Genomic DNA, 273,533 nt, shown 5'->3' with positions numbered 1-273,533 from the left:
AAACTCCTGTTGTTGTAAAAAATTCTTACTAGGCGTTTACACCAGACAGTTTGTCTTCAAATACAACTCTGATTTACTAACACATACATACATTTGTCGGCTGTCTTCCAGCTGTCCATCAGACAGTAGGGTTAACAAATTTTTGACATTTTTGTAAAAAAGAAGTGATATGATAATTGAAATGTTTTGAAAACAAAAGAATATGAACAAAAACAAAATATGTGAACGCAGAACAAAAACAAATCGACGATTTTCATTCATAATTTTACAATTGTTTTTGCAGTTGTCGGGACGCCTACGTCACACAGGCAAGTTTTGGGTTTTTGACAATCAATACATGAACTCAACTGTCCTGGCATGTGTAAACGCAGTGTTAGTGAAACATGCCATTAAGAAAAGTATTAACAAACATTGTATGAACACACGTACACATGTATGTTTATAAGTATGGGTCGTCCATTCATATTGTACGATATTATACACATCATTTAGAACTAAGATATTTCTCATCATTGTCACATTATTAGTAATATTCAGTAATTCAATAGTAATCTTAATTCCAAATTTCAGGTTTCCGTCTATCCGTCCGTTAGTACTTTTCGTTCGCATAAGTACGAATTTCCAAAACTACCTCAATCCTATACTCAAACAGTAATCATTATTCCTAATTTTAGGTTTCCAGCTCTATCGGTTCACCCAAATCCAAATTGTACCAAATTTAGTACTTTTCGTACACATAAGCACGAATTGCCAAAGTTGTCTCTACAACTCAATCGTACTCCTCAACAGTAATCTTAATTCGAAATTTCCGGATTCCACCTCTATCCATTCACCCAAATCCAAATTTAGTACCATTTAGTACTTTTCGTACACCTAAGTACGAATTTCCAAAGCTACCTCCATATCTCAATCCTACACTTCAACAGTAATCCTTATTCCAAATTTCAGGTTTCCAGCTCTATCCGTTCACCCATATCCAAATTGTACCAAATTTAGTACTTTTCGTACACATAAGTACGCTTTTCCAAAACGACCCTCATTTCGTTTTCAACAGTAATCTAAATTCGAAATTTCAGGTTTCCAGCTCTATCCGTTCACCCAAATACAAATTGTACTAAATTTAGTACCATTTAGTACTTTTCGTACGAGTGCGTATTCCCCAAACCATTTCAGTTTTTAAACAACACTTTCCAACCTTGTTTTCCATACCAAATTTCAAGATTCTAGCTACACCCGGTCAAAATATACAATTGGTATTAAATTTGGTAACTTTTAGTACACTTAGACGTACATCTTTCTAACTTTCCTTCAGTGACCCTCATGCACAATTTCAGAATTCTAGCTCTTCCCGATTGTCTAATACATCGGGAAGAGCTAGAATATTTAGTACCTTTTAGTACTTTTCGTACCCTTCTAGTTCGTATTTCCAAAAACCCGGCCTTATCGCACCCCTACACGCCAACAGAAACACACACTGAAAATTTTAGGTTTCTAGCTTCAGCGGTTTCGTCTGGGCGGTGATCTGTCAGTCACTCAATTATTTGCATTTTGTCTGCATTGCGGAAACTTCTTTCAAGTTTAACTGTTTGATCTTGTTCAAACAATTGTTTGAATTTGTTAATAAACAAACAGCTGCAACATCGAAGTCTGTCTTAATAACCATTTGAACTTGAATTTATATTTATGTAAAGAAGATGCAGACAATGAATAGGTTTTAACCAATAACCACTGAATCTATAAATAATAATGATAACACGCACATCGATACAAGAAACTGTACCTCTAATGCCGAGACTCTATTCGAAATTACTGTTATTACTTGTTGTTTCATAGCGGCGGGCGACATGTGTCTATCGATAGACATCTGAAAGAAACAATCAAATGTATTGTTTATACTGCAGCATAAGTCTTTTAAGTCTTTACTTCCTTCATTTTGGCAAAGAAGTTAAAACCTTGCCCAAATAAGTAGACAAAACAATAAAGAACATGCAATCTTCTAATAAATAATATTTTTTTTTTTTTTGAAAATATATTCTAATTTTTAAAATTAAATACATATATGGACTGCACCAGAAATAGTTTGTCCGAATTTCTGGTGACGTAGGGGATGGAAGATACCAAGGAACGGTCCTGACCGGTTTTAACATGGCAAAGCCCAGGATTTATCTTGGTCCCTCTTTCATCTCAAGTGGACACTGACCTCCCCGTGGTGTCACCTGGGGAACTGCCTTTAACACCCGTTAAAGGTAGTGAGCTAACATGTGCCGCGTGTTCATCCCATAAGAACGTTAAAAACTTGGGTTTGGGCGTCGGGTTAGTAACCCTCCCCTAGAAAAAGCAGACTACTATAAAAAAACGAAAGAAAAGAAAAACAAATCCCTCAAAAGTTGACGAACCCCGCAAACGTTTTAAGGACCATGATCTGCGAATCTGCACCTGGAATGTTCGCACTCTTTATAGAGAAGGTGCAGTTTACGCATTGGCAGATGTACTTGAAAAGTACAAGGCCGACATTACTGTCATACAGGAAATACGATGTAACGGGAAGGCGTCACAACAACACCTAAAGGTGACGCACTGTATTATAGCTGCCATGACATAAAGCATGAGTTTGGTTGCGGATTTGTAGTTGGTCGTAGGTTAAAACACCTGGTCTCCAGCTTCACATCCGCGAATGAAAGACTTGCTACAATTCGAATAAAAGCAAATTCTTCAATATCAGCTTTATTTGCGCTCATGCTCCCACTGAAGACAAGGACGAACAGACCAAAGATATATTTTATGAGCGCTTAGAAGAAACATATGACCGTCGTCCTGCCCATGACACTAAAATCATTCTAGGCGATTTTAATGCCAAAATTGGAAAGGAGAATATCTTTGGCCCAACAGTCGGGAAATTCAGTCTCCACAGTGAAACATCTGACAATGGTATGAGGCTGATAGACTTTGCAGCTGCAAAAACATGGTAGTTAGCAGTACCAGATTTAATCATCTCGATATTCATAAGGGCACCTGGCTGTCTCCAGATCAAAGAACAAGTAATCAAATTGATCATGTTGTGATAGATGGAAGACATTCATCCAGCGTGTTGGATGTACGATGGTTCCGAGGCGCAAACATTGATTCGGACCACTACCTTGTTGCAGCAAAGGTACGTACCCGTTTAAACGTTGCAAATAAAGCACGAACAGACACAACGCGGAAGTTAGACATCGATAGGCTGCAAACACAACAGATAGCCACAGCATATTCCACTCAACTAGCCCAATTGCTTAACGCGAGCACTCCTTGTCCCGATAACATAACAACACAATGGCAAAATATTGCCCACTCCATGCGAACATCCGCAAAATCCATACTTGGATTCCAGAGACCTCAACAAAGGAATTCATGGTATGACCAGGAGTGTCGTGCTGCTACCGAAGAGAAAAATGCGGCATATAGAGCTACTTTACAATCAGTAGCAACGCGTAGCGCACGAGAGAGATATCGGGAGAAAAGGAGAGAAGAGAAACGTCATTTCCGCAAGAAAAAGAGAGAAATGGAAAAGCGGGAGCGTGAAAAAATCGAGATGTACAGGAGCTAGAATGAAGTTCGAAAATTCTACCAAAGAGTGAAACATCAAACAGATGGATTTGGTACAGTCACATCCTTCTGTAGAGACCAGCAAGGTAATCTGGTAACAGATACAGATATGGAAGGAACATTTCTCCAATCTGCTGGTATCCAATAGTAGCGAAGACGATGATACCACAGATCCAATCCCAGAAGATGGTATAGAATGTATACCGCCCGGCCAAGATGAGGTAAAAACAGCAATCAACCGGCTGAAGAATTATAAAGCAGCAGGAGCCGATGGCTTACCAGCCGAGCTGTTTAAAACCGTGGGCGACGCGCTGATAAGGTGTATGCATCAGTTAGTTAGCACCATCTGGCAGGAAGAACGCGTACCCGACGATTGGAACCTGAGCATCCTATGTCCCGTCCACAAGAAAGGAGATAAGGCTTTATGTTCCAACTATAGGGGCATAAGTCTTCTCCCTATCGCCTACAAGATAGTGTCAGGGATATTGTGCGAACGACTAAAGCCCATGGTCAACGAAATAATTAGACCATACCAATGTGGCTTTAGACCTGGCAAGTCCACCATTGACCAGATATTTACCCTGCGGCAAATCCTTGAGAAGACCCAAGAGATGCAGATCGACACCTACCACCTTTTTGTCGATTATAAAGCTGCCTTCGACAGCCCACTCCGTTCAAAGGTATTCCAAGCCATGTCTGAATTTGGTATCCCCGCAAAACTCATTCGGTTTTATAAAATGACTCTAACTGACACAAGATCTTCAGTTAAAATAGGAAAGAACCTCTCTGAAGAGTTTTGTACCAAAAGAGGTTTCAGGCAAGGAGACAGCATTTCGTCTGATCTTGTCAACATCCTGCTAGAAAAGGTTATACGAGAGGCAAACGTCAAAAGGAGTGGCACAATCTACACCAATAGCCACATGTTACTTGCTTATGCTGATGATATAGACATCATGGGACGGTCAGTAAAAGAAGTAACCGATACTTTTATGAAGGTCGAAGGAGAATCTGCTAAAGTGGGTCTGGCGGTAAACGGCGAGAAGACCAAGTTTATGGTGTCGACGCGCAATGCGTCCATTGAGATTGGACCAACTGTTGAAGTTGGTTCCTGTAATTTTGAGGTAGTAAAAGACTTCGTATACCTCGGCACCGCCGTAAACACAACAAACGACATCAGTTGTGAAATAAAAAGAAGAATTGTATTGACCAACAGATGCTACTTTGGCTTAAGTAAGCACTTCGAAAACAAAGCCACAACTCGTCAAACAAAACTAACGCTTTACAAAACACTGATACTACCCGTGCTGCTGTATGGTTCCGAAGCCTTGGTACTTGCGCAAGCAGGTAAGGCATTGCTTGGTGTGTTTGAGAGAATTATTCTTCAAAGGATCTACGGACCAAACTGCGTTGACGGTGAATATCGACGTCGTATGAACCACGAGCTGTATCTGCTATACAACGACATGAATATAGTTAAACGTATCGAGATGCAGCGATTGCGTTGGCTAGGCCATATAATAAGAATGAACGATGATGAACCCGCTAAAAAGGCGTATAAATTCGGGCCACATGACGGTGCACGCAGAATTGGCAGGACAAAGAATAGATGGCGCAAACAAGTGGATGAAGAGATGACAAGGCGCGGTATTTCAGAAAACGAAGCACTAAACAGAGAGAATTGGAGATCTTTTCTTAGTTCGGTCTATGGAACAAATGTTCTGTAATGGGCCAGCTAAGTAAGTAAGTAAGTTTTTGTAGAAACAAGTAAAAAAGTATCAGTCGGCTTTGCCGACAGAGATATACCCTCATCCTATGTTTATTAAAAAATTTTCCCAAAAAAAAACGCATGTATTTAGCGTGTTTTAAACATTTTGGGCGTTTGAACCGATCAAAATGTTGATTAGGATTAAAGATCAAAAGTTTTGTGGAGGAGATACCAAAAAGAATGGATCTCCAGCCACTACATATGGTACCATAGGGGGTTTTTACACCCTTCGGGCTGTTTGATCAAGAAGTATGGACTTGCCCCTGAAAAACGTTTACCATCGCAATTGAGGCAGCGGATGCAAGTTGCTTCAATAAAAATCAAAGTGGTTCCATATCAGTAGTGCGTTTCTCTAACTCATTTTTTGAGTTACCGACAAAAATCGGTCAAATTAAAACGCAAAATTATGAATGAACATTTCAAATAAAAATTGACAACACTCTTGCTATCGGTAGAACTTTACGACGGCTTTTTATTCGTCGCTAACTTACCGAAAAACATCGGTAATTACCGAAATTATAAGCATTTTAATTTTACCGACAATTGTCGGTAACTCAAAAAATGAGTTAGAGAATCGCACTACAGGTCTTAAAGTTAACTTATCCGAAATTTTGTTTGGGAGGTACCGGATGGAGTGGACAAATATAGTCCATATTTGAACCTAATCTATATCTGGTAGATATATTAGGATGTGTAAAGTATGGACCAATTCGGCCACTCCCTTCAAGAGTTACTGTAGGAACAATTTACCGAACATTTTTCAACTTTTGTGGGGAATGCACCTGAAGGAGTGTGCCGATATAGCATATCTTCGAACTTCAACTATGTTTGGACAAAATATTACTAAGGTCAAATTTTGGACCAAATCGGCAGACCCGTTCGAGAGTTATCTTGCGCTCCAACCACCTCACACGGTGTCATAGGGGTTTTTTGCAACTTTCAAGCTATTTTCTCAGGAAGTATGGACTTGCCCCTGATGAAACTTCTACCGTCGTATGGGGCAGTGAATACAAGTTGCTACAACAAAAATCAAATCGATTCGAGAGCAGGTCCTAAAGTGAACTTTTCCAACAATTTATGTGGAAGGTACCCGAAGGAGTGGACCGATTGAGTCCATATTGAAACCTGGACCTAATCGGTTACTCCCTTCAAGTTCGAACATTTTCGAACTTTTGTGGGGGAGGTACCGGAAGGAGTGGACCGATATAGCCCATCTTCGAACTTAAACTATGTTTGGGCAAAATATTACTTACTTACTTAGCTGGCCCATTACAGAACATTTGTTCTCTAGGCCGAACTAAGAAAATTTCTCCATTTCTCTCTGTCTCTTGCTTATCTTTCTGGAATACCGCGCCTTGTCATCTCTTCATCCACATGTTTGCGCCATCTATTCTTTGCCTGCCAATTCTGCGTTCACCGGCAAGCGGCTCATATTTATACGCCTTTTTAGTGGTTTCATCATCGCTCATTCTTATGATATGGCCTAGCCAACGCAATCATTGCATCTCAATATTGATGTCGTTGTATAGCAGATACAGCTCGTGGTTGTTGCGACGTCCGTAGATCTTTCGAAGAATTCTTCTCTGAAACACGCCAAGCACTGCCTTACCTGCTTGCGCAAGTACCCAGGCTTCGGAACCATACATCAGCACGGGTAGTATCAGTGTTTTGTAAAGCGTTATTTTTGTTTGACGAGTTGTGGCTTTGTTTTTAAAGTGCTTACTTAAGCCAAATTAGCATCTGTTGACCAATACAATTCTTCTTTTTATTTCACAACTGATGTCGTTAGTTGTGTTTACGGCGGTGCCGAGGTAGACGAGGTCTTTTACTACCTCACAATTATAGGAACCAACTTCAACAGTTGGTCCGATCTCAATGAACGCGTCGACACCATCAACTTGGTCTTCTCGCCGTTTACCGCCCGACCCACTTTAGCAGATTCTCCTTCGACCTTTATAAAGGTATCCGTTACATCTGTTACTGATCGTCCCATGATGTCTATATCATCAGCATAAGCAAGTAGCATGTGGCTATTGGTGTAGATTGTCCCACTTCTTTTGACGTTTGCCTCTCGTATAACCTTTTCTAGCAGGATGTTGAATAGATCACACGAGAAGCCGTCTCCTTGCCTGAAACCTCTTTTGGTACAAAATTCTTCGGAGAGGTTCTCTCCTATTTTAACTGAGGATCTCGTGTCAGTTAAAGTCATTTTACAAAGCCGAATGAGCTTTGCGGGGATACCAAATCCGGACATGGCCTAGAATACCTTTGAACGGAGTGGGCTGTTGAAGGCAGTTTTATAATCGACAAAAAGGTGGTAGGTGTCGATCTGCATCTCTTGGGTCTTCTCCAGGATTTGCCGCAGGGTAAATATCTGGTCAACGGTGGACTTGCCAGGTCTGAAGCCGCATTGGTATGGCCCAATTATCTCGTTGACCATAGGCTTTAGTCGTTCGCACAATATCCCTAACACGATCTTGTAGGCGATAGGGAGAAGACTTATGCCCCTATAGTTAGAGTATACAGTCTTATCTCCTTTCTTGTGGACGGGACACAGGATGCTCAGGTTCCAATCGTCGGGTACGCGTTCTTCCTGCCAGATTGTGCTAACTAGCTGATGAATACACCTTATCAGCGTGTCGCCTCCGGTTTTGAACAGCTCGGCTGGTAAGCCATCGGCTCCTGCTGCCTTGTTATTCCTCAGCCGGTTTATTGCTGTCTTTACCTCATCTTGGCTGGGCGGTATACATTCAATACCATCTTCTGGGATTGGATATGTGGTATCTTCGTCGTCTTCGCTGGATACCAACAGCTTTGAAAAATGCTCTTTCCATATCCTGAGCACACTATCTGTATAAGTTACCAAATTACCTTGTTGGTCTCTACAGGAGTAGGTACCTGTACCAAAGCCATCAGTTTGATGCTTGACTCTTTGGTAGAATTTTCGGACTTCATTCTGGCTCCTGTACAATGTACATCTCGATTTTTTCACACTCCCGCTTTTCCATATCTCTATTTTTCCTGCGGAAAAGACTTTTCTCTTCTCTCCTTTTCTCCCGATATCTCTCTCGTGCTCTACGCGTTGCTACGGATTGTAAGGTAGGCCTATATGCCGCATTTTTCTCTTCGGTAGCAGCACAACACTCCTGATCATACCATGGGTTCCTTGGTGGTCTCTGGTATCCAAGTATGGATTTTGCGGCTGTTTGCATGGAGTGGGCAATGTTTTGTCATTGTCCTGATATGTTATCGGGACGAGGAGTGTTTTGATTAAGCAGTTGGGCCAGTTGAGTGGAATATGCTGTGGCTATATGTTGTGTTTGCAGCCTATCGATGTCCAACTTCCGCGTTGTGTCTGTTCGTGCTTTGCTTTCTACATTTAATCGGGTGCGTACCTTTGCTGCAACTAGGTAATGGTCCGAGGTATGTTTTCTCCTCGGAACGAGCGCACATCCAACACGCTCGATGAATGTCTTCCATCTTTCACAACGTGATTAATTTGATTTCTTGTTTTCTGATCTGGAGACAGCCAGGTGCCCTTTATGGATGTCGAGATGTTTAAATCTGGTGCTGCTAACTAACATGTTTTTGCCGCTGCGAAGTCTATCAGCCTCATGGCATTATCAGATGTTTCATTGTGGAGACTGAATTTTCCGACTGCTTGGCCAAAGATATTTTCCTTTCCAATTTTGGCATTAAAATCGCCTAGAATAATTTTAATGTCATGGGCAGGACAACGGTCATATGTTTCTTCTAAGCGCTCATAAAATATATCTTTGGTCTGTTCGTCCTTGTCTTCAGTGGGAGCATGAGCGCAAATAAAGCTGATGTTGAAGAATTTTGCTTTTATTCGAATTGTAGCAAGTCTTTCATTCACGGGTGTGAAGCTGGAGACCAGCAGCCCTATTCTGAACATTCCCATGGGAACTGTTTCCCATGGGAGCGAAATTTCCCATTCCCACGTTTTCCATATTCTCAATGACGTGGGAACAGCAAATGATGGGAGCTGGAATTTCGAAATTCGAAATCAGTTACACCAAATTATTATAGCATACTTTTGGGGGGATGTAATTTTGTTTTGTAATACAAAATGCCTATTTGCATTGAATTCGCGGTTTTTGAATTAGATTAGCAAAGCACAACTCACTTAATTCAACAACCGTGCATTGATTTATGGATTTTTTAAGTGAATGGAGTCAACGATGTGTGGTGTTGTTCTAATAAGCACATTTTCTTCAGAATTTGCGAATTGGTGTAAGCATTTTTTTAATTAGTAGGCAAACATAAGTTTTGTGTATAAAGTAATAGGAACTTTTTAAGTTTGCAACTAATTTAAAAATTGTATGTTGATTCGGAATAATTTTAGTTAGGGGTTTAACGCGTATATCGCTAGTTTTACTTATTCCTAATGATCGCTAGAACTCGTATTTTGCATATTTTAAAAAAAAAATTCAAAAAGAAAAATTCGGATATTTTTCTCGATTGTTACATATTTCAGAAAACGTATCTCAAAAAAATAAATAAAATACGTTTTTGATTGAATCTAAAACTAAAACACATGCCCTTGCAAAATTTCAAGCTTCTACGTTCAAAAATAACGATCCTATTCAAGAAAAGGCATTTCGGAAAATGGAATAGCATTGCAATAATTTAGCATATATGTATGTACGTTTGTGTGATAGTTGTCGTGTCGTTGAGGAGACTAATACGTTTTCAATAGAACGTTAGTCGTCTGATTTAAAAAACCGGAAGATTATATTACGAAAATGAATACAAGTTGTAAAGATTGTATGTATTATGGTTATTTTCCAATATATTTTAATAATTATTGCCAAAAATTCTTTTGAAATTGATTTGTTTTTACTTGCTGTGCTGCGTTAACAGAATCAACCATGACTCTTTTTCTCGTATTTCAATACATATGGTCTGTTCCAGAACTGCAAAAATCTACTAATTTTTACTACATTTTTTTTTGTTTTGTTCGATAACATAAAGGAAAATTTTTTATCGGTGTAAAACATGTTAGATTCTTGCAGGTTTTTGTATCATATAAGAATATGCAAAATCCGAAGTCTACTAATGGCATATTTTACAGTACATTTTGTATGCTTTTATTAAGCAAACACATGGCGATTATAAATATTTGCAATAATTTTGTCGTGTAGATGTCTTAAAATATGAAATTTCATAAAAATATGAAATTTCTTGAAATTTTTTTTCAAACTCCCACACTGTTTGCTGGGGAGATTTTCCCCACAAAAAGACACAAAATTCTCCCACAATTCAAGATAGAGAATGTAACTTTTTTCCCATGGGAACAAATTCCCAATTCGAAATTCATTCAGAATGAGGGGAGATGGGAAATGGGAAAAAAAAACTCCCACAAAATTTTATTCAGAATACGAAAATGTGGGAATGGGAAAAAATTCCCAACTCCCATGCGTTCAGAATAGGGCTGCAGGTGTTTTAACCTCCGACCAACTACAAATCCGCAACCAAACTCAAGCTTTATGTCATGGCAGCTATAATACAGTGCGTCACCTTTAGGTGTTGTTGTGACGCCTTTCCCGTTCCATCGTATTTCCTGTATGGCCGTAATGTCGGCCTTGTACTTGTGAAGTACATCTGCCAATGCCTAAACTGCACCTTCTCTATAAAGTGTGCGAACATTCCAGGTGCAGATTCGCAGATCATGGTCCTTAAAACGTTTGCGTGGGTCGTCAACTTTTTTCTTTTTTCATAGTAGGCTGCTCTTTCTAGGGGAGGGTTACTAACCCGGCGCCCAAACCCAAGTTTTTAACATTCTTATGGGTGAACGCGCGGCACATGTTAGCTCACTATCTTTAACGGGTGTTAAAGGCAGCTCCCCAGGTGACACCACGGGGAGGTCAGTGTCCACTTGAGATCAGAGAGGGACCAAGATAAATCCTGGACTTTGCTATGTTAAAGCAGTGTTCGAAAAGAAACAGTACACTAAAATAACGTACCGCTCCAGGTACGGTATCACTAAAAAATATTTTAGTGTACCGTACCGGTACACAACCACTAAAAAATATTTTAGCGTACCGTACCGGAGCACAACGAAAATCGTAGTGAACCGCAGTCGGTACACTAAAAAATCGTAGCGTACCGCAGTCGGTACACTAAAATATCGTAGTGTACCACCTGTCGGTTCACTAAAAAAATAACGTACCGGTAATGTACCACACATGTGTTTTTTATTTATGAGGAAATATGAATTGTTATATGCAAGTATAATAAATAAATTCAATATTATATAAATTAATTACATTTTAATCGTTTATAAATATTGAGAAAATTACTAGAAAATATAATGTTGTTTACCAAGTTAGGCACTTAGACATTTATGATATGTAAAAAAGGGTGAAAATTCATTAATTATAAAATCATTTACGTGAATACGTAAAGAAGAATGTTAGTATTTTGTTGTCATTAGCATTTTTTGCGAAAAAGATTATTCAAAAAAATGTAATATTTGCTATACAATTCACATTAATATTACACTATGCAACACTGAAAATGCAAACAACTTCTAGTATGCATTTTTTGAAAGTACATATTTAGACTACAAAAACCCTAGTAGGGTTTTGTCCTGTCAGATCCAGTTCGGATTTTATGGCCTAATCTAAACCGGGCTAAATATACACTTTTTTGCATTTATCAGGTCTTTATCAGGACCGAATAGGAATTTGGCCTTGCAGTCTTTAGCAATATTGTAGCCCTAAACTAGTAGAACTTATATTTTGTAAAACCACAAAAGAAAAACTCCATCTAGGACATCAAAATCTATTAAATATAGAAAATTTTACATAATTGCTGAAATTCTGGTTAGTATCAGCTAAACTATTGGGAGTTGATCCAAGTAACCTTATGCAAAAATCTTCCAAATAAATTTCTCAACAATTCTTTAAAACAGTCTGAAAATCTAAAATGCTTACTTCATGTTGTTTCATCGGTATTTTGCATCATATCTTCTACAACACTTATTTCAAACACAGTTCACACCAACAGTTTATTCTCGCATTTCGGATTTCACGACATTATTGACATTTTTATTAAATCGACGTTGAAAAATGTACTGAAAACAACGGCATTGAGGCATTTTACAACAACGACATGTTCTTTGTTTGTAGTGAACAGTATACCCTTTTTATAACCTCCACCATAATATGGATGGTATAATTAAATTTGTCATTCCGTTTGTAACACATCGAAATATTCATCGGAGACCCCACAAAGTATATTTATTCTTGATCAGGGTAAAATTCTAAGTCGATATAAATATTTTCGTCTGTCCGTCTGTTGAAATCAAGATACAGCTCGCAATTTTTAAGATAGAGCGTTGTAATTTTGTATAGAAGTTTCTATTACTCCTATGATGTTTGATATTGCAAATTTGCTATATCGGTCCACGTTTTGATATAGCCCCATAGAACGGTACCACCCGATTTTCGGTATTTTGAAGGTTTCAACCACTTTATCACACCGAAATGGCTGAAATTTTATATTTAGTCTTCGTTAGGGGTAAAAAACTTTCGCCCAGAAATTTGTCTGTATAGGACCACGCCTTCAAATAGCCCCCATAGAACGGTACCTCCCAATTTTCGGTATTTGAAGGTTGTGGCCTCAATATTACACCGAAATGGCTGAAATTTGGCATTTGGTATTCATTTGGGGGGGTATTAAACGTTCCATATGAAATTTTTCGGTATACGTTCACGACTTAGCATAGCCCCCACAGAACGGTACCACCATATTTCCGTATTTTGAAGGATTTAGCATCATTATCTCAACGAAATGGCTGAAATTTGGTACATATTCTTCGCTGGGGGTATAAAACGTTTTACCAGAAATTTGTCGGTACAGGTCCATGCCTTAGTATAGCCCTCATAGAACGCTTAAATTTGAGGATTTTCCGTATTTTTAGGGTTGTGGCCGCAGCAACCCACCGAAATGGCTGAAATTTGGTATTTAGTCTTTGTTGGAGGAAAAGGCCCTTCTGACCACATTTCGATATAGGTCCATAGAACGGTTCCTCCCCATTTTCGTAATTCTGAAGGTTGTGACGTCATTATTCCACCGAAAGAGTGAAATTCGTTTCTTAGTCTTCCGTGGGATTATTTAATATTCCTTTATTTTCGGTATTTTTATGGTTTTACCGGATTATTGGAAATTTGGTATTTAGTCTTCTTTGAGTCTAAAAACTTTCCGCCTGAAATTTGTAGTTATAGATCGACTTTGATATAGGCCCAAGGAACGGTATCTCCCGAATTTCGGTATTTTTAAGGTTAGACACGTTGTTTTACCGAATTTGCTGAAATTTTGTATTTAATCTTCTTCATAAACGAAAGGAAACTAACTAATCACGGTGCTCTTGAATCAAATTTAAATGGAAGGTGCTTACACCTGGGAAGTTTTTGCGGATTCTGAAACTACAATGTTCGCCGGAGCGCTTTTTAAATAAATCGCGATTCAAGTTGACATTTTTATGGGTTGTTTAGGTTTTTGCGATTTTGCTTGGAAACCGCAAGCCCTATCAAAATGAGAATGAAGAAAATGTTGTAGCTATTTTCCAATTTAAACTTATATACCTAAAAAAAATGGTACAACATAGGAAAAATTACAGTCTTGTAGAGAATTTTCACAGCTATAAGATTTTTTAAGGTCCCATGCCGCTAAGACTTCCGTATTCAAGTAAAATCGCGAAACCCTAACCATAAAAACCTAAAAATGTAAACTGAGCTTTTTTATCTCAAAAATAGTACAGCCTGAGAACAAATCATAAACATCAATCCTGTAGAGAATTTTCACAGCTACAACATTATCTTTAGCTCCATTTCGATTGGACTTGCGGTTTCCAAGCAAACCCGTCAAAACCTAAAAAACACCTAAAAATGTGAATTTTGACCGCGATTTATTTAAAAATCCCTACAGCGATTTTTTCTTGTTTTTGGATTTTTCTCATCTATGAACATTGCTGTTTTAGAATTCACAAAAATTTCCCCTGTGTAAGCGGTTTTCATTAAAAGTTAGTTAAGGCGCACCCTTCATGACATTGTTTTATAAGGGGGCGATTCAGTCAGTGCATTGTCCCAATTTGAACTTCAATATCTCAAAAATGGTAAAACCTACGAAAATACCGTAAAGGTCAATCCTGTAGAGAATTTTCATAGCTACAATATTTTCCTCAGTCCCATTTTGATAGGACTTGCGGTTTCTAAGCAAAATCGTGAAAACCTAAACAACCCCTAAAAATGTCAACTGGAATCGCGATTTGTTTGTTTAAAAAGCGCTCCGGCGATTTTTTTGTTTTTTGATTTTTCTCATCTATGAACATTGTAGTTTGAGAATCCGCAAAAATTTCCCAGGTGTAAGCACGTTCCATTTAAATTTGATTCAAGAGCACCGTGTAATGCGATACCCTACACTACTTGCACTGGGCATTAGTTTTCCACGATTGTTTTATATTATTGCGACACGTTATATGTTATTTTAGAATGTGTATTAAGAAAATATGTCATTTTTACCGAATTGACCAAAAAATTAAAAAGAAACAAACCCCATAATTATACCGTATATAAAATATATTGATTTTGTATCACAAATTTGCTTCAAAATTAGTGGAATAATGTGGGACTATACTAAATCACTGGCATATGCCAACAAATTTAATTAGCAAACATCTGCTGTTGAAAAAAATTCAAAACGATCTGAGAGGAGCTCTTAAACTTCACTTTTTCCAAATTAAGTGTAGGAGGTACTCGAAAGAGTGGATCGATAAAGTCTGTATTCGAACCCGATGTATGTATATGTAGGAGGAATAACATAATGTACTGATTTTGGACCAAATAGAGTGCTCCCTTCGAAAGTTATCGTCCACACCATTTTTTGGAAATTTTTTGAACTTTTGTGGGGAAGAAGTGACTCGATATGGCACATCTTTGAACTTTAACGAAGTTTGGGAAAAATATTATGAAGTTCAAAATTTTGTTCGAAGGCAGAGGGACAGGGCATCAATTAAAAAAAATATATACATTTCTCTATCATGGTTTTAAAACATTTCTATAATGATTGCGACATTTTCTACCATGAAGTAAATGTAGTTATTTGCAAACAAATCTTAACGGCAAGGAACCCACTTGTATCATTTACAGTAGATCTGTTACTCAACCACTATATTGCTATAATTTACATGGGGAAAGGTCAAGAGTTAGTTTTTCGCGTTCCTATTTTGTCGTCCCCCAGAACTCAAAATATGGAACAAAAACTTAATGGGAATATTTTCCCAAAAAAATTATGGCCTATTTTCATCCGCTAAATACTATCCTGTTATTATCCAAGATGATTGGTTTTTTTGACCAAAACCCTAACCTCGTTAAAATTTTTTCCAGTATTGAACTATAACTACGACATCTAGGTTGATTATGATTACACTGCACAATTGAAACTGTGGGATACATGTATAAACTATGCTGTAACTCTGTTATCTGACCACGTACTTCAACATGATTAGTATAGAGAGTTCCTCTTTCAAATATAACTTACGAGGAAGGAACATGCCTTCCAGCAATAAAGATATAGTCATTAAATTAAAAATTGTAGCAAATTTCACACAAAAGTTTTGGTTTATTTTACCCGCTTAATATTATCTGATCATCACGTAAAATCGCAAGCTACTTCTATGTCGTATACCCAAAACATACTTAAAATTTCGCGTCTCTCAGACTGCCATTGCGACCTACAGAGCCGCAACAAATATGGATCAAAATTTTGTTTTTGGTCTGAACCCGACCTCCATATACAATTTCGTGACGATTGGTTCATAATTGCGGCCTGTAGCGTGATTACAATTTTTAGTGGATGGACGGACACACGTCTCAAAATCGCTTTATCTTACCGAGTTATGAATTTTGGTATACCACATATTTCGTGGTGTTACATGAATTTTTCGAAAAACAAATTTATAATACCCTTTCCACATTGTTGTGTAGGGTATGATAATGTTTTGATATGTACATTGACTACATGTACCCTAATGAGCCCATAATAAAAATTTTTCAAAGGAGTAAATAGAAATATATACATTAATAATGTGGATTTCAACTCGTATGCCATAATAGGAAGTGGTTCACTTAAAACATCTTATAGAATTAATTAAAATAATATAAATATTTCACACTAATTTTCGCAAAATTCGTAACCGAGCGAATTTACCACAATCGTGCTTTTAATTTATATAATCTTGAATTTTATTTACTATTCTTACTCTTGTTATCAAAACATCAAACATAAAATTTTTTCATCACAATACACAAACCACACATGTACGGTACATTACCGGTACGTTATGTTTTAGTGAACCGACCAGCGGTAAATTACGACCATCGTACTGTACCGCAGTCGGTTCACTAAAAAATCGTAGCGTACCGCAGTCGGTACATTAAAAATCGTTGTGTACCGCAGTCGGTACAGTAAGATTTTCGTTGTGCTCCGGTACAGTATCACTAAAATATTTTTTAGTGTTTGTGTACCGGTACGGTACATTATCGTAGCGTACCTATCCACCTTGGTACGGTACAGAACGGTACGGTACGATACCATAGTGTTTATTTTCGAACACTGTGTTAAAGCGGTCAGGACCGTTCCTTGGTATCTCTCTACAAAAGCCAAAATTTGAAGCGAATCGGTTCATCCGTTCGAGAGTTATCGTGCGCTCCAGCCAGACAGACAGACGGACGGACATTGTTAAATCGACTCCAAATTGTCTGAAACACATTTCGTCCAAACATACTTGGGGTCTTAAATGAGGCACATTTTGCCCGTATGAAAGTGTATATACCCTCGTTAGCATAAATGCTCGTGGTCAAATTTTCTTTGCATAAAAACCTAATTTGGGTTATGGCGAACATTTCAATAAAAGAATTATCCAAATCGGTCCAGCCGTTCTCAACTGATGCCATTACAAACGAACGACATTTGATTTTTATTTAAATAGATTCCGAAATTCAACAAAATATGTAGTCTATTTTCACCGGGGCCATCCCTGTAGATTCCACGACAACTTTAGATGAATCAGTTCAGTAGTTTTTGTAGAAAAGATTAAAATAAAAAAAATGGTCGTGATCAAATTTTCTTTGCATAAATAAAAACGAACATTTCAAAAAAAGAATTAGCCAACGAACGGCATTTGATTTTTATTTATATAGATTTTATATTTTATTTTTTTATTTTATGTTTTATATATTATATTTTTTGTTTAATATTATATATTTTGTTTTTAATATTTTATATTTGATGTTTTATATTTTATACTTTATATTTTATATTTTACATTTTATTTTTTATTTGTTATATTTCATTCGACAAAACCGACCGACCTTCCTTACAGGTATAGAAATAGTGGTTCTACTGACACATGTTTTAGGCACCACGAAGTCTGATATGATATTCTACTTTCCATTTTTAATATCATTGTCACGACAGCGGGGTTTAATGCTCTTTCTAGGAATTCGTAGACTATGTCAATTTTCTGCTCGTCGATTATACAGAATAGTATATAAATATGTATTCATTCAATATTTCTTTTCTTGCTTAACTGTTTTCCGTTCTTCTTGGTAAATTTTCAAGGTTTGAGAAGTTGGAGAAGGTATAATTGCAGACACGTGTATTAGAAAACCAATAACTCTATGGTTAGCTGTTAACAAAAGCTTTCAATAACAAAACGTTAGGCGTTTTCCCACAATAAACTTTTTTTTAAATAAAAAATGTTGTTGGACCAAAATAGTGTTGGTTCAAACCTGTCATCGCCAACAACAAGCCATGGTGTTGTATGTAATTCTTTTGGGTCGATTCAAATTGTAATTCTCTGGTGGCCAAAACTCACAAAAATATGTATTTGAAGTCGTAACTCCTCATTCTTCACAGCTTCATCTGTTTTAATGCAGTTGTAATGGCAGTAAAAGTTTTGAAAGCCCCGTCATAATTAGTAATTAATAATTATAACCTATTATGAAATAATAAATGATTTATTTTTTATTTTTCTTCATCTTTCCCATTCGGTTTTTTTTGAATTTTTTGTACTTCAACAACAAATTAACGATGACAACAACAACACCATAGTATGAATGAAAGACAATGTGTATCCAATATGTGTCTGGGTAACAGCCCGCTGCCCTGCGCTTCATTTCATTTTGATTACCAAGTTTTATTTGGGTCTTAGTTTCTGATTTTTGTCTGATGCTGTTGGAGACTATTGCCATTGTTTTTTTGTTTCTTGTTGTTGTGTTTTTCTTTTGCCCTATCACAACATAAATCGGCCAAGAGTGTTTGCTAGATGCTTGGTTGGTTAGATGCTTGGTCATAACTGCTGGCCATTGTTGTTGTTGGTTTATATCCATCACTGCTGCTGCATGCATATCGGCTATCGGCTAAGCATACATCTATCTCTATGTTGTGCAGTAATAAATTATGACCTTGATATCATTTTCACTTTGGAACTAATCAAAATATTTTTATCGGAACATCAAACTTTGACAGCAGGGAACAGGTATTACATGTGAACGAACGAATAAACGATGCATGTAACATAAAATTGATAAATTTGACGATGAAATTAATTCAAAAATATGATCATAACTCAGCAAATTCTCACAAAGCAGAGGGGTGGGACAAATAACCAGTGTATGGTGGAAGGGTTACTAGGTATTTAATAATAAAATAATCATAGTAAGGAACTTCATTTGATGGTGTTTTATATGTTAAAACAAGTAAGAACGACATTAAGTTCGGCCGGGCCGAACTTGTTATACCCTCCACCACTAGTTGTATTGAAGTAAAATGGAATATTTAGTTTCCTTTCGTACATGAAGACTTAATACTAAATTTCAGCAATTTCGGTAAAACAATGTGAGCACCGTTCTAGGGGGGCTATTTCAAAACGTCGATCTATACCGACAAATAGACTAAATGCCAAATTTCCTATATTTCGGTAAGAGAATGTGGCTAAAACTTAAAAAATACCGAAAATCAAGAAGTACGCTTCTATGGGGATATAGGAAGACGTGGACCAATACTGATAATACTCTTCTGGAATATTTTATAACTCGTGGAAGACTAAATAACGAATTTCAGCCATTTCAGTGGGATATTGACGTCACAATCTTCAGTATTACGAAAATCGTGAGGTACCATTCTAAGGGGGCTATATCGAAACGTGGACCTATACCGACGAATTTCAGTCGGAAATGGGGCAATATGAAAGCGTGGACCTGTACAGACAAATTTCTAGAGAACAGTTTTATATCACATTGAAGACTAAATACCAAATTTCAGCCATTTTGGTGGAATATTGAAGCCACAACCTTCAAAATACGGAAAATCGGGAGGTACCTTTCCATGGGGGCTATATGAAAGCGTGGACCTATACCGACAAATTTAAAGGGGAAGTTTGAGTACCTCCAACGAAGTCTAAATACCAAATTTCAGCCATTTCGGTGGAATATTGAGGCCACAACGTTCAAAATACCGAAAATCGGGAGGTACCGTTATATGGGGGCTATATGAAGGCATGGACTTATACCGACAAAATTCTGGGGGAATGTTTTATACACCTAAAGAAGACTACGTACCAAATTTCAGCCATTTTGGTAGGATAATGAAGCTAAAACCTTAAAAATACCGAAAATCGGGAGGTACCGTTCTATGGGGGCTATATGGTGGAGGGTATAAAAAGGGGGGAAATATGATAAAAATTGCAGTCCTTAGTCATAGTTTTTCTGTCGGCAGATGGGTTAGGTTAGGTTGAAAAGAGGTGTGATGCAGGATCACCACATGTTCCTGTAGACATACACTTAAGCCATTAAGGACAGGCCTCTAATTTGTGGTCAGGGTGAGGCTGTATATTTAGTGTATGAATTAGTTAAATTCCTGATTATTTTATTGACGTTAGTCTAGGATTTCTTTCTTATTGACATAGTCTCTTAATGTTTTGAGCTCGATTGTCCTGATATGGTCGAGTCCTTGTATTTTGTCGCTCCCTAGTAGCTGGTTTCTCGAGTTTGTGAAGGCCTGGCAAGGACGTTTCGTCGTCCTCTCTGCATACCCTGCATTCACTGCTTTCTGCACAAACTATTTTGTGCAGGTGCGCTTGTAGCCCCAGGTGTCCTGTGAGGATACCCGTCAGTCTACTGATGTCTTTTTTACTTAGTAAAAGTAGTTCCTTTGTTTTGTCCTCGCCTAGGTTCCCCCATAGGATTTTTGTGTTTTTGCCCTTGTCTTCTATATTCCCGATGTACATATATATGTGCATCTTTTGACCATGCCTTTAGCTCTATACGCGTCGCTTTTAAGGACTTGGCGTTATCTAGGCTGACTGTAGGTTGCTCCCTGGCTTGTTTTGCTATGGAGTTTGCTATTTCATTACCCCTATTCCCAATATGCCCTGGTACCCATATAATGTTTACCGTGCCATGTGGGGAGTAGTTGTTAATAGACTGTATGCCTTCCAAGACAGTTATAGATTTCACTGTCTTGGTTGTTATAGCCGTGATGGCTGCTTTGCTGTCCGTAAGGATGTTCGCAGTGGTGGGCTTTGTGTGAGTGCCAAACCAGTTCAGATACTCTGTTATCGCTCGGACTTTCGCCTGAAGAATCGTATTATGATCCGGCAGTCGGAGGGAGATTTTCGTTTCCGGTTCCATTACATATAGATACACAGTCCGGTTCTCCCCTCTAGCACAGACCCATCCCTAAACTTCAGCTTCAGCTTCCAGCGGGACTCTGTGCTAGAGTTCCATCGATCCACATGTTTCTGTCTGGTATTAAAACTTCACAGAAGGCTACTTCACTAGTTTCAGGTATGCGGTCTGATACTATTTGGTTTATAGATTCACTCGTTGTGACCTTTAGTATATTTGGGTGGTCTCTACTGATCCACTCGCTCATCGACTTTAGCCTTGTAGCTGCGATGGCTGCCTCATACCTTACCTGAATTTCTATTGGGTGTACAAACAAAATTGTTTCTAAAGCCTTAGTCGGTGTGGCCCTCATTACCCCGCTAATGCTTAGGCAACATGTTCTTTGGACTTTTTGCAATATCTTCACATTGCATTTTTTGTCCATAGCTGTTCACCATACCACAGACGCGTATGTTAAGATTGGTCTAATTACGCCTCTGTATAACCAGTGTGGCATCCATTTTTAGCCTATTGCTCTTCTACATGTTGACCAACATCTTTGGGCCTTGCCGGCCCTTTCTTAAATATGGTATTTCCAATTAAGTTTCCTATCCAGAATTACTCCTTGGCATTTAACTATGCGGGAAATATTTATTGCCTTATTTAGGAAAACTGGTTCCTCTAAGTTTCCCACTTTCGTTTTCCTAGTAAATATACATATTTCCGTTTTTTCCGGGTTAACGTTCAGACCTCTCGGTCTGGCCCAGTTGTATGCAATTTTGAGATCCTTTTCTGCTCTTCTGCAAAGTATATTCGGATTCTTTCCCCTTCGGTTAAGGCCCTTAAGAGACTGTTTATGGTAGTAACCCACAAAAGAGGTGATATTATCCATCCCTGTGGCGTTCCTTGTCCGACTTTGTATCTTATTTTGACGTCATATATCCCGCAGCTCGTCCATCTGTTCCTTAGCATATGGTTGATCCAGTTCCTTAAGGCCCTGTCTACCTGATCAGCGTTTCGGTGCTGACGTTGTTAAAAGCGCCTTCGATATTAATGCATATAGCAAGTGTATACATCTTCATTTCAAAGGTTCTCTCTATATGGTGTACAACCTCGTGCAAAGCGGTTTCCACTGATCTGCCTTTAACGTATGCGTGTTGTTTGAATTTAAGCATATCATTAGGGACTCTGAAGTTAAACTTATCGGGCGATAAGATTTTGGTATTGCGTACCTTGCCTTGCCAGGTTTAGGGAAAAAACCTACCAGGCTAGCAGGGTGTAAGCAAATTTTAAACAAGCGTTGAAGATCCCGACCAGTTTGGACGCAATAAAGTCCACTTACCGCTGTAATATGGCCGGGAAGATCTGGTCTGGTCCAGCTGCCTTGTATGGTGAAAAGCTCGTGATGGCTTGTTTGACCATCAAGCTGTCAATTTTTGGTGCATCTCCTGATGAGTAACCCAACTCAGTCGATGCCTCTCTGCTAGCCGTGGTATTCTAGGGAAAGTGCGTTTTCATCAGAAGGCCTAGAGTTTCTTCTGTTGTTTCCGTCCTTTTCCCATTCCCATCGACATAAACTTCTTAATTTTCGAAACGTCGTTAACGCTATTCACCTGTTCGCAGAATAGCTTCCAGGAGTTACGTTTGGCGTTCCTTGTAATTTTGTTGTATTCCATCAATTTTGCCTGGTAGTTGTCCCAGAATACGGCTGCTTTTTTACGTTTTGCTCTATTATAAAGTCTACGCACCTACTTGCTTTTATTCCGAATTTCCCCTGTCATCCAGGGTTTTTCGTAGGCGGATTTCCTCTCTCGAAGGGGACAACTTTCCTCGAATGACTTTAAGGACATTTCGGCTAACTTTAGGACATTTCCATCTATGTCCTCCTTACTTAGGCATTCCTCATCTGCTTGCCCTAGTATTTCTTTTACTAGTTTTCGGAACTTAGTCCAATTCGTTTTGGATTTGTTTCGAAAGGTTATCTGGTTTGGCGGTGGCCTCGCTATTTTAAATCTAATATACCTATGGTCTGAGAAGGAGTATTCCTCCAAAACCCTCCACCCATGTACCTCGTTTATTAGATTTTCTGAACATATCGTTATATCTAGTACTTGCTCCCTAACTCTATTAACAAAGGTTGGTATATTTCCTGTGTTAAGTGTAATCAGGTCGTTAGTATTTATGTAGTCTATAAGGGTTTGACCCATTTTGTTAGTGTTAGTACTCCCAACGAGATGTGGTGAGAGTTAGCCTACCTACCTACTAGTACATCGTTACCTGTTTGCTTGATCCTTCTCACCAGTTGCTGCAATTCCGACGAAGGTGGTAATGTCGGGGAGTCGAACGGCAGGTATAGTGATGCCAGGTATATATTTACATTCCCCTGCTTCTAGGTAGGTTTATATTCTGCTACAACAACTGATAATTATTCAAAATCTTCAGCGCGGAACAATTGACTACCGAATCAATGATCAGCCTATGAGTATGAAATGAATGTATGAATACACTCATTGATATGAAACAAGTCGGTCTTGTCCCTTCGGAGGTGGGAACATAGGTATGTATGAAGGCTGTTTTCAATTGAGACGAATTGCTGAATGTCCATGATAACGCGAAGAACTCGATCCAGCACATGATGCTGAATTTGAATGTGGGTGGCCTTTCTGTGACTATAACACCTGTTGTATCGGCAACAGATATCCGAGTTAATCTCCACAACATAATCACAGCTGCAGCCTCTCTGCTGGTTGAATACTCGAAATTAGATCAAATTTCTCGACAGAGACTAGGAGACTACCAAATGAGGGTGATGAGCTGTAATGCGAAATCATCCAAAGCAGGCCCAATGCTCGGAATCTCAATGGTAATGCTGAAACACTTGGATGAACCCGGGGTTAAGTATTTAACAAATGTTTTCAATCTATCTTTAGGCACCCTATTGAACCAAAAGTCTCTAATATTGGCAGGGTAGGCCCGCTACTGAAGCTAGGCAGGGATGCCAGCAGAGGTGAAACGTACAGCAGAAGTGAATCGTTCTCCCTTCTGTCGCCGAAAACAAAGATTCTAGAGGCACTACTTCCAGTTGCCCAACACCAGCATGCATTCCGAAAAATTTTCAACAGTCGAGGAGTGAACCAGAACAGGCCATGTGACCAAACAGTTTTCGTAACGCTTGGCATAACGAAGGCCTTCGATACCGTCAACCATTTCAAGCTGTTCGAGGATGTAAACAAGACTTCCCTCCGTGTCGTGTTTGAAACATTGGATAACCAACGATGTGTTTGGGCGCTAGTCGTTGTAGAATTCCGAAATAAGAAGCCCAAAATCCCTAGAGTGAAACAGGGAGTTTCCCAAGGCGGGATTATATCTCTGTTTAACATATACATTTCTGAAATTCAACACCCTCCAGACGGCATTTCGTAAATTATAATGTATGCGGATGATTGTTCGATCTTGCCATCGGAGCCTATCGTCGATGACACGGCAGACTTAGTGCGGTTCTTCCATCTGAGAAATATGAAAATACCTGGCGCTAAATCCACTGCCACATTGCCCATCACCTGGTCGATGGTGTCCTGATTCCGACCACCACCAGATATTCGGTGTAATGTTCGACAGCATTTCTAAGTCGTCCGCGAAAGCCAGGAGTTCCCCAAAGAACTTTCCTGATTTTCACAACATCCACACAGCATATAGATCGTAATGTATGCGGGTGATTGTACGATCTTGGCGTCAGGTCCTATCGTCGATGACATAAGTCATAGGCTAAATGTCTGCATAGCAGTTTCTCCATCTGAGGAATATGAAAATATTTGCTGCTAAATCCATTGCCGCACTGTTCACCGCCAGGAAGGCTGAAATGAGGCTCTCCCAAAACAAATTGGTAGATGGTTCCTGATTCCGACCCCTAAAAATATTGGGTGGAACGTTCGCGTGGTGTTTAAGCTATTTGTGACAAGATAAGATGTAGGAACAATGTTCTCAAGTCGCCGGTCGGCAGCACAAGGGGGAAATCTTGTTGACCTCTTATAATGCAATACAATACAATTACCACAGACCGGAAAACTATGCGGAGCCAGCGTGGTATGCAAATCTTAGCGCCACACAGTGGAAGAATATTCAAACCTGTCAGTATGCCGCCCTGAGGAATGAAACAGTTTGCCAACTCCTGCCAACAGTGTATAAGCGTAAACCTCTAGACCAACGAACGGTACGGAGATACATCCATCGCAGCAGAATAACGCCAGCTGCCAAGGCGAATACGAGTGGTTTTAGCCCATTTAAGATCCGGACGATGCAGCCATCTCAATTCATGTTGGGCCCGAATTGACACACGCACTTCATGCGGATTGTGACCGCACGTCACGCTGCATTTGTTTAGCTTCCCAGCTAACCCCACTTACCAGTCTGCTGATTCTTTATGGATGCAGCCAGTCTATGTTGCAGAATTTTTGAGTCTAGATAGAAAGGAAGCAGAAACAAATAACTGAAATAATACACGAACCAACACCTTTGCGTTGTTACGACGAAAACAATAGATAATCTACTAAAGTGGGTGTGGCAGTAGAGTTGGCAAACCATCGATGAAAATATCGATATTATAGATACTTAATTGTTTACGCCAATATCTATGAATATCGATACTATCGAACATTTTCACATCACTAAATAGAAGCTGTAGAAGCAAAGCCACAATTTTTTAAGCAAATTGTTAAGTCCCTGTCCACGCTAGACTGCACTAGACTGATATCATAGAAATTATACCTTTCTAGTTCGATTTCCATAGTAGAGTAAAATCATAAAATACCTGTAGTGAGGTTCTAAGAAATTCTAAGTTTATTGAAATTCACTCTAGTGTGGACAGGGACATATTAGATGGCCTGTTCCTTTACTTCTGAAAATGGCAAAGCCGGCAAAGTAGTAAAAGTTGTAAACTGCTCCCATATAAATTGTATGGTGTTTGAAGCAAAGGAACGCTTTTCGAGTAAAAAGTGGTAAAACGTGAAGATTCTTGAACGTAAAGGGACAGAGCTATAGTAATGTTATGAAATTGCTGTTGTGGGGAACACGATCTAAGAACCCCTAATTTAATGAAATTTCTGCAATGAAATGACTCTAGTGTGGACCGAGATTAACAGACGCGATTGTGCAAAAGAATAAAATGATTTCATGAAATTTTTTAGAAGCTTGGCCCCACCATCAACATCAGTCCAAACACCAAGGAGGTTGATGAAGAAGTTACTTTGGAATTTAACGGCCATCATTTCTGCAGGATGATAGAAATGTTCGAGGTGTAGGACAACTTGATAACGGGCATATGTGTTGGGCAAATCAACTCGGAAACCTTGGAAGTAGATGGCAACAGCAAAGACGAATGGTGACCAACAGGTCACGCAAAGCACAAATTTTTCGTTACGAGTGGCCTTCAAGTGGAACAAGGCAACAAAGGTACCTTCGAATCCAGTTGTACCGGTGGTGGGTGAGAAGACCTTCCACACATATGTTTCGCAAATGTTGGTGGCGATGAAGAGAGAAATACTGGAACCCAAGCCATAACCCTTTTGCAACAATTTATCCAAAAGTAACAAAATCAAACCGGCGGCAAATAATTGTATGATGATCAACAACAAGTAAACCAATACAGATGGATCGCCATAGATTGCAGTCATGACATAAACAATGGCTTGGCCAATGGTAATAACCATACCAAAGACTTTTTGCCACCATTTAACAAAGCACGATCACTCCCAAGGTCACCAACTTCAATGATTTTGACACCAGTCAACAATTGCACAATCAAGCCAGATGTAAGTGTACCACAATTTGAGGCCATAGTCACCCGAATCCAGAAGAAAGGTTCTGCAAAGTCGGAACTCACGATACCGAACAGAGGGTTTTGACAGCATATCAAGAAGATGAAGAGCGTTAATTCGGTCCGTAGCACTTTCTCTCTGACTTGGATTTTGCTTTCGGGTTTGGCTATTTCTGGCAGTATACTGCAAAAGGACTTTATGACATCGAGGAATTTAATTCCTATAATTAATGTTTGTTTTGTATTAAAACTGTTTTCCTAATTTGGCCGACGAGTCAGTACCCGCTAGCAATATGAACTAGTTCGATATCGGAAACTCGTCGATTCTCTGGGTTACAGTAACTAGTTCCACTTTAGACCCATCACAGTGCAATCAACTGTAAACATTTACAAGGGGATGTCTGCGAAAGTATGCAATTGACTCTCTATGTATTACCCGTAGATGGTACTGTAATATGTAGTTCCAAGTTTACAGGTATTTTCCATCCCTCTCTTCTGTTGTTTAAAAAGGTAGTGGATTTAATTTAAGAGTAAATAGTCGTAACTGACGTCTCGTCGTTTACTTGAGGATATAACGGTGTCAATTGGTTCCCTTCACATTACTAGGGGTAAATTCTGGACCAATTAAATTGCGTTAAATGGAATTTTCATTGCTAGCGGGTAACAATAAAAAGTGAAATAATATTTATGTATCTCCAAAATGATTTCGTGAAATTGGGCTCTTCAAAGTCCACCTCGAGAGCCCGAAAACTTAACCCGCTAGCAAAATGAACTAGTTCGACATCGGAAACTCATCGATTCTCAGGTTTACAGTAACTAGTTCTACTTTAGACCCCTTACAGTGCAACCAACTATAAATTTTAACATGGGAATGTCATAGGAGGTTACGAATTGACCCTATATGCATTACCTGGTATTGTACTAGTTCCAAGTTTACAGTCATATTCCAGTATGTTTATAATTCCTCTCTTCTGTTGTTTAAACAGTAAACAGTAAAAAAGGATCAGTCGGCTTTGCCGACAGAGATATACCCTCAGCATGTGTGAATTGAAACACTTTTTTTCCCCAAAAAAACATATACATATATTTAAGGGGGTTTGAATACAGGGACGTACGCAGGGGGGGGGGGCACGGGGGGCCCGGGCCCCCCCCGAAATGGTTTGATCTGACTAGATTTTTTGAGCTACTTTAACATATTTTTACGTTTTTTCTCTAAACTAATTTTTTGTTTTTGAAATTTCAAATGAAAACTTATATTGTTCTGAAGGTTATGTACTGAAAATGTAGAAGTTGTCTAAGAAATATTTAAACATTTTTTCTTTAAATACTCTTTTTGAGAGAAACTTCCAGTAAAACTGAATTCCTTCTTTTGCCCCAAGTCAGTGTTGTGGAATTCTGTAATGAATATAAAGGCCTTGAGGCCGTTTACAAATTCAGTATTGTACGGATTAGAAGTACATGAAAGGAAATGTCTATTGGACAATATGTACGACATATCAAGGTTTCTCTGTGGAGTATATCTCGAAAAACAATTAGAAACTTGTTTTACTGTCTTAATCAAAATTTTGTATTCCTATTTTATATCAACTTATTTCTAAATATTGTGAGAAAATAATGGAGAAAAATTTATTAATTATTAATTTATTGTTGTGTATCATAAAGTGATAATATCTGCTATAAATAGCATGCACATCTGATTTTTTTCCAATTTGCAATTTGTATTGTATGTCATGGCGCTCTTGAACCAACTTTAAGTGAAAGAAGGTTACACCTGTTTTTATTGGTGGTTCATAGATGAGAAAAATAAAAAAACAACAAAATCGCCGAAGCGCTTTTTAAATAAATCGCGGTCAAAGTTTTTGGGGTTTTTTAGTTTTTTTTTATGATTTTGCTGTGAAATGGAACTAAAGAAAATTGCAGTGAAAATTCTCTATAATATTGTCCTTTATGATATTTTCGTAGGTTTCATTTCACTGACTGTATCGTATTAAACTTATATATCTCAAAAATGGTACTACCTAGAAAAAAATTACGAATGCCAATCTTGTAGAGAATTTTAGCAGCTATAAGATTTTTTTCTAGTCCCATTTCGATAAGACTTGCCGTTTTCAAACAAATCGCGAAAACTTAAAAACTTTGGCCGTGATTTATTTAAAAATCCCTGCAGCGATTATTTCTTAGTTTTGGATTTTTCTCATCTATGAACATTGCTGTTTCAGAACCCGCAGAAATTCCCAGTTGTAAGCTCCTTTCATTTAACGTTGGTTCACGAGCGCCGTGATAGTGTACCCTCAGCCGTTAGGCTAATGATAAAAATGTACCTCAGCGAAATAATGATTTGACGAAACCCGCGTCAAACAATTTGGAGTTGATTTATTCCAGTTCATCCGAACAGATCAATAGATTTGGTCCAAATTTTGGATCTCCCAATATTTTATCCAAACTTTAAGTCATATCGGTCCACTCCTTGGACATTTTCCCCGCAAGACTTTAAAAAGTTTCCCTATAATCTTGAGCACAATAACTCTCGAAAGTCCAAATCGATTTTTGTGAGACATAGATTAGGTTTGAATATGGATTATATCGATCAACTCTTTCAGGTTCCTCCAACACAAATTTTCAATTATCCGATTTGACCGAAACTTTGAACGTCCTAAAATTACTTCCTTACGTACATATATCAGGACCAAGAGAGTCAATTCGGGACAACATCTTCGGATACATCCCTCACAAAATTCAACATAAGTGTAGTTTAAGGGCTATTCGAAGAGTCATTGCACATTTTGACCAATGGTACTCCTTGCTGTCTTGTTTACAGTGATATCGTATTTTTCGTGAGTAAGTCCATGGTTATGTCAGGAGTGGTCCAAAAGCTCTAAATCTTACGGCGACTAACTAAATTGACGGCTTGACACCATAACTATCAAAAGGAATGACTTCCAAAATTGACTATATCAGTCGATTCTTTAAGGTATCTTCTGTACAAAAGTGCAAAACATTTGGGCTTTCTTTAAGCCAAATTTTTGAGCACAACATAAGCATTTATCCGCAACGCCAACAATCGTGAAATTGTATACCCCAAATATTATCCATATTATCTGAAACTTCCTGGATATACAATTAATAGAAAAATTTTTGGCTATGTAGCCCGTATTCGATTCGATATTAAAGTTTCAACTCACACAGGCTGTCACTTTTTAATTGTTTTCCGGAAAACAAAAGTTATGAATTTTCATAAGTTTGCCTCTGCTGTGCCGACAGAAGTGATTGGTCTTTGGAAAGTTTTTAATGTCATCGAGTCCATAAACTTCTAGTCGTACAATTCAGATATTAATAAGTGGTAACAACAACCATTGAGGTATCAGATGGAGTTTTTCGACTTAACCCATTTTTTCAGGACTATCAAACAGTACTGCGTGTTGGATTCGGAGTCTATGAGTCGTTGATTGTATCGCCCGGCTCTTGATAAAATTTTTTTCTTTTTTAATGTAATTTTCTGAGTTTTTAGTTGGATTTTACGGACTCTATCGCTTTTGGTAAAATAGTAAAGTTTTGGTGTCATTAATGAAAATTATTTTCTTGCAATAATAAAAAAACTAATTTTAATGGGACTGAAATTAGTGTGTGATATCTGGATATGTACTTTAAGGAAGAAAAGGCTTTCGGGCCGAACTGTTTATATCCTCCAACCACTGTATATCTCTATTTGACATATTCGCGATTGCAATCCCTGTATTCGAAGGTGGATCTATTTTCACCACTTTTTGCTTGGAGGTTCTCCCACAAAAGGATTTCCAAAATCCATTTTACTTACGATATTTTTAAAAATTATGCTAATTGCCTTGAATTATAGAAAATCTTTCGAAAGCTATTTTCTGTGGGATTTGGAACCCAAAATGCCAAATAAGAGGTAATGTAATTGCTTCAATTCCGTTGGAGAATTTGGTTAAACTTCACTTTCAATTCTATACATCCAAGGACTAACATTCCAAATTTCAATCTTGCTTCTAAAATATTGTGATCTCTCTATTGAATGTATATACTTTGTGGCAATATTGCATATACATACATAAAATCAACTAAAAAACCTTTAAAATAGCTCTATGTAACCATACACAACATTTTTAATTTTCATGATTTTTGGTCAAGTTGGGCCCCCCCCGAAATGAAATCCTGCGTACGTCCCTGTTTGAATATGTTGGGCGTATGAATGGACAAAAAAATGGATTTGAATAGAAGCTCAAAAAGTTTTGCGGGGAAGGTATCTAAAGGAATAGACCGACATATTAAATTTTGAAAGTGGGTCTTATTTTGGGTGTCATTCCCCTCGATATATATCACGACCATCTGTCGTTTCAGTTGGTCACCACATAATTCAGAGGTTTTGGAATCATGTGCTTGCCTACGAAAAAACATGATATCGCTGTAAACAGGACCACTAGGTAAAACATTTCAAGGGATCCTCGCACGGACCCTTAACCGGGTTGCTCTGTTTATGAGATATCGCGCGTAATATTTTAGTTAATATTTTCGAATTTTTGTGGGGGAGGTACCGGAAGGAGTGGACCTACAAGCACCATCTTCGAATTTCATCTAATATTCGAAGAAAACGATATGCAAAGTGTGGATCAACTCAGTATTTGGTTTGAGAGTTGTCGTGCTCTCCAGCCACTATATGGTGCCGTAGGGGGTTTTACACTTTTCGGGCTGCTTTCTCAAGAAGTATGGACTTGCCCCTGAAAAAACTTTTACCGTCGTAATTGAGGCAGCGAATGAAAGTTGCTGCAACAAAAATAAAAATGATTCCAGAGCAGTTCTTATTATTATTCTTATATTATCCAAAATGTTGTGTGGGAGATACCCGAAGGAGTGGACATATATAGTACATAATCGAACCTGATATATATGGTAGATATATTGGGATGTGTAAAGTATGGACCAAATAGGTCACTACCATTAAGAGTTTACATGCGCATAATTTTTCCGAACATTTTTTAACTCTTAAGGGGGAGTTACCTGTGGGAGTGGACTGATATGGCTTATCTTCGATCTTAAACTAAGTTTAGACAAAATAAAAAATATTACGAAGTCCAAATGTTGGCCCGAATCGGCAGATACGTTCAAGAGTTATCTTGCGCTCCAACCACTACACACGGTGTCATAGGAGTTTTTTGTACACTTCAGGTTATTTTCTCAGTCGTATAGAGGACAGTGAATAGAAGTTGCTACAACAAAAATCAAAGGTCATAAACTGAACTTTTCGGAAATTTTGTGTGGGAGGTACCCGAAGGAGTAAGTCTAGTAGAAAGTTCCCGATGTGCAAAGTAGGGACCAAATCGGTTACTCCCTTCAGGAGTTATCGTACGCACAAATTTTCTGAACATTTCCGAAGTTTTGTGGGGGAGTTACCGGAAGGAGTGGACCAATATAACCCAACTCCAAACTTAAACTAAGTTGAAACAAAATACTACGAAAGCCAAAATTTTTGACCGAATCGGTTGATCCGTTCGAGAGTTATCGTGCGCTCCAGCCAGACAGACAGACGGACGGACATGGCTAAATCAACTCTAAATTGTCTGAAACCATTTCGTCCAAACATGCTTGGGGTCTAAAACTATTATTTCGATGAGGCACATTTTGCCCGTATGAAAGGGTATATACCCTCGTTAGTATAAATGCTGAGGGTATAACAAGTGGTGAATTTTATTTGCGAGTAAATAGTCGCAACTGATGCCTCGTCGTTTACTTGGGGATAAAAAGGTGTCAATTGATTCTCTTCGCATTACTTAGGAGTCAATTTTGTACTAGTATCGCTTATTGGAATTTTCATTGCTAGCGGGTAGAGAAAAGAAGAGGACAATTTGTATATTTCCTTCGCATTCCTTTTTTATACCAGAACAATATGAATAATATATACGAACATATACAGTCTATCAACACTAGCTTCTGTTATTGGATGCTGCATTTATACGTAAGTTATAAAGAAAATGCAAATGTGAATTATTTATACAACTCGTAGTTTACTTAGAGATATAAAAGTGGCAATTGGTTCCCTTCGCGTTACTTAGGGGCCACTTGTGAACTAGTACCGCTTAGAACTAGTTCTGGACAAGTGGAATTTTCATTGCTAGCGGGTAACGTACTGACGTTATTCCAATGACATACGAAAAGTAAACAAAACACGTTTGTTGGTCATTTTGGATTCTGGCAGTAAACGGTGATGAGACCAAGTTGATGGCATCCACATAACTCGGACCACTTGGTACATAAAATTTTGATATAGATACTACCCGTGCTAATGTATGGTTCCGAGGCATAGGGAATGCTAGGGGAAAAGCCTTTGGCTTTAAATTGGTATGGTAACCTTTTTGCTGATCGCATTCTTTCTTCTTCTACAATCTAGATAATGCAAATCAATAACGTCCAACACCACATAATTGAACTGGTATAATAAGAGGTTATGACAACATTTATTTTTTTTGTTTCACTATTTGAGTTTAGTTTTTATCACCCAATCTTTAACAACTGCTTATTGCAATTTAAAAAATTAGATAACAAATCTTCAGAAGATTTCTACGCAAAAATAACAGACATTGAGAATAATAATACTATGAAAATTATACATTGTATGTATGTCAATGGTTTATAGTGTAAGATTCCAATTTCCATTTGACAAAAAAAAATCTATCTAAGATGACAAAGTTTCTAATTGGCATTGAATTGGCTGGGCTATAGTAATTCACATTAATTACGAAATGCAACGTGTGTTTACAACTATTTGAACTAAAAAAATGATAAAAAAATGATAAATGTAATACATAATTCATATGACATAATAGCTCTGTTCCAGAAACAACGTTTTTTTCTCAGTTTTGCAAATTAAAATTATTCAAACTTGCACTTCTCATTTAAATAACAATTGTCGTTTCTGTTTCTTTTGTTATTGTTGAAGATTCAATCATATGATTGCTTTAAGTCTGGAGTATCCCTCCATTGGCTTAACTTCATCGTTACTCTCTATCATTTTTCTATTCCGCTATTTTTGAAACAAATTTTTATATAGTCTCTTGCTAGTTTTACTATTTTAAAAAAGTAATGGAACGGTGCTATTGTGTCACTTTCTAATCGAATTACCTATAATGAAATTTAATTGTTAGTTATTGATTTGTTATTTGCCATACATATTTATAGCAACTTTTATGGTAATAAGGAATGCCCTCGAACTCAGATAAGGTGGGCGCGTAACTAACAACTTGGTGTTGAATATCCCATAAAAAAAAAAACTTACGTGTTAAAATTATTATCAAATAGCTTTGAACTAATTGAACTTTTATCATTTATATGGAATTTTCAATCCGAAGATTTCGATTTAAATATAACGTTTAAGGCAATTTGCAATTATATAAAAAATTAATTAGTCCATTACAAAACAATGTTCGTATAAGGCAATTTCGTTACAAATGAAAATTTTTTCATTAACTGTTATTTTCTGCTATCGGGGAAATTACAAAAAGTGGAGAGTGAATGTTTTAAAGAGTTTGTTGTAGTTATTTAAAAAAAAGTTCGAGGAGTTTTGAAAATTTTAATTTTTATACCCTCCACCATAGTATGGAGGGTATATTAAGTTTGTCATTCTGTTTGTAACACATCGAACTAATCATTTGCGACCCTATAAAGTATATATATTCTTGATCAGGATAAAATTCTAAGACGATCTAGCCATGTCCGTCTGTCCGTCTGTTGTAATCACTCTAGCGTCCGCAATAATTGAGATAGAGTGCTGAAATTTTGCACGCGAGGGTTTTTTTCCATAGGCAGGTCAAGTTCGAAGATGGGCTATATCGGTCCACTCTTTGGTATAGCCCCCATATAACGGTACCTCCGGATTTGCAGGCCGAATTAGCTATAATTTGGCACTTAGGGTTCCTAGTGATCAACAAACTTATATCCCAAAGGATATGGACATAGGTCCATGTTTTGGTATAGTCCCCATATAACGTCAACATAGGTCCATGTTTTGGTATAGCCCCCATATAACGGTACCTCCCGATTTTCGGTATTTTGGGAATTTTAGCTACAATTTGTAACCGAAATAGCTGTAATTTGACATTTGAAGTTCTCAGTGGTCATAAAACATCTCCAACGAAACATCGTCAACATAGGTCCATGTTTTGGTATAGCCCCCATATAACGGTATCTCCCGATTTTCGGTATTTTGAGAATTTTAGCTGCAATTTTTAACTGAACTAGCTGTAATGATCGGTATTTTGAGAATTTTAGCTACAATTTTGTCTATTCAAAAATAATCGTCAATATAAGTCCATGTTTTGGTATATCCCCCTATATAACTGTACCTCCCGATTTTCGGGAATTTTCAGTGGTCACGAAATTTCTTCACTAAAATTCGTCAACATGGGTCCATTTTGGAGGGTCTACATTGTTTTGATGAAACTACCCTCAATTTGACTCTTGAAGTTCCCTGCAGCTATAAAACTTTTCCGCCAAAAAATTTAAAGATAGGTTGACTCTTTGATATATCCCCGTAGGTGGTACCTTTCACCTAGCTGAACACATTTTTTTTTTAGATTAGATTAGATAACACTGTGCAACAAAATGGAGGTGAAAGTCTGGGGCACGGAAAATTCCTCTTGGGGAAGAAAGGCCTTGGTGAGTATATTATGAACCCCGAAGGACAGATCCGCCGTGAGTCGAACTTTCGCGTTATGGCGTGATGAAATTTTTGTTAGAGACCCTGTGGACCATCAGGAATTAGCGTTATGTCTTTGTTCACTGTTGCTTAAGTGCTCTACAAAAACAACAAACAAATATATAATGCTAATTCATGATGGCTTACAGTGTCTCTTGCAAAAACTTCATCCCGCCATAACGCGGAAGTTCGACTCACGGCGCCTCTGTCCTTCGGGGTTTTTAATATACACACACCAAGGGCTTTCATCTCCAAAAGGAATTATCTCTGCCCCAACATTTGTGTTCACAGTGTAATTTAAGCAATAGTGGGAGGCAGTAGGAGTATATTTATTGTCGAAAAGTTGTTGGACGCTAATTATTCCATTTTAATTCCATTTTAATTAAGACTATTTTATGGTTCGGCCCGGCCGAACTTTACGACTTTTTATTTGTTAATTTTAGTGCAGAATGAAAATCCGAGGAAAACGAGGAAATGGCCTCTACCAACTGCAAATGGAAAGCAAAGGCTGCAATGGTTACTCCAGCGGGAAGGTAATCTAATGCCAATGCCATCCACCCATCCAAGCGAAAGAGGATAATGGATGTGACTGTGTCCACTCTAAGCAGCCCCGCGATTCCTGACTGCTTCGCAAATAACACAGACTCATTCGACAGCAGTACAGATAGTCCTTGGGAGAATGTCTATGCAACATCAACGAGCAAAAGGAAGCATCTCCCAACATGCATTGCAACGCGTTTTGTTATAAGCTCAAAGCTGTCGTCCCACAATGCAACACCTGGTGTCTCCAACTTTCGACCGAGGGTATTGAAATCCCAAACCCATGTCAGTCAGAAATCCACAAGGCTATCTCCACCATGTACACATGTTATTCGAATTTCGAAACATTTCACGGTGCTCTCGAATCAAATTTAAATGGAAGGTGCTTACACCTGAGAAGTTTTTGCGGATTCTGAAACTACAATGTTCATAGATGAGAAAAATAAAAAAAAAAATCGCCGGAGCGCTTTTTAAATAATTTGCGATTCAATTGACATTTTTAGGTGTTGTTTAGGTTTTTGCGATTTTGCTAGGAAACCGCAAGCCCTATCAAAATGGGAATAAAGAACATGTTGTAGCTATCAAAATTCTCTATAAGATTGACCTTAATGATATTTTCGTAGGTTTTACAACTTTTGAGAGATAGAAGTTGAAATTGGGACAATAAATATTCAATTCAATTCTGTATCGTCTCCTTATAAAACAATGTCATGATGCAATTTCCCAACTTAAACTTATATATCTAAAAAAATGGTACAACCTAGGAAAAATTACATAGGTCAGTCTTGTAGAGAATTTTCACAGCTATAAGATTTTCTTTAGCTCCATTTCGAGTGGACTTGCGGTTTCAAAGCAAAATCGTGAAAACCTAAAAAACACCTAAAAATTTGAACTTTGACCTCGATTTATTTAAAAAAAATTCACAAAAAATTCCCCTGTGTAAGCGGTTTTCATTAAAAGTTAGTTAAGGCGCACCCTTCATGACATTGTTTTATAAGGGGCCGATACAGTCAGTGCATTGTCCCAATTTGAAATTTAATATCTCAAAAATGGTAAAACCTACGAAAATACCTAAAGGACAATCTTGTAGAGAATTTTCATAGCTACAATATTTTCTTCAGTCTCATTTTGATAGGACTTGCGGTTACTAAGCAATATCGTGAAAACCTAAACAACCTCTAAAAATGTCAACTTGAATCGCAATTTATTTAAAAAGCACTCCGGAGATTTTTTTGTTTTTTGATTTTTCTCATCTATGAACATTGTAGTTTCAGAATCCGCAAGAACTTCCCAGGTGTACGCACCTTCCATTTAAATTTGATTCAAGAGCACCGTGATTTCACTTGTAATTTGAGAATTCCAATTGAAATTCGATTTTTTTCATTTTTAATTCGAATTATTTAATTTGTAATACGAACTTTTTCATTTGTTGTTCGAAGGGAAATATTCAAATTACAAATGAAATAATTTGAATTACAAATGAAAAAAATTCGAATTTCAATTGGAATTTTCAAATTACAAATGAAATAATTCGAAATTCAATTGGAATTCTGAAATTACAGGTGAAATGTTTCGAATTTCAAATGAAATAATCAAATCACAACTGAAAATCTTCAATTGTAATTTGAATATTTTCAGTTGAAATTGCAAATGAAAAAAATTTAAATTAAACAAGGAAACATTTCAAATTACAAAGGGGAATATTCAAATTACAAATGAAATAATTCGAATTACAAATGAAAAAATTCTAATTTCAATTGGAATTCTCAAATTACAAACGAAATAATTCGAAATTCAATGGGAATTCTCAAATTACAAGTGAAATGTTTCGAATTTCAAATGAAATAATCAAATTATAATTATTCCAATTACATGTGAAAATCGTGTAGAAGGAAAATGATCGGATAAAGTATGCACCGTGACGACAGACGCCTTGAGAACTTCGAATATCAGGATTTGGTCGTCAAAAATGAATCTATAGAAATTAAGTTGGTCGCGCTCAAATTGGAAGTGGGAAAGCTTAAACAGTTAAATGTGCTCAACCTGTGGGCATCAATGTTTCTGTAGCAACGCAAATATGTTTGTTTGTAAATTGACCTGGACTGGGTGCGTCCATAAACAATCAGGGGACAAATGTGTGAGTTTAACTGGGCAGCAAAACAAATGCAGCATATCGTGTGGTCCTAATCCACGTGCAGGGCATTTGTTGGGTATCACGACATCAATACCGGCCCAAAATAAATTGATTCGATGGATGAGGGTGGTCTCCAAGTACGGCATTCAAACTGCATTTCCGTATTGCCTACGCGACTGCATTAGTCTGCCTGATAGGCTCGTTGATTTAGAGGTTCTCGTTTCTAGCTTTGGACCTCTTTCTCTAGATCATGAAGATCTTTCTTGACATACCTGGGTGTGGGAAGCATGTCCACTAGATCGTGACAGGGAAACCCAAGCAGTTACTACATCAATATTCTGTTGTGCTGATAACATCTTCGTCTCCTCATGAAGGCATTCTGGCAGGAAGATTCGTCCACTGCGAACCGCTAACATTTGCATAGCACGCTGGCACCGCATAGGCTGTTGTGGTGCTGTCCATTTTTCGGAATTCTTGCTAAGGTTGGGCAACAATAAAACATATTTTCATCATTGGGAGTAGGAGTAGTGCCACTAGAATCTTTTCTACTGGCGACAGGAAGAAAATCGTAGCAGGGCCACCCTGCCAACTATCCCAGGCTTGAGGACACTTGTTAAATACTCAACTCCGGGTTCATCCAGTTGCTTAAGCATTATCATTAAGATTCCGTGTGGGCCCAACACTTTAATAGATTTCGCTTTCCTGATAATATTTGAAACATCTATTCTCGGCTGGGATGGATCTAATACGGCGTAGCTCACTCCTCTTTGCCCTATCACTCTCGGGGTACTCTATAAAATGACGTTTAAAATAACACGCGCACCTCTTCGGATTTGTCACTGGCACTCCATTGAAAGTAACAGCCGTTCCTCATCCCTTTTTTCACGGATTCGAGAGTGATTTAACCGTTGCCCACAATTTACTTAATCCCGTACCAATGTTGCATTGCTTGAGGTGGTCTAGCCACTTTTTCCGTTTATGTTCGCCTACTACCCTTGGGCCTTCAGGGTTCATACGATTAACCTTATCACGCTCATTTGCTAAACCTCTATCTGGAGAAGTGGATCATGCACTTTGCCGACAAGCACCTTGAGAGATTTCAATATGAGACAGTGGTCCTCAAGAATGAATCAATAGAAATCATGTTGGCTGCGCTCAAATGGAAATATGGGAAAGCTCAACCAATCTGTTAGCTAAATTCAATATGTGGGGATCAATTGTGATGATTGTTACCGATGTAGCAAGCATGAATACCAGCTAAATGAATTCAATATTCCAACGGCGACCGATTTTATGCACCGCATTAAATCGGAGGAATCTTTGAGCAGCGGCCGTCACCTCAACAGTTGTGTGTTTGTGTACGTATATTTTTTTACCATGGGCACGGAAATATATCCCGGAATGCCAGTTTAGAGCTTTGGAGATAGAGATTTGCTAGACCGCATGTACCATATGTCAATATCGGTGAGATGTATGCAATGGATGCAATTCTGAGCATGCTCTTATCTTAATGGACTTCAGGACTACTGCGATAGGAGTTACTTTGTTGCTTGCTGCGTGTCTTCAACTTCGGCGTCGGAATCACCGTCGTCGGAATACGACTCCAGGACTATTTCGATAGGAGTTATGTTGTTGCTAGCTGTTGCTACTTGCTGATCATCTCCATGCGAGTCTCCAACTTCATCGTTGCAGTCGGAGACACCCTCAAGCTCTCCCCTACAACAAACTAAAGCATCAAATAACCCAAGTTGTTGTTCAGCGTCCTGAAAATACATCAATTAAATTACAACGGTTTCTGCAAAAAAGTCAGTGAATTCGTAGACTTTATCAGTCGGAGGACGGCAAATTGATAGCTCCATATTTTCCACGGTGAACGAAGATTCTCCTACGAGGATAAAAGGAGATTGAAACCGGTTTCCTGGTAAACTGTTACTTCCCTTGGTTCAGACCATCTTCCGACCATCATCTCCGTAAACAGACAATTTGACTTCATATCCTCTAACCGCTGTAGTGTTCTAGACTGTGGAAAATCTGATTGGCAAAGGTTCAGATAATTTACCAATCACCGCTTCAGAGAGCATTACCACAGACATATTCTTAGGTAGCTGCAGACGATCGATACATAACAGTGGTCGAATAAGACCAAACAACGAAGTGATTGCAATCCGTGTCCTGGCAACCCGTTATTTCCCTTGGCTCAGACCATCTTCCGATCTTCGTCTTCGTAAACAGACCACCCGAATTCATAACCCAAGCATAACATATGTTTGAGTCCTACAAACAAATATATGTATGGGTGCAAAGACAAAAACAGGTTCTAACATAAAAATATGTTGGTACCCAAAGAAATAAAATTGTGATATGTTACAAAATATTGCAAAGATATATTTGTTTGGACTTAAACATAATATGTTTGGATCTAAACATATATTTGTTTCCAACCGCTCCCAAATATATATTTATTTGGATCCAAGCATATTTCTAGCATGTATTTTTCTGCGTGTGCAAATTAAGCTAGAATACTCAAAATAAGCTAAATCTGGTGTTACCGTTATATGGGGCTACACCATAACATGGACCTATGTTTGGGTAGTTCAGTTAAAAAACTATTTAGCTAAAACCCTCAAAATACCGAAAATCGGAAGGTACTGAAACATGAACCTATGTCGACAATTTTTGGTGGAGAAGTTTCGTGACTACAGGGAACATTAAATGTCAAATTGCGGACAGTTCAGTCAAACAATTTAGCTAAAACCCTCAAAATAACGAAATCAGGAGGTACCGTTATATGAGGGCTACACCATAACATGGACCTATGTTGACAATTTTTGTTGGAAAAGTTTTGTGACTGCAGGGAACTTCAAATCTCAAATTACAAGTATTTCAGTCAAAATAATACCGAAAATCGGGAGGTACCGCTATACATACACATGGGCCGATGTTGAAAACTTTTAGTGAAAAAGTGTTGTGACTCCTAAGAACCTGAAATGTCGAATTACAGTTAGTTCGGTTAAATATTGTAGCAAAATCCTCAAAGGAGGCTATACCCGAACTTGAACATTTGCTTATGGAAAAAATACTCTGGTGTCAAAATATAGCGCTGTAGCTCAATTTTTGTGGATGCTAAAGTGATTACAACAGACGGAGAGAGTGATTAATTTTTTTTCCTGATAAGAAATTTATTTCCTTAATAGAGTGACAAATGTGGAGCCAGCGTAGTGCAGTGTTAATCACGTCCGACTTGCACTCAAAAGATGTGCGGTTCAATCGCCGACAAGAACATCAACATTTTTAGCGCACTGTGGTTCAGAAATCGATTTTCCTGGCCCGATTTTTTGTCGTTACCAATTGTTAATTTTTATATGGGATTCGATAGTAAACATATTGTAAGTAAGGAAACCATAATATTAGGTCAAAATATTGGAAGGTGTGGGCCTGCTTCTAAAAACGACAATTTTTTCCCAATTTTGACAAATACGTCATTTTGCAAATTTGCTATTTCTGGGAAACTATAACAGATGTTGTGTTGATTGTTTTTTGTTATGTAGGTAGGATTGTTGCCTTTAAGAATCGTTTCAATAAATTACCGTAGCGTTTACACGAAGTGAGCTACCTGAGGATAAATAACCTCAGATACTTAATTTTAGTGAAATTCCAACATTAGTTGACTAGAAGGTTTAGGGAACAGCATAGAACAATGTTCCGTTTTCACACGAAGATGCCTGAGAGCGTCCTCTTTCAGCCCATATATAATTTTCGTCCCATTCCGTTCGTTTATGACTTTTTTTAATTTATTGAAATTACATGGGCAAAAATGTATGCTTTTCCTTGCCGTTTTCCCATTTTTTTTTAATTTATTAGTTTCTTGAAAATCCAAGTAGTATTTTTTAATGTTTGAACAAATTCTAATTTTTTAAAAAAAAAATTTGATTTTTTTCAATTTTTTGGTTTGTATTTTTACGTTTTTTAATTGGTGCTTGACATTTTTCATTAGATTGAAATATTTGAATAACTCAAAAAACACTCATATTTTGATGCAAAATATGAAAAAACCTCAAAATTTTAATTTTGGCCTTGAATTCCTCTGCAACTGCTACACCAAATCTTTGATGCATCGGAAAGGTGAAAGTGTTATCTGTCGAACAAAAAAAAAATAAATAAATAAAAAAAAATAAAAAATAAAAAAATAAAATATTTCTATCCGTTTAAAAATTTGCAGAGTATTGACCAGAAAAAAACGATTCTGAACCACAGTGCGGCAGTGTAATGCTGGCTTGGTCCTTTTTTGGACATTTGAACTTCAAAAAGGTTGCGGAGGAGGTACTTAAAGGAATGGATCGACATAGTCCATTATGGAAGTGGATCTTTTTTGGGAGTCATATCTTTTCGATAGATATCGCGCCCACTAGTCATTTCAGTGGGTCATCGTGGATGGACTTGTCCACTAAAAACATAATATCGCTGTAAACAGGACCACATCGAACAGCATAGGTATGCATTTCCAAAGGATTTTCGAACAGACCCTAAACTGCAGTACGACTCTTATGTTGAACTTTTGCGGGGGAGGTACCCTAAGAAGAGGACCATTATGGGCCATTTCTCAAGTTAAACTACATTTGGACAAAATATTAGGAGATCCAAAGTTTGGACCAAATTGGTTACCCCGCTCAAGATATGTATATCGTGCATACCATTTTAGTGAAATTTTTTAAATATTGGGGGGAAGTACCGGAAGTTGTGGTCCGGTACTACCCATCTTCGAAATGAAACTAAGTTTGGACAAAATATGACGAAGCCCAAATTTTGACCACATCGGTTGATCAGTTCGAGATATCGTTCTCTCCAGCCACTATATATGGTGCCACAGGAGTTTTTTAAGCTTTAGGGCTGTTTTCTCAAGAAGTATGGACTTGCTCCTGAAAAAACTTTTGCTGTCGTAATTGAGGCAGCAGAAGGAGTGGACAAAAATAGTCCATATTACATATATTACGATGTGTATAGTATGGATCAAATCGGTCTCTCCCTTCAAGAGTTATTTTCGTGCGCACAATTTTTCCGAACATTTTTGAACTTTTGTGGGGGAGGTACCTGAAGGAGTAGGCCGATAGGGCTTATCTTAGAACTGAAACAAAGTTTAAACAAAATATTACGAAGGCCAAATTTTGGACCGAATCGGCAGATCCGTTCGAGACATATCTTATGCTCCAACCATTACACACGGTGTCCTAGGTTTTTTTTCACATTTCAGGCTATTTTCTCAGGAAGTATGGACTTGCCCCTAATGAAACTTATACCATCGTATGGAGGGCGATGAATACCAGTTACTACAACAAAAAGCAAAGCGATTCGAGAACAGGTCCTAAACTGAAGTTATCCGAAATTTTGTGTGGGAGGTATCCGAAGGAGTGGACCGATTGAGTCCATATTGGAACCTCATCTAAGTATGGTAGACATTTCACAATGTGCAAAGAATGGACCAAATCGGTTACTTTCTTCAAGAATTATCGTGAGCACAAACTTTCCGAAAATTTTCGAACTTTTGTGGGGAGGTACCTGAAATAGTGGACCATCTTCGAACTTGAACTAAGTTTGGACAAAATATTACGAAAGCCAAATTTTGGACCGAATCGGTTGATCCGTTCGGGAGTTATCTTGCGCTCCAGCCAGCTCCAGAGCGACATGGCTAAATCAACCCCAAATTCTCTGAAACGGATGTCGTCCAAACATACTTGGGGTCTAAAACCTTTATTTCGATGAGCACATTTTGCCCGTATGAAAGTGCACATATATACCCTCGTTAGCATAAATGCTGAGGGTATAAAAAAATAAGCTTCGTTCCCGTACTTTTTAATAGTAAAACTCGTAAAAGAGAGAACTGTAAAAAAATAAGCTTCGTTCCCGTACTTTTTAATAGTAAAACTCGTAAAAGAGAGAACTGTAAAAAAAAATTGTTCTCACACAAAAGTTTTTTGAAATAGTTCGGGAACGGAAAAATGGAAAATACGTCAAAAAAAAAGTTGGAACAAATGTCAAAGTCGACGTACCAGCCAATCAGAAGGCGGCAAACATCTTATTATTTTTAACAAGCTCAAATTTGTCGAGTAAAAAGTTTTTAAAGAGAGCGTAATTCACCGCCATTTTTGTTTAAAGGGAAGTGAACATTTTACATCTTTTTTGTGTATGGGAACGGCTTTTCGGGTAAAATGTGTAAAAGTCGTTAAAATTTTAAAAACTTTTAGTTCTGGAACAAAGCTATAATTATAACCATCACTTCTTTTAGAACCAACCGTAGCGTAGGCTATAAAACAAATAAAAATTATTGGTAAACGATTTACATTCAATTATCAATCGATTTGATGATTAACAATATATCTATTCTTAAAGAAAATCAAGTTTTTTTCAATGCAAAATTAATACTTACAAAAAAAAAAAAACAACTTTTAAAACAAAAACATATTTCGACTTTGAAAAAACATTATTACTATTTTTTGTTTTGCTTGTTTATACATAATTTATTTGGTCATAGCTTAAAGATCATCGCAAAAGAAACCAGTTTCTAAAATAATTGACTTATATTTTATTTAAAATTAATTATTATTTATATTAAATTTAAATACAAATCATTGACTTCGAAAATGGTGTATCACCAATTATGGTAACTAACAGACATCATCAGGCTCATCATCAGCATCTAGAACAAGTTGAGATAATTGCACCTTTGCTTCTTTTTACCAATTTCCTTTTTTCTATCATCAATGAAAGAGAATATTCAAAGTAAAAAATATATTTTTTGAACAAAGGTCATTATCAATGGAACAGCAGCAGCAACGCTGAAACAGAGACGACAACCAAGCGACTTTGCTTAACACCGGTAAATCATTTATAAAACAAACGGAATTTCGAACATTTGTTGTTTTTAAATAAAAGAAAAAAAAAACCGAAACTGAAAACAAAATAGAAACCTATTAGCCATACGTAAACTTTCCACTATAACAGCATTAACATAGATGCTGTTTTTTTATTTTAGTTTTGGACAAAAAAGTTAATATGTTTCGAGAAGATGATGTTTATTGGAGAGCGGCAGAAAGCGCGCTGTTATTTAAATATTTGTTTTGTGTGATCCGAAAAAACTCTCCATAACTGTTATACTTGTAGAAAATAGCCTACATTATCGCCAAAAATTTGAAACCCGTACTAACATAAACGTTTTTATTTTTTTTTTACAGAATGAAAACGTTTCGCAAACGGAAGAGTTCTAAGTAACCAAATAAATGCTAGTGAAATAATTTTTAAATATTTTATCTATATGTACTTCAAATCGGTATATTTACATGGATGTTTTAAAATACAGGCCTGCGTTTTATAATCATTTGCATGTAAGGTCCGAACGTAGGACAGTGGTTCGGTATAGTTTTTTTTTTTTTTTTTTTTTTTGGGCCAAAGCTCTATAATTTTTGAACGGATAGAGTTAATATAATAATTTCATTATTTTTGTTCGACAGATAACTAACTCCTTCAGCTTTCCAATGCATCAAAAGCGATCAAATTCGGTCTGGTGGTTGCAGAGTTCAAGGTCTAAGTTAAAATATGGAGTTTTTTCATATTTTCCATGAAAATATGAGTGTTTTTAAGTTTTACATACGTTTCAATCTATGAAAAAAACTAAAACACCAATAAACAAACCATAAAAATATAAAAAATTAAAAAATTAAGCCAGGCTGGGGTTTGAACCCACGTCCTTGAAAAACACAGGAAAAAGTGTTGTCACGGCGTGTTAGCGTTCAGAGCCAAACTCATAACATTCAAAGGCAGCGCTAAGCGTTTGTCATGAAAGCACAACTAAATGGGAAAATCCTCATTGTTGTTGTAAAATACAAAACAAAAATGCATTTGAAATAAGAATAGTTCGAGGACATCGAAGCCGCTCCACATCCGATATGTCTGAAGAGTCTTTACCGAAGACGAAACATGCATGTCACATAGTGGTGGGTGTGTGGGTTCGAATCGTCGGCTTTCCTTTTTCACTTGCATAATAGATCATAAAGCTCGATTAAAAAAAATTAAAAAATTAATCTTAAAAAATGATCTTCGCCTAAAAAGGCAAAAATTTTCAAAATAAAAAAAAAATTGTATTTTTTTTAAATTTTTTCAAAAAAAAAATTAAAACATGGTCAAAAATTATTTATGGAGTAGTTTAACATCCCTTTCATTTCCTGGAGTATGATAATTCAATCAATCAAAATGTTTTATATTCAATATAGATTAATTATAATTACTCCCTATATTTTTATACATAGTAATTGAGTTTTGGAGTAGTATTGGAGTAGTTATCCCTCCCTTAAATTACTTAATTTTAAATTATCATGGCATTATATTGTAGTGTACAGCCTTAAGGTCGAAAGACTGGGCATAAGAGAATTGAAATAAATTAAATTAAATTAAAATTAGAAAATACTCCTTGGGTTTTCATAAAACTCATATATTTTAAAAATGTCAACTTGTGTAAAAAAAATGTAATTAATATGGGAAACGGTATGGAAATACCACATATTTCCATGTATTTTCAATAAATTTAAAAAAAGTGTTAAACGGACGGAACAGGGCGGGTACAGAAGTATATATGGGCTGCAAGAGAACACTCTGACGCATCATTCTGCTAAAATGGAACTTTTTTCCATGCTGCTTACAAAAAGTTCTAGTCCACAAAAGTCAACTAAAATTTAGTATCTGAGGAAAAATAAAACAGCTCACTTCGTGAAAACGCTACTATAACTCATTGAAACGGTTATTTAAGGAAAAAAATTTACCTGCCTAACAAAAAATAAACAAAATATTTTTCAAAATAGTCTGGTTTAATCCGATTGTTGTTGTTTTTATACCCTCAGCCTTTAGGCTAGAAAGGGTATATACACTTTCATACGGGCAAAATGTGCCTCATCGAAATAATAGTTTTAGACCCCAAGTATGTTTGGACGAAATGTGTTTCAGACAATTTGGAGTTGATTTAGCAATGTCCGTCTGTCTGTCTGTCTGGCTGGCTGGTGCGCACGATAACTCTCGAAGGGTTGAACCGATTCGGTTCAAATTTTGGCTTTCGTAATAATTTGTCCAAACTTAGTTTAAGTTCGAAGATGAGCTATATCGGTCCACTCCTTCCGGTACCTCCCCCACAAAAGTTCAAAAATGTTCGGAAAATTTGTGGGCATGATAACTCTTGAAGGGAGTAACCGATTTGGTCCATATTTGGCAGATCGTGAAATTTTTACCAGACTTAGATGAGGTTCGAATATGGACTCAATCGGCCCACTCCTTCGGGTACTTCCCACACAAAATTTCGGATAAGTTCAGTTTAGGACCTGCTCTCGAATCACTTTGATTTTTGTTGCAACAACTTGTATTCACTTCCCCTCATACGACGGTACATGTTTAATCAGTGGCAAGTCCATACTTTCTGAGAAAATGGCCGGAAAGGTGCAAAAAGCCCCTATGACACCTTGTGTAGTGGTTGGAGCGCAAGATAACTCTCGAACGGATCTGTCGATTCGGTTAAAAATTCTTGGTCTTCGTAATATTTTTTCAAAACATAGTTTAAATTCGAAGATGGGCTATATTAGTCCACTCCTTCAGGTACCTCCCCCACAAAACTTCAAAAATGTTCGGACAAATTTTGGGCACGATAACTCTTGAAGGGAGCTACCGATGTAATCCATACATTGCACATCCTAAAATATCTACCAGATATAGATCAGGTTCGAATATGAATTATATATGTCTACTCCTTCTGGTACCTCTCACACAAACTTTCGGATAAGTTCACTTTAAGACCTGTTCTCGAATCACTTTGATTTTTGTTGAAGCGATTTGCATTCGCTACCTCCATTACGACAGTAACAGTTTTTTTCAGGGGCAAGTCCATATTACTTGGGAAAACAGCCCGAAAGGTTAAAAAACCCTATGTCACTATATGTGGCGGTCGGAGAGCACGATAGCTCTCGAACTGTTTAACATTTGGTCTTCGTCATATTATATCCAAACTTAGTTTCATGGGAAATACCGGTATACAACTTTCGGTACTTCTCCCCAATATTTAAAAAATGACACTAAAATGCTAGGACGATATCACTTGAATGGGGCAACCAATTTGGTCCAAACTTTGGATATCCTAATATTTTATCAAAATTTAGTTTAACTTCTAAAATTGCCCATATCGGTCCTCCCTAAAGGTACCTCTCCTACAAAATTTTAACATTTGTATCTTAGTGCAGTTAATTCCTAATCCACATTTTTGTCGGCAAGTTCAAATGTCGAAAAAGGGGCACAAAATTCTGAAGAGACCTTAAATACATTCGATCAGTCCGGAGGTGAAAGTTTCGCTTCACATTGGTTGGGGGAATATATCTGTCGGCAAAGCCGACTGACACTTTTTTACTTGTTATATTTTAAAACAACGAATTTATTAGTGGAGAAAATTTGGCATGATTTGTTCGCCAAGGTATAAGGCAAGGATGTCACCAGTTCCCTTGTTTCTTGTTCGTGGGTATTCTCCACAGAATATATTTTTCAATAACTTCTTCAACAAAAAACTTTTTATGCCCAAACATCAATCGTCGACTCGAAATATAAGAGTGACCAAAGACAAAAATTTCAATGAGAAGTTTTTCCTTGGCAACCTCATATAACCACATACGAAGGCACGTATGTATGTATGTTTGGTTTTTGCAGTAATAAAAATGTGTGTTTTTCCTACGGTTTCCCATACAAATTATACCCTCTGTCTTTAGACTAAATAGCGTATATACACTAGAGTTACGACTTTTTTACAATTTCATATCCCTGTATCATAGCGTTATGAGTTTCTACATAAGATCACATAAAATCTTAATTGTGATAAAACCTCACGCACAAAATTATTTTAAAATTTGAATTTATCAGAATTATGGGCAATTTTCTGAAGTCACAGTAAGCAGATATATAATATAGATATAATAAATAGATAAAGAAACATTAGGGCTACATGAGATAAACAAACTGACAAAATATTTCTTTCTCACTAATTTTCTTTAATTCTGAGAATCATAAAATGCCGTTAACTCTTTTTCCAAAGATATAACTTTTTAACAAAAAACAAAAAAAAAAAAACAAGTAAGAGAGGGTTACATTTGGACAGGGCCGACCTATACCTATACGATACCCTACTCCACTACACCTGGGCACTATTTTCCAAGGAATTTCATTTATATAAGTTAATATACGTGGTAACATACCAGAGATATACACCTTTTTCAGATGTAATTCGAAACATTTTAGCTGTAATTCGTAACATTTCATTTGTAATTCGAATTATTCTATTTGTAATTCGAATTATTTCATTTGTAATTCGAATTATTCCATTTGTAATTCGAATTATTTTATTTTAAAATACACATGAAATCATTCGAATTCCAAACGGAATAATTCGAATTACAAATAAAATAATTTGAATTTCAAATGGAATAATTCGAATTACAAATGGAATAATACGAATTACAAATAGAATAATTCGAATTACAAATGAAATGTTACGAATTACAAATAGAATTCTCGAATTACAAATGAAATGTTACGAATTACAGCTAAAATGTTTCGAATTACATCTGAAAAAGGTGTATATCTCAATTTCAAATGGAATAATTCGAATTACAAATGGAATATTTCGAATTACAAATGGAATAATTCGAATTACAAATGGAATAATTCGAATTACAAATGGAATTCTCGAATTACAAATAAAATGTTACGAGTTACAAATAGAATTCTCGAATTACAATTAAAATAATTCTTATTACATCTTAAAAAGGTGTAGAACATACATACATATATACGCCGCCATTACTGGAAACGTAAGGTATTATTTTCCGTATTTTATAATTACCAATCAGGGCTTTTTCGCTACATATTATTAAAACTAGTTAGAAATTATCAGTCAGCTGTGCCGACGGAGATATACCCTCAGCCGCGGACACAAAGAAAATAAGTAAACTCAATACTTATAACGTCTCTATGGTTTTTTATAACACTGTGCAACATTTTTAAGGTGATCTTGTGCAAACAATTCGAACTGAGGATTTTTTGAAAGTACAGAACCAAACGACAAGATATCCTAGCTGGGTTTTGTTGTGTCAGATCCAGCTCGGATTTTATGGAGCCATCTAAACATGGTTAAATATTGAGTTTTTAAAGAAGTTCGGGGTTATATCTCTAAAACCAATGCGAATCTTCTTCTGACCTCTGAAGCAAATTTGTAGATAAGGACAAGAATAAAATATTTGGAGAAATAATGAACTCGAAAAACTACATTTATTGCGTCCAATTTCAAAATATTCCCTGGAATGTAATACACAACTATTCAGAACATGTCATTGTTGTAAAATGCCTCTATCCCGTTGTTTTCAGTACATTTTTCAACGAAGATTTAATAAACATGTCAATAATGTAGTGAAATCCGAAATGCGAGAATAAACTGTTGGTGTGAACTGTGTATGAAATACGTGTTGTAAAAGATATGATGCAAAATACCGCTGAAACAACATGAAGTAAGCATTTTATAGTTTCAGAATGTTCTAAAGAATTGTTGAGAACTTTATTTGGAAGATTTTTGCAAAATGTTACTTGGTTCAACTCCCAATAGTTTGACCGATATTGACCAGAATTTCAGCAATTATGTAAAATTTTCTATATTTTATAGATTTTCAAGCCCTAGATGGAGTTTTTTATGTGGTTTCTTCAAAAGATAAGTTCTACTAGTTTAGGGCTACAATATTGCTAAAGACAGCAAGGCCAAATTCCTATTCGTTTCTGAGATAAATGCCTGATAAATGCAAAAAAAGTGTAGATTTAGCCCGGCTTAGATGACGCCATAAAATCCGAACTTGATCTGACAGGACAAAACCCAACTAGGGTTTTTGTAGTCTAAATATGTACTTTCAAAAAATCCATACTAGAAGTTGTTTGCATTTTCAGTGTTGCACAGTGTAATTTTGGGTCAATTTCCCAAGGAGAATGGTCTTTGAACCCCAAAAAAATTGTACCGTCGTAATAAGGGCCAAAAAGACAAAAAAATTAAAAAATCCGAGACGAGTCCTTAAACGGCACTCTTTCCAAAATTTGTATGGGAGGTACCCGATGTAGTCCATATTCGGACGAAATCTATGTCTCTAAGAAATATTATGATCTACAAAATCAAGACCAAACTGGTTTCTCACTTCTAGTGTTATCTTAGGCACTAGTCCAATAGTGTTCACGCTTGGCACGGCAGTGCCGATGTTTTTCGGCAATTTACACACATACGACACGATTGCCAAGAAAGAGCGTAATACCCTAGACTAACGGCAACGTTAATTTGCATTAAGATGTGCATTTAATTTTACCCTGACAGACGGCAGTTTCTGCATTTTTGTATCGGCAGATTGTTGGTTAACATGTAAATATTTAGTTGTTGTTTTCACAGCAAATTATTGTTTGAACTGCTTTATCATTCTGCAGTGCAATAACCATTCCGTGTTACTCAGTGCAATTAGTAAATGCAGTTTAAATTCAATTCGAGTTTGTGCATTAAGAATGTAGATATTGCACGAATTAATTTGAATTAAAGGAGTTAATGCAAATTAACACTGCCGTCTGTCTAGGGTATAATGCACGAATTAATTTGAATTAAGGGAGTTAATGCAAATTAACGCTGCGCCTGTCTGGGGTATAACAAAGAGAAAAAATGTTTTGATTTGTTGTTGTTCAACAGCTTTTACAAATTCACAATTCATTTGCATTGTTTCAGAAAAATTCAAAACGGTTGGAGAAGACCTGTTAAACTATACTTTTCCCAAACGAGTGGGCCGATATGGAAGTAATATTTCCACATCGCTAATTTGGAACAATTCGGTCAGTCCCTTCTGGAACTATCATGTGAACAATCTTAGCTAAAAATTTTGAACTTAGTGGGGGTAATTAAGGAGAGCGTAGACCGATATGGTCCATCTTCGAACTTAAACTAAGTATGGACAAAATTTACGAGACCTAAAATTTGAACAAAATAGGTTGATTCTTCGAGAGTTATCGTGGGCACCAGCCAACCAAACAGACGCGGACATGGGTAAATCGACTCAAAATTATCTGGAATGGATTTCGTCCCAACATACTTGGGACGGCTACTTTTTCTTGGTCGCTAACTTACCGAATACTATCGGGGTTTTCGAGAATCGTTTTGAAATGTTTACCTAGAGTACACTTTGGGGTCCTGCATGATAGTTATAGTGACTACAATAACTGTCTTGCACACTGAATGCATGGGTATACTACCCAGACCAGATAACATAATACTTTCAAATGTGATAAAAAATACCCCTTAACATAATTTTGGCGACTTTTCCTAAGTTCTTGGGACATATAAATGTATCTGCAATTGGTGTCTTAAAACACGCCTTTCAGACTCGGCGATAAAAAAGAAGGTCCCATCTCATTCAGTACACTCATCGACATAAGAGAAGTATCCCTTCTGGGACATATTTCTCCACCAAGTAAATAAAATATAAAAAGGATTTTTTAGTATAGATCATTTTATTTGTTTAATTAATCTCGGTTTTTGTCGATTTCACCCCTCAATGAAATTTTTTATAATAATAAACGCTTTTATTAATTGTGTATCCATTAGAAATATAAGACAAACACCAGACTTTAAAACTTATACGAGTTCAGCCACATTATACTACAACCCGATAACATTATTGCAGTTCTAGAAGTAGCACTTACATTAATGTAAAATATATAAATTTAATATTTTGCTTTAATTGCTAATGTAAAGCAGAATGATTGCAAAAAGGTATACGTATTTTTTTCAGATATAAAACCATGGTAGAACAAATAAGGTAAAGTAAATACTACAACAATTACATTTTAACAACAACCACATAGAAATTTGTTTTTGTTTGTAATGTTAGTGTCACCTGTATATGTAAACAAAATAAGGAAATGCCTATTAATTATTGAAATATAAAAAACTAATAATTTTTCACATTTGATTGAAGATGTTGGAAAATATGAATGAAAATTCGTTACATTCTCAATTTGAATGTTTCCATATCATTCCACTAAATGCATAATTTCTCGCAAAAAGTAGAATTCTTGCAAACATGTTTGGGGTCGCAGGAAATTCATTGAAAAAGGAGAAGCTGTCTATGCCTATGCCTATGTGCTGACTTACCCCCAACGAAACGATTGATTGGGTGTGTGGGACTTTGCTAGAATTCACTTTTTCAATACAAACTCCTACGGTCATGTTAGCTCGGTTCATAAATAATGACCTTTGTCCTAAGTAGACAACAGTAATGTAAACAAGAAAGAAAATATTCGTCAACTGTGCTGACAGACATAAACCTAAAGAAATGAAACAAACGCAATACTTCTGACGTTATATGGGAGTTTTTGGGACAATTTCTGAGGAAGTATGGATTCGCACCGAAAAAAATTGCACAGTTTTAACTAGGGCCGCATACAAAACATGTTGCCAAAATTTTAAAAACAATCCCAGACGAGTCCATAAACAGCACTCTTTCTAAACTTTATGTGGGAGGTATCCGAAAGGGTGGTCCTATGTAGTCGATATCACTATGCAACACTGAAAATGCAAACAACTTCTAGTGTGCATTTTTTGATAGTACATATTTAGACTACAAAAACACTAGTAGGGTTTTGTCCTGTCAGATCCAGTTCGTATTTTATGGCCGCATCTAAACCGGGCTAAAATTACACTTTTTTGCATTTATCGGGCCTTTATCTTAGAAACGATTAGGAATTTGGCCTTGCTGTCGTTGGCAATATTGTAGCCCTGAACTAGTAGAACTTATCCTTTGAACAGACCATATAGGAAAAACTCCATCTAGGGCATCATCAAAATCTATAAAATATAGAAAATTTTACATAATTGCTAATATTCTGGTCAGTATCGGCGAAACTATTGGGAGTTGAACCAAGTAACCTTCTGCAAAAATCTTCCAAATAATGTTCTCAACAATTCTTTAGAACATTCTGAAACTCTAAAATGCTTACTTCATCTTGTTTCAGCGGTATTTTGTATCATATCTTTTACAACACTTATTTCAAACACAGTTCACACCAACAGTTTATTCTCGCATTTCGGATTTCACTACATTATTGACATTTTTATTAAATGGTCGTTAAAAAATGTACTGAAAATAGAGGCATGGAGGCATTTTACAACAATGACATGTTCTGAAGAGTTGTGTATTACATTCCAGGGAATATTTTTGCAAAAGAAAATATTCAAAAAAAAATTAACGGTTTTGGAGATACGGTGTGAAATGTATAAAAATTGTGGAATTTTTACATATATTTTGAAATTTGAGGCAATAAATGTAGTTTTTCGAGTTCATTATTTCTCCAAATATTTTATTCTTGTTCTTATCTACAAATTTGCTTCAGAGGTCAGAAGAAGATTCGCATTGGTTTCAGAGAATTTGAATTTCTTAAAAACTCAATATTTAACCAGGTTTAGATGGGGCCATAAAATCCGAGCTGGATCTGACACAACAAAACCCAACTAGGGTTTCTTCGTTTGGGTCTGTACTTTCAAAAAATCCTCAGTTCGAATTGTTTACACAAGATCACCTTAAAAATGTTGCACAGTGTATTCGTACATAATTCGAGGCTGTAAGGAATAAATTAGTAACAAGTTGGGGTTACCTTACGTAGCTGTTGGGCCATTAAAAATATGTAACATTTTTAGTAACCAAACTTCTTCATAAACCACTCGAAATATTAAATTATGTTAAACTAAGTTTGGAAGAAATTTTTGAAAAATTTTTATAGGTATCTTGCACAATAGCCATTTTAATATTTGCCGGCAGGGTTTTGAAGGTTTGGGACATTATATCAGTACTGAATTACTCAGGAAAAAAATTGTACCGTTGTAAATGACCCCGCTAGAACAACCTACTGAAAAAGAAAAAAGAAAACGATGCGAGGGGAGCTCTTAAAGTTCACTTTTTCCGAATTTTTTGTGGGATGTACCCGAAGGAGTGGACCGATATAGTCCATATTTCAACCAGATACATGACTGGATGAAATAATACGATGTGCACAGTCTGCCCCAATAAGAAACTCTCTGCGAGAATTATCTTGCGGATTTGCCATTTTGGTTGGTGCCGTCAGGGTTTCATGGAGCTGTTAGGCTAATATCTTAGGAAGTGTGGACTTGCGCAAGAAAACAATTGTACCGTCGTAAAGTTAGCCGCAAAGACAACCTACTGCAAAAAAATCAAAACGATCCTAGAGGAGATCTTAAAACTCACTTTATGCGAATTTTGTGTGGGAAGTACACGAAGGAGTGAACCGATATAGTCCATATTCGAGCCCGATATATATATGGAAGGAATAATACGATGTGCAAAGTTTGGACCAAATCAATAGCTCCCTTCGAGAGTTATGGTTCACACCATTTTACAGAAAAAATATGAACTTTTGTGAGGGAGGTACCCGAAGGAGTGGACCTATATTGCCCATCTTCGAACTTAAACTAAGTTTGGGCAAACTATTACGATACCCAAAATTTGGTTCGAATCTGTTGATCCGTTCGAGATTTATCGTGCGGACCAGCCAGTCAGGCAGGCAGACACACAGACGGACGGACATGGCTACATCGACTCCAAATTGTCTGAAACTAATTTCGTCCAAACATACTTGGGGTCTAAAACCGTTATTTCTATGAGACACATTTTTGGTCGTGTTAAAATGTATATACCCTTTCTAGCCTAAAAGCTGAGGGTATAATGATACGAAAGGAGATCTTAAAATTCACTTTATCCCAATTTGTGGGAGGTATCGGAAGGAGTGGACCGATATGGCCCATCTTCGAACTTAAACTAAATTGGGACAAAATATTACGAATGCCAAATTTCAGACCCATTCGGTTGCTTCGTTCGAGAGTTATCGTGCGCACCAGCCAGTTAAGCAGACATACAGACGGACGGACATGGCTACATCGACTCCAAATTGTCTGAAACATATTTCGTCCAAACATACTTGGTATCTAAACTCAGTAATTCGATGAGACACATTTTTGGTTGTATCAAAGTGTATGTACCCTCTTCAGCCTAAAGTCTGAGGGTAAAATAACAATTAGGTTTTTATCAGACAATGTCAAATATCAGAAAAAAACTTTCAGTAAAATTTACGAAAAATTCTTTCTAATAAAGCCTTGACTAAAGCATTGAAAGACCTACTAGATGTTATAAATAGTTAGTTACCGGCTATAAATATTACCAAAAGATTGGCTAAGATTAAAACATTTCGTGGAGAATTTAAGCTTCACTCATAATTATTGTTATACGTGCGAATCTCTCTCAATTGGTCCATAAAGTGAGACTTAATTAAAGTCTCTCTGCTAGTACACTATTTAAACTAAATAAAGAAAATGAGAAAAAGTGTTATACTAGAGAATCTCTAACTCTTCAAGCACTGAGTGCAACTTACCACCACAAATATTGGCCAAAACATGCTTGGGGAGAGTAAGTTTTTAAGTTGAACTTATTGTTGAGTTATGTTGTTGCTGTGAGTTTTTGGCCCCAACCAAGCTGTTGATTGGTATGGCATCAACAACATTTTGATCAATTTCACAGCAGCAGCAGCAGCTTAACACCTCTTATGTGTTCTCTCACACGCACACATAAACCTTATCATCTTTAACATCATTTGTTAAACACTTGGCTATTTGTTGTTGTTTACAAAAGTTTACTTTGTGGTTTCTGTCTTAACATGGCTTGTATGCAATTTTACACTCAGAATTTTGAAAAACTTGGCTCAAGCCAAGCTGCGACTGTGTGGGCCCATATAAAAGTAAAGCAACAAAGCAAAATGAAACGTATTACTGTGATTTTGATGTGAACGGAAACGTTGTGTTTTGTCTTCCTGGTCTCTGGTGGTCTGCGGAACAACTCTGTGAAATCAAACGGTTTAAAAAATATTTTTTTAATTTTCAAAGAAAAAAAAAGAAACTACATTTGGAAATTGGGCTTCGATAAAGCTTTCATATTTGACCCAGCACAGTACCAAACAACAAAGAAAACAGGAAAAACAAAAGAAAAATTGAAAAGAAAAACAAAAATATAAAAAAGAAAGAAATATATTGAAAGTTAAAAAAAACTTAAAAAAAAAAGGTATCCTGCATAAAGTCACAACCAAATAAAGGATTATTTCTTTGTGTTACAAAAATTGAAAACAATTTTGTAAAAAAATAGAACCAAAAATAGTGTTATAATTTTTTTTGGAGAAAAATTAAAATAACAAGTGATTTTTTGGAAACAAAAAAAATTGTGAAAGCTGTGAACTTCAACTTTGACAAAGCAAGCGAAGCTGTTTTAAGGATATTAAAACGTTTTAAATTATATTAATTTCAACGTTTTTTTCCGGTTTTTAAACAAAAACTATCAAAATGGTAAGTTAAAAAAAAATAAAAAGGAAAATATTGTGAAATTTTTTCAAAGAAAAATGTGTTAAAGTGTTTCAATAAATATTTATAAAAACGGACATAAAACTTAAAATCTTTAAAGTATGGTCTGAAAAAATTTTACTACAGCATTTTGTGAAAAAAAATTTTGTGGTAAACCAACAAAAATTTCAAAATAAAAAATTAAATATCTTATAATAAAAATAGCAAAATTAAATTTTTTAACAAATACTTCTTTATTCTGCGAAATCTAAAAATAATGTGAAGTAAAAAATATGGAATCAAAGTTGAAAATACAAAATAAAATGAAAATCTAAAAAAGTAGAAATGAATATTTTATGGAGACTTTAACGTGAGTGTGTACTCACAATATTTTGCAGGAATTTTGTTCCTATCAATTGTAAGACTCACAATTTTTAAAGAGGTGTGAAATTTCCTACCAAAAAATTTAAATGGGTAAATTGGGATGTTTTCTACCTTCTAGGGAATCATTTTTATAAAAATGGTTCATCATGGATAAACGATAAACTAAAATACTGTTTAAGATATGACAAAAACATTAACCATTGCCAAAGCGCTTAAGCAAAATAATAGTCACATTTTTTTGAGTCTTTCGTGCTATGTACGTTCGACATACTATGTTTTTCTTTTGTGACAAAATCCTATATTTTCAAACGGGCGTATGTAGAGATTTGAAATTTAGAAGAGATGTTTATCAAATAGAGATCAGTTATTCTACATGAATATAACATTTTGATATATTTTTAATAAAATAATCTCAAAGCGAGCAGTAAGTTATATGGTGCTATATCAAAACATGGACCTCTTTTGACTGTACCTGTGGAATAATGGGGCTTTTAAGAGACAATTAAAAAAAAAAAACAATTAATAAAAATATTTACTGAAAAATTTATACAAAACAAATAGGGATACTTTACAGATTATATCGTTAATATAAAATTTAAAATCACATTTAAATACGCCATTCTATTGGATAATAAAAAGTTAAAAATTGGGGAATACCATTTTTTAGCCGTCGGAAGATCAAGTTCGAAGATGGGCTGTATCGGTCCAAGTTTTGGTATAGCCCCCATATAACGGTACCTCCCGATTTAAGGTATTTTAAGGATCTTAGCCGCATTTGTTGCCCAAACCAACTGAAATTTTGCATTTGAGGTTCCCAATGGCCGCGAAATTGCTCCACTAAAAATTGTGAAGATAGGTCCACGGTTCGGTATAGTCCCCATATAACGATACCTCCCGATTTAAGGTATTTTAGGGATCTTAGCCACATTTTTTGCTTGAACTAGCTGAAATTTTACATATGTGGTTCCCAGTGGCCACGAAATTTCGCCATTTAAAATTGTTAAGATAGGTCCATGTTTTTTTGTAGCCCCCATATAACGGTACCTCCCGATTTTAGGTATTTTAACGATTTTCCCCAAATATGGCTCCAATTTGCGTATTGGGATGTATACTAATTATTCCATTTTTACATATTTCGACTGGTGTAGGGTATTACATAGTCGGCCCCGCCCGACTTTGGTCTTTTCCTACTGGTTTCAATTAAAAAAGTGCGTGTTATAGGCATCGTTATTTCCAAACTAAATATACAACCAAAGAAATTTGTATTTTTTACCCTCAGCCTTTAGACTACATTTTTATACGACCAAAACGTGACTCATCGCAAGTATGTTTAGACGACCCCAGACAATTTGGAGTCGATTAACGATAACTTTCGAACGGATCATGCGATTGGGGCCAAAATTTGGCTTCGTAATATATTGTCCAAACTCAGTTTAATTTCGAGATGGACCCTATCGGTTCACTCTTTCGGGCACCTCCCCCACAAAAGTTCAACCTTTTTCGCAAAAATGTTCCGCACAAACTTCAAAATTTTTTACATATGGGACTAGCCCAGATAAAAATTGTGTGTATGAACCGCGAGAACTACTTTCTGAAATTTTTACAGAAAGTAGTTCTCGCGGTTCATGCGACAGCACAATTTTTATCGGGGCTAGTCCATACAGGCAGATACAATTACACTAAAGCTGTAAAACCCTACAGCCACCCACTATGGCTCTTGCTTCTTTTCATTATGTCACAGGCTGAAGTATACATATCTCTGTGAGCAAAGCCAATTGATACTTTTTTAATTGTTATTTCTCATATTTAGCTTATTTCCTACCACTTCAAGTAAAATAATTGAATAAAATTTTTTAGCATGTTTTCACTAAATATTGATAAGCACGATAATTAACGAATTGAGTTCCCAGATTCAGGTGATACGATAAAAAAACCTCACTCACAAAATTAAAATAAAAACAATTAAAAAAGTATCAGTCGACATTGCCCTCAGCCTGTGTGGATTGAAATACTTTTTTCCAAAAACACTTACGTATTTAGGGGGGTTTTCAAAACAATATGGATAGGATTAAAGCGAACAATTTGCGGGGATATCGATAGATAGGACTTTTTTTAAACTGAGTTTCGACTGAGTGGGGGAGGTATCGAAAAGTCCAGTCCTTCCACCATCGAATTTCATCTAATATTCGAAGACATATTACGATGTCCAAAGTGTGGACGAACGCATCGCGATGATTCAAATGAAACCAAAACTATACAAATCCGTTTAGCGGTTTGCATATTATAGCAAAAAACAAAAAATATATTGAGGAAATTTATAAAATTTTTGTAAGAGAAAATATTTATTAAAATTTATTTTGTGAGTTAGTTGAACAAAATGTAAGAAAAATAGGTAGGAGTTTTTCTTCTATTTTAGTTAAATTTCACGCAATAAATCACATTTTTTATTCTAATCACTTTTCGAAAACACGCTAACATCTAGCAGAAGATATGGATATCTTTCAAATAAATGTTGGGTTCCTTTAAATGGGGTATAATCTTGAAATAAAATTGTATCGGGTAATGTTCATCTTGAAATGCGGGTAAATCGCGAAATCCTCAAAATCACTTGATGCACATGCGGTTTACCAATACAGCGAATTCTTCTCTTTTAATTTGTACACATTTGCCAGGATTTACTTTGGCCGCTAAGATGTAGCATCGTCTGCAGTTTAGTGTGCAACAAACTGTATAACGCTTATATTTTGCACAAAGTGCATACACTTTTTATGCGCATCCGATTTCACTATCAACCGTGAAAAAATACATCGATCTAAACATATTTCAATAAAATCCATCAAGAACCGTGGATGTAGCATCACACAGTATTTTTTGGATAAATCGGATACAGCTCCCATGACACTAAATTTTTCAAACCGCTGTTTTGGCACAAACGCGAGTGATGATTCACTTTCTTCATTGAAATGGAAACGATCCACATAAAACGCGAATTAGTCAGCGATATTTTGAAAAACATTTTTCGCAAATTTTTTAATTTTTGCAGTAGCCATTTCCGCCGTTCTAGTAGATGGATTTTTACGATCTGTGATTCATATGATCCGGATCGTCGAAAACCTAAAATATCGCGGGGTACCAGCACACTCAAAACGATATTGTAAATACTGTACCCAAAAAAATAGGTTTTTTAGAAAAAATATCGCACTAAATTTTGGCCTTTGGCAGTAGATTACTCTGCTGCTGTGTGGGCTACATACTTAATATACATATCAGATTATGCGAAATCGCGAGTTCTTTAGTCCTATAATTGGTTTTTCGAAATATCCGAATGCGCGTCCCAGTTACATAAAAAATACAAAAAACAACTGAAATCTGGCTTCAGAATGTCAGCATCCATAAAAGGTGGATGCAGTGGAAATTTTGGAAAGTGATACATTAGAAGTGTAATCTTCATTTTGTATTCTCCAACTTTTACTTTGGACAGATGTCCGTCATTTGAATGGTTTAATCAGAAATCGAATAGCAATGTAAAAAACCTGTTTAGATTCAACGTGTTTTTACCTATGGGTTTTCCTTTACGCGGTCGTAACTACCACGTAAATTAATTTTGTTTTGCTAAATTTTTGAGCTTTGTACAAAAACATCTAAATTAATCCAGCAATAGTCATAGTTACTGGCAAACTGCAATAGTTCGCGTATTATAATGGAAACTAAAAAATTTTGACTTTTCCTCATATACCCTTTCCACGGTGCTCTTGAATCAAATTTAAATGGAAGTTGCTTACACCTGGGAAGTTTTTGCAGATTCTGAAACTACAATGTTCATTGATAAGAAAAATCGAAAAACGAAAAAATCGCCGGAGCGCTTTTTAAATAAATCGCGATTTAAGTTGTCATTTTTAGGAGTTGTTTAGGTTTTCGCAATTTTGCTTGGAAACCGCAAGTCCTATCAAAATGGGAATAAAGAAAATGTTGTAGCTATCAAAATTCTCTACAAGATTGACCTTAATGATATTTTCGTAGGTTTTACAACTTTTGAGATATAGAAGTTCAAATTGAGACAATTCAAATGCAATTCAATTCTGTATCGCCCCCTTATAAAACAATGTCATGACTGCAAATTCCCAACTTAAACTTATATATCTAAAAGATGGTACACCCTAGGATAAGTTACTTAAGCCAGTCTTGTAGAAATTCACAGCTTTAAGATTTTCTCAGGTCCCATATCGAAGAGACTTGCCGTATTCAAGCAAAATCGCGAAACCCTAACAAAAACCCTAAAAATGTAAACTGAGCTACTTTATCTCAAAAATGGTACAGCCTGGGAACAAATCATAAACGTCAATCATCTAGAGAATTTTCACAGCTACAACATTTTCTTTAGCTCTATTTCGATTGGACTTGCGGTTTCCAAGCAAAATCGTGAAAAAACACCTAAAAATGTCAACTTGAATCGCGATTAATTTAAAAAGCGCACCGTCGTTTTTTTTGTTTTTTTTTTTTCTCATCTATGAACATTGTAGTTTCAGAATCCGCAAAAACTTCTCTGGTGCAAGCACCTTCCATTTAAATTTGCTTCAAGAGCACCGTGCCTAGTGATTCGGAATCTCTTCTTATTGGCCAAAATTCTGTAATATTCTTAAGATTTTCTTCAATTAAAATTCCATCAAAAAGCGGTTGCTGATAATTTTCCTTTTTTAAATTTTGTATTTCAATACATTTTTTATTACAAATAAGTCACAAATTATTAAAAATAAGCCAATAACCCCCATTATTATAAGTATTCTTTTGTTATAGTTTGGATTTACCGAACAGATTTATAGCGTTCCGTTTAACTTAAAGTTAAAAATGATGATTGAATTTCAAGGAGGAGCTTCTTGGCATTAACTTTCAATGTAAAAATTATATTTTTAATGCCTCCAAATTGGTCTATTTTGCGTTTTCAAATCCATCAGATAGTAAAAGAACACATGTAATAATGGCCCTAAAAGTTACAAATTTTATTACAAATAAGTCACTTGATGATATTTAAACTATTGTTATAAAAAAAAGTAAAAAAAATATCGAAAAAACAATTGATCTATTTCAGAACTGCAATAATTGACTAATCTTTATATTTTTCGATAAAATAAAGGAATTATTATCGTAGTAAAACCATCCAAGTTGCCTGTATTTTGGTATATAGGGTTCCCTTGGTACATATGTATATTAAATCTCCTTGCCATAGTTCCAAGTTACGCATACACCGATTTAACGAGCTTCGGCGATTTTTTGCATCTCCTTCGACATAAATTGGTGTAGTTTTGCATAAATTGGAGTAGTTTTACATTTAAGGAGGAATAGGCTGAAAGAAGAAACATTTTTGCAAGGATGTTGGTATCACCTACAAAAGTGTAAAATTATGTACATTAAAAACGTTATATGTTTTCAAGCGATTTGTTTTATTTAGGAAAATAAATCAAATACCTGATCTTAATGGGGCTATGCAGTCATTTCAGTTAGTGCCTACAGGGGTTTTGAGAGCTTTTGGACCATTATCTCAGAATGTGTGAACTAACCACCGAAAAAAATTACCTTAGTAATATTGGGGTTGTGAGAACTGCCCTTTTTATCATGAAAAATTTATTATAATTTATTTAATAAAAACTTGAAAAATAAAAATTATTAAATCCCAACTTATCTCCCCCAGTAATTTCGTTAAAACTTTAGAGTTTTTAATTTCAGACTTCAATCTTTTATATCTCAACTACGAAATAGATTTTTTTCACTTCAATAAAATCCATTCAATTAATCCGAACTGCCCTTTACATGTTGTAAACATCTTTTTCTCGCGTGCGCTTTTTTTTCTCATCATAAGAATAGAAAGCAACTAAAAAATGTATTCAAGTTCATCAAAATGTCATTGACGCTCGCTGTTACAATAAAACAACAAATAAAAACAACAGTATAGAATAGCAATAAAATATAAACAAAAAATAATCATTCTTGCAATTCACTTTGTTACACAAAAAAAAAAAAAAAAAGTAAATAAATGAAAGTATTTTTCGTCAAAAACGTTCAAGGTGTTCAGTCGCGTCTTAGTACAAAAATTGTTGAATTTGCAGATTTTGTTGACGAGAGAGGGAATGCCAGAAACAAGAATAAAGTAGAAACAAGTGAAGACGACATGCCATAAACAAAAATAAATAATCTCAACGTAAATGTTCTTTCTAATTGTGCTAATGAACAAATTTCACACATTATTTTTATTCTTCGCATAGATAGACACACACACACACACCTACGTAATGTAATGTTTGAGTTTAGATTTTTACCGAAAATTCGATTTTATGTTATTGTTACGGAAGATTGGAGATAGCACCCATGATATTTAATATGTATGCTAAATAAGCAATGTATGAAGAACCGATACAATTTTTTTGAATTAAATCAAGTAGCAAAAGCTTGGAATAGTAAAGAAAACAAGTAGGAAAAGCGTTAAGTTCGGTCGGGCCGAACTTTTTATACCCTCCACCACAAATTTCAGCCACTTCGGTGGATTAATGTGGCCACAACCTTCAAAATACCGAAAATCGGAAGGTATCGTTCTATAGGGGCTATATGATGGCGTGGACCTATACCTACAAATTTCTGGGCGAAATTTGTATACCTCCAACGAAGACTAAATACTAAATTTCAGCCACCTCGGTGTAATAATGAGGCCAAAACCTTCAAAATACCGAAAATCGGGAGATATCGTCCTATGGGGGCTATATCAAAACGTGGACCTATATAAACATTTTATGGTAGAAATATTTCTTAGCCTCTGGAAACACAAAATCAAATCTTACAACTGATTCTGTTGTCAAATGGGACTAATACGCTCAAAATATTTAAAAATGACGCGTACTTTATACGGGGCGTTATATGGGGGCTATACCAAAACGTGGAAATATATAAACCAACTTTGGTATGAATGTTGTTTGGCCTCTGGAGACACAAAATACCAAATTACAACCAATTCTTAAAAATTATTATCTTAAAAATTATTATTATTATCTTAAAAAATCCTTAAAACGACGACGCGTCACGCGCCATTTTGTATGGCGGCTATACGAAAGCGTGGACCTACATAGCCCGTTTTCAATACCAAAAGTCCTACGTACATATAATAGATGCTCCCAAAATTTCATGCACCTACGTCAATCCGTTCGGACGCTAGAGTGATTTCCACAGACGGACAGACGGACGGACATGGCTATATCGATGTAGAATTGCACGCTGATCAAGAATATATATAATTTGTGGGGTCTAAAATGATTATTTCGAGTAGTTACAAACGGGATGACTTAATATACCCCCATCCTATGGTGGAGGGTATAAAAATATTTAAGGGTCTCAAAAATGAGCAGAGAAACAAGTAAAATTGCATCAGTTGGATTTGCCGGCTGTTAAATACCTTCAGCATATAACGGTATAAACAAGTAAGAAAGTATCAGTCACCTGTGTCGACTGAGATATTCCCCCAGCCTCGGACCTATAGAAACGAATCAAATACAATACTTCTGACATCTATAGTGGGTTTTTAAGTTTTTGGCCCAATTTCTCAAGAAGTATGGATTTGCTCCCGAAAAAAATTATACCATCTTAACTAGGGCCACATACAGAACATGTTACCAAAAATTTAAAAACGACCAGACGAGTCTTTAGACTGCACTCATTCCAAACTTTGTGTGGGAGGTACCCGAAAGAGTGGTCCTATGTAGTAAATAGTTGGACATAATTCGAGGCTGTAGGAAATAATACGATGTACATCGTTTGGGCAATATCGGTTACTCCTTTCGAGCGTTATCTTCAGTACTCCCCAGTTTAGTTGGTGCTGGCAGGCTTTTTTCGTTAGAACGTTTTTGCAAAAAAAAAAAAAAAACAATTCGAGTACTTTTCCCAAATTTTGCGTGGGAGGTACCCGAAGGAGGGGACCAATGTAGTCCATACTCCGTTCTTATACATGACTATATAAAATAATACGATGTGCAAAGTTTGGGCCAATCACAAACTCCCTGCTAGAGTTATCTTGCCGATTTGCCATTTTAGTTGGTCCCGTCAAGGTTTCTTGGAGCTTTTAGGTCATTATCTCAGGAAGTATGGACTTGCTCCAGAAAAAATTTTGCCCTCGTAAAGGGGGCCGCAAGGACAACCTGCTGAAAAAATTCAAATTGAACCGAGAGGAGGTCTTAATCTTCACTTTTTCCGAATTTTATGTTGAAGGTACCCCAAGGAGTTATGACTGGCCAATTCCAACTCGATTACCTCCCTTCAAGAGTTATCGTTCACCATTTTGGAGCTTTTAGGTCATTATCTCAGGAAGTATGGACTTGCCCCCGAAAAAATTTTGCCCTCGTAAAGGGGGCCGCAAGGACAACCTGCTGAAAAAAATTCAAAATAAGCCAAGAGGAGATCTTAAACTTCACTTTTTACGAATTTTATGTTGGAGGTACCCGAAGGAGTGGACCGATATAGTCCATATTCGAACCCGATCTATAACTGGCCAATTCCAACTCGATTACCTCCCTTCAAGAGTTATCGTTCACCATTTTAGCGAAAATTTTTTAACATTTGTGGGGGAGGTATTCAAAGGGACACGGTGCTCTTGAACCAACTTTAAATGAGAGGAGCTTATACCTTGGAAGTTTTTGTGCATTCTGAAACTACAAGGCTCATATGTGCGAAAAACAAGTAAAAACGTATCAGTCAGCTCTGCCGACAGAGATATAACCTCAGCCTGTGTATATTGAAACAATTTTTTCCCAAAATACGTATGTATTTGGGGGTTTTAAAAATGTTTGGCGTTTGAACAGACAAAAATGTTGATTAGGATTAAAGATCAAAAGTTTAGCGGAGGAGATACTAAAAGGAATGGATCGACATTGACCGTTATGGAAGTGGATCTCCAGCCACAACATATGGTGCCATAGGGGGTTTTTACACTCTTCGGGCTGTTTGCTCAAGAAGTATGGACTTGCACCTAAAAAAACTTTTACCATCGTAATTGAGGCAGCGAATCCAAGTTGCTTCAACAAAAATCAAAGTGATTCGATATCAGGTCTTAAAGTAAACTTATCCGAAATTTTGTGTGGGAGGTACCGGATAGAGTGGACAAATATAGTCCATATTTGAACCTGATCTATATCTGGTAGATATATTAGGATGTGTAAAGTATAGACCAATTCGGCCACTCCCTTCAAGAGTTACCGTACGAACAATTTTTCCGAACATTTTTGAACTTTTGTGGGGGAGGTACCTGAAGGAGTGGACCGATATGGCTTATCTTCAAACTTAAACTATGTTTGGGCAAAATATTACTAAGGCCAAATTTTGAACCGAATCGGCAGATCCAATCGAGAGTTATCTTGCGCTCCAAGCACCTCACACGGTGTCATAGGGGTTGTTTGCATCTTTTAGGGTATATTCTCAGGAAGTATGGACTTGCCCCTGATGAAGCTTGTACCGTCGTATGGAGGGCACTGAATACAAGTTGCTAAAACAAAAATCAAAGCGATTCGAGAGATGACCCTAAACTGAACTTTTCCGAAATTTTGTGTGGGAGGTACCCGAATGAGTGGACCGATTGAGTCCATATTGTAAACTTATTTAAGTCTGGTACACATTTCACGATGGGCAATGTATGGACCAAATCGGTTACTCCCTTCAAGAGTTATCGTGCGCACAAATTTTCCGAACATTTTCGAACTTTTGTGGGGGAGGTACCGGAAGGAGTGAACCGATATAACCCATCTTCGAACATTAACTAAGTTTGGGTAACATATTACGAAAGCCAAAATTTGAACCGAATCGGTTTATCCGTTCGAGAGTTGTCGTGCGCTTCAGCCAGAAAGACAGACGGACGGACATTGCTCAATCGACTCCAAATTGTCTGAAACACATTTCGTCCAAACATACTTGGGATTTGAAACCATTATTTCCATGAGGTACATTTTGCCCGTATGAAAGTGTATATACCCTCCTTAGCATAAATGCTGGAGGTATAAAAATCGCCGGATCGCTTTTTAAATAAATCGCGATCAATGTTCACATTTTAGGGTTTTTTAGGTTTTCGCGATTTTGCTTGGAAAACTTAAGACCAATCGAAATGGGATTAGACAAAATATTGTAGCTGTGAAAATTCTTCTCTACAAGATTGACATTTTTTCATAGGTTTTACCACTTTTGAGTGTTTGGTGCAGCAAATACCTGGAATCGGGCAAAAATATATATGGGAGCTATATCCAAATCTGAACCGATTTCGATATAATTTGGCATACTTGTTTCTAGATCGAATTCAGTCACACATACCAAGTTTCACCCAAATCGGACCTATATAGCGTGTTTGGTGCAGCAAATACGTCAAATCGGGCGAAAATATATATGGAAACTATATCCAAATCTTAACCGATTTCGATATAATTTGGCATACTTATTTCCAGATCGAATTCAGTCACACATACCAAATTTCATCAAAATCGGACCTATATAGCGCGCAAAAGCAACAGCGTTCTTCCTATGGATAACAAAATTATATTTCCCCAATTTTCAGCTGAATCGGACAAAAAATGCGACCTATGCGTTGCGAACAAAAATACATGGACAGGTGGACAGACGGACGGACATGCATAAATCGACTCAGAAAGTGATTCTATGTATATCCCCAAAAGGAACTATGGGTCTATTTCGTTTCCTTTTGTGTGTTACATACAAATGCACAAAGACATAATACCCCTTACCACAGTGTGGTGTAGGGTATAAAAATGTACTAAGGAGTTGCTTTAGTTTTGGCCGACACTGTATATGGAAGCCTTATCCAAATCTGAACCGATTCTTACCAAAATGATCTTCCCCAATTTTTTATAAGCAAATATATGAAATACATATTTTCTTCATTTCATAACGGCTTTTAGACATTGACCTTCAAATTCTCAAACTAAATAATAAATAAAAGTCAATATACTTGTTGACAAACTAACCTCTATAAAACTAGTTCCACTAATAAAAACCAGCATTTGTTCAACATTTTCCCAAGAAGAACGACAGTGACGAAGCATCTTTTCATAACAAGTCTTCTACCGATTTTCTCACCATTTCTCTTTCATTTTAGGTGATTTTATCGTTGTTTTATTTTTTCTGCTTCTGCTCTAGTTGCATCAGATGCTGATGATGATGGTTGTTGCTGTTGTTGTTGTTGTTGCTGCTATTTCTTGCATTGAAAGTTATAACATAATGCTGTTCATGCAGTTTGCACAATCGCTGTCTTTGTGTTAGTGGTGTTGTGTGGTGTGAGGTGTTTAAGTGAAATGACCTTGAATTTCATTGGTGGGGAAAACACACTAAAACAAAGAAGTAAAAAAAAAAAAACAAAAAAGATAGAAAAACACGTTTGTCAACAATGGTTAGTTAAATCAGGTTATTGTCTTACACTTGTTGCTGGCTGCCTTTTTACAACGATCGCGTAAGTCTTCCCATTCAGTAAAAATAAAAAAAATTGTCAGGAATTCCAAACATGTGTGTGTGTGCATTTGATTGGCCCCACATCGATTTCTTAAAAACAAAACAAACAAAAAATCTTTCAGGGTCAATTTTATTTACAAGTAACATCAAATATATTTAATTAATTGCCATAAATAATATTAAATACTAGTTGAAAAAGACAAAGAGGTCCAGAGCGTTTGGCAAGCTGCTGCTTGGAGTGACACGCACACTACTTGTCACTCAAATCACACCGATGATCATAATAGGTATTTCGAAATGCAGGTGATTTTTGTTTTGTTTTTCATACGTTGAGATCCGTTTTGTTTTTTCACTTCAATTCAATTTGTTTCATCTTCGAAACAAGTTTTTTTTTGTTTTTCGGTTTTATTTCTGTAGTTTTACCAATTTAAGACGGGGGGGCTGATGCAACCGCATCGCCATCAGCCGATGGTCAGTCAGCCGGCCAGTATCAACAGCTAGTTGTAGTACATGTTATAGACCACGAACCACTTGAAATCACTTTTGGATCATTTGCAGAGTTTTTTTTCTACGTTTCGTTTATGGGTTAAGTTATCCATGTTAATATGATTTATTTGATTTTATTTCTTCTTGAATTATTTCTTGTCTTCTGTTCATCATCAATAAATAGATTTGTATGTGAATTGTTATTTATTATGAAAATTAGGTATGTGTGTATGATGTTTAAAATTTCACATAGCGCTATGCGTTTGAGTCTTATTTAAAAAAATTGTAGTATGATGAAATGTAATATTTATTATTTCTTATAAATTTGTTTGATTTTGCTGCAAAAAATTAATAATGCACATTTAACAAATATTGATATTAAAAAATCGTTGCCAAACCAGATGAAAGTTTCTTCTTCAAATTTGTTTTCGTTTTGGCAAAAATTAGTTAAAATCAAAGTATAGCAACAAATTGTAAAGTTGAAAGTTATTTATCGTATTAGATTGGAAAGATATTGAAATGAAGATTTATGCAAATATTTATACCCTCCAACGTTATGATGGGAGGGTAGTTATTATAAGGTGGGTTTGGGTCAAAAGTTATAAACTTTGCAATAATGATAATAGACCAACCTTTATGTATACAAAAATGAAAGGCTTGAAAGGCTGAGTTGATCTGGATATGCGTTCGTCTGTCTGTCGATTCGTCCATCCTCCCTAACAAAAGTCCCAAATGTTCACTAAGACGCAGTTAAGTGTCTGTTCGAAGATCGTTTTGAAATTTTTACCAAAGTTACTCCTGGTGGTCGTCTTCACAGCGATGTTTTTCGTGTGCTACCTGACATAAAGGCCCAAAACCCTTATAACAACCTGCGATCACGAACTGAAATCGCTAATGAGAACAATGAATCTCGAATTGAGTATACGGGTGCAAAACATAAAATTTCTGCCAAATTTACACCAAGTTATATCGGGCTGCACCTTCTGGTACCTACCTCACAAAAGTTGAAAATTTATCTTGCCCTCCAACCACTACACACGGTGTCATTTTACGATGTGCAAAGTATGGACCAAATCGGGTACTCGCTTCTAGAGTTATCGTGCGCACAAATTTTCCAAACATTTTTGAACTTTTGTGGGGGAAGTACCGGAAAGGGTGGACTGATATAACCCATCTTGGAACTTAAACTAAGTTTGAACAAAATATTACAAAAGTCACATTTTGGATCGAATCGGTTGAACCGTTCGAGAGTTATCGTGCGCACCAGCCAGACAGACGAACGGACATTGCTAAATCAACGCAAAATTGTCTGAAATACATTTCGTCTAAACATACTTGGGGTCGAAAACCATTATTTCGATGAGGCACAATTTGCCCGTATGAAAGTGTATACACCCTCCTTACAATATCCAAGTACATCCCTGATGGAATAAGGCGAGTCTTCACTGATATAAACGAGTCCTGCACGATTTTATTTTTAGGCCAACGATATGGGAAAATACTACTCACCCAGTCCGAATGGCATGTCGAAAACACTACAACAACACCTACTGATGTTTTTTACTAGCAGATATTTTTCTCATAGTAGTGGTGTTCAATCTATTCTGTTCAGCCCGACAGAGGCTCTGGTTATCAACTAAACCAGGAAGAAGTCAAATTTTCGAAGGGAGCTAGCATATATGCTACAGTTTTTTAACTATAATCCACTCCTTTGCACCAACCACAGCAACAATCGTTCTTTTAATAGGGTTGGAGCTGCGAATATCAAGTAGTAGTCTTTACAAAAATTTGGGGATATGATTGACATAAGGCTCAGCGTTTATGAGGCGCATAATGAGTTTAGTGCTGTATAACCTAGCAGACTGCGTTAGTAAGGATAAATTTATTTTGTGGGTTTTCCATAGAACAACAGTATGGTTTTGGCAAAATAATTCCCAACGAATTGACTGACATTTTGTATATGTTATTCTCCAGGAAATCTAGAAAATCTCGTTGATTCATAGAAATATATATAGAAAATATATTGTGTGGTGGAGGGTAGAAAAATATCGGCCCTGCCGAATAACTGATAAGTTAAAAAAATTTTAATTAATTATTTTTTATCTTTTTTCTTTTCAGGTAAGCAATTATTATCGTATGAATATTTGTAAGTATGTAGTGCCTTATTTTAGGCTTTTCTAAAATGAATGCATAACACGGTGCTCTTGAATCAAATTTAAAGAAAGGTGCTTACACCTGAGAAGTTTTTGCGGATTCTGAAACTACAATGTTCATAGATGACATTGACATTTTTAGGGGTTGTTTAAGTTTTTGCGATTTTGCTTGGAAATCGCACGTCCTATCAAAAAAGGAATAATGAAAGTGTTGTAGCTATCAAAATTCTTTACAAGATTGACCTTAATGATGTTTTCGTAGGTTTTACAACTTTTGAGATATAGAAGTTGAAATTGGGACAATTCGAATTCAATTCAATACTGTATCGTCTCCTTATAAAACAATGTCATGACTGCAATTTCCCAACTTAAACTTGTATATCTAAAAAATGGTACAACCTAGGAAAAATTACATAATCCAGTCTTGTATAGAATTTTCACAGCTATAAGATTTTCTCAGGTCCCATGCCGATAAGACTTGCCGTATTCAAGCAAAATCGCGAAACCCTAACAAAAAAACCTAAAAATGTAAACTGAGCTTCTTTATCTCAAAAATGGTACAGCCTGAGAACAAATCATAAACGTCAACCCTGTAGAGAATTTTCACAGCTACAACATTTTCTTTAGCTCCATTTCGATTGGACTTGCGGTTTCCAAGCAAAATCGTGAAAACCTAAAAAACACCTAAAAATGTGAATTTTGACCGTGATTTATTTACAAATCCCTTCAACGATTTTTTCTTGTTTTTGGATTTTTCTCATCTATGAACATTGCTGTTTCAGAATTCCCAAAAACTTCCCTGTGTAAGCGGTTTTCATTAAAGGTTAGTTAGGGCGCACCCTCTTCCACCCTTGTTTTATAAGGGGGCGATACAGTCAGTCCATTGTCCCAATTTGAACTTTAATATCTTAAAAATGGTAAAAACTACGAAAAAAACCGTAAATATCACTCTTGTAGAGAATTTTCATAGCTACAACATTTTCTTCAGACTCATTTTGATAGGACTTGTGGTTTCTAAGCAAAATCGTGAAAACCTAAACAACCCAACTGAAAATGTCAGAATCCGCAAAAACTTCCCAGGAGTAAGCACCTTCCATTTAGATTTGATTTAAGAGCACCGTGAACAGTGATGTCAACTTTTATTTGAACTTTTCAAATAATAATTTTGCGTTTTAATTTTACCGATTTTTGTCGGTAACCAAAAAATGTCCTAGAGAATCCCACTACTGAACAATTGTTGGTAAGGAAATTTCTCGTACATTGGGACCTCGAAATGGCCAATTATAGTCAATACGGCTGGAAAATGTGGAGATATGTACTTTTAAATACCTGATATCACTAGGTACCGTTATATGGAGGCTACACGCAGAGAAAAAATATTTTTCGCTTTTGTTGGAACAAAAATATATGTTTTAGTTCCAAAAATGTATTTGTTTTGTTCAAACATTGTAATCCAAATCCAATAATACCATCTTTTGTTCCAAACATAGAAAACAAAAACAACTTTCGAATTTCCGCAATATTGTTAAAATCGTTAACAATACCGATTATAGGAACTATCATAATCTAATTTTGTTTACAAAAAGTATTGTCAATACAGAAAACCAGCGCAGAAATTTTTGATTTGAGTGCATATACTTCTCATATACACTTTTCGCATAACTTGGATATAAATGTCGCGTATAATATTGCAATCATTGATGAACACAATACATGGTTTGCTGCATTAGCTGACAACAAAGACAAACAAAAAGCCACAAGAACCCACCACAACATATGGAATAATTAAACAGTGATCACTAAATCTTTCCACCAAAAATTGTGGACATAGTTCCACGTTTGGGTGTAGGCCCCTTTTAAGGTACCTCCCGATTTTCCGTATTTTGGGTGTTTAAAGCTACATTTTCCGGCCAAATTAGGTGTAATTTGGTATTTGGGGTTCCCTGATTACACAAACATTCTCCACCAAAAATTGTGGATATAGGTCTACGTTTTGATATTTTCCCCATATTACGGTACCTCCCAATATTAAATTTTGTTAGGATTTTGTCTACATTTTCAACCAAATAAGCTGAATTTTGGCATAGGAGGTTCCCGTTGGTTATACATCTTCTCCACCAAAAATTGTGAACATAGGTCAACATTTTGATATAGCCCCCATATAACTGTACCGACAGATTTTGGGTATTTTGAGGATTTAAGCTATTTTTCAAGACCATTTGTCAGCAAGATTTGCAGCTATTTGCAGCTAAATTGTGGTTTTTCGGAATCTAGGAAGTCCAATTTAATTAGTAAAAAAATTGGACTGAACCTCAGTGGACCTTGGTAGATACGCTCCATTCAACCAAAGTATATTGCACTAAAAACTTAAAAAATAATAATTTTTGAAAATTTATTGCTATTGCTATGTAACTTCAGGCCCCAAACATTTTTTTTAATTTAACTAACACCCTTCCCGATCAGTAACAAATAAACTTTGTTTAGTTTTATTACGAATTTATTAAACAAATATGAAAACAGGTTTTTAGAAACAATTTTGTTAAAATCTGATGCATCAAAATTTCTTGCACTTGACAGTGAATAACTGAGTGAATAAAAAAGTGAAAACAAAATTTTAGTCAGCAGAGCGTCTGTTATCGATACAATGGAAAACATTTCGCAATTTTATACTTTGATTTTTTGACTTTCGCGCCGCTAGATCAATGGTTTCGACCAGTGTGCATTGGTACCATTTGGATCTAAGTGAACGGATAGAGCTGGAATACTGAAGTTTTGAATTAAGATTACTTTTGGAGTGTAGAATGGAGTTATTTTTGAAAATTCGTACTTATGGGTACAAAACGTACTAAATGGTACTAAATTTGGTACAAATTGGGTTTGGGTGAACGGATAGAGCTGAAATCCAGAAATTTGGAATTAATATTGCTGTTGAAGTATAGGATTGAGGTAGTTCTTACCTATGCGTACGAAAAGTACTAAATGTACTAAATTTGGTACAATTCGAACTCGGGTGAACAGATAGAGCTGGAATCCTGATATTTGGAATAAAGGTTACTGTTTGAGTGTAGAATGGAAGTAGTTTTTAAAACTCGTACTTATGGGTACGAAAAGTACTAAATGGTACTAAATTTGGTACAATTTGGATTTGGGTGAACGGAGAATTTGAACGAATGGATAGAGCTGGAATCCTGAAATTTTGAATGAAGGTTACTGGTTACTGTTTGAGTGTAAAATGCAAGTAGTTTTTAAAATTCGTACTTATGGGTACGAAAAGTACTAAATGGTACTAAATTTGGTATAATTTGGATTTGGGTGAACGGAGAATTTGGGCGAATGGATAGAGCTGGAATCCTGAAATTTTGAATGAAGGTTACTGTTGGAGTGTAGGATGGAAGTGGTATTGAAAATTCTTACTTATGAATACAAAATGTACTAAGTAGTACTAAATTTTGCACAATTTAGATTTGGGTGAACGGATAGAGCTGGAATCCTGAAATTTTGAATGAAGGTTACTGTTGGATTTTTGAATGGAAGTAGTTTTGAAAATGCGTATTTATGGGTACAAAAAGTACTAAATGGTACTAAATTTTGTTATAATTTGGATTTGGGTGAACGGAGTATTTTGGCGAATGGATAGAGATGAATCCTGAAATTTTGAATGTTGGAGTGTAGGATGGAAGTAGTATTGAAAATTCGTACTTATGGATACAAAAAGTAGTAAGTAGTACTAAATTTTGCACAATTTGGATTTGGGTGAACGGGTAGAGCTGCAATCCTGAAATTAATGAGTATAAAAAGTACTAAATGGTACTAAAATTGGTACAATTTGGATTTGGGTGAACGGATACAGTAGGATTAGAGTGAAATCCAGAGATTTGGAGATGAGAAAAAAATCTCGGAAATTAGTGCTTATGTTGTAATAAATTGAATTAGGAAATTTGGTAATAAAATAAAATAAAAATTTTTGTTTCTATTCTGAAATCTTAGCTTATGGAAAGGTATATAATTTTTTTGCAGGAACTTTTTTGCGCCCAGAGGATAGGCAGCCATAAATCGAAATATCTCGCTGCTGATTTGTAGTGGTTAGATACGTCCGTTTTTTTTTTTTTTTGGAAAATCTAACTGAAGTGTTACATATAGTACATAAATGATATTTCATATCAATTAAAATAGGTAGTAGTACAACAAAATTTTCAGAGTTCACCACTTCAGTATTAAATATTGTTTGTTGTTGATTTTTATTTCCTTTCCGCATACGAAGTGGCGGGCAGTTTGCTAATACTGTAATAAATTAGCCCTCGTAGAACAATAATATTTGTTGGTTTCTGCAACATTATCCAAACACATTTGCTGAAGTTTGACGTGTAGTATTCTCTAGAGGTAGAAAACCTCGTTTTGATATACTCGTACATAGTTCCCATAGAATAACTGTACCGCCCGTTTCAGGGTATTTTTCTGCTGAATACTTGCTAAGTAAAATAAAATTGAAATTAATTATTTTTTTATATTTTTCTTTTCAGGTAAGCAATTATAATTGAAAGAATCGTTGTAAGTATGTAGTATCTTATTCTAGACTTGTGAAATGTTCATTAAAAACTATTGTGAAGGTGTTACGTGTTAGGTGTTACTAGACCTTACTCGATAATTTTCTTTACCTTTTTTTTTTTCTTTTTAATTCTTACATAACCATAGGTCTAGCCAACTTTAACATCCATCTGTTAATTGTTGTTCATTTACATTGGTGGCTTCTGATTAACAATTTGTCCCATAAGCTGAACTAAGTGTTTGTTTCCAATCGATTTTTTATTTTATATTACATCATTCATTTGGTCTTTCCACCTGAGTTTTGTACTTCCTTAACTCAGTACTATTAGCCCTTATTTGACAGTGTAATCGTTTCGATTGCTTGAGTGGAGTATTCCCCCATTGGCTCAACTTCATTTATTAATCGTTAATCGTTTTTATTTAATAATTTTATCTAAGTAGATGTAGGGGGTATAGCTTGTACACCCCCTCATACATATTGTGCCGATATGCACCGTTAACTTAGAACGACGCCAGGTTTTCCATGTTTTGGTCCATCAGTTGTGAGAGGGCCAAAAATTTACTTAAACTTTGCTATTTAAAAGTTTCATATTTATCATTGCCATCGTTTTCTACACTGAATGCCCAACTTCGGAGGCAAAAATACCCCTTAGCTCAATTTAGGCGAAATTTCCCTAGTAATACAAACGTATTATATGGATGAAAGTCTCGTCGGACACGGCTATAAAAAGTAGGCCCCTGTGTTGTCTTAACACACGCCTTTTGGACACTGCTATAAAAAGTAGGTCCCATTTAATTGATCTTATATGATTTAGGCTGGATTCATTTATATGAAAGACGTTTCCCTTGTCCCTTCGGTAATGCTTGTAGAAACATATGTAAGAATTCAGACATCAGATGATTTTATTAATTCGAAATTTTTCCGCACAGCTGATTTATCATCATTGAAATCTTCATGTTCAGGGCAAATTTTTTGCTGCTTATTACAACATAACACCAATCAACGTTATCAATGATTTTCTGTAGGCAACCGTTTAATACCGCACCGCAAGGTGCTCAAATGGACATTGTTAATAGTGTAAACTTGGCCCATAACACATGCACTGATGCCATCAACCATTTAAGCGTAGAAATTCTAATGCAACAAACAAGCAACGATAACAACAACAAGAAAAACAAAGCAATACTGGAAATACAAAAAGGCAATAAATATCACAAACTGCAAAAAGCAAAAAAAAAAAATAATAACAATTTGATATTGTAACCGTATGAAGACCGTATGGCAACCAACAATAACAACAAGGCAGACTAAAAGTTAATCAGTCAATTTGATTGCATAGACTACAACGATTTTGCCACAATATCAATTAAAGCAACAACACCAACAACATCATGATAACACCAACAAACTGCATAAATTTTTACACTTGTTGCTGGTCACCACCACCAACTAAAGAACTGTGGACCTACCCGGTCTATGGTTTAAACGCCAGCACCAGCACAATGGAGGCCAGAGGCTATCTTTCGTCATTCTGTCAGTTAGAATATGTATCGATTTGTCGTCGTCGTTTTCGTTGTTGTCGTCTCAAGCGTCGTCATCGTTGATAAGCCATCCAATGTGTTCCGTATATAAAAGCTTTAGCAGAACATATCATTTATTTATATCGTCTTGCCTACCGACAAAATATGTGTAAAATAAAATGATATAAATTGATATTTATTAACACGGTTGAATGGGGAAAAGAGATTATGTTCGGTTGTAAAAAATTGGGATTTATGTAGATTGAAAAAGACAACATTAATGGGTTCCGAATGAAGATCTTAAAGAATCTACAGAAAAAAACCAATAGTAAGAAGAGAAGACTAACCTTTTCTCAATTAAAGAGTGCTGCATGACCTTATATATGGGAATTTGCACCTACTATCCAGTCTGAATGTCATGTTGAACACTTCTTTTTGAGACTTATTAAATCATCTAAAATACTTAGGACGTAGATTGAAAGTTCCCAAAAATTGGAAGCCATTCTCTCGGTATTGTTTAGTGCCCCCATTTTAAGTATCAAGCTGTGGTGATGTTCAGTTGACAGTTACATATATTAAGTGTTTACTGCTGAGCCAGACAGGAGCTCCGGTAATCAGGTAAACCAGTAACAAATCCGACTTTCGAATCCTAGCTGATTTGTCCCAGTTTGTTTCTGTGAGTTTCTGAATTATAATTATCGCTAAGGCTATAACCATTGCATAACAAATCCAGCTGAAGGGTCGAGTTACTAACTACCAGAAGAAATAGGCTTTTTAAAGGGTCGAGGTTGCAAACTTCTTAACTGATAAATCTCCTCAGAAGTACTCGGCTTGTTTCGTTAAATCGAAATTTTTGTTTCAAATTGTCCTTTGGACAATTTGCCCCCTCTTCATGGATAAAGATGACATACAGGGCAATCAAGAATAATTCCCTCGGAATTTTCCACACGGAAAATAATTTTGAAAAGTGATTTTTTTTTAAATCAATGTTTTAAAACGTTGAAAACTGCTAGAATTACTTAATTATGGAATATTCTCGCCGAATCGACAAAAATATAAATTTGGGAATTAAAAATTGTGAAATTGGGAAAAGGGAACAAATTTCGCACGGAATTTTTATTCATGATTGCCCTGATACTTTTTCTAGCGCATAATATAATTATACCCTACACCACTATGTGGGGAGGGTATTATAAGTTGGTTTTGCCCAAAAAGTTTATAACGCATCGAAATAATGGTGGTAGACCCATACTTATATATACCAATGTCCATCTAAACCTTGTAATCATGCTACAGGTTGCAATTTTGATCGGATCGTCACCAAATTTTGGGTGTTGGAGAGGGTCCCGGAGGGGAAGAATATTCAGGAGTCGGAATAAGCAAAAAGCTTACGTGGAGAAAAGTCAACGTTTTTTTCTTATGCGAATATCTCCGCTTCTGGCAGGAGTATTCCAAAAGGAAAGCCCGTCAATGGAAGAAGAAAAGATCTCCTTTATATTGATGTAAAGTATGTTGGCGTAAGTGGGCAAACAACCGAGTCAGTAATATATCCAATTTTCCATTTTTTGTAATCACGCTACAGGTTGGAATTTTGATCGTATAGTCACAAAATTGGGGGTGTAGATGGGCGCCCCACCGCGGAAGAAGCCTATTGATTTTGGTGATAGTTGGATAATATTTAGGGGTCGGAATGGGGAAAAACTCATGTGGAGACAAATTCAAAGTTTTATTCTTTGTGAATATATCGGCTTCTAGTAGGGGTATTCCAACGGCAAAGCCTGTCAATGGAAGAAGAAAATATTACCTTTACATTGGTGTAAAGTAGGTTGGCGAAGGTGGTCAAACAAGGGAGATACCACAATAGTTTCTAATGCATCCAATTCTTCCATTTTTTGCAATCACGCTAATTTTGATCGGATGGTCACGAAATTGTTGGTTGCTTATGGGGGTCCCAGAGAGAAAGAGGCATATTATGTTTGGTGGTAGTCAAACAGACGACGGACAGGGCGAAATCGACATCAAAATGTCTGAAACAGACTTCGTTCAAACATACTTTCGGTCCATACTCCTTGAACCTTGAATTACATTTCAAAGACCCAATGTTCTCAATGGGACTTACTTTTTAGTCCGAACGGCGTATTTCTAGGCATCACTTGAAGAAGAGTTTTTCATGGCTGAATTACTCCGGAAATGTAGGCCAACATTACGTGGAGGGGATTGGTCACCTTCTAACTGTGGCCAAAAATGGAAGGAGTTGTTGTAGGTGCATCAATTTTGGTACACGTACCTATTATTGTCTTACAATCTCCAGGACAAAAAACTGGGATAGTCGGTCTACGTTTTGATATAGCCCCCAAAGAACGGTACCTCCCCATTATCGGTAATTTGAAGATTTTTGTCTCATTATTAAACTGAAATTGCTGAAATTAGGTATATAGTCTTCGATGGGGGCATAAAACTTTCACCTTGAAATTTGTCTGCATAGGTCCACGCCTTCATATAGCCCCCATAGGACGGTACCTCCCGATTTTCAGTATTTTAGAGGTTTTAGCCTGATTATCACACCGAAATGGCTGAAAATTGGTATTTAGTCTTCGTTGGAGGCTTATAACTTTCCACCAGAAATCTGTCAATATAGGTCCTCGTCTTCCTATAGCCCCCATAGAACCGTACCACCCCATTTTCGGTATTTTGAATGCTGTGGCCTCAATATCCACCCGAAATGACTGAAATTTGGTTTTCAGTCTTCATATTTTTTGTGAGCTTATTGAGTACATCAAACTCTTGTCTTTATATATGAGAATTTTTTTTAAAAAGGTTTTTGACCGATTAATGGTCAAAAACGGTCCATTTTTTGTAAAAAAAATCGAATGTTGAATTTCGGTATTCACCATTTTGTTAAAAAATTTATATTTTTTAAAGTCTCTCGTTTTAAAGCAAGACTATTACGTACTTAATAAGCCTACAAAAATATTTGATGATCGGTTCATTCGTTTTCGCGCTAAAGCCAACACCCCAAAGCGCTTTCTTAAAATAGGGGGTAACCCCTGAGTGAGGTGGTCGCTGGAAAAGAGAAATAACATGTTCGTCTGCAAACCTCTGCAGCTGGAACCTTTATACGTTTGAAGTACTCACTTTTCACTCACACAACAAATAATATCGATATACACTTTTATACAATTTTTTTCCACTCCACTAAGTATAAAATTTAGTTCACAAAATCGATGTACTAAGTACCGCAGACTTGAAACAACATATGATCATTATTTACTTCCAAACAAAATTACATCCATGTTTATTACATCTAAAGCAACTTTAAAAATTTATTTTAGAACCATAAAGTACTTTAAATATTACATTTTTTTTAAATACAAGTTATTAATTTCAGTAAAATAAGGACAAAAATATATATTTCCAACAATTATCGGATTTGAACCTTCCCATGGACAAAACTACTTGACAAATCAATACCATAATTTAAATTCCTTCAAATTGAAATGTTTACTACAAATTCTCATCAATAAATTTGTATTCCGAAGTCCTTGATTTTGACCATTTTTGGTCACGGTCGTGACACTGTGTGTCGTATAAGTATTGACTTTACTCATACGGCAGGGAAATTAAAAAGCCTACTTTGGTGGTTCGGAACAAAACATTTTTCATAACCTGCCATTACTTCGATACCAGGGCCGTATAAATATCGGCGTTACTAATACGACAGGGAGATAAGCCAAATATAAAATAAATTCTCAAATATATTTCAATTTAGAATTCTGCTAAACCGTTCTATGGTCATTGTTTGGAAGTTTGTCGTTCCCAAAATTAGAGGGAATATTTGATTTGCTACCAATGTCGTGTGAGTATTGACGTAATTCACACGACCGGGGTGTCCAATGTCCTGTCTACTTACTTTGGTAGCTAGAAATTATGAAATGGATTTCTAGTTCTGCTGAACCTTTCATTAGTCATCGCTTTAGAGTTTGCCGTTCCAAAAAAAAAACCAAATGGAATGTTTGCTATCATTGACGTATAAGTATTAGCATAATTTTTACGACCCAAACGATGCAAAACAGTTCCAAACCAGGAAATTACAGGGCAATTTTGCTTTGCTACAAATGTCGTATGAGTATTGGCATAATTCATACGACACAAATAAAAAAAAAACTTTTTACTATGATACCAGTGGAGTATGAGTATTGGCGTTACTTATACGACAGAGGGATGTCTAAAATCCGCTTCTTCACTTAGGCGGCCCCATACGAAAATGTTGTTCCATAAGCCAAATATAGAATAGATTTTCAAGTAGCTTTCGATAGAATTTTTAGATTTTCAATGCTGATGAACCATCATTTAGGAGTTTGCCGTTCTCAAAAACGACCAGGAAATTAGTGGAGTCTTGGAATAATTCATACGACACAAATGCTAATAAAGCATTAAGTAGTAATTGGTTTGGATTCTGTCGTTCCCAAACGACCAGGAAATTACATGGAATGCTTGTTTTCCTACCAATGTCGTATGAGTATTGACAAAATTCATACGACAGGGGAGTCTAAAAAAAAGATTTTTTTCTTGGATATCAGTGTCGTATGAGTATCGGCGTTACTCACACGACATAAGGTATCTAAATTACTGTGTATTTCGCAATGATAGACGAGAAATTAAATTGAAAAGGAAATTATGTATTTTTAATTCTGAAACCGTTAAATAGTTATCGATTGGAAGTTTGCCGTTCCCAAATAACCAAATGGATTGTTTGCTTTTCTACGAATGTCGTATGAGTATTGGCATAATCCATACGGCAAAATTATGCAGAACTATCAGGAAATATTTACCAATTGTTATACCTACTTTGATAGCAATGTCGTATGAGTAATGGTGTTACTAATACGATATGGGAATGTCTGAAAACCGTTTAGATGCCACCTTATGAAAAATGTGTTCCATAAGCGGAACATATAGCCTGTTTCTGTATGTCGAAAGATGAATGTATGCGAAAGAAACACGTCCAAACTCTTGTGTGTTTTTCAAATTTGTTTTTTTTTTGTTTTGAAGCAAAGGCAAAGATAAAATTATTTCGAAAACTAAAGTTCGGGCGTGTTTCATTCGCACACATTCTTCTTTCGACATATAGAAACTGGCTGTTAGAATAGATTTTCAATAAGAATTCAATGGATTTCTTTTTTCATTTCTAATATTGCCGAACCGTTCAAAATTAAATTAAGTGAAATGTTTTCTTTACTGCCAAAGTCGTATGAGTATTGACATAATTAAAACCGCAGGGGTGTCTAAAAGCAATATGTATTACGGTCATCTTAAAACTCTGAGGTAGTACGGAACAGAGACATATTGAATATTGGGTAAAATGGGTTTCATGAATGAAAACGACATCAACTTGTTAATTTTCGTAATTTGTTTTAAGGGGTTATCTCTATTTGTGCAGACCAAAAAAACTCATTTTTCATATTTTTTTTCAAAGAAACTTTCAATATTTTTATTTTGTTGAAAATTATTGCACAGTCTTGTGGTAAATGGCTACCTGCGAAACCCTTTTTTGTAAAAGCGCCTTGCGGTGCCAACGATATGTCGAAAACGTAAGGGCAGATCTTGGTATATTTTTGTGTGAGTTTTAAGAACCTAATAATCTTTTTTTTAAGCGAAACAGAATTTTAAAAAATCGATTTAAAAAAATTGTGAGCTGTCAAAATCAAAATTTCGATTTAAACTAAAAAAATGAGCGTTTTTTTGTCCAAAAATGGAGCAAAAAAATTATTTAAAAAAATCTGTCTCGCTTAAAGACAAGGTTTTTATGAATATATGTACTAAGCTCACCATATGAAGATTGGTCGATTCGTTTTCGAGCTTTCGTTGGCACCGACTTTAAAAATGCAATTTCGAGAAACACACGTTTAAAGTTTCCATGCTACATACAAACCACAATAAATTGTTACCTTCCAAAGCAGTATTGCTCCGATCGAGTTGAAATTGTTTGCGGCATACTACCTGTACTTTAAAATAAGCCAATATTTTTTTTCGATTTTTTGAAAGTGACAAGTAGAGGTAACCCCCTAATATTTAATTGACACACCAGTAGTGCGATTCTCTAACACATATTTTGAGTTACCGACAAATATCGGTAAAATTAAAATGCTTATAAATTCGGTAATTACCGATATTTTTCGGTAAGTTAGCGACGAAAGAAAGTAGTCGTAAAGTTCTACCGATAGCAACAGTGTTGTGAACTTTTATTTGAACTTTTCATTCATAATTTTGCGTTCTGATTTTACCGACATTTGTCGGTAACTCAAAAATGAGTTAGAGAATCGCACTACAGAGCTTTGGGAAATATGTCTTTTGTTTCCACGAACAAGTCGTTTAAAACATTTTGACTTAGTATCTTCTCAAATGCAACGAACTGAACGAACAACAGCCTGTATCGAGTTGTTGGAATTAAAAGTTGGCAATTACGAATTTATTACAACAAATATTTTAGATATCTCAGTTCTATTTTGAAAAAAAAAAAATACAACAAAATACGATACACCCTGATATCTGGCAAAGCAACAACATGTGACTCAAGATAACAAATGAAAACACTTGAAAATTCCCAGAGCAAAATAGGAAAAAAGAAATTAAAGCAGACACCAACGCTCGACTTGCCTCTCTAGTGCTATAAAGTTGATTGAATACTTTCGACGTGATTTTGTTTGGCGTGAGAGAAAAAAAAACAGAAGAGGCAAATTACATTGCGTGTTTGCTTTTGCATACGCGAAAAAAGTGAAAAATACATATTTTTATTTTATTCAAATTAATACAAAATATTTTACACATATTATAAAGAGATTAACCTTCCGTTATTTTTTTTTTTTGCTGAAAATCAATTCACAATAAAAACGTCAAATAACGTTATGGTGTCAAGTTTTATTACCGATATAACCCCAAAATTGTGAATACCTTCAATTCAAGTCGTTTAATTCAAACATGCACTTGGTGTAAAAAAAAAAAAACGAAAATCTATTGTTCGGTGCGGGGGCATTTGCCGGTACTGTCAATACTCGCCAAGCAGAATAAAAGTATAGCGGCGGCATATAATTTTAACAATTTTATTGCCATTGTTTTTGTTTATCTTTTCGTGTGGGTGATTGAGAAATTGATAACAAGCAGCAACAGGCGACGACACAGACGAAGAAAACAAAATGCTATCATATACAAGAGAAGAATTAGAAGTAAGTGCAGATAAGAAGAAAATGTAAACAAAATTATAAAAAAACTTAACAACTGTTTATGTTGTTTATAAGAAGAAGTCTTTAAATTTATTGTGGATGAAAAAAAGTTGCAACATATTTGGTTTAAAACATTTTTTCGTGGCAAGTCCATGTTTCCTGATATAATGACCAAAAGTTCTAAAAAATCATACGGCGACCAACTAAAATGGCGGGCACCATAATTATCGAAAGGAATGACTCTCAAAATTAAATCAATAGCACAATTATGTCGGTTCGAATCTTGTTGAAATGTTTATTAACTTTATACAAATTGATTTGGTAAATATATACCAACTTTTATAGTTTCGTTCCAAACCTGGAAGAATCTAGAATTTTTTTCCTTAATAAATTTGAAAAATTATACGAGTCGTTTTGTACGAGTATCTATCATTTTGGTGGTATTGATTTTTAAATTTGATTTAATTTTATTTATTTTTTTCGGTTCCTCACAATATGTCCCCATACCATCATCGATCATTTTACGTATGTACATATTTTGACATTTTTATTGTAGTTCACCTCTTTGAGTTCATTTTGAATGTATTTGAATTTCAAAATTACTCCCGTAACCGGTTTGATAATTTCTTGCAATCTCTATGACAAAGCAGAAAAAAATCCGGAATTTCTGTAGTTTATTTATTGCTCGTTTTCTAGCTATTTTGTCGGCAACATAAACTATTCCCGATCTTAACGTAATCTTGCAAATGAGATGAGTGCGTGAGACAATTTATTACAGACGCTTACGCTGTTCATTTGAATATTATTTAACCAAATTTGAAAAACATATCAAACGACAAATTTACTGGGAATTTTTGGCACACGCTTAAATCAAACAAAACATGTTCACAATTAATTAGCAACAAATATAACTAGATAAACTTTTTGATAATACGAAATTTCATCCATGAGCGGAAATTTAAATGGGAATTTGTGATTTAATATCACCAATGTCGTATGAGTAGCGGCGTTACTAATGCGACATGGGTGTCTAGGAAATAAAATTAAAAAAATCTGCATTACTGATACCGGATAATATTAATAATAATTGTTCCCAGAAACATACCAGAAGTCACAAGGGAGACATCTGTTGCATGAATTTGTAGCGAAAAACCATGAATAAAATATTTATGGTGTCAAATCACAACGACAATCTGGATAAAAATTGTAAAATATGGCCTAAACCCTATATCAAAAACAAGGGCTACTAAGAATGTTATATGTATGTTATGGTAACAGATTTCTTTTATTCGGAGACTCATAGTGAAATTTGATTTGGAACATTCCTTTCTTTAACAATATCCCCAAAATGTGAAGGAGTTTGTTAGATTTTGATCCACTAAGGAATTATGTAAAATTAACAGTCCAAAATTAAAACAAATGATTTCATCCTAAAACGTATAAATTTTTAATTTAATTTTCTTAAGAAAATAGCATACCTAGATATATGGTTTAATCCGAAACTTATAGTGAAATTTTGTGTAGAATTTTTCTCCCTTTGACACCTTTCACCTAGAACCAAGTTTTATATTACTTTCATGTATCAACTCGAAAAAAGGAAAAAAAACTTCATCAAAAAATTGAGAAATATTTTCATGTTTTTTCAGTAAAATTGATGCTGATATTTTCATGATATGTAATGTAAATAGACATTTCATTTCTTGGGTGACCCATAGTGATATTTGACGAAGAATATTTTTGCCTTTGACATCACCTCTCTAAAATTATGTTTTGAGCGACAATCTTGAATAAACTCAGATAAAGTCCAAAATTACAACAAATGATTTCATTCTAAAATGTAAAAATTTGTAATTTAATTTCCTTAATAAAATAGTATACATAGATATATGGTTTATTCTGAAACTCATAGTGAAATTTTGTGTAGAATTTTTCTCCTTTTGACACTTTTCACCTAGATCCAAGTTATATACTACTTTCATGTATCAACTCGAAAAAAGAAGGAAAAAAATCATTAAAAAAATTGGGAAATATTTTCATGTTTCTTCAGCTAATCTGATACTGATATTTTCATGATATGTAATGTAAATAGATATTTCATTTCTTTGGTGGCCCATTGTGAAATTTGACGAAGAATGTTTTTGCCTTTGACGTCACCTCTCTAAAATTATGTTTTGAGGGACAATTTTAAATAAACTCAGATGAAGTCCGACTTTAAGCCTAAAACGTGCTTTTCATTTTTAGAGATTCCTGGTGATTAGATAAGATTTACAGATTTGGTGTATTCTGAGACCTATAGTAAAATTTTATGACAAAAAAGGACCAAAAAGACCACTTTGGTGAACCGCATGAAGGTTAAAATTTTTAACAAAAATATTCCCCATATCCTCCTTTGTGAAATTGCCAAAGACACTATATACCTAAAATGCAAGGATTCCAATATATTTTAACTCGAATATTTCAAAAAAAAAAAAACTAGAAATGGGCAGAAAATGGCCCGCCTACTTTGGTTACTTTCCGATGTAAACTCTAAAAACGACGATACACGTGTCTCATATTTTTAGCTCTACTTTCATAATTTACTCAGTATTCCTTGTCATTTTTTTGTTGTCGCACAGTGTTATTGTTTGATAAAAAAGGTCGTGTTAGTGTCGTCGTAACTCATAAGACAGGAATTCTGTGTTTACACCAATGCTGTAAAGGCCAGAACAGAATCAATCGTCGCTTGCTTTGCTTGCTTTCCAAATGTCAAATTATAAAGGAATTCCAGATCCTCCTAAGGGGAACGCAGGCGGATTTGCAAAGAGGCTCTGGCATTCTTTTATAATTTGACATTTGGGGAAGCAAACAAAGCAAGCGACGATTGATTCTGTTCTGGCCTTATGAGCAACGGCATACGACATCTGATGCCTTATTTTGTAATTATTGCCCATGAAATTGCGAAAAATGCAGGAAATAAAATGGGGTACCAATGTCGTATGAGTATCGGCGTAACTCATTCGGCATGGGATGTCCAAAAACAATGTTATTACTTCAGACAAAGTATTTACTTACAAAAGTATCCATGAAGGGAATATTCGCTTTAGAAGATGAACTTATAGTAGGTTTTAAGACTCAACGAACCTGTCCCTTCTGAATCATATAAAAATTAGTTTGATACTACTTACTTACTTAGCTGGCCCATTACAGAACATTTGTTCCATAGACCGAACTAAGAAAAGATATCCAATTCTCTCTATTTAGTGCTTCGCTTTTTGGAATACCGCGCCTTGTAATCTCTTCATCCACTTGTTTTCCCCATCTATTCTTTGGCCTGCCAATTCTGCGTGCACCGCCATGTGGCTCGAATTTATACGCCTTTTTAGCGGGTTCATCATCGCTCATTCTTATTATATGGCCTAGCCAACGCAATCGCTGCATCTCGGTACGTTTAACTATGTTGATGTCGTTGTATAGCAGATACAGCTCGTCAACGCATATTCACCGTCAACGCAGATCGGTCCGTAGATCTTTCGAAGAATTTTTCTCTCAAACACGCCAAGCACTGCTTTATCTGATTGCGCAAGTACCCAGGCTTCGGAACCATACATCAGCACGGCTAGTATCAGTGTTTTGTAAAGCGTTATTTTTGTTTGACGAGTTGTGGCTTTGTTTTTAAACTGCTTACTTAAGCCAAAGTAGCATCTGTTGGCTAATACAATTCTTCTTTTTATTTCACAACTGATGTCGTTTGTTGTGTTTACGGCATCATTTACTTCCTCAAAATTATAGGAACCAACTTCAACAGTTGGTCCGATCTCAATGGACGCATTGCGCGTCGACACAATCAGCTTCGTCTTCTCGCCGTTTACCGCCAAACCCACTTTAGCAGATTCTCCGTCGACCTTCATAAAGGTATCGGTTACTTCTTTTGCTGATCGTCGCGTGATGTCTATATCATCAGCAGAAGCAAGTAACATGTGGCTATTGGTGTAGATTGTGCCACTTCTTTTGACGTTTGCCTCACGTATAACCTTTTCCGGCAAGATGTTGAAGAGATCACACGAAAGGCTGTCTCCTTGCCTGAAACCTCTTTTGGTACAAAACTCTTCGGAGAGGTTGTTTCCTATATTAACTGAAGATCTTGTGTCAGTTAGAGTTATTTTACAAAGCCGAATGAGCTTTGCGGGGATACCAAATTCAGACATGGCTTGGAATACCTTTGAACGTAGCGGGCTGTCGAAGGCTGCTTTATAATCGACAAAAAGGTGGTAGGTGTCGATCTCTTGGGTTTTCATCTCTTGGGTTTTCATCTCTTGGGTTTTCTCCAGGATTTGCCGCAGGGTAAATACGTGGTCAATGGTGGACTTGCCAGGTCTAAAGCCGCATTGGTATGGTCCAATTATTTCGTTAACCATGGGCTTCAGTCGTTCGCACAATATCCCTGACGTTATCTTATAGGCAATAAGGAGAAGACTTATGCCTCTATAGTTGGAGCATACAGTATTATCTCCTTTCTTATGGACGGGACACAGGATGCTCAGGATCCAATCGTCGGGTACGCGTTCTTCCTGCCATATGGAGCTAACTAGCTGATGCATACACCTTATCAGCGCGTCGCCTCCGGTTTTAAACAGCTTGGCTGGCAGTCCATCAGCTCCTGCTGCCTTATTATTCTTCAGCCGGTTTATTGCTGTCTTTACCTCATCTTGGCCGGGTGGTATACATTCAATACCATTTTCTGGGATTGGATCTGTGGTATCTTCGTCGACTTCGCTACTATTGGATACCAACAGTTTGGAAAAATGTTCTTTCCATATCCTTAGCACACTATCTGTATCAGTTACCAGATTACCTTGCTGGTCTCTACAGGAGGATGTGTCATTTCAGTATGATCTTTCACTCTTTGGTATAATTTTCGGACTTCATTCTGTCTCCTGTGCATCTCGATTTGTTGACACTCCCGCTTTTCCATCTCTCTCTTTTTCCTGCGGAAAAGACGTTTCTCCTCTCTGCTTTTCTCCCGATACCTCTCTCGTGCGCTACGCGTTGCTACTGATTGTAAAGTAGACCTATATACCTCATTTTTCTCTTCGGTAGCAGCACGACACTCCTGGTCATACCATGGATTCCTTGGTGGAGATCTCTGGTATCCAGGTACAGATTTTGCGGCCGTTTGCATGGAGTGGACATTTTATGTTTGTTTCTAATGTCGCCGCAATCACCATGTTGTAAATAAAAATATTTCTAATCGTCGGATCGATCTAATTTTTTCAGTAAATGCTTAAAATAAAAAAATAGAAAAATACCTAAGCCAAACATCACCAATATGGGTCCAGTTTTTCCTGTAGCCCCCCATATAGCGGCACCAACCGATTTCAGGTATTTTGAAGCTTTTATCTACATATTCGGCCCGAATTAGTTTAATTTGGTATTTGGGGTTCCCAGTAATCAGAAACTTTCTGCACCAAAAATTGTGGTCATAGTTCCAGTTGTTGGTATATCCCCCATATAAAAAAGTACCTCCAGATTTCAGGTATATTGAACGTTTTATCTATATTTTCGGCCCAGATTGGCTATAATTTGGTATTTGGGGTTCTCAGTAATCAGAAACGTTCTGCACCAACAATTGTGGTCATAGGTCCAGGTTTGGGTATAGCCTCAATATAACGGTACCCCACGATTTCAGGTATTTTGAATCTTTTATCTACATGTTCGGCCCAAACTGGTTGTAATTAGCTATTTGGATCTCTCAGTGGTCAAGAACCTTCTGCGCCAAAAAAGTCCATGTGATTCTGATTACAATGGTATAACTTTTTTCGTGAACAAGTCCATGCTTGCTGACATAATGACCCACCCAATAGCTCTAAAAAACCTACGGTGACTAAAATAACTGATTGGCAAAATAATTATCGAAAAAGTAGTCCTAAAACTAGATCCAGTTCAAAAATGGAGTATACCAGTACCTGCTTCGCAAAAGTCTCACTTTAATCCGATTCGAGGGCACTTCTCGGATCGTGTTAATTGTGCTATAACATTATAATTGTTTTCTTTTTTGTATGAAGCCAATGCTTTTTGAGACATGGGCCACGAAATGTCCCTAAATTTCGGGCCAACCTATATTATTATTATTTGTATACTACCCCTTATATCAATGTCCGGCAAAAAGGGGCACACGTGCCCTTGATGAGAATAACAACAGAACAACCACCTCTCAGTCTTCGTTCAGAAATCAAAGAAGAAGGTTCTGTTGTCGGTTGTTTCAATGATTTTTAATTTTAGCAATGCTTTAACGCACACGCTGTTTGTGGAGAGAGCGAGAGAGAGTCGTATGCGTGAGGCCGCAAACAATGCATTTGTATTGGTGCCGATACCTGCCTTATATAATGCTATAATTGCATTCTCCATACTCTCTCTTTCTCTCTCTCTCTATCTCGATAATAGGCCGAATGTTCCAAAAAGATTATGGTTTTTTGACTAATACCCTAGACCAGCATCCGGCAAAAAGGGGCACACGTGCCCTTGATGAGAATAACAAGAGAACAACCATCATTCAGTCTTCATTCAGATGTCAATGGAGAAGGTTCTGCTGTCGCTTGTTTCAATGATTTTTAATTTTAGCAATGCATTAACGCACACGCTGTCCGTGGAGAGAGAGACGTACGCGTGTGACCGCAAACAATGCGTTTGTATTAGTGCCGATACCTGTCCTAGACCATTGATGTCCAAAATAAATGAAAGAGAATAGATGTGAGAGTAATGTCCCTTTGTTAAACAATGGCTGACATAGCTCTCATTTGAATTCGTTATTCTCTGTTGTTACGACAACCTGCAGGCGTTGACATCAATACCCTAGACAGACGGCAGCGTAAATTTGCATTAAGTGCCTTAATTAACATTAATTCGTGCATTACACGGCGTTTGCACTACAGATTTTTGCCGCGTTAACCTTCTTTATGAGGATTTATTTGACATTTGAAACCCAAACTAACCCAGTGTGTTAAGTGTAAACGGGGTATTATCCACATTCTTAATGCACAAAATCAAACTGCATTTAGGTATTTCAATATCGCAATACTGTAAAGAGAGCCATGAATATGCTCTGAGACACAAGGAGTGGATACTGCAGTGGTGCAAATAAAAAAATGCAGTGCAAACAACAACAAAATACATGTTAACCACCAATCAGCTGTTTCGTAAATGCAGGATTTGTCATCTGTTAGGGTAAAATTAAATGCAGATCTTAATGCAAATTAACGTTGCCGTCTGTCCAGAGTATTAGGATGTGTTGATTGTTTCTGTCAGTGGAATAATTATACCCACTATTTAAATAGGATTTTTTCTTCTTATGAATATCTATAAAGTACAACTAAGTCCCATATCTAACATAATTTGTATGTAACTAAACATCATTCCTTTCACTTGTTAACAAATGCTAAAGTGATTTATTAAGTGCTACATGCAACTAATGTTTTTAATGTCCAAAATTTATCACAGTACGTTTCAATTCTTAATCGTAAAACTGTCAGAAATGTAAACACCAATTCATGCTTATGGATCAAGTGATGCCTTTACATTCACATACATACATTCACATACATACATACATATGTATGCTTGTAGTTTAGTGGGGAATTTTATGCAAATGATAAGTTATTTTTCTTACATTGAAATGTTACAACATTTCTTACTTGAAATATCAGCAAAAAAAAAAAAACAAAAACAAATCAAAAAAACCCTTTGCCATGATGATTTTTCAAAACTCATAATGTTATACAATACAATTGACGTGAAAACTAAATTTAGAAGAAAAAGCAACAAACATGTTTACAAGTCATTTTCAAACGTAGGCCAGACAACCAACAACTAAGTTTGCATTGAGGAATATTGAAAAAATAAACGAAATAATAAATTAAATTACAACTTTAGTAAAGTGTGATTTGCGTAAGTCACACAATTACATGTTTGTAAATTTTGTCCACACGTTTTTTTGGTCTGACTGTCTGTCAGTTTATTTCTTCTAAATATTGTATTGTATTTCTTGGTATTTCCCCCTTTCTTTGTAACACACAGCTAGCCAACCAACCGTGCGCTAACAGAATCTTTTCGCCATGTCATCTAATTCAATGATTTCCATTGAATATTGATTGAATTTCATTAAGTTATGTTTTCTTACCTAATAAACGACAAAAGTAACGTTATAAGCAAAAATTTATTTATATATTTTTTAGTCATTCCAAAACAAACCAAAAAACAACAAATCATCATCATCGTCACCCTAACTGCTATAATTTCGAATAGAATCCGCCTAAAGGGGCGTTATATAGAAGGGCAGCATGTTATTGTCATCATTGCTTAAATGTGTAAATAGTGGCAAAACAAAAACAAACAACCAATAATACAAAAACAAAAATAACTGGTTTAAGGGTCAAAATGCGTGTATTTTGTATAGCAACTCAGGGTTCAATAAACAGCTAAACATTATTGTTGTCATATTGTCACTGAGTTTTTTTATATTTTAAGGTTTACTTGAATTGCTCATTCGTTATGTTGGAGTAGATCAGTTACCTTCAATGCACTGTGGTCCTACCCTGCGACAAAAATCGAAAAATCGATGTCAGCACATGTCAGCGACAATTCAGCAAATTGTCTCTAAACATATCATATTCTAATATTACAGCAATGTTTTTGTGTAATTTATAATGGTACTTAAGAAAGCAAAACAGAAGACGTTGACATTTACGTATGACCTCTTAAAGACTTTAAGAACGTCAGTAAAGATGTTAATTCTTACAAGACAAAAACTTCAAGGAACCTGACATCTGGCGGTACCATTATATGGAGGCTATACCAAAACCTGGACGTATGTCCACATTTTTGGTGTGAAAGTCTCGCCATCAATGAGAACTCCAAATACCAAATTGCAGCCAATTCTGCCGGAAAATGTAGATAAAAACTTCAAAATACCTAAAATCGGGAGGTGCCGTTACATGAGGGCTATACCAAAACCTGGACCGTCCACATTTTTTCGTGCAGAATGTTTCTGACTACTGGGAACTCCAAATACCAAATTACAGCCAATTCGGGCCGAAAAAAAACTTCAAACTACCTGAACTCAGGAGGTACCGTTATATGGAGGCTATACCAAAATCTGGACCTATGTCTAAAATTTTTGATGTAGAATGTTTGTGACTACTGGGAACCCCAAACGCCAGATTACAGCCAATTCGGACAGAAAATGTAGATAAAAGCTTTAAAATACCTGAAATAGGGTGGTACCGCTATATGGGGGCTATAGGATAAACTAGTAAAAAATCGCGCGATTTTTTTCAAAAATATTTTTGCATGCGGTGCATTTCGTTTTTCAGAAAGTATTTGAATATTTTTACAAAAACTTTTTTATTTCTTAAATAGTGAAAATATTTGGTATTTGGCGCAATTTTTCTAAAATATTTTCTCCCTGCGGCGCTTTTCGGTTTTCAGAAAGTATTTGAATATTTTTATTTGTGAAAATATTTTTGTAAAAAATTGCGCGATTTTTTTTAATGTTTCGACTGCGGCGCTTCTTCTTTTTCAGAAAGTATTTGGAAATTTTAACAACAACTTTTTAATTTCTTATATAGTGAAAATATTTTGGTAAAAAATCTCGCTATTTTTTTTTATAATATTTTTGTCTGCGGCGCTTTTCGTTTTTCAGAAAGTATTTGAATATTTTTACAAAAACTTTTTATCTTGTTAAATTGTGAAAATAGTTTTGTAAAAAATCGCGCGATGTTTCAGAAAGTATTTGGAAATTTTTACAACAACTTTTTAATTTCTTAAATAGTCAAAATATTTTGGTAAAAAATCTTGCGATTTTTTTTTTGAAATATTTTCGCCTGCGGCGCTGTGCTACAAAAACTGACCAGAAAAATATTCAAGCGTTCTGATGCAAAATTATATCGTGTTGGGATCCATGGGCAACGACAATGCGTTTAGTTCGTTTGTCCCACTTCGTTTTATTTTTTTATAACGGTAAAAGTAGTGAAAATTTGGGTTTCTTACATTTTCAAATTTAAGCGGGCATATCTTCTTTTTCAAAAATATAATGTTTTTTTGTTTTGTTCAATATTTATTTTGAAAATTGTGAGAAATTCAGTTATAGTTTTTTTTGTGGGGTTTTTCAGTCTAAAACCACTATAACTTAGCCATTTGTTAACCGATTTAAAAAAATAATAACTTGTTCGAAAGATATTATTTAAAAGGAATAAGGATCAACAAAAATCCGTTGTGAAAAAAAGAAGAAATGCCCGTTTAAATTTGAAAATGTAAGAAACCCAGATTTTCAATACTTTTACCGTTGTAAAAAAAATAAAACGAACTGACACAAACGAACTAAAGGCATTGTCGTTGTCCATGGATCCCAACACGATATAATTTTGCATCAGAACGCTTGAATACTTTTCTGGTCAGTTTTTGTAGCACAGTGCCTTTTATCGGCATTTTTCGAAAAGTTTGCACCTTCTCACGACCAAAACTGTCTGAAGGAGCGTTCCAATGCTTTTGCGTTGAATTAGAGAGTTATTAATTACTGTCTTGGCTACAATTGTTGTCCTTGTGTTCGATCGAAAATCGCAATGGTTTGGCTGTTATATGCCAAAATGTCTAAAAAACGTGGATAAAAAACTTAAAGTCAAAAACGGGAGGCTTGATTTTCACCGTAGACCTATGCTCTAGTGGACTTTTTGGCTCAGTTCAATTCCAGGAATCAGAAACGCGAAGTGCCCATTAAGCTTTTCAAATCGTCCCAGCCTAATGTTAAATCAATTATAAATTATATTATGAAATGAAAAATATATATGAACTTTAAGTTCATTTTTAATTATACCCTATACCACAATGTGGAAAAGGGTATAATAAGTTTGTTTTCCCAAAAATTCATGTAACGCCGCGAAATATTCGTCGTAGACCCCTCATGTGGTATACCAAACTTCATATCTCGACGAGATAAAGCGATTTAGCTATGTGTGTCCGTCCGTCCGTCCGTCCGTCTGTCCGTCCATTAAAAATTGTAATCAAGCTACAGGCCGCAATTATGGACCGATTGTCACGAAATTTAGTATGAAGGTCGGGGTTGTACCAGAATAGAACTGATTAGTTTTTGGCGATGATCGTGAAATATTAAAGGGATGAAATGGACCAAAAACAAAATTTTTGGTCGATTTTGTAGCCGCTCTGTAGGTCGCAATAATAGTTCGATCGCCGCGAAATTTTACACAAAAGTTAAGTTTATGATGGAGAAGGCGTGTGAAAAGCAACATGAATATCGGATAATATTTAGCGGGTTAAATGGACCAAAACTTTTGTGTGAAAATTGGTAAAATTTGTAATGTACAGGTTATATTTATCCATGGAGGAAAGATATTGCAAATCTATAGTGGTATAGGGTATCACATGGTCGGCCCTGTCCGACTATAGCCTGCTCTTACTTGTTTTCTTATACATTTGAAATAAAAAATTGTATTTGAATAAAAATCACTTAAATTTTAAAAAACGCACATAACTCCCATTGGGACTTATGCCCGCAGGGGGGGCCGGACATAGCTCCAAAAAATTTTCATATTTTTTGGCGTATTTGTAATAAAATTGATATTTTCAATCCACTAGATTTACTTAATCTAATATAATGTAAACGTACAAGTAGTATTTAGGTCAACCTTAACATTCAGTCTATATTTAATAAATTCTATATTTAATAACTTTTAATTAACTGTGAAATTTTCTGTTCTTCTTTTCAGGTAAGTCCTAACAAAAATTCAACTTATGTGAAAAAGTATTTGATTAATACCGGAACTTTGAGGTAAAAAATTTCACGTGTCTGTAAAGAAAAAAAAAAAACGGGGACAACAAAAGCAAATATAGGACGTCTAAACAAAACATTAAAATAGCTCGTCTGAACAAGAAACTGTTACCACAGGACACAAACAACCCCAAAAATATTTGCCACAACCGTGTGTAATGTTATCAAATGAGTTAAATAACCTTCGTTCCCGTACCTTTTTAATTGTAAAAGTTACAAAAGAGCGGACTGGATGCTACTACATCCAAATTTATACAAAAAAGTAAAGGAACGACACATTAATTGTTTATTAAAAGATCCAACGGAAAAGAAAGAAGGTGTACCACAAGGCCTATAGAAGGTCGGCCATTCAGAGTTCTGTTAACAACTTTTGACAACAAACATAATAAATTTTATATTATTGTGATTTGAGTTTCTTTTTTTTTAAATCACAATAATGTTTTGTTGTATCAAATCTATTGTTATTGTGAATTAATCGTATGAAAATGCAAACAAAAATGTTGAAACCTTGAAGAACTTTCAATGAAAATAGTCTTGTTGTTGTAGTTTCTTTTTCACCTTATTAATTGCATCATGGTTGACACCATGCATTTATATCACTTTGTCTATATTTTGGTTGTTCCATAAAAAACAAATTTTCACAAATCAGCTGACCGTAACAAAAACAAAAATCAAAACGGGTCCGCATGCACATGTATTTTTAAAAACAATCAACCAACCAACCACCAAGTCATTCAAACTTGTCTTGTAATGGTGACCGAACATGCTACAATTATGCCAAAAGTAAAACACACAGAACTCCTCATTGCTGTTAAACTACTTTAATGCCAAAATCGAAGAAAAAAACAGCAAATTCTTTACTTCACGATGATGGTGATGGCTGAGCTATGATGAATGACAAGACAAAAGAAAAACAAACTTTTGTCATGCCGAACAAAAGTATCGGCAACATTTCAAAATGTTGTTTAAAAAGAAGAACAAGAAAAAACTCATCAACTAGCTACAACAACAATTAAATTTAGTAATAACGCGCTTTTAATTGCAAAGGCCTTAAATGCTGCAGCAGCAGCCAGTACCAGCCACTCCATTAGTAATTGGTGCAAAACAACTTTAAAATAAAGCTTCGACGTGTGCTGCAACTAGCAGACTTCGCTTGCAAATCTACGCCGCAACAACACTTCAAAATTCTGCATTGCATTCTCCGACATTGCAGAATATCAGAAAAAAATCAAAATATATTTTTTTATCACAATGATGTTGCTGGTTAGCGGTTTTGTTGTTTGCTCATATCAAACACACAGTACACTGGGGAAGATCAAAATAATGCCGCAGGGTGTTAAGGGGTATAGATTAAAAAACGATTTCTTAGGAAAATCCAATATGGGACAATTGGAGACTTCTCTTTATTTGTAAGATTACAGGCCAATTTTTTGCGGGGCCAATGATAGCGACCAAGGCACATTTATATACGGTAGAGGTGACAATCAGCTGTATTTTTACTTTTTTTTTTGTAAATTTGGTTTTCAAAATGTAAGAGGGGGTACTCATGACATTTGAAACTTCGAAATTTGCTACCATAAAATACTTCTTTTCATCGTAAACGTGTAATACCAATGACCTATGACAGTTCTGAATGCTTTATATTTACATTTTGAGTCAAATTTGTTTTATTTTAGGGGATTTTCAAAATGTATTTATGTGTTTTCTGAGAAAATTGTTAGAATATTCAATATTTTCTTTGACATTAAATGTTCTATAACAACATTGATGTTTTTGTAAATTTGTTAGCTGTTGTAATTCATGCATTATATAAATATGCCTTGACAGCGACCACAAAAAATTCAAATTCAAAAAAATTTTGTTACACTTGAACCGGACTATATACGTTTGAAAGTATAGGAAAAATTGAGTATAATGGTATTTTTAATTTTTCGTTTTCTCATCGTTTTGACCTTTTAGAGGTCAAGCAAATTTCAAAGGTCAACATTTTTCAAAAAAATATTTTAAATACTTGTACACGTCGTACCATGCTGGTATTGGTGTTATATTAAAGAGGAGAGTATAGGCTTTATATAATAATTATAAATTATTGCATTCCAGTATAAAAAGGACATTAAAAAATCCTTGAAAAATTAAATCAAAAGTGAGCATTTTGACAGGCGCATATCTTCTAAACCGCGAAGAATTTTAATTTACTCATGGAGGCAAAGTTGTTGCTCTTGTCATAAAGTACATCAATTATGGACAAATGAAATCCACCAAACCTTATTTTCAAGGTCAAAATCGTCAAGGTCAATCCCCTAAAAAAAGTTATAGAAGATGATGAAGATGACATTTGGTGGATTTCATGCGTCCAGAATTTATATTCTTTATGACAAGAGCTACAACTTTGCCTCCATGAGTAAAATTCTTCGCGGTTTAGAAGATATGCGCCTGCCAAAATTCTCACTTTTGATTTAATTTTTAAGGATATTTTTAATGTCCTTTCTATCCTGGAATGCAATAATTTATAATTATTATATAAAGCCTATACTCTCCTCTTTAATATAACACCAATACCAGCATCGTACGACGAGTACAAGTATTTAAAATATTTTTTTGAAAAATGTTAAACCTTTGAAAATTATTTGACCTCTAAAAGGTCAAAACGATGAGAAAACGAAAAATTAAAAATGCCATTGTACTCCATTTTGCCTATACTTTCAAACGTATATAGTCCGGTTCAAGTGTAATTTTGGCTGTCGGACAGTGTTATCGACTGGATCTATAGGAACATTTACATACCGCCATGAATGTTTACATCATGAACGTTTACATTCCGCCAGACAACAGCATTGGCGTTGGTTGTCACCCGTTCGTAATGACCCCCTATTTTTAGGGGAAACTTCAATGTCCACCATGAGACATGGTACTCACAGCAACCTCACGTCACTCGAAGTAGTAAAATTGTAGATCAGATACACCCCTCCAAATTCTCGGCGCTCAATGACGACTTCTTCATCACGATAACATCTCAGTTTTCAAGCTCCTCTCAATATTACCATCGTCAGCTCATCACTCCCTGCTCTACCAACAAAGGTCTTATATTCCTGTAGTGTTCACTTTAGAAAAGCCTGATGACGTTGCGGAGCAATATAACATAAATAAAGCTGAATAGCAGAGTTTCGTGAATTGAAGAAATCGTATATCGAGCACAACCAGATGTTCGGAATATCCCAATAATCACGACAAATGGAACAATCAACTCGAAAAGTGTGAAGTTGATTCACATGCGCGTTAAAAGTCTGCCAGCAGTTCACAGAGCTCCAAAAAATGAAGAGCTTAACTGACCCCCCCCTGATATTTTCTCCCAACCTAGTTCGCTACACAAATCTCCCTCTGCCTACAATTTTGCAAGTGCGGGTTTCCTAACCATGACGAAGCACCTGAAACCGGCCAGCCATTAACACGGCTTCAAGATAACTCAGATCACCACAACAGTCCTCAACGAGATCTTTATGAGATTAGCGAAAGGTTTCAATCAAGCTAGGCCCACCGCTCGTTCTCTAATGCCAGCAGGGACTTGTCCAAAGCTTTTGATACGGAAATTTGCTGCAGGATAGTCCCATTTCCAAACCCGGATAAACCTGTTAACATCGGAGAATTACACATACTAATCACCGTCTAGCTAAAATGTGGAAAGCGCGGGTTCTCTCGACCATGACGAAACACTTGAAACTGGTCACTCATGAACATGCTTTCAGGAAAGACCAGACCGCCACAACCCCACTAAACGACATTGTTATGAGGGTGGCAAAAGGTTCCAATATGGCTAGGCTGGCTCCTTGCTCGTCCCCTAATGACAGCAGGGACTTGTCCAAAGCCTTTGATACGGTAGAACATTTGGTCCTAAGCGTACTTAGAATAAAAAAGGGCGACTCAATTCTTACCACCTTAAGCTTCCAGCGTCTTCACACGAAGTAAAATTGATATCATACGCGGATGAGAATTTCAAGAGGCGTAGATGTGGAAGAAATCAGTTCCAAAATTATCGGCTATATGACCAAATTCCACAAATTTCTGCAGGAACGCAAACTAACGATTTCGCCAGTTGATACAGCTTTCGCTGGCCGAGTGGAATCCGTGTCGTTTTCGAGCGAAGAACCTATTGTCGTGGGAACGTACTTGAATGTCAAAAATTCAAGTTCCGCAAGATTAAAATGGGAGTTCCGCAAGGTAGAATGCTCTACCCCATTTTATTTAACATTTATCTTACAAATCTCCCACCTCCACCAGCATCTGCTGGTCGGTTGGCTGTTATGCAGATGACTGCACTATAGTTTCATCCGGTGTCAACATCGTCGACGTATGTGCTAAAATTTCCAGCTATTTAGGGGCCATTGCCAATTTATTTTGGACCCGCAAGTTATCTACAGTGTCCTTGTGCACTTCCTGGAGGAGAGTCAACACACAGCATGATATTTTCGTCGATGACAGGTAGCCTTCAACAAACTTTTTTTCTTTACTTCTCTTCGCGCGCCAACCCAGGACATCCAGGAACAAATTTCTGGCACATCCTCAGGCATAGTTAAGGTGACATTGGTAGCGACATATATAGTCATTCGCTCTGTCCTCAATTATGCCGTCCAAATCTGTACTTCCTTTCTGAACGACACACACAGGAGAATCCTGCGAACGTCCAAAAAATGCTCTCCAAATTGCTAGGGGTTGAGTCCAGATGCCAAATGTGGTCAATTTTCATGAGGAGATAAGAATGCTCAGAATCAGGCAACATAATGTTTTGCTGAATAGGCAGTTTCTGCTGACATGTAATCAGCGAGTCACCACCCTAAACATCTCGTTGTGATGGAAGATCAATCACCTAGAGACAGTGCTTACGGGTTCAGGTGCTATTGTGAGAACCGACTGCCGACAGACAGTCTCCGAAGACATAAATGGCTACAGATGCAACAGAGTCCTAAACCAACATTCTCCAGCAATTTCGGATAGTGTCCAGCTTCTTCCAAGGCAAACAAGTTCCGTATTAGCACAACTAAGGCCCCGTAACAGTAGCATTTTCAACTCTTATGGAGAACGTACCCTCACGAAACCCAGCATCCCAGCGGGTGAGTAGTTAACCCGCACCCACGAAATTAAATCATATTGAATTGTAGTTACAGTGAACTGACATTGAACAATTCCTTCCTATAAAGCCACACGTTGAAACTATCATACGATACTTTTACAGCTTTTGGAAGAGAGCGGAGGTGAAGGAGCTTCTTCATCACCGCTTTCTCCCAAAAGCAGTGAAAGTTTCGTATGAATGTTTCAACGTGTGGCTTTACCCAGCAAAAAAATGTTTTTCCTGTTACTCCTCTTAGGAGCATATGGCTTCCACAAAGCATAGCCATCTTACACGATTACCTTCTGTTGCTTTTGCATCTTCCCATGTAAGGTTGTTTTGTCTTAGTTTTTGGGTTATTGTTCGTCGCCAGGTGTTTCTTGGACGACCTCGATTTCGTGATCCTTGGGGACTCCATTCAAGCGCCATCCTGGTTATGCTATGAACATTTTTTCTTAAGGTGTGGCCAATCCACCTCCATTTCCTACGTCCAATCTGCTTTTGTATGGGTTCCTGGTTTGTTAAGTTCTATTTTTCTTATGGTGTTGGACCAGAATATCCTGCATATGATCCTGAGGCATTTGTTTATGAATACCTGTACCTTTTGTGTGATGGTGTTAGATACAAGCCAGGTTTCACTGCTGTATAGTAGAATAGATTTTATACAAGCTTCGAATATTTTAAGCTTGGTTTTCCTGGATATATGTGTGCATCTCCATACAACTTGTAGACGTCCAAATGCTGCTCTCGCTTTATTTAGCTCATGGATAGGCAATGTGCGCTTGCTGAGAGCAAGTGAGCATACATTTCAATGCATTTTACATTGAAGTTTTCGCTCACTTGCTCTCAGTAAGCGCACATTGCCTGACCGGGATTTAGCCCAGGTATCGGCACCAATACAAATGCATTGTTTGTGGCCTCACGCATACGACTCTCTCTCGCTCTCTCCACAAACAGCGTGTGCGTTAATGCATTGCTAAAATTAAAAATCATTGAAACAACCGACAACAGAACCTTCTTCTTTGACTTCTGAACGAAGACTGAGAGGTGGTTGTTCTGTTGTTATTCTCATCAAGGGCACGTGTGCCCCTTTTTGCCGGACATTGATTTAGCCTATCGATTGCGTCCGTTTCTGCACCGCCATTCGTTGTTAAAGTGCTTCCTAGACATGATGTGCTCTGTACTGGTGTTGTTTATTCTCATGGCCTTTGTTTTCTTGATGTTAATCTCAAGACCAACATTGCGAGCAAGTCTCTCCAGGTCTTCTAATTTTGACTGCATGTTGGATTTCTTGTGTGAGAGAGAAGGCGCATAGTCTAAGTCAGCATCCGGCAAAAAGGGGCACACGTGCCCTTGATGAGAAAAGCAACAGAACAACCACCTTTCAGTCTTCGTTCAGAAGTCAATGAAGGAGGTTCTGATGTCGCTTGTTTCAATGATTTTTAATTTTAGCAATGCATTACGTACACGCTGTTTGTGGAGAGAGCGAGAGAGAGTCGTATGCGTGAGACCGCATACAATGCGTTTGTATTAGTGCCGATACCTGGTCTAGGTCTTCGAGTTGTCGTGAGAGACTTCATGTTATACCCCTTTTCTGTGAGAGCAGACTTCATTCATTATTTCTTCCAGTACAATTTTGAACAGTAGGGGTGACAGAGGGCATCCTTGCTTTACTCCCGCGTTTGTGAGGAATGGTTGGCTTATGTTTCCGTTGTGAAGAACTGAGAGTTCTGTATTCTGGTACATCGCTTTCATTATTCGGATAATTTTCTGGGGTACTGGGGTACGCAATGAAATGTACGAACTCTTCGTGAAGTATCGAGGCTTGCACTACCGAAACCCAGCAAAAATACTCATTACATAATCCCATGCTATCCCATTATGTAAACAAAGGCATGTCGCGCTAAATAAGTAGATATTGTTTGACCACTTAAATAAGTAGTTAAATAACTAGTTACTAAAAGTCGTGACTATTCATTTCAATACTTATTTAAGTGGCCAAAAAATAATTACTTATTTTGCGCGACATGCCCTTGTAAAAATAACGGGTTAGTGGGGGGTTTTGTAATGGGTATTTTTTCTGGGGTATTTTTGTCACCGTTGAACATGAGATATTGTCCGGTCTGGGAATTCAGTGTGTAAGACGGGTGTGCTTGTCATTAGACCACGGTGACACCCAAAGCAAATTTATTTACCCTTCAATTTTCCCCTTCACCATTGTCAGGGTCAAATGAAAAATCAAGGTTTGAAAATCAGTGGCCGTCCTTATGCACATGACCACCAGTGTATCACTTTTGACAACAGCTAAAATGCACATGGAAGTGGTGCCACAACTGGATATGATGTTGTCATATTAAATGCATGTTCTGCTACTTTATTTCCATAAATGGCGGGGTGGCAAAAGCTCTATATTGGCAATATCACAATGCAAACGCTTTTAAATCTTATGATAAACATAGCTATATTGATTTAATATTTCCTACAATACATCTTAATATCCTCTTTTTATGAGACCCATTTATTATTTTCGCGCGCCTAAATACTGCCCCGTCGCTGGTCCATATACGCAGCAAACAATTGTTGCTTTTTCGACCTACTTTATGGTGGAAAAGCTTTTGCTTTTCCGCAACTTGTGTATGTGTCTGTTTTGTTTTGAAAACAACCGGCTTTTTGGTGGTTGGTGTTGAGCGAGTTGTGTGTGTGGCAGGCATGTGGAAATCCACACATAAAAAGGCATCACAAGACAAGAATGCAAAATAAAACAAAACAACAAAAAAGAAGACAAACATTGGTAATGATTGTTGTTGCAAGCAGCTAACATTAACCACCAGCCAGCCAGCCGACAATACAATCAACTCTATAATTATCTTCTGCAGCAGCACCACACGTTTGGTAAGCTCCACATATTTAGTACGTCCCCAGCGCTCCTCCGCATCCAGCTGTAAAATGATTTGCAATGCACCTTCGCCACCATTCGGCACTATCTCAATCTCTGCTGATTTGTACAAAACGCGCAAGTTATAAGCGAGCGCCGCCACATTCAACAAGTCTATTAGCAAAGCTTAAATGTTACGCTGGGTTTTAATCAAAGTCTGGCTTATTTAAGTTTTGGTGTAACATCAAAAGCAATTTTATGACAGGAGAATATTTTTGTTGTTTGGCGTTTCTTTATTTTGAAGTGTCACGAAGAGTATTGCAACATTTGGCGGTATGAGAATAGTGAGCTGTTGGCACGTGGCAAATGTTTGTCGTAGTCTTGTGGCACGTGAAGCATTGATCACGATCATGCTTTTAGGTTTGTGTCGGTGGAATATGAGGAAAACGTAAACAAAAGAAAACAAAATGTAAACAAATTTTGACGTTTGGTCTGAATTTCAACAACTGGGGAGAAAGGGACATATTAATAATACGTTGAATGTTCTCCACGTAAGTTTTTTGCTCATTCCGACCCCGGAATATTATCCTACAATCACCAAAATCAATAGGCTTCTTGCTCTATGGGACCCCCATTAACCCTCAAAATTTCGTGATGATCCGATCAAAATTGCGACCTGTGGCGTGAGTAAGAACAAATGGAAAATGGAATGTATTACCAGCTATTGCTATATCTCAGTTCTTTGGTCACCTCCGCCAACCTACTTTAAATCGTTAGAAAGATGATATTTTCTACTTTCATTGTCAGGTTTTGCTTTTAGAAGCTGAGACATTAGCTTTGGAAAAAAACGTTGATTTTTTTTCTCCAAATAAGTTTTTTTGCCCATTCTGACCCCTAAATATTATCCTACAATCAATCCCCTCCGGGACCCTTATCTACCCCTAAAACATGGTGACGATGCGATCAAAATTGCAACCTGTAGCGTGATTACAAGGTTTAGATGGACAGACCGACGGAGGGACGGACACACATATCCAGATCGACTCAGCTCGTTGCTGTTGTTGTAACAGTGTTTTTTATTATGTTTGTATGTTCGTTCTTCTGTTCAATCTGGCTCTGGGTCTATCTGCAGTTCCAGGAAAGTGGCTGCTTCGATGGGATGTAACCACAGAGCCACTGGAGTTAGATGAGTAGGATTGGCTGGGCAGTTGAAAAGGTGTTTTGAGTCGTGCGGGCCCATGCCACATACTGGGCAGATGTCTTGCACGGCACGGTCTAGTTTGTCGTGGCAGCTGACGCTCCTCAGCTGCAATAGATAGGGGATGTATTTCAAGGACTTTATTCACATTATAATTGTTTAAGGCCTTGGCAACTGCATCTGTGTGAATACTATTTAAACCTGCTTGATATGCTTGTTGATCTAGGGGTTCTCTCCTGTATCGTTGGACCTCTCCCTCTAGAGCATGGATATCCTTCCTGATCTGCCTGAATGTGTCGGGCCTATCCACAAAATGGTGATTGGGATGGCTCACACGGTAACATCCAAGCAGGTACAGGTGCAACGACAGCATCTCATTGTGTTGCTTTACTGGAAGAATCTTTGCCTCCTCATGTAGATGGTCCACCGTAGATTTGAGGAGGCACCCTGTTGCTGTTCTCAGGGCGGCATTCTGGCAAGTTTGAATCTTTTTCCAATTCGTATCACATAATCTCGGGGACCAGACTGGAGCCGCATAGCTTACCACAGACCAACCTATCGCGTTATATGTGGTCAACAAGGTTTCTTTATCTGCACTCCTACTTTTCAGCTTGTCGCAGATAGCTGTGGCGTGTGCGCACGACGTGAATGTAGTGTCGAATATGACCCCTAACATTTTGGGGTAGTTTGTGGTCGGAATTCTGCTACCGTCGACCACGACATTCAACTCACGTCCAAACTGCGCTGTCCATGTGGTGAACAGAGTGGCTGTAGAATGGAAGAAGGTGGTAAGATCGGTTAAATAGTTGTTCAGTCTCTCACAGATGTCATCAGGATAGGTATCCGACGCCAGGATCGTGCAATCATCCGCATACGTTACGATCTCGATGCCGTCTGGAGGGGGCGGAATACAGGATAGGTAGAGCTTAAACAGTTCCGGAGATATCAGCCCACCTTGGGGAACTCCCTGTTTTACTCTACGGCTGGCGTCCACACATATAATTGACTATCCAACGTTTCAATCTTGGCCGGAGGGTTGTCGGCTCAATGTCCTCAAACAGCGTGGAGTGCCTGACTGTATCAAAGGCTTTTGATAAGTCAAGCGCCACCATCACGGTTCTATCGCACGGCCGTCTCTGGTTGAATCCTTGACAAATATGTGTGGTAATGGCGTGCAGCGCAGTTATCGTGCTGTGCTGCTTACGGAATCCATGCTGATGATCGGCAACTTGATAGCTATTTCTGATACTGGGGAGGACTAAGGCCTCAAGGGCCTTTGCTACGGGCGACAAAAGCGAAATCGGCCTGTACGATTCACTTTTGCTGGCATCCTTGCCTGGCTTCCGTAGCGAGACCACCCTGCCCATTTTCCAGACTTCGGGAACAATGAAGGTGGCTAGCGACAAGTTGAGAACTTTAGTGAGATACTCCACTCCCGCGCTCATCCAGCTGCTTCAGCATTACCATGGAGATTCCATCAGAGCCCAACGCTTTGGATGATTTAGCGTTCCTGATGGCATTGTCAACATCAACCATTGTAAAATGTGGTGGTTCCTCCTCGGCAGGATGAGATCTGATGCGACGTAATACTATTCTCTTCGCCCTGTCACTCTCGTGGTGCTCGACAAACAGTCGATTGAAGTAACTTGCACACCTCTTCGGGTCGGTCAACGTAACGTCGTCAAACGTGACTGAGGTCCTATCTTCCCTTCTTCCAGGGTTCGAGAGTGACTTAACCGTTGCCCACAATTCACCTATACCGGCTCCAATGTTGCAACTCTTCACATGATTTAACCACTTGTTCCGCTTATGCTCGCCGACCAGTCTGTTAACTTCCAGTGTCAGCTCCCTGGCTCTGGGATCATCACACTCATTTGCTAATCCCGTCGCCTCTGCTGGGAAGTTTGGTCTTACTTCGGGTATTCGACCAGCAGGGATATGGCGAGCGGCTGCAGCAGTGATGATGCCTCGGAACGCCCTTTCCGCTACCCGAACATCAGAAGGATTTGGCAGTTCTCTGAAGCGGTGATTGATGAACTCTCTGAAACCCAGCCAATCAGCTTTCTTATGATTGACGAATGTGCGGCGTTCAGAGGTAATAAATTGGGTGGTCTGCTAATGGAGACAATTATGGGGAGATGGTCTGATCCAAGGGAAATGACGGGTTGCCAGGTAACGTCATTTGTTAGACCAGGTGACACGATGGTTATGGCTGGCGAGCTGTGACACTCTCCTCTAATTCTGATAGGGGCGTCCTCATTGACCGTGCAAAACGTAGAGCTGTCAATCTGCTCAACCAGCGCTGTACCTCTCTTATCGTTTCCGAGGGCCGAATGCCACATCTCATGATGCGCATTTAAGTCCCCCAGGACCAGACGATTATGATCTTCCAAAAGCGGGCTAATGTTAGGCACGTAAACTGAGACTATTTCTCGGCGGGATGTATACGTTCAGCAACTCTGACTGCTACCCCCATACGTTCCATGTACGGGTCATTAGAGACAGGCTCAAGCGAGATAGGTCTGTATTGGACAGACTGGTGCAATAGGAAAGCTAATCGAGACATTCATTTTGGTATAAATAAGTATGAGTCTACGACCATTATTTAGATGCGTTACAAACTTTTTGGCCAAAACCAACTTATAATACCCTCCGCACATAGTGGTGTAGGGTATAAAAATTGCGTTCTTAAATAATTAAAAACATTTGAAATATGTTTTTAATTATATTTCCGTTACCAAACAATTAAAATGAGACGTATCTTTTACATCAACTCGTAAAAACACACATTTTAAGCTAAAGGATTGTGAACATTAATTTGAATGTTTTTAATGTCGTTAATAAATGAATGAATGGTTCTCAAAACCTCTTGAATGCTGAGTGTCTATATTCAAGAGGTGTTAAAAAACATTCATTAATTAACTGGTTAAAGAAATTAAAAAGCATTAAAACTAAAGGTCACAACTCATAATATTTAAAATTAATTTTTTTTTTATTTATTAAGATTATACGACTTTTTTCATTAAACTTCTAAAGGTGTGACTAGTTGGATGGATGATCAGTATTTTGTTTATAATTTCACTATTATTTGACTGACGTCATCATTAACCTTTAACTAGTGACGTTGTGGTTAATTTTACCATATCAATGTCAAGATTTTTGCTTTTATTAAAAAAATGCAGTAAACACCAATCAATGCATTAAAAAGCATTAAAACTAAAGGTCACAATTCTTAATATTTAAAATTAGATTTTATTTTTTAAGACTATACGACTTTTTTTCATTAAACTTCTAAAGGTGCGACTGGTTGGATGATTAGTATTTTGTTTATAATTTCACTTTTATTTGATTGACGTCAATTTTAAGTTTGGCTAATGAAGTTGTGGCAAATTTACCATATCACTGTCAAGTTTTTTGCTTTTATTAAAAAAATGCTTCTGCAGTAAACACCCAATCAATGCATTAAATAAATACAAAAATTTGCCTAATAAGGCACTTAGGCACGAGTCGCATAATGATGATATTCCGTTATAATATTCTTTTTCTCATTTAGCTCAACTCAAAAAAGATCTATTCAGCTGACTTCTGGGCAAAGATAACATTGCTCCAATACTTCTAGCCATTTCACAGCAAAGTTTTTATTTTAATCAATGCTCTTGAATAAAAATCCTTCCGACAAAATAACACTGAATTACGTTTTATGAGGCCTTAATAAATGTAAGTGAAATTGATCGCAATCACCTGATTCATTCATTAATTTCTCTCTGCATGGCATGGCCTTGATATGAAACTCTGTTTATTTATACTCGTACAGGTATATTTCTTCATTTAAATACCTGTTATTTTTAAACAACTTAAGAAAAACAAATATTTACACCCAAAAAGCCAAGCAGCCGTGGTCCTATTTAACATGTTTTTTGGCAGTGGGGAACAGTTGGTTGTTGTTGCTACTCTACAAATATCTTAATCAACAGCATCCGCATCACTGTGTAGTTTGAGCAGTGACAGTGATTCATGCATGTAAAACAGTTTTACTGCTTTCGGCTTAGTTGGAATTGTAAACGTTTTTAAAGATTGACTTCACGTTGGAAGTTTTTTTTCAGTTTTACTCATCCATTTGTAAATACTTGACAAGTGTATTTTGTGGGTTTAAAATAGACCTTTTGACACAGTTGATTGGATCTAATGATGAATCAATGCAGAATAGACAATTACTGTCTATTCTAGGAAATCATTAGGGCTTTTTAATTCAATTGTTATTTTAATTTGCAACAGAATGTCCGGGTTCAATTCCCTAAACAACACATGTTCATCGATGCAATTTGGTCCCAAATGCGAATTCTTTGGCCAAAAGTCCATTTTTTGACATTCTTCTTTTTTGAGTTTTTTTCTTCGTAAAGAGAGTAAACACTACAAAACACCAAAAACAAAGTTTGTTTGTACTAAATTTGCATTTACCGTTAAACAAGAAGTTGCAAAGCTGAGATTATTTACTGTGTTTTTAATAGAGTTGTTTGGGCATTATTTTGTGATATTTTTTGTACTAATAAAATCACGATAAGCTAATTAAAAGATTAAATTTCAAATATGGAAAAAAGATAAAAGTAAGTAGTATCGTATACCAAAAAGATCGGAAGAAAAATTCAGTGCAACAATTAAGTTATCAACATATTTCTAGAAACCTCTTAAATTATATTTTTTTCTATAATTTGAAAAAAAAAAATCAAAATTAGTTTGCTGTGTGTACTTTGATAAAAAAAAACTGGTTTCAAGTTGGGATTCGTTGCGATAAATGAAGGACATTTTTTTCTCAAAATTCAGAACTATTTAATATTTGGGTTGTACAGTTTTGAAGCGATTTTCATGATAACTAGCAATTTGTACTTTGACTGATCAGAGAAATTCTCTACCAAACACAGTCGACATAGGTCCTCCTTTGGACAACCCCAATTTTAGGTATTTTGAAGATTTTATCCACATTCTGCTGAAATTTTACATTTTGACATCTCACGTAGTAGAAACACTTCGTGCCAAAAATTATCAACATAGCTCAAGGTTTTAGTTTAGAGTCTAAACTTTAGACCACATACAATGGGCTTACCCTGTTCAATGTATTTTTATGGTTTTTTGACATTTTGGCTGAAAATAATTCTGAATCAATATTTTGTGACAATTATTATGAATAATAATAAATAACAATACAAAACTTACATAGAAAAAGTTTTGGCCAGAAAATGCGAGTTGGGACCATAGTGCGATGGCACAAATATAGCTCAGTGTTATTTCATGAGTAAGGCACGCAGTTCTGACTCGGCAGTAACCAAAACGTTACATATCGTTGAGCCAAAAGAACGACCCAGTTAGCATAAAAGTGCTGAAATAAAAGGAGCGATCGGCTAAGTGAGCTAGGAGGTACAGCTCTATACCTCACGTTCTTATAACCTCATCCTTTAGGCCAGAAACGAGCTTCTTTGCAAAGAAGTATAATGAGGGCGCCCACTGAGTTGTTTTTGCATTTGCTTCTCTTTCTCACTTACAGTGTACGTGAATAAAAACACACGATAAATATCATGTGGTTGTTGTTTTCTTCTTAGCCTAACAAGCGTAAAGTGTGTCCATTAGTGCAAACAAATTTTGAAAAATACGCGGTGCCTCATTGACTTTTATAAGATCGTCACGAGTCATGGATCTATGCGTATGAGCACGAAACAAAACAGAAATCAAGCGTGTGGATCTTCGAGCCAAATCCGACGAAAGTTGTATATGGAAGGAGCACTTCGCCTGTTTCTTCGGCAAAAATGAGCATGTGGCGACTATACGGTTTGGGCAACGTGGGACTATACGGTTTGAGTGGTACACCACAATGTCTTTACCTGAAGTCTTCGGAAAAATTCGAAAAACGGAGAAGAGAAGACGAATTGTTGTGTACCAATGCGAGCTCTCACACATCGATTCAAATCAACGCATTTTTGACTGGATAAAACGTGGACTTTATGGGCCATTGACATGGCATCCAATGAGTTCTTTTTATTCCCACACATTAACAAAAAGAGCGTGGTCGGTTTAGAAAACAATAAAACTATTTTTGATGATAAATATTCGGGGTTTTTTCATAATTAGCCCAGAAATTTTTAGAATAGCCTTCGTATATACATTTTGACCCTATTAAATATCGACGCCTCCAAACAATAGTATGCTAAGTCGACTTAGTATGTTTTCAAGTTCTTTACATTTTTATATTTAACGTCCTTTAACTTGAATTCTGTCAAATTTTGGTAATGATCGGACAATCCGAACAGAAGTTATAAACAAATATTTACTTAGCATAGTACTGAAGGTCAAAGAAATTTCCAAACTTTTAGAGCTTGTCCTGCAAAACTCGCTTTTCAGAATTAGCAAACTATTATTTGGAGGTGTCGAACATCCTTTAACATAAACTCTGTCTAATTTTGGTAATGATCGGTCAATCCGAACAAAAGTTATAAACAAATATTGACTTAGCATAGTACTGAAGTTCAAAAAAATGTCCAAACTTTGAGAGCTTCTCCTGCAAAACTCACTTTTTAGACTTAGCATACTATTATTTGGAGGTGTCGATATGTGCTATATAAAAATTATTTTTAGTCGAAATCCTTTATGACAATATGGAGTCGATTTTGTCCTGTCGGTTCGTCAGTTTGGATGGATTGTTCGCACCATAACGGATCATCCGTTTTGGTTCACACTTTGTCCCTCAAACTATATTGTCCAAATTTATATCGAGTTGATAGATGGACCACATCGGTTCACTCCTTCAGGTACTACCCCCACAAGAGTTCAAAATTGTTCTCTAAAATTGTGCCCACGATAGCTCTCGAAGAAAGTAACCGATTTGTTTCAAAATTTGAACGTCGTAATATTTCCTCCAGACATAGATCAGTTTCAACACTCCTTCAAGTACCTCAGGGACTCTTGTCAGAACGCCATAATTTTTTTTCGTCGGGCCTGAGTAGGCACGATAACTACTGTAAAAGGAGTGATTGACATTGACCCAAAATTTCAAAATTTTCAGAACTGTGCAGTTTTGGAACATGTCTACAATATTTTTGAAATTCTTATAGCAGGCAGTCCTCGCCTCTTCGCCCATAAAATTTAAACTTTATTTCGGATAGTTCTCGCAGTTCACACTACAACAGAAATGTTTTTGAAAAAGCCACTAGGATTACTTCTTTTCATTATGTCACAGGTTAAGGGTATATCTCTACCGTCAAAGCCGTCCATACTTCCTGAGATATTGTCCCACAACCTGTACAAATGACCATAACTGACGAATTGAGTGTCCAATTTGGCCGAAATTTAGCACTTGGACAGACATAGGATCGGGTTCCAGAATGAACTATATGGGTCTACTACCTCTCACGTAAAACTTAAAAAAAAATGTCTAAAACAATTATTAAGTCACAACCGTAAATGTATTTTAGTGGCAATTTCATACTTCCTGACCAAACTAATGGTCCACGGACAACACCTTAGTTTACCTCCCTCACAAAAGTTTAAAATTTGACTTCAATACAGTTTAAGGGCTGTTAGAAGATAGCTTTGAATTTTTTACCGGAGGTACTCGTTGTTATTCAGATTACAACGATACACACGGTGCTCTTGAATCAAATTTAAATGGGCAGTTTTTGCGGATTCTGAAACTACAATGTTCATAGAAAAGAAAAATTTAAATAAATCGCGATTCAAGTTGACATTTTTAGGGGTTGTTAAGGTTTTCACGATTTTGCTTAGAAACCGTAAGTCCTATCAAAATGAGACCGAAAAAAATGTTGTAGCTATGAAAATTCTCTACAAGATTCACCTTTACGGTATTTTCGTAGGTTTTACCAGTTTTGAGATATTGAAGTTCAAATTGGGGCAATGCACTGACTGTATCGCCCCCTTATAAAACAATGTCATGAAGGGTGCGTCTTAATTAACTTTTAATGAAAACCGCTTACACAGGGGAAGTTTTTGTGAATTCTGAAACAGCAATGTTCATAGATGAGAAAAATCCAAAAACAAGTAAAAAATCACTGTAGGGATTTTTAAACAAATCGCGGTCAAAATTCACATTTTTAGGTGTTTTTTAGGTTTTCACGATTTTGCTTGGAAACCGCAAGTCCAGTCGAAATGGAGCTAAAGAAAATGTTGTAGCTGTGAAAATTCTCTACAGGATTGACGTTTATGACTTGTTCTCAGGCTGTACCATTTTTGAGATAAAGAAGCGCAGTTTACATTTTTAGATTTTTTTGTTAGCGTTTCGCGGTTTTGCTTGAATACGGCAAGTCTTATCAGCATGGGACCTGAGAAAATCTTATAGCTGTGAAAATTCTCTACAAGACTGGCTTATGTAATTTTTTCAAGGTTGTACCATTTTTTTAGATATATAAGTTTAAGTTGGGAAATTGCAGTCATGACATTGTTTTATAAGGACACGATAGAGAATTGAATTGAATTTGAATTGTCCCAATTTAAACTTCTATATATCAAAAGTTATAAAACCTACGAAAATATCATTAAGGTCAATCTTGTAGAGAATTTTGATAGCTACAACATTTTCGCAAAAAAAAATCGCAAAAACCTAAAAATTTCAACTTGAATCGCGATTTATTTAAAAAGCGCTCCGACGATTTTTTCCATTTAAATTTGATTCAAGAGCACCGTGCACAGTTCTGTACCTGGACAAGTCCATGCTTCCTGATATAATGACTCAAACGTGGGTACCTCAATCACGAGCATCATTTAACATTTTTTCCAAAGGTATTCCTTGTGGTCCTGTTTACAACAATATACTGTTTTTCGTGGGCGAGTCCATGCTTCTTGACATAATGAATCAAAGGACAATTCCTTCGGGTACTTCCCTCATAAGAGTTCAAATTTTAAAGTGCAGTTTGAGGGTTGTGCGATAATTGTTTTGTAATTTTCGACGCTGTTTTGTAATTTTTTCGGTATAGGTCCACTCTTTCATAGAACGTTACTTCCGGATTTTCGGTATGTCGAAGGTTGTGGTCACAATAATCCACCGAAATGGCTGAAATTTGGTAGTTGGTCTCCACTTGGCGTATTAAGCGTATGAAATTTTTCGGCATAGGTTCACGCCTTCATATAGCCCCCATAGAACGATACCTCCCTATTTCCGGTATGTTGAAGGTTGTGGCCTTAATATTCCAACGAAATGGTTGAAATTTGGTATTTGGTCTTCATTTGGGGTATTAAATGTTCCATATGAAATTTAACGGTATAGGTCCACGCCTTAGAATAGGTTCCCGTAGAAAGATACCTCCCTTTTTCGAAGGTTGTGGCCTCAATATATTCCACCAAAATGTCTGAAATTTGGTATTTGCTCTCCATTTTGGGTGTTAAACGTTCCATATTAAATTTGACGGTATAGGTCCACGCCTTAGTATAGATCCCCATAGAAAGGTATTTCCCTATTTTGAAGGTTGTGGCCCCAATATTCCACCATAATGTCTGAAATTTGTTATTTGGTCTCCATTTTGGTCTCCATATGAAATTTGTCAGTATAGGCTCACGCCTTCATATAGCCCCCATAGAACGGTACCACACGATTTTCGGTATTTTGAAGGTTGTGGCCCACCGAAATCGCTGAAATTTGAAATTTACTCTTTGTCGGAGGTAAAAACCTTTCTGATTGAAATTCGTCGGTATAGGTCCACGTTTCAATACATCCCCCATAGAACGGTACCTCCCGATTTTCGTAATTCTGAAGGTTGTGACGTCAATATCACACCGAAATACTGAAATTTGTTATTTAGTCTTACATGGGGTTATAAAATATTCCAAAAAAGAAATATCAGTATAAGTCCGCGGGTTCCTATGTCCCCCATAGAAGCGTATCTCTTGATTTTCGGTATTTTTAAGGTTTTACTGAAATATCGGAAAATTGGTATTTAGTTGTAGGTATAGATCGACGTTTTGAGATAACCCCCATGGAACGGTACCTCCCGAGTTTCGGTATTTTGAAGGTTAGTCACATTGTTTTACCGAACTGAAATTTGGTACTTAGTCTTCTTCATAAACGAAAATAAATTAATTGTTTCATTTTACTTCAATACAACTCGTGGTGTTGGTGGAGACTGTGTAGATTTGGTTCTGTCAGTGGAGTAATTAGAATAATTCGATTTAATAGAATAATTTGATGTTATGCAACCCAAAGTATTCCCATTTTTAAAGCAGTCGTGTTTATCTCTTAATAAACAAACATCCAGCTTCACTGCTTCATTGAAACTCCACCTAAAATCCATTAACCAAAAGGGGTCACAGAGAAGTAACCCCTTCATATATTTTTTTGTTTTTTTTTTTTTAAATTGACATTAAATTCAAATTTAAATTCGAAATTTACCAGCAATCACCGGCAATCATTACCCGTGCGAACAATGCTAACATATGTTGGCACATTTATTGTTGTTGATATGCGGTACATATCTATAACGGTTATTTCATTGGTTTTGCTTTGATTTCTTCTGTCTTCAACTCTTATTACGATGCTATTTTTGATGTTAATTGTTTGGTAGAGAAGAAAAAAAAAACGCGCGCACACACACACACGCCACAACACAACTGTTTAAAAACTATTAAGTGAATGAAATAATTGATATTTCAACACTTTTACTTTCATTTGTTTGTAGACAATGAATGGTCGGTCACAGATAGAAAAAGGGAGAAAATAAAACTTGAAAAAAATGGAAAATACACACATATACATAACTCGGTGGGCATACCAGAAAAAAATCAAATGAAATAGGAATACTATAACTGTCTAAATAATAAACGATTTTTAATTATAAATCACTCTGAAAAATACTCTGAAGCAGAAACAACATGGTGGCCACAAAATTCATGTAGCTACCCATACATACCAGGGTTTCGGAGTCGAGCCATTTTTCCTTCGACTCCGACTCCAGGCCAGTTTTTTGTCACGACTCCGACTCCGGAGTCGACTCCGAGGGTAATTTCCTATACCACTAAAAATTAATAAAATTTGCTAAATTTTTCAACTTTTCCTATACTAGGACCCTATATGCTTATGTGTTCTTTTCTCTAAGACAATTTGTAATGCAATGCGATGTAAAATTGATGTTCCGTATTGAATCTGCTGTATCTTATATCAAAAAGAACAACAACAACAGAAAGAATATAGAAAGTTTCAGTAGATTTTGCCGAAATATATGTACGAGTATACCCTCCGATTATCAATTTAAAACAAAAACAAGTAGAACTGACGAGTTTGATTAAATTTTTTTTGTACGGACGCACAGAGGGGAAACATTTGCATAATGTTGCTCAAAACTCAAAATATGAAAATAGTTTTTTTTATGAAAAAATTTTGATAAACGGCAACCACACTCTTTTCTACATTTGCTATAACCATCCTCGACTTTGTAAGATTAACCAATCCAATGCAGCAGTCGATTGAACTCAGCCTTACTGAAAACAAAAAGTAAATTTTCGAAAACTAACTAAATTAGGTGAACATTAAAATGACATTATCCTCTTTATGAAAATTGTTTATGATCATTTTTAAGATTACTACAATTTCAATAGTGAAAAAGTCTATTTCCCCGTCGTTTTCCGACCATAGTTTCTTCTAATGTTTTATGCGATTGAGCCTCAAATATAAGATTCAATCATAAAAAATTGCGCATATTTGCGCCATTCCGAAAAAATCTAATTTTTCTCAACTAAAATATGAAATATTTTTATATGGAATTGAAAGGTTTACTCACACTAAATTTTGCTCTGCGTTATAACCGGGGCTCTAATTTATCAAACTAAACCAACACCTATCAAATATGTTTGCATTATTCAGAAACATTCACGGCTTTTCTCATGTGAATTGAGAAAAATTTTATTTAAGTAAATTTCAAAAAATAAAATTTGGAATGAAATATATGTACATATATGGGACTATATATCACGAATATTGTCAAATATTTCATATTCCATTTCAGAAAAAAAGGATACATTTTTTTCGCGCTACATCAACGATTTTTGATATGTAGGTTAAGAAAAAAATTCCCAGTATGAATCTGGTCGCGAGCCAATTTTTGGTTGTTGCGGACAAAAGTTATGGCGCTTTTATTTCGCTTTTTAAGAAAGAAAATATTATAAAAACGCTAATTATTTTAATGAGCACAATTGTTACAAAAAAGTTCTCTCGAAGTGACTTCAGCGAGTAGATTGCATAATACCTTCAAAATATTACACAGAATTCGCGGAATGTACATAAAATTGATAAATTATTGAATATAAACCACCTTTTTTTTTAAAATTAAGGCCCATTTAGTGGTCATAAAATTAACTAAAAATTTGTTGAGGATCAAAACTTCACGGCGAATCAAATGAGACTACATTCGTTCAGATTGGTGTTATAGTTTCGATGTTACAGCCAAAATAAGCACATATTTTGGCCAAAAAAGAATTTTTTTATTTGACAAAATATTTTTTCACATGAATTATGTAGTAGAAAATATTGGAAAAATCTATAGGAATACTTCCTTCATTTTGCTTAAATCTCCCAATAAAATAGACGGATTTTGCTTTATTGACATTCATATTAAAGCTGTCCCATTAGGGAAGGTAATTGGGTTGATGAGGATATATGTCAAAGCTTCTGAAATGCAAATAGAGGTCAAATGACCAATTTTTATGTATATGAATTTTAAAATACGTGTAAATCGCGTAATTATCAAAATCATTTTGTCCGCATGTGATTTTCATGTACAGCAAGACCATATATTTTAATTTGTATACATTTTTCGAAATTTAATTTGGAGGCTAAGATGTAGCATCGGCTGCATCTAAGCACTAAAAAACCTATAAAATATCGCTAATTTGCGCAAAGTGCATACAATTTTTGTCCGCATCCGATTTCAGTGTTCACCATGAAAATCTATATCGAAATATATCTATTTCAAGGCGATCAATCAAGAACCGTGGATGTAGCATCACACACTATTTTTTCGGATAAAATGAATGTAGCTCCCTTATCAGTGAAGTTTTCAAATCTCTGTTTCCCCTAAAACGAAGATGCTGTACTAGTTTTTTCATTGCAGTGGAAACGAACCGTAGAAAACGTGACAATCTACGCGATATTTCCAAAAACAATTTTAGATGATTTTTCTACTTTGGAATTTCTTGTAACTCGCGTTTTAGTAGATGGATTTTCACGGGGAATGATTTATTGGATCAGGGACGTAAAAAACTAAAATGTGCAATCAAGTACGAAGAAATCGAATAACAATTGTTAAAATTAGGCCCGAAAAATACGATTTTTAGAAAAATGTGCGCACAAAATTTTCGCATTTGGATGCAGATTTCTATGAATCTGTGCAGACTACATTCACAATATTCATATCAAATAACTCAGAATCGCAAGTACTACAATCCTATATATGGTTTTTTGAAAAACCTGTTTGCGGAATGAAATTAGAAGAAAATTTCAAAAAACACTGTAAATCTGGCTTCAAAATGTCAGCATCATTTAATGGTAGAAGCAGACGAAATTTTGAAAAGTACTACACTAGGGAGATAATCCTTATTTAGTTTGCTTCTGCTTTTACTTTGACAGGAAACTCGAGAGAAGCGTGGTTTACTCACAAATCCAGAGAAAACAAAAAAAGACATGGTGGCTTCAACCCATTTTCACAAATTTTTTAACATAAATATAGCCACAGCTTCCACGCAAATTATCTTTTAAGGCCAATATTTTTTGCCACGTCCAAAAACATTTCATTTTATCCAAAAGTATTTAATTTGTATAATATACAATCACGAGTCGTGTGTTCTAAAAGGGTAAACCTTGGCTTCAGCTATGTTAAATTTTCAAAAATATTGGTGATATACATCTGTACTGATTTGTTTGAAAATTGGCCTAATGTTTTTTAAGGCTAGTTCAGGTTGCATGTGTCAAATTTCAGTGATTTTGGTGCATTTTTATCTCATATCAGATGCGAATATATATGGAAGCTGCATCCAAATCTGGACCGATTTTCATTATTTTCTATAGGATTAATCCTTGTGCAGAAGATATGCTTTGTGAAAAATATTATATCAATCGAAGTATAAATGAGCTTTCTAGGACTTTTGATCAACTTTTAACACAAATTTCTCCTCTGTGGAACGGGTCACATATCTTTTTCGTTTTATTTTGTCGAAATATGAAGATGGGTATGCCAACAGTAATTTGTTACTTACAGATTTTACGAAAGCGAAATTTTGACTTCTACAGTTCCCTTTTTTTAAATGCATATTTTTTAATTCGTTTCGCTTAAATACACGATTATTATGTTCTTAATGATCCCACAAAAACATATGCTGATCGGTTTATTCGTTTTCGAGCTTCAGTGGTCACCGCAAACTGCTTTAGTAAAAACAGTGTTTCGTAGGTGGCCATTTGTCAGAAAACTGTGCAATATTTAAAAAAAAAAAAAAAAAATCTGAAAGTTGCTCAAGGTATTATAAATCAGATGAAAACAATATCTTTTGGAAAAAATTGGTAGATTACTTGTAAAAATTCATGAAAAATTTCATTTTTCATGCACAATAAGTGACCATAACCCCTTAATTGTGGACAAAATAAACTTATAATACTTTTTCCACATTATATTATATTGTCATCTAAATCTGAAAAGTGTGCAAAGTTTTACTTCGATTGGTCAACTGCAACCGCTTTAAAAATCAGTTACCAGATTTGAAAAGGGGGTTAAGTTAGACACCGTAAAAACACTGTAAGAATGGTTCAATATTGGTTTTGATTTGATATTCATGTACTGTCATCCAATTCTGAAATGTGTGCAAATTTTAAGTTCGATTGGTCAACTGCAACTGTGTGAAAAATTAGTTACCAGATTTGAAAAGCAAATTAGATAAAACATTAGATGTAAAACAGTGTAAAAATGGACCAATGTTGGTTTTGATTTCATATTCGTGTATTGTCTTCCAAACCAAGTTAAATAAAACACTGTAAACACTGTAATAATAAGTCGAGCTTTTTTTCACGACTCCAGACTCCGACTCCAGCAAAATTTGCTAGACTCCGACTCCAGACTCCGACTCCGCAGCCCTGATACATACACACACATATTTGTATATACAAATTTTTGGTCTTTGGCTGGCCAGCCAGCCAGCAACCATTCAATAATAATGATCCACATAAACCAATAACCCAAATGTTGCAATCATTTTTTTTACAACCAGCATCCATAATGTTCGTCATTTGGGATTTGGTACAACACCACCCCGACCACCAACCAACTGTTGAAAACACCATTATCATCAATGGCATCATTATTGTTGTTATTATGATTGTTGTTCAACGCCGATCGACATTGGCCACTCTGGCCAACTTTGATCAATCGATCAATGTATTCGTTCACCACCTAGCTTTCTTGACCAGCATGTTGCCTGCTGGTTACTTGGCCCGTCATGTTGTTGATAATTTTCTATGCTCGATGATCATGGATGGATTTGTTGATGATTTGGTAATTTTTAAGGTGCATTTAATACATTAGCCGATTATAGTGCATGTTTCCTCAAAAATTTGTGATCTCAACACACATGTAAAACACTGATTGTGATTGATAAGATTAGCTTATCCCAAAGCTAATAAATACTTATAAGACTATTAAGACGAAGTAATATTCTCCGGTCAAATGCATATTATTCACTTATTTATACTTTTGTTTTTAGTTTAATTATGTGAAGTGCAACAAAATATTAATAATATTTTTCTCTTTTTTATATTTTCAGGTAAGAACCCTACCTTTTTCCTATTTATAGACTCGTAAGTAAAACAAATTGATTTGCGAATCGGTTAAAAAACCCTTAAGACTATACGTGGTTGGCATTAATATTCAAGAACTATTGCAATGAAGAACTACCAAAATTAGATCCAATTAGAAAATGGATTAGGTCGGTCCACTTCTCCAGGTACCACCTACGTACAGTACAGGTACATTTCAGGTCCAATTCTTGCATCGTCTTGAAAAGCTGATAGCGGTTGATCGTTCTGTCAGCGGAAGCCAATGCCCCCATATATCTCAATATTTAAAATTTCCGATAAAGATGCAAAGAGCAAAATTTCAACTAGATAACCTTTTATTTATTTTGGGTGCCACCGTGGTGCAATGGTATGCACACCCGCCTTGTACGCTGAAGGTCGTGGGTTCGATTCCCCGGCCAGTCAACATCAAAATTCTCAACGGTGGCAAAATACCCCTCAGTAATGTTGGCGACATTTCCTGAGTACTTCAGCCATGTAAAACTTCTCTACAAAGTGGTGTCTTAAGACACGCCGTTCGGAATCGGCGATAAACAGTAGGTCCCATCTCATTGAGCTAATATGAATCGGGGTGCACTCATTGATATGATAGAAGTCTCCCTTGTCCCGTATGGGATGTTTGTGAAACAATTAAATAAATAAAAAATCGTTTATTTCTTTAGCAGAAATGGCTTGATTAAGCATACCAGCCGCATATCTGTTGTCTTCTTTACTTATTTTAAAGAAAATCTTTATCTTAAGTAGAAATTTTGAACTTTTGCGAGTTGTCTGATAGAGTTCATCTTCGAACTTCATTAACGTTTGAGAAAACAAGTAAAACCATATCAGACGGCTTTGCCGATACATACGAGTATACCCTCAGCCTGTGTATATTGAAACAATTTTTTTCCAAAAAAACGTATGTATTTAGGCGTTTTTAAAAATTTTGGGCGTTTGAACCGGCACAAATGTTGATAAGGATTAAAGATCAAAAGTTTTGCGGAGGAGATACTAAAAGGAATGGATCTACATTGACCATTATGGAAGTGCCATAGGGGGTTTTTACACTCTTCGGGCTGTTTACTCAAGACGTGCCACTGAAAAAACTTTTACCGTTATAGTTGATACAGCGAATGCAAGTTGCTTCGACAAAAATCAAAGTGATTTGGTCATAAAGTGAACTTATCCGAAATTTTGTGTGGGAGGTACCGGATGGAGTGGACAAATATGGTCCATATTTGGACCTGATCTATATCTGGTAGATATATTAGGATGTGTAAGGTATAGACCAATTCGGCCACTCCCTTCAAGAGTTACCGTACGGACAATTTTTCCGAACATTTCTGAACTTTTGGGGGGGAGGCACCTAAAGGAGTGAACCGATTTGGTTTTTTTCAAACTTAAACTATGTTTGGACAAAATATTACTGCCCCTGATGAAACTTGTACCGTCGTATGGAGGGCAGGAAATTCAAGTTGCTAAAACAAAAATCAAAGCGATTCGAGAGATGGCCCTAAACTGAACTTTTCCGAAATTTTGTGTGGGAGGTACCCGAAGGAGTAGACCTATAGAGACCATATTGAAACCTCATATTACCCTGGTAGAAAGTTTACGCTATACAAAGTATGGACCAAATCGGTTACTCCCTTCATGAGTTATCGTGCGCACAAATTTTCCGAACATTTTCGAACTCTTGTGGGGGAGGTACCGGAAGGAGTGGGCCGATATAGCCCATCTTCGAACTTAAACTAAGTTTGAGCAAAATATTACAAAAGCCAAAATTTTAACCGAATTGGTTCATCCGTTCGAGAGTTATCGTGCGCTCCAGCCAGTCAGACAGACGGACGGACATTGCTCAATCGACTCCAAATTGTCTGAAACACATTATTTCGATGAGGCACATTTTACCCATATGAAAGTGTATATACCCTCGCTAGCATAAATGCTGAGGGTATAAATATTATGAAGTGCAAAGATTGGACCAATGTCAGCCACACCTTTGCATTGTTATCGTGCCTACAACCAGTTTAGTGGGGTCACCGCAGGATTTTTCTGGAACCAGTCAAGAAGCATGGTCTTGTCCACGAAAAACATTATACTGCTATAAACAGAACTGGCTTTAGTAAACTTTTAAGCAATTATTCGAAAATTGTTGAACTTTTTTGAGGAAGGAACCCAAAGCGTTGTCCGATATAGACCTTCTTGGAATTTGATGTACGTTTGAAAGAAATAATAAGAAATCTTTATAAATATTTTTTTTTTTTAAATGTTCGCCAAGGCCTAACTTAGGTTTTTATGGAAAGAAAAATGTACACGCAGGCATGAATTTCGGAGCACTGTATTTCCCCTATAAAGAAAAAATATATTTACAAATTGCCTTAGAAGGTAAGGTTCAGCGGTCTATCTGCTATCAATAACTAAAAACATATACATAAGTGTCAAAAAGCAGGAGAATTCCATTTTACCATACCATTTTACCAAAGATAGGGTGCAGAGATGATAAAAAATCCAAAACAGCATTTTACTTACTTACTTAGCTGGCCCATTACAGAACATTTGTTCCATAGACCGAACTAAGAAAAGATCTCCAATTCTCTCTGTTTTTCGCTTCGCTTTCTGGAATACCGCTCCTTGTCATCTCTTCATCCACTAGCGGGCGCCATCTATTCTTTGGCCTGGAAATTCTGCGTGCACCGCCATGTGGCATGTATTCATACGCCTTTTTAGCGGGTTCATCATCGCTCATTCTTATGATATGGCCTAGCCAACGCAATCGTTGCATCTCGATACGTTTAACTATATTCATGTCTTTGTATAGCTGATATAGCTCGTGGTTCATACGACGTCGATATTCACCGTCAACGCAAATCGGCCCGTAGATCTTTCGAAGAATTTTCCTCTCAAGCACACCAAGCACTGCCTTATCTGCTTGCGCAAGTACCTATGCATATCAGCGTTTTGTATAGTGTTATTTTTGTTTGACGAGATGTGGCTTTGTTTTTTAATTGCTAACTTAAGCCATAGTAGCATCTGTTGGCCAATACAATTCTTCTTCTTATTTCACAACTGATGTTGTTTGTTGTGTTTATGGCAGTGCCGAGGTAGACGAAGTCTTTAACTACCTCAAAATTATAGGTACCAACTTCCACAGTTGGTCCGAGCTCTGTGGACGCTTTGCGCGCCGACACCATCAATTTGGTCTTTTCGCCGTTTACCGCCAGACCCACTTTCGCAGATCGTGCTTCGACCTTTCTAAAGGTATCAGTAACTTCCAGGGTATATGGATGACTAATAAGAGAGATACTATCTTATGCACTCCAAATAACATGTATCTATTGACTGCCAGTCTAGGACAAATACAGAGGAGGTGCTCGATTGTTTCATTCTCTTCCATATCCTCACATAACCTGCAGTACTCAATGTCTTTGTCCTCCCACTTGCTTGTCATAAATCTAATCTAGTGAGATTGCCGGCCAGATTGACTTCGATACCTTGCAATCTGGTGCGTCTTCCAGATCCTAACGTATTTCTCTGGAAAGCTTATAGAGTTTACTAAGGACGATGCTATCTACGTATACTGTGACTATCCTTTATACGAGCTCCTGATATTTAGTTCATCACAATACACACCAGCCCCCGTGACTTCCTTCATCTTCGAACCATTAGTGAAGATGGATCAGCCGATAAAAGTATGTACAGCTGTTCGCCCGTCCGTCTGATTGTTTAAATGCAAGATACAGCTCGCAGTATTTAAGACAGAGCTTTTCAATTTGGTACATTAGTTGCTATTACTTTGAGGATGTTTGGTATTAACAAATGGCTTATATCGGTCCACACTTCGAATAGCCCCCATAGAACGGTACCTCTCAATTTTCGGTCATTTTAGCCACAATATCATACCGAAATGGCAGAAATTTGGTATTTAGTCTTCTTTGGTGATACAAAACTTTCCCCCAACAATTTGTTGATAAAGGTGCACGTTTTGATATATCCCCCATAGAACAGTACCGACCAATTTTCGGTATTTGGAAAATGGCTAAAATTTGGTATCAAGTATTTCTCCCAGAAATTTGTCATTACAGGTCCACGTTTTGATATAACACCCATAGAACGGTGTGGCCTAAAACGCCGGCGTCCAGGTTTCAATCTGTCAAAATTTTTGTACTTGTGAATAAATTGTATGAAAACGTAAACAAACATTTTGAGATCTTGAAGAACTTTCAGCCAAAATTAAGTTTTTGTTGTGATACTTACGTGATCTGGTAAATAGATCTTGAGATGGACTATATCGGTCAACAACTTGTAGTACCTCCCACATTCTGATTAAATATCGCTCAATCTTATCAAGGTTAAGGTCTGCTTGTGGGTCGTTTTGAAATTTTTACAGCATTTAGTCCTTGTGATGCTGATACAAACAATGTAATTTTCTTAGTGAGTTATTCCATACTTTCTGAAATAATTACCCTATATTTCATAAAAAACTCATTTGGACATGAAAATAGTTACAACAAAAAAGTATTTCCATATTCCAGAAACACATTCCTCCCATTCTTGACCTTTTTTGATTCATTACAAAACAAAGTTGTTGCCTACATGCGTAAATATTGTGCTCTCCATCATTTATATACAGCCATATGTTCATACATTTCTTCCGTTGCGATACTTGCTGTTGCTGTAATCGAAAGTTCCTCAATTCACAGATATTTTGTCTGATCTTTGAGGTTACGATGCTTTGGCTTGTTTCGCCAATAAACAGCAGCGGCAATCATTGATTGCCGTAAGGCAACAATACCACTTTTGTTGTTGACTTAGCAGAGGCACAGTTTCGGCTGCCTGCCCGACTGACGGACTGGACTGGCTGATGGCTGTAGCAGCAGTCGTCAAGTTTATATGGGTCAAGTTGAATTCAATTGATTTTCAAATTATGCCATCACAGAGAGATCTTTCTCTCTCCTTCTTGTTGTATGCTCTCTATGAAAGTGGCCAGGCTAAGACTGGGGGACTGGCAATTTATATTGTTAACTTGTCTTAAATACATGTTTGTACATAAAATACAAAACTGTCTTACAATGTCAGTCTGTGTACACATGTGCATATGTATGTATGTATGGACTGATGGTGTTTTCATTAACGCCATCCTTCCCAGCAAGCATTTTCTATCGCCCATTACCCGAAGCAGTCACTCCCGGGCGATAGAAACACACATCCGCGATATCGCATTCTAATTGATGTAGGCACACCGTACGGGAAGAAATGAACCACGCATTCGTTTCCTCATAAAAATATCGCCATCGTGACTCTCGACTCTGGACTAAAGCGATTCTTTCAAAGACAACGCATGAGACACATTTATGAGGAAACGAATGCGTGGTTCATTTCTTCCCGAACGGTGTGCCTACATCAATTAGAATGCGATATCGCGGGTGTGTGTTTCTATCGCCCGGGAGTGACTGCTTCGGGAAATGGGCGATAGAAAATGCTTGTTGGATATAGTACCTTTAGGCGACAAATAAGTACATTGTTTGAAAGATATTGAATTTTTTACCATAAAATAGTGGCAATGACCAATAAATAAATAAATAAATAAATAAATAAATAAATAAATAAATAAATAAATAAATAAATAAATAAATAAATAAATAAATAAATAAATAAATAAATAAATAAATAAATAAATAAATAAATAAATAAATAAATAAATAAATAAATAAATAAATAAATAAATAAATAAATAAATAAATAAATAAATAAATAAATAAATAAATAAATAAATAAATAAATAAATAAATAAATAAATAAATAAATAAATAAATAAATAAATAAATAAATAAATAAATAAATAAATAAATAAATAAATAAATAAATAAATAAATAAATAAATAAATAAATAAATAAATAAATAAATAAATAAATAAATAAATAAATAAATAAATAAATAAATAAATAAATAAATAAATAAATAAATAAATAAATAAATAAATAAATAAATAAATAAATAAATAAATAAATAAATAAATAAATAAATAAATAAATAAATAAATAAATAAATAAATAAATAAATAAATAAATAAATAAATAAATAAATAAATAAATAAATAAATAAATAAATAAATAAATAAATAAATAAATAAATAAATAAAGAAATAAAGAAATAAATAAATAAATAAATAAATAAATAAATAAATAAATAAATAAATAAATAAATAAATAAATAAATAAATAAATAAATAAATAAATAAATAAATAAATAAATAAATAAATAAATAAATACAGAAATAAATAAATAAATAAAACAAAAATTAAACAAAAATTAAAATCGAAAATGTGTACATTTTAAAAGTCAAATTAAATTTTAGTAATTTTAGTATTCATAAACCACTATTATAAATATTATCATTATTTCTGCAAACTTATTTGTTTTAATTTTCTCTGTCGAATGAGTGTAATAAGTACTGTTGGCACTTTTGACTTTTTGAACTTTTTTTGGATTTTTTGTTTTTTTTTCCTTATATTCAAATTCACTCTATGATAAAGAAAATGAAATTTATTTTTTTTTTTGTAAATATCACTCACATTATACACAATACATATTATTATTTGTCTGCTTATTGTCAGTCACAATCATATAATCACTGCACTTTTTTACTTTTCAATTTATTAATGATTAAATATTAAATTATTAATTATATTTTTGAAATTTCACTTTCCCGTACCTTTCGCACTTGAAATATTAAACTGAATGATATTTTTCTTGTTGTTGGTCTTTTCAAATGCTTGGAATAGCTGTAAAACTCTCTCCGTATCTCTCTCACGAGAAGAAATATTAAAACAATGTAAATTGTTTGTGTAAACAATGAAATGCAGAATTTTCATCTTCTTCTGTGACACTAGGTAGTTCTTGCAGATCGATCTAATTTGAACAGTAATACATTTGTTATTGTAAAATGATAAAGTATCGCTCTTTTATAGAAAGGAAGTTCAGAATGCGATAACTTTTGGTAGAGGAAGTGAGTAACTCACTTCCAAATGCTAGCTGGGTTGCCGGTTGGTGTTGTGGTCTCTTTGATGCTTCGATGACTTAACGGCTGTTTGTTTGTGTGTATTTTTGTTTCATTTCGTAGAAAAAATACCAACAACTTTTATTTTCATTATTATCGGAAAAAGTTGTTTTGTTGCTTTTGTTAATTGTGGGCTACCAAATGATGCCACCACTGCTTTTGTGTCTATAACATATCGCCAGCCTCTGTTACAACCACAAAGACGGATGCTGTTTGCCTAGTGGCCCCAAGGTAACCACGGATGGCGAATGACGCTAGCTAATGTTGCTGTGATGCTGTTGCCAACGATGACGTCTTTTTTGGGCTTAAGACAACGACTTTTACTTGTTGTTGGTTTTGTCGGCATGGCATTTGCTGAGGCGGTATTTGGTGTTTTTCTTGTTGTTGTTTATAATATCTACCATTCATCTATTATCTACCACCACTTTTTCTTCGACTATTTACCCAATCTAGCGGACATATGTACGTTTAGTGATGTTTATTGTCTAGTTTTATAGTGCTGTTGTTGTTGTGGGTTGTTTGCTGTGGTCCCCACCACCTCATACCCACCTCAGCATCTCCTCTCATCAGCATTTAGTTATGCAATAAACCAAACCTTCGTAATATTTAAATTGTTTTGGTTTTTTATTTTATATTTTGTTGTTGTTCTTATGGTAAATGTTTTAAAAATACGTCGGAATGCAAACTGCAGATTTGAATTTTAATATTTATTCCAAATATTAATCAATACGCACACGCAACATTCCATGAATATGTCTTTTTTTGTTTCGTGCAGACAACAAAATCATGGTTATGTGACCTTAGCCAAATTTTCAAATGTTTGAAGATTCAAAACAATGAATTTCCGTTTCATATTAAAATCATCTTAAAGTGGTTATTTCCGGAAACTATTGGTGGATGATAATGGTTTATTTCAAAAGAAAATTAATGATTTAAAAGAAGTAAACTACATATTTTTTTCCAATACCCCCAGCTAATTTCTTAAATTTGAAGCGTAATAAATATTATGACGAGCAGGGTCAATTCAATTCTTTTCTGTGTTGGTATTGTGAAGGAGGTACCCGAATGTTTTATCTAATATAGTTCATCTTCGAACTTTAATTAATTTAGAGTAATATTACAATAGGTCTGTACGATAACCCAAAAATTTCTACAAATTCGTACAAATTTTTACTAACCGCCGTTCGACAACAAAATTGTACAGTAAAAGAGAGCGAGTTGTGAGAGATTTTTTGACAGTTCTGTGACTGAGAACTTGCAAATTTTTGCTGGGAAAATTTGTCCCGTAAAAATGTCCCTGTCGGACTTTTATTAACCAGTTGATAAAATGATTGATAATAGATCGATAATTTTTAAACTGACTAAAAACTGGCTGAAAAGTTATCTAGAGATGAACCACTTTGAACAGAAAAAAATTTCGGCAATTGTCCATGTCTAGATAACTTTTCGACTAATAAAAAGTTAGTCGAAAAGTTATCTAGAGATTAACCACTCTGAAAACAGAAACCTGTACCGTCTGCAAAGTATTTGTGTTTGTCGAAGAAATAAGGCGCAAATGTATAAATAATTCGCACTTGCTTTTTCTTAATATTCTTCGTATAAATGCAGCATCCAGTTATAGAATACAGTGTTGATGGACTGAACACATTCGTACATATTACTCATATTATTCTGGAATTAAAAAGGAACACAAAGGAAATATACAAATTTGCCCCTTCTTCTCTCTAACAAAAGAGAGAGAGAGAGAGACAAAGAGAGGGAGAGAGAGAATATGAAAAGTCAAAAATAAAAACACACAGAAACAAAAATTGTTTTTTTTCACATTATGTTTTAAACTGACTAAAAATAGGCAAAAAAAAGTTAGTTTATTATCAGTCGAAAAGTTATCTGGCGTTGGACAATACTGACTACTCAGGCGCTCATCGCCTTGTAAAATTAGTCAGTTGGCATAAGGCAAAATTATCGATAAAATGCCACTTATGTTTAAAAAAAAGCTAGCTTTATGTGAGCTTTAAATCGGCCACAGTCCCTACAGGGTGTGTAAGTTTGGCCAGCTGACTTTTAATCAGCTGTTCAGTGTAAACATCATAAAATAGCTGTGTAACATATTTTCAGACAGTAAGAAAGATTTTTCTCTTTCACATCGAAATAGAGAAAAAAGTAAAAAGACAGCATTTAGTAAACAGCTGATTACCAAAACAAAAAGATTGGCGCCAATGTATGAAAAAAACTATGTAACTCCAAAGCAGTGAAAAAGTTCTTCAATTTTAAGTTTAATAAAAAAAATAATTAATATATTAATAAAATAATCATTAAATATAGCTGAATCGTAATATTTGTAGTATTTTTCCACAAAAATCAGATAAACATTGAGCAGATGATTAAAAAACAGCTGATCGAACTTGCTAAATTTGCTGGGAAAATTCTTTTAGCAACCTTTAGCAAGTTCTCAACAAACAACTGTGAATTTTTTCTCTTATTTCGCCCTCTCTTTTACTGAACATTTGTGTAAAAAGACAGCATTTAGTAATAATTGTTAGATATTATCACGTAAAAAGTCACACCTAATGTTAACATTTTTGACCAAGAAAATTTCACAATTTCACATTTTTTTAAATTCTAATCGACTATTCGTCGGTTTTCGAGTTTTCTTTTGAAATTATAAAACCGCCAAGTCAACAATTGATGGGCAAACTCGAAAATCGTTCACATGCTAATCGATTATGCAATTTTTTCCCTTCACACAAAAGTCGAGTACGATTTTTAGACTTTTGCCTGCAAAAACCCGATTAACCCGATTTCGTTTAAACGAAATTTTTGTGGGTTTTTTGCATTTTGTTATAGTATTGTCTGTTATCTATCATTCCATGCTTATAAAGCTTCATTTAGTCCATGCATTTCCACGCAATTGGCCTAAAACGCAAGCAATTAAGAAAAATCGACTTTTTTGTAATTTTCGACTTTTGTTGAAAAATGTAAATATGCGATAAAAATTTAATCGTAAACGTTACATTCACATAAAGTCATGGATTTGTTGTTTGTTAAAACTAAGGAATTTTCATGTAAGAATACACCTATATTACACTTCAAAGTTTTCGGTCCGTTTAAAAGAAGGCCCGATTGCAGGAAATCTAAAAATGCGATTTTTTGGTCTGGCGATTATTTCAGTTGTCCTAAAACTCGTCTTTCGACTTTTTCATAACCGCAGAAAATCGACTATTCGTCGAATTTCGAGTTTTCTTTTGAAACCGTAAAACCGCCAAGACAACATTCTATGGGCCAACTGCGATTTTCCCTCCAGACAAAAGTCGACTACGATTTTTAGACTTTTGTCGGCAAAAAGTCGAATAATCGATTAATCGAAAGTACTTACCTATTCCTAGCTGGTATAACCCATTATATTCCGATTTGGAGTATTTTTTTTTTTTTGGTATCTTCTTCGTAAATAGAAACAATCAATGAAGAATCATCAATTTGGGTCCAAATTTTCGATGATCTGGACCCCATTTTCCAAATGATTAGGCTGTAATTTGGTATTTTCGTTTCCCGTTGGGAAGAATATCTTTTCGTAGAAAATGTTTAATGTAGATCCATGTTTCGACGGGCCTTGCGGATTTGGAAATATTCGATGGAGTAAAAAAGTGGAAGGCTATATAAAAAAGAAAAGAAAAGAATATCGGATCGGTTAGAAAATGTTATCATAGGTAGTCCGTGTAATCTTGATTGCTTGATATGGGTCTTGACTTAGTGACTTCTATCAAAGCTAATGGAGAGTACTTTATAATACCGTTAAAGATTTCTAATTAAATTGTAAGTTTTCTTTAAGCAGTACGCGTTCAGTGGGGTATTAAAAATTCTCTGGTACGGACAGGTGCAGGAATACTCGAACAAAACTTCGTTTTAAATTGTAAATTTTCTTTAAGTAGCCGGCCTTTGGTTCCACACGGAAAACTGTATATTGTTGTGATCAGGATAACAAGCACTACCATCTGTACAAATTTCAACCCGTTCCGAGAGTTGCCCCTATATGATACTTAAGTCCAATAAGTGATTCTTTTATAAAGTAAACCATCCACACTATTCTCAAGCAAATGTTATCAAAATGTGGTCACTAATCCGATAAAGTTCAGACTTGGAACCCTTTATAACGCTGCATTTGCGTCGGCATTCTTTAATTTTACATATTCTATGGTTCATTAATTTGTGGGCGTTTTTCCCAATAAATTAATAAGCTGCAACAATCAAACTGGACTATAAAAAAGCTCCCTTCCTCCGAAAAACCACGGTTATTAATTCAAACACCTTCATTTCAATACCCCATTCCTACCTCCCAACAGCAAAACACTTTAATGACTGTAATAACAATAATAATGAATAATTTTTACTTGTCCATTTGTCCGGTTGTTGTTTAGTGGACACAATAAAAGTCACAAATTAACACAAAACCAATAATAAAAATGTCCAAGATGACAGTTAAATGACATGAACAAAACCAACAACAACATATATTTCAAAAAATCGAATCAAAGAAATACATATGTACATATGTAAGATGAAGAAGAAAAAATCTGCTCGTAATGTTTTGGTTGAATAATTTTTTATAGTTTCTCATTATTGATAGTGTTTGTTGTTTATCTTCTTCTTCTACCACTTCTTCTTCTTCAGCAGCAGCAACAACTACTTCATTTTAATGGTTGAAAAACAAAATTTGCACATCTATAAATAATACACAAAATACACAACAAAACAGCAAGGGAATTTGGTAGTGGTGTATCTCTGCCTGTCGAGAAGAAGTAGCAAACAGATCACAAATAGTGTTACAATATTTTTTTTCTGTTCGTTTTTTTTTAGTTTTTGGAGGCTGGCACTCACACAATCAGCACTTTGTCAAGATGTTGCCTACCAATAACTTATGTGTTTTTTTGTTAATATTTTACAATGTTTTTTTTCGTACAACCGACCGCCTTTAAGGTCTCTTGACGATTTCTTGGTGGTTTGGAGCGCGTGTGAATTTTTTGACAAATTTATCAGTGTTAATTTGTTATTTGCGACGTTGTTGTTGCTGCTGCTTCTCTTCAGTCAGTATTACATTTGCCGGTAAATTAGAGAGGAAAAAAGCGGGTCACCACCGTTAAGTTATTAGGCAAAACATTGTCTGTTATTTAACAGGGAAAAATGACTTAAAATTTATTAAAAGCGTTAATAATCATCACAGAAACATACAAAATTACTACCAAAATTTTCGTCATTTTACAAAAGTGTTTCTGTTGTTGTTGTTTTTGTCATTTGATGCAATACCCAGTTTTTAGTGCTGCCTATTCATTATTTATTGATTAATGATGAATGGAAGTACTAATTTAATGGAGGTGTGTTTTAAAGGGAGAAGATTTGTTTTAATTATTGTTAAAATTTGCATTTGGATTGTTCCAGAAGTTTTATTTCATGCTATAAAAAAAACCATCTGGGCTATAAGACTTGAGACATGTAATCTACAATATATTTAGCTAATTTTGTTTTTCATATCCTCAGCCTTTAGGCTAACAGATACAATCAAAAATTTGCTTAATCGAAATAATTGTTTGGGACCCCGATTTTGACATTAACTGATATCAAGTTCTCAGCTTAAATAGCAAAGAACCTTTCCGAACAGTTTAGTACTAAAAGAGGTTTCAGACAAGGATACAGACTTTCTTGTGATCTCTTCAATATCCTTTTGGAAAAGTAAAAACAAATCGCGCAATATACACAAATAGAGTCTATTTAATAGATGTGTATTTAATATACACATGTTACTCGGCGTCTCGACTGATGTCTACGACCTTGACATCATGCGTCGATCGGTAGAAGAAGTAAGTGATACCTTTAAAAAGTCGAAAGAAGAGTATCAAAGCGAAATGGGTCCACAGAACTCGGACCAACTGTATAAGGCAGTACTTTGTGTGTTACGGAGAAAAAATCTTCGAAAGATTGTTGAGCATGAAACTTACGAATTGAGTATCTGATTTGGCCGAAATTTTATACATCGTAAAATTTCGTCCATAACAGACTCCTATGGAAAAGAAGGCTCCATAAGCGTCTTCTTTGAAATAAAGGACCTCTTACAATGCGGTTCAATCTCTGACCAGAACATCAACATTTACGGCGGTAGCAAATCCCCTTCGTGTAAGGATGTACCAAGAAATGCATCTCGACAATATTTCGGGGTACAATTGTTTTACTTTTGTGACCGGCCCGCCCCCTGTCCACGTCGGTGCCTTAGTGTAATGCTGGCTTATGTTTCCTAAGTGTTTTAGCCATGAACAACTTCTCTACAAAGTAATGTCGTAAGACACCATCGCACAGTGGATCCACCCATTGGCCAAAAATAAAAAATGAATGTCAACATTTTGGTACAACATCTGGCAACTTTGAAAGCTATGACATGGACCTTTTTAAAAATATATTAGTTTTTGTTTCATTCTAACGCGATCTTCTTAAGAATAGCTTCAAAAGTCGGAACATTTGACTAATATTTGTTGTTTTTGAGTACAATCTATATTTTAAGTGCAAGTAAATATATTCAAAATAACCCGAAACTAATGCGAAAAGGAAAATATTATAGTGGATTTTGAAGGAGGTAATAGCTTAGCTTAAATAGGGTTTTAGAGCAAGCATGGTCACATTTGACACGGCGGTGCCGATGATTTTCGGCAATTTACACGACCCGAATGCACAGAAGGAACGTACAAAAGAGAACAAATGTTTTGATTTGTTATTGTTTTACAGCTTACTAACACACTGTTATAAGTTGCCACTATTTTGAATACATTCACATTTTCTCCGTTCTCTTTTTGGTCATGCCTGTTTTAGAGTGTTGTGGAATTCTAGTTAGCTGCATATTTTCTTAGTGTATTTTGTAATGCCAATTCGATCATGTACTTAAATTTGACCTACGGTTTTAGTCATGATGCCCACCAGTGCCCACCTTCGGAATAATTTTCCAAAGTAGGTCATGGGTTTAAGATTATTCAGTATTAAAATCAGCTGCCATCTAGTACCAGACTATAAATGGTGGGTCGCTGACTAAAGCTGCCCTAGAATAGGGTTTCTATGGATATATTAGGGTATAACTCTGTTATCAGACGGTGTACATTAACATAATTGTCATCAGTGGCAAGATGATGAAATCTTCTTCCAAATTTGTCCTACGTTGGCGGTACGTGCCTTCCAGGAAGAACGCTATAAGATCTATATTAAAAATGTTACCAATTTTCAGACAATAATTTTGATTTTTTTAATCCGCTGAATTGGTTGGATTTTATGTTGTTTTGGAGATTGTTTTGTTTCCCCGAGCCTATTTTTGCATCATAAGATAATCGGGAGCTTTGTTCATGTCATTTTGTATTAACAGCATAAAACAATTCTTACCGTATACCCCCTCCAGAGGGGAAAGGGGAGAGAATGTTACGCACGTGGTTTCTTAAAACAATCTTCGCAGCAGCACAAAGCTGTACCCGGCGCATTGACTTGATTTTTACACTCAAAATATTTTTGGCCACTTTCTCCATATAAGTGGATCCACTGAGCATCGGCGTGTACTCATTGATATGATAGAAGTCTCCTTTCGGAGAGGTTGTAGGAACATATCGTCACATAAAATGCCCAAAGCCGTAACTCATAACACCAGGGGCTTACGGAGGGGGGTCCCGGTCCCAATAGAGAGAGAGACATTACTTTGGAATAGCATCGTCAATACAAGGCTTCGAAGAAACGCAGGACCTCCAAAAAGACCTCCAAGAATGCTTGTGTGGCAGACTTTCTCTGAACGGAATGCCTTAAAAGAAAGTAGAAGACATCAAACGGAAGCTCCTATCAAAATAGAACGAATCCGTAAGAAGTTTATATTCCATAGAAATCTCCTTCTATGACCACCATTGGAGGCTTCTCCTGAAAGGGAGGCCACCAAAAGAGACTTCTATACAAAAGAAGACCTCCACAGGAAGCTTTTATAGAAATGAAGACCCCATAAGGCGGGATCTACATAGAAGGCCTCTATGGAAAAGAAGACCTCTGTAGGGACTTCTATGTAAAAAAGCTCCATAGGAGGCTTCTTTCAAATAGAAGACCTCTACATGAGGGTTATATGAAATACAATTCCTCTATCCTAGGCTTTTATGAACTGAAATAGGCTTCTCTAGAATAGAATACCTCCGCAAGAGATTTCTATGCAAAGGAAAGTTCCATAGGAGGCTACTTTGAAATAGAAAACCTCCACAGGAGACTTTTATAGAATACAAGGCCTCCATAGGAGGCTTCTATAGAATAGAAGACCTGCTTCTATGGAATAAAATGCCTCCACAGGGAGTCTTCTATATAATAGAAGGCCTCCACAGGAGGCTTCTATAGAACAGAAGGCCTCCACAAGAGGCTTCTATAGAATAGAAGGCCTCCACAGGGGACTTCTATAGAATAGAAGACCTCAAGAGGAGGCTTCTATAGAATAGAAGACCTCCACAGGAGGCTACTATGGAATAGAAGACCTCCAAAACCTCTCCAAAGGAAGCTTCTATAGAATAGTAGACCTCGATAGGAGGCTTTTATAGAATAGAAAGTCTCCACAGGTGGCTTCTATAGAATAAAAGGCCTCTAAGGGAGTCTTCTATATAACAGAAGGCCTCCACAGGAGGCTTCTATAGAATAGAAGACCTCAACAGGAGGCTTCTATAGAATAGAAGACCTCCACAGGAGGCTTCTATAGAATAGAAGACCTCCACAGGTCTTCTATTCTTCTATTCTGTAGACCTCGATAGGAGGCTTTTATAGAATAGAAAGTCTCCACAGGTGGCTTCTATAGAATAAAAGGCCTCTAAGGGAGTCTTCTATATAACAGAAGGCCTCTAAGGGAGTCTTCTATATAACAGAAGGCCTCCACAGGAGGCTTCTATAGAATAGAAGACCTCAACAGGAGGCTTCTATAGAATAGAAGACCTCCACAGGAGGCTTCTATAGAATAGAAGACCTCCACAGGAGGCTTCTATGGAATAGAAGACAACAACAGGAGGCTTCTATGGAATAGAAGACAACAACAGGAGGCTTCTATAGAATAGAAGACCTCAACAGGAGGCTTCTATAGAATAGAAGACCTCCAAAACCTCTCCAAAGGAGGCTTCTATGGAATAGAAGACATCAACAGGAGGCTTCTATAGAATAAAAGGCCTCCAAAGGGAGTCTTCTATATAATAGAAGGCCTCCACAGGAGGCTTCTATAGAACAGAAGGCATCCACAGGAGGCTACTATGGAATAGAAGACCTCAACAGGAGGCTTCTATAGAATAGAAGACCTCAACAGGAGGCTTCTATAGAATAGAAGACCTCCACAGGAGGCTTCTATAGAATAGAAGACCTCCACAGGAGGCTTCTGTGGCTTCTATAGAGTAAAAGGCCTCTAAGGGAGTCTTCTATATAACAGAAGGCCTCCACAGGAGGCTTCTATAGAATAGAAGACCTCAACAGGAGGCTTCTATAGAATAGAAGACCTCAACAGGAGGCTTCTATAGAATAGAAGACCTCCACAGGAGGCTTCTATAGAATAGAAGACCTCCACAGGAGGCTTCTATGGAATAGAAGACATCAACAGGAGGCTTCTATAGAATAGAAGACCTCCACAGGAGGCTTCTATAGAATAGAAGACCTCCGCAGGAGACTTCTATAGAATAGAAGGCCTACACGGGAGGCTTCTATAGAATAGAAGACCTCTAAAGCCTCTCCAAAGGAGGCTTCTATAGAATAGAAGGCCTGCACAGGTGGCTTCTATAGAATAGAAGGCCTCCACAGGAGGCGTGTATAGAATAGAAAAGCTCCACAAGAGGCTTCCATAGAATAGAAGACCTCCACAGGACGGATTCTATAGAATAGAATAAGAAGACTGAAAGGCTGAAATATAATAAAAGACATCCAAAGGTTTCTATATTATAAAAGGCAACCACAGAAATCTTCTATAGAAAAGAAGGGCTCCACAGGAGGCTTCTATGTTATAAATGGCCTCCACAGGAGTCTCCTATAGTATAGAAGGCCTTTACAGAAGGCTTCTATAGCTTCTATAGAAGGCATCGACAGGATGCTTCCAAAGAATAAAAGGCCTGCATCTGAGGTTTCTATGAAAAATAAGGTATCTACAGGCTTAAACTGGATTTAAACGTTAGCCACAACATAATTTTATAAGACTTTCGCTCCATTATGGCAGGCCCTCCCTTAAAACAGCATATCATTGTTAACAGGACCACAAAACGATCCTTCAGTAGCCTATAAACTGCACTTTAGCGAACATTTTTAAATTTAGTAAGGGAGGCACCCAAAGAAGTTGTTCGATATTGATTGGAATATAGAAGAAGTTGGGAATGGATGTACGTTTGGAAGGGATATTAAGATTTGCTAAGTTGCGGTACAATTTGGATACTCAATTCGTAACTTATCGTACTTAGCATTAAATTTAATTGGTGACGACTGGGTTTTTTAAACTCTTGTGTCGTTATCTCAAGAAGTCTGAACTTGTCGATGAAAAATATTATATTATTGTAATCAGGGCCACATGGATTGTCGTCGTTCAAAAATTCAAAACGATTCATTAACAGCCCGTAAAATGTACTTAATTAAGTGAAGCGATAAAGTTCATCCCGAATTTCATGTCAAAAACCTTATACCTCGTTTCATACCGAGCTATTGAAATTCAGAAATGGCTTCGAACACTTTTATGCGTATGGGACTGGGGAAAACAATCGTATATGTAGTTGACAAAAATGTGCATCTTCTGAGGCTTCATTATAATTTGCCGTAGATTGAAATTCTGGTTCACAGGGCTAAGCCGCCACTAATATTGTTCAATTATCTACAGATAAGGGACCCTAACAAAAAATATCTATTCATTACTGCTTCTCAAACATTCCTCGAAACACCTCCTATAAGTATACCTTTTTTTGCAAAAAAAAAAACAAATTTGCAAATTAGATAAAAATAGACAAAATTCAGACCCATTTGCTCTCTTAACTATGTAAATTTAAAGTTTCTAAATTTTATTATAATTTATAAAAGGTTTCAACCGACATGTGATGCATAAATATTTATTAATTCCCATTTGAATATTTATATTATTTATATGTTTGCTTATATTTTGCATAACCTGGAGAATTGTTTAATCAAAAAATAAATAAATAAAATTCAAAACCACAGGTCGACTTTACCAACCTTATAGTGGTGTAATATTAGCGGACTTTCGATTTCAGTGACCTTAACTCTGTAAATTTATTAGTTTTTTGTATTTTTATTAATTTGAAATTCATTTGCGATTTGTGATGAAATTCCATAAAAAACAAAATATGGAGAAGCAAAAATGAAGAAAAAATTATTAACAAATATTGAAAATATTGAATACATTTTTTTTTGGTTCACATTTATAGAATTAATAAGTAATACTAATATGTAAATTACAATTAATTTTATTAGATTAATTGAGCTATTTATTTATTAATTTCATTTATCTTCTTCTTTTTCAGGTATGTGCATCGCTCGATTAGAAAATAAAATGAAATTAATTAAGGTTTGATAAAAGAAATCCCAAGACGAATTGACAATTTTTCTTAAAGCGCGTTTATACTACATTTTTATATTATGTTTATTAGGGTGGGGCGATTTGTGTGGAAGGAAAAAAACCTTAATGAGCCCTTCGCGCTTCTAATTCCTGGGATTGAACTGAGCAAAAAAGTCCACTGGACCATATATCTACCGTGAAAATCGAGCCTCCCGATTTTGACTTTAAGTTTTTTATTGACGTTTTTTGGATATTTTGGCATATAACAGCCAAACCATTGAGATTTTCGTGTAGTGGTTTAAGTCTGAAAACTCCCTCAAAAAAAAAACTATAATCTCAAAAAAAACTATAACTGAATTTCTCATAATTTTCAAAAATATAATGTTTTTTTGTTTTGTTCAATAATTATTTTCAAAATTATGAGAAATTCAGTTATAGTTTTTTTTGAGGGGGTTTTCAGACTTACTATAACTTAGCCATTTGTTAACCGATTTAAACAAATAATAACTTGTTCTAAAGATATTATTCACACCTTTAAAAGGAAGAAGGATCACTAGAAATCCGTTGTGAAAAAAAGAAGATATGTCCGTTTAAATTTGAAAATGTAAGAAACCCAGATTTTCACTACTTTTACCGTTATAAAAAAATAAAACGATGTGACCCCAACGAACTAAAGGCATTGTCGTTGTCCATGGATCCCAACATGATATAATTTTGCATCAGATCACTTGAATATTTTTCTGGTCAACTTTTGTAGCACAGTGTCATTTATCGACATTTTTCAAAAAGTTTGCACATTCTCAAGGCCAAAACTGCCTGAAGGAGCATTCCAATGCTTTCGCGATGTATTAGAGAGTTCTTAATTACTGTCTTGGCTACAGTTTTTGTATTTGTGTTGGATCGAAAATCTCAATGGTTTGGCTGTTATATGCCAAAATATCCAAAAAACGTCAATAAAAAACTTAAAGTCAAAATCGGGAGGCTCGATTTTCAGGTAGATATATGGTCCAGTGGACTTTTTTGCTCAGTTCAATCCCAGGAATCAGAAACGCGAAGGGCTCATTAAGGTTTTCAAATCGCCCCAGCCTAATGTTTATGTACGTGTACATTGTTCTGGATTTAGTAAATCGAGTGGATTTTAACTGCCAATTCCATGACATATACATGAAATAAATTCACACCTGGCAAAAATGACAATACTAAAAGAAAAGAATAACACTAATTATCTTGATTTATCCACGTAATGTTATTATTATTTATTTATTTATTTATTTATTTTTTTTTTTTTTTTTTTTGAAAATAAATCCATCACAATTTTCACATTTAATTTTAACATTTCACTTGTAATTTGAGAATTCCAATTTAATTTCGAAATTCAATTATTTCAAATTCAATAATCAAATTACAACTGAAATTTTTCGAATTACGTGTGAAAGTGGTGTATAATCACATTGCTTCGTTGAAACCTATTTTAGTTAAAATTTCCACCAGGTTTAACTGTAATTTCCAATCTAAATGTAATTTCCCTCACAATTGTTTGTTGGGATGGCTACAAACATTGTCGAAAAGAAAACATTAGACAAACAACTTCTGTAAATGGAACACATACCTACAGCATCAAATAAACAACAAAAAGAAACCAAGAAATGACTAACGTTTTTTTGTTTTTGTTTTTTTTTTTTTTTTTTTTTTTTTGAGATAACAAACACCGGAGGATGATGATAAAAATAGCCTTGCCAAAGAAAGACAAATGACCAACAGACAAAATAAATAATTTTCATTTTTTTTTTTTTGTTGCTGTTGTCTAACTCAAACTTGTTGGTGGTCTCTAGTAAATATTTGAAATAAAATTACACATAAAACACGCTTGTCATGTGAACTGCCCTGCGCAAAGTAATTTATGGTGAAAGAAGAAGAAATCTCTTCTGCGTACCAAAAAAACGAAGTTATTTAATTACAAACAAGTACCACATCCATACATACGTATGTATGTAAGTACTCACATTTGTACACTTACATAAATTCACCCAAAAATTTCATTTGGGCAATAAAAAACAGTTTTCCGTAACTCTCGCCCAGTCCAGTGATTACTTTGAAATTACACTTCACCTACTTCCGTTTTCATTTTCTAAACACGTCAACACATGAAATAAAATTGAAATAGGGTTTCACCATTGCATGATGATGCTGTACATCATTAGCAATTAGATTTTTAGGAAATTCTTCTTTGTGCTATGGAAGATATACAAATCTTCATGTTCTTCCGCCATCATTAAATTCAATTATGTACGCACATTAGGCTGGGACGATTTTTATGGAAAAAAACCTTAATGGGCTTAATGGGTTGCGTTTCTGATTCCTGGGATTGTACTGAGCAAAAAAGTCTACTAGAGCAATAATCTTTTTAAGTTGGGAAATCAAATTAAGGTTTTTAAATCGCCCCGGCCTAACGCACATATATACATATATAGCACATAGCAAACAAGTCAACAATTAGACCCCATAACTGCCTATATTAAGAATTGTATATACATAAGACAAGGGAGACACGCCGATTCATATTGGCTCAATTATATGGGACCGAATTTTTCTGGCCGCGTCCGAGAGGCGTATCCTACGCCACCACTTGCAGAGCAGTTTTTCATGGAAACGTGAGCCAACATTACTCTGAGGGGATTTGCCATCACCGAAAATTTTAAGTTTCTGGTCAGTGTCAATCCCACAGACTTTCTGAATGCAAGGCAGGCATGCTTACCACTGCACCACGGTGGCTCCTGATATTCATATTTGTTCACATTATATATGTTCTCTTCTAAGTTAAATATATGTTCTCTCAGCAAATGCGTCTCTTAAAAGTGCCTGAAAAAAGCGTTAAAAAGCGACTGTTGTCATTTTACAAAAACAATTTCATTGAACCATGCTCATTATATCATTCTAACTTCTTTTGCGTACCTTACTTTAGATCAAAAAGCGACTGTGTACAACGTTGAACATATAAAGGCCATTAGCCTATCTGAGTATTATATGGAACGGTGGTGCAATGGGTAGCATGCTCGGCTGGCATTCTGCATATCCCGGGCCAGGCGACATTAGATTTTGAAAATGGTATAATTGATGTTGATGACAATTCCTGAGTAATTCAGCCTAACCCCCATTATTATAAGTATTCTTTTGTTATAGTTTGGAGTTACCGAACAGATTTATAGCGTTCCGGTTAACTTAAAGTTGAAAGTGATGATTGAATTTCAAGGAGGAGCTTCTTGGAATTAACTTTCAATGTAAAAATTATATTTTTAATGTCTCCAAATTGGTTAATTTTGCGTTTTCAAATCCATCAGATAGTAAAAGAACACATGTAATAATGTCCCTAAGTATGTAAAGTAGTAATAAAATATAAGTAAAAAAGTAAAAAATATGAAAAAATTACAATTATAAAAAAAAACAATAAACAAGTAAAGAAGTATCAGTAGGCTTTTCCGACAGAAAACAATATTGAAACAATTTTTTCGCAAAAACGTATGTATTTAGGGGGTTTTAAAAATTTTGGATGTATGAACCGACAAAAATGTTCATTAGGATTATAGATCAAAAGTTTGGCGGAGGAGATACTTTTTTTTAGTTTAATTCAATTTTATTCAAAAATATTACATTACAATTATTAAATGTTACTCCAGCGCCTTGAAGGCTTTTTGGGGATAATGGATCGACATTGACCATTAAGGAAGTGGATCTCCAGCCACTGCATATGGTGCCATAGGGGGTTTTGCACCCTTCGGGCTGTATGCTAAAGAAGTATGGACTTGCCCCTTAAAAAAAATTACTATCGTAATTAAGGCAGCGAAAGCAAGTTGCTTCAACAAAAATCAAAGTGATTCGATTGCAGGTCTTAAAGTGAACTTATCCGAAATTTTGTGTGGGAAGTACCGAATTGGGTTGGACAAATATAGACCATATTTAAACCTGATCTATATCTGGTACATATATTAGGATGTGTAAAGTATGGACCAATTCGGCCACTCCCTTCAAGAGTTACGGTACGAATAATTTTTCCGAACATTTTTGAACTTTTGTGGGGGAGGTACCTGAAGGAGTGGACCGATATGACTCATCTTCGAACTTAAACTAAGTTTAGATAAAATATTACTAAGGCCAAATTTTGGACCGAATCGGCAGATCCGTTCTAGAGTTATCTTGCACTCCAACCACCTCACACGGTGTCATAGAGGTTTTTTGCAACTTTCAGGCTATTTTCTCAGGAAGTGTGGACTTGCCCCTGGTGAAACTTATACCGTCGTATGGGGGGCAGTGAATACAAGTTGCTGAAACAAAAATCAAGGAGATTCCCGAGCAGGCCCTAAACTGAACTTATCCCAAATTTTGTGTGGGAGGTACCCGAAGGAATGGACCGATTGAGTCCATATTGGAACCTCATCTAAGTCTGGTAGACATTTCACGATTTGCAAAGTATGGACCAAATCGGTTACTCCCTTCATGAGTTATCGTATGTACAAAATTTCCGAACATTTTCGAACTTTTGTTGGGGGAGGTACCGGAAGGAGTGGAGCTATATAGCCCATCTCCGAACTTAAACTAAGTTTGGATAAAATATTACGAAAGCCAAAATTTGAACCGAATCGGTTAATCCGTTCGAGAGTTATCGTGCGCACCAGCCAGCCAGACAGACAGACGGACGGACGGACATTGCTCAATCGACTCCAAATTGTCTGAAACACATTTCGTCCAAACATACTTTGGGTCTAAAACCATTATTTCGATGAGGCACATTTTTCCCGTATGAAAGTGTATATAATCTCGTTAGCATAAATGCCGAGGGTATAAAAATACAATACAATACAATTTTTTTCGTCAATGCCAATTTTAACGCTTTTATAACTTCCAGTTGTGATGGAAGCGACAAGCCAGTTTGGGCCACAAAAGTGGAACCGTTTCTTTAGTCATTTTTATCTCTATGGATAAAAATGCGACCTTTCCTTCAAGCAGAACATTTCGATGCTGAAAACGTCATCTTGTGGTACTTTTATAGCGGTTCCTAAAATAAGATACGAATAGCTCATTGAAAGAAGCGAGTTAGAAACTCGAAATACTTTACGAAAATAATCCTCATTCAATTTGACTGAAGACATGTCATCTCATAAATAAGCTAAAACAACAGTTAACAAAGATATAACGCTAATTTCAGATGCCTTACGCCTATACTCGGAAGTTCGACTCACGGTAGATCTGTCCTTCGGGATTCTTAATATACTTACCAAGGCCTTTCATCCCCAAAAGAATTATCTCTGCCCTAAAATTTCGGGTAGAGGGTGTAATAATATTTTAAAGGGTGTTTTTTTAAGCTCGATAGAACTTGAAATTGTAAAACATAACACAAAAAATTAAATTGTAATCAAATTTTTTTTTATTCGAAAGATCAATACGTGACATTAATGGCCTGTTTCTCTAAGACGATTCGAATTCAAATTCGTTCGATTTACTACCAAGTTCCTGTTTTTGTAGAAAATGCTTGTTTGATTGAAAACACAAATAAATCAAATATTTTTCAACAAACAGAAGTTTGGTATTAGTTCGAACGAATTTATATTCGAATCGTCTTAGTGAAACAGGTAATAACATTTGAAAATGATTTCGGGCATATGGGCACCGCGGCTGTTCTTGACGAAGTGCATTCTGGACGTCCAATTTTTGGCCACTTTTTCGAGCACTGCTGGCCGTATGTCACGAATAACACGAACAATGCTGGCCTCCAAGGCATCAATTGTTGCTGGTTTATCAGCATAAACCAGTGACTTCACGTAGCCCCACAGGAAATAATCGAGAGGTTTCAAATCACACGACCTTGGAGGCCAATTGACAGGTCCTCTTCTCGAAATCAACTTATCGCCAAATTTTGATTTCAATAAGTCGATGGTTGCGTTCGCCGTATGGCACGTAGCGCTATCCTGTTGAAACCACATCTCCTCCGGATCAATGTCATCCATAATTTTCAAACAAAAAATCATTGATCATGGTGCGGTAACGATCTCCATTGACGGTATCGCGAGCTCCGGCCTCATTTTTGAAGAAATAAGGTCCGATGATGCCACCAGCGTGAAAACCGCACCATACGGTGCATTTTTCTGGATGTAATGGAGTCTGTAGGGTCTCTTGTGGATTGGTCTCACTCCATATGCGGCAATTTTGCTTATTAAATCTATCCACAGTTCGACGAATGGCTTGTTCAGATGGACGATTATTAGACAGCGGAATTTTATGCAACCCCTATTTTTGGTCCGATTCATGTCAAATTTTGGGACTGGGCATATTCTTGGCTTCTGATTACATTGCAATCGAAACATATGACATATGCAAAATTATGCAAAATGCATAAATTTTTGCATATGCAAAATTTATGCATTTTACATATTTTCTTATGCAACAAATATTTCAATAATAGGTACAAAAATATCTATGTGTACAATTTTTCTGTTTAAAATTCTCTTCAGACAAGTCAATAAAATAGAGAAATGTATAACCACAGCCACAACCTTCAAAATACCGAAAATCGGGAGGTATCGTTCTATGGGGGCTATATGAAGGCCTGAACCTAAGCCCACAAATTTTAGGTGGAAAGTTTTATACCCTTAACGAAGACTTAATACCGAATTTAAGCCATTTTGGAGGGATATTGAGGGCACATCCTTCAAAATACCAGAAATCGGGAGGTACCGTTCTATGGGGGCTATATGAAGACGTGGACCTATACCAACAAATTTCAGGTGAAAAGTTTTATACCCACAACGAAGACAAAATGATAAATTTCAGCCATTTCGGTGGTATATTGAGGCCACAACCTTCAAAATACCGAAAATCGGGCGGTACCATTCTATGGGGGCTATATGAAGACGTGGACCAATACCAATAAATTTCAGTTGGAAAGTTGTATACCCACAACGAAGACTTAATACCGAATTTCAGCCATTTCGGGTGAATATTGAGGGCACATGCTTCAAAATACCACAAATCCTGAGGTACCGTTCTATGGGGGCTATATGAAGACGTGGACCTATACCGAAAAAATTCTGGGAGAAAGTTTAATACTGCAAATGAAGACTAAGTACTAGATTTCAGCCATTTCGGTGCAATATTAAGGCCACAACCTTCAAAATGCCAAAAATCGGGAGGTACCGTTCTATGGGGGCTATATGAAGATGTGGACCTATACCTTCAAATTTCAGGTGGAAAGTTTTATACCCACAACGAAGACAAAATGCCAAATTTCAGTCATTGCGGTAGGATATTGAGGCCACAACCTTAAAAATACCGAAAATCGGGAGGTACCATTCTATGGAAGCTATATGAAGACGTGGACCTATGCCGACAAATTTCAGGTGGAATGTTTTATACCCCCAACGAAGACTAAATACCAATTTTCAGTCATTTCGGTGGGATATTAAGGCTAAAATTTTAAAAATACCGAATATCGGTAGGTACCGTTCTATGGGGCCTATATGAAGACGTGGACCTATGCGGACAGATTTCAGTTCTAAAGTTGCATACCCCTAACGAAGACTTAATACCAAATTTCAGCCATTTTGGTAGGATATTTAGACCACAAATCCTTGAATATATTTTTGCATAGGGTTTTGCATATGCACTTTTTATGCAGATATGTACAAATATGTCAAAATATGCACGATATGCAAAATATGCAAAATATGCAAAAATTTCTGGGCCTAATTCGTTTTAATTTGTAATAAAACGAGTTTCTGTCTAATCAGATTTTCTCTACGACCATCCTAACCATATATGCATTTGCATAGGATTCCGCAGTCTAACGATTATGTACGCCATACAAATGACGAAGTCGTCTATAAGTTGCGCGAGTCGACGACTGATTTTCAAAGTAAATTTGGATAATTTCGTAGCGTTGTTCAAGCGTGAGTCTATTCATGATGATTTGTCAGAGTATACTGAAACAAATAAAAAAAAGTTTCATCAAAATTTAATTTTATGTGTTACTTTTTACAATTTAAAGTTCTATCTAGCTTAAAAAAACACCCTTTAAAAGATGAATGACGATGGGGAAATTGTTCATCCGATATGTGGTGGTGTTATTATAGCCTTGTTCCAGAACTAAAAAGCTTTTAACATTTTTACAACTTTTACACATTTTACCCAAAAACCCGTTTCCGTACACAAAAAAGTTGTAAAATGTTCACTTCTCTTTAAACAAAAATGGCGCTGAATGACGCTCTCAACAACATTGCTGAGGGGTATTTTGCCACCGTTGAAAATTTGATGTTGCCTAGCCGGGAAGTCGAACCCACGAATTTCTGTGTGCAAGGTGTGTGTGCGGTAAAATTTTCAGATCGATATCTTGATTAGAAATATTTTTGTCGCTCTCTCCCATACAAGCTAAACCACAGTGGATTGAGACCATATTGGAACTTTATTTAAGTCTGGTAGAAATTTCACGATGTTCAAAGTATGGACCAAATCGGTTACTGCCTTCATGAGTTATCGTGCGCACAAATTTTCCGAGGAGGGGACCGATACAACCGATATTCGAACTTAAAGTAAGTTTGAACAAAATATTGCGAAAGCCAAATTTTGGACCGAATCGGCTGTTCCGTTTGAGAGTTATCGTGCACTCCAGCCAGCCAGACAGAAGGACGGACAGACATTGCTAAATCAACTCCAAATTGTCTGAAACGGATTTCGTCCAAACATACTTGGGGTCTAAAACCATTATTTCGATGAGGCACATTTTGCCCGTATGAAAGTATATATACCATCGTAATTTACTAAAAAGCACAATTTCTTTAAGAAAACACAAACACTGATTTATTCACTCACTTTACCGTCTTTATTCAAAGACTGTCTTGGGGAAAACTGAAGAAAATATGTCTTTCTCGCAAAAATAACAAAAACAATTCGTACCATTATTTTCTTTTCCTATTTGCTTGCTAGGTTTAACTGTTACAGAAAAAAGTGACTATGTACTTGTTGATGAATAAATCGCAACAACAACAAAGAACGGAACACCCGTGTTTGGTCGTATATCGCATAAACGCCACCAACTTTTTCACCCTCCCGTCGTCGCTTCTACGTCTTCTATTGCACCATACACACAACTCTTTATTATAAAATTAGCGAGAGCCCTGTTGTTACGCTCTTTGACAAAAAATCCTCTCTCCACCCATAAAAAATATGTTCTAACATAAAAAATATGTAGGTTTCCAAACAAATAAAATTGAGATATGTTACAATCTGTCCAAACATATATTTGGATCCAAACATATATTTGTTTGCAACCAGTCCCAAACATATATTCGTTTGGATCCAAACATATTTCTAACATATATTTTTCTGCGTCCAGAAATCACATTCTGAATCACTGTTCCCCGATGGATTATCAGCTGAAATGAAATTGTCATCTGGCACAACCGATGATAGGGGCCCACATATTCTATATCCATTTTTCTCCACATCACATTTATTTCATCGTATTCAACGTATTGTGTATGATTACAATCTGTTCGTTCTAGAGCAACGTTAAACCAGTTATGTTTGCGTTTTAATTTTTTTTTCTTTTTGTTTTTCTCTCGCTATTGTGCTTATTTCATTCTTAGTTCGAACGACTAACTATGCAAGTTAGTTTATGCCAATCAATTTCTACGCTAAATGGAAAATTTTAAAATATTCTCAAGACAAGTTTCTGAATGTGACGTATGGGGAAATTATTGTATGGCGTTTTAATCATCATCATCATGTTTACAAACAAACAAACCGGCGCAGCATCAGGTTCTATGACCTTAAAAAAATAAATAAACAAATAACACTTGAAATAATTACCCTCCTAATTGGGCTAAATTCAATTGAAATCCCTCCTAATTGGGCTAAATTGAATTGAAATGTAACACATTGTTGTGTGATTTGTACACGAAATTGGGTAAAAAGAATTTTAAGAATTTTTTGCAAACTATAAGTGAACGAAAAATGTGGCCTATTGTCTAATATTCCTTCCTCTGTCATCAGTTTGTTTTTACACTATATCTTCCGCCATTTATTATTTCCTATTTTTATTTTTTTTTCTTTAAAATATTTTCAAGTGATTGATGATTGAAATTCAAAAAAAAAAAAAATATTAAATAATTATCACCAATGGTTTTATATTTAACAAAAAAAAATCTTTTGTTTATTACGTCTATTCAATCGCTAAAATTGCAAGTCATCTGTGAAATAGAAAAAAAAGACAAAAAGTAATTCTATATGATTTTTTTTTTGCAAACTCAAGCAATGACCATTTAATTATAAACCAACGATCAAATTGTGGATTTGATATTTGCAAGTCTAAATAAAATCAAAAGTCCGATATAGAAGCACCTGCAAGCAAAAGAGTCACTGACGTAGAAAGTATAGGAAGTATGAATTTTCAATATTATTGTAATTAAATATTATTTGTTTTAAAATTCCCCTTTTTAACTACGTTTCTGAGACTGGTCTGCACAATTCCACACACACACCACTCATTTTAGTATTGAAAACTATTAAAATAGAATTATTTCAACATAACCATTTTCAAAACAGTAAATCTAGTTCGTTCGATCTTACAAATATTTTTATTATTACTATACATATTTAGTTGGCTATTAACCAAGTCATTATGTGGCTAGCCATAGTTTAACCGTTATATTGCAAACTGATATATTGATATCGAATTGAGATTATACAATTGTCTAAAGAGCATTATATTTTAAACAAAACAAGTAAAAAAAATCAATCGTCTTTGTTAAAAAAATTCTGTTGTGACTGTACAAAAACAAGTAAAAAAAAATATCAGTCGGCTTTTACGACACAGATATAACCTTTGCCTACGTGAATTGAGACCTTGGACAGTAGCCGGTAACACAACCGAAATCCTTTTCCCTTCACAATGAAAGTAGAAAATCATCTCAATTTTACAATCATGAAAAGTAGGTTGGTGAAACAAAGGAGATAACGCAATAGTCGCTAATCAAGCCCAGTTTTTTTTTTAATTTTTGGAATTTGAATTGTAATGACGAATGTCACAACCTTGGTTTGGGGACATTTCAATTAAAGCGAAAATATATATATCGTTATAATCGAAATCACCAGTACTACCTACGATGGAAATTCAAAAACAATTCTCGAAAAGCCGGTAACACAACCAAAATCCTTTTCCCTTCACAATGAAAGTAGAAAATCATCTCAATTTTACAATCATGCAAAGTAGGTTGGTAAAACAACAATTGTCGCTAATCAAATCCAATTATTTTTCATTTTTGGAATTTGAGTTGTAATGACGTATGTCACAACCTTGGTTGGGGACATTTCAATAGTCGCTAATCAAGCCCAGTTTTTTTTAATTTTTTGGAATTTGAATTGTAATGACGAATGTCACAACCTTGGTTGGGGACATTTCAATTAAAGCGAAAATATATATATCGTTATAATTGAAATCACCAGTACTACCTTCAATGAAAATTTCAAAACAATTCTCGAGCAGCCCTTAAATGCATTTAAGCAAACATTTTAATCATTTGCATCGGAAGGAGTTGTCCGATATTTGTATGTAGTCCATCTTCGAACTTGATTTAAGTTTGAGCGAAATATTGTACCAATGCACTGTGGTCCTAATCTGCGACAAACATCGAAAAATCGATATCAACAAATTTCAATGACAATTCAGCATATTGTCCCTAAACATATTATATTTTAATATTTTAAAATGTTTTTGTATTTTATAACGGTACTTAAGAAAGCAAAACAGAAGAAGTTGACATTTACATATGATCTCTTAAAGACTTTAAAAACGTCAATAAGGTTGTGACTACTTACAAGGCAAATAACACTATGCAACACTGAAAATGCAAACAACTTCTAGTGTGCATTTTTTGAAAGTACATATTTAGACTACAAAAACCCTAGTAGGGTTTTGTCCTGTCAGATCCAGTTCGGATTTTATGGCCTCATCTAAACCGGGCTAAATCTACACTTTTTTGCATTTAGCATGCCTTTATCTCAGAAACGAATAGGAATTTGGCCTTGCTGTCTTTAGCAATATTGTAGCCCTAAACTAGTAGAACTTATCTTTTGAAAAAACCACCTAAGAAAAACTCCTAGGGCATCAAAATCTATAATATATAGAAAATTTTACATAATTGCTGAAATTCTGGTCAGTATCGGCTAAACTATTGGGAGTTGAACCAAGTAACCTTTTGCAAAAATCTTCCAAATAAAATGCTTACTTCATGTTGTTTCGGCGGTATTTTGCATCATATCTTTTACAACACGTAATTCAAACACAGTTCACACCAACAGTTTATTCTCGCATTTCGGATTTCACTACATTATTGGCATTTTTATTAAATCGTCGTTGAAAAATGTTCTGAAAATAACGGGATAGAGGCATTTTACAACAATAACATGTTCTGAAGAGTTGTGTATTACACTCCAGGGAATATTTTTCCAAAAGAAAATATTCAGAAAAAGTTAACGGTTTTGGAGATACGGTGCGAAATGTATAAAAATTGTGGCATTTTACATATATTTTGAAATTTGTGGCAATAAATGTAGTTTTTCGAGTTCATTATTTCTCCAAATATTTTATTCTTGTCCTTATCTACAAATTTGCTTCAGAGGTCAGAAGAAGATTCGCATTGGTTTCAGAGATATAGCCCCGAATATCTTTAAAAACTCAATATTTAACCACGTTTAGATGGGGCCATAAAATCCGAGCTGGATCTGACACAACAAAACCCAACTAGGGTTTCTTGTCGTTTGGGTCTATACTTTCAAAAAATCCTCAGTTCGAATTGTTTGCACAAGATCACCTTAGAAATGTTGCACAGTGTAACTAAAAATATAAAAGATAAAATTATTTTTTTTCGAAATGGAGGTTTTAGCTGAAGGTATTTTAGCTTTGTTCCAGAACTAAAAAGTTTTTAAAAATTTTACGAGTTTTACACATTTTACTCGAAAACCCGTTTCCGTACTCAAACAAGTTGTAAACTGTTCACTTCTCTTTAGACAAAAATGGCGCTGAATTACGCTCTCTTTAAAAACTTTTTCCCCGACCAGGCAACATCAAAAAAATTTCAACGGTGGCAAAATACCCCTCAGTAATGTTGGCGACATTTTTTTTATTTAAGCCATGAAAAACTTCTCTACAAGTGGTGTCTTAAGACACACCCTTCGGACTCGGCAATAAGCAGTAGATCCCGTATCATTGAGCTAATATGAATCGGGGCGCACTCATTGATATGAGAGAAGTCTCCCTTGTCCCGCCTGGGATGTTGGTGGAACCATTATTATACCCTCAGCATTTATGCTAACGAGGGTATATACACTTTCATACGGCAAAATGTGCCTCATCGAAATAATGGTTTTAGACCCCAAGTATGTTTGGACGAAATGTGTTTCAGACAATTTGGAGTCAATTGAGCAATGTCCGTCTGCCTGGCTGGCTGGCTGGAGCGCACGATAACTCTCGAACGGATAAGCCGATTCGGTTCAAATTTTGGCTTTCGTAAAATGTTGGCCAAACTTTGTTTATGTTCGAAGATGGGCTATATCGGTCCACTCCTTCAGGTACCTCCCCCACAAAAGTTCGAAAATGTTCGGAAAATTTGTGAGCACGATAACTCTTGATTTGTTCCATACTTTGCCCATCATGAAACGTGTACCAGACTTAAATAAGGTTTCAATATGGACTCAATCGGTCCACTCCTTCGGGTACATCCCACACAAAAATTTCGGAAAAGTTCAGTTGAGGACCAGCTCTCGAATAGCTTCGGTTTTTATTGTAACATGTTGTAGTCACCGCCCCCAATACGACGGTACAAGTTTTATATGGGGCAAGTCCACACTTCCTGAGAAAATAACCTGAAAAGTACAAAAAACGCCTATAACAACGTGTGTAGTGGTTGGAGCGCATGATAACTCTCGAACGGATCTGCCGATTTGGTCCAAAATTTGGCATCCGTAATATTTTGTCCAAACTTAGTTCAAGTTCGAAGATGGATTATAACGGTCCACTCCTTCCGGTACCTCCCCCACAAAAGTTCGAAAATGTTCAGAAAATTTGGGCGCACGATAACTCTTGAAGGGAGTAGTAAGAAGATTTGGTCCATAATTTGCACATCGTGAAATTTCTGCCAGACTTAGACGAGGTTCCAATATGGACTCAATCGGTAAACTCCTTCGGGTACCTCCCACACAAAATTTCGGATAAGTTCAGTTTAGAGCCTGCTCTCGAATCGCTTTGATTTTTGTTTTAGCAACTTGTATTCATTGTTCCCCATACGACGGTACAAATTTCATCAGGGGCAAGTCCATACTTCCTGAGAAAATAGCCTGAAAGTTGCAAAAAAATCCCTATGACACCGAGTGTAGTGGTTGAAGCGCAAGATAACTCTCGAACGGATCTACCGATTCGGTCCAAAATGTGGCCTTCGTGATATTTTGTGCAACCTTAGTTTAAGTTCGAAGATAAGCCATATCGGTCCACTCCTTCAGGTACCTCCCCCACAAAAGTTCAAAAATGTTCGGAAAAATTGTACGCACGATAACTCTTGATGGGAGACACCGATTTGGTCCATACTTTACACATCCCAATATATCTACCAGATATAGGTCAGGTTCGAATATGGACTATATTTGTCCACTCCTTCGTGTACCTATAATTGTTCCACAAACATCCCAGATGGGGCAAGGGAGACTTCTCTCATATCAATGAGTGCACCCCGATTCACATTAGTTCAATGATATGGGACCTACTGTTTATCGCCTAGTCCGAACGGCGTGTCTTAAGACACCACTTGTAGAGAAGTTTTACATGGCTGAAATACTCAGGAAATGTCGCCAACATTACTGAGGGGTATTTTGCCACCGTTAAAAATTATTGATGTTACCTGGCCGGGGAATCGATCACACATTGCACCACCACGGTGGCACACCATTGCACCACGGTGGCACCCCTTCTGGTACCTCCCACACAAATTTTTGAGTAAATTCACTTTAAGACCTGCTCTCGAATCACTTTGACTTTTGTTGAAGCAACTTGCATTCGCAGCCTCAATTACGGCAGTAAAAGGTTTTTCAGGGGCAAGTCCATTCTTCTTGAGAAAACAGCCCGAAAGTTGTAAAAAGCTCCTATGCGCAATATGTAGTGGCTGGAGAGCTCGAACAGAATACTACGTTCTTATATTTCTTCGAATATTAGATGAAATTCGAAGGTGGTGCTTATAGGTCCACTCGTTCCGGTACATCCCCCACAAAAGTTCGAAAATATTCGCTAAAATGGTACGCGCGAAATCCCATAGACGTAGCAACCGATTTGGTGCAAATTTGGATCTCTAAATATTGTCGAAACTAAGTTTATATTCAAATTTGGGCGCTATCTGTCCGATCCTTGGGGTACCACCCACACAAATGTTCAACATTTTTGTGTGGTTAAGGGTCTGTTCGAGGATCCTTCCTGTTTACAGCGATATTATGTTTTTCGTAGGCAAGTATGGTAAAAAATCCCTATCTGTCGATATTCCCGCAAATTTTTGCGCTTTAATCCTATCCATATTTTTGCCGGTTCGTACGTCCCAAATTTTGAAAACCCCCCTAAATACATACGTATTTCAATTCACACAGGCTGAGGGTATATCCCTGTCGGCAAAGCCGACTGATACTTTTTTACTTGTTTTGTTTTTCAAAATAGTCAGGCTTAACCCCATACCGATTTTCGGTATTTTGAAGGTTGTGGCCACCACATCACACTGAAATTTGGCATCTAGTCCTCGTTGGGGTATACAACTTTCCATCTGAAATTTTTCGATATAGGTCCACGTCTTCATATAGCCCTCATAGAACGATACCTTCGGATTTCTAGTATTTTGAAGGTTGTGGCCTCAATATACCTCCAAAATGACTGAAAATTGGTTTTAAGTCTTCCTTTGGGAGTATAAAACTTTCCACCTCAAATTTCTCTGTATAGGTCCATGTCTTCATATAGCCCTCATAGAACGGTACCTCCGGATTTCTGGTATTTTGAAGGTTGTGGCCTCAATATACCCCCAAAATGGCTGAAATCTGGTATTAAGTCTTCCTTGGGAGTATACAATATTCCGCCTGAAATCCTGAAATTTCTTGGTATAGGTCTACGTCTTCATATAGCCCCCATAGAACGGTACCTCCCGATTTCCGGTATTTTGAAGGTTGTGGCCTCAATTTCCCGCCGAAATATCTGAAATATGGTATTAAGTCTCCATAGGGCTAAGAAACTTTCCACCTGAAATTTGTCGGTATAGGTCCACGTCTCAAAATAGCCAACATAGAACAGTACCTCCCGATTTCCGGTATTTTGAAGGCTGTGGCCTCAATATCCCGCCGAAATGGCTGAAATATGGTATTAAGTCTCCTTGGGGGTTAGAAAACTTTCCACCTAAAATTTATCGGTTTAGGTCCAGGCCTTCATATAGCCCCCATAGGACGATCCCTCCAGATTTTTGGTAGTTTGAAGGCTGTGGCTGTGGTTATACATTTCTCTATTTTATTGACTAGTCTAAAAAGAATTTTAAACAGAAAAATTGTACACATAAACATTTTTGTACCTATTATTGAAATATTTGTTGAATGAGAAAATATGTAAAATGCATAAATTTTGCATATGTACATGTTATTTTTTGCATATGCAAAATGTATGCAATTTAATCAGAAGCCCAAAATATGCCCAGTCCCAAAATTTGACATGAATGGGACCAAAAATAGGGGCTGCATAAAATTCCGCTCTCTAATCATGACAATTTTTTTATTTTTGTCGTTAGGCTCATCCACTTAACTAATATTAAATGGCAGGTGCTTACACCTGGGAAGTTTTTGCAGATTCTGAAACTACAATACTCATAGATGAGAAATATTTTATTTTTTCTTGGAAACCGCGAGTCCTATGTAAATGTGCCTAAGGAAAATGTTGTAGCTGTAAAAATTCTTCACAAGATTGACCTTTATGATATTTTCGTAGGTTTTACCGTTTTTGAGATATAGAAGTTCAAATTGAGACAATGCACTGACTGTATCGCCTTCTTATAAAACAATGTCATTACTGCAATTTCCCAAATTAAACTTATATATTTTGAAAATGGTACAACCTAGGAAAAAATAAATCATCTAATCTTGTAGAGAATTTTCACAGCTTCAACATTTTTTTTAGTCCCGTTTTGATATGACTTGCGGTTTCCAAGCAAAATCTTGAAGACTTAAGATAAAAACCTAAAAATTTGAACTGAACCTCTATATCTCAAAAACGGAAAAAACCTACGAAAAAACCTAAAGGTCAGTCTTGTAGAGAATTTTCACAGCTACAACATTTTCTTTAGACTCATTTTGATACGACTTGCGGTTTCCAAGCAAAATCCTGAAATCCTAAAAAAACCCTCTAATTTTGATCGCGATTTATTTAAAAATCCCTCCCGCTATTTTTTCTATTTTTTTATTTTTCTTATCTATGAACATTGCTGTTTCAGAGTCCGCGAAATCTTCCCATGTGTAAGCGGTTTTCATCAGAAGTTAGTTAAGGCGTACTGAGCATGGTATTGTTTTATAAGGAGGCGATACAGTCAGTGCATTGTCTCAACTTGAACTTCTATATCTCAAAAACGGCAAAACCTACGAAGATATCTTAAAGGTCAATCTTGTGGAGAATTTCCACAGCTACAACTTTTTCTTTATGACCATTTACATAGGCCTCGTGGTTTCCAAGCAAAATCGTAAAAACCTAAAGAACCTCTAAAAATTTGAACTTAAATCGCGATTTATTTGAAAATCCCTCCGGCATTTTTTTTTTTTGTTTCTTCATATTTCTCATCTATGAGCATTGTAGTTTTAGAATCTGCAAAAACTTCCCAGGTGTAAGCGCCTTCCATTTAAATTTGGTTAAGGCACACCGCGCTATGCGTTGATTGATAGCCATTAACCAGTCCGTCGATGAGGTCGCCTTGGGATTAAGCCGTCAAGGCAGGTACTCTCGTAAATCATCACCAAGTTTCATGTATTATAGTCACCATGGCTCACAGGAGGCTAAAATATTTTGTCTCCAGATTCGCAATGGCAGCCACCGGTGTGAGTAAGCACGTCTGCTTTGTACTCAGGAGGTCTTCAGTTCAATTCATGACCAGAACATCAAGTTCCTCATCATCCCATATATCTTTAATATTTATTATCACATCATTTCCTCAAATGTTTGACAAACTATAATCATCCAATTAATAAATTGATACCATATTCCATTTTGAACACACAATATGACATATAAAATGTCAATAAACTGCTGCAACTAACTTCTCAAACGACCTTATGCCATATTTAGGGGCAGAGACACCACACACCTACTCATCTTAGGTGACAAATGCCACTGACTTTGCCAAATTTATTACGGATTATTTAGTCCATACAAAGTGAGTAGCTCAAAATCGAAGTATGCGGAATTTTATAGAATTATTTTGTTTTGGTTTTTCTTTTGATTTGAACAACAGATTTTAGCAGTTGTTCGTTGGTTCATTCAATAGTTCATGGCAATAGTTTTGTAGATTTTTTTGTTAATAAAATATTGTTATTTTTTTTTTGGATTTATCAGTCAATGAACGCCAGTGACATTGATTTTTATTTTCACATAAACAAAATAATAGGTGACAAGAAATAAATAATTAATTATTATAATTTATTTTCTGGACAAATAATTTGTGTGACTCAAGGTAAATTTATAGAAGGTTTGTCCCAATTTACATTAGGCGAGTTTACTTGCGGCAATTGTCAGTTTGCTGGAGAGAGAGGTGAGGCATATGGTAACCCTTTGCCTCTCAGCCCCCTCTCTCACCTACAAACTGACAATTGCCGCAAGTAAACTCGCCTAATGTAAATTGGGACTATGTGCATGAATTACAACAACTAACAAATTTACAAAAACAACATTGTTGTTATTGAAAATTAATTGTCAAAGAAAATATTGAATAATGGGGTCGTTCAAAAAAACTTCGCATAAAAAAACATAAATATATTTTGAAAATCCTCTATAATAGAACAAATTTGAATGACAATGTAAATATAAAGCATTCAGATCTGTCGTAGGTCATTTTTATTACTCTTTTAGGAAGAGAAACAGTATTTTACGGTAACAAATTTCGATCTTTCAAATTTCTTGAGTAGACCCTATTATATTTTGAAAATTAAACTTACAAAAAAGTAAGAATACAGCTGATTGTCACTTCTACATTCTATAAATATGCCTTGGTGTGACTTTAAAAAATAATGGGTTAATGTGACAACAATTTTAGAATTTATTATTCCTTAATCTAAATATTTTCCTTAATTTTCAATGCTACATACATATTTAGTTCAGCTAAAGTCCACATTTTGTTGTTTCAAATATATGAAGAACAACAACAAAATTAACTGTGGGTAATAAAATTGATTATAACGAACGGATAAAGCCACTTAACCTCATCAGTTCACTTATTCTCGCATAACAAGAAATAACCACCGATTCTATGTAGATGACCATATCATTAAAAGTGATTAGAAAATTATATAAAATGAGAAATATTCCGCATTCTCTTAAATCTTAATTTATTTTTTTTTTTTCATTGGAACGTTAAAATACATTGAATTTTAATTTCAAAATTACCTTTTATCTGTTTTATAAATTGATAATAATTCCACCAATTTATATTACAAAAAAATACACAAATTACAGGTATTTTCCCTCCTTCCTTTTTCTATACTCAATCTTTGCAACGCCACCATAAATTGCTTAAATGATTTTTTTTATCGTTTCTAGATGTTTGGTTAATTATTTGCATCATTTATTTGAACTTTGATCTAACAACACGCCCATCCATATTTATTAAACAAATCAATTCGAATTCTCTGGACGGAACTTCAATGTTTTGTTTCTAAGAAAATCAAAGTTTAAATATTTGTCTAAATATTAATTATTTAGACAAATTAAACAATGACTTGGCGGAGAAAGTAATTTTAAATACACATTTGATGCATGATTGAATACATTATTGAAGAGATCAGAATGCAATCACTGATTACAAAATCGCAATAAATTCTGACAGTTATCTGTGACTGAGCGGAATTTCATGCGCAGGAATTATGAAATAAAAAAGTTATTTGATAAAAAAAATATTATTTGATTCCTGTTCGGAATTTCTTATCATTAAACGTGGGATTTGGCAAAGGTATGCCCTCAGTCTCAAGGCTAATGAGGGCACATACATTTTGATATGATTTGAAATAAGTCTCATCGAAATAATGGTTTTCGACTTCAAGTATGTTTGGTGGGAATCGGTTTCAGATAATTTAAAGTCGTTTTCGTCCTGTACGTCTGTCTGTCTGCCTGGTCCCGATATCTCTCGGACGGATCAACTGATTTGGGTTGGGCAAATATCAGTCACTAATTTCGGTAGTTACCGTGGCCACCAGCCATTTTAGTCGAACACCGTTTAGTTTGGAAGCTTTTGGGCCAGTGTCGCAGGATATATGGATTTAGTCCATATTTACATTCGGCAATTTTCCTTGCGGCAATTGTCAGTTTGTCTGTGAGAGAGGGTGTTGAGAGGCAAAGGGTTACCATATACCTCACCTCTCTCTCCATCAAACTGACAATTGCCGCAAGGAAAATTGCCTAATATAAATATGGACTTACCGCCGAAAAAACTGTAGCGTTGTAATAGGGATGGCGAGCACTACTAGTTGTACAAATTTCAAAACTATGCCAGAAGTGATCTTAACTGCACTCTTTCGTAAAATTTTAAACTTTTGGAAATGTATCCGAAGGACTGGACCGATATAGTCCACATTCGAACAATTTGCAATGTGTGAATCAAATCGGAAGTGGAACGATAATAATATAATTGTTCCACAAACATCCCAGACGGGACAAGGGAGACTTCACTCATATCAATGAGTGCACCCTGATTCATAATAGCTCCGAACGGCGTGCCTTATGACACCACTTTGTAGAGAAGTTTTACATGGCTGAAATACTCAGGAAATGTCGCCAACATTACTGAGGGGTATTTTGCCACCGTTGAAAATTGTTTGATGTTGCCAGACTGGGGAATCGAACCCACGGCCTTCAGCGTGCAAGGCGGGTGTACATACCATTGCACCTCGGTGGCACCCTATCTAGCATAAATACTCATTACAAAATCCCTTACTAACCCATTATTTTAATCGGGGCATGTCGTGGGTTTTTTGCGGTTAGTTTTTGGCCACTAAAATAAGTAGTTCTGATTTTTAGTAACTACTTATTTTAGTAGCCCAAAATATCCATCGCGCTATAGTGGTGCAATGGTATGAACACCCGCCTTGAACGCTAAAGGTGGGGGGTTCAATTCCCAGGCCAGGCAACATCAAATTTTCAACGGTGGCAAAATACCCCTCAGTGATGTTGGCGACATTTCCTGAGTATTTAAGCTTTTTAAAACTTCTCTACAAGTGATGTCTTAGGACACGCCATTCGGACTCGGTAATAAACAGTAGGTCCCATATCATTGAGCTAATATGAATCGGGGTGCACTCATTGATATGAGAGAAGTCTCCCTTGTCCCATCTGGGATGTTTGTGGAACAATTATATAAAATATCTTACTACTTACTTACTTACTACGGGCAAAAATGTCCGTCCTAGGATATTTGGTATTGAAAATGGGCTATATCCGTCAACGTTTTGATGTAGCCCCCATAGAACAGTACCACGCGATTTTCGGTATTTTGAAAATTTTGACCTCAATATCGCCCCGAAATGGCTGAAATTTGGTATTTAGTCTTCGTTGGGGGTATACAACTTTCCACCCGAATTTTGTCGATAGGTCCACGTTTTGACATAGCCCCCATAGAACGGTAGCTCCCGATTTTCGGTATTTTGAAGGTTGTGACCACAATATACTACTGAAATGGCTAAACTTTGGTCTTTAGTCTTCTTTAGGGGTATAAAACTCTCCACCTTAAATTTGTAGGTCTAGGTCTACGTCTTCATATAGCCCCCATAGAACGGTACCTTCCGATTTTCTGTATTTTGAAGGTATTAGCCTCAATATCCCACCGAAATAGCTGAAATTTGGAATTTAGTCTTCTTTACGCGTATAAAACTTTTCACCTGAAATTTGTAGGTCTAGGTCCACGTCTTCATATAGCCCCCATAGAACGGTTCCTCCCGATTTTCGGTATTTTGAAGGTTGTGACCTCAATATACTACTAAAATGGCTGAATTTTTGGTATTTAGTCTTCGTTGGCGGTATAAAACTTTCCACGAGAAATTTGTCTAAAATTTACCTCCCGATTTTGGGCATTTTCAGGGTTATAGCTTTAATATACCACTGGCTGGAATTTCGTATTCAGACTTCCTTGGGGTATAAAACTTTCCAGCAAAAATTTGTCGGATACATAGATCAACGTCTTAATATAGCCCCCGCAGAGCGGTACTCCCCTATTTTCTGTATTTTGAAGGTTGTTTTAGTCTCAATATCCCACCGAAATGGCTGAAATTTTGTATTTAGTCTCCGTTGGGGCTATAAAACTTTCCAGCTCAACTTTGTCGGTTCAGGTCAAAGTCTTCACAGATTGGTAGCTCCCAATTTTCGGTATTTTGAAGGTTATGACCTCAGTATCCTCAGAAATGGCTGAAATTTGGTATTTAGTCTTCGTTGGGGATACAAAACTTTCCATCTGAAATTAGTCGGTATAGGTCCACATCTTCATATAGTCCCCATAGAACGGTACCTTCCGATTTTCGATATTTTGAAGGTTGTGGGCCACCGAAACGGCTGAAATTTGGTGTTTAGTCTTCGTTGGGTGTATACAACTTTCCACCAGAAATTTGTTGGTATAGGTCTTTATATAACTCCCCCTAAAACGCCAACACGGATTTTCGATATTTTTGAAAGGTACAAAACATCATTTGCAAAAAAATCAGACATCATAAGTCTACATTTTGTTAAAGGTCCCATTGTAATTGTTAATATTTACTTCAATGCGGGGTATAAAAGGGAGGGTATAAAAAGTTCGGCCCGGCCGAACTTAACGCCATTCTTACTTGTTTATTTTAGTTTTTGCTCAACCTTTGTTGATGTAATAAATTCTGGTCAAACACTAGATGCCGGTTTATATGATTTTTTTTCGTTTTTATTTTGCCCTAAAAAGTGTTTACTTACAGTTAGTCAACTTAATTATTGCAAAACCAAAATTATTACAAAATGTTAAATAAAACATCATTTTATTGGTATAAATAAATATCATTATTAATATTTTTGTTAACAATGCAATCCTTACACATGTTTATTAATATAATAAAATAAAAAGTAGCTAAATTTCACTAAACATTTTCTTAAAATTAACAAAAATGAGTACAACTCATTATTTGCACTGTCAACTAAAGAATTGCAAAATTCACAACTTTTCAGTCTTTCACGTTATTTTTCGAAAAATTGGTTCTAATATTTCGTATACCCACATTTGGCACCAAAAACAGCTTGCAAACGCATCTGAATTTAATAAATAAGTTTCGGAATGTCATAGTCCAATGGTATTTTTTAGTCATTCTTCTTTATTGCATTTTATTTAGTCTCCCAGGTTAGTGGTCCACTTACTCCCGACTTTTTCCTTCAGGTGTACTTATGAATTTTCGATGGGGTTTATATCTAGACACTGGAACGGGGTGTAAATGACTTTGGTACAGCTGTATAACAACCAAGTCTTACATAAATTAGATTTATTCTTAGGGTCGTTGTCTTGGTAGTACTTATATTGCAATTTGTTTGAATTTTCAGGGTCAACAGGCCCAAATTTCTTGACGTTTTTGGTTAAATCTTTTCTTAAAACATCTAAATAAACCTCCTATGTCAATGTTTCTTCCAAAATCAGGATTTTACCAACGTCACTGCTTGGTATAAAACCCCATACCATAACTAACAGTTTTCCGAACTTTACGGTATGTATTACATTTTTGTTTTCCATGGCTTTCAGGGGTTTTCCCAATACTTTTAGAGGTCCATTGTGATAGTACAACATAATTTTAGTCTCATCAGAAAATATAACGCCATCCCAACACTAAAGATGGCGTGAAAAGTTGTCTATAACAAGTCTGAATAGTTTCTATATATTGTGCTGTGGGAGGGCAATGGTTTTTACCTAGTCGCTCGAGATGAGTGCTTGTTATTATGTAGCACTTTTCCATGTAACACACTTACTCCAAAATCATTTTTAATTAGAAAAAGGTATTTTCTGGTGCTGCTTTGGGCTATTTCGTTAATTTCTTTAATCGTTCTACAGTCGCGGTTGCTATTTTGGACCTGCCATGTAACGCCCTCAGTTTGAGCCTGGCTTCTTTCTCGGTTCGGTATATGATGTTGTATACACTTCTCAGCTTACGAGAGGTGATTTTAGGGATTTCTCTTTCGGATTTACCATTATTATAATTGGAATAGACCAAATGTAGCATATTTTCCGAAACCGTTTACCTGACTTTCCCTTTTTCTGAGTATACCGTCTATATTACACACACAAAAATTAATTTATGATCAAAAATTATGGATCTATATGTCCACATACCATAAAGGTCTTAAAAATCCTTAAATGCAAAAAATCGCGGGGAAACCCCACGATTTTATTGCACATTAATTCATTTTGCAAATATTTAGTTGACACCACAAATACCAGGTACCTATCCTTTTTGCCCATTGTTTTTGTTATTTCCAACCGATTTCTGGATTTATTGGCTTGATGTTGTCATTAACAGGTAAATCAACAGATATTTACAAAAAGCCCAACATTATTGAAAGAATTTCTTGTAGTAATTCATAAATAAACATCTACATTTTTAAAAATTCATCGTTTGCAATAATATAGTTGACTAACTGTATTTTTATTTTATTAATTTTATTGTGCCCTTACATGTTTTTCTATTTATATTTATTGAATTATTCTATTTTCTTCTGATTACATTTGGTTATTTTAATTTAGTTATTTTAAATTTATTTATTTTCTTGTTTCCTTACAAGTTTTTTATTTATATTTATTAAATTATTCTATTTTCTTTTCATTACAAACCGTTTTAATTCATTCTAACCTCAAAAACAAACACCTTTGGTTAGTCGTAACAAAATTCTAAACAAACATCATACGCCCTCTTGTACTGTTCTAGAGGTATAAAAACATTCAATTAAGCAAACAAAAACAACAGCAATCATTTACAATAACAATATAAACAACAACAAACAAATTCACATAAGGCATTGAATCTCATAACAACAACCACGGTTGGACATAACAAATGAGCATGTATTGATTAATTAGAGGATAGAGAGAGAGAACCGGAAAGAGGCACTTGATGTTGATCATTTTTATAATGAGTGAATGAGTTTTTGTGTGTTTGGAGAGTTGTTAGTGAATCCTACTCTGAGTGAATTATAATTTGAGTGTTATACAAACTGTTATAATGTTGTTAAACCAAATGGAAACAAAAATCTCCAAATCACTCACATTTTTAGGGAGAGTAAATGAGTATAAAAGAGTATAACACAATCAATGGCTAAACATTTGGAACCACCGTTATATGTGTGTGCGAAAAACAGCCGTTTTTTAAACGGTTGAAAGCACAACAAAAGATGCTCAATAATCAACTAACTTCTAAATAAAATATGAATATTCTAGACCAGAATTTAATGGATTTTAAAACTTTTAAATGAAATTTATGAACAATTAAAATAATTAAAAAAAAAAAATTTTATATTCAGTTAAGCCTGGGGCTCAATTCTGTTTCTATGAAAATGTGAACTGAAAACTTTTATAAAGGAAAAAACTGTCAATGAAAAAAAATATAAAGGAAATATTTTTCATTTCAAATTTTCATGGAACAAGAATCCAGCCCCTGCAGTAGCAATAAAAGTTTTATTTTATGGGAATTTTTTCTTATACATTTCTCTCGCGAAAAAGCTATTTTTCAGTTTGTGTGTTCTTCAACTAACAAAGTAAACAACACGCACTACTTTAAAACAAATCACTAATAATTCCCACAATCAATTAATAGTTGTTTATTGTTGTTTACAATTTAATAAAAGTTCGTGCAACCGCAATAGCCATATTTCCATATTTCAATATGCAACAACTTGTGCGGTGGTACATCACCTCGGCATCTTTGGTGATGATTAATAAAATAAAATTTATTAATAAGAAAACAAAAACTGCAATTCATTGATAAAACCAGGAAATTAAAAGCTGAGTGACATAAAGTGTTGACAATAAGTAGTAGGCAATGGCTGAAGGGGATTTGGGGATAAACCGGGGTATTATATAAAAAAACTGGGAGAATAAAATATTTTATTAGGAATTAGTTATGGGGGATAAACATTTTGAAATATGGAAATAATAACCATCTTCCCCACCACCCTCGCCCATGAGAGTATAAAAATAATAAGAGGAGTGGTGGAACTAAATGTACTACTTCTCAACCAAAAATACTCATTACAAAACCTCTTACTAACCCCTTATTTTAACAAGGGCATGTCACGTGAGCTCCCTGGCTATGTTTTGCCACTAAAATAAGTAGTTGAATTAGGTGGCTACTAAAAGTTATGACTACGTATTTAACTATTTATTCTAGTGGCCAAAAAATAAACACTTATTTCCTGACATGCCCTGTGGGTCCTAATTATTTCAATAAACACAGTCTATCCAAAAAAATTATCCTTCTTATATTGCAAGAATACCACTTGGGTGGGTTTTTTGGAACATTCGGGCCATTGTCGAGAGAAGTATGGCGAATAAATGTACGGCATTGTAACAAAGACTACACAAAAACTTTAAGGCGGGAGTTGTATGAAGCAGTGGGTCTAAATATTGCCACATTTTGGATCCCATATCTCCCCACTAGCCACTATGAAAATTTCAAAATGATTCGAAAAGTGATGGTAAACCGCAATTTTACGAAGTCCGATCATTTTTCTATATTTTTATACCCTCAGCATTTATGCTAACGAGGGTATATACACTTTTATACGGGCAAAATGTGCCTCATCGATTTGGAGTTGATTTAGCCGTCTGTCAGTCTGGCTGGCTGGCTGGAGCGCACGATAAATCTCGAACGGATCAACCGATAGGGTCCAAAATTTGGCTTTCGTAATATTTTGTCCAAACTTAGTTTAAGTTCGAAGATCGGTTATATCGGTCCATTCCTTCCGGTACCTCCCCACAAAAGTTCTCAAATGATCGGAAAATTTGTGCGCACGATAACTCTTGAAGGAAGTAACCGATTTGATCCATACTTTGCACATCCTGAAATTTCTACGAGACTTAGATGAGGTTCCAATTTGGACACAATCGGTCCACTGCTTCGGGTACCTCTCACACAAAATTTCGGAAAAGTTCAGTTTAGCACCTGTTCACGAATCGCTTTGATTTTTGTTGTAGCAGCTTGTATTTACTGCCCCCATATAATGGTATAAGTTTCATGAGAAAATATCCTGAAACGTAAAAAAAGACCTATGACACTATGTGCAGTGGTTGGAGCGCAAGATAGCTCGGATCTGCCGATTCGGTCCACAATTTGGTCTTCGTAATATTTTGAGCAAACTTAGCTTAAGTTCGAAGATAAGCCGTATCGGTCCACTCCTTCAGGTACGTCCTCCACAAAAGTTCAAAAATGTTCGGAAAAATTGTGCACACGATAACTCTGGATCCATACTTTGCACATCGTGAGGTTAGATGAGGTTCCAATTTGAACTCAATCGGTCCACTCCTTCGGGTACCTCCCATACATAATTTCGGAATATTTCTTCGAATATTAGACGAAATTCGAAGGTGGTGCTTATAGGTCCACTCCTTCCGGACGGACAAGGCGGACGTGCTTACCACTGCACCACAGTGGCTCCCAACCAGGAGTATCTTCGATACAAATTTCAAAGCAATCCTTGAGAAGGCATTTAACTGCAATTAAGCGGACATTTTGAACTTTTGGAGAGGAGTGTCTGAAGGAACATCTATTTTAGTTGGCCACCGACGATTTTTTTAGATTTCTTGTGTCATAATATCAATGTACAATTAAATGGAAGGTGCTTCCACCTGGGAAGTTTTTGCGGATTCTGAAACTACAATGTTCATAGATGAGAAAAATCAAAAAACAAAAAAATCGCCGGAGCGCTTTTTAAATAAATCGCGATTCAAGTTGACATTTTTAGGGGTTGTTAAGGTTTTCACGATTTTGCTTGGAAACCGCAAGTCCTATCAAAATGGGAATAAAGAAAATGTTGTAGCTATCAAAATTCTCTACAAGATTGAAATTAATGATATTTTCGTAGGTTTTACAACTTTTGAGATATAGAAGTTGAAACTGGGACAATTCAAATTCAATTCAATTCTGTATCGTCTCCTTATAAAACAATGCCATGACTGCAATTTCCCAACTTAAACTTATACAGTATTTTTTGCTTACCTGCACAATCAAAAATTGCACGACTTCTTGTGCAGCAATCCCTAAAATGCAGGAAGCTTAAATTCGCTTACCTGCCCAACAAGGCCGATATCTTCAATATTACTTACGTGCATATGATGTGCAGCTATAAGCAATGTTGAAATAATAAAGTGAGAGACATTTCAAGTTCGGGAAAGAAAACGTTACAATTTTGTACAATTCATTATCTTTTCTTGTGTTGTATTTGTTTTGCACACTTCTTATCAGTACAAAATCAGAGTTGTTGAATTTCATCCTTGTTTTGAGTTCGCAAAAAATTTAAAATTTTTTCTTGTGCAGATATATGTAAATTTTACAACCAAATTGAAGTAAAATCACCAAAATTTTGATGCAGCTATGCCGAAAATGCAGCTATTGAATGTGCACTAAAACATAATATCTTGAACGGAATCTAGAGAATAGTTGCCTATAAACAGATTTTTGGTCAGGTAACGCCAAAATGCAGCTATGAATAATGCAGGTAACCAGAAATTACTGTATATCTAAAAAAAAAGGTACAACCTAGGAAAAATTACATAAGCCAGTTTTGTAGAGAGTTTTCACAGCTATAAGATTTTCTCAGGTCCCATGCCGATAAGACTTTCCGTATTCCAGTAAAATCGCGAAACCCTAACAAAAAAACCTAAAAATGTAAACTGAGCTTCTTTATCTCAAAAATGGTACAGCCTGAGAACAAATCATAAACGTCAGTCCTGTAGAGAATTTTCACAGCTACAACATTTTCTTTAGCTCCATTTGGGTTGGACTTGCGGTTTCCAAGCAAAATCGTGAAATAATAAGTTTGAGAGAAATATTACGATGTGCAAAGGTTGGGAGGTCTACCACAGCATTGAGAAGGTCTCGGTTCAATCTGACGGACCTGACCAGAACATCGGCGGTAAGCTGGCTTAAATTTCCTGAGTATTTTAGGCATGAAAACCTTCTCTACAAGTGGTCATTCCATTCGATAGTTATAGTGTTAACCAGCCATATTAGTTGGTCACCCTAGGATTTTTTGAGATATTGTACCATGGACCTGCGCACAAATAACAGGAGCACAAAGGCTATGTTCGATCAACTTTTCAAAACGAGCTTAGATCGTAAATTGTACATAAGCCAAAATATTCACCTTTGTGAGGTGGGTCCCCGGAGGTGTTGCCGGATATATAGATATTCGAGCTTAGATCGTAAATTGTACATAAGCCAAAATATTCACCTAAGGAGGGAGGTCCCCGGAGGCGTTGTCGGATATATAGATCTTCTTGGAACTTGATGTGTATCTAAATCGAATAATCACTTCGTAACATACCGTGCTCATCAGTCAGTTTTTTTTTTGCCGGCAGGGTTTTTAAGAGCTTTTGGAGCCTCAGGAAGTATGTGCCATCGTAATAGGAACCGCAAGGACAAGCTGGACCAAAAACACCCTATTTTTGGATATAGATCTTCTTGAAACTTGATGTGTATCCAAATCGGATAGTCAATTCGTAACGTAAGAGCTTTTGGGCTCTCAGGAAGTACGGACTTATCCTCGAAATAAAATTATGCCATCCTAATAGGGACAGCAAAGACAAGCTGCCCCAAAATAATCACAACGAATTGACATGTCCCTATATTGCACTTAATTTTTGTTGTGGATGTATTCGATGGTGTGAAATAATATAATCAATAATCGAACCTGATATTACTTGACCAGTAATCGCGCGCACAATTTAAGCTCAACATTAACTTAACTTTTGTTGAGGAGATACCCAAAGGAGTGGGCTCAGATCAATGAACGGAAAGAAACAAAACGATTCCCGTACACGTAGAGAAAAAAATATGATTGATCCAACAATATTCGAAGAGCAAAATATGTATTGTAAAGATATTGTTATGTTCCAAATGTAGTATTGTGATTCCAACAATTGGGTTTTGTTAAATCCAAAAATAGTTTTTGTCAACTGGACAATAGTTCTCTCTTTTCTTCGACAATTTTTTCTCTTCTCTCGCTATTCGATGCCGTGTTGAAAAAAACAATTATGGTGAGTTTTGTTTGTATGAGATGATGCCTTTATCTTTGTTTTTGTGGGTATGTATACCAACAATGAGACTCTTGTCTTTATTTGTTTCATTCTTCTATCTTCATTGTGCTTTGAGGTTTGGTGTTATACCGGAGTTTGTTATGGTGTTTAATTATTCCTTATGTTGTGGTGGGTGCTTGTGGCTTTTTGTTTGTCTTTGTTGTCAGCCAATGCAGCAAACCATGTATTGTGTTCATCAATGATTGCATTATTATACGCGACATTTATATTCAAGTTATGTGAAAAGTTTATATGAGAAGTATATACACTCAAATCAAAAATTTCTGGGCTGGTTTTCTGGGTTGACAATACTTTTTGTAAACAAAATTAGATTATGATAGTTCCTACAATCGGTATTGTTAACGATTTTTACAATATTGCGGAAATTCGAAAGTTGTTTTTGTTTTCTATGTTTGGAACAAAAGATGGTATTTTTGGATTTGGATTACAATGTTTGAACAAAACAAATACATTTTTGGAACCAAAACAAATATTTTTGTTCCAACAAAAGCGGTAAATATTTTTTTCTCTGCGTGTACCAATCACATAAAGCCACAAACTTTTCAGCTTCTCTGAATCGTTTCATTTTCACAACCAAAACAAAACCACAAACTTTTCAATGTAAAAAGATGGAAACCGTACGATTGCTGAAATGTAACTTCGGCTATGCTTTGCCGAGTTGTTTCATTCACCATCCAAAAGAATTTTTGGCAAACATTTACTGTGCAAAATGATCAACGACACACTCATACACATACATTTGATTGCTTAACAACCCTCCTATCGCTAACATCAACATACTGATAGATAGATAAACATCGTGTGCGTTGATTCATTGCTAAAAGAAAAAAGATGATCGGTGGTGAGAGTAACGTTCAAACTCACCACAATTGAGATTGTGTGTGTTCACACAGACACGGCTCGCGAGCCCAGTAGTGATTAACACTGGACTATGGGCTGGGGGTATAATTAAGTCCACATATTGGAAGGAGAGAGAGCGTGGTGTGACCCTGTTTTTCATTGGTGTCCAAAATAAATGAGAGAGAATAGAGAATTGATGGGAGAGTAATGTCCCTTTGTTAAACAAGGGCTGTCATAGCTCTCATTTGAATTCGTTATTCTCTGTCGTTACGACAACGTGCAGGCGTTGACATTAATGCTGTTTTTCTTATTTCGGAAAAATGTACCTTAAAATTTAAAAATCCCAAAAAGTGCTATAAAAAATTAAAAAATTTTTTCTTTTTATTTTCTTTGGTAATAATTAAAAAAGTTTTTTTTTTAATTAAAACAAATTTAATTTTGACCTGGTTTTGGAATTTTCATTTTAAAAAAATATAAATTTTGTTAATATTTTTTTAACTTGTTGTTGGTATTTTTTTATTTTAACATTTTAACAATGTTTTTGTTTTTTTTTTTTTCATAAAAATATTTAACAATTTATTTTATTTTTGGTAACATTTTTTAAATCGAGTTTTGAGAATTGTTTCCACATTTTTTAGGTATATAGCAAAGCCTCCAAAATAGCTCCAAGTTTTGTCGTAGCTTCTTACAACCACAGCAAAAATACTCATTATAAAACCCCCCACTAACCCATTATTTTAACAAGGGCATGTCGCTCGAAATGGTAGTTCATACACGTGTACTATATATTTCATTGATTTTAATTGATTTCAGACTTGTTCCAAAGCAATTTTATTTAATTTAAGGCCAATATTAATTAAGATATTTTTGTTTACTATAAAATTCCTCAATTCCCAAAGTCCGATAAAAAATGAATTTTAAACCTGTTTTAATTATTCTTTTTATGGAAAACATTTTTTCCAATATTAATTTCAATTACTACTTAATTGTTTTACTCTGTCCTGTTATCTAAAATAGTGTAGCGGGATTAGCTATGGCTTGACAGATTATTTATATGCTTAAAATTAATCTTATGCATAACAGTTAATGAAATTAAAAATCGAAAACAAATGACACAGATACGAGGGTTGTTATTCATACATAAGTAAATTACGAAATATTGAATTGATCGCCAAGAACCCACGTTTTGATGCAGTGTTCATGTGAGGGCAGAGGCAGGAGAAAAACCAAACAATGAAAGGCAAAACAAACTACCATTGATAAACTCTCTATCTCTTTTTCACTTTCTCTACATTGCGAAACTACTCGATCCACTCCTTCGTGTACATCCCCCACAAAACTTTAAAATGTACCGCAAAAATGGTGTGCACGATAAATCTCGAATAGAGTAACTGTTTGGGCGCAAACTTTTCACATATTAATAGGTCTGTCTGGTTACCCTAAAATGTGTAACAACTTGTACCAATTGTTGCTGGAAGTCGTCTGTTAAAACAAAAAAAAACAGCAAAGGAGAGCGATTCGAGACATTTTGGCAGTTCTTTCACTGAGAGTTTGCAAATTCTTGCAGGACAAATTTCTTCGAGCAAGCACTAGCAATTCTTCTTCTTCCTGAAAACAGTCAATCATCTGTTTTTAGTTTTTTGTTGATTTATGTTTGTGAAAATTAAAAAAAAAAATATTGTGGAAAAGCATAGTCTAATTGTATTGTTTTATGGAGAACAAATTTGTAAAGTGGAAAAATACTTTTTTGTTTCATTTTCTTTTTTATTTTTAATAAAATACAACGTGTTTGCCTATTTTATTGGCGGACAAATTGTTCTGTTTTGGCAAGCCAGCTGATTGCTTGCTGGTTTTTGCTGGGAAGGTGTTTGTTTACTTTTTACAATTTTCTAGCAAAAGAGAATAAGAACCCCTTACTCTCTGAGAAAGTAACCAGACAGACTTAATACTTCTTCTAGACATAGATTGGTTCCAATATGGACTTATCGATCGACACTTTCGGCTACCATCCACAAGAAATTTCACAAATTTTCGTCAAAAAGCTGTTTAAGAACATGTCTCGAATCTTTTTGCAGCCCTTCATAAAATTCAAAATTTTTGCCTTAAGGTTGTTAGAGGATTGTTTGTAGGTAGGTAGTCTATATGGTTTTATCGTTCCACCCCATTGTCCCCTTGCATTTATAAATGTTGTAATTAAACAATTAAATCACATTAAATCGCAATTGAACACGCTGCCTTATGCTACCGGCTTTTGTTTTTTTTTAATTCATTGAGGAAATCTAAACACATTTGTTATTGTAATGAACAAATTACTTGAGTGATTTGTCGTTGTTGTTGTGGAGAGGTGAAGTTATTAACTAACCATATTCTTATCATTATTATTATTTTTTCCAATACTTTTTTGTTGTATTTATAAATGCTAGAATCTAATTTATTTGAATTCTAACAAATCAATTTATTATTTCATAAACAATTTGTTATTTATTATTTTGTTGTGTGTTTCTTCCATTACAGAATTTACTTACCTCAATCTATGATGGCTGGCGGGATCTTATGGACAACAAATCCGATCCAAGAACGAGAGATTGGTTTTTGATGAGTTCACCATTTCCCACAATTGCCATTAGTATAACATATGCATATATAGTTAAGGTGAGTTAAAATTAAAAATAAAACTTTTACGAATGTATATGAAAATTTAATTGAAATTAAAAAAATTATATAAAAAATAAAAACAAAAATTATATAAAAATCGAATAAAAATTCAATTTTTGTTGAATTTTTAATAGAAATTTTCAGTAAATATTTTTATTTTATATTTATTATATTATTTATATATAACAAATGTTTTTATTTATTTTCTAAAGTCAATGCCTGATCGAAATGTTAGATCAATAGAAATAGTAAAATAAAAACAAAAAACATTTGTTTTTAATTTTTAATATGACCTTAAGCCAAACCAAAATCCAGAGAAAATTTCGAAAACCGCTTTTTATTATTGTGTTCAACATCATAGCAAATTGTCCATAGATCTTTCAATATAAATTCCAAACCAACAACTCCCTATCCACTTACATATGTTTGTAAGATTCTTATCCATTAACAATCACTGAAACTAAACACCACCACCACTACCAAACATTTCTCTTTCGTGGAAAAAACCTGCAATATATTTCAAGGTTATCATCATCAAATTACGAAAGGATTCATTCACCAGGAAATAGTTAAGAACAAAGATTGTAAATGACAAGAACTAGTTTTGGTAAAAGATTCATTTGCCACAAGGCAAGGGCCGGTCGGTCGGCCATTACTTTTTGTGGTCAATTTGCAATAAAACCATAGCCATAGCAAAGCAATATTGAGGAGCATCGTCCAACAATAATGCAACAGACAGATTGAATCACCCAAACAACAACAACATCAATATTATACCTTGATAACATCACATGGCTACTTAAAATCGAAAAACAAAAAACTATGTAGTCTGGCTAGTCAGAGTGATTTTGCCATAACTCAAAGGAGCACTTTGATTTGCTTTAGGACAAGAATAGTTCTAGAAACAATAATACATTTAGTTTGCCTTCTGGTTCTGGATGTTAATGAACTGAATATCGTCGCATTTAAGGGGATTCCTATTAAAATACAGAATGAAAATAATAACAATAAGATAAGTTAGTAATAGCGAAACCGGTTGATTTCTCATTTACATACATATAAGAATTGCGTTGCGGCATCTTGGAATGATACTAGTCAAAAGGAAGGAAGATTCTTAAGCTAATCGAAGCCTACCTCAATTTATAAACAGAAAAAAAAAATACAAAATATCAATGAATTTTTCAATATCTAGGCAAAATTTCATTGAAATACACGGTGCTCTTGAATCAAATTTAAATGGAAGGTGCTTACACCTGGGAAGTTTTTGCGGATTCTGAAACTACAATGTTCATAGATGAGAAAAATCAAAAAACAAAAAAAAATCGCCGGAGCGCTTTTTAAATAAATCGCGATTCAAGTTGACATTTTTAGGGGTTGTTTAGTTTTTTGCGATTTTGCTTTTAAACCGCAAGTCCTATCAAAATGGGAATAAAGAAAATGTTGTAGCTATCAAAATTCTCTACAAGATTGACTTTAATGATATTTTCGTAGGTTTTGCCATTTTTGAGATATAGAAGTTGAAATTGGAACAATTCAAATTCAATCCAATTCTGTATCGTCTCCTTATAAAACAATGACTGCAATTTCCCAACTTAAACTTATATATCTAAAAAAATGGAACAACCTAGAAAAAATTAAATAAGGCAGTCTTTTAGAGAATTTTCACAACTATAAGATTTTCTCAGGTCCCATGCCGATAAGACTTGCCGTATTCAAGCAAAATCGCGAAACCCTAACAAAACAAGTAAAAAAGTATCAGTCGGCTTTGCCGACCGATATATACCCTCAGCCAATGTGAAGCGAAACTTTCACCTCCGGACAGATCGAATGTATTTAAGGTATCTTCAGAATTCTGTGGCCCTTTTTGGACAGTTGAACTTGCGTCAAAAATGTAGAGTAGGAATTGTCTGCACTAAGACACAAATGTTGAACTTTTGTGGGGCAGGTACCCTTAGGGAGGACCGATATGGGCCATTTGAGAAGTTTAACCTAAATTTTGATAAAATATTAGAAGATCCAAAGTTTGGACCAAATTGGTTGCCCCATCCAAGTGATATCGTCCTAGCATTTTAGTGAAATTTTTTAAATATTGGGAGAAGTATCGAAAGTTGTGGACCAGTATTGCCCATGAAACTAAGTTTGGATATAATATGACGAAGACCAAATGTTGGACCAAATCGGTTGAACAGTTCGAGAGTTATTGTTCTCCCCGACCGCCACATATGGTGACATAGGGGTTTTTTACACCTTTCGGGTTGTTTTTCCAAGAAATATGGACTTGCACCTGAAAAAGCTGTTACCGTCGTAATGGAGGTAGCGAATGGAAATTGCTTCAACAAAAATCAAAGTGATTCGAGAGCAGGTCTTAAAGTGAACTTAGTGAGTGAGTGAGTGAGTGACATATCATCGACCAGACGAAACCGCTGAAGCTAGAAAGCTGAAATTTTGACTGTAGGTTGCTGTCGGTGTGTAGGGGTGAGATAAGGCTGTGTTTTTAGGAAATTCGACCTAGAAGGGTACGAAAAGTACTAAAAGTTACTAAATATGGCAAACGGAAAGAGCTAGAATTCTGAAATATGGAATGAGGATAACTGATGAAGAGTTAGAAAGATGTACCTTTGGGTTTTTTGGAAATTCGAACCAGAAGGGTACGAAAAGTACTAAAAGGTACTAAATATGGTACCCATTGTATTAGGCAAACGGAAAGAGCTAGAATTCTGAAATTTGGAATGATGGTCACTGGTGGAGAGCTAGAAAGATGTACCAAAGTGTTTTTGGAAGTTCGACCTATAAGTACTAAAAGTTACTAAATTTAGTACCAATTGTATATTTTCAACGGCGTACAGAAATAAGGCCCCAGGAAATAACACCCCAAATTGAAAATGAAAATAGGCCCCAAACAGGTATATGAAAAACAACAACAAAACTTTTGGGGTCTAATTTCGTCTTTTTGGGACTTTTTTTCATTCAACTGTTGGGGCCAAATTGTCTTCACAACAAGTAAATCGAACATTTGAAAATCAAATTGGGGTCTAAATAATATTGGGGCCTAATTGAATTTTTCATTAGGGCTTTTTTGCACATGTTTGGGGCCTAAATATATTTTAGTGTTTAACAAAAACAAGAAATTGGGGTGCATTTTCTAAAATTTTTATTAAGATATGATCAAAAATGGGGTGCATTTTCAAAAACTTTATTAAGAAAAAAGCGAAAAAATTAAAGGACTCAAAATAACAATAATTTTTAGTAATAATAAGCAAAAGTAAACACTTATTTCATAGAATTCAAAAAATTATATGATAAGTAATAATAATTGGTAATAATTATTACTAATGTTGCAGATTTTGACAGTTGTGTAAAGGAAAAGCTGCTGAAAAAATGTTTCAGCAACATTAAGAAAGTAAAAAGATACACCTATTAACAATGTTTAATTTATATACCTCATCTTCCATTGGGAGCATATTTGTGCATATAGCGTTTTCTTCAAACACCATCCTATTTAAAAATGCTAAGGCATTTATTTTTCCTTTTTTACAGAGAAAGGAAGGAAAATATATTTGAAAAAATCGCGCGAATTTTTAAATATATTTTTCTTCAGCTACTCTCCTAATTCTGTTTGACTTGACTTGGAGAGAAAAAAGATACTAAAAAAATCGCGCGATTTTTTAATATATTTTTTCTCTCCATTTCTTTCTAATTCTGTTTGACTTGATTTGGAGAGAAAAAATATATTTAAAAAATCGCGCGATTTTTTAGATATATTTTTTCTCTCCAAATCAAGTCAAAAAGAATTAGAAAGAAATGGAGAGTAGCTGAAGAAAAATATATTTAAAAAATCAAACAGATTTAGAAAAAAAGGGAGAGTAGCTGAAGAAAAATATATTTAAAAAATCGCGCGATTTTTTTAAATATATTTTTCTTCAGCTACTCTCCCTTTTTTTCTAAATCTGTTTGAATGGATTTGGAATGAAAAAATATATTAAAAATTTTTTTTTTTAAATATTTTTTCTCTCCAAATCAAGTCAAGCAGAATTAGGAGAGTAGCTGAAGAAAAATATATATTTAAAAAATCGCGCGATTTTTAAATGTATTTTTCTTTAGCAACTCTCCTTTTTTTTCTAAATCTGTTTGATTTTTTAAATTTTTCTTCAGCTACTCTCCACTTTCTCTAATTCTGTTTGATTTTTTTAATTATTTTTTTAAAATATTTTTCTTCAGCTACTTTCCATTTCTTTCTAATTCTGTTTGACTTGATTTGGAGATATGGAGTAGTTAAAGTCTGTCTCGGGTTTGTTTGGTTTTGGTCAGACCGAAATGTGTCCACACCTTTTCGAGCATGAATGCTTCAACTATTTGATGGGGAGTTTTTGGAGCCGACACAAATTTTTTGCTAACGATGTAATGCAAACTTCTTTGTATTTTGTTAAAATATATACTTTGTGATTCTTGCTGGAAATTATAAAAATATATACATACATATATGTATATAGAATTTGGTACAGAAATACTCACTTATCACAATATTTCTGAAAAACATTACGAACGGTACTTGATACCGACGATCCACTTCCCAAAGATTTTGCGATTCCTTCGCAATCGTCTTTAATTTTATTTAAAATTAAAATTTTTATCACATTCATAGACGCCTGCTAGTACACTTGAAAATAAGAGCTTGTTTCTAGGTGGCTTTAACATGCTACAATCGTAAAAAAGTACAGTCATTAATTAGTTACATATTACAAACTATTGAATGAATATCTTTAAAAATATTTTTTGAAATTACACCCCAAATTTAGGGCTTCATTTACACCCCAAATTTAAGTGAATAAATATTTTCTGGCGTGAATGCATACTTTGGGGCCTAATTGCATTTTCGTTGTTTGGGGTGATAATGCATTTTGCAAATGCACCCCAATTTCAAAAATGCATTTTGGCCCCAATGAAATTTTGGGGCATAATTGCAATATATTTTTGGGGCCAAATTTCATAGTTTGGGGCCTTTTTGTATTGGGGCAATTTTTCAAATTGTAAAAACACCCCAAAAATTGGGGTCCATTTTCATTCCCGTTTGGGGCGTTATTTCTTGGGGCTTTATTTCTGTACGCCTTTTCAACGGATAGAGCTAGAATCTTGAAATATAGTATGAGAATAAAGGATGGATGGTTTTGGAAATTCGTACTTATGTGTACGAAAAGTACTAAATAGTACTAAATTTGATACAATTTTGATTCGGATGAACGGATAGAGCTATAAACCAGAAATTTGATTTTAAGTTTACTGTTGGAGTGTAAGATTGAGATATAAAGGCATTTTTGAAAATTCGTACATATGTGTAAAAAAAGTACTAAGTAGTACTAAATTTGGTACAATGTGGATTTGGGTATGGATGTAGTTTTGGAAATTCGTACTTATGTGTACGAAATGTAATAAATGGTACTAAATTTTGCGCAACTTGGATTTGGGAAAACGGATAGAATTGGAATGCTGAAATTTCGATTTAAGGCTACTGTTGGAGTATAAGATTGAGATATGGAGATAGTTTTGGAAAGTTGTACTTATGTGTACGAAAAGTGCTATAATGTACTAAATTTGGTACAATCCGTGGGTGAACGGATAGAGCTGGAAATCTGAAATTTGGATTTAAGATTACTGTTGGAGTGTAGGATTGAGATATGGATGTAGTTTTGAAAATTCGTGCTTATATCTACAAGAGTACTAAATTGTACCAAATTTAGTAAAATTTGGTATTATTTCAACTGATAGAGCTAAAAGCTTGTCATTTGGAATGAAAACCAAGGTTGAGGAGTTAATACAAGGAGGAGGACTTATGTATGTGTACGAAAAGTACTAAATTGTACTAAATTTGGTACAATTCGAATTTGGCCTAACTGTAGAGTTGGAATCCTGAAATTTGGACATAAGATTACTGTTGGAGTGTTGGTTCGAGATATGTAGGCAGTTTTGGGAATTTGTACAATGTACATATGGGTACGAAAAGTGCTAAATGGTACTAAATTTGGTACAATTTGGATTTGAGTGAACGCACAGAGCAGGAATCGTGAGATTTGGAATTACTATTACTGTTGGAGTGTAGAACTGAGGTAGTTATGGAAATTCGTACTTATGGGTACAAAAAGTACTAAATGGTACCATATTTGGTACAATTTGGATTTGCGTAAGCGAATAGAACTGGAAACCATGGGATTTGGAACTAAGACCGCTGATGGAGTGGAGGATTTAAATAGTTTTGGAAATTCGTACTTATGGGTACGAAAAATAGTAAATGGTACGAAATTTGGGGCAACATGTATTTGTGTGAACGGATACAGCCGGAATCCTGAAATTTGGAATTAAGATTACTGTTACAGTGCAAAATTGAGGTAGTTTTGGAAATTCGTACTTATGGATACTAAAAGCACTAAATGGTACCAAATCTGGTACAATTTGGATTTGGGTGATCGGATAGAGCTGGAATTCTGAAATTTGGAATTTAGGTTACTGGTGGAGTGTAGCATTGAGGTAGTTTTGGAAAATCATACTTATGTATGTGTGCGAACAGTACTAAATGGTAGTAAATTTAGTACAATTTGGACTTGGGACACTGATGAAGAGTAAAACCAGTAAGGAAAGGATCAAAGTCGGGAGGGGCCGACTATATGATACCCTACACCACTGTGAATATGTAAAATATATATGGGAGCTATATCCAAATCTTAACCGATTTCGATATAATTTCGCATATTTATTTCCAGACCGAATTCAGTCACACATTCCAAATATCATTGAAATCGGACTTATATAGCGTGTTTGGTGCAGCAAATACGCGAAATCGGCCGAAAATATATATGGGAGCTATATCCAAATCTGAACCGATTTCGATATAATTCGGCACATTTATTTGTAGACCGAATTCAGTTATACATTCCAAATTTCATTGAAATCGGACATGTATAGCGTTGTTGGTACAGAAAATACGTGAAACCGGCCGACAATATATATGGGAGCTATATACAAATCTGAACCGATTTCGATATAATTTGGTACACTTATTTCTAGACCGAATTCAGTCAAACATTCCAAATTTTATCAAAATCAGACGTATATAGCGCGTTTGGTGCAGCAAATAAGTGAAATCGGGTGAAAATATATATGGGAGCTATATCCAAATCTGAACCGATTTTCACCAAAAGCAATAGCGTTCTTTCTATGGCTAAAAAAATTATAGTCCCCAATTTTCAGCTGAATCGGACAAAAATGCGACCTGTACGTTGCGAACAAAAATACATGGACAGACGGACGGACATGCATAAATCGACTCAGAAAGTGATTATATGTATATCCCCATAAGGAACTATGGGTCTATTTCGTTTCCTTTTGTATGTTACATACAGATGCACAAAGACATAATACCCCACAATACCCCAGTGTGGTGTATGGTATAAAAAAGATGTACCAAAGTACTAAATAGACCAAAATATGGTTAGATGGGGATTTGAGTGAACTGATAGAACTGGGATCCTCAATTCGTAATTGAGATTACTGTTGAAGTGTAGGATTGAGGTAATTTAGGAAATTCGTACTTATGTATACGAACCGTACTATATGGTACTAAATTTAGTAAAATGTGGATTTGGGTGAACGGATAGAGCTTGATCCTTCAAATTTGGACTGAGGGTCACTGATGAAGATTAACAAGTAAAAAGGTTTTAAGTTCGACCTGGTCGAACTTTTTATACCCTCCACCATTATATAAACATAGAAAGTAACAATGGAATAATTAGTTTCCCTTCCCTCCATTTATGTATATGGGGGCTATACCAAAACGTGGACGTGGAATTTTTGAAAAAATGTTTCTTGACCTACAGAGACCCTAAATGCCAAATTGTATCTAATCCGGTCTAAAAATGTAGCGAAAATACCAAAATACCTCAAATCGGGAGGAACCGTTATATGAGGGCTATACCAAAACTTGGACCTATATCCATATTTTTTTGTAGATATATTTTTTGACCTCCATGTATCCTAAATGCCAAATTATATCTAGTTCGGTTTGCATACTCAAAATACCTCAAATCGGGAGGTACCGTTATAATTTTTTATAGATATGTTTCTTGGCCTCCAGGAACCCTAACTGCCAAATTATAGCTAATTCGGTCTGCAAATGTGGCGAAGAACGTCAAAATACCTCAAATCCGGAGGTATCGTTATATGGGGCTTATACCAAAACTTGGACCTATATACATATTTTTTTATAGATATATTTTTTGACCTCCATGTATCCTAAATGCCAAATTATATCTAGTTCGGTTTGCATACTCAAAATACCTCAAATCGGGAGGTACCGTTATAATTTTTTATAGATATGTTTCTTGGTCTCCAGGAACCCTAAGTGCCAAATTATAGCTAATTCGGTCTGCAAATGTGGCGAAGAACGTCAAAATACCTCAAATCCGGAAGTACCTTTATGTGGGGGCTATACCAAAGAGTGGACCGATATAGCCCATCTTCGAACTTGACCTGCCTATGGAAAAAAGACCCTCGGCTGCAAAATTTCAGCACTCTATCTCAATTATTGCAGACGCTAGAGTGATTACAACAGACGGACGGACGGACAGACGGACATGGCTAGATCGTCTCAGAATTATATACCTTATAGGGTCGCAAATGATTAGTTCGATGTGTTACAAACGGAATGACAAACTTAATATACCCTCCATACTATTTGGGGGAACGGATAGAGCTGGAATCCTTCAATTTGGTAAGACTACGGTTGAAGTGTAGAATTGAGAAATGGTGCAATTTGGATTTGAGTGCACCGATTGCGCAGGAATCCTGTTCGTTTGGAATTAAGGTTACTGTTGAATTGAAGGATTTAGGTAGTTTTGAAAAATCGTACTTATGGGTACGAAGAGTACTTAATGTCACTCAATTTGTTGTTGGGTATAGGGACAGTGCTGGAATCTGTATTCTTTGGATTTAGGGTGAGTATTGGTGTGCAACGTTGGTATCGCTGTTAATATGAAAGGGGTGAGATACGGCTGATCTTTTTTTAAATCGAACTAAAGATGTACGAACAGTACTAAAATAACAATAAATATTGATTAAAATTGGTATTAGTGCAATAAAATTCTCAGTGTTCGCCATTTCCATATTATATATATATTGCTTAATTTGTTTTTTTATATCCTTTCCGCATACGAAGTAGCGGACACTTTGCTAGTATAATATAAAATTCAAAAATAGTAGATTCTAGCAAATACCAAGTGGTGCTCGAAATAAAAAGAAATAAGAATTAAAAACTTTAAAACCAACCAATCCCAATCATAAGGAAATACCAAATCTTATAAATTAAGATGTCGGATGAAACAGGTTCATAGGCACGCATAATCTGCTATGTTAATCCATGGACCACTCCTTAATTTAGTTTCTTTAGATTCTTAAATACATTCACGTGTATCTTCAAATAACAAAAAATAAAACAATACATGTTTTTGTCTTAAATCACCTTAAAAAAGCATATCTATAACAAATTAAATAAATTTGTTTACTTTTAATATGATAATTTTCGGCAATTTTGCGGCCAATGACTTTACTTCGGTTTTTTATTTTCATTGCTTTAAAGTGCGACGGACATGTTTTAACTGTAGTCACCACGAAAATAGGTCAAGTTGAATTGAATTTGTTATTTTTTTTTTATAGCTTTTAATTAATAATAGTCTAATTATGATCGCACGCAAAATGTTTGAATATCACAAATCAACCTTTATAAACACCGCCTTGCAACATCAAAGTAAAACAAAAAAAAACTATAAATTAGTAAATTTACAGCAAAAGAAAAAACGAAGTGGGAAAAACAACTGAAGCACAAAAAAACAATGTGCAAAGGTGCGAATTAATTTTATTGCCCTACAAGAAAACAGAAATTTCGCATATTTTATATTTTGGAGGTCAAAATCCAGATGACAATATCTGCCCACCCATCAAGTAAAACTTTGCCGCTAGATGTAAATAAATTAAAAAATATTGTTAATCTGGTGTAAACTAAAATAAATATTGCTTCAAAAAATCTTGCAAAATTACAGCATAAAGTTTTGAAATAATTTATAATGTCTTTAAAAGATGACGTTATAGCTGTGTTCCTTTATTTACCTGAGGTTACCATTTTTAACCTGCAAAGCGTTCCTTAACCCCAAAAAGTGGTAAAACTTGCAGCAATTTTTAAGAGAGTGAGAGAGGAGAGGGTGCACATATGCCTTTCTCTTCTACCACAGGCTATCACTGATAGCCTATCAGACAAATTTCTGCAGGTAAAAAATGGTAGAACTGATTTTTCGACTTTAGTTTGACGATTATTTCACAATGAAGAAATAATGGACGAAAAACAGAAGAAAAAGTCGAACGCTGACAAAACTAAATTAAAAACTGTGAAATAAAAGACGAAAATTGATTCTTTATGTTTCTTTTTGACATTGCTACCAGATCTTATGTGGTAATCTATATTTTATATTTTATCTATGTGGATTTAATTAAATAGAGATATCGCGTTAACGGTTCATTCTTCCTGTAGTTAGTTCTATGAGAATCTATATTAAACACTTGAAATTCACCTGTTGATCTAGGGGTTCTGTCTTGTAACGCTAGACCTCTCTTTTTCTAGATCATGAAGATTCCTCCTGACATCCTCTCACGATGACACCCGAAAGAAAGACATGTGGAGGCATTCTATTGCAGTTCTAATGGCTGCTTATTTAAAGGTTTGAATATTTTTCCATCGTGTTGCACTAATATTCGCGGACCAAACTGACTCACCACAGACCGACATATCGCGTTATATGTGTCAACAAGTCCCGCCAAGCGACTTGAAGACCTTGTTCATTCATCTCCGCTTGTAGCACATAGCTGTGCAGTGCGCGGACGGCATGAACATGCTGTCGAATGTGACGCCTAGAATTTTGAGGTAGTTTGTAGTCGGAATTGTGCTACCATCGACCATGACATCAACTATGTTCTCACCTCTGCCGTGGTGAACAGAGTGGCCGTAGATTAAGTGCCGGATATTTGCATATTCCCCGCGTCGAAAAAGGTGTAAGATCACTCAAATAGGAATTCGGCCTTCCACAAATGACATCAAAGAAGGTACCGGACGGCAAGATCGTACAATCATTCGAATACGTAACGATCTCAATGCTGCCTGGAGGGGGCGCAATACAGGAGAGGTAGTTCCGAAGATATCACCCCCACCTTGGGGAACTTCTTATTTCTCAGTACGGGCTTGGACTTCTTGTTCATGAGTTCAACGTACGACAAGAATGTTTGACGAGATGTGGCTTTGTTTTTAAACTGCTTACTTAAACCATAGTAGCATCTGTTGGCCAATACAATTCTTCTTCTTATTTCGCAACTGATGTTGTTTGTTGTGTTTATGGCAGTGCACAGTGTCCAATTTTCCAAAAAACCTGGCCAAAAATCGGAAAAAAATTTATGAATTTACACTAAAAAGGGTCAGATATTGTTTATAGGATCCCATTGCGTGTAGTTATGAAAAAATATATACATTTCTTGTTTAATAAGTGTTTATACCCACTTATTATTAGCAGGTCGAAGTGACTCTATTTGGAATTTTACTTTTTTTTTAATATTTAAGTTGTTTATAAATCTATGATAATATGCAAAATAAACAACGGTTATTAAATATTTTCTTTTTGTAATTGTAATGAAAGTTATGTGAAACTTATTTAAGATGTTCAGTGTCGCCAATGAATTGTGCGTTCTGTAATAATTGATATCCGTACTTGTTAACTTTTTTCAAGATCAATTTTCACAATAAATTATGAAAATAGTTGTGAGTAAGATCGAGTTGGGTCGTGTAATTTATCATTTCATAAAAAAGGAAGGGTTTTTTACGGATTTCCATCGAAACATCCTGCACATATTTGCACTTTTCGTATTTATGTGATATTTTGTCTGGCAGGTATATACAGATTTTCTTTCATTCAGAATGTCAGAATATAGTATAGGGTCACTTTCTGGCGTTTGGGCATAATTTAGAGTTTTGATATATTTTAAGACCTATAGTAAAATTTTATGGCGAACAAATTTCTAGAATATTTTGGTCTGATCCGACCAGATTTTATAGGAGATTTTAAAGAATTGTGGAAAAAGGGAGCAAAAGGACCCCTTTTATGACTCGCACGAGGGTTAATTTTTTAAGACAAATATTCCTTGCATTCTTGTCAGTAAAGTTGCCAAAGACATTATACACCTAAAGTGCAAGGATTCCAAGTGATCCACAACTGAATATTCCAAAACTGTTGACAATGTGGAAGCTTGCACCCCTATTTTAGTTTCTTGGTTTTTTGGCAAAATTGATACCGATATTTCCTTGGTGTGTAATGCAAATAGAGATTTAATTTCTTTGGTGACTTATAGTGAAATTTAGCTAAGAACATTTTTGCTTTGACGCCATTCTTCTAAAATGATGCTTTGTATGACAATTTTGCCAAAACTTTGATTAAGTACGACATTAACCCTACAATGTTTTTCTAATTTGCATATTTCTGGAGTTAAGGTAAGATATAGAGTTTTGGTGTATTCTAGGACCTATAGTAAAAATTGATGGCGAAGAAATTTGTAGAATATTTTGATCCGATAAGATCACATTTTATAGGAGGAGGGACCAAAAAGACCCCTTAAATGACCGCCTGAGGGTTAAATAATATCAAAAATGTAATCAGCGGCCCGAAAAACATAAGAACCAAAGGTTAGGTCAAAATCCATTCATTTTTAGAGTTTTGGCCAGGTTTTTCGGAAAATTGGACACTGTGCAGTGTCAAGGTAGACGAAGTCTTTAATTACCTCAAAATTATAGTTACTAACTTCCACAGTTGGTCCGAGCTCTATGGACGCTTTGCGCGTCGACACCATCAATTTGGTCTTTTCGCCGTTTACCGCCAGACCTACTTTCGCAGATTCTGCTTCAACCTTCCTAAAGCTATCAGTTACTTCCTTTACTGATCGTCCCATGATCTATGTCATCAGCATAAGCATGTTACATGTGGCTATTGGTGTAAATTGTGCGATTTCTTTTGACATTGGCATCTCGTATTACCTTTTCCAGCAAAATGTTGAATAGGTCACACGGAAGGCTGTATGCTTGTCTGAAACCTCTTTTGGTACTGAACTGTTCGGAGAGGTTCTTTCCAATTTTAACTGAGGACCTAGTATCAGTTAGTCATCTTACAAAGCCGAATGAGGTTTGCGGGGATACCAAATTCAGACATTGCATGGAATACCTTTGATCGGAGGGGACTATCGAATGCTGCTTTCTAATCGACAAAAAGGTGATATGTGTCCATTTGCATCCCTTGGGTCTTCTCCAGGATTTGTCGCAGGGTAAATATCTGGTCAGTGGTGCACTTGCCAGGTCTAAAGCCGCATTGGTATGGTCCAATACCTCGTTGACCATAGGCTTTAGTCGTTCCCCTTTCTTATGGACGGGGCACAGGATACTCAGGTTCAAATCGTCGGGTTTTCGTTCTTCCTGCCAGATGGTGGTAACTAGTTGATGAATACACCTTATCAGCGTGTCGCCTCCGGTTTTGAACAGCTCGGCTGGTAAGCCATCGGCTCCTGCTGCTTTATTATTCTTCAGCCGGTTAATTGCTGTTTTTACCTCATCTTGGCCGGTATACATTCTATACCATCTTCTGGGATTGGATCTGTGGTCTTCGTCTTCACTACTATTGGATACCAGCAGATTGGAGAAATGTTCCTTCCATATCCTGAGCACGCTTTCTGTATCTGTTACCAAATTACCTTGCTGGTCTCTACAGGAGGATGTGCCTGTACCAAAGCCATCTGTTTGATGTTTCCCTCTTTGGTAGAATTTTCGGACTTCATTCTGGCTCCTGTACATCTCGATTTGTTCACACTCCCGCTTTTCCAACTCTCTCTTTTTCCTGCGGAAAAGACGTTTCTCCTCTCTCCTTTTCTCCCTGTATCTCTCTCGTGCGCTACGCGTTGCTACGGATTGTAAAGTAGCCCTATATGCCGCATTTTTCTCTTCGGTGGCAGCACGACACTCCTGATCATACCATGGATTCCTTGGTGGAGGCCTCTGGTATCCAAGTATGGATTTTGCGGCTGTTTGCATGGAGTGGGCAATGCTTTGCCATTGCGCTGATATGTTATCGGGATGAGGAGTGCTTTGACTTTAGCAATTGGGCTAGTTGAGTGGAATATGCTGTGGCTATCTGTTGTGATTGCAGCTTACCGATGTCTAACTTTCGTGTTGTGTCTGTTCGTACTTTTTTTGCTACGTTTAACCGGGTGCGTACTTTTGCTGCAACAAGGTAGTGGTCCGAATCAATGTTTGCGCCTCGGAACGATCGTACATCCAACACGCTCGATGAATGTCTTCCATCTATCACAACATGATCAATTTGATTACTTGTTCTTTGATCTGGAGACAGCCAGGTGCCCTTATGAATATCGAGATGATTAAATCTGGTACTGCTAACTACCATGTTTTTTGCAGGTGCAAAGTCTATCATCCTCATACCATTGTCAGATGTTTCACTGTGGAGACTGAATTTCCCGAATGTTGGGCCAAAGATATTCTCTTTTCCAGTTTTGGCATTAAAATCGCCTAGTATAATTTTAATGTCATGGGCAGGGCTATGACCGTTTCTTCTAAGCGCTCGTAAAATATATCTTTGGTCTGTTCGTCCTTGTCTTCAGTGGGAGCATGAGCGCAAATAAAGCTGATGTTGAAGAATTTTGCTTTTAGTCGAATTGCAGCGAGTCTTTCATTGAAGCTGGAGACCAGTTGTTTTAACCGACCAACTACAAATCCGCAACCAAACTCATGCTTTGTGTTATGGCAGCTATAATACAGTGCGTCACCTTTAGGTGTTGTTGTGACGCCTTTCCCGTTCCATCGTATTTCCAGTAATGTCGGCCTTATACTTTTCAAGTACATCTGCCAATGCGTAAACTGCACCTTCTCTATAAAGAGTGCGAACATTCCAGGTGCAGATTCGCAGATCATGGTCCTTAAAACGTTTGCGAGGGTCGTCAACTTTTGAGGGATTTGTTTTTCTTTTCTAGGTGAGGGTTACTAACCCGACGCCCAAACCCAAGTTTTTAACGTTCTTATGGCTGAACGCGCGGCACATGTTAGCTCACTACCTTTAACGGGTGTTAAAGGCAGTTCCCCAGGCGACACCACGGGGAGGTCAGTGTCCACTTGAGATGAAAGAGAGACCAAGATAAATCCTGGGCTTTGCCATGTTAAAGCCGGTCAGTGCCGTTCCTTGGTATCTTCCATCCCCTACGTCACCCAGAGGAAAAGCTTAGCTTCAATACATTTCGTGAGGGAGGGTATAAAAGTTTAGCCCGGCCAAACTTGACGCCGTTCTTACTTGTTTTATATAGTTTTTTTTTTTTGCTTACAACTCAACTAATATATTATTTTCTTTCCTTTTCTTTCCAGATATTGGGTCCAAAATTGATGGAAAACAGAAAACCATTTGAATTGCGTAAAGTGTTAGTTGTATATAATTTCTTCCAAGTTTTATTCAGCATATATCTGTTCTACGAGGTAAGAAAATTTGACCAAAGTCAAACTAGTGCAAAACTAGAGCCATATGACGCACCTTGAGTGGAACTAACTAACGAACAAAAAACTCTTTCCTTTTTCAGGCATCAATTGGTGGTTGGTTAAATGGTTACAGCTTTACATGTGAACCTGTCGATTATTCATATTCACCAAAGGCAATAAGGGTGAGTAAAAAAAAAGAAATAAAACCCCACAAATATTTAAGCTTGGTTTAGACTATACACTTGTACGATGATCATGTGTATTATTTCGATTTAATTGACAAATATTGTATGAAAATCCACTGGATTTGCTAAATCAAGCACAGTCTAAACGTACTGTTATTTTTATATATGTAACCACTTGTTTTTGTCTACTAATGCTTGGTTTACATTTACGAAATCCACTCGATTTCAACTGTCAATTCCTTTGTGAATACGTCAAATGAAAACTCATCTGAAATCCATTCGATTTCATTTGTCATTGGAATTGACAGTTGAACTCGAGTGGATTTCGTAAATGTAAACCAAGCATAAGTTCATATTTACATTAGGCAATTTTCCTTGCGGCAATAGTCAGTTTGAGGGAGAGACAGGTGGGGCATATGGTAACCCTTTGCCTCTCAACACCCTCTCTCACCAACAAACTGAAAATTGCCGCAGGGAAAATTGCCTAATGTAAATATGGAGTTGTTATTAATTTCATTGAAGAATAGAAAGAACTTTTCAGAATGTTTCGATCTCAGGGCCATACAGTAAAAAGAACAGTTAAAATAGATTCAGGATGATTTAACAAATTTGTTTGTATCTTTAACAAATTAGCATAATTTCTGTTTAGATGGGCAAGCAAACTCATCTTAGCTGATGGTATATTATTTGTTGTGTATATCCGTTTAAAGTTGCTGCTGTTGTTGGAGACGTCACGCCGTCTCTTTTATTTAATAATGGCAAAAAACATGGCCTTAGGCAATATAAATGACACACATGAATATTTTGGGTGATTATATATCTGTTCGAATCTGTTGAAATTGTGAAGATGGGAGCAATAAAAAAGATAGCAGTATTGAACTTTGATCACAAGAATTCTTGAGAATTCCAAACACGTGTTTGTTTATCAATGAAGCGTTGTAAAAGCACGCTTGAAGGTTTTAATATGAATATTTACAAGATTGGAATTATTATTTTAAAGACTTTTTTAAAACGGAATAATCGCCGTGAGATCTGTAAACAACAACTGGTAACCGTAACGGAATAAGGAGTGATTTTTTTTAATAAAATGGAATACCAATTTCGTTGAGGATTTTTCTGAATAGACTCGATTCAATTAAATAAAGACACTTCACAGTTGGAACAAAATTTTAAAAGTGTATAAAACAATTTTCCAGAAAAAAATTAATACAAAAACTGAAAGGCAAGGTAGTATGGTTAAAATCATGGCACAATTACCCAGGTAGTGGTATCGTAAAATTTTGAATATGTTATGTCAAAATGTTCTTTATGTTTTTGGGGGAAATTACAACAAAAATGATTTTTTTATAAAGGGATTTGACTTTTCACATTCGAACAGCTGGTGTGATACCACTACCTTGGTAATTGTGCCATGGTTAAAATAATTTTTTTAAATATTAATTTCATTAACAAGAAATTTTACAACCTCCACTTTCTTCAAAAAATTCTGGGTAGTATATCTTAGCTTACTAGGCATGCCTATTAACCATTAATATACATTCTTACATATGTATGTAAATTTATACATACATATGTATACATTTTATATGTTTATTCTTTATACGAAAAACCTATTCCCAATCGTAGAAAGTGTAAAATAAATAAATATTTGTAATAAAATTACACCTCTAGCCAGACATGCTGGAGAATGGTGAATGAATGAACATTTTATGGAATCTAGCAAATCATAAAATAACGTTAGTCAATCACCTTATAATTTATGCAAATAATTAATGACATCGATTTGTATGAAATCCAACTCGTAGTTAAAACCCCGATATCTTCTTTGCTTCTATTTTAAATTTTTAATTCGGGTCAAAAGACTTTCTCTCTTCAGACACGGAAAGTGATAAAACGACATGCGGCCATTGACCATCATCACCAACAAAGTATGACGAAAATAATAGCGTGATCATGGTGACAATATTTTGTTTTTTTTTGCAATTTCTTGTTATATAAAATAATTTTCATTTTAAAAACCAAAATATCATAAATTATGAATTATTTTGCAAAGCAAAAAATATGGCGAAAACTTTCGCTTGAAAAGAGAACAAAAATATTTCATATGAGGCATATAATCATTCGCAAAATCACAAAAGCATCCGAGGACCGCATTCACACGATAGTTGTTTATGACATCTCTGAATGCTATTTAAATCTGCTTGATAGGCTTGTTTACCTAGGGGTTCTCTCATGTAACGTTGGACCTCTCTTTCTAGAACATGAAGATCCCCCTTGACATGCCTTGCCCTATAGGGCTGGAGCTTCCCGCGCGTTTTTGAGCCAAAACTACTATGGTTTGACGTGGCAGCTGACACTACTCAACTGCGATAGTTGGGGGATACAGGAGAGATAGAGTTTAAACAGTTCCGTGTAAATCACCCCACCTTTGGGGGACTCTGTTTCACTCCACGGTGATTAAACTTATTGTTCCTGAATTTCATGTGCGACTGGCGTCCACACATATAATTGATTATGTAAAGTTTCAAACTTGACCGGAGGGTAGTCTGCTCGATGTCCTCAAACAGCGTGGAGTGCTTGACAGTGGCAAAGGCTTTTGATAAGTCAAGCGCCAACATTACTCCTCTATCACACGACTTGCTCTGGATGGGTCCTACAATAATATATTTGGAGATGGCGTTGAGCTCTATGTTGTTGTTGCAGCAGCATGAAACCTACGTAGAACCATAGGTTTGATGCTGGGTTGGCAGCTGCTGGCTAAAACACTATGGTTTCGGGTTCTGATGATCGACAACACCATAGCTATTTCTGACACTGGGGAGGATTACAGCCTCAAGGGTTTTTGGTACGGACAACAAGAGCGAAATCGGTCTGTACAATTCACCTATGCTGGCATCCTTGTCTGGCTTCAGTAGAGCGACTACCCTGCCCATTTTCCAGACTTCGGGAACAATGTGAATGGCTAGCAACAGGTTGAGAACTTTAGTGATACTCGACGCCCGACATATCCAGCGGTTTCAGCATTGCCATGGAGATTCCATCATTGCCCACCACTTTGAATGATATAGCGTTCCTGATGGCACCCACAACATCATCCATTTTAAATTGTGGTGTTTCCTCCTCGACTGGAAGAGATGTAATACGACGTAGTACTCTTCTCTTCGCTCTGTCACGCCCGGGGTGCTCGACAAACTGTCTTTCCATTGTTCGAGAGTGACTTAAGGCTTGGGTACATAAGCTGCCTCGCCTGCTTGCCTGCTTCATTTCTAACATAATAAAAATAAAAGAATAAAGAAGGCCGAGCAAATTTCTTTATTATTTTTTATTCTTTTATCAGAAGCAAGCAAGGCATGCAGGCGAGGCAGTTTAAGGCCTAGGTACATAAGCTGCCTCGCCTGCTTGCCTTGCTTGCTTCTGATAAAAGAATAAAAAAGAAAAAGGCAACTCAGTTCGAAATTTGCTCGGCCTTCTTTATTCTTTTATTTTTGTTATGTCAGAAATGAAGGAGGAAAGCAAGGCAATCATGGCAAGGCTGCTTATGTAGCTAGGCCTTTAACCATTGCCCACAATTCAATTATTCCGGCTCCAATGTTGTAAGTCTTCAGATGATTTGCGCTCATGCTCGACCATCAACGTGTTGACTTCTTGTGTCAGCTCCCTGACCCGGTGGTCACTGGGGTCGGCATGTCGAAGCTCATCACGCAAATTTGCTCGCCTCTGCTGGAAAGTTTGGTCTCACAGATCTCTGAAGTGGTCTCTTAAACTAGGTCAATTAGCTTTTCATTACTGATGAAAGTGCGGCGTTAAGAGTTGATGAAGTCGGGCGGTCTGTTGATGGAGACAATTTGGGAAGATGGTCTGACCTAAGACAAAGGATGGATTGCTAGGTGACGTCATTTGTCAGATCAAGTGAAACCATACTTTTGTGTGGCGAACTGTGACACTTTCCCTGGTAGTGGCGTTCTCATTGACCGTGCAAAGCGTAGAGACTGGTGCAGCAGGAAAGCTTATACCCTCCACTTTCACTTCTGGTGCGACCCTCCCTCAGTACGTTGTAACCATCACCACGCTGTAGACTGCAGTTATTGTTGAACTTGGTTTCCTGCACGGCCACAACCATGACATGATTCCGACTCGCGAAGTCCACTATATCTTGGATCTAACTCAGACATACGACATGTAGCAATAAAAAGTCTTATCTCACTTTATTCAAACGACCTCCTACAAGAAGGGCCGGTCTGTCTACTAAATGTTTATCATTTTCAAGTGGACTGTATTAAAAATAGATATCCCTGTTCAACTAAATGTCTCTTTCCTACACACACATAACCCTCAGCAAGACATTCACTTTCTTTATTCTTTCAGCCTGTTCGGTACGTGAACATCTCAAAAACGTAGAGAAGTAAAGACTAGAAGAAATGCATTTTCCAAAAACATATGCTAATAGTTCCACATTTTGGTTACAGATGGCTACACAACTCACTGGAATTGATAACAGCAATGCCAGTCGTTTTTGATTCCCATTTATCGCGGCAGAAAACATTAACGTTGTGTTTTGTGGCTGAAATTTATTTCTTTACTTTTTTTATTGTTTATTTAATAATAAAATCAAAAGTGAATGCCGTCAAGCTTGAGTTTTAATGTTTTTCTTGTCAATATTCCAATGAATAACAGTTTTCGTTTAACAGAATGTTGCTATGATATCGTAGCAACAGAGCTTAACTCCCTCTACAGTTAATTTTTAACAATTGACTTTTCCTATCTTGTAATATTGACATCTTTGGAACATCTTGGAGGTAGGGATAGGTAAGTCGACTTTCGGTTAATCGTTTGATCGACTTTTTGCAGTCAAAAATCGTAGTCGACTTTTGTCTGGGGGGAAAATCGCATAATCGATTATCTTGTGATCGATTTTCGAGTTTGTCCGTCGATTGTTGACTTGGCGGTTTTACACTTTTGGCGGTTTTACAGTTTCAAAAGAAAACTCGAAAATCGACGAATAGTCGACTATAATCGATTTTTTGCGGTTATGAAAAAGTCAGTTCTAAAGCTGGGTACACATTGTCAGTTTTGAATGACAGTTTTGTTGTTGCTTGCTAGTGTGGCCGTTTATTTTTGTCATTCATCATGCAATTATTTTATGGTTGCTGGACGGTTGGACAGTTATCGATAATTGCAAAAAATCGTCATTCAAAACTGACAATGTGTACTGTACTTAAGACAACTGAAATCATCGCAAGACCGAAAATCGCATTTTTAGTTTTAGACCCAAATCGAAAAGTCGAAAAATCGATTATTGTTTTCCATTGCCTATCCCTACTTGGAGGCCCAACAAAGATGTAAATATACTAAGATAGGAAAAGTCAATTGTGAAAAATTAACTGTAGATGGAGTTAACCTCTGTTGTTACGATATTATAACAACATTCTGTTAAACGAAAACTGTTACTCATTGGAATATTGACAAGAAAAACATTTAAACTCAAGTTTGACGGCAATCACTTTCGATTTTTTTATTAAATCAACAATAAAAAAGGTAAAGAAATAAATTTCAGCCACAAAACACGACGTTTATGTTTTCTGTCGCGAGAAATGGGAATCAATCTATAACCAAAATGTGGAACTAGTATCATATGTTTTTTGAAAATGCATTTGTTCTAGTCTTTACACCTATACGTTTTTGGGCCCAAAAATAAATATGAATAAAAAGTAAATTATTTCCAAATATGCATATTGGAAATAAAAAAATCAAATAAAATTCTAAATGTAGAAATATAAAAAAATCAATGTTATTATAATCCGCAAGCTACGTGATTGCACCTAGGTAGCTCCTCCATCGTTCCAGCCTTTCGTTCTTGCAGATTCCATCACCTTTGTCTGCCGGCTTTATTTTGCAGCCCGAATCCTCATTTGGTTGCATATTTATTCTGGGGGTACTCTCATTATATTTCTCTGGCTGTTTCTTCTTACTTGTATTGGACATCTTATTCTTCCAGCGTAAAAAGTTATCATTCTGTGGCAGCTTTACTTTTCTGGCCTTGGGGACCTTCTACTTCCCACGCCGAAGAAAGTTATCCTTCTCTTGTTTTTTGGTTGGATTTCTCCTATGCTTAACGTTGAAGAACAATTCCTTTTCTTCCTTCTTTATGCATTTGGCTTCATTTACCACCACCTCCAATTCAATAAGGCTCGACCATTCTCCTTCTCGTGAGATTTCCTGCTTTCTGTCTGATAAATGAGAGATATATATCTGTCATCTTGATACCCTCGCTGCTTTTACGCAATTTCCGATGGGCTAATATTGACGTTCCTCGCTTTATCATTACATCTTGTACTAGCTTTGCGCTCTCTGAGCTAGCCAATTCTTCATTGAGTCTTCTCACTTCTGCCTTCATAGCTGTCACCTCATGGGCTGCCTCTTGGATATCAGCTGTTAATTCTTCCTTGACTACCTTAAGCCCTAAACACATCCAACGTTTTAGTAAAGTTGGATGTCATTTCTGATAAAGGAATATAGAAAAATTCGAACTATATAACCCTTGTTATTTTATTCTCAAAGATGTCAATATTATAAGATAGGAAAAGTCAATTGTGAAAAATTAACTGTAGAGGGAGTTAACCTCTGTTGCTACGATATCATAGCAACATTCTGTTAAACGAAAACTGTTACTCATTGGCAGTCAGACTGACTAATGAGTAGGGGCCTTTACAGTTTTCGTTTAACAGAATGTTGCTATGATATCGTAGCAACAGAGGTTAACTCCCTCTACAGTTAATTTTTCACAATTGACTCTTCCTATCTTATTATAGGTCTGTCCGGTTACCCTAAAATTTGAGACAATTTGTACCAATTGTTGCTGGAAGTCGTCTGTTAACACAAAAAGCCAGCAAAAGAGAGCGAATCGAGAGAGACATTTTGACAGTTCTTTTACTGAGAGTTTGCAAATTCTTGCTGGACAAATTTCTTCTAGCAAACATTTGCAACTCTTCTTCTTCCTGAAAACAATCAATCATATGTTTTTAATTTTTCGTTGATTTATGTTTGTGAAAATAAAAAACAATTTTATTGCGGAAATAGCAAGTCCAATTGTATTATTTTTTTTTAAGACCAAAGTTGCGATGGGGAAAATCTATTTTTGGGTCATTTTCTTTTTTTATTTTTAATAAAATACACATTTTTGCTTCCATTGGTTCCCTTATTGGCCGACAAGTTGTTCTGTTTTGGCAAGCCAGCTGATTGCTTGCTGGTTTTTGCTGGGAAAGTGTCTGTTTACTTTTTATAATTTTCTAGCAAAAGAGAATAAAAACCCCTTACTCTCTGAGAAAGTTCTTGCTGGACATTTCTTGCTGGGAAAGTAACCAGACATACTTAATATTGACATCTTTGTTATTCTTTTATCAGATATGACGTCCAACTTTACTTAAACGTTGTATGTGTTTAAGGCTTTAGATTCCTCAGCCTCACGCAAAGCATTCTTGACTTGCTCATTTAGGGTTTTGGCAAGCTTGACTGCATTTTCCTCTTCAGATGTTGTCTTCATTGCATTCACCTCCGCTTCAATTATCTCCATGGCCGTCATCGCATCGTATTCATTCTGAAGGACTTGTAGCATTTCGAATTGTGTATACACCGTAGATTCCAGTCTTACTTTAGCCCCTTCAGCTTTCTTCCAGTCAATTTGAAGTATCTAATTCATGGCTATCAATTTCGCCATTTTTCTCTCCCCTTGTACCAGATTTTTCTTTCACGTACCCTCTTTTGTTCTACTTCCTCCGACGACCGGGACAGAATGGACAGTTTTTCTGTGTACAGTATCCTTTGTATCACTGGTACCACCAGCTCCTCTTTCTTGTTAAACAATCGGATCACAGGCAAAGCACTGGACCTACAATTACAACTACTATAGTATCGATGTTTTAATTTCTTAACTTCGTAACTTAAAAAAAGGAGCTATAAATAATGATTACTTTAGCCCTGTTCCTTTACGTTCAAGAATCTTTAAGTTTTACAACTTTTTACTCGAAAAGCGTTCCTTTACTTCAGACACAATACAATTCATATGGGAGCAGTTTTCAACTTTTACTACTTTTGCCGGTTTTACCATTTTCAGAAGTAAAGGAACAGACCATTTGTTGATACATCGGTGGTTGGTCTCGCCTTCACATGCGTCGAAAGTATAGGTCTGTATCAACTTCTCTCAGTGAATTTTACTTTCTCAAGCAAGAAAAATTGCAGAAAGTTATGGAACAACATTTTTGTATGAACTTGGAAGAAAGTCAGCTGTTTCCGAAAATTTATGAAAATTCTTTTGATATTTTAGACCAAATGGAAGAAAGCATATATTTTAGAATTGCATTTTACTTATTTAAAACAATAGTCCTATCCACAACGCTTTAGAATCTAAAAAATTAAATTGTGAAATTTTCTTGGTCAAAAATCTTAACATTTCAAGTTGTTTACATTGAACAGCTGATTTAAAGCCAGCTGGCAAAACTTACATATTTTTACGGGACAAATTTTCCCGGCACAAAATTGCAAGTTCTCAGTCACAAAACTGTCAAAAAGTCTCTCTCAACTCGCTCTCTTTTGTTGGAAAATTTTGTTACGAACAGCATTCAGTAAAAATTTTTACGAATTTTTGGGTTATTGTACAGACCTTATACATATATGTAGTATGTACAAAAGTTATTTGCACATTCTCCCGGGCAGATTAAATAATTTTTGCACTATAATCCTCAATAATAAAATTTAATAATACATGAAAAAAGAATGATAGTTTCGTTGTATGTTTAAATACTAAACATTCTGGGTCGGGCCTTAGATGTGTAAAAAGTAATAAATATTTGAGATAAAAGATATCAATAAATTTGGGAATATTATAGAATGTGACCAAAAATCTATATCAGTATTTACGTGATGGCACCTGTCTCTCGTTTGTTGACGACTTCTACACTTTTTCTTCAACTATAAAGGCCTGGGTACATAAGCTGCCTCGCCTGCTTACCTTGCTTGCTTCTAATAAAAGAATAAAAAAGAAAACGGCAACCCAGTTCGAAATTTGCTCGGCCTTCGTTATTCTTTTATTTTTATTATGTCAGAAATGAAGCAGGAAAGCAAGGCAACCAAGCGAGGCAGCTTATATACCCAGGGGCTCAATTCTGTTTCTATGAAAATGTGAAATGAAAACTTTTATAAAGGAAAAAAACTGTCAAATGAAAAAAATTATAAAGGGAATATTTTTCATTTCAAATTTTCATAGAACAAGAATCCAGCCCCAGTAGTGGGATTCTGTAACTCATTCTTGCTGTTACCGACAAAAATCGGTAAAATTAAATCTCAAAATGATGACTAAAAACATAAAGAAAAGTTGGCATCACAGTTTGTGTCGGTAGAGGCTAGCGACTACTTTTTATTCATCGTTAACTTACCGAAAATTTTCGTTAATTATCGAAATTATAAGCATTTTAATTTTACCGACAATTATCGATAACAGCAAAAATGAGTTACAGAATCCCACTACAGTAGTAGATAACAGCAAAAATGAGTTACAGAATCCCACTACAGGTCTTAACTTTTTCGGTGTTTATTTCTTTAGATTGATTTTTTGGTCATGAAAGGTATGAATGATGGTTCAGCTTCATTTGGCATCTTCTTCCCGCTGCCTCTATATTTGAATGTTATGTGTATTACGATAATATCGGGCATTATTTACAATGTGTAATTTAATATTGTATAATAAATGCAAATATCAAACCTTATTACTACGAACAAAATTCTCATGAATATTACAAAAATCAATATTTACAAATAACAAATTTCTAAGCAGACAATAGCAAATATTATTTAAGCAGTGTTAATAATGAAATAAAGATAGAATTACGTAAAAATTTGTTTTGTTTTTATAGACATAGACACGTTTAATTATTTGATATTTTTATACTAATATTCCCCTCTCTCTTTCATTGTAGACGGCGCGTGGTTGTTGGTGGTACTTCTTTTCGAAATTCACCGAATTCTTTGATACCTTCTTCTTTGTGATGCGTAAACGTTATGATCAAGTCTCAACATTGCATGTGATTCATCATGGTATTATGCCCGTGTCCGTATGGTGGGGTGTTAAATTTACTCCCGGTGGTCATTCGACATTCTTTGGTTTCCTCAACACCTTTGTTCACATTATTATGTACACCTATTACATGTTGGCTGCCATGGGACCCAAAGTACAAAAATATTTGTGGTGGAAGAAATACTTGACAGTCTTGCAAATGGTACAATTCGTTTTGGTTATGATCCATTCATTCCAATTGTTCTTCAGAAATGATTGCAATTATCCCATTGGCTTTGCCTACTTCATTGGAGCTCATGCTGTTATGTTCTATTTCTTGTTCTCTGATTTCTATAAGAAGTCTTATTTGAGAAGGGATGCAAAGGTAAGTGAAGATTGAGCTGATAATTATTCATTCTTTCTTTTACTAATCTCTCTCTTTTATCATTTAGGAAAAATCAAAGAAAGCCTATGAAAATGGACTCCTCAAAGCAGCCACAGAAAATGGTAAACATGAAATCAATGGCAACACCAAATTCGCCCAATCGATCAACAACAAATTGGAAGACTATGCCAAGAGCACATCACCCATAGGAGAAACGACGAGACAAAGAATAATTGCTGCCGCTGGCAACAATTAAATCATATCCATTAATTAAAAAACCATTCGTTCCATATGCAAAAATGGTCACAATGGTTTTCTTCGTCTTCATAATTTATTAATTTTTTAATAAACACAAAAACCCTCCCCCCAAATAATTTTATTTAGTTTGTAAAACAAAAATTTAGTTATAAGATTATATTCATTACAAAAAAAAGAAAAGTAATTTAAAATAAAGATGTGGAAAGATGTAAACCTTAAAACAAAAAGAAAACGAACAAAGAAATTCTCATTATAATTGACATAAGAAACGTACCGTTGTCCTGCAGTTAAAAAAAAGAAGAACAAAGAAAGCATATGTCACAGTCTTCTGAAACTGTTGTAATTTGACATTCACACTTTGGAGACAAAAAGCTAACATGACACTCCGATTAAAAGATTATTCAAAATTTTGACGGATACCTCTCGATCTTATAAACGAAGTTGCCAATGTGTTTGAAAAGTGATGCATATGCATTTCTAAAATTTAATAAAAAATACACAACAAATGACAAAATCGCTATCTACTTTTTTCATGCCAAAGAAATTATCATTTTTATGGGTAAATAAAAGTAGCTGTAGTTTTGTCTTGGAACATTATTTGTTTGCCATTTTTTAGACGCCAGGACTAACGGGAACGAACCCATTTCTTGTAAATATTCTTAAATCAGGAGAAATATAACATAAAAAACATCTAAGAACAACAATAAAACAAAACAACGACAACAAATCACTGTAATATTTTCACCCTATTTTTATAATTATTTGTATTTTTTGTTAGAAGTCTCTTTTTTAGTAGCAAAGAAAGGGCCAAACGCTTAATTTTGTGGTATTTGCAGTTTTTTTTATAATTTAATTTTTAATTCTTTTTTAACTAAGAAATAATTACATAAAATATATGTATGTATGTACGTATTTGTAAACCTACATAAGTATGTATGTAGTTATTTAATTTAAAATGACACCCGAGCTTATGTGGCAAATTGCAATTTAATTATTTTGTAATTTTGTTAGAACATAATGAAGAAGAAAATACTTGTAATACTAGAATTGTAGAAAATAAAAGAAAATAAAATATAAGAAAATCCAAAAAAGCGAAGAATATGTGGTGTTTTAATGTAGTTTTTGGTTGGTTGTGAACTCTGGAACACAATTATAGCAAGTTTACATTAGAACTTTTTTGTGGGGTAAACGTCTTTGGCTGACAATTAAAATCCGCTGGTTTTTATCAAAAATAGTTTGTGCCCATTCGAAACCTTGTATTTCGAAATGTATGTTTCGTTTACTCAACATTTGTACAAATTTGGTCTGTTCCTTTACTTTTGAAAATGGTAAAACCGGCAAAAGTAGTAAAAGTTGTATACTGCAGCCATATGAATTGTATGGTCTCTGAAGTAAAGGAACGCTTTTCGAGTAAAAAGTGGTAAAACTTGAAGATTCTTGCACAGGGCTATTGTTACTGGATGTTGTTCGTTTACTCTACAGTACAAAGCAAAAGACCTCAGACGTTTAGTCCCGGGCCACACTACAGTAATTTCACTGAAATTTTGATATGAAATTATGTGTCTCTAGATCGACGTTTATAGTAGAGTAAAATCAAGAAAAACAGCCTACTATGAAAAAACGAAAGAAAAGAAAAACAAATCCCTCAAAAGTTGACGACCCCCGCAAACGTTTTAAGGACCATGATCTGCGAATCTGCACCTGGAATGTTCGCACTCTTTATAGAGAAGGTGCAGTTTACGCATTGGCAGATGTACTTGAAAAGTACAAGGCCGACATTACTGCCATACAGGAAATACGATGGAATGGGAAAGGCGTCACAACAACACCTAAAGGTGACGCACTGTATTATAGCTGCCAGGATACAAAGCATGATTTGTAGTTGGTCGGAGGTTGCAGATTTGTAGTTGGTCGGAGGTTAAAACATCTGGTCTCCAGCTTCACCCCAGTGAATGAAAGACTCGCTGCAATTCGATTAAAGGCAAAATCCTTCAACATCAGCTTTATTTGCGCTCATGCTCCCACTGAAGACAAGGACGAACAGACCAAAGATATTTTTTACGAGCGCTTAGAAGAAACTTATGACCGTTGCCCTGCCCATGACATTAATACCCTAGACAGACGGCAGCGTTAATTTGCATTAATAACTGTATTTAATTTTGGCCTGACAGACGACAGTCTCTGCATTTACGAAACAGCTGATTGCTGTTTTGTTGTTGTTTGCAATGTATTTTTTTTGTTTTCCTTGTGTCTCAGAGCCAGGGATGCCAGATAAGTTTGGTCGAAAATCGGCACTTTTCGGGTGCCAAAATCGGCAAAATCGGCAAAAAAATTAAAAAATCGGCAAAAAATCGGCATTTAAAAAACATTTATTTCAGTTCAAATTATCGCTTTATTTAATAAGCATAGGTTAAAAACATAATATTTAACAATTAAAAATTCATAAAACAAGTCAACAATTCAAAATACGTATGAATATAAATGCTTTTACCATATACATATGTAATATATGTATATTTATAAGTACGCGAGATAAATATATATTCAATTCAGTCAAGCTAAACAAAACTTATACAAATATTGTCTTAAGAGGTTAATTAATAAGGTGATTGTTTCTGTATTAGAATTTTGAAATGTTGTTTTACAATTAAATTCAATTTCTTTAATAACTATTTAAATTAAAGTTTCGAAACAAATCATTTTTAATGAAAACATCATCACAGTTGGACTTATTTAATTTTAAGTAGTCTTTAGTAAAGATAATTCCTTCCATCGAGTCCCTAATGTCATGTTCACACGAGCGTTTCAATTACGTTGTTCGCCTGTCGAACGACGTACACGAATTAACCCGTTTCCACGACACCATTCGTAATTAATAGAAACATAAACAACATTTCCTTCATTTTTGTTTCCATGTTTTCACGAAAATTTGAACCGAAAACACAAAATATATGTACATTAAATGAATAGGAAAAGCAATAGACTTTCCTTCAAATATATCTTCTATATTTAACTACACACATTTCATTCATTTTTTTTTTTTTCATAAATTCTGAATAATTTTGTATTTTCAATATATTTTTATATGTTTCTATTTTCAAAATTAAAGAGAGAGACATATCAAAACAATATTTGTGTATACAGACTTTCAGGTATTTGTTTCCTTTTTGTTTCTGATTTTTTACGCGATTTTGAACTAATGGACAAGAAATGTTTGTGGAATTAACAAGGACACACAACCATCTTCCTTCTGCATCTATATAAAATGTTTAGTTCATTAATTTTCATTCATCTTTTTCCTTTTTTTAAATTTTTGTGTTTTCAACAAATTTTTCAATTTTGAATTTAGACATGTCATAATTAATTTTTTGGATAAATTCTCTCATTTGTTAGGGATGGGACATACTTATTCGTCGTTCAGAGAGTATTTCTAATCGAACAACGTAGAAAAATCGTCGTTCGTTCATAGAATTTTGTGTGGGGAAATAAGTAATTTATTCGTAGTTATGGGTCGAACAACGAATAGAGAACGAACGACGTACCGTGGAAACGGGCTATATTTTTATTTAAATTCACCTGGCTAAAAACTCTTTCCACATTTGATGAAGAATGTGGCAAGACTAAAATATGTTTAATAAATTTGGACAAAGTAGGAAACAATGGTTCAGAATTTGCACATCTTAATTCACATACTGTTTTCCAAAAATCTAGCAACTCTAATTTTTTATCTTTAAACAAATTTTGGAAATTCAAAAGTTGAAAGTTCGTGTAATTCTGAGTCAAAGTCTTGTTTTTCGTTAGTGTTTATAAAGCTTTCGTATTCCTTTATAATGTCGAAAAATGAATCTTCTGTGCCATTTATTATAAAACTTTGATTTATGGAAGCTAGGCACATAAATTTGTTTTCAAAATCAAACCGCTTCAAAATCTGATCACAAAGTTCAATGTAAAAGTTTGTGCAGTTTTTTATTTTTTCCACTAACTCACTTTTCGACAATTTCGTTTTTTGAACAATATCCTTGACGTATATACCCAAGTACACGTTTTGGCAATCAAGGAAATTCAAACTGTTTTTTTTAATCTGTTAAAAAATGTTATCATTATTAATCAAACTACTCTTGACGAAATTACTCATAATCAGTTTAAGTAATCTTTCCATTTCCATGTACAGAATATGAATTTCAGTAGATTCACTTTGAAACATTTTATCTATATCTATGTATCTATCTATCCTACTCATTAAGACAATATAGATTTATGTATAGTTGTCTTTGTTATTGTACCAAATCACAATTTTCATAAAAAACGCAAATTTTATGTGCCTTAAGTAAAAATCGGCATTTTAGGGGTAAAAATCGGCAAATCGGCATTTCTATTTTTTTGGACTAAAAATCGGCAAAATGCCGATAAATCGGCAAATCTGGCATCCCTGCTCAGAGCATGAATATGCTCTCTCCTCCATATGAATATGGGCTCTCTTCTACGGCATTGCCATATTGAAATACCTAAATGCCTTTTAAATGCAGCTCGATTTTGTGCATTAAGAATGTGGATAATGCACGAATTAATTTGAATTAAGGCAGTTAATGCAAATTAACGCTGCCGTCTGTCTAGGGTACAAAATTATACTAGGCGATTTTAATGCCAAAATTGGAAAGGAGAATATCTTTGGCCCAACAGTCGGGAAATTCAGTCTCCACAGTGAAACATCTGACAATGGTATGAGGCTGATAGACTTTGCAGCTGCAAGAAACATGGTAGTTAGCAGTACCAGATTTAAGCATCTCGATATTCATAAGGCCACCTGGCTGTCGCCAGATCAAAGAACAAGTAATCAAATTGATCATGTTGTGATAGATGGAAGACATTCATCGAGCGTGTTGGATGTACGATCGTTCCGAGGTGCAAACATAGACTCGGACCACTACCTTGTTGCGGCAAAGGTACGTACCAGATTAAACGTAGCAAACAAAGTGCGAACAGACACAACACGGTAGTTTGACATCGGTAAGCTGCAATCACAACAGATAGCCACAGCATATTCCACTCAACTGACCCAACTGCTTAATCAAAGCACTCCTCGTCCCGATAACATATCAGGACAATGGCAAAACATTGCCCACTCCATGCAAACAGCCGCAAAATCAGTATTTGGATACCAGAGACCTTCACCAAGGAATCCATGGTATGACCAGGAGTGTCGTGCTGCTACCGAAGAGAAAAATGCGGCATATAGGGCTACTTTACAATCAGTAGCAACGCGTAGCGCACGAGAGAGGTATCGGGAGAAAAGGAGAGAGGAGAAACGTCTTTTCCGCAGGAAAAAGAGGGAGATGGAAAAACGGGAGTGTGAACAAATCGAACTGGCACATCCTCCTGTAGAGACCAGCAAGGTAATCTAGTAACTGATACAGATAGTGTGTTAAGGATATGGAAAGAGCATTTTTCCAAACTGTTGGTATCCAATAGTAGGGGAGTCGACGAAAATACCACAGATCCAATCCAAGAAGACGGTATTGAATGTATACCACCCGGCCAAGAAGAGGTAAAGACAGCAATAAACCGGCTGAAGAATAATAAGGCAGCAGGAGCTGATGGCCTACCAGCCGAGCTGTTTAAAACCGGAGGCAACACGCTGATAAGGTGTATGCATCAGCTAGTTAGCTCTATCTGGCAGGAAGAGCGCGTACCCGACGATTGGTACCTGAGCATCCTGTGTCCCGTCCATAAGAAAGGAGATAAGACTTTATGCTCCAACTACAGGGGCATAAGTCTTCTCCCTATCGCATACAAGATAGTGTCAGGGATATTGTGCGAACGACTAAAGCCCATGGTCAACAGAATAATTGGACCATACCAATGCGGTTTTGGACCTGGCAAGTCCACCATTGACCAGATTTTACCCTGCGCCAAATCCTGGAGAAGACCCAAGAGATGCATATCGACACCTACCACCTTTTTGTCGATTATAAAGCAGCCTTCGACAGCCCGCTACGTTCAAAGGTATTCCAAGCAATGTCTGAATTTGGTATCCCCGCAAAGCTCATTCGGCTTTGTAAAATGACTCTAACTGACACAAGATCTTCAGTTAAAATAGGAAAGAACCTCTCCGAGGAGTTTTGTACCAAAAGAGGTTTCATGCAAGGAGACAGCCTTTCGTGTGACCTTTTCAACAAAAATAACGCTTTACAAAACACTGATACTACCCGTGCTAATGTATGGGTCCGAAGCCTGGGTACTTGCGCAAGCAGATAAGGCAGTGCTTGGCGTGTTTGAGAGAAAAATTCTTCGAAAGATCTACGGACCGATCTGCGTTGACGGTGAATATCGACGTCGTATGAACCACGAGCTGTATCTGCTATACAAGGACATCAATATAGTTAAACGTATCGAGATGCAGCGATTGCGTTGGCTAGGCCATATAATAAGAATGAGCGATGATGAACCCGCTAAAAAGGCGTATAAATTCGAGCTACATGGCGGTGCTACATTGGCAGGCCAAAGAATAGATGGCGCAAACAAGTGGATGATGAGATGACAAGGCGCGGTATTCCAGAGTGCGAAGCAACAAATAGAGAGAATTGGAGATCTTTTCTCATTTCGGTCTATGGAACAAATGTTCTGTAATGGGCCAGCTAAGTAACTCTTATGTTACACGCTAAAACTTTCATACGAAACTTTTCCATTATTTTGGCGTTCTTAGGTCGAGTTCCCCATTACAGTAATTTCATAAAATTACTTTTGTATGGAACTCGATCTATGAACGCCAAAATAATGGGAAAGTTTCGTATGAAAGTTTTAGCGTGTAACATAAGAGTAAGTAAAATCATAAAATTTTTGTAGTGGGGAATTCGATTTAAGAACACCTAATTTCATGAAATTCAAAGATGTCAATATTATAAGATAGGAAAAGTCAATTGTGAAAAATTAACTCTAGAGGGAGTTAACCTCTGTTGCTACGATATCATAGCAACATTCTGTTAAACGAAAACTGTTATTCATTGGAATATTGACAAGAAAAACATTAAAACTCAAGTTTGACGGCATTCACTTTTGATTTTTTTATTAAATAAACAATAAAAAAAGTAAAGAAATAAATTTCAGCCACAAAACACAACGTTAATGTTTTCTGCCGCGAGAAATGGGAATCAAAAACGATTGGCATTGCTGTTATCAATTCCAGTGAGTTGTGTAGCCATCTGTAACCAAAATGTGGAACTATTAGCATATGTTTTTGGAAAATGCATTTGTTCGAGTATTTATTGCTATACGTCTTTGATGCAATGATGATGATGTGGACCGAAACTTGCAAAAAGTTATGCTTGGTTTGCATTCGGCGTCGTTTCGTGATTTCGCGCGGAACCAAGCAAAATTTATCATGATTTCGCATACAAAAATGAAACCATTTCATTTCGTGATTTCCGCCAAATCAACATCGAAATCACAGTACTCATATATACAACCCTGATTTTGCATAAAAAAGTACCAAAAGTTACAACACTTTTCACCTACAAAAAATTTTAATGTCTGTTTATGTATGTCAACAAGAAAATGAGTGCGTAAGGAAAACTACCAAATTCGATCGTATTTTTTCAAATTTGTTTTTTGTTTTGAAGCAAAAGTAAGTCCCGGTCCACACTAGCGTGAATTTCATTAAAAAATTTCATGAAATTAGGTGTTCTTAAATCGAATTCCCTACTACAGCAATTTTGTGATTTTACTCTACCATGGAGGTCGATCTATAGACGCATAATTTCATGCAATTTTTTCAATGAAATCACTCTAGTGTGGGCCGGGACCAAAGGATAAAACATTTCCAAAACTAAAGTTTGGGTGTGTTTCATGCGTGTTATGTTTTGGTGTGTAGGAAGGAGATGGGCACGCGTTGAGAGTTATTTTGAGACTGTTTTATTTATGCATTGCTTATGGCTATCATAGGTGTGCTTACAAGTATGAGAGATCACTTATACTAATAACACAGTTGTAATTTATTCTATGTAATATGTAAAATGAATTAAGTCAAATATATAATACCCCAGTTACACTATTGAAGGTTAACCCACTGGGTTTAATAGATCCAGTGGGTTAATCTTTGCTGGTTACACTTAGCTTTTCGAGGATATAAACTGTCAGCTGATGTTTGTTTACGTATACATACAAAATAACTAATAAAGTCGTGTTTTACACTTTTCCAATTTCTCGTATGAGATATCGTCCCCACTTGGCTCATATTGGTATATTTTACACACAGGGATACATATTTTTATCATGGCATCAAGCGTACTTTTTGTTAAAAAAAAGTGCCTAATGTAAAACAATAAATTATTTTATGATTTTCAAATAACTTTAGATTTATTAACTCCATAAAATCTCATGCGACCAATCGTAAACGTGTAAAACACCACAAACTCTCTTGTAAAAACAGTTGCAACTTTTGGTACTTTTTGAGTAGAGCTGGATTTTTTTGCACAAATACCGAATACCACACTGTATTTTTGGTGGATTTGTGCCGGATTTAAAATAAATCCAGTCGTGAGAGGATTTAATTTTTGTATGGCAAATCTGGTCAGATTTGACCAGATTAAGCAATAAATCCTCATGAAGTGGGTTAACCCGGCAAAAAGCTGTAGTGTAACCGTGCTATAACATTACTCCCCCCAGAAAATTCAAAGTTGAAGGTAGTAAATAGATATACATATAATATAAATAATAATTTGAAAATTAAGCCAAGAATATTTTGAAATGAATACATTATTTATGAAAAGGTTCAGGTGAGTAACGAGATACTTCTTTTCTTCTTCTTGTACTTCGTCTAGGACCACCAGTATTGTCATCAGTACTACGGCTTGTTGTTGGATATTCGATTACTGGCTCTTCTGCTGTTTGTTGATGTTGATTAGGCTGCTCGACGATTTCAGGCTGAGATTCCATAACAGGCTGTTGACTTGGTGATGAAATGCAGCAGTAATCAGGGCTGAAGCTATTCTGTAGTTGCTGGCGAAATTCGTTTGAACGTCTTGGCTTCATCTGATTAATATGACGTTTGTACTGACCATTAGGAGTACTGATGATAAATAACATTTTACCAAGTTGTTGTTTGATAATTCCTGGTATCCATTTCCTTCCTCTTCCATAGTAGCGAATATGTACAGGTTGACTGATATTATACTTGGAAATTGTTGCTTTTCTTGATTTTGGCTATTTTCCATAAAGTTTAGACCAAATTGTTTTTACAGGTCTTCCACGAATAAGTTCTGCTGGAGATTTGCCAGTTTCATTCGGCATAAAACGATATGTAGAAAGATATTTATGTACGGCATTTTTCAATGATAAGTTGTCATCTAAGTTCTTTCTAACTGCTGATTTAAAACTTCTTACGAAACGTTCGGCTAATCCATTTGATGCTGGATGAAATGGAGCTGTTGTAATATGTTTTATATCCAGGTTGGAGCAAAATTGTTTGAATTCATCAGAAGTGAGTTGAGGACCATTGTCGCTGACTAGTGTGTCTGGAATTCCTTCAATTGAAAAAATTGCTGATAAGGCTGCTATTGTATATTTTGTTGTAGTAGTAGACATCTGCGTCACGTAAGGAAATTGAGAAAATGCGTCTACGCATATGAGCCACATGGAGTTGAAAATAGGCCCAGCAAAATCGATGTGAATACGTTGCCAAGGCTTGGTTACTGTTGACCAACTGTTAAATTGTTTTGAAGGTGATTGATTTTCGTTTTTGCATATTGAACATTTTGAAGCAAGTTGCGTGATATCGTTGACTATGTTGTTCCACCATATGTTGTCTGGCTAGTTGCTTCATTTTCACTACATCCCAATGTCCATCATGTAGAAGTTTCAGAGTCTGTTGTTTAAGGGCATCTGGAATAACCACTCGAACAAAATCAGTTTGAAGACAAAGTAAATCATTTTGAACAGTTAATGGGTGTCTTCTGCTGAAGTAAGGTTTGAGGTGAATATGATGCTGCAATAACTTTTCCGGCCATCCATGTAACACAAAATTTCGTACACGTTTGAGTACTGCATCATTTTCTAAACATTTGCGAATCTCATTAGGATTGATTGGAAATTCATCGAAAGTAATGTTGTAACAGGCTTCTTCTTGATCAAAAGGTTGATGATCTTCACATGGTAACCGTGATAAAGCGTCTGCATTACCATGTTCTGTAGTCTTCCGATAATTTGTATCATAAGTATATGCCATCAGAATGATAGCCCAGCGTTGCAATCGGTGAGCTGTCATTGTAGGTAGATGTTTATTCGGGCTGAATATGCTTACTAGAGGCTTATGATCCGTAATTAAAGTAAATTTTCTTCCGTAGAGATATTGGTGAAAACGTTGAACACCAAATATTATACTTAGACCCTCTTTCTCGATCTGGCTATACTTAACTTTATGTTTATCCAATGTTTTTGATGCAAAGGCTATTGGTCTTTCACTTCCATCAGGATATAGATGGGAAATGACGGCTCCGATTCCAAAAGGTGAAGCGTCGGTTGCAAGTTTTAGAGGCAGTTCATCTTGAAAATGAGATAATTGAGCGGCGTTTATAATATGTTATTTGAGTTGTTCAAAAGCATGTTGCTGAGAGGTTCCCCAGTAAAATGTTGTATTTTTTCTTCGAAGGGCGTTGATTGGAGCGGCGATAATTGAGAATTCTGGCAATATTCCCCTCGGACTTATCTGTCGACCAAGATAGGTTATCTTGTCTGGCAAAAACTAACATTTTTGCAATTTGCATTTTATCCCCTTGGATTGTAGAATGCTTAACACTTTTTCTAGGCGTTCGAAATGTTCTTCAATTGTGGGAGCAGAAATAATTATATCGTCAATATAATTAGCACATCCATCGATACCGATTAAAAGTTGTTCTATGTATTTTTGAAAAATAACAGGAGCGCTAGCGATACCATAGGGCAATCTTTGGTATTGAAAAAGTCCCACAGGTGTGTTGATTACCATAATTTCCTTAGATTCGTCATCTAATTCCATTTGAAGATAAGCATCTTTCAGATCGATGGTTGAAAAATATTTTCCATTTCGTATTGTATGTAGTAAACTTTCATGAGTCGGTAAAGGATATTGTTCGATTTCAATTTGTTGGTTTACTGCAAGTTTAAAATCTCCACAAATTCGTATTGCGTTATTTGGCTTTTGAGCGATTACAATGGGTGATGCCCACTGGCTATATTTCACTGGTTTAATTATATTTGATTTAATGAGTCTATCGATTTCCTCTTTAAATTTTGGCATTTGAGCGAATGGAATTTGTCTACTTCGAAAAAACTGCGGTTTTGCATCTGCTTTTAGGCGAATATTAGCTTTGAAGTCGGTTACGGTACCCAGGGAGGGATCAAAAACTGATTTGTATTTATTACACAAGTCTTTAATTTTCTCTTTATGGTTTTCTGTGACACTATTAACTTGTCTTATTTGAAATCCGAATTTATTAAATAAATCAATTCCGAAAAGATTTTCTCCATTTTCAATGTTCACAACAATAAATGTCACTTCTTCTTCTTCTTGTCCGTATTTCACTTTAGTATGCAATTCTCCCAGGACGGGTACTAATTTTATTCCGAAACCGTGTAAAATTCTTTTACTTTTCACAAGCGGTGGTTTGCTTAGGTGTTTATATGTGGCTAAATTTATTATTGACACTGAAGCACCAGAATCCAATTGAAATTGTAAATTTTTACATACATGTACATTTTTGAGTTATTTTTCAAAATTCCACCATTAATTCCATAAATTGTTTCAACACTGTCTATTTCATTATACGAACGATAATGTTTTCTTTTTGCACTGTTCTTATTTTGTTTTGTCCTAGTTGACAAACACACGGGAGAAATATGTCCATTTTTATTACACTTATGACAAGTGGTATTTCTAAATTTACACTCATCTCTTGTATGCGAACGATAACAACCAGAGGACGATTTTAGTTTGTTTTGATTATTATTGTTTCTTTTTGATTTGTCACTGTTTCTATTTTTCACTATATTGACGTTTATGTGATGATCACTGTTATTCTACTTCATCGCTGCTACTGTTTTAGTTGTTGCTTCGTACGATTCTGCTATCAACAGAACATCTGCTAAAGTTGACTGCTGCTTCTGTAGAGCTGCTGCGCGAACTGCATCATGAGGAGTATGAACAATTATGTGGTCACGTATCATCTCATCAACTATGAGAGCAATTTTCGGAGTTGCAAACGAACTTACATTCTCTCGCAAGACCACGAAGATCCGCTATCCACTCTTTGTAGGTTTGGTTGACCTTCATTTCACTTTTAAAAAATTCATACCTTGCTGCTGTAACATGATGTGAAATTCTAAAATGTTCCGTTAACTTTGCCGTTAGCTCGCTAAAATTCTTGTCGTCCAGGTTGGATGTACCAAATAAATTCTTAAGCAATTCAAATAAATCCGTACCAATCCATGACAAGAAAAATGATTTTTGTTGATCTGGCTGATCAACTTTGTAAGCAGAAAAATGTTGATTTAGCTGCTGCAAATATGAGTCCCAATTTTGGCTGTCTTTATTAAATGCGTGAAAAGCTGGTACTGCTTTGCTGTTGGTTGATGGAAATTTGTCCATCATATTTTGCATCCACTTTTGTTGTTGCTCCAAAAGGCTTCCTGCAAAATTTTGCTGTTGCTGTATTAGCAATTGAAAATTTTCACTTGAACTCGCGTCGTCTGGCATTTTATTAAAATTTAATTGTTGTTAGGGCACTAGCACTAAAAAAAAACAAACGACCGGTCAAACAATTTTTTTTTATCCTCTTCGCCACTTTTATGTTTTGGTGTGTAGGAAGGAGATGGGCACGCGTTGAGAGTTATTTTGAGACTGTTTTATTTATGCATTGCTTATGGCTATCATAGGTGTGTTTACAAGTATGAGAGATCACTTATACTAATAACACAGTTGTAATTTATTCTATGTAATATGTAAAATGGATTAAGTCAAATATATAACAATGCGCACACATGTTCGTTTCGAAATACAAAATTTGTATACAATGTAAAAACTATTAAATTACTTTGTTACAATGATATTTTTCATTGTATTTCCGTACTTTTTAATGGTAATGTTAGCAAACAGAGCTAATTGTCAAAAATTGTTTTCCAATACAAATTTCTTAAAAAATTCGGGAACGGAAAAATTACGGAAATTGCAAAAACTCCAGCAAAAACGCCAAAATCAGCGTATCAGCCAACGTATTCAGATGCCAATAAACATGCTGCTAGTTTCTACTAGGCCAAATTTTTATAGCAGAAAACAGGAGAAGTGCGTGTTATTTAAAAAGAAATGCAAGTCTTGCTAGATTTCGGAGTACTGGAAAGCATTTCTAGCACTAAACGGGAAAACTACTACAAGTAGTGATATTTTGCAGGTTCTGAACACAAATTTTATCTGTCAACATTTATTAATAATAAATAATAGTTTATTATTTGGACGAATTAGTTTTTAGACCGAATTGGCTGTAACTTTGCATTTGGAGTTCCCAATGGTACAGAAACTTTCCCACCAAAAATTGTGGACAAATGTCCAGGTTTTGGTATAGCCCCTATAAACAATACCATTCGATTTCAAACATTTTAAAGATTGTATCTACATTTTCGGCTAAAATTGGTTGTAATTTGGTTATGGGGTTCTCAGGGGTCAAAGCAATTTATTTACTAAAAAGTTAAAAATAAAAAAATAATTTTAAAAAATAGTTTGTTGCTTAGCCTCAATAAATATATTCTTTCTCATCATGGAATCTCTCAAAATAAAACGCTTGTATATAAATTAAAAATAGTGAAAAAACTAAATGGCAAGCGTTTTATTTTGAGAGATGCCATCATGAGAAAGAATATATTTATTGAGGCTAAGCGATAGATGTCTACGCAAAGTTTTAGGTTTTGGCCTTAAGTGCATTTATAAATAAAACACTGAAACTTAATTTTTTTAAATTATTTTTCATTTGTTATTACCATACACAATTAATACGATATATAGATAATTTTCGAAATAAAGTTGTAAAGTTCTATATTGTCGTATATTTTTGAGGACCAATTCAATTTACATGTTCGATCAGCTGCGCATATGCATCTACCTTGATTATTGTAATATGTTTGAAATCAGGATTTAGTGAAATCCAGTGGATTTTGGAGCGCAAGTGTAAACTTGGCATACATGTGCATTGATGGTGAGGAAACCAATGGTAGAAAGTGTATTCGTTTCGCATATTTTGGCGAACAATTGTAAAACTTTATGAAATGGTCTGCTGGGTACAAACAAACAAAACAAACAGCTGTTTCATAAATGCAGTCTGTCAGTCAAATTAAGGACTTTTTATTGCAAATTAACTTAGCCGTCTGTCTGGGCATTATACTATGTTTACATTTACGAAATCCACTCGATTTCATCTGTCAATTCCTTTGTGTATACGTCGAATGAAAACTCATCTGAAATCGATTGGATTTCATTTGACGTTTGAGCAATGGAAATGAAAACGTGACAAGTTGAAATAGAGTGGATTTCTTAAATGTAAACATAGTATTAGTCGTTTACAAGAAGTTAGCGGGCGGAAAATTTCTTTTGAAGGTGAAAGCCCTTGATGAGTATCCCATCAAAAAGTTTGCATCCGCGGATGCAGTTAAATCACTAGAACAATTGCCGCTGGAGTACATCTTTTCCTATGAATTTTACAAGGCGGCGCGCAGCTAGGATGCACTCCATTTTGCTTCCACGGCACACAGCTAGGATGCACTCCATTGTCGATCCAAATCACAGCCTTTGATGTAGTGTTTTCGATTGAATTTAAATGCAGTCTAAAGGTGCTATAAAATGCAAGTCATTGCAAATATCCCAAAATAAATAAAATACATTGCATATTGGCGTAAAACAAGAATATTAACTTTATTACATTAACACAAATTATAAAACCTCTCCATTAAATATGATCGTAACTGGGGGATTCCCCATTACAGTAATTTCATAAAATTACTTTTGTATGGAACTCGATCTATGAACGCCAAAATAATGGGAAAGTTTCGTATGAAAGTTTTAGCGTGTAACATAAGAGTTTCATTTTGGCGTTCATAGATCGAGTTCCATACAAAAGTAATTTTATGAAATTACTGTAATGGGGAACTCGACCTAAGAACGCTAAAATAATGGGAAAGTTTCGTATGAAAGTTTCAGCGTGTAACATAAGTCATACGAAACTTTCCATTATTTTGGCGTTCATAGATCGAGTTCCATACTAAAGTAATTTTATAAAATTACTGTATTGGGGAACTCGACCTAAGAACCCCAAAATAATGGGAAAGTTTCGTATGAAAGTTTCAGCGTGTAGATTTAGAGAAAACAAACAGAACTATTGTTGTCGTACAACAATTCGATCAACTAAATAAACTTAAAAAATAATATTTGGCAATTACAACAGATGGCGCTAGCAAAATAGTGTTGAATATAAATAATAGCTACTTTACACGATATGTTATTTTACATATATGTTGTCACGTTGTATATACATTTTGTATATAAAAAGTGACAACTCATACATATATAAAACACACATCGTGTAAAGTACCCATAACTTTAATCACTAGTACAAGTGCTGCTGCATTACATACTTTTCTATTTCTCAGTGAATAATTTTACAAAATAGAGCGCGTTGTTAGGAAGCTGACCATTTTGCTTCCAAAGCAAAGGCATTCTACGGAATGTGTAGTCGTAAGGACTCGGCACATACGGTGAGTATCGCATTACAGCAACCACAAGAAAAATTTTAGGTAACGCCAAGTTTTTTGAAAATCACATAAACATAATTTAACTTTTAACTTTTTTAGGACTACGGGTGTCACAAAGTGTCACTCAACGGGGTCTTAAAGATGCAATAAAAATGCAAGCCATTGATGTATATCCAAGAATAAATAAAATGCTTTGTATACAACGGCATTTACATCTAACATGTTTTATAAAATATGGGCGATTTAAGTTGTCAATTCCATAAAATAACTGTCAAATAAATGAGGTAAATTCCTAAAACACCTGCTTTAAATACAAGTGTAATATGCGTCTAATTTATCTGACACCAAAGCTGTAAACACATTCAACGTTTGGGTAAAATTTTGCATTCGGCATTAACGCCCAAAAAATCACATATTAACAAACGTTGTACCGCCTCTATAAGCGGTGTTTTATTGTGCGGCTCGTCGTTCGGACGCCCGTAAAATCGTTAAAATTCCGAAAATCGGGAGGTACGTTTATATGGGAGCTATACCTAAACATTGAACTATACTGAACATTTTTGGCAAGGAGGTATTTTGCTCATTCAGAACTTAAAATGCAAAATTACAGCCAAATCGGTTGGAAAATGTGGGTAAAATCGTCAAAATTTCGAAAATCGGGAGGTACGTTTATATGGGGGCTATACCTAAACGTAAACCGATATTGACCATTTTTTGCATGGAGGTATTTGGTTCACTCAGAACTCACAATGCCAAAGTACAGCTAAATCAGTTGGAAAATTTCGCTAAAATTGTCAAAATACCGAAAATCTGAGGGTATGGCGGCTATACCTTAACGTGGACCTATATTGAATATTTTTTGCAAGAAGGTAGTTTATTCACTCAGAACTCAAAATGCAAAATAACATCCAAATCGGTTGGTTAATTTGGCCAAAATCGTCAAAATACCACAAATCGGGCGGTACCTTTCTATGGGAGCTATACCCAAATATGGACCTACATCCACTAAAAATGGTTTTCTATCTTTTTGGCTTGTTATAAACCTACGTTTAAAATTTGGAGGCGGTAGCTCGATTAGAACTATTTTTGGTACTCTTTTCCATACAAGTGGGACCACTGTGAGTAGTGAAAGTACCACAAGATGAGATGTTTCAGCATCCAAATATTCTACAAAATTTTAAGTACGGTTCTCTTTGATAACTTTAACTAACTCGATTTTGTCCCGTTTTCATTGTCCTTTTTGACATTTAATCGGTTTTGGTTCAGAAATAAACTATGTTTTGTTTTTCTGCATTTTCGTCACTGGTTATTTATTGGTATGTAGACATAACAATTGGTTATTACTTATGTAGACATCTGTAAAGCTTCTGAAATATTTACCACGAATAGCTCTTGTAATGATGAACACGTTAATGACAAATTTTCTTGGAGGATAGATCCGGTTATTTCAATTTTTGGACCGATTAAACTTACATGTATGCCGTTAAAAAGCTTATAGAGTTGTCAATCAAATTAAATTAATTCGTTTCTGAAAACATTGTTAGTTGCAGTTCTAGAACAAAAAACGTTTTCCTTAACCGTTTTAAGGAAAAATATCAGTACGCGCAAATATGGAGATCAAAGTCTGGGGGGGCGAACAATTCTTTTTAGCGATGAAAGTCGATGAAGATAATATTACGAACCCGGAAGGACAGTTATGCCGTAGGTCAAACTTCTGAGTTATAGCGAATTCTTTCTTCACAAACTATACATACCTACATTACAAAAAACCTAACGAAATTTAATCGCGTCATAACTCAGAAGTTTGTCATGCGGCATAACTGTCCTTGCGGGTTCGTAATATTATCTTCATCGACTTTCATCGTCAAAAAGAATTGTTCGCCCCCCCAGCCTTTCATCTCCATATTTGCTACAAAAAATGTTCTACAAAAAGATTTGCTAATCGATTTGACTGAAGACATGTCACCTCAGAATGAAGCTACAACATCGCCAAACAGAGATATAGAGCTATTTTCCCATGTATTATAGGGAAAAAATTAAAAACTTCATCGCGCAATACCTCAGAAACTTGACCTATGGCGAATATTTCCTTTTGGGTTCTTATACGCCGGTTACACTATTGAAGGTTAACCCACTGGGTTTAATAGATCCAGTGGGTTAATCTTTGCTGGTTACACTTAGCTTTTCGAGGATATAAACTGTCAGCTGATGTTTGTTTACGTATACATACAACATAACTAATAAAGTCGTGTGTTACACTTTTACAATTTCTCTTATGAGATATCGTCCCCTCTTTGCTCATATTGGTATATTTTACACACAGGGATACATTTTTGTATCATGGTATCAATCGTACTTTTTGTGTGTCTAATGAAAAAAATAAATAAATAATTTTATGATTTCCAAATAACTTTAGATTTATTAACTCCATAAAATCTCATGCGACCAATCGTAAACGTGTAAAACACGACAAACTCTGTTGCAAAAACAGTTGCAACTTTTGGTACTTTTTGAGTAGAGTTGGATTTTTTTGCACAAATACCGAATACAACACTGTACTTTTGGTGGAATTGTGCCGGATTTAAAATAAACCCAGCCATGAGAGGGTTTAATACGGCGTTTATATTATAGTTTTTTGCAGGGTTAACCTTCTTTATGAGGATTTGTTTGAAGTATATACAATGGAAATGACATTTGAAACCCAGACCCACTGGGTTAACCTTGTTATATATAAACGGCCTATAATTTTTGTATGGCAAATCTGGTCAGATTTGACCAGATTAAGCAATAAATCCTCATGAAGTGGGTTAACCCGGCTAAAAGCTGTAGTGTAACCGTGCTATTAGTATACTCATCAACGGCTTTCATATTCAAAAGAAATTTTCCACCCCCCAAAAATGCTGCTGCACAGTGTTATTGAGTAAGTATAAATCTACACGCTGAAACTTTCATACGAAACTTTCCCATTATTTTGGCGTTCATAGATCGATTTCCATACTAAAGTAATTTTATAAAATTACTGTATTGGGGAACTCGACCTAAGAACCCCAAAATAATGGGAAAGTTACAGCGTATAGATTTAGAGAAAACAAACAGAACTATTGTTGTCGTACAACAATTCGATCAACTAAATAAACTTAAAAAATAATATTTGGCAATTACAACAGATGGCGCTAGCAAAATAGTGTTGAATATAAATAATAGCTACTTTACACGATATGTTATTTTACATATATTGGTCTGTTCCTTTACTTCTGAAAATGGCAAAACCGGCAAAAGTAGTAAAAGTTGAAAACTGCTCCCATATGAATTGTATTGTGTCTGAAGTAAAGGAACGCTTTTCGAGTAAAATGTTGTAAAACTTGAAGATTCTTTAACGTAAAGGAACAGGGCTTATGTTGTCACGTTGTATATACATTTTGTATATAAAAAGTGACAACTCATACATATATAAAACACATATCGTGTAAAGTACCCATAACTTTAATCACTCCCAGCAAAAAAGTTTGGAAGTAGTGCAATGCAGAGTTAGGATTATGAAAAATGCACTCCGCTCGATACATTTTAGAAGCACTCGCTTAAAGATCCCTAGCCAAGCAAACCAATTTTTTGATCCCTACAGTCGCAGTCTTTTTTCTGAACACAATAAAGAGTTTCTAAAATTGTAAGAATTTGTTTTAAAAAAATAAAGAAATACAAACTAAAGATACGAACATTGCTGTAATTCACAAGACGCAAATATATTTTTGAAGTGGAGTTGGAGTTTTTTTGAGAATCTGAATTGGAGTTGGAGGAAAAATGAAAAACCATTTGGAGAATGAAGCAATAAGTCTATCTGGTTACTTTCCCAGCAAGAATTGTCCGGCAAGAACTTTCTCAGAGAGTAAGGGGTTTTTATTCTCTTTTGCTAGAAAATTTTAAAAAGTAAACAGACACCTTCCCAGCAAAAACCAGCAAGCAATCAGCTGACTTGCCAAAACAGAACAATTTGTCCGCCAACAAAGGAAGCAAACACGTTGTATTTTATTAAAAAAAAAGAAAATGAAACAAAAAAGTATTTTTCCACTTCACAAATTTGTTCTCCATAAAACAATACAATTAGACTATGTTATTTCCACAATAAAATTGTTTTTAAAATGTTAACAAACATAAATCAACAAAAAACTAAAAACGGCTGATTGATTGTTTTCAGGAAGAAGAAGAGCTTGCAAGTGCTTGCTAGAAGAAATTTGTCCAGCAAGAATTTGCAAGCTCTCAGTGAAAGAACTGTCAAAATGTCTCTCTCGAATCGCTCTCTTTTGCTGGTTTTTTGTGTTAACAGACGACTTCCAGCAACAATTGGTACAAATTGTTACAAATTTTAGGGTAACCAGACACAGCTAATATCAGTTGCGGTGTCATAAAAAGCAGAGCAAAGGAAGTAAACTCAGTTACGATCAAATTTAATGGAGAATTTTTATATGGCCTGTTCCCGTACTTTATAAAGTGGTAAAAGTCGTAAAAATTGTAAAAGTCGTAAACGATTTTCATATAAATTTTGTGTACGGGAACGCAAAATGTGTAAAAGTGGTAAAAATTGTAAAAACTTTTTAGTTCTGGAACAGAGCTATAATTTGTGTTAATGTAATAAAGTTAATATTATTTTTTTAAACGAATAAGCAATGTATTTTATTTATTTTGGGATATTTGCAATGGCTTGCATTTTATAGCATCTTTAGACTGCATATAAATTCAATCCAAAACACTACATCAAAGGCTGTGATTTGGATCGAAAATGGAGTGCATCCTGGCTGTGTTCCGTGGAAGCAAAATGGAGTACATCCTAGCTGCGCGCTCTCTTGTAAAATTCATAGGTGAATTCATAGAAAAATATGTACTCCAGCGGCAATTGTTCTAGCGATTTAACTGCATCCGTGGATGCAAACTTTTTGCTGGGCTAGTACAAGTGCTGCTGCATTACATACTTTTCTATTTCTCAGTGAATAATTTTACAAGAGAGCGCGTTGTTAGGAAGCTGACCATTTTGCTTCCAAAGCAAAGGCATTCTACGGAATGTGTAAGGACTCGGCACATACGGTGAGTATCGCATTACAGCAACCAAAAGAAAAATTGTAAGTAACGCCAAGTTTTTTGAAAAACACATAAACATAATTTAACTTTTTTAGGACTACGGGTGTCACAAAGTGTCACTCAACGGGGCCTTAAAGATGCAATAAAAATCCAAGCCATTGATGTATATCCAAGAATAAATAAAATGCTTTTGTATACAACGGCATTTACATCTAACATGTTTTATAAAATATGACGTAAATTCCTAAAACACCTGCTTTAAATACAAGTGTAATATGCGCCTAATTTATCCGACACCAAAGCTGTAAACACATTCAACGTTTGGGTAAAATTTTGCATTCGGCATTAACGCCCAAAAAATCACATATTAACAAACGTTGTACCGCCTCTATAAGCGGTGTTTTATTGTGCGGCTCGTCGTTCGGACTTAGAGGAGGTTACATATCAGCTTTGTTCCTTTACTTTTTTAATGGTAAGAGTGGTAAAAGAGAAAAGTGTCAAACTTGTTCAAAATTGCTCTCTCATGAACATTTTTACCAGAAAAGTAAAGGAACGGAAAAATGGTAGGTCTGGCAGCAATGTCAGAAAAAACATAAAAAAAATCAATTTTCGTCTTTTATTTCACAGTTTTTAATTTAGTGTTGTCAGTGTTCGACTTTTTCTTCAGTTTTTCGTCCATTTTGTGAAATAATCGTCAAACAAAAGTCGAAAAATCAGTTCTGCCATTTTCTACCTGCAGAAATTTTGCTGGTAGCCTGTGGTAGAAGAGAAAGCCATTTTCGCTCTCTCTCCCCTCTCACTTTCTTAAAAATTGCTTCCAGTTTTGCCACTTTTCGGGGTTAAGGAACGCTTTGCAGGTTAAAAATGGTAACAAATGGTTAAAATGGTAACCTCAGGTAAGTAAAGGAACATAGCTATCATTGATATGAAGAAGTCTTTCTGGGAAATAGTTTTTTTTCGGAATAATATATTTTTTCCTCAAAGAATATATCCCTAATGTACATCGAAATAGAAATAAATATATAAAATGTTGTATGGAATTTGACACTAACGTTACAACCCACTTCAGTCGGCTGTGTGCCTTTTATTTTTTTACCATGTTGGATTGCATTTGAAATATTGAAATGTATTTTGTTTTTGTATTTTTGAACGCACATGCAACACGCAGAGTTATAGGTTTGGACTTTATATTTTATCAATAAAAAATTATGATGTCTCAAAAAACAAATAATTCTTTATTTGTTCATGTGTTATTTGTTCATGGGTAATGCCAAGTTTACACTTGCGCTCCAAAATCCACTGGATTTCACGAAATCCTGAAATACACCCCTGTGTTTACACTTATTTGTTGTTGATTTCAAACATATCACAATGATCAAGGTAGACGCATATGCGCAGCTGATCGAACATGCATTTTCAAATCAAGTTTTTGAAAATTGAATTAATCATCAAAAATATACGACAATATAGAATTTTACAACTTTCTTTGGAAAATTATAGTAAAATTATCTATATATCGTATTATTTGTGTATAGTACTAACAAATGAAAAAATGATTTTATCGTTTAGACATCGTTATAATAAATTTTGATAGATAAAAGTTGTGCTCAGATCCTGCACAATATTAGTACTTGCAGTAGTTTTCCCGTTTAGTGCTAAAAATGTGTTCCCGTAATCCGAAATCTAGTAATACTTGCACTTCTCTTCAAACAAGAATCGCGCCGAATAACACCCTCTTCTCCTGTTTTCTGCCATACACTTTTGGCCTAGTAGAAACTAGCAGCAAGCATGTTCATTGGTATCTAATATGATAGCTGATACGTTGATTTTGACATTTATGCTGGAGTTTTTGCAATTTCCGTCATTTTTCCGTTTCCGTATTTTTTAAGAAATTTGTATGGGGAAGCAATTTTTGACAATTCGCTCCTTTTTCTAACATTACCATTAAAAAGTACGGGAGCACAATGAAAAACAAAGTAATTTAATATTGTTACGAATGTAACTGATAGGTTTAAGTTAATTTAGTTTAATTTCCGTTAATTTAAAAATTTGAATTGTAACGTAACGCAGTTATTTTATTTAAGCAACAACAACTACCATGTAGAACTCTCTTCATCATTCTAGTCGTTACATTACCTTTTGTTAATGTTCTTTTGTTTGTTTTGCCATAATCATGTAATTATCGTTTAGTTTGTTACTTCTTATCTTGCATTTATTTGTTGTTGTAATTACGTCATTGATCATCCCCCATGTATGTGGTCTGGTTGTTCGCTTAGTGCGAATGTGCGTCTGTGTGTTCGTTGTACATATTCGAGGAGTTGCCAGACATTTTCTAGAGGACTCTCGAACAGGGAGACTTTGGGATATAAATACAGGGGAACTGGCAATGACGAGTGAGTTGTGTTTTAAGCGTTGAACTGAACAGATCGGTTAAATAAGAGCAGCGTGCTAACTAGAGACTTGCTGTGTGCTTTGCAATTAAAGTCGGTTCTGAATAAGTGTAATAAAGTAAATAAAGCATTGTAGAAACGTAATCTAAAACGAACCCTGTTTTATTTGGTACAAATCGTATCGGGGAATAAAACAACGTCTACACGGAGATTAGTTAAATCTAATTCCGTAACAATATTTTTTTCACATTGTTTACAAATTTTGATACTAAAATTTTTTGTTGCAGCAATTGACCATCTACCTTATTTATTGCGATACGTGAAAAGTGTTGCAACTTTTGGTACTTTTTTATGCAAATACAGGGTTGTATGTGTACTGTGATTTCGATGTTGATTTCGCTGAAATCACGAAATGTGATGATTTCATTTTTGTATGCGAAATCATGATAAATTTTGTTTGATTCCGCGCGAAATCACGAAACGCCTTCGAAATCACGAAACGACGCCAAATGTAAACTAATACGGCGTTTATATTATAGTTTTTTGCAGGGTTAACCTTCTTTATGAGGATTTGTTTGAAGTATATACAATGGAAATGACATTTGAAACCCAGACCCACTGGGTTAACCTTGTTATATATAAACGGCCTATAAGCATAACTCCCTGTTTTGTAAGCAAATTTTGTTCCTTAATCTATTTAGATTTTACTGCGTTTTAGGTTTAATGTAAACATGGCGTCAATGCCCTTCAAATAAACATTAGTCGTGTTCCTTTAGGTACCTGAGGTTACCTGTTTTTACCACTTTTTACCCGCAAAGTGTTCCCTTACTTTTATAAGCATACAATTTATATGAGAGCAGTTCACCACTTTTACCATTTTCTGCCATTTTTAAAAGTAAAGGAACAGACCAATTATTGTTAAATAAAACACAACTCTCGCATAGATATAGTCCAATGTTGAGACATTTGGATGACGGCGACACTCAGTTGTTGTTTCTGTGCCGTCGTTCAAATTTTCAGTATGGCTCAGTTTTCTGATTGCAAATATATTTCTATTGTTATATTTCTATTTGTTATTAATTCAAAAACAATTAAATGTATTTTATAAAATCGGAAAATAACGTTATAATCGGTTAATATCATCGTGATAACCGTTAATCCCTTAAAGTTGTGAAAAAATAAAGTGAAAAGGCAGGATTTTTTTGCAATCTGTGAAAGGCAAACATATTGAAAATATTCCGGTTCGGTTGGTGGCGTATTTTGCGTCAAAGTAAACTGACCCAAGACAACTTGTTTATTATTTGACAGATAAGGATTATATGTTTCATACATACAAAATTTTGATTATGCTAAATTAAAAAAAAAAGAAAATAAAAATCCATGTTTATTTGCAGTTGTGTCGTTCCTATTTCACGATTAAAGGGAATGGTATACTCCTTGTCCCTGGCGACGATGATGTTCATGAAGATAACAGCGTCCCACCTTTAGCTTTAACCCTCCGTTGGACACCTGGGTCTGGCCAGACTTTTTTGACTGTATATAATGCGTTAAGCACACATTTTACTTAGATGCGGATGCGTAAAAGCATTCAACAGAGAATCACAACAAGATTGAAGATTTGTTGGTGTACTCTAAATTCCAAGGATCACATGCCGTCAAAATTTCAGAACGTTCCAAGGCTTAACCCTAGTTTAGTAAAAACTCTCCGATTGGGGGACGGACCCGGTTACCCGGTTATTGGACCCAAAAGTCCGGGTTAGACCCGGCTCTACTGGAAATACCTATCTAACAAGTGGTCATATGATGGGGTCAGTTTCAGGTGGTCAGGTGATATAAACCCAAAAACTGATTTTTGAACCCGGATTTTTCCATAAAACCCTCAAAAAGTCGAAAATGTGCCCTTTATGGGGTCCAATTCAATGTATGCCAGATTGTAGCTCACACTTTAACCTTTCCAAAGTGGTGCTATATGTTGTAATACCTTTCATGGATCCAGAGATATGGCGAATCTCGACAACCCGTTTTCTCTTAGTGGCTATTTATAGAAAAAAATTATTACATCTTTGTGTTTATTTCAGCTTGAGTCCATATTTTGTTGTAATTCAATTGTTTGAATAACAACAAAATATTTTAAAGTGGATATGAAATTGATTAGTTGCGGGCGAAGGGTATCGATACAGAGTCGGCGAAAAAGGGAACTGATGAAGTTGTTTGGTGACAACTGAAACTATAGTATTCCCTACCCTTCGCCCGAAACTAATCAATTTCATATCCACTTTAAAATATTTTGTTGTTATTCAAACAACTGAATTACAACAAAATATGGACTCAAGCTGAAATAAACACAAAGATGTAAAATTCTGCAGTCCAACAATAAAAAACGCCAACAACGAAAAAAATTATTTAGATTCACTTTTGGCAGTTTTGTTAAGATGTGTATTATTTTATTGTTGTAAAATAATTTCGGCTTAATCTCGGGTCTTGTTGTTTTTAAATTTTTAAAACAACAAGTTTTATTTAAAGTGGGATGTAGTTAAAATTGATTTAATTTCGGGAAAGGCAAAGAATGCTAGTTTCGTCCAACGCCACTTGGACTCATCAGTTCTCTTTCTTTGTATTGAAACAAAGAACTCTTCCCCAATTTTATGACGACCAGTAGTGCGATTCTCTAACTCATTTTTTTAGTTACCGACAAAAATCGTTAACATTTAAACGCAAAATTATGAATGACAAGTTCAAACAAAAGTTGACAAGACACATGCTATCGGTAAAACTTTACGACTATTTTTTATTCGTCGCTAACTTACCGATCGTTAATTACCGAAATTAAAAGCATTTTAATTTTACCGATTTTTGTCGGTAACTCAAAAAATGTGTTAGAGAATAATTGCACTACAGAGCTCAAGAATAAACGTAACCGATGAATTCGATGAATTCGTTTAAATTCGAATTCATCAGAAAAATTTAATAAATCTCGTAGCCGCATATGTAAACCAAGTAACTACTTCCCACTGTTATGGACTTTGCATTGCAAAGAAACGCATAACAAATTTTGATGGTTTGTTGTAAACAACAAGTTTTAAAAATTAAAAAAAAAAAACAAGACCCGAGATTAAGCTGATATTATTTTACAACAATAAAATACATATCTCAGCAAAACTGTCAAAGGTGAATCTAAAAATAGACACACAGCACGGTGACGATAGTTTGTTGTTGTTTACAAAACCATCAAAATTTGTTATGCGTTTCTTTGCAATGCAAAGTCCATAACAGTGGGAAGTAGTTACTTGGTTTACATATGCGGCTACGAGATTTATTAAATTTTTCTGAGGCATTCGCATTTAAACGAATTCATCGGTTACGTTTATTCTTGAGCTCAGTAGTGCGATTCTCTAACGTATTTTTTGGTTACCGACAAAAATCGGTAAAATTAAAATAATTGTAATTTCGTTAATTAACGAAATTAGTCGATAAGGTAGCAACCAAAATAAAGTTGTCGCTAAGTACTACCGATAGCAACAGTGTTGCCAATTTTTATTTTCACACTTTATTCATAACTTTGGATTTTAATTTTACCGATTTTTGTCGGTAACCAAAAAATGTGTTTGAGAATCCCACTACTGGTCGTCATAAAATTGGGGAAGAGTTCTTTGTTTCAATACAAAGAACTAAGAGAACTGATGAGTCCAAGTGGCGTTGGACGAAACTTATATTCTTTGCCTTTCCCGAAATTAAATCAATTTTAACTACATCCCACTTTAAATAAAACTTGTTGTTTTAAAAATTTAAAAACAACAAGACCCGAGATTAGGCTGAAATTATTTTACAACGAAAAACAAATTATAATTTAAAAGAACATTTTGTTCTCGTTCTCGAGATTTGCACCTGTCCATAGGAGAAAACTTGCGATTTAAAGGAAATTTTTGTATTGTTTTCTGCGAAGGGTCGGTAAAGGAAATTTGTTCCAAATTGGATTTAGGCCCATGTTGGTCAGATCGAATTCGGCAACTCGCATAAAATACTAATTATTCAGAGGCAGGTTGAATGTTTGGACTGGATTCCGGCAGGAAGTTCATACTTCCCGTGATATAGGCTCCGAAAGTTCAAAAAATCCCTTTATTTTGACGATAAGTTTAGTTTAAATCGAAATTTTGCATATATAGCCGGCGTTCGGCAGGGGATTTAAGACTTTCTCCTATGGACAGGAACAAATCTCGGCTAACGCGAACAACATTTTCCTTTAAATCGAAATTTTTATCATCGATCCGACTCCAGTCGGTATATTCAACTTATGTCATTATTCAATTGGTTATAGAACACAAAAACTCATATTGGTGTATGGTAAGAGCTCCACAACCCTACATTTGTCTGGCTGGCTGATACACACGAAAATTTTCCAATGAGTTAACGGCTTAAATGTCGTTTAGGGGCGAATCTCAGATCGGGCTGAAATTCTTACAGTAGATAGCCCTTGGGATCCTGAACACTAAGATGTATTATTTTTCGGGAGGAAGTCCATACTTCCCGAGATATGGGTCTTAACATATCGGAAATACATTACGTTGTTTAAGGGCACCTCTCGGGTCGGGATGAAATGTTTACTGTAGATAGCCCTTGTAACCCTAAACACAACGACATATAGATTTCCCGGGGGAAGTCCATACTTCCCGAGATATGGGTATTGACATTTTACAATTTTAACGTGGGCAATATGGGTATCGTTTTAAAGCTAGTGGAGAGTACATTTGTGTACGAGACATATTTAAACCTTTTTATAGGAGAATGTCTTAAATTCCAGGTTGAAGCCGGCTACTTATTACTTTCAATTTAAAATAATGTTTTGGTAGCGTAGCCGACTTTTGCACCTGCCGATAGGAGAAAGTCTTAAATCCCCTGCCGAAGGCCATGTATTTAAGTACACTTGGCGACATTTGAAAGTACTCTTCCTGAGCTTTTAATCGAGTCCCATATTGCATAGGTTTTACTAATGGTGTTACAAGCAAAAATGATGTTCCTAAACGACACTTTTTCCGAATTAACTGATTTTGTCTAAACTGTGCACCTCGTAATATTTTGTCGAAACATATACATATTAAGTTTAAAGATGGGCCATATCGGTCAACTCCTTCAGGTAACTAAACAAACAAAAGTTACACATTTTCGAGAAAGTGCAATTAAAGAACTTGTCTCGGACTGCTTTGAAACATGTTTTCCTCGCGGCGCTAATTAGAAGGGGATACATTTTTTCCTGGGCAACATCATACTTCCTGAGGTAATTGCCCAAAGCTGTAAAAAATGCTCTGCCAACGCCATATAAAATGGCTGATGACCAAGAGGAATTACGAATTGAGTGCCCAAATTTGGCAAAAAACTCTAAAATCTCAAACGTACATCAAACTTCAAGAATGTCCACATGGGACAAAACCTGCCTTTAAAGTTTTAGCTAAGTAGATTGGTTTCAAGTTTTACCTATGGTACTCCGTGCGGCCTTGTTTATTGCGATAAATGTTTTTCGTGGACAAGTCCATCGTTCCTGACATAATTGTCCAACAGCTCTAAAACTCGTACGGTGCCTGACAGCCTGACATTGGTCCAACTTTTGCACATCCTAATTTTGCTCTCAAACTTAAATCATGTTCCAAAAATGTCTTTATCGGATAACTCTTTCACGTATATCCCTTATTAAAATGCCCGATTTTCGCTTAAGTGCAGTTTTAAGTCTCTTCAAGGATTGTTTTGAAATTTTTATTGAAGGTAGTCCTTGTGGTACAAAATTACAATGATACATAATGACATACGGTGACCAACTAAAATGACTGGCTATTGAAAGTAATGACTCCCAAAGTCAAACGCCTTTGCGCTTAAATCCAGTTTAAGGGTGATTATAAGTGGTTTCGTTGTAATTATGACTAGATACCGTGTCTGAAATATCACATTAAATAGGCCCATTCCTTCACACCCATGTCGCACTAAAGTTTTTAGTAGTTATACAGTGGAATCTCGTTAATTCGTAATCCAAGGGATCGGTCATTTTATACGAATTATCGTGATTTTCGATTTAGCGGAGTTAAAATGCGAAGGAAATGGCGTCAAGGGACCGACAGCTTATACGAATTATCGAGATTTTTGATTTATCGAGGTACTTTTAGTAATTTTATTTTCCATACTTCACTCGATAGTGGTTTGAAATTTCCAAACCCCAAGTCGTGGTATTGCAATATAATATCTAGGTATATGCGATTACCATCTTTCGCTCGTTCGGAAGATATATATTTTGGCTTCACTAATCGATGTTCTTTTTTTGCATATTTAAATCTATTCAAATACCTCACATTATCTACGCCTTTATCTCTGTGTGTAGTGATCCATTAGGTCATTGTTTATCTGAGTTAGGAGATGTATTTCTTTGTTGATATCAAAGAAGACACACAACTGCATCATTCATTGCTCACATGAGTAAGAAGTGCTGCGGGTTGGTTTCCCGACACGACACCACCACCCCACACCCTTCACTAAGTTTTGGCGGTCAACAGCACCCATGCTGATGGGAAATAAGAGAACTTCAAGATAACACAGAGCATTCATAACACCAGAAATTTTCCACAATTCTCACAACTACCAGAGATACGTTATGCCCTCCTAGACATTGTTGGCTCTGCGACAGCGAACGGACTGCGATTAGAGACGAACGAACGAACAGCAAAGTTTAATGAATTTCAATATTTTAGTCAGTCGTAGTTGCTGCTTCGGCCGTGTTTAACGTGTCATTTTGTGTTCCGAAAGAAACGTTAATACAAAAATATAAAAAAAATAAATCGATTAACCTAAAGCAAAAACAGCAACAAATAAACGCAATTTTTGCAAAATAATTGAATAAAAAAAGTACAACGTAACGTAAAAATTACGATATTTATAAAAAAAACACAAATCAAACATTGTTTAAACCCCTAATAAAAGTTTAGATTAATTAACAAATTACAAATAAAATGGCTCAAAAGACCAGCGTATGCATTGTCGGATCCGGCAACTGGTAAGTTAGATGTTTAAATAATTATCTGTAAAATGCATTTCCTTTGGTGTATTTTTTTTTTCTTCTACGAAATTATATAATTGCATTTTTACAAAACTAAAAGTGGATTACAACATCACCATATTTGAATTAAGAAAAAAGAATACAAATAAAACAAAACCAAATGAAAGTGTTTATTTGCAATAACCTTTTTTAACCACAATCTGCTTGTTTCTTTGTTTATAGGGGCTCCGCCATCGCCAAGATTGTGGGTGCCAATTGTGCCAATCTGCCAGAATTTGAGGAGCGCGTCACCATGTATGTCTATGAAGAAATGATCGATGGCAAAAAATTAACAGAAATCATCAACACCACTCATGAAAATGTTAAATATTTGCCAGGACACAAATTGCCACCAAATGTGGTAAGTAAATATTGAATGGACACTAACGTAATGCGGTGGGATTATGGATTTTTCTATTATAACATTTGTTAGAGATTCCAATTGTGGTTTGGCATTTCAATTTCTGACGCATAATTTTACATGAACCACTTCGTATCCACCTTTTAATTAAAAGTTATTATTTTTTGTGTTCGATCTTTATAAAGATGTGATTCGAAAATTTGGATATTGTGCTGAAATTTTCAAGATTAAAATGTTGATCCGTTTTATCTTTGCCTTCTTTGGCAAAGGTAATTTTTTTTGTAATATTATAATTAATGTTTTCAATTGGTTTTGACCATAAAATTATAGGACACTTACTGTCCAAAATTGCAGAAGGTTGTTGTTTTAGGAGATTGATGCAAATAGCCGTTTTGACTTTGGAGAAGTCTCTTGGTGGTTGCTGTGCAACTTTGTTGTTGTCGGGTCTAATTACTACAGTGAATGTGTGTTGTCATTCTGACGTTTGTATGGATGTTCCTCTCCTAATGTCCATGATCCACTGGAGTCATGAGAAGGTAGGATGCCTGTTTTCAGGATGGATTCCAGCTTTCAGGGCGACATCTACATTTGAAAACTTTTAAATTGTTCTAAAATAGAATTCAATAACCAAGGTTCTCCATGGCGGATCTATCGCCTTTCAAAAGGTCAAGAAGCCTGTTGTTGTTGCCGCAACAGTGCTTTTTTATTATATGTTTGTATGTTCATTCTTTAGCTTAATCTGGGTATAGGCCGCATGCTGGGCAGATTTTTTGCACAGTGTCGTCGATCTTTGCAGCTCCCAAGTGCGACCGGACCATGTTCCGATTTGAACGTAGTGTCGAATGTGGCCCCTAGAATTTTGGTGCAGTTTGTGGTCGGAAATCTACGACCACAACATTCAACTCTATTCCAAAGTGCGCCGTCCATGTGGTGAACAGAGTGGCTATAGATTTTGTGGCGGAAATCTGCATATATCTCGCGTTGAAAAAGGTGGTAAGATTGTTTGAATAGGATTTCAGTCGCTCATAGATGCCATCAGGGAAGGTACTTGACGCCATGACCGTGCAAACATCCGCATACGTTACGATCTCGATGCCGTCAGGTGGGGGCGGAATACATGAAAGGTAGGGGTTAAACAGTTCCCAAGATATCACCCCACCTTGGGGAACTCACTCTACAGGGTGTGGACGTCTTGTTCCTGAATTGTGTCTGACGTATCAAAGGCTTTCGATAAATCAAGCGCCACCACCACTGTTCTGTCACGGCTTTCTCTGGTTGAGTCCTCGACTAGTATGTGTGGAGATGGTGTTCAGCGTTGTTGTCGTGCTGTGCTACTTACGGAATCCATGCTGATGCTCCATATTGAGGAGGACTAAGGCCTCAAGGGTCTTTGCTACAGGCTACAAAAGCGGTCTGTACTGGCATCCTTGCTTGCCCTCAGTACTGGGTGGCTAGCGACAGGTAGAGAACTTTAGTGAGATACTCAACTCTCGGCTCATCCAGCGGTTTCAGCATTACCATGGAGGATCGAACGCTTTGGATGATTTAGCGTTTCTGATGGCATTCGCAACATCATCCATTGTAAATTGTGGTGGTTCATCCTCGGCAGAAAGATTTCTGATGCGACGTTGTACTCTTCTCTTCACCCTGTCACTGCCGAGCTACTCGACAAACTGGCGATTGAAATAACTTGCTCTCCTCTTCGAATCAGTCAATGTAACGTCGCCAAACGTGACTGAGGTCCCATCTTCCTTTTTTCCAGGGTTCGAGAGTGACTTAACCGTTGCCCAAAATTCACTTATCCCGGCTCCAATGCAGCAACTCTTTAGCTGATTTAACCACTTGTTCCGCTTATGCCCGCCGACCAACCTTTTAATTTCCAGTCTCAGCTCTCTGACTCTGGGGTCACTGGGGTTAGCGCGACGGAGCTCATCACACTCATTTTGCAGTCCCGTCGCCTCTGCTGGGAAATTTGGTCTCACTTCCTGTATTCGACCAGCAAGTATATGGCAAGCGGCTGCAGCACTGATGATGTCTCCGAAATCCTTTCTGCTACCTTAACATCAGAAGAAATGGGGCAGATCTCTGAAGTGGTGATTAGTCAACTCTCTGAAACTCAGCCAATTAACCTTTTTCAGATGTAATTCGAATTATTTTAATTGTAATTCGAGAATTCTATTTGTAATTCGTAACGTTTCATTTGTAATTCGAGAATTCCATTTGTAATTCGAATTATTCCATTTGTTATTCGAGAATTCCATTTGTAATTCGAATTATTCCATTTGTTATTCCAATTATTCCATTTGTAATTCGTATTATTCTATTTGTAATTCGAATTATTCCATTTGTAATTCGAATTTTTCCATTTGTAATTCGAATGATTTCAAGTGTAATCTATATATATAAAAATGGTGTAAAAAATGTATAGTAATTCATAAAATAAGAACGGCTAGGCCGATTTCTGTAAAATTTTTTGTCAGTTGTTCGTATTTTCGAGGAGAAGGTCTTTACGGAAGAAAATTTTGGAAAATCTCTCTGGAAAAGTCGGAAAATTGAGTTTTTGTATGAAATTTTATTCCTTAATAGCGAGACGAAGTTCGCCGGGTCCGCTAGTTTCAAATAAAATAATTCGAATTACAAATGGAATAATTCGAACTACAAATGAAATAATTCGAATTACAAATGAATGGAATAATTCGAATTTCAGATGGAATCATTCGAATTACAAATGGAATAATACGAGTTTCAAATGGAATAATTCGAATTACAAACGGATTAATTCGAATTACAAATAGAATAATTCGAATTACAAATGGAATATTTCGAATTACAAATGGAATAATTCGAATTACAAATGAAATGTTACGAATTACAAATAGAATTCTCGAATTACAAATGAAACGTTACGAATTACATCTGAAAAAGGTGTAGCTTTCCCATGATTGACGAAAGTGCGGCGTTCAGAGGTGATGAAATCGGGCGGTCTGCAGATGGAGACAATTATCGGGAGAACTGTCACACTCTCCGCTAATTATGGTAGGAACGTCCTCATTGTCCGTGCAAAAGGTAGAGATATAAATCTGCTCAGTCATCGCTGTAGCTCTCTGGTCATTTCCGAGAACCGAATGCCACAACTCATGATGAGCATTAAAGTCCCAAAGACCAGACAGTAATGACCTTCCAAAAGTGGGTTAATGTTAGGCTTATAATCTGGAGTACAGCTATTTATCGGCGGGATGTATACGCTCAGCAACTCTACCTCGGCAGTTCCACACCTGACTGCTATCCCCATACATTCCATGTACGGGTCATTAGAGTCAGGCTCAAGCTAGATAAGTCCGTATTAAACAGACTGATGTAATACGAAAGCTAATCCCCCACCTCCACTTCTACACCATTTGCACATGTAATTCGAATAATTTCAGTTGTATTTCCAAAAATTTCCCTTGTAATTTGAGAATTCCAATTGAATTTCGAATTATTTCATTTGTAATTTGAGATTTTCATTTGAAATTCGAATTATTTCATTTGTAATTTGAGAATTCCAATTGACATTCGAATTATTTTATTTGTGATTTGAATTCTTTCATTTGTAATCAAATCATTCCACTTGTATATCGAATTTTTCCATTTGTAATTTGAACTTTTTTCATTTGAAATTCCAAATGAAAAAATTCGATTTACAAATGGAAAAATTCGAATTACATATGAAATGATTTGAATTACAAATGAAAAAAATCGATTTACAAATGGAGAAATTCGAATTACATATGAAATAATTTGAATTACAAATGAAAAAATTCAAATTACAAATAAAATAATTCGAATATCAAAAGGAATTCCCAAATTACAAATCAAATAATTCGAAATTCAATTGAAATTCGCAAAATACAATTGAAAATTTTCGAATTTCAAATGAAATAATCAAATTACAACTGAAATTCTTCGAATTAGATGGGAAAGTGGTGTAGTGCGATCCTTCCTCCGAGTCCATTGCAATTAAATTGCAAAAAAGGCGCAATTTCAGGGATTGAAAAATCAACGGCTGTGTTAAATACTGCGTGTGTGGTTGCTGTTGGGGGCTGGGGGAGGCTCGAAATCTGAAGATGACTCGAAGATTGGATATGGGTGAAGATGCGGGCACAAATAGGTCCTGAATTTTCCTCCGTCCCGGCACGGACCAAAAAAATCCGGACCAGGCATTCCGGTATATGCTGCTCCCAAGACAGAAAAACGATACAAATGCAAACATGTGTACAATAAGATGGCAGCCGCTGACTGGACCACGTGTGTTGTGTGGTTTCGGGTCAATCCGGAACAGAGATAAAGAAGATAACTTTATCCATTCTCCAACTGCTGCCAATGAGGGATTTATTGACCTTGTTTCTACATCTCAGCTTGCTGTCGATTGTTGCCTAGAAGAGCTCATTAAGTTACATTTTCATTTTTACACGGTCGATTTCGTTATGATTATTTGCATATTTCTCCGGTCCAGAGATGCAGTATACTGTCATGGGATACTGTCTATTTAACTCTAAGAATCTTCAACTTATTGGTTCTGAAATCCAAATTCGACTGGTGCTCCATACATCATTGAATATTAAACGATAAAACTATACCAAAGGGTAATATCATCAGGGTAAAAATCACTAAAGACCTATGGTTTGCAGTGATGTTTACCTCGGAACAATTGGCATCTCTGAATATCATCATATTTTCAACGGTGTCAAAACAGCCATAAGCTTAGCGTATTTAGCTGTTGGCAAAGTCAACTGATTCTTTTTCAGTTATAAAGTTGGCCACCACTACGAGTAACAACATTTTTACTTGTTGTTCTATCCTTAACCTATTGTTTTTAATACGTTCTAGAGCATGATTCACAATTTATTTACCCTCACCTTGTTGTAACGACGTCTACCTTGGTAACATCGTATTTCAGGGTCAGACATTATTATTAGATGGGAGATTAGATAAGCTTAAACCGGCAAAACCTTATCGAAACCTAGAAGTTTTAAATAAACAAAATACACAGGCTTATATTTTCGAATATTTTTCAAGGTTTAGTTCTAATATTCCAATTGTTCTTTGTTATATGGCGATTTGTGTTTGGTATTGAAGGTAATAGAAGAGATTTTATAGAATGGAACTTTGCTATTAGTTAGTTTAGGTTAAGTTTGTTTTTGTATTTTTCACATGCAACATAAATGACAAGAGAAGTAAACAAAAAACTTTTTTCCATTTTTTTTCTTTAATAAAAACATTTTCCAATAGAATAATGAAACATAAATAATGTGTAAATTAATAAAAAAACATTAGGCCAACAATATAAAAACAAATACCATTTTTTACTACACCTAATAATATAATATTTCCTCCATATGTAATTAATTCATAAACTTTGGGCTCATGGCTTATCAGCGGCAAATTTCGTTTAAAAAGCAACAATATTTTCACAAAAAAAAATTACCAGCCACCGCTATAAACAACGTTCTGACTGATAAGAAGGGAACACACATTGTTGATATTTAGTTGTACCATGACCCTCAACGGAATTCTGTCCATCTAGCCATTAAATGTCCATCAATAGTTTAGTGACATTCAACGAAAAAAATGTACATATGTATATTGAAAATCAATTGAAAGCAGGCAGGAGGCATCGTTTATCGGTATTGCATGGGTGCGGCTAAAATCGGGCCTTATCTCTTTCTCGTCCAGTCAATATTTTATCTAACTTCTTTTTATGTTATTGTTTAAAAAATTATGTAATTAATTAAAAAAAACAACATAAATAATAATTTACCTTCTTAGAAATACTTAATTATCTGCATGAAATATTTAATTATGATGCAGGAGGCGGATTGAAACAAATATCCCCCTCTGGTGACACAGGTTAATGTTAACCGATCGCCATAAAATTTCATATAAGGTTTTTGGGTCAAATAGAAAAAATTTGGGGGTAGGCGTTTCAAAAAAAAAAAAAAACTTTGTCGTTTTTTGGGTCGCCCTAATACATATTTACATATCTTCCACTACATTCCCGAAGGGACGAGGAATACTTCTCTCACAACAATGAGTGCACGGCGATTCATATTATCTCGATGATATGGGACTACCTTTTTATCGTCGAGTCCGAACGGCGTGACTTATGACACCACTTTTAGAGAAGTTTTCCATGGCTGAAATACTCAGGAAATGTGGTCTACATTACACTGAGGGGATTTGTCACCGCCGAAAGTAATTATGTTCTGGTCAGGGATTAAACCGCAAACCTTCTGAGGGAAAGCCAAACGTGCTGACCACTGCACCACGGTGGCACCCTTGAAAAAGGTATGAACAAGTAAAAAAGTATCAGTCGACATTGCCGACAGAGATATACCCTCAGCCTGTGTGGTGAGAAGTACTTTTTTTTTCCAAAAAAACTTACGTATTTAGGGGGGTTTTCAAAACAATACACGGTGCTCTTGAAACAATTTTAAATGGAAGGTGCTTACTCCTTGGAAATTTTTGCGGATTCTGAAACTACAATGTATATAGATGAGAAAAATCAAAAAACAAAAAAAAATCGCCGGAGCGCTTTTTAAGTAATCGCGATTTAAGTTGACATTTTTAGGGGTTGTTTAGGTTTTCACGATCTTGCTTAGAAACCGCAATCCCTATCAAAATGGGACTAAAGAAAATGTTGTAGCTATCAACATTTTTGAACTTTTGTGGGGGAGGTACCTGAAGGAGTGGACCGATATGACTTATCTTCGAACTTAAACTAAACTATTACGAATGCCAAATTTTGGACCAAATCGGTTGATCCGTTCGAGGTTTATCTTGCGCTCCAACCACTACACATTGTGCTATAGGGGGTTTTTGCATCTTTCAGTCTATTTTCTCAGGAAGTATGGACTTGCGCCTAATGGGATATGTACCGTTGTAAGCGGGGCAGTGAATACAAGTTGCTACAACAAAAATCAAAGCGATTCGAGAGCCGGTCCTAAACTGAACTTATCCAGAATTTTGTGTGGGAGGTACCCGTGGACTGATTGAGTCCATACTAGAACCTCATCTAAGTCTGGTTGAAATATCCAAATCGGTTACTCCCATCAAGAGTTATAGTGTGCACAAATTTTCCAAACATTTTCGAAATTTTGTGGGTGAGGTACCGGAAGGAGTGGACCGATATAACCCATCTTCGAAATTAAACAAAGTTTGGACAAAATATTACGAAAGCCGAATTTTGGACCGAATCGGTTGATCCCTTCGAGAGTTATCGTGCGCTGCAGCCAGCCAGACAGACAGACGGACGTACATTGCTAAGCCGATTCCAAATTGTCTGAAACGGATTTCGTCCAAACATACGTGGAGTCTAAAACCATTATTTCGATGAGGCACATTGTGCCCGTATGAAAGTGTATATACCCTCGTTAGCATAAATGCTAAGGGTATAAAAAACTTAAAGAATTTTGGACAAGAATTTTGGAGATGTGGATTAAGAAATCCTTACGAAACAAGTTCATTGATGTGGGGATGGCACGAAGAAATACATCCTTCTTCAAACGTAGTTCTAGACTTCTCTAGTTTACAAGAATTTTCCATTTTGTTAACAGACGTTATATGAAGGCTTGGAGTATGTGGGGTTTCCAAATTGATAATATTGACGACACCGTCCACTTCACAGATTGTGTTGGAATCGCTAGGAGATTCTGATATTTTATGATTATTGAGAAATGTTTGTGCCAAGCTTAGCTCACTAAAATTACATTTTAATATGCCTGATGATCGGTTGAGTGTGTGGGATTTCGGTGGATTCCTAATATTTCAGTTCAGTAATATTTTCTTATCCGTCATCCACTGAGATCACGCTGTTTTTATCAATATTTTGAAGTTCTTCGCTTGGAAGAATAATTTTTCTTCCATTGTGAATCATAAGCACTTTTTACATTCTCTTAAATTTATTTAAATTCTCGAAAAACGGCCACCCCCAATATATTTATATTTCTCATATAAAAAAAATAAACACTTGCACTCTCATTCATTTTTTTATTTATAAATAAAAATTTTATTAAACAAATAAAAATAACATTACAATTATTACTTCATAGACATGAAAGCAATTAGAAATAATTAAAAAAGGTAGAAAGAAAAAATGTGCAACTTAGACAACGTCACAAAGAAGAAAAAAAAAATTACGTAAATCCCATTTTTTCTTCATTGCATTTCACATGCAATTGCAGTGAATGACACGGCACTGCACCCAAACGCCGTGCAGCGGCGATAGATGATGGTCAATGTTTGTCAGAATGTGCAGTGCATGTTTCTATTATCTAATCGCTGCCAACATTGACATTGAAAACTCTTTGCAGGCGGCATTTTGCTTATTTTGAGACAAGAAAATAAGGTGTAAATAGAAATATAAACAAAAGAAAGAAAAAATGGCAATTATTTTTTTTAATTCACTTTTTTTTTTCAATGTTATATGTTAGCCAAATGCATATTGCAATGGATGATTGGGTGGGGGGTTAAGGAGGGGCAGAGCTGACAAGGAGCAACAAAGAAGGTCGTTGTTTGCTTGGATATACTTGGATACGTATGTATGTAACAATGTGCATAAATATGTATGCAAATACTATGTGGTGATTCTTGCATGAATTTCAATGGCGTGAGTTTTGTTTTTTGCTATTTTGGTTTGTTTTTTAGAGAGTATTGCGCCGTTCTCTTTAGGGGGGTCTACTTCATGTGTGCTCATTAACATTTGTTTTCGTGGCAAGTAATAAGAGGTGTTTTCATTTATATTACCTTCTGTGTAGCAAAGGAAAAAATAGTAAAATACAAATTTTTAACACATCTGATCCACTCCCTGTCACCATGTCAGGTGGTTCCATGTGCCAATGCAAATATTAAGTAATTTGGCATCATTTGCTCTTATTTTGTCTCTTTCTTTAATATTTTCACATAACAAAATACCCACTCTTGGATGGCCCATGGTTGTACAGGAGAAATTTATTTTCTCTCTTGGTTTCTTTTTTTTATTATGGAGAGAAAATAATACTTTCTCTGTTTATTTTTTTTTTCATTTCTTTGTTGAACTGAGAGCACAGAAACTTGTTTATTTTCTGTTTTTATTGCTGTTATATCAGTCGCGGTCTGCATTTGACAGTGCCATTGACAGTTAAGGTAGCATGAGAAAAAGTTATAGGTCAAGGCCAAGATGCACATAACACCAATGTGGTTTCATTAGCAAATGTATGTTTGTGTATTGGTTGATTGATTATTTTATTGGGTATCTAAATGGAAACTGGTGCATCTTTGAATGGAAACAAGTTTATTTTTATTATTTTTTTTTTGTTTTGATAATAATATGTTTGTATATGTTTAACTGATATTTCAAACAAATTAGTTTTGAATTTTTTGGGTGCATCGAAACCTACTTTTAAAACATAAAGACTACTTTTTCTGTTTATGGGTAATAAAGGTGAAACTGTTTGTATTATCCGATCCGAGAGGTGCCCATAAACAACCTAAAAGTGTTACAAGTACGAAATTTCCGAAATGTCAAGACCCATATCTCGGGAAGTATGGACTTTCCCCCGGAAAAGTATATATCGTTGTGTTCAGGGTCCCAGGGGCTACCTATGGACCGATCCGAGAGGTGCCCCTGATCAGCCCTTCAGCCCAATCCCAGAGGTGCCCATAAATAACCTTTAGGTGTTAAAGTACGAAATCAAGTTCCAAGAAGGTCTATAACGGACAACATCTATGGACATCGCTTATGTGCAATATAAGGGCTGTTCATTGATCGTTGTTGAAGTCCGGGGAAAAGTCCATACTTCCCGAGATATGGGTCTTGACATTTCGGAAATTTCGTACTTGTAACACCTTTATGGTGTTTATGGCAAGGGCTATCTAATCTAAAAATTTCAGCCCGATCCGAAAGGTGCCCATAAACAACCTAAAGGTGTTAAAGTACGAAATTTCCGAAATGTCAAGATTCATATCTCGGGAAGTATGGACGTCCCCCGGAAAATTATATATCGTTGTATTCAGGATACCAAGGACTATCTACTGTAAAAATTTCAGTCTGATCCGAGAGGTGCCCCTAAACGACATTTAAGCCTTAAATTTTAAAGTTTTAGTATTTTAAATTTAATTTCATATTTTGTTAGAGTAATTTTTAGTTATTTAAGTTTGAATCCCAAAGTGACCGACTATTGCTACTGAGCGGTAATAGGAGCGAGCGTTTATCCTATTATAAAATCCAATTTTAAAACTTTTCATAATTTTTTTCTTTCAATATTTTTAAATTGTTCTATTTTCTCCAACAATAAACATTTTTAGTTTATTCTGCAAATAGTAGATATTCATTTGCAAAAGTCGCTTTGTTGTTGTATGCCAAACTCATACAATTCTTATCAAAATGTGTTAAACAATCAAATAACGAGTACATATTGTGGTCTGATATTCAATAACAACTTTATTGAAGTGTTTGATTATTATTTTTTTTTTTTTTGATAACCTTTTAATAGGGGAGTGGTTCTACTTGGAAACATCACGAAAAGTTATTAAATTTAGATATTTTGATAGCATTATTTCAATCTAATTCAATTTCAATTGCTAATTGTTTTGATTTTTTTCTATTTTGGTAATAATTTTACATATGAGGAAGCATTTACCACAGTTCATTGAACTTGTAAGCGATAATTTTGTTGTTTACATTACATGTTCGCGCTCATAACTAAACGTAAGCAGTCAAAACAAATGTTGTAAGCAAAACAAATTACCATATGTACATAATTTTTGTTTAGAAAAGCTTTTTTTTGTCAAAAGCTTTATTTATGGATTAAGAATTGTGCATAAACACGCTTTGATTTCTATTGTATGGCGGCTTCTTTATGGATAAAACAAGTGTATTGCGTACTCTTTTGTATTCAGTGTGATCAGAACAATAGTCCAGTCAAAATAGACCTTGAAAATCAAAAATTCTAACAGAGCTGGATTTTGGTGGAGAGGTAGGGTTTGCCGTATTCACTTATGTACAAAGCAGAGCATATTTGCCAAATCTCTTGTAATTATTTTTGTATCGTATAATATAAAAGTTGTTGGCATCGCATGTTTATTTTTTATTTGTTTGTTCTTTTTTTATGGAAAAACAAAAGTATTATCTTGTTTTCTTAGATACATATACGATAATATATATAAATTGCATTTAATACAAATATATTTAAAGACAATTTGTTTATTTTTATTTTTTTTTTAATAATAGCACGCAAAACATTCTGTTAAGAATAGGTCTGTTCGATAACAAAATGCTGTTCGATAACAAACTTGTTCAGTAGAAGAGAAATGAGAAGTAGTTGGAAGTACTTGCAGGAACTTGCAAATACTTTTTACTTGCGAAGTTACGAACAGCCCTAATGTTTTTTGTATGTATTTCGTCTTCAAAATGACAAAATGCATTCATGATAAATTGTGTTTCCTTCATAATATGAAAGTAAAAAAATATATATATTAAACAAATATTTGAAAAATTCACGCCAAATACACGTAGTATGAGTGAATATACTATATTCAACATCACATTCGCTTATTGTTTTGTAAATTTATTTTTATTCCTAGCGTGATGTGATAAAGTTGATCGATAATATTATCTTAAGGGGGCAATGAATTTTGCTTTGCATATTTGAAAGTAATACTTATGTCCAGTTTCTCTAAGACGACTGGAATTCAAATTCGTCCTAACTACTACCAAACTCATGTTATTGTAACACTTTGTTTTATTCGAATCTTCTTATTGAAACAGGATATTAAATTTATTTCGGGGAATAAACGCAATAAAGTGGTTTTGATTATTACACTGTGCAACATTTTTAAGGTGATCTTGTGCAAACAATTCGAACTGAGGATTTTTTGAAAGTACAGACACAAACGACAAGAAGCCTTACTTGGGTTTTGTTGTGTCAGATCCAGCTTAGATTTTATGGCCCCATCTAAACATGGTTAAATATTGAGTTTTTAAAGAAATTCGGGGCTATATCTCTGAAACCAATGCGAATCTTCTTCTGATCTCTGAAGCAAATTTGTGGATAAGAACAAGAATAAAATATTGAGATAAATAATGAACTCGAAAAACTACTTTTATTGCCTCAAAGTTCAAAATATATGCAAAAATTCCACAATTTTTATACATTTCGCACCGTATCTCCAAAACCGTTACTTTTTTCTGAATATTTTCTTTTGGAAAAATATTCCCTGGAATGTAATACGCAACTCTATCCCGTTGTTTTCAGTACATTTTTATACCCTCAGCATTTATGCTAACGAGGATATATACACTTTCATACGGACAAAATGTGGTTTTAGATCCCAAGTATAAGTATGGACGAAATGTGCTTCAGACAATTTGGAGTCGATTGAGGAATGTCCGTCCGTCTGTCTGTCTGGCTGGCTGGCTGGAGCGCACGATAACTCTCGAACGGATAAACCGATTTGGTTCAAATTTTGGCTTTCGTAATATTTTACCCAAACTTAGTTTAAGGTTAAGGATGGGCTATATCGGTCCACTCCTTCCGGTACCTCCCCCACAAAAGTTCGAAAATGTTCGGAAAATTTGTGCGCACGATAACTCTTGAAGGGAGTAACCGATTTGGTCCATACTTTGCCCGTCGTGAAACGTGTACCAGACTTAAATAATGTTTCAATATGGACACAATTGGTCCACTCCTTCGGGTACCTCCCACACAAAATTTCGGAAAAGTTCAGTTTAGGGCCATCTCTCGAATCCCTTTGATTTTTGTTTTTGCTGCTTGTATTCACTGCCCTTCATACGACGGTACAAGTTTCATCAGGGGCAAGTCCATACTTCCTGAGAAAATAGCCTGAAAGTTGCAAAAAAGACCCTATGACACCGTGTGAGGTGGTTGGAGCGCAATGTAACTCTCGAACGGATCTGCCGATTCGGTCCAAAATTTTGCCTTAGAAATATTTTGTCCAAACATAGTTTAAGTTTGAAGATAAGCCATATCGGTCCACTCCCTCAGGTACCTCCCCCACAAAAGTTAAAAAATGTTCGGAAAAATTTGTTGTACGGTAACTCTTGAAGGGAGTGGACGAATTGGTCCATACTTTACTCATCCTAATATATCTACCACATATAGATCAGGTTCAAATATGGACTATATTTGTCCACTCCATCCGGTACCTCCTACACAAAATTTCGGATAAGTTCACTTTAAGACCTGATGTCGAATCACTTTGATTTTTGTTGAAGCAAATTGCATTCGCTGCCTCAATTACGATGGTAAAAGTTTTTTTAGGGGCAAGTCCATACTTCTTGAGCAAACAGCCGAAAGAGTGTATAAACCCGCTATGGCACCATATGTTGTGGCTGGAGATCCACTTCCATAACGGTCAATGTCGATCCATTCCTTTTTGTATCTCCTCCGCAAAACTTTTGATCTTTAATCCTAATCAACATTTTTGTCGGTTCAAACACCCAAAATTTTTAAAACGCCATAAATACATACGTATTTTGGGAAAAAATTGTTTCAATATACACAGGCTGAGGGTATATCTCTGTCGGCAAAGCCGACTGATACTTTTTTACAATTTAATAGAAATGTCAATAATGTATTGAAATCCGAACTGTGTTTAAAATACGTGTTGTAAAAGATATGATGCAAAATACCGCCGAAACAACATGAAGTAAGCATTTTAGAGTTTCAGAATGTTCTAAAGAATTGTTGAGAACTTTATTGGGAAGATTTTTGCAAAAGGTTGCTTTGTTCAACTCCCAATATTTTAGCCGATACTGACCAGAATTTCAGCAATTATGTAAAATTTTCTATATTTTATAGATTTTGATGCCCTAGATGGAGTTTTTCTTATGTGGTCTGTGCAAAAGATAAGTTCTCCTAGTTTAGGGCTACAATATTGGTAAAGACAGCAAGGCCAAATTCCTCTTCGTTTCTGAGATAAAGGCCTGATAAATGCAAAAAAGTGTAGTTTTAGCACGGTTTAGATGAGGCCATAAAATCCGAACTGGATCTGACAGGACAAAACCCTACTAGGGTTTTTGTAGTCTAAATATGTACTTTCAAAAAATACATACTAGAAGTTGTTTGCATTTCCAGTGTTGCATAGTGTTATTTGCCAAAATGATCGAACAAGACAACGCTTAATAGACTTGATATTGTCTATCAACACCAATATACACACACTAATGGCCTGTTTCACTAAGACGATTCGAATTCGTTAATTTTTTGATTCATTTTTGTTTTGGTGGTAATTTGAACGAATTTTAATTGGAATCGTCTTAGAAGAACTGGGCCAAATAAATAATATTTATTTTCCAAATACCCACCTAACATTTTGTCACAGTTCTTTTTGAAATCGGTCTAACCCCCTGTTTTTGAAAAAAAATTCTTCTCTCGCTGATTTTTAAATGAAGAATTCTTTACTAAATATCGAACGCATCTTCGAAAAATTAGGTCTTTATATCATCTGGGGGCAGAGCTATGGATGCCTAAATTATTACGAATATTGACGATGAACAAAAATTAGTTATAAAAACAGGGGGTTAATCTCTGAAAAATCTAGTCAAACTTGTATGGATGCGTCCAACGAAATCGGAAAGTTTTGTAGAGAAATCGGTAAATGTTTTAATAAAAAGTCAAAAGAACTCGAATCTGGGGGGTTACTCTTACATACGCTTTTGTATTACCGATTGCGCTGATGCCAAAAAGGAAAATGGAAATAAATAGTTGCGAAAGGAGATACGAAAACGCATTGGAGACACATTTAGTTTCGTTACGCATCGCATCCAGATATTATAACCCTCGGCAACAATTAATATCTGGGTATAATTTACCAATTAGTATTTACACAAATTTACCAATTAGTATATTCACAAACATGACCTAAAATGTTTGCCAAAAGTATTGTCGACCAAACTACAATTGCTGGAGTTTTAACATTGTGTATAATTACATCTTTGTGTTTATTTCAGCTTGAGTCCATATTTTGTTGTAATTCAATTGTTTGAATAACAACAAAATATTTTAAAGTGGATATGAATTGATTAGTTGCGGGCGAAGGGTAGGGAATACTATAGTTTCAGTTGTCACCAAACAACTTCATCAGTTTCCTTTTTCGCCGACTCTGTATCGATAAACAGGTCAATAAAGCCATCTAGCAAATTAAATAAAATGAGAAATTTGCTGTATGGCCCTAAAGCTGTTTACCCTACAATTTGAGTCGAACTAAAGAATTTCATATCCACCACGGTTTTTATGTCGTCTTTGCTTCGCAAAGAATACGAACATAGGAGTGTTGCTTCAATAAGCGGGTGGCTTTATTGACCTGTTTATCGATACAGAGTCGGCGAAAAAGGGAACTGATGAAGTTGTTTGGTGACAACTGAAACTATAGTATTCCCTACCCTTCGCCCGCAACTAATCAATTTCATATCCACTTTAAAATATTTTGTTGTTATTCAAACAATTGAATTACAACAAAATATGGACTCAAGCTGAAATAAACACAAAGATGTAAAATTCTGCAGTCCAACAATAAAAAACGCCAACAATTGTGTATAATTCTCATATACATTTCCAAGTAACTTTACCAACCTACAACACCATGATTTCAATATAATTTGGCGACCCAATTGCGTCACATTTTCCAAATTTCATTAAAATATCTGCCCAATTTTGTGTTTGGTGCACTAAATACCTCAAATCGGTCGGACATATATATGAGAGCCATATCCAAATCTTAACCGATTTCAATATAATTGAGCACACCTTTTTCTAGACCAAATTCCATCGCATATTCCAAATTTCCTTGAATTTGGACATACGTAGCGTGGCAAAAGTAATGGCTTTCTTTCTATGGAAAACATGATATTCCCCAACCTTCAGTTGAATCGGACAAACTATGTGCGTGAAGATAAAAACGATTTTAACTAGCGGAGACAACAAGTAAAAAAGTGTCAGAGATATACCCTCAACCAATGTGACGTGAAACTTTCATCTACGGACAGATCGAATGTATTTAGGGTCTCTTCAGAATTTTGTGGACCTTTTTGAACATTAGAACTTGCTGACAAGAATGTGGATTAGGAATTAACTGCACTAAGACACAAATGTTGAACTTTTGTGGGGAAGGTACCCTTAGGAAGGACCGATATGGGCCATTTTAAAAGTTAAGCTAAATTTTGACAAAATATTAGGAGAACCAAAGTTTGGACCAAATGGGTTGCCCCATTCAAGTGATATCGTCATAGCATTTTAGTGGCATTTTTTAAATATTGGGGAGAAGTACGGGAAGTTGTGGACCGCTATTGCCCCATGACGAAGACCAAATGTTGGACCAAATCGGTTGAACAGTTCGAGAGTTATCGTGGCCGCCACATATGGTGACATTGGGTTTTTTACGCCTTTCGGGCTGTTTTCCCAAGAATTATGGACTTGCCCCTGAAAAAACTTTTACCGTTGTAATGGAGGTAGCGAATACAAATCGCTTCAACAAAAATCAAAGTGATTCGAGAGCAGTACTGAAAGTGAACTTATCCGAAATTTTGTGTTTGAGATACCCGAAGGTGTAGACAAATACAGTCCATATTCGAACCTGATATGTATCTGGTAGATATATTAGGATGTATAAAGTATGGACCAAATCTGTCACTCACTTCAACAGTTATAGTGCGGACAATTTTTCCGAACATTTTTTAAACTTTTGTGAGGGAGGTACCTGATGGAGTGAACCCATACAGTTTATCTTCGAACTTAAACTATGTTTGGACAAAATATTACCAAAGCCAAATTTTGGACCGAATTGGCAGATCCGTTCGAGATTTATCTTGCGCTCCAACCACTACACACGGTGTCATAGGGTTTTTTTTGCACATTTCAGGCTGTTTGCTATGGAAACTTATAGCGTCGTATAGGGTGCAGTGAATACAAGTTGCTACAACAAAAATCAAAACGATTCGAGAGCAGGTCCTAAACTGAACTTTTCCGAAATTTTGTGTGGGAGGTACCCGAAGGAGTGGACCGATTGAGTCCATATTAGAACCTCGTCTACGTCTGGTAGAAATTTCACGATGTACAAAGTATGGGCCAAATCGGTTACTCCCTTCAAGAGTTATCGTGCGCACAAATTTTCCGAACATTTTCGAACTTTTGTGGGGAGGTACCGGAAGGAGTGGACCGATATAATCCATCTTCGAACTTAAAGTAAGTTTGGGCAAAATATTACGAAAGCCAAATTTTTGCATCGAATCGGTTGATCCGTTCGAAAGTTATCGTGCCCTCCAGCCAGCCAGACATGCGGGTGGACATGGCTAAATCAACTCCAAATTGTCTGAAACACATTTCGTCCATTATTTCGATGAGGCACATTTTGCCCGTATGAAAATATATATACCCTCGTTAGCATAAATGCTGAGGGTATAAACAAATTTTCAAAAAAAAGCTATCAAAAATTTGTTTATATTCCACAAAAATTGAAATTTAGAACAATTATAAAGTTTATACATAGTTTTCTTTTTGTTTTTAATACACGTCTATTAAGTGAATTTTTTATGAAATTCGCCCCTATAAAGTCTTAAGGGCGCTGGTGCATTATGTAAATATTGTAATCTAATACATCTGAATAAAACTGAAATAAATGAAAAAAATCGGAGCCCCCAGAACCGTTTCAACTCCTGTTTCCCGAGCTTTAGCAGCATACACATGCGGAATTGTCACACAGGCTGGGGCCTTGTTTGGCTGCTTGTCTATCATTGCCACTTCGGCTTCTCCGACTTCGGAGCCGGTGCCAAATTGGTGGAATCCGTCAGTGTCGTTGGGTCCGATGGAGTCAAGATGGCTAGCCCTGTCGCACACACCGTTGTTGTCCGCAAAAGAATACGAACAGCCGAGACCGTCCGTTTTCTGATGTTAGGGTACTTCCTTTTGTAGCGATTCACGAAGAAAATGTTTAACCTTATCTCCATGAATTTCAGCTGTCTGATTTCTCCTGCGGATTTATCCACAAATTTGGGGCAGTAATTCAGAACTCTATAGCCGTGTCTGTCCTTTCTCTCCCGGTAGTGTGGAATGTGAGAGAGTGATCTACCTCTTCATCCATAGCCTCTTCCACGAAGGCATTCTGCCTGGCAAGGACAGGTCTGTCTGGACCTATCGACGTTCTATCTCCTGAGGGGTTGATCCCTGCTCATCTGGTGATCTACGTCTTCATCCATAGCCTATTCTTCGAAGGCGTTCTGCCTGGCAAGGACAGGCCTGTCTGCACCGACCGACGTTTTATCTCCTGAGGCAATTAAGGAGGACACATGTCTGTTTGATTGATATGGGTGTCCATCGCATCAGCAATCATCTTTAATGATGCAAAGACCCATAACAACACCTATACGGCTATCTTTTCTGGGTCTTTGAAGCGAGGGATACATCTACTACTGTCACCATCTAAATCCACATGAACCAAGGAGCAGAGGAGATAATTAAATATATAAGTGATAGAATAAGCCCTACGGTAAAACATCCAAAAATCCTTGGAGTTTTAAATATTTGATACTTTCTTCATGGCATCGTTTATGTCTCTATGACGTTTATGAATCGAAACCAAGTCTTTTGACCAGCGGCTGCCAACTTAGTACCAAACCTATGTTTCTACGTCGGTTTCATGCTGCTACAACAACAACAAACATATAAATACTGTTACAACAACAAAGTCATGAGTGAACAGCCTGGCGAAATCTTTACGGTTCCTCCAAATTTCAGGAGTTTCTAATATAATTTAATTATTCTACCTACCAATCATGTCGCCAGAGTCCACATGACTTATTCAGTTGCCTAATGACTTGCCAACACGACTTTTGATTTATTTTCTTATCCTAAATGAAAGTGGTACGCTATTTCAGAATCCGGAATCAATTTGGTTCAACATCTTTTGTTTTTGAGGTATAGCCTCGTAGATTTCCCCGCTGAAAAGCACTATATCCATCAGATGCTTATGCAACATTCATTTTATTGCCCTTACCTTGAACCCATGGCAAACCTTCTCTATTTGGACTTTTGAAAATCCAAGCTGTCTAGACACATATACAACTCTTAGGAATTCCAACAAAATTCGCTTTAATTCAAGTCAACTCGCCATAAATCCCATACTCTACAAAATCACTTTTCAATTGCTTTTAAATACCCTGCATAGCCCTCATTAAAGAAACATTTACGTTCACTTTTCCGCATAACCTTTTAACGGAAGAAACCAACAACAATTAATTGGCTATTAATTGTTTCGCGCCAAATGTTTTTATTTTATTTTTTAGTAATCTTATCACCAAGACTTTGTCATGAATTAATACATAGTAATAATCATTATTTTGTTTATTTTTTTCTTTTAGGTTGCCGTACCCGATCTCGTTGAGGCTGCCAAAGATGCTGATATTTTGATTTTTGTTGTACCCCATCAATTCATTCCCAATTTCTGTAAACAATTGTTGGGCAAACTGAAACCAAATGCCATTGCCATTTCATTGATAAAGGGCTTTGATAAGGCCGAAGGTGGTGGCATTGATTTGATCTCAGACATTATTACCCGCCACTTGAAAGTTCCTTGTGCCGTATTGATGGGCGCCAATTTGGCCAATGAAGTTGCTGAGGGACAATTTTGTGAAACCACCATTGGATGTCGTGATCCAAAATATGCCAAGATTTTACGTGATCTCTTCCAGGCTAATCACTTTAGAGTTGTGGTAGTTGAAGATTCAAATGCTGTGGAAATTTGTGGTGCCTTGAAGGTAAGTTAATGAAGCCGAATTGTGTTATTACTTTTGATAATAATTTTTTGTTTTGTTTTTAGAACATTGTTGCCATGGGTGCTGGTTTCGTTGATGGCTTGGGTTTGGGTGATAACACCAAGGCCGCTGTCATCCGTTTGGGTTTGATGGAAATGATTCGTTTCGTTGAAATCATGTATCCCGGCGCCAAATTGTCCACCTTCTTTGAAAGCTGTGGTGTTGCTGATTTAATTACCACCTGCTATGGTGGCCGTAATCGTAAAGTTGGTGAAGCCTTTGTCAAATCAGGCAAAACCATTCAACAATTGGAAACTGAATTGCTTAATGGCCAGAAGTTGCAAGGTCCCTTGACCGCCGAAGAAGTCAACTATATGTTGAAGAACAAAAACTTGGAAGACAAGTAGTTGCAATATTAAGAGTAACAAGAAATGTTTTAATTAATTGGTATTTGTATGTTTTTTGTTTACAGGTTCCCCTTGTTCACCGCCATTCACAAAATCTGCTCTGGTGTTCTTAAGCCCCAAGATTTGATTGAATGCATACGCTGCCACCCTGAGCACATGTAAGTTTTATTGTTAACATTTAAGCTATAGTTTGTTCGTGATTGGTCTTTAGAATATAGCGAATACGCGCGTCGTATCTCCTCCTCTTCAAATGTACTCTTTCTTGCATCATGTTCAACTCTAACCTCAACTTTTGAAAGTCTATTATATTGTATATTTTTTTTATTTGTTTATTTATTGTTTTTCTGTAATTCTGTATAAGTAAATAATTAAGTTTATGTCTCAGAGATCTGTAAAATGTTCCTTTTTTCAATCGAAAAATATGTATGTATTTGTTTTTAATGTAAAATTCATTTGTTTTTAAAACTATGTGCCATATTATTTTGTGTAAAAAAACAAATGCAACATATCTTCCAAAAATCATGATCAAGGATGCTCTAAACGAAATGTTCATAGTAAAAACATTAATTAGAAAACAAATGCTACAAAAAAAAACAAATATCAAAAATGTTAATTGCACCACCATATATGTGTTTTTGTGAAAGATTTCTATACATCGATTCGAAAATTGAGATTAATTTGAAAACAATGGTATGGAGGAAAATTTAAAACAAATATCTTTCAGTATTATATATAATATATGTTCACCATTTCACTCTTACTATATTTTTCTAATAGAGAAATCAAAAATAATTTAAAGTAATTTAATAGAGACGTCTTTTTATATGGCGCCTGAAAGTATGCAATGTTATGTTACGATAGGCACATTACCCCCCATTATTAGGTTTCATAATGGGAAAATATACACAAATATAATTCATTGGAGGGCATGGCGGTGCAATGAATGATAAGAACTGTTGCATGCACACTGAATGCCAGAGTTCGATTCCCAGGCCAGACATCACATTTTCAACGGTGACAAAAGTATCATTGAGCGTAATGTAGACACCATTTCTTGAGCTTTGTCCAGCGTAGAACACCTCCTAGAGGACGCCAGGATGTTGTCAGTCTGACTAGATGTATTCCCTTCATGTAGTCCCTTCTGGCGTCCTATCTACCCTGTCATCCAACCATCATCCCCGGACTTCAGCTGCTATCGTTATCCATTAAAAAGATGCATCAACACGCGGCTTCTGAAGCCTAAACAAACAGAATTTAACAATCCCCAATGTAATTTTGAACATTGAGCGGAAACGTCCTACTTAACACTTTCCGTTTTCACACAACTTCGGTCCGGGTATAGCGATGTTCTTAATTCCTATAGAGAACTTAGATTTGTGATCAAAACCACTACATGAGGGCCAACGTGGTGCAATGGTTAGCACGTCCGCCTTGCACTAAGAAGGTCTGCGGTTCGAATCCCAGGCCAAGCAACATCAAATTTTCAACGGTGGCAAAATTCCCCCTCAGTAATGCTGGCGACATTTCCTGAGTATTTGAGCCATGAAAAACTTCTCTGCAAGTGGTGTCGTAAGACACGCCGTTCAGACTCGGCAATAAAAAGTAGGTCCCACATCATTGAGCCAATATGAATCGGCGTGCACTCATTGATATGAGAGAAGTCTCCCTTGTGCCTTCGGGGATGTTGTGGGAACATATGTATGTATGTACGTAACCACTACATCCGGCTATATTCCGAACAACATTTTAAAAGTTTTCGCAAAAGTGCAGTTCAAGCCCAGCTTTGGGATCATTTCGGTGGCAAGTCCATACTTCCTAAAATAATTACCCTAAAACTGTAAGAAAATCCTACGGCCTCCACCTGCTTAATTTGGCTCTGGGTCTATCTCCAGTTCTAGAAATGTGGCTACTTTGATTGGCTGTAACCACAAAGCTACTGGAGTTAGTTAAGAAGGTTTGGCAGAGCAGTTGAAAAGGTGCAGTGTGTCCTGTGGGCATGTGCCGCACGCTGGGCAGATGTTTTGTATGGTATCATCGATCCTAGCCCTATAGGAATTTAGACGACTACACCATCCCGATTGTAGTTGAGCCAAAACTACTCTGGTATGTTGTCACAGATGACGCTCCTCAGCTGCGATAGGTGGGGGATAATCTCCGAGGACCGCAATCTCACGATAGTTGTTTATGACATCTACGACTGCATCCTACTTAAACCTGTTTGATAAGCATGTTGATCTAGGGGTTCTCTCTTGTAACGTTGAACCTCACTTTCTAGATCATGAAGATGCCTCCTGACATGCATGGGTGGGGGTCCTATCCACCATATCGTGATTAGGATGGCTCTCACGGCAACACTCAACCAAGTACTGCAACGAAATCATGCCATTATGTAGTTGTACTGGAAGCATATTTGTCTCCTCATGTAGATGGTACACTGAAGACATCAGGAGCACCCTGTTGCAGTTCTCAGGGCGGCATATTGACAGGTTTGAATCTTTGTCCATCGCGTTGTACTTATATTCGCGGACCACACTGGTGCCGCATAGCTTACCACAGACCGACCTATCGCCTTATATGTGTTCAGCAAGGTTTCTTTATCTACACCCCAAGTGCTGCCGGCTAGGAACTTGAGGACCATGTTCCTCCATCTCAGCTTATCATAGATAGCTGTGGCATGCGCGGACGACGTGAACATGCTGTCGAATGCGAAACCTAGAATCTTGGGGTAGTTTGTGGACGGAATTCTGCTATCGACCATGACATTCAACTAAGTTGTTGTTGTTGTAGCAGCGTGAAACCTACGTAAAAGCATAGGTTTGATGCTGGGCTGGCAGCCGCTGGCCGAAACACCATGGTCTCGGGGGAATCCGTACTCACCTCTGCCGTTCATGTGGTGAAAAGAGTGGCCGTGGATTTACTGGCGGATATTTGTACATATTCCTCGCTTGGAAAATGTCACAAATGACATCTGGGAATGTACCTGACACCATGATCGTACAATCATCTGCTTGCGTTACGATCTCAATGCTGTCTGGAGGGAGTGGAATACAGGAGAGGTAGAGGTTAAACAGTTCCGGAGTTATCACCCCACCTTGGGGAACTCCTTGTTTTACTCTACGGGGCTTGGACTTCTTGTTCCTGAATTTCATATACGACTGGCGGTTTCAAGCTTGGCCGAAGTGTAGTCTGCTCGATGTCTTCAAACAACGTAGAGTTCTTCACAGTATCAAAGGCTTTCAATAAGTCTAGCGCCACCATCACTGTTCTGTCGCACGGCTTGCTCTGGTTGAGTCCTCGACTAATATGTGTGGAGATGGCGTGCAGCGCTGTTGTCGTGCTGTGCTGCTTACGGAATTCATGATGCTGATCAGCAACTGGATAGCTATTTCTGACATAACGCCATAACCATAGAAAACCAAAACCCAATTGGTTTCTTATGGTTATGGCTATGTCATTATGTTAAGTTACTACTAATCGAATACATTGATTTCCATTGGTTTGGTTGAATCAGCTGATTGATATGGCCTAATGGCCTTGGGGTTATGACACGTCTAATTCTACCTTAATGCCGTAAGAGTCTTTGCTGGCATCTCCTTGCCTGATATCATTAGCGGGACCACCACTGTCAATTTTTCAGACTTCGGGAACGACCAAGACCAGACGGTTATGACCTTTCAAAAGCGAGCTAATGTTGGACCTATAACCTGAAATACAGTTATTTATCGGCGGGATGTATAAGTGCATCAACTTTTCCTCGGCAGTTTCACACTTGACTGCCTGCCGGTATTCAATCAGTCCATAGATGAAAGTCTTAATTTATAGACGAAGACCTGCCTCATACGGAAACTGTGATTCTAAGGTTAAATTTTTTTGAAATCTAATGATGAATAATTCATTAATATCCGATTTCGGACGATCAGGGAATTAGTAGAAAATCTCTTGATTTAAAATCAATATATTTTAGGGAAGTCAGGAATCAAAGATTTGGCGTTGCTTCTTTTCTTTACGCCACAGGCAGACAGTATTTATACCCTCAGCATTTATGCTAACGAGGTTATATACGAGGGCAAAATGTGCCTCACCGAAATAATGGTTTTAGACCCCAAGTATGTTTGGACGAAATGTGTTTCAGACAATTTGGAGTTGATTTAGCCATGTCCGTCCGTCTGTCTGTCTGGCTGGCTGGTGCGCACGATAACTCTCGAACGGAGCAACCGATTCGGTTCAAATTTGGCTTTCGTAATATTTTGCCTAAACTTAGTTTAAGTTCGAAGATGGGTTATATCGGTCCACTCCTTCCGGTACCTCCCCCACAAAAGTTGGAAAATGGTCGGAAAATTTGTGCGCACGATAACTCTTGAAGGGATTAACCGATTTGGCCCACACTTTGTACATCGTGAAAGTTCTACCAGACTTAGATGAATTTTAAATATGGACTCAATCGGTCCACTCCTTCGGGTACCTCCCACACAAAATTTCGGATAAGTTCAGTTTAGGACCTGCTCTCGAATCGCTTTGATTTTTGTTGTAACAATTTGTATTCGCTGTCCCCTATACGACGGTACAAGTTTCATAAGGGGCAAGTTCATACATCCAGAGAAAATAGCCTGAAAGGTGCAAAAATAAGCCTATGACACCGTGTGTAGTGGCTGGAGCGCAAGATAAATGTCGAACGGATCTGCCAATTCGGTCCAAAATTTGGTCTTCGTAATATTTTGTCCAAACATAGTATAAGTTCGAAGATAAACCATGTCGGTCCACTCCTTCAGGTACCTCCCTCAAAAAATTCAAAAATTTTCGAAAAAAATATGCCCACGATAACTCTTGAAGGGAGTGACTGATTAAATCCATACTCTGCAAATCCTAATATATCTACCAGATATAGATCAGGTTCGAATATGGACTATATTTGTGCACTCCTTTGGGTACCTCCCACATAAAATTTCGGAAAAGTTCACTTTAAGAACTGCTCTCGAATTACTTTGATTTTTGTTGAAGCGATTTGCATTCGCTACCTCCATTACGATGGCAAAAGTTTTTTCAGGAGCAGGTCCATATTTCTTGGGAAAACATCCCGAAAGGTGTAAAAAGCCCTATGTCACCATATGTGGCTCCCGAACTGTTCTACCGATTTGGTGCAACATTTGGTCTTCGTCATATTTTATCCAAAATTAGTTTCATAGGGCAATACCGGTCCCCAACTTCCGGTACTTCTCCCCAATATTTAAAAAATGTCACTAAAATGTTAGGACGATATCACTTGAATGGTGTAACCAATTTGGTCAAAATTTAGTTTAACTTCTAAAATGGCCCATATCGGTCCTCCCTAAGGGCAGCTCCCCCACAAAAGTTCAACATTTGTGTTAATTCCCAATCAACATTTTTGTCGGCAAGTTCAAATGTTGAAAAGGGCCACAAAATTCTGAAGAGACGCTAAATACATTCTATCTGTCCGTAGATGAAAGTTTCAATTCACATTGGCTGAGGGTATACCTCTGTCGGCAAAGCCGACTGAACATTTTTTACTTGTTTTTATTATTTTTAAATCATATATTGGTGATATTCATTGTGCATTCCTTCAGAGGAATTTCTGTTACTTTCTAAGTTTTCGAACTGCATATATTTAAAATAATACTGAAAGATATTTAAAAATTTATTGGAATCGACACAAAAAATCTAATTGTATAGACATAAGAAAACTGAAGAAAAAAAATCTAAAAAATTGCACAAGCTTTAAACCTAAAAACAAATAAGCTTTATAACTAAATCCAAGGCCTAAAGCTATTAAAAAATTATTTATCTTACAACTTTATTTCTTTTTCTCATTACTAATATTTTAACATCATAACTTTTAATCTCATCATTTGTTTTGTTTTAGGTCGTCATCATTATTGCCTGCACCAAAGCTATAAAGTTACACAAATACACCAAACACACTCAAACAGTCAATCAAACATAAGCGCTAGCACAAATTCCATCAACGTCTTATTTTCATTTTGCAAAAAGAAAAAAATGTCAACTGTCCCAAAAAAAAAAGCAACTAATGAAAAGATAAACTTTCTGCAAGCGGATGAAATCATCATCACCAAATAGCATTCATCAAAATCTCCTTTTTTGGTGTTTTGTTTGTTCCTAGCACAAAATGACAGAAAATCAAGCAAGCAAACAACAAACATGTTTACCGCAAATCATGCTGCAAACAATCAGTCAAACATACAAATGTCCTACTATCCCTTTTTAATTTGTTTTCTCTGTTTTTATTTTATCACATCTTTTTATTTTATTTTTTTCATATATTTTTTTTAATTTTTTTGTATATAATAAAGTGTAAATTGTTAAATATAATGAAAAAATATATAAGTAAAAAAATAATAACTGTTAATAAAGAAAAACAATATTGGTTATTTTCTACAAACAAAAAGAAAAACGAAATTATTAAACATTTACAACAAAAATTGGTTTAATTGGTTTACAAAATTCTCTTCCAAATTGGCATGACAAACAAAAACCCCTGTGTTCCATGTTTTATATAAACAATGACCAAAAATATTAAGACAATGCCAAAATTTATTTCTTATAATTTGCAGGCAAAAGCTATAAATTTGTGCTTTATGGCAAATCTTTTGAGTTTGGCGTTCAAAAAAAGTTCATCAACATAAAGCAAGAAAAACCCACACTGCTTTTTACAACATCTCAACTATGCTTCTAACAAATCTAATCTTCTAATGTGCTCTAACTCTAAGCTCTGAAAACAAACAACAACAAAATAAAATACCAAATCTGTGATTTGTTTTTTATTTAAAAAACGAAACAAAAGAAACAACAAAAACATGATTTTACTCAAATGCACAATTAAATTTAATTTTCTACCCAAAAACTCAACACTTGTTAAACTACTTACACTTTATTGGTGCTTTATTTTAAAGAAACCCATGTCGCCACCCTAGAAAAATTCTTCACCAACTAATGGCATATCTTTTAACAGAAACAAAAATCCCCACAAGTAATGTCCTCCGATTTTTTTAAGTTCACAAAGCGCCACCATAAAATCCACATGTAATAAAAATAAATGGTTTAGAGAAAACGAAAAAATTTAAGACACCCATACACAAGAGCGTTTTAGGAAATAAAAACACACACAACAACAACTATGGTACCTAATATAATTTTAAGTATATTGAAATGGTCAAGAAACAATGAAATTTTATTTTGTGTGTAAAATAATGATAGACCATCACACAATGAAAGACAATGGCATAGTTTTAAATTTTTAATTTAAAACCAACAAAGTTAGAGAAAATTAAGATCATAAAAATTGAAAACAAGACAAGAAATAAATGTATGCAAAAAACAACTAATAAATATTTTGAAATGCCCCTAAAAGTATGTGATATAGTTTTTTCTTTCATTAGAAAGGCATGTAAGTAGAAAAATGTCATGTTTTGTCAATTAAATCACCATCACAGATATTTTCATACATTGCCTCTCCAAAATTTAGCTCATATTAAAATGCAGGAACTTTGGGTTCATACTAAGAACAGATATCCAAAAAGCAATGTCGTGAATATGCACATTAGGGCGGCCCAAAAAATGACAAAATTAAATTTTTGCCATTTGATCCAAAAACCTTATATGTATATGAAATGTTATGGCGATCGGTTAACGTTAACCCATGCCCACAGAGGGATCTCTGTTTCCGTAGTAATTTGTATGGGACCATAGGTAAATTTTGACGAAAATGATCTAAAGGCCGCATTTATGGTCCAATCGAAGAAACCAGGGGCCTAATTACGTGATTCGATTCGATCGAGTATTTGCTCGTGAAAAAGATTTCGACACGATAAAAAAGCGGCATGACGAGATTCGATCGACATTGTTGATCGAATGTTTCGAGAGTAACCGGTAATCGAACTATGAAAACCTATGTGTACTATAGGGAATATGATGAAGGTAGATGTAAAAAAGGTGTTTTTTGAAAGCAAGAACCAAAAAAAAAAAACTAAATTATGAATGAAAAATGTAAATATTTGTGGAATTTGTTGAACAATACATTCAATAATAATTTCGGAATGAAGTTGTGCTATGGAAATAAGAAAATTATTAATTCTTGCAAAATCTTTTTGACATTGTTGTAACGGATTGCTGATACATCTACCTTAATAATCCTCTCTCAAAATAAATGAGAGAGAGTTTGGTGGATGTTTTGCATTAGCCTCTCTGAGAGAATATTTCCTTTGGTAAACAACGGGGGATGAAATGTTTAAAATGTACTTCCCTTATACAATAAAGGCTATTAATATTAAATATTTGTTTTTCTTTTTTCCAGAAATGCTTATTTTTTAACGACTGCAAAAGTAATTTTTGGTTAATGATTGCATGCATTTTAATTCTAAATTTATCACAATTTCTCAAAACGACTGCAAAGGACTTTTCCCAATTTCTCTTGTTATATTGTCTAAAAAATGCTGCCAATTATTTACTAACATCGTTTTTCTTCTATAAAACGACAACAAACAACAATTTTTACATTTTAAACAAAAAGACAATAAGGAAATCATTCATTTTATTTGTTTACGATAGGTAATTTGGCCTCGAGAAATTACTCGCAAATTTATGCTCAATTTCTCGATAATTTTACTCGATAACGAATGTTGTCATCCCAACTTTGAGTACTCAGGTCGAAACAACTCGATATCGAATCACATAATTAGGCCCCAGTTCATTTTTGTGACTAAAAAACGATGTCTACAAAAATGTACAATCCCACGGCAGCGGGTTCTTTCGTACTGGATTGACCCGTAACAACACAAAACCAATGTTCCGGCCAGCAGCTGCCACCTCAGTGTGTACATGTTCGTATTTGTTTCGTTTTTCTGTATTGGGAGCAGCATATCCCGGAATGCCTGGTCCGAGCCGGGACGGAGGAAACCCCAGGACCAATATATTTGTGCACAGTTTGTCACATCCGCATCTTCACCCACATTCAACCTTCGGTGAGATGTAATAGATGTCAGGAGTGGGTACATCTAAGGACTCGGCCACGTGAGGGACTACGACAGGGACTATGTTGTTGCATGCTTTGTGAACACAGTCCCCAGTGAGTCGTCGTCGGATTACGAGACTCCCTCGTCGTCTGATTACGAAACATCCCCGCAGTCCCTTCGACAACAACCGCACACACAGCATTTAATACCAGCCGTTGTTGTCCCAATCCCCGAAAATGCAGCCTTTTTGCAATTGAATTCAATGGACTCCGAGGTAAGATCGAGGAGATAGTAGATTTTATGAGTCGGAAGAACATCAAGGTCGCGGCGGTGCAGGAAACCAAGCTGAACAACAACCACAGCTTAGAGCATTGTGATGGTTACAATGTTCTGAGGAAAGATCGCACCAGAAGTGGAGGTGGGGGATTGGCTTTTCTATTGCACCAGTCTGTCCAATACAGACCTATCTCGCTTGAGCCTGTCACTAATGACCCGTACATGGAATGTATGGGGGTAGCAGTAAGGTGTGAAGCTGCCCAGATAGAGTTCCTGAATGTATACATCCCGCCGAGAAATAGCTGTATCCCTGATTATAGGCCTGTCATTAGCCCGCTCTTGCAAGCTCATAATCGTCTGGTCCTGGGGGATTTTAATGCGCATCATGAGATGTGGCATTCGGCCGTCGGAAACGACCAGAGAGGTACAGCGCTGGCTGAGCAGATTGATAGCTATACGTTTTGCACGGTCAATGAGGACGCCCCTACCAGAATTAGAGGAGAGTGTTACAGTTCGCCTGACATAACCATCGTGTCACCTGGTCTGACAAATGACGTTACCTGGCAACCCGCCATTTCCCTTAGATCAGACCATCTCCCCATAACTGTCTCCATTAGCAGACCACCCGACTTCATCACCTCTGAACGCCACACGTTCGTCAATCATGGAAAAGCTGATTGGCCGAGTTTCAGAGAGTTCACCAATCACCGCTTCAGAGAATTGCCCAATCCTTCTGATGTTCGGGTAGCGGAAAGGACGTTCCGGGACATCATCACTGCTGCAGCTGCTGCCATATCCCTGCTGGTCGAATACCCAAAGTAAGACCAAATTTCCCAGCAGAGGCGACGGGATTAGCAAATGAGCGTGATGAGCTTCGTCGTATCAACCCCAATGACCCCAGAGTCAGGGAGCTGTGACTGGAAGTTAACAGGCTGGTCGGCGAGCATAAGCGGAACAAATGGTTAAATCATCTGAAGAGCTGCAACATTGGAGCCGGTATAGGTGAATTGTGGGCAACGGTTAAGTCACTCTCAAACCCAGGAAGAAGGGAAGATAGGACCTCAGTCACGTTTGGTGACGTTACGTTGCCTGACCTGAAGAGGTGCGCAAGTAATTTCAATCGACAGTTTGTCGAGCATCCCGAGAGTGACAGGGCGAAGAGAAGAGTATTACGTCGCATCAGATCTCTTCCTGCCGAGGATGAACCACCACAATTTACAATGGATGATGTTGCCAATGCCATTAGGAACGCTAAATCATCCAAAGCGTTGGGCCCTGATGGAATCTCCGTGGTAATGTTGAAGCAGCTGGATGAGCCGGGAGTCGAGTATCTCACCAAAGTCTTCAACTTGTCGCTAGCCACCCTCGTTGTTCCCGAAGTCTGGAAAATGGGCAGGGTGGTCCCACTACGGAAGCCAGGCAAGGATGCCAGCAAAAATGAATCGTACAGACCGATTTCGCTTTTGTCGCCCGTAGCAAAGACACTTGAGGCCCTGCTCCTCCCCAGTATCATAAATAGCTATCAAGTTGCCGATCATCAACATGGATTCCGTAAGCAGCACAGCACGACAACAGCGCTGCACGCCATTACCACATATATCTGTAAAGGACTCAACCACAGACGGCCGGTCAGGCACTCCATGCTGTTTGAGGACATTGAGCAGACAACCCTCCGGCCAAGCTTGAAACGTTGGATAGTCAACTATATGTGTGGACGCCAGTCGTACGTGGAATTCAGGAATAAGAAGTCAAACCACCGAAGAGTGAAACAGGGTGTTCCCCAAGGTGGGGTGATATCTCCGGAACTGTTTAACCGCTACCTCTCCTGTATTCCACCCCCTCCAGACGGCATTGAGATCGTGACGTATGCGGATGATTGCACGATCCTGGCGTCGGGTACCTATCCTGATGACATCTGTGAGAGACTGAACAACTATTTAACCGATCTTACCACCTTTTTCATTCGAGGAATATGCAGATTTCCCCTCAAAATCTACAGCCACTCTGTTCACCACATGGACAGCGCAGTTTGGACGTGAGTTGAATGTCGTGGTCGACGGTAGCAGAATTCCGACCACAAACTGCCCTAAAATTTTAGAGGTCACATTCGACACTACATTCACGTCGTGCGCACACGCCTCAGCTATCTGCGACAAGTTGAAAAGTAGGAACGAGGTCCTCAAGTCCCTGGCCGGCAGCACTTGGGGTGCAGATAAAGAAACCTTGTTGGCCACGTATAACGCGATAGGTCAGTCTGTTGTAAGCTATGCGGCTCCAGTCTGGTCCCCGAGATTGTGTGATTCGAACTGGAAAAAGATTCAAACTTGCCAGAATGCCGCCCTGAGAACAGCGACAGGGTGCCTCCTCAAATCTTCAGTGGACCATCTACATGAGGAGGCAAAAATTCTTCCTGTAAAGCAACACAATGAGATGCTTTCGTTGCAGTACCTGCTTGGATGTTATCGTGTGAGCCATCATAATCACCATCTTGTGTAGGCCCGGCCCATTCAGGGAAATCAGGAAGGATATCCATGCTCTAGAGGGAGAGGTCCAACGATAGAGGAGAGAACCCCTAGATCAACAAGCATATCAAGCAGGATTGAATAACATTCACACGGACGCAGTTGCCAAGGCCTTAAACAATTATAGTGTGAATAAAGTACTCGGAGTACATCCTCCATCTATCGCAGCTGAGGAGCGTCAGCTGCCACGACAAACCAGAGTAGTTTTGGCTCAACTACGCTTGGGACAAGACATATGCCCAGTATGCGGCATGGGCCGCACGACACACAACACCTTTTTAACTGCCCCGCCAAACCTACCCATCTAACTCCAGTGGATCTGTGGCTACATCCCATCGAAGCAGCCACTTTTCTGGAATTGGAGATAGACCCAGAGCCAGATTGAACAGAGGAACGAACAAATAAACATAACAAAAACACTGTTACAACAACAACAGCAAAAATGTATAATGATCGGTTAACGATAACCCTTGCCTCCGGACCGATCTAGAGCGATTTCGTGAAAATTTACCTATGGTCCCATACAAATTACTATGGAAACAAAGATCCCTCTGTGGACACGGGTTAACGTTAACCGATCGCCATAAAATTTCGTATATAAGGTTTTTGGATCAAATGGCAAAAATTTAGTGGGTAGGCGTTTCAAAGAAAAAAAAAAAAAACAATTTTGCCACACACACATGAACTTATACACTTTTTCAGATGTAATTCGAATCATTCTAGTTGTTATTCGGAAATCTCATTTGTTATTCTTAACATTTTATTTGTAACTAGCAGACCCCGGTCCGCGTTGCTGACCCGTCGTAATGAGTTTTAATGACAATTTTTTATGTTGTTGTTGTAGCAACGTAAATGTGTTCGTTCGTGTATTATTTCAGTTATCAGGTTTCTCTGTATCCAGATTCAAGAATTCTGCAACCTGGACTGGTTGAGTCTATAAGGAATCAGGAGACAGGTGAGAGGGGTTAGCTGGGCAGTTGAATATATGCAGAGTATCGTGTGGTCCCAATCCACATGCTAGCCATGTGTTGGGGATCGTGGCGTCAATTCGGGCCCAATACGAATTGAGGCGGTTGCATCGTCCGGATCTTAACTGGGCTAAAACCACTCGTGTTTGCCTTGGCAGCTGGCGTTTTTCTGCTGCGATGGATGGGGGTGGTCTCCAAGTACGGCATTCACACTGTATCTCGGTACTGCCTGCGCAACCATGTCAGTGTGAATGCTATCCAATCCTGCCTGATAAGCTCGTTGGTCTAGAGATTCTCTAATGGCGTCTAATGATGTTGTAGTACTATGCATTTTCCGAAGTCTATGTTGATGTTGGGCAACTGGAAATCACCTTATCATCATGGGGAGGAGTAGTGCCTCTAGGATCTTTGCAACAGAAGCAGCAATTTTGCCGCAAAGATTATAAAACATAAAATAAAACTAAAGTTTCAGACCGCCTGCGTCTATAAAGATAAACTAAGTGTTTCATTTAACCTACACCACCAGTTTCCCAATAGCAACACGTAAGTATCGCCTGAATACTTGTTGTGTTGTCTATATTCAATAAAGTGTTGTTGTTGTTCGACTTTGGGCAACAATTAATTTCGGCTCTAAAACTACTACTTAGAACAAGTCCCTACAAGTCCATACGCCTGCATCGGGACCACCCTGCCAACTTTCCAGGCTTCTGGTATGATATGGGTGGCTAACGATAGGTTGAGGACACTTGTTAAATACTCGACTCCAGGTTCATCCAGTTGCTTAAGCATTACCATCGATATTCGGTGTGGGCCCAACGCTTTGGATGATTTCGCGTTTCGGATGGCATTTGCAACATCGCTCATCGTAAATTGTGGTGGTACCTCCGCGGCTGGAAGGGCTCTTCTTATACGGCGTAGCACACTTCTCTTCGCTCTATTACTCTCGGGGTGCTCTATGAACTGCCGGTTAAATAACACGCGCACCTCTTTGGGTCAGTTACTGTCATCCTCCTCTTCCGGATTCGAGAGTGATTTGACCATTGCCCACAATTTACTTAATCCTGCACTAATGTTGCATTGCTTCAGGTGGTCTAGCCGCTTATGTTCGCCCTCTAATCTGTTGACTTCAAGAGTAAGCTCTCTAACTCTTGGGTAGAGATGGTTTTTACCGGGTATTTACCCGGTAAATACCCACACGGTGGGTAAATACCGGGTAAATACCCATTTGTGGGTATTTATTTGGGTATTTACTATATTGAATGGCAAATACAACATTTTACACCCTATTCCTGGGTTTAGGTTGTAAATTCGTTTCAAATGGATAGTTTTACAATACTTTAGACTAGTGGGTAAATACTTGGGTAAATACCCGAGTATTTACCCAAGTGTTGGGTAAAAACTCATTAAGTGCCGAACCACTTGACGTAGGCTGATGAAATTTAGTTTAAATCTTACTTATGTCAAGAGAATATCTAGCATTGAAAATGGGGTCTCTGGGTCCATGTTTTGATATAGCCCCCATATAACCGTACCTCCCGATTTAAGGTATTTTTTGTCTATTTGCCTCATTGTACAATCATAGTGGCTGAAATTTGGCATAGTGAGTTCTCAATATGTAGAAAATACCGTTGCAAAAACTTGTCAACATAGGTCCACGTTTTCTAATAGCCCCTATATAAGGGTATCCCGATTTCGAGTATTTACCCAAATTTTGGGTAAAAACTCTTTAACTGGCGAACCACTTGACGTAGGCTGACGAAATTTAGCTTAAATCTTACTTATGTCAAGAGAATATCTAGCATTGAAAATGGGGTCTCTAGGTCCATGTTTTAATATAGCCCCCATATAGCCGTACCTCCCGATTTAAGCTATTGTTCATCTATTAGCCACATTTTACCACCAAATTGGCTGTAATTTGGCACAGTGAGTCCTCAAGGAGTAGAAAATATCCTTGCAAAAATTTGTCAATATAGGACCACGTTTTCTAATAGCCCCCATATAAGGGTACCCCGATTTCGAGTATTTACCCAAAATTGGGTAAAAACTCATTAACTGTCGAACCACTTGACGTACGCTGACGAAATTTGGCTCAAATCTTACTTATATCAAGAGAATATTTAGTATTGAAAATGGGGTCTCTAGGTCCATGTTTTAATATAACCCCCATATAGCCGTACCTCCCGATTTAAGGTATTTTTCATCTACTAGCCACATTTTAAAACCAAATTGGCTGTAATTTGGCACAGCGAGTCCTCAAAGAGTATAATATATCCTTGCACATATTTGTCAACGTAGGTCCACGTTTTCCTGTAGCCCCCATATAAGGTTACCCCGATTTCGAGTATTTACCCAAAATTGGGTAAAAACTCATTAACTGTCGAACCAGTTGACGTTGGCTGACAAAAGTTTGCCCCATGGACCCAGGGACTCCATTTTGAATACTTTTAATACTATTGATTTAAAAAGTTTCTAGCCAAATTTTATGAGCCTACGCCAATGGTTCGGCAGATAAAGAGTTTTTACCCAATATTTGGGTAAATACTTGAAATCGGGGTACCCATATATGGGGGCTATAAGAAAGCGTGGGCCTACGTTGACAAATATTAGCAAGGATATTTAATGCTCATTGAGGACTCACTGTGCCAAATTACAGCCAATTTGGTTGTAAAATGTGGCTAATAGATGAAAAATACCTTAAATCGGGAGGTACGGCTATATGGGGGCAATATTAAAACATGGACCTAGAGACCCCATTTTCAATACTAAATATTCTCTTAATATAAGTAAGATTTGAGCCAAATTTCGTCAGCGTACGTCAAGTGGTTCGACAGTTAATGAGTTTTTACCCAATTTTGGGTAAATACTCGAAATCGGGGTACCCTTATATGGGGGCTATTAGAAAACGTGGTCCTATATTGACAAATTTTTGCAAGGATATTTTCTACTCCTTGAGGACTCACTGTGCCACATTACAGCCAATTTGGTTGTAAAATGTGGCTAATAGATGAAAAATACCTTAAATCGGGAGGTACGGCTATATGGAGGCCATATTAAAACATGGACCTAGAGACCCCATTTTCAATGCTAGATATTCTCTTGATATAAGTAAGATTTGAGCCAAATTTTGTCAGCCTACGTCAAGTGGTTCGGCAGTTAATGAGTTTTTACCCAAAATTTGGGTAAATACTCGAAATCGGGGTACACTTATATGGGGGCTATTAGAAAACGTGGACCTATATTGACAAATTTTTGCGAGGATATTTTCTACTCCTTGAGGACTCACTGTGCTTATTTACAGCCAATTTTGTTGTAAAATGTGGCTAATAGATGAAAAATAACTTAAATCGGGAGGTACGGCTATATGGGGGCTATATTAAAACATGGACCTAGAGACCCCATGTTCAGTACCAGAAGTTCTTTTGACATAAGAAAGATTTATGCCAAGTTTTGTTAGCCTACGTCAAGTGGTTCGCCAGTTAAAGAGTTTTTACCCAAAATTTGGGTAAATACTCAAAATCGGGGTACACTTATATGGGGGCTATTAGAAAACGTGGACCTATGTTGACAAGTTTTTGCAAGGGTATTTGCTACATATTGAGAACTCACTATGCCAAATTTCAGCCACTATGATTGTACAATGAGGCAAATAGACAAAAAATACCTTAAATCGGGAGGTACGGTTATATGGGGGCTATATCAAAACATGGACCCAGAGACCCCATTTTCAATGCTAGATATTCTCTTGACATAAGTAAGATTTGAGCCAAATTTTGTCAGCCTACGTCAAGTGGTTCGGCAGTTAATGAGTTTTTACCCAACACTTGGGTAAATACTCGGGTATTTACCCAAGTATTTACCCACTTGTTTAAAGTATGGTAAAACTATCCATTTTGAATCGATTTCATAGCCTAAACCCAGAAATAGGGTCTAAGATGTTGTATTAGCGATTTAATATAGTAAATACCCAAATAAATACCCACAAATGGGTATTTACCCGGTATTTACCCAATTTACCCAATTTACCGGGTATTTACCCATTGGGTATTTACCCACTGTCCATCTCTACTCTTGGGTCTTCAGGGTACGTACGACGAAGCTTATCACGCTCATTTGCTAGTTCCGTCGCCTCTGCTGGGAAATTTGGTCTTATTTCGGGTTTTCGACCAGCAGGTATGTATCGAGCTGCAGCAGCATGTCCCGGAAAGTTTTCTCAACTACCCGAGGATCTGAGGGAGTGCGCAATTCTCTGAAGCGGTGATTGGTAAATTCTCTGAACCCTTGCCAATCAGCTTTCCCATGGTTCAGGAAAGTACGGCGTTCAGAGGTTATGAAATCGGGTGGTCTGTTTACGGAGACGATAATAGGGTGGTCTGAGCTAAGGGAAATGACGGATTGTCAGGATACGTCATTTATCAGACCTGGTGACACAATGGTGATATCTCGAGAGCTGTGGCAGTCTCCTCTAATCCTCGTAGAAGTCTCTTCATTCACCGTGCAAAACGTGGAGCTATCAATTTGCTCAGCCAGCGCTGTACTAGGGATTGATAATGGAAAGCAATAATCGATTTTTCGATTTTGGTCTAAAACTAAAAATGCGATTTTTCGGTCTTGCGATTATTTCAGTTGTCTTAAGCTGGGTACACATTGTCAGTTTTGAATGACAGCTTTGTTGGTGCTTGCTAGTGTGGTAGTTCATTTTTGTCATTAATCATGCAACCACAAAATATTTTGTGGTTGCTGGACGGTTGGACAGTTATCGATAATTGCAAAAATCGTCATTCAAAACTGACAATGTGTACTGTACTTTAGAACTCGACTATCCACTTTTTTCATAACCGCAGAAAATCGATTATAATCGACTATTCCTCGATTTTCGTGTTTTCTTTTGAAACTGTATAACCTCAAAAACTGTAGAACCGCCAAGTCAACAATCGACGGACAAACTCGAAAATCGATTACAAGATAATTGATTATGCGATTTTCCCTCCAGACAAAAGTCGACTACGATTTTTAGATGTTTGACTACAAAAAGTCGATTAATCGATTAACCGAAAGTCGACTTACCTATTCCTACGCTGTACCCCTCTGGTCATTACCTAGGACGGAATGCCAAAGCTCGTGATGAGCATTGAAGTCCCCTAGCACCAGACGGTTATTGCCCTCTAAAAGCGAACTAATATGGGGCATATAACGCCGGGCACAGCTATTCATTGGCGGTATGTGCACATTAAGCGGCTCTAACTCGGCAGCACCACAATTTACTGCTACCCCCATACATTCCATGTATGGGTCACTAGAGACAATCTCAAGCGAGATAGGTCTGTACTGGACAGACCGGTGTATCAGGAAGGCAAGTCCTCCTCCGATTCTTGTGCGATCCTTCCGCAAAACGTTGTAACCATCACAACGCAAGCTACAGGTAGCGGTGAGCTTTGTTTCTTTGATCGCGGCGACCATGATGTTTTTCCGACTCTAAGGCCAGAGCACCCACGAAAATGCACCCATTCCATACATACATTACATCTCACCATTGTTGGCAAGTGGTGGATGCGGATCTGGCAAACGGAACAGATCCATACTGGCCCGGGGTTCATCTCCATCCCGGCGTGGACCAGAAGAGCTCGGAGCAGGCATTCCGGGATAAATTGCCGCTCCCATGGTGAAAAAATACACGAACACAAACACATAATTGTTGAGGTGACGGCCCCTGGTCGAAGATTCCTCCGAGTCAATCCGGTAGATAGAACCGGCCGCCGTGGGATTGGACAACTTTTTATGGACTTTATGCTTGACAATTCAAAAATAGGTATTCTCTACCTCACTTCTTCGGTCCATTGTCAAACCGAGGATGATTTTAAATTTACCAACAGATTTTGTCTGTTATCTTTCTTTTCTCTTAGGGACTGGCGAATTTTTTCGCCCATTTATGCTGTTTATCCTAATCTAATCTAATTATAAAAGTTAAAAAATAGTTAAGTCGAATTCTCCCGCTCATTGAGACTTTTTTCATGGCTGATGGATCGTTGAACCTCATGGTAAAATCATTACAAGGTAGGGCATAGCAAACAGCTGATTACAATTTTTTTCTATTGGTTTGCTCATTCTTTCAAATCAATATACACAAAGTGTGTATGTATGTGTATAGTTTTGAAAAATATGACAAAATATTTTATACATAATCAAATTCAGTCGAAATGAAAATTGTTATTACAACATTTATTATTTATATTTATTACAACATTGTGATGAAACAAACTTTTGAACATATACAGAAGCTGACTCTGTAAAGAAAATTTAGCCTCCCATTCATTTTTCGCGTTTTTAGTTAATGATCCAAAATATCAAATAAACAGTACAACCTGTTGCATATTCAGTTATGGTAATTCTGACAGAATAAGCAAATACACCCAGGCCTTGTTTTTCACAATTTGTTCGAACCTGACCTACCTTCCAAATTATTGTACCTCACAATTTAAAGAAAATTTTTAAAAATATCGTGTTTCTTGTTCGGGGGCTCAACCACCGTTGTCTCGAAAATTAATTTGCAAACCGATGCACTCATAAGTTTAGCAAATATAGCATTTTCGACCCCGTGACATTCATAGACATTTTCTGAAAATTGCATGAAATTAGGTTCAGTAGTTTTGAGAAAATAATGTTTTGAAAAGAGTGGGCTTGGCCATAAGTTTTGAAGATGTAACATATTTCAAAAAGTGGGCGTGGTCCGGTATTTTGTCTCCAAATATGTACCTAACGTACACACAACCCCATCGAATCCCAACATTTATGCTGAAACCGATATAATCATAAGTTTGGCTTATACATTATTCCATTTGTAATTTGAAACAAGTAAGAACGGCGTTAAGTTCGGCCGGGCCGAACTTGTTATACCCTCCACCACAAGTTGTATTGAAGTAAAATGGAATAATTAGTTTCCTTTCGTGTATGAAGAAGACTTACCCCCTGTTTTTGTAAAAAAAATGTATTCTTCTCACACGAATTGTCAAATTTTGTAGATCGATTTACTGGCCTTAGCGCAAATGTAGAGCACTAATTTTTAAATGAGGAATTATATACTAAATATGGAACGCGTCTACGAAAAATTAGGTCTGTATATAATCTGGGGGCAGAGCTATGGATGCCTAAATTATTACGAATATAGACGAACGAACAAAAATCAGTTACAAAAACTGGGGGTTAATACTAAATTTCAGCAATTTCGGTAAAACAATGTGAGGCACCATTCTATGGGGGCTATTTCAAAACGTCGATCTATACCGACAAATTTCTGACGGACAGTTTTTAGGCTCAAAAAAGACTAAATACCAAATTTCCTATATTTCGGTAAGAGAATGTGGCTAAAACTAAAAAATACCGAAAATCAAGAAGTAAGCTTCTATGGGGATATAGGAAGACGTGGACCTATACTGATAATACTCTTCTGGAATATTTTATAACTCTTGGAACTCCATTTCGGTTGGATATTGACGTCACAATCTTCAGTATTACGAAAATTCGGAGGTACCGTTCCGACGAACCTATACCGACGAATTTTAGTCCGAAATGGGGCAATATGAAAGCGTGGACCTGTACAGACATATTTCTGGCGAACAGTTTTAAATCACATTGAAGACTAAATACCAAATTTCAGCCATTTTGGTGGAATATTGAAGACACAACCTTCAAAATACGAAAAATCGGGAGGTACTTTTCCACGGGGGCTATATGAAGGCGTGGACCTATACCGACAAATTTAAAGGGGAAGTTTGAGTACCCCGAACGAAGTCTAAATACCAAATTTCAGCTATTTCGGTGGAATATTGAGGCCACAACGTTCAAAATACCGAAAATCGGGAGGTACCGTCCTATGGGGGCTATATGAAGGCATGGACCGATACCGACAAAATTCTGAGGGAAAGTTTTATACCCCTAAAGAAGACTACGTACCAAATTTCAGCCATTTTGGTAGGATAATGAAGCTAAAACCTTAAAAATACCGAACATCGGGAGGTACCGTTCTATGGGGGCTATATGAAGGTGTGGACCGATACCGACAAAATTCTGGGGGAAAGCTTTGTACCCCTAAAGAAGACTACGTACCAAATTTCAGCCATTTTGGTAGGATAATGAAGCTAAAACCTTAAAATACCGAAAATCGGGAGGTACCGTTCTATGGGGGCTATATGAAGGTGTGGACCGATACCGACAAAATTCTGAGGGAAAGTTTTATACCCCTAAAGAAGACTACGTACCAAATTTCAGCCATTTTGGTAGGATAATGAAGCTAAAACCTTAAAAATACCGAACATCGGGAGGTACCGTTCTATGGGGGCTATATGAAGGTGTGGACCGATACCGACAAAATTCTGGGGGAAAGTTTTGTACCCCTAAAGAAGACTACGTACCAAATTTCAGCCATTTTGTTAGGATAATGAAGCTAAAACCTTAAAAAT

The 273,533-nt window shown here is 36.1% G+C and overlaps 2 protein-coding genes and 1 pseudogene across 19 annotated transcripts; 2 read left to right on the top strand and 1 right to left on the bottom strand.

The window, feature by feature from the left end:
• Nucleotides 1–25,434: 25,434 nt before the first annotated feature.
• LOC141392342 (protein transport protein Sec61 subunit alpha-like) lies at nucleotides 25,435–40,331 on the bottom strand (annotated as a pseudogene).
• Nucleotides 40,332–56,899: 16,568 nt separating this feature from the next.
• Nucleotides 56,900–202,581, top strand: Elovl7 (ELOVL fatty acid elongase 7). Of its 2 annotated transcripts, none has more exons than XM_073961970.1 (6): nucleotides 56,900–57,718; nucleotides 174,871–175,008; nucleotides 190,505–190,612; nucleotides 190,714–190,794; nucleotides 200,766–201,227; nucleotides 201,295–202,581. In XM_073961970.1, the coding sequence occupies exons 1-6, from the start codon at nucleotides 57,716–57,718 to the stop codon at nucleotides 201,481–201,483; spliced, it is 981 nt and encodes a 326-aa protein (XP_073818071.1). In that variant the 5' UTR covers nucleotides 56,900–57,715; the 3' UTR covers nucleotides 201,484–202,581. The 2 variants fall into 2 exon arrangements, with proteins under 2 accessions (XP_073818071.1, XP_073818070.1); XM_073961969.1 differs by lacking the exon at nucleotides 56,900–57,718 and adding an exon at nucleotides 84,886–85,502.
• Nucleotides 202,582–225,696: 23,115 nt separating this feature from the next.
• On the top strand, nucleotides 225,697–259,713 carry Gpdh1 (Glycerol-3-phosphate dehydrogenase 1). Of its 17 annotated transcripts, XR_012409184.1 has the most exons (8): nucleotides 225,726–225,925; nucleotides 231,436–231,737; nucleotides 231,963–232,140; nucleotides 251,531–251,926; nucleotides 251,989–252,326; nucleotides 252,396–253,723; nucleotides 254,052–255,511; nucleotides 255,795–258,407. XR_012409184.1 is itself a non-coding variant. In XM_073961953.1 (7 exons), exons 2-7 carry the CDS (start codon nucleotides 231,694–231,696, stop codon nucleotides 258,240–258,242), a joined length of 1,083 nt encoding a protein of 360 aa, XP_073818054.1. In that variant the 5' UTR covers nucleotides 225,697–225,898; nucleotides 231,436–231,693; the 3' UTR covers nucleotides 258,243–259,713. The 17 variants fall into 17 exon arrangements, 16 of the variants coding, with proteins under 16 accessions (XP_073818054.1, XP_073818066.1, XP_073818062.1 ...); XM_073961953.1 differs by lacking the exon at nucleotides 254,052–255,511 and having other exon boundaries at nucleotides 225,697–225,898; nucleotides 252,396–252,488; nucleotides 258,209–259,713; XM_073961965.1 differs by lacking the exons at nucleotides 254,052–255,511; nucleotides 255,795–258,407 and adding an exon at nucleotides 258,918–259,713 and having other exon boundaries at nucleotides 225,697–225,953; nucleotides 252,396–252,488.
• Nucleotides 259,714–273,533: the final 13,820 nt, after the last annotated feature.

This window comes from Musca autumnalis, unplaced genomic scaffold, assembly GCF_047663935.1.
Source record: "Musca autumnalis isolate F117 unplaced genomic scaffold, ASM4766393v1 scaffold_1, whole genome shotgun sequence".
NCBI classification, from domain to species: Eukaryota; Metazoa; Arthropoda; class Insecta; order Diptera; family Muscidae; genus Musca; species Musca autumnalis.
The sequence above is the reverse complement of the archived record's forward strand: the minus strand, read 5'-3'. Positions and strand labels throughout refer to the sequence as shown.

What these genes read in the sequence shown, in the direction of transcription:
- Elovl7 (XM_073961969.1), top strand. Translation starts at nt 85,473, where the DNA reads ATGCTATCATATACAAGAGAAGAATTAGAA. An exon ending in CATATGCATATATAGTTAAG is followed by an intron (nt 175,009 to 190,504) that starts GTGAGTTAAAAT and finishes TTTTCTTTCCAG; the next exon opens with ATATTGGGTCCAAAATTGAT. An exon ending in GCATATATCTGTTCTACGAG is followed by an intron (nt 190,613 to 190,713) that starts GTAAGAAAATTT and finishes TTCCTTTTTCAG; the next exon opens with GCATCAATTGGTGGTTGGTT.
- Gpdh1 (XM_073961953.1), top strand. Translation starts at nt 231,694, where the DNA reads ATGGCTCAAAAGACCAGCGTATGCATTGTCGGATCCGGCAACTG. An exon ending in AAATTTGTGGTGCCTTGAAG is followed by an intron (nt 251,927 to 251,988) that starts GTAAGTTAATGA and finishes TTTTGTTTTTAG; the next exon opens with AACATTGTTGCCATGGGTGC. An exon ending in CGCTGCCACCCTGAGCACAT is followed by an intron (nt 252,489 to 258,208) that starts GTAAGTTTTATT and finishes GTTTTGTTTTAG; the next exon opens with GTCGTCATCATTATTGCCTG.